Source organism: Stigmatopora argus, chromosome 12, assembly GCF_051989625.1.
Source record: "Stigmatopora argus isolate UIUO_Sarg chromosome 12, RoL_Sarg_1.0, whole genome shotgun sequence".
In the NCBI taxonomy this organism is placed as follows: Eukaryota; Metazoa; Chordata; class Actinopteri; order Syngnathiformes; family Syngnathidae; genus Stigmatopora; species Stigmatopora argus.
This window is the reverse complement of record NC_135398.1, coordinates 2,457,000-2,745,357: the sequence shown is the minus strand read 5'-3', so window position 1 is coordinate 2,745,357 and position 288,358 is coordinate 2,457,000. Positions and strand designations below refer to the sequence as shown.

At 39.7% G+C, this 288,358-nt stretch overlaps 14 protein-coding genes, 1 long non-coding RNA gene and 1 other non-coding gene across 32 annotated transcripts in view; 6 read left to right on the top strand and 10 right to left on the bottom strand.

Moving 5' to 3' along the window:
* LOC144086017 (MAM and LDL-receptor class A domain-containing protein 1) overlaps nucleotides 1-28,636 on the bottom strand; it is a 51,496-nt gene extending 22,860 nt beyond the window's left edge. Inside the window, exons 1-14 of one of the 5 annotated variants that reach the window (XM_077615755.1) lie at nucleotides 28,059-28,636; nucleotides 27,412-27,473; nucleotides 25,402-25,536; nucleotides 5,066-5,191; nucleotides 4,851-4,973; nucleotides 4,626-4,725; nucleotides 4,394-4,559; nucleotides 4,063-4,270; nucleotides 3,853-3,978; nucleotides 3,649-3,773; nucleotides 2,306-2,543; nucleotides 1,976-2,235; nucleotides 1,768-1,858; nucleotides 790-930 (exon numbers count right to left, since the gene is read on the bottom strand). In XM_077615755.1, coding sequence (XP_077471881.1) covers nucleotides 790-930; nucleotides 1,768-1,858; nucleotides 1,976-2,235; nucleotides 2,306-2,543; nucleotides 3,649-3,773; nucleotides 3,853-3,978; nucleotides 4,063-4,270; nucleotides 4,394-4,559; nucleotides 4,626-4,725; nucleotides 4,851-4,973; nucleotides 5,066-5,144 — 1,657 coding nt within the window. In that variant the 5' untranslated portion in view covers nucleotides 5,145-5,191; nucleotides 25,402-25,536; nucleotides 27,412-27,473; nucleotides 28,059-28,636. Of the gene's footprint in view, nucleotides 1-789; nucleotides 931-1,767; nucleotides 1,859-1,975; nucleotides 2,236-2,305; nucleotides 2,544-3,648; nucleotides 3,774-3,852; nucleotides 3,979-4,062; nucleotides 4,271-4,393; nucleotides 4,560-4,625; nucleotides 4,726-4,850; nucleotides 4,974-5,065; nucleotides 5,192-25,401; nucleotides 25,537-27,411; nucleotides 27,604-28,058 lie in introns of those variants that run through there. The other 4 variants (XM_077615754.1, XM_077615756.1, XM_077615758.1 and 1 more) reach the window with 4 other exon arrangements.
* On the top strand, nucleotides 9,028-28,028 carry mrc1b (mannose receptor, C type 1b). Its single transcript, XM_077615759.1, has 31 exons — nucleotides 9,028-9,228; nucleotides 10,134-10,496; nucleotides 11,728-11,898; nucleotides 11,969-12,124; nucleotides 13,114-13,224; nucleotides 13,306-13,443; nucleotides 13,534-13,710; nucleotides 14,656-14,810; nucleotides 14,878-14,991; nucleotides 15,219-15,334; nucleotides 16,154-16,302; nucleotides 16,381-16,580; nucleotides 17,680-17,795; nucleotides 17,894-17,966; nucleotides 18,073-18,226; nucleotides 18,304-18,342; nucleotides 19,546-19,709; nucleotides 19,789-19,850; nucleotides 20,182-20,282; nucleotides 20,518-20,660; nucleotides 21,077-21,182; nucleotides 21,268-21,392; nucleotides 21,468-21,512; nucleotides 21,937-22,039; nucleotides 22,198-22,430; nucleotides 22,506-22,671; nucleotides 24,185-24,349; nucleotides 25,439-25,555; nucleotides 25,638-25,793; nucleotides 25,871-25,900; nucleotides 27,012-28,028. The coding sequence occupies exons 1-31, from the start codon at nucleotides 9,156-9,158 to the stop codon at nucleotides 27,257-27,259; spliced, it is 4,269 nt and encodes a 1,422-aa protein (XP_077471885.1). The 5' UTR covers nucleotides 9,028-9,155; the 3' UTR covers nucleotides 27,260-28,028.
* Nucleotides 28,637-28,793: 157 nt separating the features above from the next.
* cacnb2b (calcium channel, voltage-dependent, beta 2b) lies at nucleotides 28,794-42,989 on the bottom strand. Of its 8 annotated transcripts, none has more exons than XM_077615762.1 (15): nucleotides 41,892-42,042; nucleotides 40,065-40,084; nucleotides 39,871-39,958; nucleotides 34,425-34,490; nucleotides 33,647-33,769; nucleotides 33,423-33,562; nucleotides 33,281-33,342; nucleotides 33,165-33,190; nucleotides 32,914-32,994; nucleotides 32,785-32,843; nucleotides 31,852-31,976; nucleotides 30,906-31,057; nucleotides 30,319-30,414; nucleotides 30,037-30,210; nucleotides 28,794-29,427 (listed from the first exon to the last, which is right to left on the bottom strand). In XM_077615762.1, exons 1-15 carry the CDS (start codon nucleotides 41,919-41,921, stop codon nucleotides 28,936-28,938), a joined length of 1,734 nt encoding a protein of 577 aa, XP_077471888.1. In that variant the 5' UTR covers nucleotides 41,922-42,042; the 3' UTR covers nucleotides 28,794-28,935. The 8 variants fall into 8 exon arrangements, with proteins under 8 accessions (XP_077471888.1, XP_077471889.1, XP_077471887.1 ...); XM_077615763.1 differs by having other exon boundaries at nucleotides 39,871-39,932; nucleotides 40,007-40,084; nucleotides 41,892-41,924; XM_077615768.1 differs by adding an exon at nucleotides 29,625-29,644 and having other exon boundaries at nucleotides 29,281-29,427; nucleotides 39,871-40,084; nucleotides 41,892-42,028.
* On the bottom strand, nucleotides 40,715-65,979 carry LOC144085827 (collectin-12-like). The gene is made up of 23 exons (XM_077615482.1): nucleotides 65,772-65,979; nucleotides 64,781-64,831; nucleotides 57,291-57,413; nucleotides 55,821-55,907; nucleotides 54,068-55,111; nucleotides 52,144-52,683; nucleotides 51,738-51,880; nucleotides 51,562-51,671; nucleotides 51,336-51,478; nucleotides 49,704-49,799; nucleotides 48,821-48,905; nucleotides 48,670-48,745; nucleotides 47,984-48,079; nucleotides 47,770-47,916; nucleotides 47,617-47,707; nucleotides 46,122-46,317; nucleotides 45,946-46,040; nucleotides 45,286-45,374; nucleotides 45,110-45,197; nucleotides 44,757-44,811; nucleotides 44,526-44,682; nucleotides 44,345-44,466; nucleotides 40,715-43,190 (listed from the first exon to the last, which is right to left on the bottom strand). Exons 1-23 carry the CDS (start codon nucleotides 65,779-65,781, stop codon nucleotides 42,998-43,000), a joined length of 3,837 nt encoding a protein of 1,278 aa, XP_077471608.1. The 5' UTR covers nucleotides 65,782-65,979; the 3' UTR covers nucleotides 40,715-42,997.
* A 1,169-nt stretch (nucleotides 65,980-67,148) lies between these two features.
* clul1 (clusterin-like 1 (retinal)) lies at nucleotides 67,149-72,174 on the top strand. The gene is made up of 9 exons (XM_077615109.1): nucleotides 67,149-67,290; nucleotides 67,954-68,094; nucleotides 68,312-68,460; nucleotides 69,137-69,307; nucleotides 69,394-69,826; nucleotides 70,503-70,622; nucleotides 70,698-70,897; nucleotides 71,349-71,524; nucleotides 71,603-72,174. The coding sequence occupies exons 2-9, from the start codon at nucleotides 67,998-68,000 to the stop codon at nucleotides 71,619-71,621; spliced, it is 1,365 nt and encodes a 454-aa protein (XP_077471235.1). The 5' UTR covers nucleotides 67,149-67,290; nucleotides 67,954-67,997; the 3' UTR covers nucleotides 71,622-72,174.
* Nucleotides 72,175-73,248: 1,074 nt separating this feature from the next.
* On the bottom strand, nucleotides 73,249-92,112 carry yes1 (YES proto-oncogene 1, Src family tyrosine kinase). The gene is made up of 12 exons (XM_077615108.1): nucleotides 91,769-92,112; nucleotides 86,460-86,750; nucleotides 85,387-85,486; nucleotides 84,988-85,086; nucleotides 83,637-83,740; nucleotides 83,272-83,421; nucleotides 81,572-81,727; nucleotides 79,709-79,888; nucleotides 78,231-78,307; nucleotides 76,833-76,986; nucleotides 76,616-76,747; nucleotides 73,249-73,580 (listed from the first exon to the last, which is right to left on the bottom strand). The coding sequence occupies exons 2-12, from the start codon at nucleotides 86,740-86,742 to the stop codon at nucleotides 73,372-73,374; spliced, it is 1,644 nt and encodes a 547-aa protein (XP_077471234.1). The 5' UTR covers nucleotides 86,743-86,750; nucleotides 91,769-92,112; the 3' UTR covers nucleotides 73,249-73,371.
* A 2,543-nt stretch (nucleotides 92,113-94,655) lies between these two features.
* On the top strand, nucleotides 94,656-97,121 carry adcyap1b (adenylate cyclase activating polypeptide 1b). 2 transcript variants are annotated; one of them, XM_077615337.1, is made up of 5 exons: nucleotides 94,656-94,957; nucleotides 95,057-95,161; nucleotides 95,694-95,834; nucleotides 96,022-96,126; nucleotides 96,482-97,121. In XM_077615337.1, the coding sequence occupies exons 2-5, from the start codon at nucleotides 95,058-95,060 to the stop codon at nucleotides 96,666-96,668; spliced, it is 537 nt and encodes a 178-aa protein (XP_077471463.1). In that variant the 5' UTR covers nucleotides 94,656-94,957; nucleotide 95,057; the 3' UTR covers nucleotides 96,669-97,121. The 2 variants fall into 2 exon arrangements, with proteins under 2 accessions (XP_077471463.1, XP_077471464.1); XM_077615338.1 differs by lacking the exon at nucleotides 96,022-96,126 and having other exon boundaries at nucleotides 94,665-94,957.
* Nucleotides 97,122-119,159: 22,038 nt separating this feature from the next.
* Nucleotides 119,160-214,092, bottom strand: LOC144085255 (uncharacterized). Its single transcript, XR_013304059.1, has 6 exons — nucleotides 213,969-214,092; nucleotides 213,602-213,734; nucleotides 192,299-192,447; nucleotides 169,894-170,041; nucleotides 150,662-150,766; nucleotides 119,160-119,226 (listed from the first exon to the last, which is right to left on the bottom strand). It is a non-coding gene; the product is annotated as an uncharacterized LOC144085255 (long non-coding RNA).
* Nucleotides 214,093-215,179: 1,087 nt separating this feature from the next.
* On the top strand, nucleotides 215,180-227,758 carry emilin2a (elastin microfibril interfacer 2a). The gene is made up of 9 exons (XM_077614307.1): nucleotides 215,180-215,447; nucleotides 216,329-216,454; nucleotides 217,499-217,689; nucleotides 217,749-219,605; nucleotides 223,425-223,733; nucleotides 224,682-224,735; nucleotides 226,139-226,189; nucleotides 226,278-226,421; nucleotides 227,115-227,758. Exons 1-9 carry the CDS (start codon nucleotides 215,299-215,301, stop codon nucleotides 227,426-227,428), a joined length of 3,195 nt encoding a protein of 1,064 aa, XP_077470433.1. The 5' UTR covers nucleotides 215,180-215,298; the 3' UTR covers nucleotides 227,429-227,758.
* A 290-nt stretch (nucleotides 227,759-228,048) lies between these two features.
* Nucleotides 228,049-245,275, bottom strand: lpin2 (lipin 2). 4 transcript variants are annotated; one of them, XM_077614308.1, is made up of 19 exons: nucleotides 245,153-245,275; nucleotides 240,532-240,732; nucleotides 239,465-239,560; nucleotides 238,732-239,174; nucleotides 238,191-238,317; nucleotides 237,797-238,094; nucleotides 236,928-237,027; nucleotides 236,678-236,865; nucleotides 235,980-236,073; nucleotides 235,829-235,898; nucleotides 235,665-235,757; nucleotides 235,044-235,126; nucleotides 234,835-234,982; nucleotides 234,140-234,288; nucleotides 233,279-233,365; nucleotides 231,924-232,076; nucleotides 230,782-230,896; nucleotides 230,341-230,444; nucleotides 228,049-230,110 (listed from the first exon to the last, which is right to left on the bottom strand). In XM_077614308.1, the coding sequence occupies exons 2-19, from the start codon at nucleotides 240,721-240,723 to the stop codon at nucleotides 229,966-229,968; spliced, it is 2,685 nt and encodes an 894-aa protein (XP_077470434.1). In that variant the 5' UTR covers nucleotides 240,724-240,732; nucleotides 245,153-245,275; the 3' UTR covers nucleotides 228,049-229,965. The 4 variants fall into 4 exon arrangements, with proteins under 4 accessions (XP_077470434.1, XP_077470437.1, XP_077470436.1 ...); XM_077614311.1 differs by lacking the exon at nucleotides 245,153-245,275 and adding an exon at nucleotides 243,637-243,661; XM_077614310.1 differs by lacking the exon at nucleotides 245,153-245,275 and adding an exon at nucleotides 243,389-243,499.
* Nucleotides 245,276-246,417: 1,142 nt separating this feature from the next.
* On the bottom strand, nucleotides 246,418-268,637 carry myom1a (myomesin 1a (skelemin)). The gene is made up of 37 exons (XM_077614306.1): nucleotides 267,622-268,637; nucleotides 266,307-266,554; nucleotides 264,358-264,507; nucleotides 262,138-262,327; nucleotides 261,898-262,055; nucleotides 260,698-260,790; nucleotides 260,512-260,600; nucleotides 259,965-260,006; nucleotides 259,680-259,841; nucleotides 259,447-259,608; nucleotides 258,367-258,508; nucleotides 257,668-257,867; nucleotides 257,529-257,582; nucleotides 257,208-257,332; nucleotides 256,467-256,650; nucleotides 256,227-256,401; nucleotides 255,861-255,982; nucleotides 254,995-255,191; nucleotides 254,724-254,850; nucleotides 253,948-254,132; nucleotides 253,764-253,878; nucleotides 253,339-253,495; nucleotides 252,238-252,344; nucleotides 252,011-252,055; nucleotides 251,017-251,153; nucleotides 250,801-250,945; nucleotides 250,667-250,726; nucleotides 250,143-250,210; nucleotides 249,948-250,073; nucleotides 249,779-249,866; nucleotides 249,028-249,066; nucleotides 248,128-248,233; nucleotides 247,864-248,027; nucleotides 247,743-247,779; nucleotides 247,558-247,580; nucleotides 246,879-246,934; nucleotides 246,418-246,816 (listed from the first exon to the last, which is right to left on the bottom strand). The coding sequence occupies exons 2-37, from the start codon at nucleotides 266,510-266,512 to the stop codon at nucleotides 246,562-246,564; spliced, it is 4,491 nt and encodes a 1,496-aa protein (XP_077470432.1). The 5' UTR covers nucleotides 266,513-266,554; nucleotides 267,622-268,637; the 3' UTR covers nucleotides 246,418-246,561.
* Nucleotides 268,638-268,765: 128 nt separating this feature from the next.
* myl12.2 (myosin, light chain 12, genome duplicate 2) lies at nucleotides 268,766-271,018 on the top strand. The gene is made up of 4 exons (XM_077614315.1): nucleotides 268,766-268,886; nucleotides 269,321-269,528; nucleotides 269,605-269,766; nucleotides 270,560-271,018. Exons 2-4 carry the CDS (start codon nucleotides 269,345-269,347, stop codon nucleotides 270,730-270,732), a joined length of 519 nt encoding a protein of 172 aa, XP_077470441.1. The 5' UTR covers nucleotides 268,766-268,886; nucleotides 269,321-269,344; the 3' UTR covers nucleotides 270,733-271,018.
* Nucleotides 271,019-271,632: 614 nt separating this feature from the next.
* On the bottom strand, nucleotides 271,633-275,967 carry bag1 (BCL2 associated athanogene 1). 2 transcript variants are annotated; one of them, XM_077614313.1, is made up of 7 exons: nucleotides 275,820-275,967; nucleotides 274,955-275,083; nucleotides 274,279-274,361; nucleotides 274,100-274,213; nucleotides 273,220-273,327; nucleotides 272,048-272,110; nucleotides 271,633-271,952 (listed from the first exon to the last, which is right to left on the bottom strand). In XM_077614313.1, the coding sequence occupies exons 1-7, from the start codon at nucleotides 275,854-275,856 to the stop codon at nucleotides 271,848-271,850; spliced, it is 639 nt and encodes a 212-aa protein (XP_077470439.1). In that variant the 5' UTR covers nucleotides 275,857-275,967; the 3' UTR covers nucleotides 271,633-271,847. The 2 variants fall into 2 exon arrangements, with proteins under 2 accessions (XP_077470439.1, XP_077470440.1); XM_077614314.1 differs by having other exon boundaries at nucleotides 271,633-271,937.
* Nucleotides 275,968-276,270: 303 nt separating this feature from the next.
* trnar-ucu (transfer RNA arginine (anticodon UCU)) lies at nucleotides 276,271-276,365 on the top strand. The gene is made up of 2 exons: nucleotides 276,271-276,307; nucleotides 276,330-276,365. It is a non-coding gene; the product is annotated as a tRNA-Arg (tRNA).
* Nucleotides 276,366-276,782: 417 nt separating this feature from the next.
* Nucleotides 276,783-279,195, bottom strand: chmp5a (charged multivesicular body protein 5a). The gene is made up of 8 exons (XM_077615418.1): nucleotides 278,998-279,195; nucleotides 278,579-278,683; nucleotides 278,451-278,497; nucleotides 278,278-278,371; nucleotides 278,130-278,201; nucleotides 277,931-278,039; nucleotides 277,175-277,290; nucleotides 276,783-277,106 (listed from the first exon to the last, which is right to left on the bottom strand). Exons 1-8 carry the CDS (start codon nucleotides 279,064-279,066, stop codon nucleotides 277,056-277,058), a joined length of 663 nt encoding a protein of 220 aa, XP_077471544.1. The 5' UTR covers nucleotides 279,067-279,195; the 3' UTR covers nucleotides 276,783-277,055.
* Nucleotides 279,196-280,686: 1,491 nt separating this feature from the next.
* On the bottom strand, nucleotides 280,687-285,508 carry oprk1 (opioid receptor, kappa 1). Its single transcript, XM_077615305.1, has 4 exons — nucleotides 285,393-285,508; nucleotides 283,776-284,039; nucleotides 283,265-283,617; nucleotides 280,687-282,068 (listed from the first exon to the last, which is right to left on the bottom strand). Exons 2-4 carry the CDS (start codon nucleotides 284,018-284,020, stop codon nucleotides 281,536-281,538), a joined length of 1,131 nt encoding a protein of 376 aa, XP_077471431.1. The 5' UTR covers nucleotides 284,021-284,039; nucleotides 285,393-285,508; the 3' UTR covers nucleotides 280,687-281,535.
* Nucleotides 285,509-288,358: the final 2,850 nt, after the last annotated feature.

Here is a 288,358-nt window from a genome sequence, read left to right as displayed (position 1 = left end):
CTTTTATCTTTTTTAAAATGACATTTTAATATTTCTTAATACATTCCTCTTTACTTTACTTTGTACTTTAAACTTTTTACTTTAATGTTTTTACAACTTTCTTTGTTGGGTAATGAAGTATACTCGTGCACACAACACCGATAGCCAATGGCACCCTTTCCTCAGAATAAAACTTCATTACCCACAATCAATACGTGGGTAGGCTGAGCTGTTGCATTTCCTGCTTTTCCTTCCTTAGCCTGTTAGCTCCCGCAATCGCTCATTCAAGACTACTTCTCGTTGGCAAGTGGTCGTGCGTTATCCTATTGTGAGGGCATTTGTGTGCATCATTTTCGGAATATTTTGAAGGGAATACAACAGCAAACAGCCCATCGATAGCGAACGTGAGGGTGGAGGCGTGGCAAACAGCTAACCCGACCAGAACGAAGGTTAAAAAAAATTAAAACAAAATTAGAATTCGGTTTTGTGTTAGGTTACATTAAACGTATGTTTGAGTGTGTCTGTATATATTAATCCAAGTTAATTTAAATTTGTTTGTTCGGTTACGAGTGCATTGCCATGGATAAAGTCCCCCCCCTCAATTTACAGTTTAAATTTTTGAACGGTGTCTGGGTGTTTTTAACGTATTCGTGATTGTGTCATACTTATTTCGCAATTTGAATGACCTTCTTTGGAATTGTGCTCTATAAATAAATTTGCCTTGCTTTGCCTAATAAATACAATCGTTTTTTTTTTTTTTTTTTACATGATTTTAGATTCACCAATATTAACAAAAACTCTCTCTCTTACCGAGAGGGGACATTGTTGAGTGATCCATTGAAGGTTTGAGACTGCCCGAGGTGCTTCCGGGAAGCCAATCCCAGTCGATCCCTGACTCTGCTGGAGGATTGTTCACCCAACCGCAAAAGTCCATCTCAAAGTCACAAAAACCTAAAAAACAACAACAACAACAACAACAACAACAACATGAATGTTAGTATTTTGTTCGTGGCAGGACCTCCCCTTTTTTTGGCTCACCCGCATTGCGCAATTTTTATATTTGGTAAAACCTATCAGCAATAAATATAAACAACATACAATGTAGAACCCAAACATACAGTTTTACCACGTGCGTGAATGGGAGGTCGTAAATTTGCGCGCAATTAAAGCTTATGAAAATCGGTTGCTGCAGTTCAGAGTTCAACAAAAATATGAAAAAAGTCACTCAAGGTATAGAGAGCCCTTGTTTATAAAAAAATAAATAAACTACGAATTGCCCGACTTTGTGAAAAAAAAACCCACATTAGCCATTAGCCCAACCCTGCATGGAAATCGGTTGCTGCTGTTCAGAGTTCAACAAAAATGGCGAAGGGTCAGCTATGAAAAAAGTCACTCAAAGTAGAGCCCTTGTTTATAAAAAAAAAATGAAATAAAATAAAAAAAAAACACTACGAATTGCCCGACTTTGTGAAAAAAAACCCACATTAGCCATTAGCCCAACCCTGCATGGAAATCGATTGCTGCTGTTCAGAGTTCAACAAAAATGGCGAAGGGTCAGCTATGAAAAAAGTCACTCAAAGTAGAGCCCTTGTTTATTAAAAAAAAATGAAATAAAATTTAAAAAAAACACTACGAATTGCCCGACTTTGTGAAAAAAAACCCACATTAGCCATTAGCCCAACCCTGCATGGACAGTACTTCCGATCAAGGATCAAATATAAACTCGATCAAAACCCCAAGTGTCAATCTCAAGCCCACTGAAATTTTTAATTGCGTGTCATGGCTCACCTTCAGGAGGACACTTCCCATTATGAATGGTTAAGTCATCAATAGCAATATCTCTCCTCGGCCCATCGCCCGTCACAGCTTCAAATATCACCTGATGAGGCGACAAACGCGCCTTTGGTCACGTTTGAGAGGATTGGAGCCAGACTGACAGGACTCTCATGCGATAGGACTCCATGTGGAGAGCAAAACATCTCAAAGGATCTCCTACCTGGTAAGGAGTACCGGGGCTGAGGAGCGACACTCGTCCGTGCCTCCAACGGTTCCCCTGATTTCCACTCCTGTTCCACAGCTCGATGGCGGTTTCGGCGACCCGGAGGTAAACGTTGAGTCGGCCTACGTCAATTCCCTCCATGTAGTACCAAAACATTAAGCACTCCCCGTGCGCCGGGGTGGACTCCATCACCGCGGTCATTATTTGGCCTTTGTAGCCCGTCGGGTGTCTCCATAACTGGGCGCTCAGATAATTGCCTACACGAGTGATGAAGGTGCTGGTTGGTAAACGGTCGGTCGAGTCACGTGTAGCGAGGGGTTTTCTGACCGTGCTCCGTCTCCAGAGTGTGATCGGTGCGTGGCCCCGACGAGTTGCCAGGTTGAGACGCCCCGTTGGTACGGGTCCAGTTGAAGTCCGACGAGGGATTGTGTTGCAGACCGCAGAGCGAGCCTTGGAAGGTGCACTCGCGCTCGGGCGGACATGAACCGTTTTCACTACAGGACACCGTGATGTCATCTATGGAGATGGTGCCTTGTTCGCCACCCACCACGGCTTCAATGATGAACTGGAGAACGGAAAAAAATGAGCAGAAACTAGTACAAGTTGGAGCCTTTTGTAACAGCGATACCAGCAGAAAAATTCCATGAGAATAAGGTTTTTTTTGTAAGAAAAGCATTAAAATGGGTTTAGACTTTTTGCTAATATTCCCCATTCTTTGCAAATAGGGGTCCTGTTTATTCATACTACATGAAAAGTAGCAATAGCATCTCATCAGTACAGTGGTAATTCGACATATGAGTGGCCCGAGATACGCGCAATTTGAGATACGAGTAAAATTTCGGGCAAATATTTGTCTCTACAAGCACTGGGCGGAGCGTTGCATTTTTTCAGTGTTTTTTTCTTCCCGTTAGTCAGTGCAGAATGGCGGAGCGATCGCTAATACGAGAGGAGTATATACTATTTCTCGTTGGCAAGTGGTCGTGCGTTATCCTATTGTGAGGACATTTGTGTGCATCATTTTGGGAATATTTTGAAGGGAAGTCAAAAGCAAACAACCCTCGATAGGTTGCATCTGAAAGTCAGGGTGGAGGCGGGGCCAATAGAGCAAACCCGGGAGAAAAAAGGTATCAAAATTTAAAACAAAATTACAATTAAATTTAGTGTAAGGTTAGATTAAATTTATTTTTGGGTGTGTCTGCATCATAATCCAAGTTCATTTAAATTTGTTTATGTTATGTTACGAGCGCGTTGCCGTGCAAAAAGTACGCCCCCTTCCCCCTCCGCGAAATCCGTCTAATTTTAGAACTATTAAACACATTTCAGTACTATTAAACCACTAGTTATTTGTTACTTTGCTAATACATGGCGAATTAGAACAAATAAAAATGTTTTTCCAATCCAATATCCTGTTTAGGTGTTTTTTTTTTCAGAGGGTTGGAACGAATTAATTAGTTTTTAGTTCATTTCTATGGGAAACATTCGTTTGAGTTACAAGTAAATCGACATACGAGCTCAGTCCCGGAACAAATTAAGCTTGCATCTCAAGGTACCACTGTATGCTATTTCATTCATCTGGAGCACCCCAAGGGTCAATCTTATGGCTCTTTGTATTCTACATTCAATTTGCCCTATTGTTGCGATTGGTGAGGTTAAGTACAAAAATGATGAACCTGGATTGGTTCCTCGCTGGAGAAGGTGAGATCGGCGTATCTCCATTTATTTCCCTGAGTGCCACTCCTAATCCACACGGCGTCCTCTGCCTCGCCAGGGCGCTTTACGATGAACTTCAGTGAACCTGGTGTAAAGTTATTGCAGTCAATTTGCTTACCAAAAGAAATCTCATTTTTCTTTTGAAAAAAAAGGGGGAGACCTACCAACGCTGTTGCCAAAAATATGGTAACGAAAGGTCACGCAAATGACTCTGCCCACGGCAAAGCCTATCAGTCTTGCAGAAGATGAGACGTCAAGATCAGGTTTGCTGGACACCAGCATATAGTAGCCTGCGGGTTATGGAAATAAGCGTGTAGTTTCAAGTGTGTGGACAATTAGATCAAAGCACGCAATGAATAGCTAATCGTACAAACCGTTGCCCTGGTGGTGCTGGAATCCCCCTTTTACCCGTTGCCACAGGATGGTGGCATTGTAGTCATGGTACCAGGAACATGTGTCTTCTTCAAAATTACAGGACAGTTGCTCCGAGCCAGCAGGGATTTCTCCCTCGGCGCAATTCTCAAATTTGACGTCATCCAACATGGCGTTCGTGGAATCAAAACAACTGAAGTAAAACTGAAGCTGTTGAAGTGAGATGATATACTTTGAAGAAAGGCTCTTTTGTTATGAGGTTTACGACAAACCAAAGTAGGTTTTGGCGATGACTCCAAACACAGATTCAATTCTTTTAACAATATTCGGTACCTTAAACCCTCCCGCTTGATTTCCAATGACAGTCCGGGCATTTTGCCATCCGTCCGTCGCCGTCTGCGTCTTCAGCAACTCGTGCTTCGCCGTCCCTCGAACCATGTTCACAACAATGGGCGACGACCATTTGGCAAAATTTCCATCACGAATATGATACCAGAAGCTGAAATTCCATTTTAAATCATGACCTGGCCTCATCGGTCTTAAAATTGCAAGATTCCATTCCTACCTGAGTTGGCACCCCACAGCTGGCGTTTTATCAACGGAATATTCCAAGACTCCTTTTGATGAAAAACCACACTGTTTCCCATCAAAAAACATGACACGCCCTTTTGAAAACAAACAAGTTAGTAATTTTTTTTTTTTTTTTTAAAGAATCTATTTTTTGAGCGACAAATGCGGCGTATAGGCGAGAAAATACGGTAATTGACTGATTGATGGGGACGGATTTTACCCCATGGGTTTTCTGAGGTATGATCTACTCCAGGAATGGACGTGATGTTTGCCCACTCCCTCGTCCATTGGTCCTCGGCGGTGTTGTTCCAACCACACGAGTCGTCCTCAAAATCACAAGTACCTTAAATAGGAGGGAATTGACACACAGTGGAATTGAAATACAGTCCACCCACTTTAAGGATTTCAAAAGGTGACGAAGATAACCAAGCTTACCGCAAAATTCGTCCGAGCCGTCTTCGCAGTCTTTCTTAAAGTCGCATACGTCTTCAGTGGAAAGGAATTCTCCGTTCATGCATTGAAACGAACCGGCGGGGCATGATGACGTGATGATAAAATGGACTACAAAACAGAAAGGATATGAGCTTTACCTTTTTGGGGAAAATCTGTATGGAGCATGTTTAAATTTTTATAAAACACAACTTAATGCCGACGTCTGGAAGACAGCATCGAGCAGTCCTTTTGTATTTGTAGATGTATTTTTAGAGGCAACAAATGCAGTTATTTAATAAGGGACAGCACTCTTTTTGAAGGGAACTACACAGTCACCTCTAGAAGCAGCCCTTGTTGATGTGTCGGATTTTTTTGGTACAAAATATTGCAGTGGAGTAATTGCCCTACACATACTTAAATTGTAACATCATGGCAAATGCAGCTTCATGTAGGAAAAATTAAAATCAAGTATTGTAAGCAAGTGTTGCGACTTTTTCATGATCTATTTCTGCCAATCCAAACTGTTTACCGTATTTTCACGACTATAAGGCGCACATAAGTCTTAAATTTTCTCCAAAATAGACAGGGCGCCTTATAATCCTGTGCGCCTTATATATGGACCAATACTAAAATTGTTATCATGATAAAATCAAATAAATCAGTCGATAGGGTACACCATGTCTCTACAGCTCTCACAACTACGGCAAGCAGCCCCCGACTCTACTATTTTCCCCCTAGAAAAAGTACTGCGCAGTGACAGCTGGGATATGTAGTTCTTTTGTCAATACACCCAATGGATTGTGGCCTGGACATCGACATCAACACAGCTTTATGAAGCGTGGCAGGCAGCGCCGGAATAGTTACGCTAGCTACTAGCTAGCTACTATTTGCGAATGGATTGTGGCCGCCTGGACGAACGTATAAAACTCAGCTTTTTTGATGACTCATTTGGACAATTGTTCAATTCGGACACAGAAAATGAGGACTTTTATGTATTTGTGGGTGATGATGACGTGAGTAAGTTGTAAAATTGCTAAATAAAGTACAACCCAACTCAGTTTTGCTTCCGTTGCCTTTTTAAAAACATGTTTTTAGCGTGTCCGTATGTTTAAGCTGGTGTATGTTTTGCCATGCCTGGCTGCGTCTATAAAAACGGTGCGTCCTTTGTGTGTGTCAAATACAGAAATAGCACTCGTTATTGACACTGCGGCTAAAAATACGATGCGCCGCATAGTCGTGAAAATACGGTAATATAAAATAATATTGTGCAACTGCTCTTAAAGAAAAGGCCGAATTCTCACCTGATGGATATATTTAATTTGCAATTTGAAGGTTTTTAACCTTCAGCAGGTTATTGATATATTTTTTTACCCTTACACAAAATTGCTCCAATGTGCAAATAGAAGTAAGCTAAGACCACAAAAGCAGCGATCGGCAAGGAATATTTATTTTTCCTCTTTATAAATCTGGGAACAGTTTTAAGTAAATGAATAAAAATCCTAAACAAGCGTGACAAACCATGATTTCAAGATTTCTTACCTGCGAGTAGTACAATCAATTGCCTCATTGTATGAAGAAATATGACGCCGAATTTAGTCCAAAGTGACAGGAAGACATTTACGCCACGGTTATTCAATGCTAACGCTCAGGTGAACAGTTTGTGCGTGCTTCGGGTCGAAGCAAACTTTTTATGACGACAAACCCGAGAGCACCGAGTCCATAAATCCGAGCCTAAAGTCCAGCCGTGATGACTTCGGGAACAAATGACGTGACAGTCCTGTTCTTCATCTTTATGGCTCTCAAGTGCTTAACTTTAATCTTGGCAAAGATTGGGATGTAAAGTGACGAGTTGCGGAATGACTTTGGAATTGCTTGCACGTGCGTACGTTTCCGCTAAACATAATTCATTCAGTATACGAGCGAGTGTTTGTGTTAGCTCTTGTTTATCTTTATGAGTTGACTTGAAAGTGTAAATCTGCAGTTTTGTGATGGAATCCTGTAAATACAAAGCACATGTTTATGTTTTCCATTTCTTTTAAATTACCTCATATTTTCTCCACATTCTCAGCTGGTTAAACTCCCTTAAAACCTGCTCAATTCTTTAAATTTTGATCTTTGGCTATCTTGAGAATGATTTTTTTTAAACTAGGTCTACAATGTCTTCTGTGTCTTGTGTCTGTCTTGCTATTGCAACCAAGATATTTCCCGAATGCGGGATGAAATAATAATCTAATCTAATCTAATTAAAGACACCAGAAAACAGTTTTAAAACTGAAGAGAAAAATCACAGTTCCTATTTGAATATTTTCCTTTCAATCCGACTTTGAATTCACGTCAACTCACGCAAGCAGAATTTTACAACAAAATGGTTGCTGCCCCCCCACAAAAAAACCATAAGTGCTGGTTTATAGCAGCTGCTTATCAAAGGCGACCAATCCCGATCCAAGCTTCGCATTGCTCATCCGTTATTCCAGAAAACGAATCAAAGCCATCGACGCTAACGCTTGAAAGTAAAAATTGGCATTTGTGCATTTTTTTTTAATTTTATTTCAGCACGGAGGAAGTGAAAAGAGCAAAATGCTCTGAAGGATGTTTATGAGCCTCAACTTATGAATGACCCAAAACAGAATATTATGTCTTGCCGCTCTGTACGTGTTCTCCTTATCAGCAATAACGCCATAAAAAGTGGTTTTTATAACACTGCCATATCTTAGCAATTGATAGGGACTGTAAACAGCAAACAACCTGATTGGAAAAGTAGAAAATTATTTTAAAATTCTTGCGCGGAGCTAAAATAAAGCCATATATTTAGTGTTCAGTTCCAACATTTTTTTTTTGATTTGTTAGTGTGGCCGCATATGTAAAAAGCAATGCTGGAATTCTGTGTGAGCAAAATACCTGGCAACCTTTTAACCCGCCAATCAATGCTGACTACTGGATGTATGTATTGTTTATTATTGCACAAGATGGACATTTGTTTTTTAATGTATCAACTAATAAAGCAAATATAAGATTTAACAGTGCTGATTTAGTGAATGAGGAGGCTTTATATGGGAGATGTTCAACAGGAATTGGCTGATTTTATCCAGAGGAAGTTACAATTCTTGGCAAAAAAAAGAGAGTGGTGCGTTCAAGTTCGATGGGAAATGATTTACCGATCAAAAAGCTCAAGGTTTGCTTGCAATCACTGCAGCTGTGACATTAAACCAATCTTTTTTTTCCCACTGCCAGTTAGGTGACGTAACTACAGAAGCGTATTCCATTCAATATTTTTTTTTTTTTTAAAAGCCCTGACTGTTTTTCAAATTAATTTATTTTGGGGGTTATTTTTTCTCAATTTATTTTGTGTGATGTTATTCTTTTTTTTAGCTTTGTTTTTTTCTGAGGAATTTATTTTCATGATTGTATTTTGAATTTGGAAAGAGTGTTTTAAAAAATAATGAATAAAAAATAAATTAATTGGAAAAACAATCAGGGCTTTTAAAAAAATTTTTTTTTTTAAAGTGAATCAATACGTTTCCGTACATTGCCACAATTTCCCCCAATTAAAAATCAGTGGAAATCAGAAAAATCCGCCACGGAAAATCAAAATCATTGCAGAAATACCCATAATCTAACAATGTATAATATATAACGAACTCATTGCCTGCCAATGACGGCGCTAGACGTCCTATTCATTTTGCCTGGGAGGAGCCAACGAACGAAAGTCTAGCGCCGTCAATGAGTTTGGCATCCCTACGTTTTTGTCTGCCATCCAAACAAAACTACAACAAAAAAAGGTGTTTAGCCACACGTTTGGCGTTACACAATCCAACCGACTGCGTTTTAGTCAATGACGGGTCAGGTTGGGGGAGGGGGTGCTGGAGCGCGACACGCAATTGTGACTGATGCGTCACGTTTAGCATGAATCTCTTGCACATCATTTTTTTTTCCCTTTCTCCCTCTCTCGGGGACAGGAAGTGAACGAGGCCACTTTCTCAATGAAGCCCAGCTAAGACAAAAGCGTCGTGTTAAGAAGTCTTCCTTTTCAGGACCCCCGCTCACAAGTCCCTCGCTTGCAACGCAAGGGCCACGTCCGCCTCTTCTCGGAAGAATGTCCAAGCCTCGGATAACGTTTGTCGTCTTCGCCTTCCTCGTCCCGATATGTTCGTCGGTCAATTTGGACGGTACGATATTCCATTCTTCTCTTTACGCGTGCTCTTCTTTGTTGGAGGTTAAAAGCATTGAGCGATATTTTTTTGGAAAGTCCAATTAATAGCTTACCATAATATTTAACACATTTCTGCAAAGGGTTTTAAATGAGTTGATGTATTTCCGGACTATAAGTCGCACCTTTTTCATTTTGGCTTGGACTTTGACTAATACTCAACTGTGACTTATTTAAAAAAACTGATGTTGACAGATGCTTATTTCTCAATTTTACTATTGTTACTTTGTAACACTATTGTTTCCGATCATATTAAAAAAAGCCCTCCCCCCAAAAAAATAACTTATATCTAGTGCGACTATTTTTTTTCTTCGACTCGAAAAATAGGCGAATTTTCAGAATAGGCTTAATTTGACAGCTATTTAAAAATAATCCCTAGGGACAATTATAATAAACATGTCTGTGTATGTGTTTTCTCACAAGAATATTCCTGCTAAATGCATGCAATTGTTAATTTGATACAAAAATCAAAAAATATTTTTGCTATGTTTTTGCCTAACTCTAACTAAGGAGCTACCACTCTAATGTGTAAATTATGCCGGAACAACAATTTTACCAAAGTGTGTTATTCTATAAAAATAAAAGAATAGCCCCCAACCCCCCCCCAATTTTTTATTTATTTATTTAATATATCAACATAACATCTATTTCTAAAATTTAAAAAAAAAGTACAATTATAATTATCATGACTTGTCAAAAAAGTGTTTTTTTTTGCTTATGAAAGTGCCTATTTTAAAAGTGTCCTGGTGAACAAGCCCAATCTAAAAAAAACCATCAAATTTTAAGCCTGAAATTCGGGTTTAGTCGAAAAGTCTGCAGGGAGGCGACGCACGTAACGTCGTTCTTTTGCTTCCCCTGGCGCAGATTCTTCATTTTCCCTCTACAACAAAGCCCTGAGCTCGTGCATGCTCAAGCGGTCCTCGCGCTGCCTGGAGGTCCGCTGGACCAGCGGCGCGCGCATCTTCGTCACCTCCACTAAAAAATGCCTAGGGGCGCAGGGCAAGAGCGTGGGCAGCGAGGTCAACCTGTACGACTGCGACGACAAGAGCGAGCTGCAGAGGTGGGAGTGCGTCAACGGGACGCTGCTGAGGCTGAAAAACCAAAAGGCGGAGCTCTACATTGAGCTCAAGTCGGAGGGGGGCTTGGCGCTTTCCAGGACCACGGGACCCGGCAACGCTTTTACCGTCATGGGGACGGGCAATGGCGCCTGTTCCAGAACCCAGAGAGGTACGGTCTACACTGGATTGGATTTCCGTCGAAGAACGTGCTCAAATCGGCAAATCGTTATGGAAAGCAACCCCCCCCCCCTCCTACCTCGTAAAAAACATACACTTTTAACCCTCCCCTCACATTGTTATGAGTCAAAAGTCGTTTTTTGTTTCATTTATGGTCAATGTTTGTTAAAAATATGACCTGTTTTAGAGTAAAGCAACCCGGAAAATATATTTAAAAAAATTTGAATGTATCAGGAAAAATGTGGAATATTTTGCAAGAGATTTTTCATATTTTGATTTGAATTCTCGAGATCATCAATCTACAAACCAAGTCAAACGAGCTGTTTAAAGTAGTCTTTTTTTTGTTTATGGTCAATGTTTTTAAAAATATGACCTGTTTTAGTGTAAAGCAACCCGGAAAATGTATTTAAATTTTTTTAAACTTATCAGGAAAAATGTGGAATATTTTGCAAGAGATTTTTCATATTTTCATCTGAATTCTCGAGATCGTCAATCTACAAACCAGCCGAAATGAGCCGTTTAAAGTAGTCTTTTTTTTTGTTTATGGTCAATGTTTTTAAAAATATGACCTGTTTTAGGGTAAAGCAAGCCGGAAAAATATTTTAAAAATGTTAAACTCATCATGATAAATGTGGAGTAATATTTAGCAAGAGATTTTTTGAATATTTTCATTTGGACCCTTTAGATCATAGGTGCCCAAACCCATGCCACAGAACAAGAATTAAATAAATTAATAAATTTACTTTTTTTTTTTTTTAAACTACATTCATTTTGTAATTTTTTTCCCCAGAATACGAAAAATATTTTGTCACTCTTGATCCTTTAAAAGTCTCTCTCATACTACAATATCATGGAATGTAATACAGCATTTTCAATTTCGCTCTCCTACTTGAAATGTCAAAATTCATGATAACAATAATTCTTCTAATGAAGCTACTATATTTGTGGTTTTTCTTTTAAAACTGGTGAATAACATCAAAAGCCCCAGAGCGAGCATCTTACAAACTTTGCAGAGGTGACTCGGCATATTTACCGTATTTTCACGACTATAAGGCGCACCGCATTATAAGGCGCACCCTCAATGAATGACACATTTTAATTTTTTTTTCCATATATAAAGCACACTGGATTATAAGGCGCCCTGTCTATTTTGGAGAAAATTTAAGACTTTTAAGTGCGCCTTATAGTCGTGAAAATACGGTAACCCCATCTTCTGATTTCAGTATTCTACTCCATTGACGGAAACGCGTACGGAAAGCCGTGCATGTTTCCCTTCTTGTACAAAGATCGCTGGTTTGGAGACTGCACAACGTTCGACTCGTCCACTAAGCGCCCCTGGTGTGCCATCGAGACCAAATACGAGCACGAGCAGTGGGGTTATTGCCCAACAACCTGTGAGTCCAACACGCGGTAGAACATTTGAGACTTATTTTCGTTTTGACGCATTTCTGTGTCAACGTGTAGCCACGGAATACTGGAGGAAACACCACATCACGGGATCTTACTATCAGATCAATTTCCAATCGGTGCTGAGTTGGCCGCAGGCCTACGAGAGCTGTAAACAACAGGGCGCCGCCCTGGCCAGTGTTACCGATCCCTACGAACAAGCCTTCATCTCAGGTAAGAAGACCCCCTTGCTGCTCAGTGTGGCAATAAATAATGACCATTACAGTTGTAGGTAGCTCTACTTACGAAATGAATTGGTTCCGAGACGTTTTTCGTAACTTGAAAATTTCGTAAGTAGAGGTGTACTTTATATGTAAATTCTCTAATTGGTTCCACGGTCCTCACACAACTATTGACTAAACCCTTTAAATTTGGTCTGTGAAAATATGTGCCATGTTGCATTTGTACGGTTTTTAATTGCTTAATAAGGGGAATTCAAAATAAAATAACGGATAAGGAAATGCATTTACTTTTTGGGGGATCTCGTAACTTGGATCTTTTTCGTATCTCGAGTTTGCATATTTGCATGAATAATTGCATTGTTTTTTGGGGAGCAAATAGAATGTCATTCAATAAATGAAATAATACATTAAATATGAATGTAATAATCAGCTGCGATTGGCTGCCACCGTTTCAGGGTGTCTGCCACTACTGGCTCCAGCACCCCCCGCCACCCTTGTGAGGATAAGCGGTTAAGAAAATGAATGAATGCCAATAATCAGTTCAAGAAGATCACCTTATACTTAAAAGCATTCTAATGATGGGCGTGGCCAAAGAGTAACATAAATGTCAAAGGACAAAATAAACAAAAGATGTTGACAAGTATAAAACTAAATGGAAAGATGACAATATCGGTCGTTATTTCTTTAGATGTTGGCAAACTGATGCTAAATTTTTGGCAAATTCAAAACAAAAATTAAAGTCCCCAAAGTATAGGATTCATCATTATTAGTTTCCTAATAATAATAATAATAAACATCTCAGAGACCACGCACTTCAAACTGCACAATCCGAAGAAGTTCTTGTGATTTCTGGTGACCGTGTGATGAAGCAATCAAAATGAGGAAGCATTCCCAAAAAGCAGGAACAATCTAATCTGTTCACGGTGTCCTTTCCCATTTGTACATCTTTTCTTTTTTTCGGTTTTTTTTATCAACGCGCAGCACTATTAGGAAACATGAAAAACAAACTTTGGATCGGACTGATCCTGAACCCCGAACACGGCTGGCAGTGGACGGACAACAGGCCCATGCGCTATCTCCGATGGAATAGCGGTAAGTCACAAGACTTGTTTCAACTCCTCAAAAGTAACAACAACAACAACCCCAACAAAACCCACGCTGCTCCTGTTTTAGGGTTCCCACTTTCCAATCCAGGCCACAATTGCGCTTATTTAGACTCCGCTGGTCAGCACCGGTGGGAAACATTTCCCTGCTCCAAGAAAATCGGCTACATCTGCTACAAACCTGGAGCCCCTCCTGTTCCTCCACAGGGTAAACATTTTTTGGCTGCGAACAAATCAAGTCGACGCTAAATTGCAACGTTGTCATTGTCCGTTTTTCCCCTTTCTCGTCCGTCCTCAGTCGAGCAAGGTTTCTGTTCGAGCCCCTGGATTCCGTACAATGGCCACTGCTTCCACCTCCTTCGCACGCCCAGGACCTGGTCCGATGCTCTGAAGGATTGTCACAAGGAACTGGGGGACCTCGTGAGCATACGCAACATTGAGGACCAGAGCTTCATCATCTCTCAACTGGGATACGGTAGGCAAACGCAGTGGTTTGCATTTACGATCGAGCTCCAAACTATTTTGCATTCGTAGAAAATGTGATCTTCTGACGGATCGTCATTACGGTCCATCTAAGGCGCACGTGTGTGTCTAAGTGGCGGCCCGGGGGCCAAATCTGGCCCGCTGCATCATTTTGTGTGGCCCGGGAAAGTAAATCATGAGTGCCGACTTTCTGTTTTAGGATCAAATTCAAATGAAGAGTATAGATGTATATTAAATTTCCTGATTTTCCCCCTTTCAAATCAATCATTGTCATTTTTTAATCCATTTTTTCTGTGTTGATAGTTCAAAAATCATTTTGTAAAATCTAAAAATATATAAAAAAGCTAAAACAATGTTTATTTTAGCTTTTTTATATATTTTTAGATTTTACAAAATGATCTTTTAACTAAAAACACAGAAAAAAAATGATTAAAGAATGATTTTCCCCTTTTAAATCAATAATTGTAATGTTTTAATCCATTTTTCCAGTATACAAAAGTGCATATCTATTAAATATTACAGCCATGAGCATGTCAAAAGACTATACATATAATGTATTTAAAATGTAACTACTTTAAATACTGTACACACAGTGAAAATAGTTCCTCTACGCTTGATTAAAGAGTCCTCTGTCTTCCGCCATTTTCCTAGTGACAAACGGAAGAAAGGGGAGTGGCTTCCACTTGCGAGTTTCAGCGTGGATTTTCACATTTTTATGATTTCCCCCCCCCCCAAAAATCCACGATGTAGTGAATCCCCGATATTTGAGGGATTACTGCAGAGTTTATACCTATCTACAGATTAAAATTAAAAAATCTACAGTATACAGTACCACGACTAAAATTAAAATGGCCTGTTTCTGGTTAATATCGACGTAAAAAAAGTGTCGCAGAGATATTTTTCAATCTAAAAACGAGGTGCCAATCATTTTTCGCAGCCTCCACCGATGAGATTTGGATCGGTCTGAACGACAGGAAGACCGAAGGCATTTTCTGGTGGAGCGACCAATCGGACGTCTTGATGACCAGCTGGGCGTATGGAGAACCAACCCTCCTGACTGAAGATGAGGACTGCGTGCTAATACAAGGCGAAGTAAGGGGGAAAAATGTCCTTTTTTTGTTTTTTAATAATGCGATAAACGCGTATTTGCCTCCCACAGAATGGCAACTGGGCAGACCGCTCATGTGACGAAAAACACGGTTTCATCTGCATGAAGCAGAGCAGCACCGAGCACACGCCAGATGAAGTTCCGATGGATATTGGCTGTAAACCCGTGAGTCACATTTGGGGAATTTTTATCCGGATGTCGTGTTAATTTTCAGCATAAAAAACGCTTTAAAAACAAATGTTTTCGTTATGACGTAACCAGAAGTGAAGAATGAAAACAAGGCCCAAGTATTTCAAATATTAGTCCGTGATAAGTATTTGTGTCCTAGCAGAAATTGTACTGACCGTGACTTAATTCAAATATATTTTGATTAAATCAACACGCTTTTCTAGGGTTGGAAACGACATGGCTCCTACTGTTACTTTGTGGGGACGGAGACCAAAACATTTGACGAAGCAAATACTGACTGTAGGACAACAGACTCCTACTTGGTGGATGTGGCAAACGGGTAAGAATGGACATTTTTAGTTTGTCGAAAATAATGCGCTGGGATGAAAGCGGGTAAGAATGGAAATTTTTAGTTTGTCGAAAATAATGCGCTGGAATGAAAGCGGGTAAGAATGGAAATTTCAGTTTGTCGGAAATAATGCGCTTGAATGAAAGGGGGTAAGAATGGAAATTTCAGTTTGTTGATAATAATACGCTGAAATGAAAGTGGGTAAGAATCGAAATTTTAGTTTGTCGAAACAATTGCGGTGGAATAAAAGCGGGTAAGAGTCCAAATTTGAGTTTGTCAAAAATAATACACTGGAATGAAAGCGGGTAAGAATGGAAATTTCAGTTTGTCTAAAATAATACACTGGAATGAAAGCAGGTAAGAATTGACATTTCAGTTTGTCGAAACAATTGTGCTGGAATAAAAGCGGGTAAGAATAGAAATTTCAGTTTGTCGAAAATATTGCGCTGGAATGAAAGCGGGTAAGAATGGAAATTTCAGTTTGTCGAAACAATTGCGCTGGAATAAAAGCGGGAAAAAAATCGAAATTTCAGTTTGTCGAAAATAATGCGCTGGAATGAAAGCGGGTAAGAATTGAAATTTCAGTTTGTTGAAAATAATGCGCTGGAATGAACGCGGGTAAGAGTCAAAATTTGAGTTTGTCTAAAATAATGCGCTGGAATGAAAGCGGGTAAGAACCGAAATTTCAGTTTGTCGAAAATAATACGCTTGAATGAAAGCGGGTAAGAATGGAAATTTCAGTTTGTCATAGTTTTCTTCATCAAAACAGCACCAACTAGTGGACATAATGAACAATTTGACCATATCCAGGGCGGACAACGCCTTCTTGATCAGCTTGGTGGGAATGCGGTCCGAGAAGTATTTTTGGCTGGGCCTCTCAAACCAGAAGAATCCGGATGAGTTCGTTTGGACCAATGACGTTGGGGTCACGTTCACTCACTGGACTATCGGAATGACAGGTATGGGTTTTGTTGCGAGCGGAGCAAAAAAAAAAAAATTTCCACGCCGTGATTCTTAACTGAAGCTCCCACCTAAAGGTAGCACACAAGGCTGCGTAGCCATGATGACCGGTTTCAAAGCCGGCCTCTGGGACCTGCTTCCTTGCGACAATAAGGAGAAGTACATCTGCAAGCATCTGGCCGAAGGGGCGGTCTTGACCCCGCCCCCGCCGACTATCAGACCTCCCCAGTGTGCCGACGGTTGGATAAGAGTAGGAATGAGGAATACCTGCTCAAAGGTTTGTCTTGAAAATGAAAACAAAGTAACACATAACTGTTGTTTTAATAGTAATAAAATGTGTTTAATCTAACTAAAATTGGGCAGATTTCGCCGACAGGAGACAGAGACGTTTGGGGGCGTGGGGTTGGTTTTTTTTCCACGACAACGCACTCGTAAATGGAACAAACAAATTTAAATTAACTTGGATTAATATATACAGACACTCAAACATACGTTTAATGTAACTTTACACAAAACTGAATTCTAATTTTGTTGTAATCTTTTGTTACCTTGGTTTTCCGGGTTGGCGGTTTGCCACGCCTCCACCCACCCTCACGTTCGCTATCGATGGACTGTTTGCTGTTGTATTGCCTTCAAAATATTCCCAAAATGATGCACACAAATGTCCTCCTCACAATAGGATAACGCACGACCACTTGCCAACGAGAAATAGTCTTTAAAGAACGATCGCGGGAGCTTCTTTCCTTAGAAAGAATAACAGGAAATACAATAGTTGAGCTTACCCACGTATTGATTGTGTGTAATGAAGTTTTATTCTGAGAAAGGTTGCCATTGCCTATGGGTGTTGTGTGCACGAGTATACTTCATTACCCAGAAAGCCCTTTTTTGCCCGCGCATGCGCGTTGTGCGTTTCCTGGTCTTAGGAGAAACTCGTCTGAATTAATCGTTCCGTGCTCGTAGATATTGTTATACACGAAAGATATGCAAAAAAGACCTGGCTTGGTCGCATCACGAAATTTTGATCGCATGACGGGCGAATTATTCGATCGAAATTTCCGCCGTAAGACGAGAATTTTGTATGACGAGCGATCGTTTGACGAGGTACCACTGTACAATAAATTGCAGTACTGACATAGTGCCGATTATGATCATGTACGAGCTAAACTTGACTTTAAATGTGCGGATAAACTACTCAAGAGACTTGTTTTAGGTTATGGAGAGTGTGTGATACGGTCACTTAGTAGTGTGTTATGAATAGATTTATATTTCTGACGGACAGGCTGAGCGATACGTTAACTTCATAATGTAAATAGATCAAAATTTCTCGTCTTTCTGTCTTCTAACGCCAAGCAAATGATTTTTGTGGCGCTCTCCAGTTCTTCACAGGGCCTCGAGCTTACGAGAAGACTTGGTTTGAGGCCCGAGATTACTGTCGAGCCATTGGAGGAGATCTCCTCAGCATCCACAGCAGCTCTGAGCTCTTTGTGGGACGGTAAGCACCATATCGGCACATTTCATAAAAAGTCACCTTATGGAAAAATCATTTAAATACAGTGATTATATATATATATATTTTTTAATCTACCACAGGCATGGAAAGGCTTGGATAGGCCTTCATGTTGCTGACCCAAGTGCAGGCTATGTGTGGAGCGATGGAACTGCGGTAAGGGCAAGATTTTTTCAATATTTTTACAGGGACAGATATGTTGATATGATTCTATCTCTCATCTATATTCCTTCAATCATTTGGCCAACTTTCCCAACCACAGCTAAACTTCCAACACTGGCAGGAGGGCGAGCCAAATAATTTTCAAAATTCCGAATCTTGCGCCGAGTTTCGTATTTATCGAGCCGACGACACGGGCTCGTGGAACGACGTCCACTGCGAGAGCTACAACGACTGGATTTGCCAGATCGCTGCGGGTAAAAAAAAAAGAAGTAGTACAACAATGGTTTTGCCGCAGAGTTGCCTTGTTTATCTTTATGCGTCTGGTTTACAGGTGTGACTCCAAAACCACCTCCAAATGACACTGCTGGCGGTGAGTAGGCTACCGTATTTTCCGCACTAATTTTCCCAAAGGCCGGCATTGCGCCTTATAATCCTATGCGCCTTATATATGGATCAATATTGGTTCATCAATGAATGAAATTCCCTTTAAGTAGTGGATCTACAACACAACCCCATACTACTATTACTATTACTACTACTACTACCACAGCTCCATCTCATGGATGTATAACATCTCCCATCACTACTACTACAGCAACTTCCACTGTATGTAAAACACAACCCCTACTACTAACATTACTACTACAGCTCCATCAACTGGATGTATAACACCCCCTATTACTACAACTACTGTATTTAGAACACAACCCCTACTACTACTACTACAGCTCCATCTAGTGGCTGTATAACACAATCCCCAACTACGTCTTCTACTTCTACTACTACTATCACCACTAATACTACTACTGCTGCTACTACTATCACCACTACTACTACTACTACTGCTGCTACTACTACTACTACTACTGCTGCTACTACTATCACCACTACTACTACTACTACTGCTGCTACTACTATCACCACTACTACTACTACTACTACTGCTACTACTATCACCACTACTACTACTACTGCTGCTACTACTATCACCACTACTACTACTACTACTGCTACTACTATCACCACTACTACTACTACTGCTACTACTATCACCACTACTACTACTGCTGCTACTACTATCACCACTACTACTACTGCTACTACTATCACCACTACTACTACTACTACTGCTGCTACTACTATCACCACTACTACTACTACTGCTACTGCTACTACTATCACCACTACTACTACTGCTACTACTATCACCACTACTACTACTACTACTACTACTATCACCACTACTACTACTGCTACTACTATCACCACTACTACTATCACCACTACTACTACTACTGCTACTACTATCACCACTACTACTACTACTGCTACTACTATCACCACTACTACTACTACACAAGAGCTCCAACTAGTGGCTGTATAACACAATCCCCAACTACGTCTACTACTACTACAACAAACACTACCACTACCATCACCACCACCACCACTACTGCTACTGCATCTTATACTCTGGTGCGACCGATAGCGCGGATAATACAGCACAGGGGTTGATACACATTGCGCTCATCACGGTCAAGAATCAATGTTCCCACCTTGTACACTTGGGCAGACTACAACATGACCTCCGAAGGTTGGTACGAGTGGCACGGGAATCAGTACTACATCAACAGAGTCTCCAAGGCCATGGACGACGCTCGCCTTTACTGCCAACAGCACCACAGTGACTTGGTGACCATCAACAGTGAAGCTGAAAACATCTTCATTTGGAAACAGGTGTGAATGCTTGGTTGGGTAAATGTCATATGCCATTAGAAAAAAAAAATGACATTTAGTTTTTTTCCTGCAAACGCAGATTTCAAGAAGCTACGGGACCTATTACATAGGTTTATCAGTGGACCTAGATGGCTCATTTTGGTAAGTACAAATGACTCATTCACACTGAGGGTGCTTCTAACACAAAAAAATAGTATCATTCCTGATAAAATGGGCATCAAAGACTTTCCAGATATGCAAATTTAAAAAACAAAATGTTATGGCTACAACGTATCTCCAAGTAGTCCAGCTGCTTTACAATTTGGAGTCTATCTAATGCTAGTGAACCTTTTAGACTTCTTTAATGATGCTACATAGTCACAGAAAGTTAATCTAATATACAAAAACCTCATAAGGCTCACATTAAATAGTCCAACAGAAACTCAACTCTACATATTTTACACATGACGATCCTATTTTCATGTCCCTCAAGGTGGATGGACGGAACTTCAGTGGGATACCAAAAATGGGATGAAGACCAACCTAATCGAAATACTTTTGATGAAAGCTGTGTCGCCATGTCTTATTTTATGGGTAAGTGCATGCAAAAAAAATCACTATAAATCCAAAAGAGTCCACAATAATAGAGTAATAATACAGTCTTCCCTCGATTATCGCAACTTCACTTATCACGACTTCACTTCTTTGCGTTTTTTCCCCAGCTATTAATTATTTAATTAAAAAAAAAAGTTGAAATGTGGAAAAACGGGAGACGGCAACCACAAATAACCGGAGTTCCGTGCAATCTAATCTTTTTCCAAACCGGCAGGCTTGTGGCGTACCTTTAACTGCGGCGAAGAGCATCAGTTCATCTGCAAACGTGGCACAAAGGCGCCCGTTAACACCACTGCGGCACCCCCGGCTGAGCTCAAAGGGGGTTGCCCACTCAAATGGACCAAATTTGACTCCAAGGTAACGTTGCTTTTCATATCAGTTCATCTTATCAAATTGCAAAAAACAGTCACGGACGAGGGGGGAAAAACAACCAATCAGAGAGGGAAGGCGGGGCTTAATAGGTGTCAAATATTTGTCACAGATTCACAGACATAACAAAAAGCTTTGAACAAAATTAGCTTATGACAAGAATTTGACCCTGGAAATGATGGGGTATGGAACCCATGGCTCGCGAGCCCTATATGGCTCTCTGCTAACCTATTGCTAGCGATTGCTAATTTTCATGTCTATAATTTTCAATTCTTAGTATAGCAAAGAATAGCATTTAAAAATATTGATTGTTTATGGCTGTTTCTGTCCAAAATGTTTGCCACCCCTGCGAATTATGAAGTTAAAATCCTTGTAAAAAGTACTGCTTATTTTGATGTTGACAGTGTTACAGCATCAACAGTATTCGCAAGACCACCTGGGAAGAGGCGAGGAAACAATGCTACTCCATGGGCGGGAATTTGGCCTCCATTCCCACCAGGCGTGTGCAAGGTTTGCCTTCCCGTTACGGAAAGCGCAAATAAAAAAACAATGGTCAATAGCCACAGTGAAAACAAGTTTCTCTTAAAATTGGCAGCGTTTTTGGTGACCAAAATGGCCGAAGCAGGGGCAGATCTTTGGATCGGTTTGAACTGTATAAAGAAAGATGCCTTTTATTGGAGTGACGGAAAACCCAGGCAGTATACAAACTGGGGCTATTCTGTAAGTACACAGCCGACGTACGATAAACAAGAATTTCATCTCTGCTCTCTTTTGAAATATTTCAATTGTTTTTAGATACAACGTCGCCGCCCTGGGACTTTTTATCAAAGATGGGATGAGGTATATTTCATTTTCATTTCGATTTTATGCTTACCTACATCATATCTAATTGCAAACTGGAAAAATATGTACCATATTGGCCCGAATATAAGACGACCCCCTCTTTTTCAAGACTCAAGTTTGAAAAGACTTTTTTCGAACCCCAAATTCAATAATAATGACATTATTAAAACAACATATTCGAGAGAAAACGAAATTGTGCAAAAAATTTCCCACACATCTTAACATCTCAACATTTAAAGATGTCATGTAAAGTGCAATCACATATGTAAATCAATGGCTTCTTATTTTTGAAATGTAAACGAACCAATCTACTGTGCTCAAAAACAAAATTGCAATAACTTTATTAACCGTCAAAGTGTTCAGGATTCGCTTTGACGGCATCTAGCGTTGTCAATGGGTATAATACTCCTGTCTTTGCTAGGAAAATTGTGTTGTCATGACCAACAATCCAACAAACGGACTTGGGAAATGGTTGATCAAGTCTTGCAACAACACCAACGGATTCATCTGCACCAGAAATCCTGGTAACTATGTGTTAAAAATAGGAGTAAACATATTCGGGTTGGAATACATTCATTCGGATGATGAGGTTGGACTAGGAAATATGTCAGGCCAATGCGAATTGTCCCTGAAGCCCGCAAAACTGGCCAAATAGCCATTAGCTGGTACTTGTCTTCAACAGACCCCGGTCTCCCATCTCAACCTGAACAGGCCGTTCCTAGCATCTTTGTTTCCCTGGGAAACGACAGCATCATGGCGGTGCAAATGAACCTGACGTGGGACGAGGCTAGCAAACGCTGCGAGAGCAACGGCGCCAAATTGGTCAGTCTTAGGAGCGAATGGACCATGGCGTACGTGGAGCTGCTGGCCTTGAATCTCAAATCGCCGCTGTGGCTCGGGCTCAACAAAGGGAAGGTGAGGGAAAATTCACGGTGGCCATCGCGACCTCCCCTCTAGAGACCAAACAAAAAGATATCTGGCTCTTTTCAGACCGGGGGTTATTTTAGGTACATTGACGGCTGGCACATGAACTTCGCCAACTGGGGCGAAGGGGAACCTGGCCAGAATCGGCCATGTACCTACCTGGACGTGGACGGCAAGTTTAAAACGGCACTCTGCAACCGCACCATGTATGCCGTTTGTATGCAGTCCACAGGTACGCAAGCACAACGTTTTTTCTTGAAAACGAGCTGTCTAAAATCCTATGTAGCGAGCAAACATAAATATATTTATATATATCCATCCAATGAAGTCACAAGCATGATGAAGGTAAAATAAAGGTATTAAATTGTAAAATAATCAAGAAAAACCAATATGCGACGTACAATATAACTAGTCATAAACTCGATACCAAACATCCAACTGACTAAAAAAATGAGAAAAAGCTATCTAAATAGCGAACAATGAATTATAAAAATGCAAAACCTGACAAATCAATAAATTAAGAGAGAACCAAATGCAATATAGGCTAAAAAAATGAGAAAAAGCTATCTAAATAGCGAACAATGAATTATAAAAATGCAAAACCTGACAAATCAATACATTAAGAGTGAACCAAATGCAGATATAATATATCAACAAACCAGACCAAACAACAGACAAAAAAACTGACAAACCGGTGCACTAAACAAGACCAACAGATAAAGAAAATGAAGATTATTCATTAGAAATGGTGACGGCAAACAGCAAACTAACTTAACAGCTACTGAATAACGATCAACTAATGGGGAAATAAACTATTGATATCTTGCATATGGATGTTTTTCTGCAATATACCTTTGAATTACTTGCAATGTGAGGAAATAAGATTTCTTGATTGTCATTTTCTTGACTTTTATATTGTCGCCGGACTTTTTCTCTTTGTTCATGTTGGGGTTATTTTGGGTACTATTATAAATGTGCTTGAAATATTAATCATTATATGTATATGTGAAATATTAATCATTATAAGCTTGACAAACGCTTAGTATAATTGTTACCGAAGGACAATTCCCCTGTTTGTATTTGCCATAAAATGAATTAATAGAATAAAGCCGAAAGGAAGTTTTATTGAGGAGATCATGTGCAAACATATAATAACAGGGGGGAATGTTGGAGTTATTTTGGGTACTATTATATATGTGCGTACAACGAAGAAATGTTAAAAATGATGGGTTCATTAATAGTTATACTATAATAAAAGAAAGACATCGGAGCACATAATCCAGCGTTATCTTGTAAGTGAGAATCAATCCTGACTCGTCCTCGTCACAGATCATTCTAAAGAAACCAATCCTCTCCTGTCCATTTAGTTGCGTTAGAATCAAAACAATTAAGGTTTTCTTATTCAAAACAATTGCATAAACGTTAACCCGAACAACACAATTAAGGTCAAAAAACAACTGCAACAACAATTGCATATCAGGTATTCAAAACAACACTTAAGGTCGGAAATCAAAAACAACTGCATAAGAATTTAAACAAGCAAGCCTCCGTTCAGCAAAACAATTACATATTAGGTTCACTATTATAAATATAAATACATAGTACAGTACTGTATACTTATTTATTGCAATCAACCTCAGAATTATATTTGGGGGTTTGTAGCCTTGATCTTGATCTTTACCAGAGTCCGATTCCGGATCATCTCTAGTGTGTCATCCAATACCGATAATGTTTGTCTCTTACAGACGTGCCACCAACGCAGTCCGCCAACTACCCAGGAGTTTGCCCAGATGACGTCATGGCGGACTACAGCCAGAGTTTCACGTGGCTGCCATTCAAGAGCAGTTGCTACTTATTTGTCACGGATGAAATCGAGTGGGCCGATGCAGCCACGAGCTGCGTGAGACATGGTAACAATACACTACACACTTGGCACCCCAAACTCATCTATTTGGATCAATAAATATCTCTCTCCACTCAAAAAAAAATGGTCGGAAACGTACTATCAGTCGCGATTACAATTTAAAGATTGCTGAGGCATAAATTTTAAAGATGGCGGACCCCCGTTAATGTAAATTTTTATCAAAACAAGGCCCTAAAAATGGAAATTGCTCAATTTTGAACTTGATTAGGGAACAATGTTGTTAAAATAATTTTTGTACTTTACAAGTGTTGACAAAAAATACACTGTCTTTAATTTTTTTTTTAAATACCATTCACATTTTGCACCCCAAACGCATCTATTTTTATCAATGAATATCTCTCTCCACTCAAAAAAAATGGTCGGAAACGTACCATCAGTCGCGATCACAATTTAGAGATTGCTGAGGCATACATTTTAAAGATGGCGGACCCCCGTTAAAGTTCATTTGTATCAAAACAAGGCCCTAAAAATGGAAATTGCTCAACTTTGAAATACCATTCACATTTTGCACCCCAAACGCATCTATTTTTATCAATGAATATCTCTCTCCACTCAAAAAAAATGTCATAAACGTACTATCAGTCATGATCACCATTTAGAGATTGCTGAGGCATAAATTTTAAAGATGGCCGACCCTCGTTAAAGTTCATTTTTATCAAAACAAGGCCCTAAAAATGGAAATTGCTCAATTTTGCACTTGATTAGGGAACTGTACCAATGTTGTTAAATTTTTTTTTGTACTTTACAAGTGTTGACAAAAAATACAGACATTTTGCATGTCTATACTTTTGTTGAAACACAAATTTTAAAGATGGCGGCTCCCCATGAAAGTTCATTTCTATCAAAACAAGGCATTAAAAAAATGGAAGTTACCCAGGGTTGTAAATGTAGAAAAGTTTCCTCATAGTCTGACATGTTATGATGATACATTACATTTTCTTGCCAACATTTACAAAATCTATCGAGTTTCGGTTCCTGAATGGAACAATGGACAAAGCGCTGTTCTCAATTACAATTAAGAAATTGTTCGCAACTTACCCGACAGGCTTAATCTTCATGTATTGATGTTCCTCAGGTGGACATTTGGCCAGCATTGAAGATCCCGACGAGCAGGCGTTTATTCAAACCAATCTGGAAATATTTCAGGACAGCCACTCCTCCTTCTGGATGGGCCTTTACAAAACACATAACGGTACACTTAGCTTTTTTTTTTTTCAATGGGCCATTTAAACAAAACAATTTTTTTTCACTTCAATCGTTTTGTTTTCTATCAGGCTTGTGGCTGTGGTTGGATAAAACAGTCCTGGACTACACTAATTGGAGGCCAGAATCTGCGGAGAAGGATTATGGAGAAATTCAAACCACAGATGGGGAATGGACGACCGGCGTCAGGTGGGATGACAGAGCTTACATCTGTGAGACACCTAAAGGTAACATCTGCCCACTTTGGAACTTTTGGCGAGGACCAACTCTTGAAGCCGTCTGACGTTTTGTTTCCCTCCAACAGTCATGCCAAGAGAGATAGACAACGAACCACGTAAGTTCCTCCTACTTTCTCCCAGTAAACAAATGAAAAAAACTGTTTAGAATTGAATAGGAAGTCAACTTCCGTATGTTCTCGCATATTAGCCTCCCCCACGTATAAGCCGCACCCTTAAAATGGCCTTAAAATTGTTGAATTTTACAAAGATTCATAATTGTCACCTCCATATTCATGGCTTTAATAGGGAGTACAGATGTGTTACTTTGAAGGGAAAATCATGAGAAATGTCATCGCACGTGGTATTTCTGAGACTGTATAAATAAGGGGTGTCAGACTCGGGTTGGTTGGTGGGCCGCGTTAACGTCAACTCAATTTCATGTGGGCCGGACCATTTTAGATATAATATTTAAAAAAAATTAATAAATGGATTAAAAGAACTGGATTAAAAGCCCTGAATATTCAGGTTTTTGTACATCTAAAACAATGTTTATTTTAGCTTTTTTTATATATATTTTTAGATTTTTACAAAATGATTTTTGAACTAAAAACACAGAAAAAAATGATTTAAAAATGACTATTGATTTAAAAGGGGGAAAATCAGGAAATTTAATACACATCTATACTCTCATTTTAATTTGATCCTAAAACAGAAAGTCGGCACTCATGATTTACTTTCCCCGGGCCACACAAAATGATGCGGCGGGCCAAATTTGGCCCCCGGGCCGCCACTTTGACACGTGGTATAAATGATTGCTGGATTGCACATTCCAAAAGGGTGTTGCCTGCACGTAGACAAATTCAAAAAGGAAGTCACGTGACCAGTACAACCAGGAAGTGTGTCTGTAGCGGTCTAGTTTGTCATCCCTAAGTAAGGCGGGGATAGGTGAGTTTTTGTCAAGATACTGTTTTTTTTCCCTTGAATTTCATTCAAAGACGGCAAAATATTTTTTAAAGCATTTTATCTGTTTATCTTTTCTCTATTTTCAAATAAAAGACCCTATCAGCCGCATTTTCGTACACGTCAAGTCTAATGTGTGCACATATAAGCGGTACCTCGATTCAGTCATCATTTTTTAGCGACAAATACGGCGTATATGCGAGAAAATATGCTACATTTTGTTAAAGCGGAGGAGACTTCTAATCCTGTTGTTTAACATACGCGCAGAGCCCCACATTGACGAGAACGGCAGTTCGCGTCAACACACTAGCCTCATCGTGGTGGTTATCGTCATCCTCGCGTCCTCATTGGCCGTCCTCGCCTTCTTCCTGTACAAGAAATCCCCTCGCTCGCTGCCCACCTTCGACAACCCGCTTTACTTCGGCCCCGAGCGAACGCAACCCGACGTGGTGGATACCAACAAACTGATCGAGAAGGCCGAGGAGGGGACCCCCGAGCCCATGATCACCCTGTGAACCCACGCGTGGGCTGGTGGGAATGTTTCTCACCTCGGGCAAATGTATCACACTGGCACGCTCCATGTATTTGTGTTCTACTGTATATGGTGGCTATTATTATTATTTAATAGTAAGGGTGCGTTTCAGCGGCGGTGGCGGCGGGTACCGACCTTGTGGGACTGAAGTTTTTAGGCTCTGGGATGTCTCGCTGCAACAGTGGTTTTCCCTTACTCTGCAAATGAGTGTACAGAATGAATTACTACTCGCTGTTTATGACTTGTGTGCAAACAGCACTGCTTGAAATGACAATAAAACAAACACAACTGTGTTAATAGTAATTAATATCACGAATTAAAATTGGAGGAAGTGTGCTTTTACATTGAAAATTTGTGATTTTTGTAACATTTTAAACAGGTACACACTTTGACAAGCTGATACTGATAAATGGATTTAATAATATATACAGTAGGAGGGCGGTTCAGATATTACAATTTACTTACCTTTTCCCTTCTTTCTGGAGTACAATAAAATGGTAAAAACCGCCCCTATAAAACCGTTTTCTCCAGCTTAAATGCCACACTTGACGCAGTTTTTGGCACAGTTTGAAGCTCGTCAACTCGTTTTAACGAAGTAAATTGGAACACAGGGCCACAAGATGGTGGCAATGCAACAACAACAAACAAATAGTTACGCTTGCTAGTTAGTTTTCAAAGGTTTGCACGAGTGTTGACACCCAACCAATGAATCAAACCGTTACTATGGCACAAAATAAAACATGTTAACCTGCTTTATAATGGTTAAAGTGGCCAGTCTTTACCTTTTATACTTTGTTAGGCGCTTACTGAAATTCCGTCCGTGTGCTCGCATTGTTCTGCCACATCAAATATGGCGGACACGCAGGTGCAAAATTAACCATGCAAGCCGGACTTGATGGATACAATACATAAGTAAAAATCCCAATCTACGGTTTTTAATGTTCACGCTGAATAAATCAGAATAAATCCCAGTCTCCTCATCGTCTTTTCTTAATTATCTTCTCAATGACATGCTTAACGAACTTTTGAAGCTTACTTTGTTGAACGAAACACCGGTTAGCCAAAATGTGCAGCTAATCTATTTTAGCTAGCTTACCTGCGTCAAGTGGTTGAATGTAAACTTCGTCAAAGTTTACTTTCATATTTAGGTGACACAGTTCCATGCTGCTTTTCATCTTTTTTTCCACAGAAGCCAACAAGATTAGTCTCGAACAAAAGACAAAAAAAACCATCTTGCATTACTTCCTCACGTGATTTTTTTGCTCAATTAGACAGCCCACGTCACACAGCGCGACCTACAGGTGGACAGTCGATTTGTTATTTTTAACTAATTAAGGATTGTGCTGAGTGAATGGGGTGAAATGTAGGCTTATTTAAAATATAGAAAGTATAATATTTATTGTGCAGTGACCCTATATTATTTCATATGCCCCCAATATGACAGAACTACTACTTTAGTACTAATAATATCACTAATGGGGAATGTAGCCAGTCCATATGCAAACTGACAAAGCCTATTGTGCTAGTAAGAAGTATTTCTTTTAATTGTATAACTACGGTTTTTGCACCAAAACAAGAGCAAAAAATGCTGTTTAAAAAAAAATGCTGATGATGTACAACGATAAATATTTGTCATACTTTTCACATATTTGGCATGAACTAGTGTAAATCCGAGTCTCTGTGGCTCACTCGGACGTCCATGCCTCGTTCTCTGGCTTGGAACCTCTCTCGCTCTCTTTCTCTGCCGTGGTGGTAATTGTGATCCGCCACGAAATGTTGCCGAGGCCCGTGGTGGTCGTAGTCGTCGTCACGGTAAAAATGACGGTGATGGTGGTGGTTACGGTGGTCGTGATGGTGTCTGTCCTCCTCTTCTACCTCTTCGTCCTCCTCTTCTAACCTCTGGACGTGACTGGATTCCGTTCTTCTGCGGTGGTGATGATGATGATGATGGTGGTGGTGGTGGTGGCTGCGAGAGTGCTGGGCTGGCTTTGTTTCGCTACTCAGAAGATGCTCTTCTTCGTCATCTTCACGTCGACCCTCGTCCGGTTCCTGCTCCTGCTCCTGCTGGGTGGAGGGGAGGAGTTCCTGGCAGGAGGTTTCGTGGGGACCTTTTCTCTTGGGCGCCGAAGATTTCTTGTTTTTTTGCTCGTCCTATCAAATTCAAAGTCCATGTTTCAAAAAAAAGAAAAAGAAAACGTCATTCGGTATTTAACACTGACTTTCTGGGTTACAGTGAAATGGGATTGCATGATTTTTTTGTTGCTCTTTTTTTGTTAATAATGCAAAGAAACCCCCAACAGACTGATAATAAAGCTATGTTTCTATGACCTGGATGACTTTTCACTCACCCGAAAATTCACTTGAGCATCTTTTCAGTGGCCAAGTAGGATGATGGGGAGAAATGAAATGTTAGATGAATGCATGGAAGCAGCAAAAGTCAATACAGTGGTACAGATGGCGAATTAGAAGAAATAAAACATTTTTTTCCAATCCAATATCCTGTTTTTGGTGTTTTTTTAGAGGGTTGGAACGAATTAATTTGTTTTCAATTCATTTCAATGGGAAACGTTCACTCGACTTACGAAAAGCTCGACATACGATCTCAGTCTCGGAACGGATTACGATCGTATGTCGAGGTACCACTGTAAATGAAAAGCATTCCTGCAATATTTATAGTCAAGCGTGACTGCGAATGAGGATGTGGTATGAGGTGACAAGACATTAAACGGGCTACGATGGCACGTGTTCGATGCGACCCACCGATATGGCGGTGGGACTGGTGGGCAGTGTGTTTTCCGCCAACCGAGCCACCAGATTATTGGTGGGTTCCATCTCGGGGGGATGCGTGGCACGCCAGTACGACTCCAGATAGTCGGCGATGTGCTCGCAGGCGTCCGTCAGCTGGTTTTCGTCCAAGATGACGTCGAACATTTCCTTTTGGTGCAAACACAACAAAATATATGCAGACATTAGTCATACTGGAAGGATTAGGACGTCAACGGATAACCACATTTGTGGGTTAATTAGCTTATTTCAGCTGACCGGCGGGCACTGCGCCAGTTTGTCGGCAGCGACGAGCTGAACGTTGAGATGTTTAGTTTGAGACTTTCCTCTGGTTTTGATCAGCCTGGTTAGCACCTGAAAAGAAGATGAGGTAAATCAAGGGTGTCAGACTCGGGTTGGTTCGCGGGCCGCTTTAACGTCAACTTGAGTTCACGTGGGCCGGACCATTTTAGATATAATATTTAGATTTTTTTTAATAAATGGATTAAAAGAACTGGATTAAAAGCCCTGAATATTCCGTTTTTTATAGATCTAAAACAATGTTTATTTTAGCTTTTTTTAAATATATTTTTTAGATTTTACAAAATGATTTTTGAACTAAAAACACGGAAAAAAAATGATTAACAAATTACAATTATTGATTTAGAAGGGGGGAAAATCAGGAAATTTAATGTACATCTACACTCTTCATTTTAATTTGATCCTAAAACAGAAAGTGGGCACTCATGATTGACTTTCCCGGGCCACACACAATGATGCGGCGGGCCAGATTTGGCCCCCGGGCCGCCACTTTGACATATGTGAGGTAAATAAATAATGGTGTTAAAGGATAAAAATCAGCTCGCCTTTGGAGAGGAAATCTTGACATAGACGAGAATGGGCGCCAGGGAGGTCTTGGACACTTGTAAGGGATGGTTGACGGTGTCAGCGTCCAGCACCACCAGCTGGAGGCTTCGGGCTAGTTCAAATATGCGCTCTACCTCTCCCTGTATCTGGGCTGAAATAGTACAACAACAAAAAATCAAAATAAATAATTGACATTTTTTTTTGTATAAAATGTAAATATACATTAAGTCAAGGATTTCACAATTTCTGTTCAGAGCATGTTCATTTATGGACATCCATTTACTAAGTTATTTTGGCTCATAACAACAACAACAACAACAACAACAACAACAACAACATTTCAATAATACAATCATCCCTCTACTTACAAATGCCTCTAGGTACAAAATGTTCAGGTTACGAAAGCTTTTTTGATATGCAAATGAGTGCCTCGAGATCCCAAAAACATCCAAGTTACAAAATTCCCCAAAAAGTAAATGCACTTATCCGTTATTTTCTTTTGAAAATATTGATGTGGATGCATTGATTGTCACTTCAGAACCTTGCGACACTCTACTGAGCTCTCATTGGCTGTCTCACAACAACCACTATCCACGTTTCAAGATTCTCCCTCACATACCTGTCCACCTCGGCTAAATGTTCCCCTTATAAATGATTCCAATTCCCCTTTTAAGCGATAAAAAAACATAAAAATGCAATTCGGCACATATTTACACACAAAGGGCACATAGCGGGACACTTGGCACAAGAGGAAAGTGTTGCTATTGGGAAGAGCAGTTTTCTAACCCATAGTACACTAAATTATGTGAACTTATACATACCAGCAGCATCTGAGACAAAAGTACAACAAGAGAGACGGTGGATAAGGACAGAGTACAGTTCGTCCCATTATTTGATAGTTCTTTGACATTGGCGGCCATGATGAGTATAAAGCTGAATTTGTACCTAAATTGGAGCGGGTGTTGGTGCGGTCAATTAGGGCTTTTTTCCCCGGGTTGTTGAGGATGGAGCGCTTGGCCAGGGAAATGTCCGCTGTCACCCGTGTAATTGTGATTCTACGGGAGAGATTCCTTAACATGTCACTCGTATCATACTTGGCAAATGGTCAAACCATTCGTCCTTTTATTGGAATTGGATAACTTTATTCATCCCGTATTCGGGAGATTTCAATGTCACATTAGCAAGAGGGTGAGGATGCAGAAATAGGAAAGACATTTTGGACATAAGTAATAAGTAAGTTAATTAATAAATACATGAATAAATAAATAAATAAGCGTGTTGCTGAAATATATATATACACATACACATATACACACACATATATATACATATATACACATATATATATATATATATATATATATATATATATATATATATATATATATATATATATATATATATATATATATATATATATATATATATATATATACACACACACACACATACATACATACACACATACATACATACATACACATACATGTACATACACATAGATGTACATGCACGCATACGGTAGGTCTTAACACTCAGCCATTTTTTTGTTAAAGAGCCTGACAGCTGATGGGAGGAAGGATCTGCGGAGCGCCCCCTGCTGCAATTAGGGTGCTGCAGTCTATTGCTAAAAGAGCTTTGGAGGGACTCCACAGACTCATGCAGGGGGTGGGAGGTGCTGGTCACAAATGAAACACTAGGAACAATTTGGTTTGCTCATATATCTCTATTTGCAGGTTTATTGTGTTCCATTTATTGCCTCAGTGTATATTCAATGATATTTTATTAATTTGCTGCTGGCCAATAAAAACGGAGAAACTTGTCCGTGTACGTATGTATCATTTTATTCCAGTTTGAATGGTATGAAACATAACTGACCTGCCTTCGAATCGATGTTTCAAAAAGTCAAAGAGAGCTTTTTGCATCATGTCGGTCACCTGCAATGACAGCAAAATATGTTCCAAAAAGGCGCAGTTTTAGAACAAACCGGAGGATTAAAGGTCTCACCTCTAAGCCTTTTAGCGAGGGTCCCATTAGTACCACGGGACGCATGGTCGGCACGACATCGTACATGGACACGTGCTCCCCCTGTGGCCAATAGAAAAAACACATTTTCAATAGAACTGGACTGTACTGCAAGTATTTTGAAAACGTGTCATCCAGAAAATTGAATGATCTAAAAAACAGACGTCTTTTAGACCGGTTTGAATTTGTGCTTTAGGCCGTCAAAGGGTTAAACAAAAAAACAGCTGACTTACCGGCTTCTTTTTCACCTGCTGATTGGCTGTCAAAGAAGAAAAAAAAGATGGCATTAAAATACATGCTGTCCCAATGGCAACCTACAAATCACGTGACATTTTCCTTCCATTTTTACCTTGTGAAGGAGGCGTGTATTTCTTTGAATTCATATCTTGAGCTGGTTGTGACGACGCTTTGCTAAAAAAAAAATCAATCAATTGGATTGGATTTGATTTAAATGGCTACTGGAAAGTCAAATCAGGTTAAAAATGACGTACTTGGCGAGCGCCTTAGCCGCTTTCCTGGCTTGAACTTCTCTTCTAATCAGGATGGTCTCCAGACTGACCGGACTGGGGATGAAGCCCACCACGCTGTCCTCCTTCACCGGCCGTCCGATCCACCACTCATTGTTGAACTTCTGTTGCCGTCGGAAGAAAAACACGAAAACAGTGTCCCAAGTGGACGCCGGCCGGGCCCTTAAAACGGCTTTAAAAGTTCTGACCTCTTTGACATGGAGGAAGTCTCGGGCCTCAAAAGTGATGGCGTGACCCGGCACCGGAACGTTATCGTCATCTGCTGGCGTATAGGAGAAGTTGCAGCGTACGGCAAAAGCCACAGGCCGGTACTGAGGATGTGGACATCACAACTTCATGTTATATTATTGGTTGATTTCTCCTGGGCAAGATGGCAGCTTCACGAATGAGGAGCGAGAGCCCTGACTGATGCAAAGGTGGCGTTACTCTTACCGTATTTTCTCGAATATAAGCCACATTTGCAACAACAACAAAATTACCGCATTTTCTCGCATATAAGCTGCATTTTTAGCCCCCAAAAAATGATAACTGAATCAAGGGTACGGCTTATATGCGCACGAGACTTGGAGCGTTGCTATACTCTTTTTCACCAGTAGATGTCGGCAAATAAACATGTACTATTTGTGGTTATTTTCTGTTTTGCAGTAAGAAAACAACCATTGGTGGATGAATGACTAACTTCCTTATGATATTGACCCTAATAATGTGCTTTTGATTCATACAGTATCTCAGAAAAACCACGTGCGATGATTTTTCTTAAGATTTTCCCTTCAAAGTAACACATTTGTACTCCCTATTAAAACCATAAATATGAAAATTGTGAATCAGGGGGCGGCTTATACGCGAGAAATTGTTAAATTCAATGATTTTAAGGCCTATACGCGGATGCAGCTAATTTATATATAAAATTCAGTAATCCTCGGGATATTTTGGAGACGGAATAACGGCGGAAGTGAGTACACATACCTTTGCTTTCTCCAACTGAACCTGGGCGTTTCTTTCCTCAACAGCATCTGAGTCATGCCGTTCTCCCTGAAATGAGGCACAACAGTATTTCTTACTCTTCCAATGGGGTTATTAACATGTCGCAGGGTGAAAAAGCACCTTCTGGGGGATACTTTTGAAGAGCCCACGGGTGATATTCTGATGGTTACAAGTTGGTATGCACATATCACCTAGAATTTGGAGTGTTCAACCAGTGGCTAGTGTGTGAGCCTCATATTTCTATCTGCTTTCGTCATGTGTGGTAAAATCTGAAGGCGATCATTTTTAAACCAACTTTTCAGAAAGTCAACGCGCTTCTGAGATAAAGCACCTCTCCTGCTCTCTGGGTCATGACTGTCTCCCACTAAGTAGATTAAGATAGCACGCATCAATGTGGGATTTAAAAAGGAAGAGAGGGAAAGATAGCAACGACTCCATGTTAGGGATAAGATAAGAGACGCAATAGCTACTCTTACTGCAAGTATTTTTTTTAAACGATAATTTGAAGTCTGGCGAGCTCTGCACTTGCAAAGGATAGATTTTGCAAAATCTGGCATTCTTGAACAGCAATGAACTTCGATTTCAAAACCACTCAGAGAAACAAAAACATACTACAAGCAAAAAGGGTTCTGAAAATATATCAAAATTGCGATAAACAGTAATCCCTCGATTATTGCGGTTAATGTAGACAAGACATGGCCGCGATAAACCAAAAACCACAAAGTAGGGTCACGCCTATTTAAATTATTATTACTTTTTTACTTCAGTGCCGAGTTCTAGTAGCAAGCAGAGGACAGGGGAGTGGCTTCCGCTTGCGAGTTTAAGCGTGGATTTTCACATTTTGATGAACTTACAAAAAAAATATATATATATATATATAAAATCCCCCAGAAAATAATCCGCGATGTAATGAAACCGCGAAAATTGAAGATGCGATATTGGAGGGATGACTGTATCGTGATACTTTGTAGCCCAACAGGTTAACGATATGCTGTATTCATTTTGGGACATTCCTATGACTCTTCCTGCTTAGTAACCCAAAATCACTAAGAAGTAACCTGCCTGTACATGCCCCAAAATAACCAGGAAGTTACCCACAAATCTGTTTGAAGTGGGAGGGATGTCTCAAAAGTGATTTTGCGGCACCCTTGTCAAAAAACTGAAATAATTTAATTGTGTATGTTATAATATGAATGAGCTACAAATTGCCTGTCCGACAGAACAACCCCGGGGGCCGGATTGGACCCCTTTGCGGGCCACTTTCGGCCCACAAGCCGCACCTTTGACACCCCTGGGCTAAAGTATCAAATTCAAGCATCGAGACCATCACTTTGCACCAAGTTCTTGGGATCCTTCAACTTTTTAATGGTGCCAGACGAAAGATTATGTAAGTCCTTCTCCATCCACATGGCAGTGATAGGCCTCCAGCACGCGGACACGCACGGCCACCGATGGTTTAGCGGTGGGGAACGGCCTCACACACACACACACACCCAGGGATTAGCGACAACGCGGCAGATGGCGCGTCCTGTGACACTTCCTGTTCCACGCGCACGGGCTCGACGCAAACGGCAAACGGACTATTCTTACCTTTTTCTTGGGGGGCATGCTGCCTACGGACGGCCACTGCCGTCATTCCATGCGTGTCCGAGTTCGGGGTTCACCTGCGGCGCCTGCCTGTTGGCACATGGGTCAACCCCCAGGGGGCACTGGTCCACTCGGCGTAAAAAAACTGTTCCACTAGAAGTAGAAAGAACAGGATTCGATTTTTTTTTAGTTCCCCCGACGGAAAAGGTGACCCGGGTGGGACCGAGGAGGAGCGTGCGGGTGGGTTTCTCCCGGGAGTCTTCGTGGTATTAAGGGCTTATTCCCTGGCGCGCATCTGTTGCGCTCGTCCTGCAGCACGAAACTGGCCAACGCGCGGTGCACGCCGGTTAAATAAGCCCGCCAGGGCATGCGCGTTTGGGTTTGTCGGCCGTGTTCCAAGTGTGTGTGTGTGTGCGCGTTTTTTTGCTGCCCTTAAATACGAGTCAGTGAAGCGGCAGAGTCGAACGGCGAGGTGGCGTGGAATTCCAACGGGGGCAAGCAAATCCATGTCCATTCTCTGAACAATCACTGTCACAGTCTGAACCAGAGTTCACAGGGGTCACTTGCGCCCAAGGAAATGCTTGGGACCCCCAATTCAAAGCACAGTGCTGTCCAAAAACACTTTGTTTATCAGGATATTACAGTAATCCCTCGAATATCGCGGTTAATGTAGACCAGACATGGCCGATAATCGAAAAATCGCAAAGTAGGGTCACCCCCTTTTTTTTTTTCCTTCAGTGCGGAGTCCTAGTAACAAGAGTGGCTTTCGCGTACGAATTTCAGTGCGGATTTTTATGAACTTTAAACAATTTAAAAACATATCTATATATTTTTCTTCAGTGCCGAGTCCTAGTAGCAAGCAGAAAACAGGGGAGTGGCTTCTGTTTGCGAGTTTTAGCGTGCATTTTCAAATTTTTATGAACTTAAAATAATAATAATAGCAGAAAAAAATCGCGTTAAGTGAAGTCGCGATAATCGAGGTCAGACTGTAGTGAAGTCTGGCGGCAACGTGTTTAGCAAATTCCGCCTCAATAGTTCTGAGGTCGGTGGCCGTGCGGTTAGCGTGTCGGCCGCACAGTTTAAGGTTCGAACCCAGGTCCGGACTTTCCCCTGGGGAGTTAGCATGTTCTCCCTTGTGTGGTTGTCCTCTGGGTACTCACATTCCAAAAACATGCATGCTAGGCTGCTTGAACGATCTAAATGTGCCCTAGTTACAAGTGATTGGTTGTTTGTCTCATTGTACCCTGCCATTGGCTTGGCGACCAATTTGGGGTGTCTCCAGTCTGGTACCTGCAGTTAGCTGCAATACAAAAAATATTCCAACTATTTTTCTTTGTTTTTTTTTTGGTCGTATATGTCAGATTGGTAACAGTCAACGGCCTATTGCACGATCGGGACTTGAATGTTTTTGAAAGTTCTTACATAAGAGAGATGATAGGCGCTATGATATGCTGAAGTAGCGGCACACGATTGGATAGCTAGCTCAAATGCAGTCAAGCATGCAAGCCCCCCGCTTTGGTAGAAGCATCAACCAACTCTGTCCGAACAATCAGACCTATTATTGAATTGAATGCTTTCTTTGTCATTATACAAGTATAATGAGACTTAAAGCTTCACCACGATGTGCACAAATAACAACAACAAACAGAAAAATAATACTAATGAGTAAATAAGTCACATGCACAAATAACAACAAACAGAAAAATAATACTAATGAGTGAATAAGTCACATAAGTAGGTAAGTGCACAAAAAACAAACTAATGAACAGAAAAATAATCAATAAATAATAATTAAATAAACAATAAATAAGTACCGTAATTACTCGAATATAACACGCAGGTTTTTGCAAAATAATTAATTCCAATAGTTGGGGGTGCGTGTTATAATCAAAAACATTTTTTTTTTTTTTTTTATTTTTTTTTTTTTTTTTGTGTGTCTTGTTACATGGCCCTTAGCCTGGTGCTTTTTCTTGCCAAATAAATTGAATTGAAATTGAATTGAATAAAATAAATTACAAATTGTCGATCGAAAAAAGCATTGTCAAACTCACTTTGACGCACGGATTTTACGTCATCTCGTAGAGCCGACGCACGGATTTTACGTCATCTCGTGAAGCCGAGACCACCACTGCCCCCCTCTAGCCTCGTACCCGTCTCAGTTCACCCTCTCTCAGTTCAGTGTTATAATCAATAACTAAAATAAATTACAAATTTTCGATCGAAAAAAGCATTGTCAAACTCACTTTGACGCACGGATTTTACGTCATCTCGTAAAGCCAATCGGATGATGTGTTGTGGGAGGAAGAGGAAGTGGATGAAGGAAGCGTGGACGTTGATAGGATTATCAACGAAGAGATGTATGAGAGGACAGACAAAGAGAGAGAGGAACTTTTCATTTGAAGGATTCTAATGAATAAATTTGTTTGAACAAAACAATCGTGAAACGAAGAAAAAAAGGTAAGATTTCTGATTTTCGTCAGCGGGAAATTTTAGGTGCGCACTATATTCGAGTACTGCGTTTTTCCAGATTTTTTTGGCCCAAAGTTATACCTGCGTGTTATTTTCGAGTGCGCGTTATATTCGAGTAATTACGGTAGTCTCTCATCTGATTATTTATTGATTACCGTATTTTCACGACTATAAGGCGCACTTAAGTCTTAAATTTTCTCCAAAATAGACAGGGCACCTTATAAACCAGTGTGCTTTATATATGGAAAAAAAAAATTAAAATGTGTCATTCATTGAGGGTGCGCCTTATAATGCAGTGCGCCTTATAGTCGTGAAAATGCTGTAACTTCTTTATGACCTATTTATTTATGTCTAAAATGTCTTTTTCTGTGTCTGTATTCTCACCCTCTTGCTACTGTGACAGTGAAATTGCCCGAATACGGATGAATAAAGTTATCTCATCTAACCTAATTTAATGAACTCATTAGGTTCACGAGGGGGTGCTGGAGCCGATCCCAGCTGTCTCACTGTGACACAAGGAGACGGACAACCATGGACACTCACATCCATACCTAGGGGCAATTTAGAGTTTATAATCACCCTACCATGCATGTTTTTGGAATGTGGGAGGAAACCGTAGTACCCAGAGGAATCCCACACAGGCCCGGAGGGAACATGCAAATTCCACACAGGTGGACCGACCTGGATTTGAACCCAGGGGCCCCAGAGCTGTGAGGGCAACGCGCTAACCACTCGCTCTACCGGGCCGCCTCCTCTAAGTAGTAAACATAATAAATAATTCGTAGTCAACATCGTCATGTGACGGCTTCCATCACGTGATTCCTAGCACGTGTTTGCAATGGCGCACATACACGAACTAACATCTGTCCGTAAGCTTCTTACAGGCAAAATGACCGTGTCAATACAAGCGAGAGAGGATGTGAGTCAATGTATGATTTTTAGATGTGTTTGGTTAAATAGTTGGCCAAATAATTTTTAAAACATTTTAAAATGTCAATTTCAAACCCAATTGCATTTAAGTCGGGATGTGTTATAATATGAAAATCGGGTGTTTCAAAGGTGCGGCACGTGGGCCGGAAGTGGAACGGTTAAGGGGGTCTGAACCGGCCCACGTGGTTGTTTTGTAGCTCATTCATACTGTACGTACAGAATTAACTGAAACTAAACGTGACTTAAACTGGCAAGGCATGCTCATCTTTCAATGGTAACTTAACTTTTTGGGCTAAATATAAACTGGCCCGCGAAGCAAACTGAGTTCGACCCCCGCCGACCGACGGCATGGTTAACTCAGTCCTCTTGGAAGGTAGCATTCATAGTGACAGCTACACAATTTGCTCAAATTTGTACATTGTGGCAAACGCCGGTCACTTACATAAGTGGACTGCTCTCTCCGCCATTGGTCCAGACCGCAGCAATACATGAAGACATGAGCTCCTGGACGAAGAGGAGGCTGAAGACGCCTGCTTGGGGAGGAACTTTGTTCTTTGGTTAGCAGGATGTTAACGTACCGCGAGTTCCACAAGTTGCGTACACGCAGTCGGCAGATCCAGAAAGGTGTTGACTCACCCCGCGTCCTCTCCGGCGATCTGAAACGGTGAAGGAGACCCCCCCGTTGTCCCCCCCCCCAGTTTATCCTACCGCTATACTCTCTGTCTTAGCACTCTCACTTGCGCTGCAGCCGATGCCGTGCTTCCCTGCCTTTGTTGCCATGGCGCAGCAGGTAACATTAGGGCTAGCGCAGGATGCGCGCAGCATGAATACTAATGAGCGCCATCACCCAAGGCTCCCACAATAGAAACGCCCACTTCTTCACAAGCGCCACTTTCTTCGTTTCTGCATTTTCTTCTGCATACTTCAAATGAATGACTTCCCCAACCCTCAAAATGTAAGCATGATGCGGTAGCAATTTTTTTGCCCTTCTTCATATTCAATTAATCCTGCACAATTCTTCATAAAAGCACATTTGTTATGTTATTTTACTGACTTCATGAACTGTATTAGAGCAATGAAGTCTTTAAGTTTACTTTACAATACAAACCGTGATACTGTAAGGGGAAGACAAACACATTTCTAATGTTAAAGGAAAAATCTTGTTTTTCAATTAATAGTGATACACAATGTGAGTTTTTATTTCCTATACCACTGCAAATTATTGATTTCGGCATTCAGGGTATTCCTTAACTAGTACCTTTTTAAAAAAATATATACATTCTTAATCCTTTAGCTACTTTTTGAATGAAAACACACTTACCGTATTTACTCGCGTATAAGCCCTACCAATAAAATTGCCTTAAAATCATTGAATTGTCAAATATAATTTACGCGCATATAAGCCATACCCTTGATTCAGTCATCATTTTTTTGTTACAAATACGGCTTATACGCGAGAAAATACGGTAGTACATTTAAGTGTTAAAATGCGACATGTTTGAAATACATTATTTCAATTACGAGACTATTTAAGGAGTAAATACACAGCTTTTGTATTATGGGTGGAATTAAATTTTGCAGTTTTGATTCCTTTTGCTAATGTTCGCGCATTTTTAAATGAAAAACCTAAAAACCACAAACTCGCACCAAGGAAAACAAAAAAATTCTCAGTTTTTTGGGGTGTTCGCCTTGTCTATAAAATACACAAACATATCTTGTTTCTTTTTAAAACGAGCTAAATCCATTTTGACCCAATGCCGTGTCCTAATTAGGAAAACGGACACAACAAAACGCATTCTTTCTGTACATTTGGCCTTTCTTTTTTTAAAACTGTTTATTGTGAATACCTATTAAGCCTTAAAGAATGGTTTACAAAGAGCAGAGTAGAGTACAAGTTTTGATTAAAAACAAACAAAACCAAAAAGTTTAAAAAAAAAATGATAAGCAACTTCCATCCCACTGACTGCAATTTATAATCGGCGTCCAATCGAAAAAACAAATTCAAAAGGCGGCAAAAAAACATGAAATCAACGTCATTCCACGTTTCCCCCATTTCAGGTTAACGACAATCTCAGGCATTCCCAACGCGAGTCCATATTGTACGGAGTAAAGTAGTGTAGTATTAAAAGCATATAATAGGGAGTGAATTAAAGTCATCAAGTTTTGAAATGCACAAAAAGAGGTTCTCTTGTTCTGGTTTTTGAATCCTACAGTACTACGATCACAAACGGAGCCGCGAAATATTCCTTCCATTCGTCATGTACAACGACGGACGCCATTTCTTTTATCAGAATACGTACATCATTTCGCCCTGCTTCTTGGTCAATTTCAAATAGCTTAACAATCAATACATAAATTAAAAATACTCTACAAAATAAGAAATAACATACCGAGGAGATCTGGCACCCCCAACACACACACACACACACACACACACTTTGTTCTCTGCGGCCGAGCACTCACCGTGCTAATATGTACAAGAGCCATGTGCATGCTGAGCTTTCCTTTTCCCTCAAAAAATGAGAAATAAAAGTGGCGTCAGTTTCCATTAATGGGGAAAAAACACAATGTAAAGAGAGTCAGTGCCATAGTGAGTAAAGACGCCTTGGGCCGGGGCTCGTTGCCACGCGACGGCGCTCGAACCCGCGCAACCCTTCCGATTTTCCCAGGAATCAGAAAAGATAAATTTGTCAAATATTTGCACGAGCTGAATTTCTTTAAGAAATCTTTCAGTCTTATTCTGTTGTGGTTCAATTGACCCATTTGGTGCAAAATGCATACTTTTATGACTTGGCAACACTCGACGACATTTTTAAGATTTGACGCATTGCTACAGGGTCAATATTGACGAACAACATGACAGGTTTCAATTTTTTTTTTAGTGTGGACTGGAAAGAAAATATAAATATGACTAAATTTAACTAGTATTTAGCACAATTAACCTTCCTGCAATGTTGCCAGTCTAACGTCCATCAGTGTAGAACATCAGCAAGGTTGAAGTATTAGCAACATTAATTAAAATGATAAGATTAATTTCACATATTAGAATAAATCAATATTGATTCTGTAGATTTAAAAAAAATAGCAGAGTTGAGAATCAAATCTAGTCTAAAATTGAGAAAAAAGTTTAACATTAGATATGAATAAGTACTTTGACTGGTAAATTGTGTCTGAAAATGACCAATACTACTAATTTTATTAATAATAAACTAGTTCATTTCACATATTTTGAATTTCAACTAAAAAATCAAGTAATTTATAGACAATGATTATTAGGATTTTCCCCCCTCTAATGATACTGACCAGAAATTAATATGGCAAAAGCTCATATTTGGAAAGTTTAAAAGCAAAGTGGAATAAACTAATGGAATGTGAATTATTCCAGTAGGAACAAAAAATAAATAAAAGTGGCACATTGGGAGTTATTTTGCCACGGCGGAAAATCGGGAGGGTTGTCATTCTTACCTTTGATTTCTGCAGCTTTGCAAAAAAAAATAATCAAATATGTCTCATCTGGCACTGCTATGGATTTTTGGTGAAAACGGATGTTTGTGGGAGAGCGTGGAAGCCTATAGCAAGGCCTTTTCTGAGTAGGGGGCTTGTGGCGCCTCGGCGGAAGGAGGGGCCATGTGGCCAGAGGAGGCCCCGTAGTTGGGCGGCGCCGGCGTCGCTGTGCCGGGCCCCCCGGCGTAGACGTGAGCGTCACCCGGTGGCCCGCCGGCGGCGTAGACGGGAGGCTGAGCCATGTACATGTGCACTTCACTGGTGACATCAATACAATGTCAAATTTAGTTGCCTATTTGATTAAACTAGCATCGTTTATATTTTGTGCTCTTTAGAGACGAATGCTGGTATTTATAAATTGATTATGGGAACTTTAAGTAGAAATCAATGTAAAAATGCTGATTTTTTTACAGAAAAAGTCTGTCTTGTTAGATTTAACTCACTGCAGAACTGCCAAAAGAGTCAACAGAAGACAATTTTCAGATTTTGTGACCCTTTTAGCAGCGACGTGTATAAAAATAAAGCTCAATATGATCTCATTTTCTAATGCTCTTCAAATAGTTTCCTTTTTTTAAATTGGTAATTCTTGCAAAGAAAAGAGAGACAGCAAATCAACTATTACTTACGTTTTGGTTTTAGCTAACACGTCTACACCGATGAGAACGCACGTGTGGTTGAAAAGGAAGTGAGCTTTCAAAATAATGGAACGTTTTGACAACGTGCAAAATTCTAAACTTATTTACGTTGTGTTTCAAAATGAATGGTCACAGTAATTGAAAATGGTGAGCCAAAAATGAACACTTTCTACGTTTAAATTGCAGCATTTTTTTTGCTACAAAATGCATAGTTCAAAGTTTTGTAAAAACTGTTGTAATAAACTACGCAAGCTTGATCGTATTTTTGATTTTGACAACAGATAGCAGTCAATGGTATTTTTTTATAAATACATTAAAATAACTTGGTTAAAAGCCCTGAATATTCCGTTTTTTATAGATCTAAAACAATGTTTATTTTAGCTTTTTTATATATATTTTTAGATTTTACAAAATGATTTTTGAACTAAAAACACAGAAAAAAATGATTAAAAAATTACAATTATTGATTTAAAAGGGGGAAATCAGGAAATTTAATATACATCTATACTCTTCATTTTAATTTGATCCTAAAACAGAAAGTCGGCACTCATCATTTACTTTCCCGGGCCACACAAATTGATGCGGCAGGCCAGATTTGGCCCCCGGGCCGCCACTTTGACACGTGCCCTAGACTTAGCGTGCAATGCTATTTTAATTTATCGTTTTATTTTTAACAATAAAAGCTCAGTTAAAAGTGCCACCATGTGTACGAGTTGGTAAAATAACGTAAAAGTGGCTTACTGCCGATTGATCTTAATTAATGCAGTTTAATCTGACCTGGGTGTCGGTTGAGGGGGAATGGAGGTCTGGCCCGGAAGCTGCTCCACGGCAACGCTGTAACTCGGCACGCCGGCGCCACTCATGCCGTACGAACCCGTGGCGGGAGCGGCGGGGTACACCTGCGTCGGAATCCCGTTAGGACGACGACAAACCTTGGACCGACGAAACGTTGGGTTACCTGCTGCTGCGCGGCGGCGGGGGGCTGCTGCATGTAGTACTGCTGACTTTGCAGCTTGGCGTACATGGCGTAGACGGGGTCCTCGTTCATGAGTTTGGCGTACAACGACAGGGCTTCCATGACCTTCACGTTGAGGTCGGACAGCTCGGAGTGCTTCCTGGTCGGGCGCGCAAAACACGCGGGTCAACGCGAGCGACCCAGCGTTCGTGCGCGTTTGATGACGGGACGCACCGGTCGATGTCCTCCAATTTTTGGTCGATGAGGGGTCCCATTTGATTGCACGCTCCTAGCATACAGACAAATGAAACAACAGTTAGCGCACTACTACAAAGATATGGATTGCATCACGTTTTATGCAAGATATGGTTTATTTTTGTTCTTGAATTTCATTCATAGACCTCAAAACAAATTTTATTTACCGTTTTTTGTTTATCTTTTCTCTATTTTGAAATAAATGGCCGCATTATTTTGCGTTATGGCGTTTTGTCTTTGTCACTTTGTAGTTTTGTGCATGTCAAGTCTAATTTGAGTTACAAATACGGCTTATATGCGAGAAAATATGGTAGTTCAAGCATGTATTTTACCTTCGAGCTGTAGCAGTTCAACACTGTCTGACTGGTTATCTGTCGGGTCTGCGCTCTGAATCATCTGCAGCAGTTGGTCCATTTTATCCTGCAAGTACATTTTTTTCCTCATAATTCTACGAGCCAACGAATGCACGATGATTCCCGAAAGAGCGAGCAAGCCCCCCTTTTTTTACCTCATCGATAAAAACCGGCTCCTGTTCCGGCTCGATGGTTTCCACCTGGATTTCCTCGCTGAACTGCACCGTTTTTTTCTCCGTCTTCACTGTGAGAAGAGCATACACTAGTGGAAAAAATACTCCTTGTTATGCGTAGAAATACAGTAATCTCGTGCTGTATGCTGTCGCTTATTGTATTCAGAGTTACCAAACTCTGTCGACCCCATTTCAGGAGTTTTATGTTTTTATCAGGAGTGAATGTGATTCGCGCAGATTCGATATAAAATGTAAAAAAATGAATAACGGAAAAATTAAATCAAATTGTTATTTCAATACTCGGATGATTCGCAATGCACCGAACTCATCCGATTTATAGTGCGGGTGAATCAAATACGTAATTAAGATGGCGGAAGTGATGGTGTGAATTTCGAGGCATTTAAAATGGAAATTTGGCATTTTTTTGCTTTAAAAAATGAAAGTGACAATTTTTGGGTTTCCGGAGTTTAGGGAGGTTGTCAGGAGTCCCAAAATTTGCGTTACTTGCCCGGTGAAGTTGGCAGCTTTGTGTATTGTATCATAGTTTAAATACAATAAATCCTGACTTAAACCCCAGTGGCCCGAAGTTGGCTGGGATATGCTCCAGCACCCCCTGAAACGAAAGAATGATTATATACGTACTCATCTCAGGCTCCGCGGTGAGATCGGCTGTGACAAAATTGGAGGGAAACAGCCCCACCCCCTGATACGTCTCCCCCTTCCACCAGTTGGGGTCGCTAAACGAAGACAAGAACGTTAATTCGGTGGCGTAATGCGCCTGCTAATTCTGTTACAACGTGCGTGACCCCCAATCTGACCTGTCATCCATAATGGTGATGATCTCCCCCGACTTGAAGGTGAGCTCGTTGTCCTCGGCCGCCTCAAAGTCGTAAATGGCGCGCACCTTGCGTCCGTCCGACCTGTGCCCGGGCATCAGTGCCGAGGTGCTGGGGTAGAGGCCCGATAAGGCCGTGGGGTTCTGCTGCCTCTGCTCCTTCAGGGACAGCTCGATGGCTACCGAGGCGGGAGGATGTAAAATGTTATCGTCATAAAGTGGCTTAAACTGAATTTACTGAATCTGTTGAAAATGGGGAAACAATATTTTTTTTCTCAAGTGATTTTTTTCCGTGTTAAATACATGAATAATTACAGTGTGAACTCATGAAAATTTCTTTTTCACTTCACTAATTACACCAGGGGTGTCAAAGTCTTTTTTTTTGTCGCGGGTAGTTTCGATTACATCCGGAGGGCCGTTATGTCTTCCAACTAGGCTGCCAAAATTAATCGATTAATAAATTGACAGCTTTCTCGATCGTGCTAATCAATAGATCATTTTTGGACATTCAAATGAGTACAAATTGTTTGCAATTATTTATTTAAAATGATGAAACACAGGAAATAATCTACAATCTCCATTTGAATTTCATCATAAAAACAGAAAGTTGGCACTCATCATTTACTTTCTCGGGCCACAGAAAATGATGCGGCGGGCCAAATTTGGCCCGCGGGCTGCCGCTTTGACACCTGTGAATTACACAGTAAACGCTCATTGCCTATTTAATAATATAATAGTAGTATTCAACATTCGGGTCACGCAAAAGGCCAAGTTATTCAAAAAATAGTTCATATGACTTTGGTAGTGAACAAATTAATTACCAATTAGTGTTTATTTCATGTTTATGTATTTTAAAACAGCAAATATTTTATACTTAAATTACATATGTATTTCAATCTACATTTTTACCCATGACTTATTAATGCCTAATTGTTATACGTTTTTGTTATCTTTTAGAAACAACGAAAACTGGGGCTACCGCTTTATTAGATGAAAATGATTTATAGATCAAAATGATAGCCAAATTTAGATTGAATTAGTAATTTAAAAAAACGTAACCAATAATTTGGCAGGCACTGCTTTGATATTTATGCAGAGAGTGATCAACACTGCCCAGAAGATCGTCGGCTGCTCTCTGCTCTCACTGGAAGACATTGCCAGCCCTCGTTACCTCAGCAGAGGTTGTCGGGGACCCATACCACCCTGGTCACAACCTGTTCCAGCTGCTGCCCTCTGGCAGACGCTACAGGTCTCACAAAGTACGGACAAATAGGCTTAAGGACAGTTTTTTTCCCACAGCCATCAGGACTCTGAACTTGCGGTAGCACAACACACAATCCCTTCTGTGTAATAACTTCGGGGTGAGGTAACATGAAGGACGTTGGGGGTTGATCTGCCTCTGATTGTTATTATTATATTTAAAATAATATGACTAACACTGAGAGAGGTTCTTTTTTGTTTGTTTGTTTTTTTTTTACCTTTGGCCAAGTCTTCTTCTTCTTTCTTGTTAGAGGAGGTGGCGGGATCCTTTGCCACTAAGGCGGGGCTTGCTTTGGCCTGCTCCGCCGCCTGCGACGGAAACACAAGTCAGTCACACGCGACACATTTATTTCGCATATTTCGGCTCTGACCTGGGAGCCCACCACTGGAAACGTGACACCCTGCTCGCGTAGATTCTTGATCATGGCGGAGATCAGGCTGAGCTGAGGGTCGCTGCGGAAGTCCTCGGCCCACTCCACCATCAGCGCCTTCAGCTTCTCGCATACTTTGGGGTGGCCCTAGGAGGGTAAAGAATCCAAGTGATGACACCGCATTTCATTCTTGCGCCACGATGTGATCGTCTACCTTATTTAAGACGTTGCTGACTTCGCTGGCAAACTCTCGGGAGCAAACCTCCAGGTGAAAGATCTTGCCACAGTTTGACACGCATGCGCCGAGAAGCTGCGGATACACGCGGTGATACGTTTAATTCGAGTAATCCAAAATCATCACTTTGCGATGATAATGCTGACTTATGATTGACATTGGCTTTATTTTTCCAAGGGAAAGTGTGTTTATTTTAGGCCTGGTGCTTATTTATTCAGTCAAAACACACAAAATTAGGGATGTCCCAATCATAATTTTGCCTGTGAGTCCAAGTCATCAGATTTTGAGAATAGCAACTCCCGATCCGATTCAGAGGAAATTTATTAAGGAAAAATAACTACATTCAAACGCAATAAATTGAGGAATTTCACCTTTTTTTGGCTGTCGCTGGATATTTTAATTAGTTTCAAAAGTGTAACTATAGAAATGTTATAAAACCTGCTGTTCATACATAATTTATAGCATTATACTTAAGGATAATTGAGTTATTAATTGTTATCTTAACTCAGTGAGTGCCATAGAAAGTGAACCAAATTTTTTTTAACCCGATTTCGAGCCTCTGAAAATGGCGCTGTCATATTAAAAACGCGTGGCCTCGTTCGTGTAATGACTCAGTGTTATACACAGCAAACACATCAAATAAACGCATTTAAACGTGTTCTTACGGTCAGTGCCTGCATCGCCACATGGGGATCTTTGTGATTCACCCGTCTCATGATGGAGCGAAGGCATTCTTTGGGTCTGCCGAACAACAAGGTCACAAATGACATGAAAATAAGACATATTTGTAGAGTATATTGGAAAGAGTGGACTGACCCAGTGCGTGACTGTCCAATTTTATCACAAATGTCCAAGATGAGGCCCCAGTCTTCTGCTGTATTCATCTCACTGGTTGCTTTCTCTGTTAGAACACAAGAAGTTAAACAATGGATAATTGGAAATGGCTGAACTTCACTCAGTGCCCAGCAAATAGACTTTTGGTTTAAATAATAACTGCTTTAAATAATTCTGCCTTATTATTTTATTTATTATTTACATATATTTATATATTATATTTATTTTTTCCAAAGTTTTATTACATACAAATAGAAGACATCAACTTTTCAATGGCTTTCTATCGTAGAGACGCTTTCCCGTAACGGGTTAAACAATAGTTGAATGATAACAGTATATTTTTTTCCATGTTATTGAAGCTCGTCAAGCTCTGACTTGGAATATTATTTAAAAACGTATAAAAGTACAAGTCCGTTAGCTTCCTTAGCACAGACGAGAAGACGCGTAATGGTTTAAATACACCTGCGCTGGAATGACCCGGATGCTACAATATTTTCTTAATGACACAAACCAAACTTAAAACTTGAAAGCATTTGCATTTGCTTGCTTTTATGGCAACTTGGGCCTTTTACTTCTAAAAAATATTATATGTAGTTTCTCTCCTATTGTTAAAAAAGCGTCCATTTCGTTAGAGTAGTATTGATGTGTCAGGGTAGCTACGCTAACCAAGCAAAAAGCGTAAGCGACACACACACCGCCTGACTAACGTGTATTACTACGCCACGTTCAACAAAATAAGTGCTTATTTATTAGCTTAAAGTCAGGAATGCGCGTTGAAATGCCTCAAACAAAGACTTTCGACCAGCCGAAACGTTACCCCAAACAACGTTAGCATGTAGCATCATCCCGGTCGGGTTCCACTCACCAACATCTTGGTCAAAAGGATTGGTCGCAAAGAGCGGCATCGCTGGAGCAGCTGACGTCACCTTCGGCGGTTGTTGTTGTTGTTTTTCCTTGTGCCCTGTGTCTTATTTTAAAGAATACAAATGCATAGTAGCGAGCGACCACTCGGTTGAACGTCAAATAGCGTCGCCTGGCCGATTTTTCTACACAGTCACTCCTTCTCGCTGGATAGCAACACGCAAGGCATGCTGGGAAAGCGAGTCAAAGTCGACCCAGGTGGAGAATCGAACTACAGTCGCTGTTATTTATTCATTTCGGGAGTCGAAATATGCTATAGATGATGTAAACATGTTGCTCGTGCCCAGTCCTTGTCATAAAAAAATAGAAAAATATGTCATCGTCACGCGATGACGTCAATCACGTGACGAAAGGTCCTTTTACAAGGTGGACCAGGAATCACGTGTTTGGTTTAGCTTTTAACATGATTTATTCAATTTAGTTTTTTTCTCATCAACTCAAATGATCCAATCAATTAATGTTTATTCTATTTTTTGTTACCTTTTGATTTCATCCATTTGAATTTGCAAAGCTAACAATGTTTGACTACTGGCTGAACGATTTCTAGTTAAAAAAAACATTTTGGGGGTTAATTACGGAAGAAATTCATTTACCGTAAAATAAATAAATAAAAATACTTTTATTGTAATGAACATTGTGACTCGGAATTTCAAAAATCTAAATATTCCCTGAACAGTAGATATAGACAAATATCAATTATGTATACAAAAAGTGATTATTTTATTGACATGCTATTTTTTGGATACGATGAATGAATTATCTTGTTAAAAAAATATAGCATTGTATATTTGTGCCCCTAAATCAATTTCACACAGACACTAAGAAAAAAAAATCCAATTAAACAGCAGCACAGCTTACATTGAGCGTTCCCCTTAAATGGCTTGTTGTTTGTTGTTTAGTTTTGGATTCAAGAAAGTATAATAACATTGTGAAATATTATTATCAGATAAGGAAGCCTCACCAATGAATGAAAATAATGAAGTCCTTCAGTCATCAGTACATACAAATATGTTCGTTTGCATGTTCCATCTTTTACACCACACAAAGTGCAAATATTTCTAAGTCTCCAAATGGAAGTTGAGCAACAAAGTCCTCTAAATCTTCCATTTCATCATATTTTTCTCTCATGCAGTCATCCATGATGTTATGAAAGAGAAGCTGTGGAAAATAACATTACAGATGGTTAAGCATTTAATATGTGTGTCTCATTTATTCGTGCAACTGGTGGCACCAAAAGGTCACTTATACGAGACTTAGTTCATATTCCAAAGGAGATCTTGCGTTGTTAGAACACTTATAAGTGGGGTCTTAAAATATTTCAATGCAAAAAAACATCGTCTTATATTCAAGCCAATAGGGTAAATGGCTGTATCGCTGCTTTAGTCGTAATTTTTATTTTCTTGCGTTCTTAAAAGAATTTAGATACGTATAGTGTTGAAATGAGCCCAAATAATGCATACATTTATTTTGACTTTTAAATTCTGGGTTTGTCTCTCCAGGAATGAAAAATCTGCATCGTTTATGGCGGTATCGGCCGAAAACGCTTCCCCACGCCCTGGTATGGAGTGTCACTGACCAGTGGCGCTCCGCTCACAGATAAAACCGAAGGGATTGGAGCAGTAGAAATCGTTCCAGTTCCCGTTTTGAAGGAGACCGACGCAATCCTCGCCGTGTTGATGACCACGAGTCCAGTTATCAGGCTGGCCCGGATTCCATTTCCTTTCAAAAGGCACCACAAGGCCGACATAGATCACGCCATTGACTTTTCTTCTGGAAACAAGACGGCGAGATCCGAGACTCACGTGAAAAGCGGCATGCTTCCATCCACCCACTTCCACACATTTTCCTCCTCTTTATCGTTGAGGCCCAGCCAGAAGAAGCCTTTCCCCGTGACGACGCCCATCACAAACGTCTGCGAAAGACCAAAAAAGTTGGACTTGATTCATTTGCAGGTTGGAAATTTCATAAAATACGTCACCTGTTCCTCATTGTCGTTGATAACGATCAAATGAGCCGCCTTGCCGGAACAAAACGCGCCGGCTTGTTCGTAGTTGACCTTGTGTTTGTCGGACGAAAAGTAATAGCAACTTTCCCCGTACCTCCTGAACTCTGCAGGACAACCTGAAAAAAAATAATCAAGATGTCAAGGGAGAGTTTACAGTTGATCGTTGACTGGAAATGCCAAAGTCAAACGGTCCATACCTGTCAACCTCTGCCGATAACTGCCCTTATAAATGATTATGATTCCCCTTACAAACCCCCCAAAAACCTTACAAACACCGTACGCGTACGGTGTTTGTAAGGTTTTTGGGAGGTTTGTAAGGGGAATCATAATCATTTATAAGGGCAGTTATCGGCAGAGGTTGACAGGTATGCAAACCCACCAGGAGCTAAAGTCGGGACCGGTAGAGGCATCTGGACCGGCTTGGTCACTGCACTTTGCGCTACATCCTCTGGTTTGCGGGCCACGGTGGGCTTCACTGGCTTTGGAACCGGCGGGGGCATCGGCCCGGGCAACCCGGGCAATCCCGGTGGACCGGGAGGTCCGATGGGTCCGACGGACCCACGTGGCCCATCTAACCCGGCAGGTCCCGCGGCTCCCCTGAGACCCTGCGGTCCTTGCGCCCCTTGTCCGCCCGGCAGTCCATCTCTGCCTGGTTGTCCTTGAACCCCAGGGTCGCCCTTATCCCCGGGAATTCCAGGTCGACCCCCGGGTCCTCTGGATCCTTTAAGTCCAGGAAGGCCAGGCGGGCCACGCGCACCCTTTAGACCGGTTCCACCTTGAGGACCAGACGCACCCTTCTCCCCTTTGGATCCCGTCATACCGGACACACCCTTGTCTCCTTTATCACCCTTCGGTCCTGACGGACCCAGTGGGCCCTGAGGTCCTTTGTCCCCTTTGACTCCCCTTGGACCAGGTGGACCTGAAAAGATAAATTACAAGCAGGCCAGTGTTTAATCGTATAGTATGCTTACTAGGGATCGACCGATAATCGGAAGGTGATATTTGGACATTTGACGTAATCGGTATGGGCCGATATAGGGAAAACAATTTAAAAGTGGGTTTTTTCGGTTCAGACGAGACTGCTACGGACACACTTCCTGGTTGTACTGCTCACATGACTTCCTTTTTGAATTTGTCTATGTCCAGGCAACCCGCTTTAAGAATGTGCAATCCAGCAATCGATTTATACATTATCTCAGAAATACCACATGCGATGATTTTTCTTAAGATTTTCTCTTCAAAGTAAAACATTTGTACTCCCTATTAAAACCATGAATATGGTGGTGAAAGTTGTGAATCAGGGGGCGGCTTATACGAGAGAAATTGTAAAATTCAACAATTTAAGGCCATTTTAAGGGTATGGCTTATACGCGGGGGCGGCTAATATGCGAGAAGATAAGTGTTAGGGTTATTAATCTTACATTATTATATATTTGCTTGCAATGAGGAACGCTTTGCTTTATTTAGGGTTATTAACATTAAAAAAGTCATTTTAATACATCTCTTGCAAGAGTAATGCTCACTCCTAAGTGAACCTAAACAACTTGAAGGTCACTGCCCTCTGTAGCTGGACCTCTCAAAACAATTGTTCACACCGAAACATCGAGGACTTTCAATTGTTTTGAAAAACATCGACTTCTGAAAGTGTGGTTTACATCAAGCTCTCTTGGGAAGATACGGAGGACTTTCAATTGTTATGAGAAACATGGACTTCTTCATGTCTGGCTCACACCACTCTCAATTGTTTAGACTTCTGTGATGCATGTTGTAAATTTTATGTAATAAATGAGCAAGAGAGACGTCGATTCGGGAGAATGATCTTGTCCGAAGCCGCGGGAGGATTGATTCTGTCTTGCAAGACCCCGGTTATGAGTCAGATGTCTGTTTTATTTGTGCATGCATTTGGGAATGCCTAAAGGGTGAACCTATCAATAAGGGTACTCGGACGTTTCGTCGAAAGACGCTTGGTCGACCGGACGTTTGGTCGACCGGACGTTTGGTCGACCGGACGTTTGGTCGCCGGGTTGTTACTGTTGAAACCAGCTCTCAAAATTATAATCATGAGAGAGAGAGAGAGTGAGTTTAATATCTAAATATATAATATCAAAATATCAAGAGTAAACTCTCTGTCATAATTTGACAGCGAGCGAACCCGGCGACCAAACGCCCGTTCTATCAAACGTCTTTCGACGAAACGTCCGGTCTCAATCAATAAGGTATCTACTGGGGAAGTTTAATTAGTCCACAAACTTCACGACACATGACATTTTTCCCCTTTGTGATCACCGTGCGAGGCGTCTTACCCTGCAGGATGGTAAAGTTGGTTATGAGCTGCGAGTGCTTGCTGTCCACCAGCTTCATCTCCTCCATCACCACCGACAGGCCGTTGACTTCTTTGTCCAGCCGGGCCACCAGAACGTCCTGCTGCGCCCGCAGTTCTCTGCTCTCCGCCTGGGCCTCGTTGACGCTGTTGTTCAAGCCCGACAAGACGTCGGACTGACGCATCACCGTCTCGGCGCACGACCTCAAGCTGTTGAGATCCGTGCTGATGGAGCCCAGCAGCTGAGTGGCGAAGCTCACGTTTCCCGTCACTCGGTCGATGGCGCCCTCGTGCTTGTCCAGGCGGGCTTCCGTCTCGTCGAACTTGGACGACGTGGCTCGGTCGTGGTCCCTCTGCCGGTCCATGAGTTCCCGCAAATTCTGATCGTGTCCCTCCGTCAGAACGGACGTGTTCTGGATCTGGCCTGCCAGAGTTCCCAGCTGAGCCCCCAGATCATCCAAGGCTTCGCCGTTGGACCGTGCCGACGCCGAGTTGTTTGCCGCCAAGACCTGGAGATTCTGGACTTTCTCCTTGAGCCAGTCCGCGTCCGCCCGGGTTTGCCTGGCGGTCTGCTGCAGGACCTGATAGTCGTTCTTCAGTTTTTGCACCGCCTGCCCCGCGTCTTCCACGGTCTTCTGCAGCGAGCTCAGCGTGTTGCGCTGCTGGGCCTGCGTGATGTTCAGCGCGCCGATACCCACCCGAGCCTCGCCCTGTTCCTTGACCTGGCCTTGGATCTCCGACTGGAGCCGGGCCGTGTCCGTCTGGAGGTCGGCGATCACGCCGCCGTACGAAGTCAAGGTCCGGTTGACGCTACGGAGCGAGGCGGCGTTGCCCTTTAGCAAACCCTGCAGGGAGACGTGATTTCCCTGCGTGTCGTCGCCGTCCAGCTGGAGTTGGCTCAGCGCGTCCCGGTTTCGGCTGGACCTGGTGGCGATGTCGTTGAGTTGGCCTTGCAGGGCCTCCAGGTCCGACTTAAACGTCTCCATGTCGTTGGTGGCGTTGACCGATTTCTCGCCCGTCTTGTAGTCTGAAGACAAAAACCGAAAAGGCCTTCAACATTGACAATTTCAATTTTTTTTCTTCAAACTTTCAAATAATTGAAGGTTGCAGGACTGCTAAATAAAACTCAACTACATGGATTATATGCCACATGCAATGTTCCCTCTAAACTGCGAAATAAAATCCAACCTGAAATGTAAAAGATAATAAATATTACAATTTTTTTCTGGGCCATTTTGCAAATGTTAATGACATTGATCGGCGGCGTTAGTTACGCGTTATGCCTGTGTTTTTCAGGTTAGCACATAGCTAACTGACGCTCAAGTTTAAGCATTAAGCATAAAAGTCATTTGAATGAGAATGACAAGTAAGAAGGACAGACGTGAAAAATAAGGTACAATTTAAGTCAGATTTCTGCATATTCTAGTGACAGTGATATTAATCATTACCTTTTATCATGACTAGATCATTTATAAGTATTAGACATGTGTGATACTGGAGTGTGGCCATAACAAGCACTTATGATGTTGCTCACACTGGTCCTCAGTGTGCCCAGACATGAAAAATTAGAGGGAACATTAGCCTGGTGTGTTGTCTATGTGTGCATGTGAAATTCTGCGTTACAAATACTACTCAGAATCGGTATAAACAAAAGCAGTGGAAAAGCAGCTAGTCACCCAGTAAGGAATTTAAACAAAATCTTCAGAAATGAAAGAGAGCCAACCTCATTAACTCACCAAGTTTCTTCAAATCTGTCTCCACGGCGTTAATTTTACCGCCGTAACTTTGCATTCCTTCGGTGACGCTGTCCATTCTCTGGACCACTGATGTAAACGAGAAGAAGAGTATAAGTGAGAAGTAGTAGAGTTCATGCCATTTACAGTCTACTCACACTAGCCTTGAAAACACTAGAGGTCGCAAAAGTAGTCACTGATTACAGTCCGGCTCTGTAAATCTCATACCCTTCAATTGCTCCCCTTATTAATGATTGCAATTCCCCTTATTAAGTGATTAAAAAAAACGTACAAATGCAACAGGCACATATTTACTCACATAGGGCGCACTTAAGTCTAAAATTATCTCCAAATCCAATCAGTATACCGTATTTTCACGACTATAATGCACACTTAAAAGTCTTAAATTTCCTCCAAAATAGACAGGGTGCCTTATAATCCAGTGCGCTTTATATATGGACCAATACTAAAATTGTTATCACGATAAAATAAAATAAATCAGTCGATAGGGTACACCATCCTCTACAGCTCTCACAACTGCCCCCGACTCTACTATTTTCCACGTAGAAAAAAGTACTGCGCAGTGACTGCTGGGATATATAGTTCTTTTGTCAATACACCCAAAATGACGTCGAGCACACTTGCCGTCATTTTGGGTGTATGTTTTGCCATGCCTGGCTGCGTCTTTAAAAACGGTGCGTCCTTTGTGTGTGTCAAATACAGAAATAGCACTCGTTACTGACACTGCGGCTTAAAAAATGATGCGCCATATAGTCGTGAAAATACGGTACACTAAATTCAAGATTTTGTAGATGTCGCTGTATGACGCTGACAGCTTGACTGTCTGGATACATTGCTTGCTGACGTGCTATATTCATAGTGAAAAGGCGGGTGTGCGCATATGCTTAAAGCATGACAATATTAGCAGTCGACGATGACGTTTTGTCTGATTACAGTGACTGAGACGATCCGGAATAGAGCCGAAATGGGTAAAACGAGATTGGTTTTACAAAAAAAGTACTAAAGAAATCTTGTACAAAAGTTGACACAATTTGAAATGATAAAAAAGTATAAAATACGGGAAAAACGTATAAATGAACAGGTATGCAAACCACCGCTGAGACCAGTGGCAGAACAAATGGGCGGGGCCAGGCTCATCTGGTCGACATTATAAAGCTGAAGCATTACACACACAGAACTTAAAGAGTATCATTATAAATCAAGTTTAAATTTGCTAGATTTTATAAGGACAAGCGCTAAAAAAATGGACGGATGCCTAGGAATGCTGTACTGGAGCCACAATTTAATATCTTTTCTGGGGGGGCCATCTTTGCGGCATGCTTGTTTTATTTTTTCCCTCCCACGGGAAAGGCCGACTTCCCTTTTTACGTAAGACAGATGTCACTCGCCTGCCGTAAACTTCAATGAAATCCCGTCGGCTGTCGTAAATCGCGTCGAGTCCCCATCACTGACCTTTGTACCCGAGGACGGCGACGGCGATGGTAAGCAGGGCGCAGAGGACGTAGAGCAGTACGATGGCGGCCCGCAGCGTCCAGTCGTTTTTGCACTTGGTGCACTCCGAGCCTTCCTGGATTCCTGCCCAGGTAAAATAAATGAATTGAGAAATGAAGTCTTTTGGGACTCGAAGCGCGGTGGCTTCCAATTGGAACAAATGTAAAATGTTTTTTTATGGGGGTAGCGATTGTGCAAAAAATAATATTTTCCACAATAAAAAGTTCAAGCTACGGTGCACGTGTCCACCATATGAGAAATAATTCCACATGGCTCCCTAAGATTTTCGGTGGACCAAAATAGGTAGATGTCTCTACTTAAACGTGTGATATAAACAGGAAAAACATGTGTTCAATGTTGTTGCTGCTGCTGGAGAACATCCACCCAAATATGCACAGCGCGTACTTGGCCCGAGATAAACACGGTCAAATGGATATGCAAATAGTGAAAATACTTAGGAATTTGACCAACACGGACGGACATAACGGACAAAAACTTTAACAAAACAAATGGCTCAATGTTAAGACCAAACGTATGTATACATGTACCTCAATGTATATATATATATATATATATATATATATATATACATACACTTAATCAATGTTGTTGCTGATTCTTTCTTCTTTTTTAAAAAAAAAAGGGACATTTCACAAGTTTTTACCGTTATATATATACATTGAGGTACATGTATACATACGGTTGGTCTTAATATTGAGCCATTTGTTTTGTTAAAGTTTTTGTCCCTTATGTCCGTATATCACGGACTATATATATATATATACACATATATTTCTATATATACATATATATTCTATATATACATATATATTTCTATATATACATGTATATACATATATATATACACATACATATATATAGAGATACATATATATACATATATATGTATATATATATATATATATATACATATATATGTATATATACATACACATATATACATATATACATATATATATACACATACATATATACATACATATATACATATATACACCCATATATACATACATATATACATATATATACATTCATATATACATATATATATACATACATACATATATACCATACATTACTACTTAACTTAATATTAATAGGCTAGTTCTAGTGCGTTTTTCCGAACAGGCCCCGCCCCCTTCCTAACCTCTTACAATTCCCGAGCTGAGTAGGCGTGGGGGAACGCGGGGTGATGTCAGAGACATTTTAACACTGAAACACAAAAACGATTGCATTCATCTTACATTTGTTTTCCACCCTCTTCTCGCCTAACCACGCCCCCTAGAGGCTAGGGCTCGGGTGCAGCCGTTCACCCATCGAAACCCCCCCCTGATTTCCGCCCCTGGTCCAATGTCCAGGCATTTACATCTGTCCAAACATCACGTCTAAAGAAGCCCAGCTGTGGATGAAGTACTGGGGGTGCTGTCATCTTGTTTACACAGAACCTCCATGAGGGGGGTGCCGCATCAGAGCCCCCCAACTGGTTTGTTCTCTTCACTTAAGTGCAACGTGTAAACAAGATGAGGGCCTGCAGCCGTGGCCAGTGACCCAGCGAGGGTCTGATTTTTTTTTTTACCCAAACAGTCTGACTCGTACACAAATAAAAACAGGAAAAATATGTACAGTAATTCCTCAAATATCGCGGTTAATGTAGACCAGACAAGGCCGCGAGAAAACGAAAAAACACAACGTTTTTTCCAGTCCTAATAGCAAACGGAAGACAGGGGAGTGGCTTCCGCTCACGAGTTTCAGCGTGGATTTTCATATTTTTTATGACCTTTAAAAAATATAAATAATAATTAATAGCAAAAAAATCGCCAAGTAGTGAATTCGCAATAAGTGAGACGTGATAATCGAGGGATTACTGTACACAAGTATAATTATCAAAGTGTATATTTAATTAAATATTACAGCTATAAGCGTATCAAAAGATTATTAAAATCTAAATATAAAAAATGTAAATACTTTAAATACTGTACTCACAGTGAAAATAGTTCCTCTCCGCTTGATATAATTAAAATAAAATTAAAATAAAAACTGTTTTAGTCCAAGTCCTTTGTCTTTTTGTGGCCATGGGCCTCTAACCATGATTTCAGGAGTGGCGGCACGGTGGTGGAGTGGATAACATGTTGGCCTCACAATTTTGGGGTCGAGGGTTTGATCCCAGGTGGGTTTTCATGCTATCCCGGGTTTGCGTGGGTTTTCTCCGGGTACTCCGGTTTCCTCCCACATTCCAAAAACATCCGTAATAGTCTAATTTGACACTCTAAATTGAAAAATAAAATGTTGGCACCATTCATTTTACCCACTGGTTGCTAATGACTATAAAATGATTCTTAAAACGGAGAGTCGGCAGGGGAAAAAAGTGTTAAATTATGGTCTGGAGGCTTTCATAGAGACTGAAAAGACTTCTCAGTTCTGGTTTAGAAAGAAACTCGCTGAGGAGGAACACTGAAGTTGCTGTGTGGAAATTTCTGTGGCAACACAAAGAAAGCTCAGTGGTGGTTTTGCGTCCAATTCCATTTTCTATACGCCACCGGAGCACGGCAATTCCTTCAGCCGTACCTTTTAATAATTAGACTTTGGTCACGTTTGCCGTCTCCCAAGAGTCTGCAAATTGCGCAACTTGGCTCCAGATCGTTTATTCCCGGCATGACGTGAGATGAAGAGTTAGCGGGAAACGCGGCCATCATTGGGAGCGTCACACTGTGGCGCCGACACCATCTCTAGCGCCTTTTTAATCATAATTTTTCTTCATTATACTCTTCTGCATGCATACTCTCATTTGATACTCATTGATTAGCAACAGTGAAAAAATATTCTTGAAAGAATTCACTTTTTTTTACTTTCAAAGTGGTGAAATGATTAATAAATGCACACATTTTCATGTATTTTTACTTTTAAATTACGAGTATGGCTCTCAAGGAATAATGTTTGAAAATATGAATTGTTTATGGTTCGCCTTCCCTGTAACGGTCTCCCATGAGTAGATTACCCCGTGAAAACCGTCTGTGACTGAAAACTGTTGTTGGACACATGCAAAGGGTAAACAAAAAATGTTGAGGAGCCAATGAGAACGCAGCAGTCATCCAACAAAAACTGGCGAGCTGACTCAGTGGAAAACGTCTTTGGCGTTACAAAAGCCGTCAACGAGAGTTTGTCGACGGAGAACTTGCGGTTGTCGTTGGCACCGCCGGACGCCGAGAACATTTTCGTGTGATGTCACGCTCAATGCGTGTCATGTTCGAGGCGGTAAATTGAGTTAGGCTGCGTACATATCTGGTTCTAATCAGATTTCTCCTCAAACGCTATTTTTAAGACCGATGATTCATACCATTTTTTTTTAGCAAATGTCCAAATCGTATCTGGGCCTGTTTTGACTGTCAACATGGATTGGACGTCCAGCACCGTCAATGGCACTGAAAGGTGAACACATGAATTGGACATCTATCATTGTCAATAGAAGTCAATGAGTTAACTTGTTTTTTTTCACCCCCATTTTAGGCACTTTCGGTAAATTTTGGATGTTCTATTCAGTTTGAAGTACTTTCCGAGGTGCTTTTTTGTTGGTTTGTCAGTTCCTGTTGATTTTGAGGCCTTTCCAGGTGGCTTCTTGTTGGTTTTGGGTTCATTTTAAGGTTCCCTATGAACTGGTTGGCTGCCATTGAAGGCGCTCTGTTGGGGGCAGAGCACTTCCACTGACAGGCCCAAAATTTAGAGTCCTGAAACCCGAGTGGTCACATCTGACAAACTGACCTAAGGCTGACTTCAAGCCCCTCTTCGGCGACTGACTTTAAACGATCCCCCGGGACCCTCGGCAGCGGCTCCCGCTCGTCTCGTAGTCGGCCAATCCCCGATCGACCCATAAACTATCATTATTGTCACGTTCCACAAATTTGCAAGCAGCCTAAATCTTCTTTATGTGAAAACACAAGGGAGCGATCTGCCATCAACATACCTGTCAACTTATACATTTTTCCCATATTTTCTACGTTTTTTGATCATTTTGAATTGTGTACGCCATATAACAACTGTTTTACAGGATTTTTTTAAGTACATTTTTTTGTAAAACCCATCTCATTCTACCCATTTCAGCTCTAACTTACAGGTCCACGTTTTCACTAAATAAATATAGCGCGTCAGCAAGCAATGTACCCAGACAGTCAAACTGTCAACGTCATACAGCGACATCTACAGAATCTTGAATTTAGTGCATACCTGTTAATTGATACGTTATTCCCGTATTTATACTTTTTTTTTCATTTCAAACTGTGTCAACTTTTGTACGAGATTTTTTTTGTAGTTTTTTTGTAAAACCGATCTGGTTTCGGCCATTTTGGCTCTAATCCGGATCGTCTCGGTCACTCTTAGCAGACAATGGCTAATATTGTCATGCTTTAAGCATGATATGCGCACACGCTTTCCACTTTTTCACTATATATAAATATAGCGTGTCAGCAAGCAATGTACCCAGACAGGCAAGCTGTCAGCGTCATACAACGACATCTACAGAATCTTGAATTTAGTGCATACGGATTGGATTTGGAGAAAATTTTAGACTTTTAAGTGCGCCCTATGTGAGTAAATATGTGACATGTTACATTTCTAAAAAATGTTATCGCTCAATAAGGAGAATTGCAATCAGTAATAAGGGGAGCAATTTGCCCAGCTTGACAGGTATGCATTAAATCCAACAGAAAACAAACGTGTATAAATGGGGGGGTCACGGTAAGGGGGCGGGGTCATAGGTAACAGACTGAAAGCATTCTTTTCTGCTAATAACGTCGCTGTAAATTAAAAGCCCTCTCAGTGGCGCTCCTAAAAAACAGAAGTCGGGGAAGGAATGTGACTCCTCGGCTGGAAATCTGACAAAAAAGACGCCCTCCGCCGTAGTGCATACCTAGACCCTAAACCCTAGACCCCAAACCACCTCCCACCCCCCCACACAAGCGGAAATAAAAGAAAAGAAATCTAAACAGAAAACCATCAACGCCCGCTAAAGGCTAAGTTCCATTTTTTTCCATCCCCCTCTGGTACATTGCTGACACAGCAGAGCTGGATCACGGACCCTCAAAAAAGCCGCAACACCCACTGGCTCGCGCCCCTGGCCCCTTCCCCCCAGTGTATATACAGTAGGTTTGCATTGACCCAAGTTAAAATACAGGAAGTGGCTTCGCCAGTTCTCAGGTTTTGCTTACTTGGCCGCAATAATGAACCTCTTGTGAGAACCCTCAATGTTCTCTCACATGCACCCACACGAAAAAGAACATTTATTGGACTTTTGCACACATGGGAGAAAATTCCAGACGACTTGGGTAACAGCAGCTTCATATTTATCAAATCCTTTGACCCTAAATGTACCCAAATATGAAAAAAACAGAAAAAATGGTGTCGCTAAGGGAGGACCTCCGTGGTCGTCAACGACACAATCACTCTTTCTGAACCGCTTATCGTCACAAGGTTTGCGGGGGGTGCTGGAGCCTAACACAGCTAACAAAACAAGATTTTGAAGTGTAAATTCCAAATTCCCACAATACGCTAAAGAATTTTTACAGGGGAACCCTTGGAATGCTTGTAAACAAATAATTCTTGCTATAATCCGGCAGACTAAGCAAGACCAGATGCAGCTAAAAATAGAGCGGAGGATTATTACTAACGTGACGCAGGTGACGCAGGGACAAAGCATTGACTGCCTGCTTTCAAAGTCAAACAAAAACAGGCAGCCAACATTGCAGTAGACACATTTACAACGAGGCTGTGACATCATACCCCCCCCTCATGATATACAGTATTAATTTCCCCCCTGAACATTTTTCAGTCCTTTGACCAAATTTGTTTTTGTTCCCATGTTACAGAAAAAATTACACAATAATTAAGAATAACTTGTTCTTGTTCTAGATGTTTGTCCTTCTTGTTGCTAGGTAGAATTTGTGCGGCTCAAACACAACTCTTCCAAATGGCTCTTCATTTAAAAATACTAAGTTAGTTTTTCTAACAAGTTGTTGCTAGGCAGACTAGTTGGCTTGCAATAACTACCCCAATGTGCAAATTTATGTTAAAAAATATATAAATGATAATAGTGATATTTTTATGGGTGGTTAGCGCGTCGGCCTCACAGTAGGGGGACCTGGGTTCAAATCCAGGTTCGGACCTTTCTGTGTGGAGTTTGCATGTTCTCCCCGGACCTGCATGAGTTTTCTCCAGGTACTCCGGTTTCCTCCCACATTCCAAAGACATGCATGGTAGGCTGATTGGACACTCTAAATTGCCCTATATATAGGTTGTTTGTCTCCTTGCGATTGGCTGGCCACCAATTCAGGGTGTCCCCCGCCTCTGGCCCAGTCAGCTGGGATAGGCCCCAGCACCCCCCGCGACCCTAGTGAGGATAAAGCAGTTCATATATATACACACACATACATATATATACATATATACATATATACACATATATATACATATATATATATATATATATACATATATATATATATATACATATATATATATATATATATATATATATATATACATATATATATACACACATACATACATATATATACACATATAGATATATATATACACACACATACATATATACATATATGTATATATGTATATATGTGTGTGTATATATATATATATACACATACATACATATATACATATACATATATATACATATATACATACATATATATACATACATATACATATATATACATACATATACATAAATACATATACATACATATACATATATATACATATATACACACATATATATATATATTCATATATACATACATATATACACATTCATATATACACATTCATATATACATACATATATACATGTTTTATCGCTTAATAAGGGGAATTGCTATCATTAATTAGGGGAGTAATCGGCCCAGGTTGACAGGTATGTTGTAAAGTCCAAATCATTTTAAATAGACATCATAAAATATATTTGCACTGTTTTCGCTAATGACTGTTATAATCAGAATAATAATTTCAAAATGGGCAGCTCGCAAAGGTTTAACACCCTAAATAAGTCAATCAACGGCTGTACACAAACCCAAAATACCATGTGTCAATCATATATAAGCTTTTCGAGAGAGAGCAAAGAAGTCCGATCTGTCGGAGACGACTTTCTTCTTCTCGCTAGTGGTTGGAAAGGGAGCGGATCCAAATGGCAACCATTGCACTGTGGTTTTGTACTGATGCATTTTGTTATGTTTGGGCTTTCCACAAAGGGGAAACCATAAAAGATTTTAAAAAAAAAAGTCCAAGTGGAAGAGGAGCTTGTTTTACACCTGCCTGTGTTTGTTTAACACTTTGGTTTTCGCTGCTACTTCTTTTAATTATTAATTATATCTTAACATAACTTCTAATCTTAAAAAAAATTCTTGATAGTCTGCAGTACTCACCAAACCTCTTGTAGCCAAACGACTGCACCTCCTCCTCTTCCGTAAAGTCGTCTAAAATAAAAAAAATAAATGCGTTGAGAGAAAAGTCCACGTTAGCAAAGACCAGGTATTTTCCATGACTGGTATGAGATGGTTTTTTAAAATAAAATCTGTTCAAATCTGTTCTCATGCACTGAAGAACTTTAGCTAGGTTTCTTAATGCTGCTATTTTGCAACTCATTAGGAACGAGTCATTAGCAACTGTTTTGATTTTGGCAAAAGGAGGACGTGGAAGTTGATTGTCGTGCCAATGATAAGGTTTTGAAGACATTTTATAATCTTCATGACTGAAAATCTCCTCAGAAATCAAGGCAAAAACACATTGGGGTTTGTTTTATGACCATATTGTGAAAATTATGGTCATAAAACAAGATTTTCCGTCTAATGAAGATTATTATTATTATATTTTTTTTAATGACCATATTGTGAAAATTATTATGTCTTTCCAGTTGCTAGGGAGAAATAATGAAGCTCAATCATAACGGCCTCGTGGACCGATAATATTGATCGCCTAAAACACTGATACGAGTTAAAATTTGTCTTTTTTTTTGCCTCCAAAAATTCCTTTACATCACATGTGTCAAAGTGGCGGCCCGGGGGCCAAATATGCCAAAAAAGCAATGCCGATAAACTATGTAGCGAGAAAGTTGTGCTCCGTGCTTAACGGTGCATAAAAAAAGGAATAATTCCTCTTGTACACACACAACACACACACACACGGCGCACACACACACGGCGCACACACCCACGGCGCACACACCCACGGCGCACACACCCACGGCGCACACACACACGGCGCACTAAGTGAAAGCAGATGTGGGACGAGAGTTGTTGCCGTCGCATTCCACAGGTCGCGCAGTGTACCCAAACAAAAGCGGCGCCCCCCGATGCACCTCGCGCACAACCCCAATCTCAATCAAGTACTCACGTGGATTATATTAAATAATCTTACCCTTCATCATAACTTTTAGCGATCTCTCCCATCCACTCACTGCATGACTGTGGCTCCAGGAAAACCCGCTTTTTTCTTTCACTTCACAGGAACGACTCCATCACACGCTCGCACGTCTCCGTCCGGCACGCTCGCGACGACAAAGCTCGCCTGAGTGCAATTTTTTGGGAGTAAAAAGGGGTTTGAGGGAAGGGGAAGAAGACAAGAAGGGAGTGAGAGAGAGGAAGTGCTGGAAAAGCCTGCGAGCAAGGCTGTTTGGAGAAAGAAACCACGTGTTCGCACATCTGGCCGTGCGCCGTCTTGCTGGAGAACCCACCCCCTCGGCGGGTCGGTGGGTCACAAAACAAAGAACTATTTTCATTCATGAGAAAACACCATCAAAATGCACCATTGAAAAATACCGCAGTTTCCACACTATAAGGCGCAGTAGTAGTAGTCATGGGAGATTGTGTTATACAGTGATACCTCGACATACGAGTGCCCCGACATACGAGCAATTTGAGATAAGAGTAAAATTTCGGGCAAATATTTATCTTGAGATACGAGACAAATTTTGATATGTGATAGGCTGCTCATAAGGACATCATGGCCACTGTCTTTCTCGTCGCAACTCCGTCTTTGTAATGTCTCTACGAGCACTGGGCGGAGCGTTGCATTTTTTCTATTTTTTCCCCCCCGTTAGTCAGTGTGAATGGCGGAGCTTGTTCGCTAATACGAGAGGAGTTTATACTACTTCTCGTTGGCAAGTGGTCGTGCGTTATCCTATTGTGAGGACATTTGTGTGCATCATTTTGGGAATATTTTGAAGGGAATACAACAGCAAACAACCCTTGATTGGTTACATCTGAAAGTCAGGGTGGAGGCGGGGCCAATAGAGTCAACCCGGGAGAAGAAAAGGTATCAAATTTTAAAACAAAATTAGAATTAAGTTTAGTGTAAGGTTAGATTAAATTTATCTTTGAGTGTGTCTGCATCGTAATCCAAGTTCATTTAAATTTGTTTATGTTATGTTACGAGCACGTTGCCGTGCAAAAATGTTAAAATCTCAAACAATTTTAATTTTGGGGGGGTTACGGATTACATTGTAAACCTAACAAATTAAAAAAACACCATCAAGATATCAAATCACACAAACAGACAAAGAAATAAAATTTAAAAAAAAATCGTTTCCTAGTAAACAATGTCAAATGAAGTCAAACGGAATAGGAAAACCATATAAAATAAATCATAAATCAAATAATCCCAACCAAAAGATAAATCTTTAAATGGATCGCCCTAAGAAATTTGAATGTGCTTTTATTTTTTTTGTTTACATGCATCTGTTGAACTTTATGGCAAAAAAAGGTGTCTCATACGCACGCACTCTGGGAATTATCGGGCATGAACATCAAGCCTTTACGCTAATCGGATCAAGCTCCAAGTGGAAAGAGCACAAATATAGATGCGTTGGCAAGTAGCAAACAATCCGCAGAGAGTGTTTCCATCTCCTCCTTTGCTCTCTCTTGGGAATCTTTAGCAGGTAAGCCCACTTTTTTTGCTAAATTAATATTCTTGTTTGTTCCTAAGGGCAGACATTTGTCTATCTTGACAATGTAACTACTTCAAATTGAATGAAATAAAATGTTGTTTACTTGGTCAACACTATGTTTACTGGGTGCTATTTTGTTATGCTCTTTAGGTAGCACATTTATCCAAGTCATAAAAAATTATGTCCGTAATGTTTTATTTCAAAATGTTTAGATATATAATTTTGCATCACCAGACTTATCACTCATGAAAAGAATTTTTTTGTAACATTTTTCCATTCTAATATTTTTTTGGGGTTAATCAAATGATGATAAATGTTAACCAGTAATTGCAATTTATTCATTTGTGCTTTCCTAAAATAAAGACATAAATGATCTTTTATGAATGGAAGAAAATCAAATACCACCAATGTACACACAGATTAAATACACTTAATTGGCATTGATTATCATTAAATATATTTAATTTCATATAAAGACCGTGACTAAATCTGTCCCTGACCAGCTGTATTGTTTTGTATTTGAAATCTTTACACATGAGCGCCCTCAAGCGTTGGATTTTGGCCACCAATGTAAATCCTATTTAATAGTACCTTCCTTCCACCCTCAACATAACATAGTGTAAATGCAAGAAAGTATAAACGTTATGTTTTCAGACTACTTCTGTGCTGCTTCCACGCGGGAGCCTGAACGCAACGTGATGAAGATCACGCTCATTCTGCTTGTCCTGACATCACTGGGCACGCTCATCAGCGGCGCCTCGGACAACACAAATCCCTCAGACGATGCGTTAAAAGGTGACTTTTGACACTAAATCTAATACCTACCCATGGGGGACGGTTTTTGCGATGGGCGCCATCTATTTGGGGGGCGCACGAGAGGCTCGTCAGGTTTTTTTTTCCCACCCAAAGTGCAAAATGAGCCATAAGCGCCTCTAAAAGCTATTAAAAATGGCTGCCAGATCTAAGGGGCAGTGCCCCGCTCACCTGAAAAAACTTTGTGGTGTTCCCGCAGAGTTGTCAGAGGCGGGAGAGAAAGCGGTGGGTGAGGAGGTCAAGCGCGCCTTGTATGGCGTCGGCCAGATGAGGGATGTGATGTGGAGGAACCAACGCAAGCACGAGCACCTCATCAAGTCTCTGCTGCACAGTGGCGAGAAGAAAAAGGTCAGCTTCAGCACCCCGTACCGAGAAATCATTTTACCAGGGCAATTTATACATTTTTTCCCCTGAATTTTATGTGTTTTTTTTATTATTTCAAATTGTGTGAGCCGTATAACAACTTTTGTACTGGATTTTTTTTTACATACGTTTTTTTGTAAAACCGATCTGGTTTCAGCCATTTTGGCTCTAATCCGGATCGTCTCGGTCACTAGTAGCAGACAAAAACGTCATCGTCGACTGCTAATATTGTCATGCTTTAAGCATGATATGCCCACGCCCATTCCCCTATAACAGGTGTGCCTTTTTACTCTATAAATATAGCGTGTCAGCAAGCAATGTACCCAAACTGTCAGCGTCATACAACATCTACAGAATCTTGAATTTAGTCCATACAAAAACCGAAGAAAATGTTACTTTTCCTATGTGAGTAAACATGTGCCGCATTTCATTTGTACGTCTTTGTGTCTTTTTCTGTGTCTGTATTCTCACCCTCTTGCTACTGTAACAGTGAAATTTCCCAAATACGGGATGAATAAAGTTATCTAATCTAACCAATTTTTTTTTTAAATCGCTTAATAATTAGCCAAGGTTGACAGGTATGCTAGGGATGTCCAAGTCACCTGATTTGGAGAATCTGCAGTGAGATGAGATTATATTTTTCTTTCCGTCTTTCCATCAGGGCGCGGCACAACTGGCGCAGGACGTGACGGAGAAGCTGCAGGAAGCCGAGGACCAGTGCCGAACCTCCTTGCAGTCGGAGTGGGAAGAGTGCCGTCCCTGTTTGGAGGACGCCTGTAAAACCTTCTTCACCAACACCTGCCGCAGAGGCTTCACTACCTTCCAGACTAAAGTAGACTCGTTTTTTCTCGTTCCATCAACCCTACACGGGAATTTCTCACGATCATTCGCGGCGCTCAATCGTCACCTTTTCTGCAGGTCGAGAACTTCTTCCGCCGCGTCTCGAGACGTTTCAGCTTCGGCGAACCCACGGTGGAAATGGAAGCCGGGGAGACGAACCCAGGCGTGGATGACTCTGACGCAGAGGTGGTCCGGATGCAGGACGCCTTCGCCCGCCTGAGCCGCAAAGTGGAAACGCTGGCAAACAGCAGCGCGGCGCTGGCCTCCAGGATGAGCGACGGATTGGACCAGGCGCTCCGCAGGGCTCTTTTGAGCGGACCCTTCCAGCCGGACGCGACCCAGGACCCCGATGACCCGGCCCGGGACTCGGGCTACCTGCAGGGAGTGGGCCTGGAGGAAGTGCTGGAGTCCTTCTTCGACTTTGGCCGTAGCGTGGTGCAGGAGTTTGGGGCGGTGGTGACGCAGGCGTTTGATGGTCTCCAAGGACCGAGGGGGGATGACAGAAAGACAGGTGAGGGGGTCAATCAATCCGGGTATTTTAGAATCATTCCGGGTATTTTCAAATCAATCCAACGACAACAAAACAAAAATCTCGGCGGGGTGTCTGGCCTGTCCCCAGGCTGAGAAGTTCAGGGTCCGTTTATGCAAAAATGGTAAACAGGGTGTCTTCACGTTGAGAAAACAGAGAACAATTCAGTGCATCCATGAAGTTTTCGGCGCAATGGCGAGGCGGCGCGGGGAGACACGTGTGTGGACGAGACTTGGGAGGACCGCGCTGTTTGTTGCACCTTGGAGTTTCCGTGAGAGTTAGTTGCACTTGGAGCTGTTCCTGCACATTAAACGAGACATGAGGTGGCTTAGGGATCTTATCAGGATGTTTTCGGGACACTTCCCGGGTGAGGTGTTTAAGGTATGTCACCATGGGACAGCCAAACACTTTGAGGGGAGGACCTCTGTCTCACGGTTAGCCTCGGAATGCACCAGGTTTCCTGGGAAGTGTTGGTTGAAGTGGCTGGGGAAAGGGAATTCTGGGCTATTGTCCTAGAGCTGCTTCCCCCGCGACATGACAGAGACCTAATAGATGTTGGAAAATAGATGGATTTTTTTTTTTTGTACAAAACGTTCATTGTCTTGGTTTGAAGAGTAGTGGGACAGCTCTAATCGGACATCTTGGTGTTGGTTTTCAGAGAAACTGTTCCCGCGCCTCTTCCGTAACCGGCAGTTGTGCCGGGATCTGCGCAAACAATCGTCCGAGTGCTGGCAGTTGCAGAACCAGTGCGAGGCTTGCCAGGGGTCCATGCTAACGGGTAACAAGCCCCATCCCGCCTCACCTGTCAATATCCCCATCCATTTTCCTCACAGAATTCCACTCCCTTACCTAGCATGTCCCAGCGTGAGGGAGCTGCAAGTGGAGCTGGAGCATGCCTCGCAGTTGCTGGGCGTCTCCCGGGAACAGTACGACGAGGTCCTGTCCATCGCGCGACGCCACGCCGACGAGACCTTGAACTGGCTGGGCAACATGGCCGCCGAGTTCGGATGGGTAGCGCGGGCGAACACCCCGTCCCTTTTCCGCATCAACAGGGTGAGCTAAGAAAGCGCAAAGAAAATGTAGTCTTGTGGAATATCTGCTTGGTAGAAGATTCTTACATATTTTAACGCAAATACTTACCAAAAACGCCGGTAAAACTTTGAGTTAGCTGGGCAACATGGCCGCCGAATTCGTAAGGGTAGCGCGGGCTAACACCCCGAACTTTTTCCGCATCACCCGGGTGAGCTGAAAAGCAAAAATTCTTGTCGAAAATATGCTTCACAGAAGATTCTTACATACATTGAGACAAACGCATACAAACGAAGAAAATATGTCCACACGAGCTATCGTTGTTAGCGTTAGCTAGCGCAACCTGGAGCTAAAAACCAAGATAAAAATTCAAAAAATACAATATTTCAGCTCAAGCGTGTTGGAAAATAAACAAATACTTGACATACATACCTCCTCAGCTATTCTCCTAGCAATGTATTCCTTTGCCCTGTAGGTGGCGCCAAAAGGCCAAGACCAGAATCTGTCGGAAAGAGACACCCAGGTGGAGGTTACCATCCTTGACTCGCCTCCTTTTCTCTTCTCCGTGCCGGGAGAACTGGAACTGCAGGACCCAGCTTTCGTCCAGTTCGTAGCCCAGGAGGCCCTGGATAGGTTCAAGGGAATGGTCAGGTAAATGGAAAAATGCGTATGAATTTGCTAGCAATTTTTACGTAGCCGGTTAAAGTATTTTGGTACGTTACCTTGCAGGTATGAAGAGGATGAGTGAGCCACGGTCGGACGAGGACTTCACGTAGTTCCAGACTTTAAATTGACCTGTGGACAGATAGAAAAATTAGACAAAATGCAGTTTTCACAACATCCAGACGTTACATTTGGAGGTTCACGGTAGAAACTCTAAAGATTTCAGCATTCAACAGTTCAGGTATAGCTTTTATTTTTTTCTCTGTACAAAAAAAAATAGTTTACATTTTTTTTCTACCAACTGGTTCAAGTCCTAGGTTAAGGATCAATCACATATTGGGTTGTCCTCGGACAAACAAACAGATTAATTTGTTCAAAAACAATGAAAAGTTCACATCTTTGTCAGAATCGCTGGCTTTCGTACACAAATTTCCCATCATGCACCACGGGGCAGTTGCAGGATACCTAAGGGGAAATCCAAATTTGGAGGGCAGAAAACATTTTTAATTGAAGTTTTGTGGTATTAACCCACTCACAGTCATGTATAAATTTGAGTTTTTTTTAAAATGAAAATATAAATAGTCACCCCCTTTTTATATTATACTACGTTATGACAATAAATCTCACCTTTCATGGTTTTTGTGGTTAACCTATTGCAAAAATATGTCTGAGATTTTGAAAGAAATTAAAAAATAAAACAAATCTGAGGAAAAATGAGAAAAGTGGAAAATGTACACTTATTAAAAATAACTGATGTGAACATATTTAAGAGTGAAACTTCAACAGGAAACAAAAACAGGAAGGAAAAAAAAATCAGTTACCCCAAGGTGAGAAATAAAATAAAAAGAAAGCTATGACTAAAATTGAACAACAATATCAGACCTGTTTTATGCATTTGGGCATAATTAAAATTACTTTGTGGCTATGCAACAATGATGGAAATATTCAGTTGGCAGAGAATAAAAACAAAATTCTTGGTCACAGGAAATGAACGTAAAAGTTTTCTGCCACTTGATTGAAGCACTCAATAATTCTGTCAAAAATGAGTCTTTGACAGAAATAAAACAAACAGCTAAAAGAAAAAAAAATCATTACATTTTGGCATTATTAAAATATCTCACTGATAGGTATGGGGAAAATGATTGACATGTTGAGTCTTTACATTAAATACAACAGGAAATGCCTATCCTAAATATTAAAAAAATATTTGTGTCCTCTTGCAATGAGGAAATTATTTCAATATCGCAGCGATGGGTAGAAAAAAACTGAAAAATTGAGACTTGGTAGTCATAAAATAATGCCCATTTTTTGTTTAGCACTTGGGAATTATTGATAATGATTGGTATAAAAAGACTAAAATCTTACAACATGGTGGTCACGGGAAATGTTCAACCTTTTTTTTTTTTAAATACTAATTTTCTTTGCACTTGGGTTGGTTTAAAAATAGCTAAAATCATTCCAAAAAGCATCAAAAATAAGAAAACAACAAAGTCATTCACCCACCTGGTCACGCTTGTAATATACATTTTTGCTCTGCACATTTTGTACATTCTTGCATCCACACTATTAAGAAAAATCAAATAAAAAAATCAAATAAAACCTTGCCAGCCTACAGGCGTCCAGGACAAACGAGATCGAAGAATTCATGCTGCAAAATAAAATTACGGAGAGAAAGGGAGGAATGTGGAAAGGGGAATCATTGAGTGAATAGAAAAAAAAAGTAGAAATCGTCATTGCATCTTAGCCGTCAACGTGAAAAATGAGGACTAACGACTCTGGTATTGATCACAGTGTCATAGCCAGTCTGCGCGGTACCGAACTTAGCTCTTATGAGTCTACAAGTTGTCCCCCGGCTGGTATTGGGGCTCCGTGGCCGTAAAGTAATCCTCCAGGAAGGACTGGATGTACTCGAAGGTGGGCCTCTCGTCGGGATCCTTCTTCCAACAATGGCGCATCATTTCGTGCAGGGATTCGGGGCAGCCCTGAGGACACGGCATTCTGTAGCCGCGTTCCACCTGCTCCAGGACTTCCCGGTTCACCATACCTGGAAGTCCACATAAACGCAAAAGTCAAGGAGGGCGAAAAAGAGAAATGGAATGGTGCCATGTTGCCCAAAACATGACTTGCTAATAGACATCTGCGCTTTATATTCAAAGTTGTGGATTTAAACATGATGTCATTAAAACAAAACATTTATGTTGTCATTTTAGGCTTGGTTTTAAAAAAAAAATTAAAAATTTTTTTAGGTCCACTGTAACAGTATGAGCATTTCGGGCGATTACCGTATTTTCTCGCGTATAAGCCACATTTGTTGCAAAAAAAGACTGAATCGAGGGTACGGCTTATATGTGCACAAATTAGACTTGACATGTTCAGTAATCTTATTTTGGTGTATATCGCGGTGTTGTATTATATTTATTTAAATAAATAAAACTGCTAAAATAATACTGTAACTCACATGTGTCAAAGTGGCGGCCCGGGGGCCAAATCTGGCCCGCCGCATCATTTTGTGTGGCCCGGGAAAGTAAATCATGAGTGCTGACTTTCTGTTTTAGGATCAAATTAAAATGAAGAGTATAGATGTATATTAAATTTCCTGATTTTCCCCATTTTAAATCAATAATTGTAATTTTTTAATCATTTTTTCTGTGTTTTTTGTTCAAAAATCTTTTTGTAAAATCTAAAAATATATGAAAAAGCTAAAATAAACATTGTTTTAGATCAGGGAAGAACGGAATATTCAGGGCTTTTAATCCAGTTCTTTTGATCAATTTATAAAAAAATAAAAAAATCTAAATATTATATCTAAAATGGTCCGGCCCACGTGAAATCAAGTTGACGTTAAAGCGGCCCGCGAACCAACCCGAGTCTGACACCCCTGATTTAGGGCGATTACCGTATTTTCTCGCATATAAGCCACATTTGTCACAAAAAAGACTAAATTGAGGGTATGGCTTATATGCGCACAAATAAGACTTGACAAGTTCAGTAATCTAATTTTGGTGTTTATCACAGTGTTGTATTTTACATTATTTTAAATAAATAAAACTGCTAAAATAATACTGTAACTTATAGCTGCTAGAGTTTACTAAAAGTACAGTATCATTTCGGCAGCTTTACTTATTAAAGTTCTACTTTCTTATGCCATATATATATATAATAAATCTTGTATTTTTGTTCATGACCCTTTCATTCAATAAACATTTCCAGGAAAAAATGATTTGAAGCTACTTGAAACGGAGCAAAAGTACGCTAATGTCGATTCAGTTCATGCTAACAGAAACGCTGACGTGCCATTGCTATAAATATAAAACACATTTGAAGCATCAAAGAGTTTCATGTGGGCTATTTTACGGCCTTTTAATGCATAGCTGTCCAATAGGGGCCGCAATTTTTTCAAGATGAACTCCCAACCAATACGCAAAGGGGGGAATATCACGTCGGCATCTGCCTCCACTCAATATGACGAGGGTCTCACTGTGAGTATTTTATGATAATTCTATGTTCCATTTGTCCTTTTACCCCAAAACAGGAAGTCCCTTCGATGGTTGAAGGGATTTGTATAAAAACTCATGGAGAGGTTAGGAGTCAAATCACAGTGGATTTCTCACATGGCTTTGTGGGAGTGGGGTGAGGGGTCCCTTTATCTTCCGTGGGAAAGAGACAATGGCGACACGTATGCTCAAATGCAAAACAGAAGCTTTCATATATCCTGACGCTAGAAATAGCATGCTAAAAAAAATGAAACCAAAGTTTCCAAGCAGCTGTGTCAACACGACTATAGAAGTCCTTCATGAAGTTGAATTAATTACATTGAAGGTTTTTTTTTTTTTTGGGCTGTGGCCGCAGGAACCAGATGGCGGTCAGGTCGGCCATATGGCGGCTCTGTGATCAGCGCAAGCTGCAATGCTGTCCTCAAACGCTCACAGACGCGCACACTTGCCACACTACCATGGGAGAGCCACATCGCAATTGTTGAAATGAACTGGGGCAAAAGGAAAAACTCATTTTGGATGGTTAGAATTTGCATATTAGCTACCTTTACAGCAAAGGAAGCGGCCATTGTGGCTCTGCTTTTCTGAGTCATGTGGTTGAGAGTGCGTACTATTGCACTTTGCTCAATTTCCTATCTGTTTTTTTGCCCCCTGTCGTCAATACTGCGTCAATAATGTCAGCCGATGAGTTAGCAAGGGATCTTAAAATGCCCCCAAATCAACAGCAAAGCACCTAAAAATAGCCAAAATTCAGCAGAAATCGATCAACGCAAAGGAAGTATCCCAGATATTCCCCCAAAATCAATAGGGAATTATCCAAAATTGACAGAAAGTGACCAGTAAAGGGCTGTCCCCGTACTGACTTCCGATCCAATCCGATTTTTCTCAAGATACGTACCAGTAAAAATAATGCAAAATATAATGTAACCAGTAAATGATAAAGCGCTTTGTTTGTTCAGTACTGTATTTTCTCGGATATTAGCCGCCTCCCCGTATAAGCCGCACCCTGATATTTGCCTTAAAATCGTTGAATTTTACAATTTCTCGCGTATAAGCCGCCCGCCGATTCAAAATTTTCACCTCTACATTCATGGTTTTAATAGGGAGTACAAATGTGTTACTTTGAAGGGAAAATCTTAAGAAAAATCATCACGCGTGGTATTTCTGAGATACTTTATGAATTGAAAGGGTCGTCTTCGCAGACAAATTCAAAAAGGAAACCATGTGAGCAGTGCAACCAGGAAGTGTGTCCGTAGTGGTCTCGTTTGTCATCCCTAGGTAAGATGGCGGCGCCCTGAGCGAGCAATGGCAGGCACAAGTGAATTTTTTTTCACATTTTATGCAAGATACGTTTTCTTTCTTACTTAAATTTCATTCATAGACGTCAAAATAAATTTTGTTAAGCGTTTTATTTGTTTATCTTTTCTCTATTCTGAAATAAATGACCCTATCGGCCGCATTGTCTTGCGTTATGGCATGTCAAGTCTAATTTGTGCGCGTATAAGCCGTACCCTCGATTCAGTCATCATTTTTTGGAGCGACAAATACAGCGTAAATGCGAGAAAATACGGTAAATGAGGCTCACCTGGATAGGGCACTCTGCCTTTGGTGACCAGTTCAGTCAGTAGTATACCAAAGGACCAAACGTCTGATTTGATGGTAAAGCGGCCGTATAGAGCTGCTTCTGGCGCTGTCCACTTGATTGGGAATTTTGCGCCTGAAGTGAAAAAGAAGACAATTTGACGCCGTGCTTCTGAATGTTTCCTTTTTTTTACCTAGAATTCCTCGGCGGGACAACCCACCTTGTCTGGCCGTGTACTCGTTGTCCTCGATGAGTCGAGCCAGGCCGAAGTCGGCGATTTTGCACACCAGGTTGTCGGCGACCAAGATGTTGGCGGCTCGCAGGTCCCTGTGGATGTAGTTCATCCGCTCGATGAAGGCCATGCCGTCCGCAATCTACGTTTAAGGTACAATAAGAAAACAAGACCAAATAAGCATCTGTTAATATAACATATTAACATTTTTGGGGATACAAATCAAAACATAAGCTGGTGGCGGTCAGAGTGAAAAAATTAAACAAGCTACATATATAAGACTTACTTGAGTGTAAGACGTAAACCGAGCAAAACTATGAAAAAAGTCTGACTTATAATCCGTAAAATCCGCTCAGTCAGTTTGAAAAATTACTATAATACTATGATTCAAAACCTATTTTTCCACTGTCAAGACCTGTGAGTTATTAGAAGACACATTTTTGCCCCATCCGCAGTTTTAATGTATTTAAGCCAATATATACCAAATATGACTTTGTCATAAATCGGAATGCCATGGTACACGGACGATTCGCTGAAAGACGTTTCGCTGACGATCAAATCGCCGAATGGATGTTTCGCCGAACGGACATTTCGCCGAAAAAATTAAAGTGTTTAAATTATTATTTTATTAAACAAATAAAAGTGGGGACGTTTCTTATTGTGTTGTTTTTTGTGCCGAGGTCCGGGGGCGGGCGAGCGCGCGAATCCCGTTTCGGCGAAACGTCCGTTCGGCGAAGCGTCCGTCGGCGAAACGTCCGTCGGCGAAACGTCTTTCGGTGAATCGTCCGGTCACGGAATGCCATCAAAATATTTGAGCCTAATTGCTATCTTGTAGTTACTCAGCACATTAATGAAAAGCTAAAACAAAAAACAATTTGTAATCGAAACGAATGGAAATAACAAATCATTTAACGACAAAATTTTAAAGATGAACACTTCCCATTCATTTCTAATGAGAAAATGTTCAACAACCTATGAGCATGGCATTCAACATGAGAAGTTTAATAGAGCAAGATTTTCGGGCTAATCATGTTCACGCAGGCTTGATGATTTTCAAAACAACACGTGTCTGCCAACACCCGCTCAAAGCGCCTCCCTTCATCTTTAGTCTCAATTTCAACCGGGATGAGTGAGCAAAGTGAAAGCAAAACGCGTCACGAGGTGGAGGCGTTGTGGGAGTCTAACTGGCTCTGATGAACAGCACTTCGACGCCGCGGGCGGCTAAGTGTTGGCGGACGATGGGAGACACGACGGTGAGCGCGAGCTTGATATTCAATAAACGTGAATTTCTGAACGGCGAAGCGTGCTCGGCACTTGTGTGGACGTGACTGGCATGTTCCCTTCGCTGCTTAACAAGCAGAGGCCTGTCTTTGCTTTGCACCTTACCTGTGCGGCCATGTCCACCAGCTGGGGCAGCTTCAGGTATTTGCCATCTCCCTCCTTTAAGAAGTCCAGCAAACTCCCTGAGAAGTGATTGAGAAGGGGAAAAAATCATGATTTAAAAACCATGTGATGCCTTTAATTTACTCAACACTGCATAGTTTAGCGACAAAATTCTCTGTAATCTCTGATTAGATTAGATTATAATTTTATTCCATCACGTATTTGGGAAATTTCTTGGTTGCAGTAGAAAGACAGACACAGAAGACATTGGAGACCTAGGTAAAAAACTAAATACCAAAATGCAATAAAAAATGTGTATTATAGCAACTTCTGGAGTTAATAAAGATAGTAGCATACTTGTCAACATAGACGTTTTTTTTAATCATTTCAAATTGTGTACGAATTTTTGTACAGGATTTTTTAAATCTAAGTTTTTGTCATGCTTTAAGCATGATATGCGCACAGGTCCGCCTTTTCACTAAATAAATATAGCGCGTCAGCGAGCAATGTACCCAGACAGTCAGCGACATTTACAGAATCTTGAATTTAGTACACACAAAAGGCGCACCGACTGATTGGGCACCCCGTCCACTTTGGGGAAAATTTTAGACTTTTAAGTGGGCCCTATGTGAGTAAATATGTGTTTTTAGTTCAAAAATTATTTTGTAAAATCTATAAATATATATAAAAAGCTAAAATAAACATTGTTTTAGATCTATAAAAAACTGAATATTCAGGGCTTTTAATCCATTTATAAAAAAAAATCAAAATATTATATCTAAAATGGTCCGGCCCACATGAAATCGAGTTGACGTTAAGCGGCCCGCGAACCAACCCGAGTCTGACACCCCTGCCTTAAAGGTTCTTAAAGTGAGTTGAGACTTAATTCAGCCAAACAACTTCATTGCATCCACATGGCAGAATTTATAGGCAGATGTTCATTCTATTTAATTGTCAATACAAGTAAATACCACTATTTACTTGTGTGTTTTGTCAGCCGGGTGTGTTTGCTTGCAAAGTAATTTCCGTGCAACTCAGGGGCATGTGGTTTGTTTAAGATACGCCAGCGTAAAGACAACTGCTGGATACGACAGGATTAATGTAACTGGAAATACCGTGTAAATAGACATATTGCACAGGCATAAAAAATGAAATCCAACCTAAGAGACTTGCGAGCCTAGAATTTATATACGGTAGTCTAGGATAAACGGCTTTTAGGCGCATCAGTCATGAGGCGCGGGTGGAAAGAACTAGCTGGAGTTTTACGAGTCGCGTTGTAACATTTCTACTGCCGAAGAAAGTCTTCACTTAATACTCTCAGGCTTTATTTACTACCGTGCTTAATCACTTCGACAACAGCAGGGAAGTTATGTGTCAGCCAGCGTTGCTTTCCACACACACGCGCAAACTGTACACACAACTTTGCCGCCTGGGGGCACATTTAGAGGACGACTTTTCTGCCTTGGCGGCTTCGCACTGACCTTTGCCCATGAATTCGGTCACAATGTAAATGGGTTCTTCCGACACCACGGCGTAGAGAGGCACTAGCTTGTCGTGTCGGAGTTTCTTCATAATTTGGGCCTCCTGCAGGAACGCCTCTGGGGACATCGTACCTGGCTTCAGGGTTTTAATGGCTACTTTGGTAGTACCGTTCCATGTGCCTGCGTTGAAAAAGAAACTCGGATCAGATCACAGATAACACTGCATTCCAAGAGTTTGACACTTTGACACATCTGGCCAAGAGGATAAGAGACGGGATTTCATGCATTTTAATTGGTATTGAATTCCAGGTATGAACAGAAAAAGGTACTTTGGGTGAATGCATTCTTTTTGAAGGGAACTACACAGTCACCTCTAGAGCCAGCCATTGTTGATTTGTTGGAATTGTTTTTTGTATAAAATTTTGCGGTGGAGGAGGGGCTTTGTGTTGGAAGATTTTGTAGACTAAGGTGGCATCTGCATATATAACAGTAATGTTCCGGTTCAGGTTTTTTTTTTTAAATATCTGACAGTGGTGGTGCGTTTTTGGCTTTCTGTCCAATACTTTCAACGCTTGCTTATAAACGGTTTCAATTGGTTTTACTGTTGTTTTGCATGCCGATGACCAACTTGTTAGGCAGTAAATCATGTGTGCTATGATCATTGTGTCAAAATATAATTCTCCTGACTCAGGTGTAAGGTCGTTTCTAATGAACCTAAAATAGGACAAATTGAATTTAATTATATTTAGCGTGTTTTTTATCTGTCGTTTGAAGACCAGTTGAGAGTCAAGAGTGATTTCTAGGTATTTAAATTCTTGGATTACATTGATTTTTTTTCCTTGGACCAAAAAGTTGGGGTTACTGTAGATAGTCATTTATATAAGGCCCATAAAATGAAGTTCTTCCTCTTTTAGAGGTGCGTTGAAAATACGTTCCAGATTAGACAATGCAGAAAAAATTGAAATCATGATTTTCCAAATAGCCGATAAACTTGGCCGCCCAAATAATCTGGTCCAAAGCCACTTACTCACGCCCTGTTTACATACAATGACCCAGGTCGGGAGAGCTTTCGTCGTGAGGGTGCCGTGAATGAATCGTACGAGCACACAATCACACAAACTAGGGCGCCGATAATGGCAACCGCGTTGTGGCGAGAACGTAGCGCAAAGGAGGTCACGTGTCGTGATTAACATTCTGGAATTAAAAAAGTGAAGTCACCGAGGGATTAATAAATAGAAAGGGGGCATCGAGAAGAAGAAAAAAAAAAAGACGGCGGAGGAATTCCTGGGATTGCACACTTACAGGTCGAGGCTTGCCGCGGGCCTAATGACGAAGCGAGCAGGCAGCACGGGCGAAGTGAAGCGTAGGAGGACGACCTTCCATTAGCGTCCGCACCCGCCTTTCTACGCATAAACGGTCTGCATCCGTCAGCGCTTTCCCAGTTAAATAGGCCGGCTCTTTGCTGAGGTCCATAACTCAAAGTGTTTATCAATCACCCTATAAGCAGTCTGTAAGTATGCCTCCCTGTTAAATATACATGGGCTATAAAACGGGTGCTTACTTTCCAGCGGCAAGGTCCATTTACTCATTTACGATCCGACGTTTGTTACACCGGCGGTCCACCGGAGAAATAAAAATTCACATTTTAAACCACCGTCATTCATGTGTGTTGATTGTGAGCTAATGGCGCGCTGCACCTCCGGGTTGCCAGATCAGAAAGACAGTTTCCGACCCAATATACACATCCCCCCCCGCCCCCCCCGCCCCCAGTTTGGTAGGAACACGCCCAATCTGTCGACAACAATTACGGCACTGAGCTGCGTTATGGCGTTACAGTATGACACCCCGATGATGCTAGCTTACCCGTCCAGACTTCTCCAAAGCATCCCTGGCCCAGCTTGACTTCCAGTCGCAGGGACTCTCGAGGGATCTCCCACGCGTCCTTGGCAAGTCCCTGAGTCTGCGGTTTCACCGTGGGGCACACCGTCGTCAGCCTGTAGCATAACCCGTCGGCGTGTTCTGCAGACGGGGCAGCCATGGAAAACAAGAGATGGTGGAGAAAAAAAGAACGTTAAAAAAAAGATATACTATGCCTGATCCTAATTCAGGACCTTTTATTTCTACTTGATTAATTCCGAAACAACAAAAAAACACAAAAACACATCGTGATGACATACATTCATCCATGTATGTATCGCGATATTGAGACGATTATTAAATTTGTTTTCCTATTTTGGAAATTCAATCACAATCATTAAAACGGTAAAATACGTCCAAAAATAGGAAATTAGCCTACCGTATTTTCACGACTATAAGGTGCACTTAAAAGTCTTAAATTTTCTCCAAAATAGACAGGGCGACTTATAATCCAGTGCGCTTTATATATGGACCAATACAAAAATTGTTATCACGATAAAATAAAATAAATCAGTGGATAGGGTACACCATCCTCTACAGCTCTCACAACTACGGCAAGCAGCCCCCGACTCTACTATTTTCCCCGTAGAAAAAGTACTGCGCAGTGACTGCTGGGATATATAGTTCTTTTGTCAATAAACCCAGTATGACGGCGAGCACATTAATTTGGTGCTCGCGTCATTCCGGCTGGATTTACAAAAGAACTCCTACCGCTAGCTACTAGCAAGCTAGTAGCTAGCTACTATTTGTGAATGGATTGTGGCCACCTGGGCGAACGTGTCTGCTTGCACGGTTTTTCGAGCTTTTGCCAAAGCCATCACACAGAAAATGAGGACTTTGATGGATTTGTGGGTGACAATGACATGAGTACATTGTAAAATGGCTAAATAAAGTACAACCAAACTCAGTTGTGCTTCTGTTGCCTTTTTAAAAATGTGTTTTTAGCGTGTGGGTGTAGCGTGTATGTTTAAAATAGTGTATGTTTTTCCATGCCTGGCTGCGTCTTTAAAAACGGTGCGTCCTTTGTGTGTGTAAAATACAGAAGCACTCGTTACTGACACTGCGGCTTAAAATGCGATGTGCCGTATAGTCGTGAAAATACGGTACCTTATTTTATGTCATCAACGATAAATCCTAACTTCAAATGATGCACTATCAATATTTGAATAAGTGGTTCCCTTTCCTACTGCCATCATTAATCCAAATATGTAGAGAGGTGGCACTGCAAAACTATTTATATGTGCGGTGAAGGTAGATTTCCGCAATATAAATAAAGCCTATATGTTAAAATTCGCATTCACTCGGACTCATAAGTTTCTCTACTTTTGGGGGAAACTAATGGCACTATCAGGCATCACAGGAGAGGAAAAAAAAATAATCCTGAGAGAAGAAGGATTTGCTAATACATGCATATATAACTGCAGCAGATTTCCAGCTGAATAATTCATTGGCTCTTCAAGGATTCCATTAAAATCTGGAGAAAGTAAAACTATTTTTGCTATATTTCAAATCATTTGTTAGTTATAGATCATTTAATCCTGAAAGAGATAAAGTGATGGAATTTTTATAGTCCATTTTGGAAAATGTCATCTTTTGAGACATTTTTTTGCTCTGTAATTGTGTATCTATCTGCAGATGTTGCCTACCTGTATAATGTTTCACCAGCTTCTGCAGCATCTCGAACTGAGCCCTCGTTGTAATGTAATAACCACCACTATCCAGCTTTCGGATTTTGTAGTGTTTCACATTGTCCCCCTTGACTTCATCCCAGTCACGGATCGATAGAGAATAGGCACCTTTGAAAAGAAAGATTCACAATATAATTACACTTATGTTCCCATACAGTCAGAAAAATTGAGTGAAAAGGCTTTTACATTTAAGTAATAGTAATTTTTAACTTTCCTGTGTAAACCCTCATTGCACAAAGTATTAAAGTACGCAAATCCCATATTTCTTAGATGTCTGACAATGGACCAAATAAATATTAAAACTGCAAAAATGTAAATCTTACCCTTGGTAGTCTCACTCTCTCGTGCCAAGAAAGTACCTCGCTGGTTGCCCGGAAGTAATAATAGACGCTCGGCATCCTTGCGGCCCATTTTGCCAAAATACCACCTGTGGAAATAACATAATCCATGTGATGTACATAATACTGCATGTATTTTTTTTTTACATTAATTCAATGGTTTCTGTTAATAAAACAAAAAGATACGGAATAAAATTCAAGGACAATGCCCTATCTTGTGCAAGACAACATTACCACAAATGTTTAAACATAAAAGAACTAGATCTTAAGTTTGGATATTATAAAGGTGGTATAGTTCCCTTTTAAGAGGCACTAAAGTCATTTTCCACTATAAAATGACCAAGATTGGTGTCATTTTTAAAGAAGATTATTTTACGTGCCAGTCACCACCCAGTCAGCTGCATGTTAATGAGAAAAACGATTTTACAGTCGGGCTAAGAAAAGCACCAATTAAAATGTGATTCAAAAAAGTTCATTCTTAGCAGTTTCAACACAAATTGTCCTGCAAACCCTGGTATGAAAAACACAAATGAAAAAAATACTCTAGTCTCACTTTAAGGTGTAACTAACATTCCTATAAGCGTTTTGTCGTATTTTATACGTTTTGTGATCATTTCAAATGGTGTACGCCGTATAACAACTTTTGTATGGGGGGGAAAAATGTTTGAAATGTTTTTTCTCTCCCAATTTTCGCTCTGATTCGGATTGTCTTGGTCACTGGTAGCAGACGAAAACCTCATCGTCGATTGCTAATGTTGTCATGCTATTAGCATGATACGCGCACATGCTTTCCGCCTTTTCACTATATAAATATAGCGCGTCAGTAAGCAATGTACCCAGACAGTCAAGCTGTCAGCGTCCTACAGCGCCAGCTACAGAATCGTGAATTTCGTGCATACTGATTGGGTACCCTGTCTACTTTGGAGAAAGTTTTAGACTTTTAAGTGCGCCCTTTGCGAGTAAAATATGTGCCGTATTGCATTTGTACGGTTTATTATCACTTAATAAGGGGAATTAGAATCATTAATAAGGTGAGCAATTGGTCGAGATTGACAGGTATGAACTAATCCTAGCTCAGCTTCTTTCATAAAATGTTTTGGTTACTGGGCAACACCCAAGAAATGCATCTCTGGCATTGTTCAGGATAATCATTGGGGATGTTTGCATATAATAACAGGGCACATGTTTGTAGCCATACAGTAAATACCACAACACGGGTTGCTATTGTTCAGGCTCTGTATGTGTAAATGTTTGGCAGTTGCGGTGTGACCACAGAAAAATGCTTCTTGGGCCGAACGACCGTTGAAAATTGGCATTGCGGATAAGGCGTTCTCACTCTTCGGCTTGTATGGAGTCGGCAGGAGCCACGTAGTTGCTGGGGATGTAACCCTTCTGTCCCGTGTTGATAGAACGAGCCTCCCACCAGTCGCCTTCCCTACAAGGAAAAGACGGACGGCTTCAGTTGGATTTACGATGCTAGCAAGCATGCTAAACAACCTGTCTGTGGAAGAACAACTTCCAGTTCATCACTCAACTGTACGAAAGACTACAGAATTGAAGAGGATGAATGTCATGAGACCAGATGGCCCAATCAAAGAAGCCCATTAACCCAGACAGATTTCAGCATCAAGAGTAAACCCATAAGAAAAGGGGATTAAACACACACACAGCAGGGAAATAAGCCTGGGTAAAAAAATAAATAAACAAACAAACAAAAAAACACCATGGCACTCACGTGTTGTTGATAATTTGAAAGCGATCGCCTTTGTCGAAAGACAGATCGTCTGACGTCCTCGCTTCGTAGTCGTAGAGCGCCACGAAGAATGTGACGCCGCCTGAGGCGAGACGGAGGAAAACAAAGGAGTGTAATTATGAACGGCAACATCTTATGACGCTTTTAGTGTTGCTTTACAAATCTATGAATGGAAATTAAATACGCAAGACTGACAGACATTTCTAACGGCACTCAGAAAGAGCAGGGTGTTTTTGTTTATCGCTGTGTAGGAAAATCCCATCAAATCCAACTACAGATTCAGAATATTAAACAAAAAAAGCCCCCTAAAGCTTTTGCAAAATGCTGTTCATAAAGACAGAATTCAAACTACACTTAAACATATCTGAGACTGTTTGCATGTACTTCTCAAAAAGAGCGACAACTAACAGCGACCCCAACATTTTTGTCCAAGAAACATTTTTTGCACGGCAACGCGCTCGTAACATAACAAACAAACTTACATGAACTTGGATTGCGATGCAGACGCACTCAAAAATAAATGTAATCTAACTTTACACTAAACTTAATTCTAATTTAGCTTCAAATTTTGATACCTTTCTTCTCCCGGATTGCCCCGCCTCCACCCTGACTTTCAGATTCAACCTATCGAGGGTTGTTTGCTTTTGTATTCTCTTCAAAATATTCACAAAATGATGCCCACAAATGTCCTCACAATAGGATAACGCACGACCACTTGCCAACCAGAAGTAGTATAAACTCCTCTCGTATTAGCGAACAAGCTCCGCCATTCGCACTGACTAACGGGAAAAAAAACCTTGAAAAAATACAACGCTCCGCCCAGTGCTCGTAGAGACATTACACGAGGGAGTTGCGACCATAGAGACAGTGCCCATGATGTTCTTATGAGAAGCTCGTATATCAATTTTTTTCTCGTATCTAAAGATAAATATTTGCTCAAAATTTGACTCGTATCTCAAAATACCCGTATGTCGGGGCACTCGTATGTCGAGGTACCACTGTACAAATAAAATAATGTAATAACATGAAAATGACTGATACAAAACTACTCCAACCTGTGACGACACCAGGAAAGGGGCTGCTCACAGCCACCGACGTGAAGGAGGTGGAGGCCCCCCCGAAGGGCGTTATGGCTGACGACGCGCCGCCGAATGGCGTCAGCGCGGAGGCGTGGCTGTTATAGCTGTTGTTGAGCGTCTTTGCTGCCGGCGAGTGGCCCATCAGCGTGGGCTCAGGACCGTAGTGGCCCAGATGGGTATTGACCGGAGTATTGTTTGCGATATCCGGCCGGTACTTTAGTGCCGGGCCTTTGTCCTCTTTGCTCCGCACACAACCCATCTTCAAACCTGAAAGCGGACAACGAGGGAAGAAAGAAATCTTGTCAAGCACTGACTAACATAAGGCTCAAATACTGTGTATTTAAAAAAAAAATAAGGACAGTTGTTGCACTTTTTATTTAAAAAAAAAAAATTGAAATAGGGTTGTCAAAGGTATCGAAAAATATCAATAATGTGTCCAGATGCAATATTTGATAGCAAAAGTATTGATTCATGTATCCCCCCCCCCCTGGGACAATACATGGTATTAAAAATAAACTAGTTTTAAGATGCAGCCACTTTTCATTCCCCAAAAAGATGTCAATGCAAAATTGGGGCCAGTTTTTTTGGGTCACCCAAATTATTTTTTATTTATATGTGGACTATATATACAAAAAACATAACTTTTTTAAATCTATGAAGTGTTGAAAATTGTATTGAGTATTTTATGATGATCAACATCTAATATTAATAAGGCAGCCTGGCGGGCAAGTGGTTAGCGCACCGGCCTCACAGTTCTTAGGTCGAGGGTTTGAACCCCGCTTGGTCCTCACTGTGTGGCGTTTTCATGTTACCCCCAGGCTTGTGTGGGTTTTCTCCTGGTACTCCGGTTTCTTCCCACATTCCAAAAACATGCATGCTAGGCTAGCTGGCTAAACACTCATTTTCATCACACATTTCCAGTGATAAAAAAATGTTTTTTGAAAAACTCCAAGCAAAGATTTGCAAATTCTGCATTGGATGCGTTGTCCGAAATCCCAAAATATTCTTCAACAATCATTCATCATGCGAGTAAAAATAAACCAAGTCAATCTACATTTTTCCCAAGACAGAATGCAGGAAAAATATTTTCCATTCCTGAGTAGCCACATTTTCTGGTAGCATTTTGTACTATGCAACAACAAAATTTGGCAACACTACGGAGAAAGAATTATTGCCAGCCCTTCAAAAAAGCAGTGCTTAAAAGCAGGAAGCACTTCAAGAATTGATTACCCGCTATAAAACCCCGCTGCAGCTGGTTGACGAGGAAAACAAACAAGTAGCGTTCTTTTGTCAATGAGCATTTTAGCATTGGCTAGCGAGGCCCAAGTACCGTAAAAAAAAAGGTCGCTCGCTACTGGCCGAATCGCAACCTCCCGTGACTTGATTACAAACAAAAGGCTGCGGCGGAAACAGGATCTTCGTAGCCTGTGGCCGTTTCACTGACACAGATTTAAGAGCGTACACACAAAAAAGAACGGCACAGACCCTTTGCTCATTGATATACGAGACCCTCGCATTTATCTGGTCTGAACTTGAAGGACTCCCAGCCAACGACTACTGTGACTCACTCTTCCCACGAGTATTAGATAAACACGTCAAGTGTAGTAGTGTCTGTAGTGTTGACAGCATCCTCTTCAACAAGTCTACTTCATGATCATTTGAGCTTTAAGAACATAACATTTAATGTTTTTGTTCTTTTTTTTAATCTTTAAACACAACCGATAAAACATACTTTTTAATCTCGGGGTTTTATCGACATTGTGTGGATTTGGGAACATGCCAAATTTAACTTCGAACATTGTTTATCTTTATGAGCCCACCCATTTTGTGTCAATTATTAAATGCTACAATTTGGCAGGCCACATTTTTAATTGCGAACAAAAGTAAAATTATCTCCAATAACCTGTTAAATGTTACTATGAAAAACAATACCCTGGATTTCCCCCCAAATTTTATCTAACACATGCAAAGCATAATGTCAAATTTGATAATTATGGTTCTAAGCATATTCATACGCTTGCTAACCATGAGTCGTACAAATGGAAATGAGAGAGAAGCAATCTGTCATAATATTTCAGTAGAAAAATGAACAATCTTGCTTCTGCAGGCAGGATGTGGGCTCTTGCACATCTGTTTAACATATTTAGTGCTCTTTCTATATATAGGCGGCTAGCTAGGGTCGATTCCAAAATGTTCTATATCTGCCGATATCAAGGAACAAACTGATAACTCAGCAATTTATTTAATTATGTTTTACAGAACATACATTTTTTTAGCACTTAAAACCCGGTCAATTTTCCCCCCCAAAAAATTGCATTATTGGGCCTGATTTCCAATGACGTGATCTGGGATCCAATTTATTGCTTCCTTCAGTGTTGACTTTCCACAACAACGCACTCGTAACCGCACAAACAAATTTAGATTAACTTGGATTAATATATACAGACACACTCAAACATATGTTTGATGTAACTTTACACAAAACTGAATTCTAATTTTGTTTTATTTTTTTTACCTTCGTTCTGGCCGGGTTAGCTGTTTGCCACGCCTCCACCCTCACGTTCGCTATCGATGGGCTGTTTGCTGTTGTATTCCCTTCAAAATATACCGAAAATGATGCACACAAATGTCCTCACAATAGGATAACACACGACCACTTGCCAACGAGAAGTAGTCTTGAATGAGCGATCGCGGGAGCTAACAGGCTAAGGAAGGAATAACAGTCTACCCACGTATTGATTGTGGGTAATGAAGTTTTATTCTGAGAAAGGGTGCCATTGGCTATCGGTGTTGTGTGCACGAGTATACTTCATTACCCAGAAAGCCCTCTTTTTGCCCGCGCATGCGCGTTTTCTGGTCCATGTGTAGCGAAAACCCGTCTGAATAAATCGTTCAGTGCTAGTAAATATCTGTTATACACGAAAGAGATGCGGCAAAAAAGATAGTGCGCTACAATGATAAACAGCCTCTCATCCCATGGCCACCTGGCTTTCTCGCATCTCGAATTTTTTCTCGTATCTAGAGTTAATAATTTGCTCGAAATTTTCTTCGTATCTCGAGCATCTCATAAGTAGAGCTGCTCGTATGTAGAGGTACCACTGTACTGCCAAAGTACGGGTGTGCACCTAAAACTGACTTCCTGAGTATTTTTTTTACAGCGCTAGCATAATAGCACGAGGTCAACAACCACGCTTCGTTGAAGGAAGGAGCCGATGCTTGGGGCTGAAATTTAAGATGACATCCTTAGGGGAGAAAACACAAGCATCAATGAAGCGTAACTCAGTAATCGCCCTGGCACGCGTTCTGAGGCGTCTTCTCTTCGCCTGCCAATCACCAAGAAAGGTGCCGGTGGTGGTTCGTTCAGGGGGGGGGTGGGTGTGAGGGTTAGTGGGGGGTTGCAAGCTGAGGGGACTTCCTTCCGAGTTCCTTTCACACATCGGGGCCACCTGCAGAGGCATCTTCACGCCGTTAATGTAGCAAAGTACACCCTTGTTGCTTCTTTACAACATTTGCAGCACTCTTAGACAGGATAAACACATACTGACAACCTTTTATGAATTTTGAAAAATTAAACTACCTTTAACTTGGGTAATATTGTGTTTTTAAGGATGTGAAATCGTAACAAATGAGCAGTAACAATTAAAATAACAATAAAATGTTGTTCCCTTTATTTCTAGTGTAACTTACAAGATGTAAATTTATTCTTACTGCTTATCTTCACGAGGCGCGCGGGGGTGCTGGAACCTATCCTACCCAACTATGGGCACGAGATTTAAATATTTGTTAATGAAATAATAGAAAACATCAAATATATTCAAATAAATTCTATCAATTATTTTTCATAATAAATATGCACTTTAAAATACCATGTAAAATTGCCTAAATATTGTTTCTAAGGTGGCTGAAAATTTGACCGACGTAGGATTTAGCCAATTCCCTTGTTATTAGATGTTTTGAAAACTTAAAATATGACTTTATATGGGCAGCCCGGCGGCTGAGTGGTTAGCGAGTCGGCCTCCCAGTGGGGGACCTGGGTTCAAATCCAGGTCGGTCCACCTGTGTGGGGTTTCCATGTTCTCCCCGGGCCGACGTGGGTTTTCTCCGGGTATTCCGGTTACCTCCCACATTCCAAAGACATGCATGGTAGGCTGATTGGACACTCTAAATTGCCCTTACGTATGTGAGCGTGAATGGTTGTTTGTCTCCTTGTGCCCTGTGATTGGCTGGGTGTCCCCCGCCTCTGGCCAAAAGTCAGCTGGGATAGGCTCCAGCACCCCCTCAACCCTAATGAGGATAAAGAGGTTCAGAAAATGAGATGAGAGAATATAACTTTATATGGAGATAATTATGCTATGCTAATATAATGTCTCAAACTGCCGAAAGGCTATTAGCTACAATTGAGATGTTTCGAGTACTACATAACTGTAAACACAATCACAACACATATGAACACACGTTAACGTTCAGATATAGAGGAAGCATCAAATCCAAATTGGACAAGCAGATATCAGCCATTAAGAAAAACTGCAGCATCACACTATTGAGTGTGTGATTGTGGACTAGAAGATCCTCCAGACCTGGTTAAATCCATGACACCGACTGAGTACCACCTGTTGACCCCTTTCGCATACTTGTATTGTCCAGCTGTGTGTTTTGTGTGTGTGTGTTTGTGTGTGACAAGGCAGTACAGCCAAGTGAGAATTGCACAACACACACACAAACACACACACACAGATGGATTAACATGGAGGATTACCCTGGGACTGTAGTGTCCAAACACAGGAACAGGAACCATGATTATTACACAAGGGAAACATGCTAATAACATGGGTACATCAATACCCTTGATTGACGCACGTGCACAAAAAAAAGCAATACAACAAATGAACGAATAAAGTTTATGACAGAAGTCATATTTGCTCCATAACAGGAAGCCTTGGGTCAAGCACAAAGACATTTAGTTCCCTAAATAAGAGTAATGTAGTTGTGTAAATGTAAAATAGGACACCTTAGTGTTAAAAAAAGAAGAAAACTTGGGCTACAGCGTGTTAATTTGGCGTTCATTTCACGCTATTTGCTAGCGAAACGTGTTAGTTAGCATTAAAAAGGAACTTTTTGTTCAAGGCAAAAAGAACCATAACACCGGCCGGTCCTCAAATACACACAAAAACTACAAATTTCGCCACTTTTTTCGCGAGTCATGCAATACAAAAAACTACCAGGCCTCGCTTGACTCACACTCTCCGAAGACTTTTGCCCCAGTGGGCAAGCTGCTCGTCGCTTACCTTTTAACAAGCTAGCTGAGCAAAGTCGTATTCCAGCTACATGCGTCTTGATGTCCTCCCTTTTGTTATTTTCTCGTCCCAAAAGTGGGGGAGAAACACGCACACAATCAAATCTCAGTTGTCCGTCCCATGCCGACCGCTACTAACTCCTCCGCCTGCAGCGCAAAGTGAGCCGCCCGTCAGAAAACCAGGGGTAGTCCTTAAAAAAATAGACGTTGGGCTACTTTGGGGTGACCATTTGACCTAAAATAGCAGAAAAGTCGGAAGAAAAGTCCTTAAAATTGGTCGTGCTTTTCGTGAGTTGTCTCAACACGACAATAGCCGGGCTAACCAGCGAGGGCCAAAGAGGGAATCACGATGCATTCACGTGCTTGTTTCAAATTCGTACATTCCGCTGCTCCGTTTCCCGAGCGGTTGAAAGCCATCATTTATTTGCGAATGTACCCAAAAAAACAAGACCCCCTATCACAATTTATAATCATTTAGTCTCAATGATCTTTAAAAAAATACGGACTAAATACAAGGCAGTGATACACACAATTGTTATTTAAGGACAATGCTCTTTTCTATGAACACTGAACGCCTCATGATCTTCTTTCCCTTTCGCCAAACATGCTGACCTACAATAATTAAATACTTATAATAATATTCATGTATTCATTCATCAATTCATTCATTTACAACGCCGCTAATCCTAGTCCGCGTCACGGGGTGCTGGAGCCTATCCCATCTCACCAGGCGAAAGGCAGGCAACACCCTAAACTGGTCGCCACTCAGTTATTGACTTTAAATTCCCACCTAAAAAACTAAAAATCATTTAAACTCAAAACCAAGTTGTACAAAATATACTTTATCATAACTATCACTCGCGGAATAGCTATGGCTGGGATGGGAAGATACTTGACTGCCACCTCAATCATCTGGCGCCCCCTAGCTGTACAAAGTATACGTGCCGAAAAATGAGAAAATACGAAATTGCTTGCAGTCAAATTTAAGATAAAATACATATTTAAAATCACACAAACAGTTGAATCATACTCCTTTAGTGTTTTAGTCATCCTAAATTAAAACAATTTATCAATAAACATAAAATATATAATAATAGACGCATACTAGATCTACCTATCTATCAAATCAGCCATTTTCCCATCTATCCCCTCTTTGTCCTGATGGTGGCGCCGTGTCTTCGTCCCACGATCGTATGCGTTTTTAGTGCGCGTGGTCACTCCTCAGTGCAACTCGCAGACAAGTTGAGCGGTTAAGGTCGAGGAGAATATGACAAAAGACCCCCCATACCCCCCCCTAGCGTCTGCCCTTTTGGCTTATGACGTCATACTGTACGTGATGACGTACTTTGGACGCTGCCGTTCGATTTCCAGGTGGGATTAAGACCCCAGTTGTCAAGAAGACAAGGCCATCTAACAATCAAGGATAGCCTACACTTCGATCCAAATGAGTGAATTATTAGAATGAAATAATGACCTACTGAAAAAGTGCTAATGCGATTTAGTGTTGTTTTTGACGCGTCAATGGAAGGCCGATGATTCACACGACTAAACGTTTCTGGATAAAAAGAAAAAAGAAAAAAAGAAAAACCCTCTGCGTCAAAGGCCTGCTCCAATCCGATTACACGGTGGATGGATGAATGAATGAACGGCCAAATACCTGCAAAATCCAGCACGATTCCTCGCGTTAAGGTGCCGATACGAATATTAGAGGAAAAGATGGAGGAAAAGTCGACGTAAATTCCAAGAAATTGAAGAGAAATGACTCCCACGGGGAATGAGCTCATTATTTAGGGGCAGTGGGATGGCTTTTAGTCCCACACACTTCTGCCCATTCCAGATAAAACACTTAATTGAACTTACTGGTGATGATGATGATGACTTCATGTCGTCTCATGTTACGGTGCATGACTTTCTTCTCTATTGTTATAATATCAGCTCCTGAAAAATACATTAAAAAAAAAACACATTTTTAAAATATATAATACAACAGGGGAATTTTAACATGATAAAATTTGGTTAAAAAAACGTTTGAATAGAAGCAAACATGAAAATACTGTTCATTAAACAAGGGTATAATAACTGATTGGATTCATTATATCATAAAAAAAATGTAAGGGAGATACACTGAATAAATGAATGAAATTTAGCAGGGGCTTTAAATACCAAAATGATAAATATATATTTTTGAAGTAGACAGTATCATGATTGTTATTAAATTCATCACAATACCACTAAGAAATACCATTTTTCAATTGCTTATTAATAACAATAGACCAACCCATCAACCAAATAATAAATGACAAATAATATTTTAAAGTAACAGTATCATGATTGTTATTAAATTCATCAAAATACCACTAAGAAATACCATTTTTCAATTTCTTATTAATAACAATAGACCAACCCATCAACCAAATAATAAATATCCCCTTAAAATCATTCAATTCATGACAATTTAATCCAGAATTTAAACATAATTCCTCCACAAAAGCCCAAAATACAACAATTCAACATGTGTAAATTGACTTGAATGCAATTATTGTATCATAAGATTGCACAAATAACATCATCAGACAAACAAATAATCATTTAAAAAAATTGTATGACTTTTAACGGAAGAAAAAAACCCAACTGTCCCTATTTAATGGCAATTTTCCTCTTAGATAAATGAAAAAAGCTCCAAAAGTTTGCCATAAAACTTCTGTAGGCTATTTGCACGGTGGGTGGAGATGCATGCGTGTGACGAACGCAACCAAACGAGGAAGCAGCAACTCTCCCATGATATCCCTGCAGGAGGAAGGCTCGATGACGTCCGTAGCATCCTTAACGTGACTTATTGGAGAGAGGGAGAACGAGGGATGGAGGGATGGAAGGATGGATGGGGGCGGGGGGAGGAGGAATACTTAAAGATAAAAATCCAAGGCGATCGGGACACAAAAAAAGTTTCCCGGAGACCCCCACACAGGAGCTGCTGCTATACTTCTTTTTATTTTATTTTAATAAAATCGCTCCACTTTGGCACAGCACGCTGCATCGTGCATTTTTTTTAATTTTATTTGAGAGTTATTCTCACCTGGAGGAAGAAAGGACATAAGCGGAGGAGAGAAGAGAAGAGAACCAGAGCAGGCAAGCCGCGCCCGGATCGCATCCCAGGAGCAGCCTCCGATTCCCGGCTACAAAAGTAAGAAGCAAAACCCCCCTCTCCACCCTGCGGGACAATTTTTTTTTTCATTCCTACTCGTAACTAACGCTAAAAACATTTTTTTTTGTTCCATTACAGCATGGCCGGTTCGAGCAAAGCCACTTTAATCTTGCTCGTCTACGGAATCTTAATGCATTATGGCGTCTTCTGCACCCCTCTGGGACTTAGTTACCCCAAAATCAGGTAGGTCCAGACCCTTATTTTGAAAGATTCCCCTCTAAAATAGACAGGAATTCGTTCTAGGTTCGTTAAAGTGCGATCGGGGGGTGTCGTTACGTCCAAAAAGCGTCGGAAAAATAGACAAAATTAGATTATGGCGTGGAGATATGTCCAGTGGGACCCCTTCTGTGAAGACCCCCCCCCCCCCTAACCGTATTAAACATGAGAGCGCCATGCATAACCCACGGGAGGATGAGGAGGGGTGCGTCACTAAGGAGAGGAAGCACATAAGCTTTTCATTTATCTTTAAAAAAGAAAAAAGAAAAAAACTCCTCCCCTTTTGAGATATTTTTGCGTCTTGGGCGTGGTTTTTATTGATTGATTTTCATATGAAGACGTTTTTTTCTCGTTGTTTGGCTGGTGGGGGTTGATTTTTTTTCACTTTGGGGTTAAAACGTTTTTTTTTCAAAAATAAAAAAATAAAAAAAACATTTCAATCGAGTTATTTTATTTATTTTTTGGGACTTTTTCCTCATGTTTGCCTGCTCGCGCGCAGGCTGGACAACGACGCGTTTGACGAGGACGGAAATTCGTTGGGCGAGTTGGGCTTCGACGGCGAGCACCTCGCCTTACGAAGCGCCCCGTCTTTAAACGACGACGGCGGAGGATACACACTCTTCTACCCCACCGAGAAGAGGTATTTCTCCTCCTACTTTTTACCCTCATTAAAAAAAAACCTTCATTTTCTGCATCTCTCCACGCCTTCTCCTGTCATTTTGCTCTTTTTTATGTCCCTGCTCGTCATTTTTTCATATTTTTTTGGACGTCCATATCCTTTTAATTTGCTCTTCCACTGACGATCTATGTATGTTTTGGCACCTCAGAGCAGAAAGGCATGCTGAGGAGGAATTAGATAGAGCCTTGAGGGAGATCCTGGGTCAGTTAACCACGCGGCATTATCTGCATTCTCTGATGACAATGCGCGCAGGGTAAGGGCTTCCTGCACACCCACCTTGTCTTGCCTCATTTTTTTTATTCTATTAATTTCCCTTCTTTCCCAATTCGAGAAAAAAAAAAAACATCGTCTCCATATTTTCTTGTTTTTTTGTTTGCCCCTTTGGCTGTCACATCGGTGAAATATTCATGTGATCAATCCATAAATTGATTTTTTTTGGAAGTCAGAATAGCAAATCGGCCTAAGAATGAATTATTGATAAGGCCTGAATGGTAAAGCTGGATTTTTTTTTCGAATGATAACGGATGATTTCAAAATAAAATAAAAAAATATTTTTTTTTTGGCATTTTTCTTTTAATTTTGTATTTTTATTTTTATTTATTTTTTAGTAGTGAAGATAATAGCGCGGAGGATGAAGCTGAACCCCTGTCCAAGAGACACTCGGACGGCATCTTCACCGACAGCTACAGCCGTTACCGGAAGCAGATGGCCGTTCAAAAGTACCTGGCAGCGGTCCTGGGACGAAGGTACAGACAGAGAGTGCGCACTAAAGGACGCCGGTTCGCCTATTTGTAGTTCAGCCGCCCCCCTCCCTCCCTCCCCCCCACACTTTGAACGTGTATACAGTATATAAATTACGCCCCCCACCCCCCTAAACCCGACCCCCCGCCCCCCCACCCGCACACACGCGCACACAGCCATGTGCCCTCCGCCCATCGTTCACGTGGATTGCGCCTCTCTATATGTTGTCTCTCGACATCATGTATTTATGTATGAAGTTAAGCCATTATAATGAATATTTTATTAATATTACTGTTTTCTCCCCCCCCCCCTCATGTTTTTGGGGCAAAAATCTCAGAAAGGCACTTAAGGATTAACCCTCCTGTTGTGTAGCCCTCAAATTGGGAGAATATAATATATGATTTTTAGGGAGTCTCAAAACTTTGGAATAATTCTTCATGAACTTAATCGAGACAATTAAATTGAGGGTTATATATATATATATGTATGTATATGTATGTATATGTATGCATATGTATGTATGTATATATGTATAGATATATGTATAGATATATGTATATATATGTATATATGTATATATATACATACATATATATACATATATACACATGTATACACACACATATATATACATACATATATACACATATATACATATATACACATACATATATATACATATATACACATGTATACACACACATATATATACATACATATATACACATATATACATATATACACATATATACACATATATACATACATATATATACATACATATATATACATATATATGTCTATATATACATATATATATATATATATATATATATATATATATATATATATATATATATACATATATATACACACATATATATATATACACACATATATATGTCTATATATATATACACACATATATACATATATACACATATATATACACACACATATATACACACACATATACACACACACATATATATATACATATATTTATATATATACATACATATATATTTACACATATATATATATATATATATATATATATATATATATATATATATATATATATATATATATATATACATACATGTATACATAGATAAACAGTGATATACGGCCAATCCATTGGATTGATTGTCTATCGCCGCCAATGGCAGCCAACGTATACTTTAAAAATATACATAGTACATACATATATTCACATACAAACACATCTATAGATAATACTCAGATGATATTAATTCCCATTCAATGCCCTCCAAATTCTGGACATGTTTTCTAATTGATTTAAAGTGAATGAATTTCAGTTACGTCACATATTCGCAATGAAATTGTTCATCACGGAGCGATGAGTGATATAAAAAAAATCCCCCTATAAGAGTCACTTATAGTTCAAATTTGTAACATTTAAGATGATTAACCCGAACCTAGCGTCAAAATGGCCCCCCAAATGAATCCCACTTTATAACAGGAGGGTTAAACTACCCATGGACCAATATATGTTTTATTTTCATGTTTCAAGATGTTTACAAGAGAATAGATCTAGAAAAAAAACACATCCTTATTGTGCACCTTCAACGTTATGCGCTTGAACAAGAAAAAAAATCTAAAAAAAAAGTCATCTATACATATATATAAATATATATATGCAGAAAAATAAATAGATTTAAAAAGACAATCAAAGTATTGAATGTTACACTTATTTTTGTAAGCTATTTTTTTAAGTGTTGTTTGTTTGTTGGACAAAAACAGGCCCAAAGAAGCGGTGAGCATGCTAACATAGCCGTGTGTGTGTGTGTGTGTGCGTGTATGTGCGTTAAACACTTCATTGAAAAGTACTTTTTTTTCTCTTTTTTTTGATGCCTCAATGCTGCTCACACTTGCACATGTTGTGTGTACAAGATGTGTATGTGTGTGTGTGTCTGTGTATGTGTTTGTTTTTGTTTATTTTTGGGATGGAAAGTGTGCTTGGGTTGTGTTGATTCCGTCCGTGCAGGGCGAAAGCTAACTTTACTCGTTCGTAATTTTGTGCAATCCTGTTTCTAAAATTGCATGCTGTTATGCTAGAAGGGTGTAGTCCTACACATAGCAGGGATTCCCAAAATGGTGGCGTGGGTTTGAGCAAGGCATCCAAAAAATATCATTGGGTCATTAGAAGATTTTACGTAAAAGTGTATTAAGGTTCCCCACAATACAATAGTACCTCTACTTACGGAATTAGCTGGTTTTGTAAGTTGATTTTTCCATATTTTATCCTAGAAGCCTTTTTTTCCATTAAAAGGTCCCCAATACTACCTACTAAACCATTGGTGTCAAACATACGGCCCGCGGGGGTGTCCTGCCTGACTTTTTAGCTCATTCATAAATGAGAATTTTGCTAATCATAATTAAAATGCTTTTTAAATTTTTGTTGTTGTTGTAAAAACTCGAATTTTGTGAGCCATTATATCAGGGGTGTCAGACTCGGGTTGGTTCGCGGGCGGCGTTAACGTCAACTCGATTTCATGTGGGCCGGACCATTTTAGATATAATATTTAGATGTTTTTTTTTGTTATAAATGGATTAAAAGAACTGGATTAAAATCCCTGAATATTCAGTTTGTTTACAGATCTAAAACAATGTTTATTTTAGTTTTTTTTTTAAATATATTTTTAGATTTTACAAAATGATTTTTGAACTAAAAACACAGAAAAAATGGATTAAAAAATGACAATTATTGATTTAAAAAGGGGGAAAATCAGGGAATTTAATATACATCTATACTCTTCATTTGAATTATATCCTAAAACAGAAAGTCGACACATTATTTACTTTCCCGGGCCACACAAAATGAAGTGGCGGGCCAGATTTGGCCCCCGGGCCGCCACTTTGACACATGTGCATCACATAAAAGAGACAGTTGGCGTACCTCTCTAAATCTCCTCCAGCATTTTGGTATGCAACAACGGTTGTAACACGTTGCAAAGATTTGGCATTAAAATATATCTTTTTTGTGTCAAAGTGGTGGCCCGGGGGCCAAATCTGGCCCGCCGCATCATTTGGTGTGGCCCGGGAAAGTCAATGATGAGTGCCGACTTTCTGTTTTAGGATCAAATTAAAATGAAGAGTATAGATGTATATTAAATTTATTTAATAAAAAAGCTAAAATAAACATTGCTTTAGATCGATAAAAAACTGAATATTCAGGGCTTTTAATCCAGTTCTTTTAATCCATTTATTAAAAAAAATATCTAAATATTATATCTAAAATGGCCCACGTGAAATCAAGTTGACGTTAAAGCGTCCCACGAACCAACCCGAGTCTGAAACCCTTGCTTTACATTGATTTTGGGTCAAAATTTGGGTTTAGATCCCTAGCACAATGTCAAACGCGATTATTAGTCCAATGTGATAGCAATTTAAAAAAAATGAAACGTGATTGACGTAATTAAACTCCAGTTTGGGAATCCTTCTATCAGAAGACACAAAATGCCGTCACGTAACCTTCACGCGACTTCCTCCTACGTTCATTTCCCCTGATGAAAATGTTCTGGAGAACGCCCCGCCCCTTCCAATTTGGCTCCGCCCACCCGTCGTTATGTGGCGTGATTGTTTTTGAGCGCGTGGATTGCATTTAAATAGACAAAGTTGCAAGAACGCTTTTGGTGCCTCGCTTCGATGTTCAAAAAAAAAATAGATTACAAAAAAATATATATAAATAGATAGATATAAAAATCGCCACAAGTGACAAATGGCAATTTCAGTGGCCCTACAATGCTGCAAGTCCATTAGCTTATATTGAAAGTTTTGCTGTTTTTGATCACGAAAGAGTAGTACAATTAGCCGTTTTTTTTCCTCCAAGCATGACCAATGATTCATTGAGTTCAAATATGTACACATGAATATATTCTATATCTCTATATTTAAAAAAAAATCGAATGTATGAGCGAACAATGTGTGCGCGCGGGTGTACGTGTGCATGATTTTGGGGTGTTTCCTTGTCTGTGAGCATTGTACACAATGAATAGTGTTTGTTATTGTTGATGATGAGATGTTATTGATTTATTTTTTTGCTCTATATTCAATTTGAAGAAAAAAAAAAAAGCCCAACGTTACCATCATTTTTATGTGCATCAGTATAATGAAGAAGAAGAAGAAAAAAAAATGATAAGGGTGGAGTGATGGTAGCGGGGTGACCAATGCCTGTCGTGATCTTGCCGAAAGCGCCAAACGCCTTACTTCAATGTTGAATTTAATCATTGGTAACTAGAAATGTGTTTGCAACGTGAACCCCAGGTGACGACAGAGGGGTCCTTCAAATTTGGTGGTGGGGGGGTGGGTTTGCGTTTGCTCAATGTCAATGAAAGTGTTGTAAGATTTGTATGAATAAATTTTTGTAAACAACAACACCTGCTCGCCCCATGTCGAATTTTCTTTCTTTCACGGGAATGGCCTTCAAAATTGAAACTTCCAAAGCAATAAATGAAGGATTCACTACAATTCACTGAATCAATCAATCAATGAAAATTTGCACAATTCAATTCAGCATAGTCTGCACTATAATGCGCCTTTTCGGGATTTGTATCTAGAAAGGTGCAACCCCAATTGAATAGAATCATTTATACATCCGTTTTAAACTAAATTCCCAGCTATTGTTCTAAAAAATATATCAATTTTTACTGTATAGAGTATAGAGTTTGGAAGAAATGAAATTACGTGCTTGCAATTGTGGCGTTTTATCCCAAAATTAGGCAAACGAAGGTGATAAATTTGCACAATTCAATTCGGCATAGTCTGCACTATAATGCGCCTTTTCAGTATTTATATCTTCAGAAGTATAGATACTCAATAAAACCACCTTAAAAATGACATTTACTGCCAAAATAAAACCTTGAACAAAACCTGGAATCGCCTGAATGAACCTTGAAATGCAGCAATGAAACGTTAGAAAACCATTAACACATCACATTAATTTTAAAATACATTGAAAACCCCCAAAACTGAACTTATTTGGGTGACTGACTAACCCTTCAAAAAAAATCCACCTCCAAGGCCCAAACCTTGAGTACCAGTACACCCATTGAAACATTCAAAACATACGCACCACTGGAAAAAGTCCTGAAAGCATCATTTCTGATTAAAAAAATGAAACCTTGAACACAACAGAATCCAACTAAGAATGCAATAAATAGCACCAATGAAAGAAAACTTAGCAATGAATGATAACGTTTCAATGCCAATTGAACTCAAACACGTAGTTAGCATTTTCTTTGTTACAGTTATGATTAGCAGTTCGCTGCAAATAGCTAGCAACCTTAAAACCTTATTGAATAACGGATTAAAATAATTTCAATTATTGATTTAAAAGGGGGGAAATCAGTAAATATAATATTCATGTATAATCTTCATTTTAATTTGATACTAAAACAGAAACCGCTCTATTGTCAACTTGATTTCACGTGGGCCGGACCATTTTAGATATAATATTTAGATTTTTTTAATTTTATAAATGGATTAAAAGCCCTGAATATTCAGTTTTTTATAGATCTAAAACAACGTTTATTTTAGCTTTTTTTTAAAATACATTTTTAGATTTTACAATTTTTTTTAACTAAAAACACAGAAAAAAATGATTAAAAAATGACAACTATTGATTTAAAAGGGAGAAAATCAGTAAATATAATATACATCTATAATCTTCATTTTAATTTGATCCTAAAACAGAAAGTCGGCACTCATGATTTACTTCCCCGGGCCACACAAAATGACGCGGCGGGCCAAATTTGGCCCCCGGGCCGCCACTTTGCTCTCACGTTAAAGTATTTCAAGACAAAGAACCAAACCCTAACAAAAATTCACCAAAACTCCCAAGAACATCCCCCGAACGAAAACCTGGAACTTTCCCCGTCCATCCCCCCCCCCCCATCATCTCTCTCCTCCGGCCTTGGCGGCGTCCCGCGGGAGAGGAGGAAGGGTGCGGCGACGGCGTGTTTGCGATCCGACCCGTGCGTACGCGTGCATGCAACCGAGCTCAACTAACCTAATCAGAGACATGTTGCATGGCAACCGTACACACAAAAGGAGGGACGGCATCGTACCCGCACGCGTCAACAATGTTCCCGAAGCTAGGAGGCGCGTACTTTTGGGGCGCTAGCTCCCACCTCAGCGGGGGGGGGGGGTTCGGCCCCGGCAGCGAAAGGGGGGGGTGAAGAGTGAGGAAAAAAAAATGGAAACGGCTCAAAGGCGGACATCTTTGTTTCCTCCCCCGAGGAAGTGTGAGAAGGTGACAGATTGTCGCCTGTCAAGGTTTGTGCTTCCCGTTTTCGACTCGCGGGGCCTTCTTCATTATTTAGCGTGCGGGGGCATTAACGCGCAACCCGCTTTTCAACTTGACACAAAAGCCAATGGAGACGGACGGTGTGGTTTAGCGTCTGTCTTTCATTCAGCCAAATGGGTTTTCCCGGTGAAAAAAAAAATCGTCCATGTCCGACAATCGTCGGTAGTCCTTATTAGAGTTTGGAAGAAATACAATTATGTGCTTGCAATTGTGGCGTTTTATTCCGAAATTAGGCAAACGAAGGTGATTTGAATTTGCACAATTCAATTCGGCATAGTCTGCACTATAATGCGCCTATTCGGTATTTATATCTTCAAAGCTGCAACCCCAATTAAATATAATCATTTATACATCATGTTTAAACTAATTCCCAGCTATTGCTCTAAAAAATATCAATTTTCACTGTATTATTCGAACTCTTTTCTACTGATTGACATGGCTTTTTGTAAAGTGTTGATGCAAGTTGCCATAAGTTCAATCCGCTTTTTTCCAAAAAGCAACAATTATGTTAACATTTATCGTATTTTTTTGGATTATAAATGGCACCGGAGCATAAAAGTAGGACTAACCAAAGAATATACAACGAAAAGGGGAAACGTATATGATAATATTATATATGTATGTATCATATATTGTAATAAAGTCACACTGGAGTATAAGCTGCATTTTTGGGGCACGATTTGAATTGATCAAAAAGAGAACAAACATATGTTCAAGGAATAATAAAATAGGAAACAATGTAACATATATATACATATATACATACATATATACATACATACATATATACATATGTATACATACATATACACATGTATACATACATATATACATATATACATACATATACACACATATATATACCCATATACACATATATATACACATATACATATATATACACATTCATATATACACATACATATACACGTATATATACATACATACATATACATACATATATACACACATATATACATATATACATTTATATACACATATACATATATATGTATATGTGTATATGTATATATGTATGTGTATATATATATACATATATATACACATATACATTTATATACACATATACATATATATGTATATGTGTATATGTATATATGTATGTGTATATATATATATATACATATATACACATACATATATACATATACACATACATATATACAAATACACATATATACATATATATATATATATATATATATACATATACATACATATAAACATACCAAGCAGTTGTCAGTCAGAATGAAAAAAAAATAATAATAGTCATAAGTCGTAGACTCAAGTACCTCTACTTACAAAATTAACTGGTTTTGTAAGTTGAATTTTCCCCACATTTGATTCTAGAAGCCTTTTTTTCCATTAAAAGGCGGCCCAACAAAAAGAAAGACATCTGAACTTGAAATGGATAAGCGTGATTTTCTTTTTTCCCCGGACCCTCTACCCCTAAATTGTACTCTAAATGGATGGAACCAGGGTTACACGGGGTGGGGTGTCTCATTTTAGGGGATGAATGGGGTCGCTCTGAAAGCTGAAAGGGCGGCCAGGGAAGTTGGGGCGGGGCCAATCCTCCCCAAAGTCTCATATACTAGCTGGTGGTGTCACATGTTTCATTAAGCAAGAGACAGCGTGCAATCCCACTGGGAGATGCGGCAGGGGGGGACGTGCCAAGCTTTTGTAGACACGGACCACTGCTTCCTCAAAACGGGGGAAGAAAAGGATGGGTAAAAAAACAAAAACAAAACAAAGACGAAACAAAACACGAGCCGTCATGTTCATCTGTTTTTTTGCACTTCAAGATCTCAGGACGCTGCGCAAGCCACTTGTGCGTGTTGAAGACTTTTATCAAATGTCATAACAAATCAAAACCAAAACGACATTCGACTAGAGTGAAATCTGTGTGGCGTCACGGAGACTTCTTTCAATGCTTTCTTCCCTTTTTGGTCTCCAAGTGAGCGGGAAATGGCCAAAAATGAGCAGGAAGTACAGTAATCCCTCGATTATCGCGGCTTCACGACATTGCGATTTTTTTCTGGAGGAATATTTTTTTGTTAATTACATTTTTTTGTAAGTTCATAAAAATGTGAAAATCCACGCTGAAACTCGCAAGCGGAAGCCACTCCCCTTTCCTCCGCTTGCTACTAGAACTTAGCACGGAAGTAGAAAAAAAATAATATATATTTTTTTTAAGTTCATAAAAATGTGAAAATCCATGCTGAAATTCGCAAGCGGAAGCCACTCCCCTTTCCTCCAATTGCTGCTAGGACTCAGCACGGAAGCAAAAAAATATTATTATTATTTATTTTTTTTAAATAGGGGTGACCCTACTTTGTGGTTTTTCGTTCATCGCGTCTGGTCTACATTAACCGCAATAATCGAGGGATTACTGTAGCCCAGAAATTCCTCCAAATTAATAGGAAAGGATTCAAAATCGACAGGAAGTGACCTGGAAGTACCCTAAATTGACCAGGAAGTGACCTGTAAGTACCCTAAATTGACCAGGACCTCTAAGTACCCTAAATTGACCAGGAAGTGACCTGTAAAGACCCTAAATTGACCAGGAAGTGACCTGTAAGTACCCTAAATTGACCAGGACCTGTAAGTACCTTAAATTGGCCAGGAAGTGACCTGTAAGCACCCTAAATTGACCAGGAAGTAACGTGTAAGTACCCTAAATTGACCGGGACCTGTAAGTACCCTAAATTGACCAGGAAGTGACCTCTAAGTACCCTAAATTGACCAGGAAGTGACATGTAAGTACCGTATTTTCACGACTATAAGGCGCACCGCATTATAAGGCGCACCCTCAATGAATGACAGATTTTATTTATTTTTTCCATATATAAAGCACACTGGATTATAAGGCGCCCCGTCTATTTTGGAGAAAATGTTAGACTTTTAAGTGTGCCTTATTGTCGTGAAAACACAGTACCCTAAATTGACCAGTAAGTGACACAAAACTGACTCACTACCTGCCATGGACTACAATAGATATCCAATTCACTTAAACTGGCTATGGATGCTCATCTTTCAGTGCCATTGACGACCCGCCGCCATTTTGGCAAGGAACATTTATCGGCTCCTCCCAGTCATTTTACAGCCAAAAATAAACTAGTCCGACCCAACTGAGATCTACCTGACATGAATGCGCACCCGCGAACCAACCTGATTTGGACCCCCCTGCACTAAAATCTAGTCTGAATGAAGCCCTAGATTTTTAACAAGCGCAAAACAAAGATGTAAATGTCCAAAAATACCAGGAAACTTGGTGACTTTTTGAACCCACAGCACAAGTCAGGAGGGTTTCTAGAATCCTTCCAGGGAAACCTCAGGTAGCGTCTGGATTCATTGAGAATTCACTCCGCAAACACTGAATAATGTAACACCAGAGGGGCTAGATGCGAATCCGCAGTGTGAGATTAGTGAGAAAAAAAAATCATCTATTTTTTGCGCCTTCCCCTTTTACCCACATGTCGCCCCATTCATTATTCGTCCCTTTCTTACCCCACGCGTCGCTTCTTACAGTTGACACAGACTTTCCTGAATGGGGGGAGTGTTAATTAAGAAGAAGCCTGCCACAAGAGAGAGAGAGAGAGAGAAAGACGGGTGTGATGATTCCAACTGCCGCAAACTTGCCAGCTTGGGGGGTGCCGTGTCATCGTCCCTTTTCTTTAACAAATATTACGGGAAAGAGAACGTACTGTACTTTCACAGGATATAGTTTGGGGCTTCACACAATAAAGCGTATAGATGGAATTTAAAGGGACATGGGTGAGTTATTAGCTTGGTTAGCATCAGAGTTTTGGAGCTCATGTTTAATGCTTTAGATTCCTTGTAGGGAGTTTCGTTCGTGTTGTGGCTGTCGGCATTCGTGTAGTGCACATGTGTCAAAGTTGCGGTGCGCGGGCCAAATCTGGCCCGCCGCATCATTTTGTGTGGCCCGGGAAAGTAAGTCATTAGTGCCGACTTTCTGTTTTAGGATCAAATTAAAATGAAGAGTATAGATGTATATTAAATTTCCTGATTTTCCCCCCTTTAAATTAATAATTGTTATTTTTTAATCCATTTTTTTCTGTGTTTTTAGTTAAAAAATCATTTGGTAAAATCTAAAAATATATTTTAAAAAGCTAAAATAAACATTATTTTAGATCTATAAAAAACTGAATATTCAGGGCTTTTAATCCAGTTCTTTTAATCCATTTATTTAAAAAAAAATCTAAATATTATATCTAAAATGGTCCGGCCCACGTGAAATCAAGTTGACGTTAAAGTCTGACACCCTTGGTGTAGTGGCTGTATGTGTTCGTGTTGCGGCTATTGACGTTCGTGTTGTGGTGGTTTGCGTTTGTGTTGTGGCTAATTTGCATTCCTGCTTTAATGAATTTAGGTTAGCTTAGGTTAAAACTTTATTTCATCCCGTATTCGGGAAATTTCTTGGTTGCAGTAGCAAGACAGACAGACAAGACACACAAGACATTGTAGACCTTGGTAAAAAACTGGAGCCACACACAGGAAGTCCACAAGGTGAGGACCTTTTGCAGACTGACGGCGCCATCTTGGAAAAAAATGTTCTTTTGTAAGGTGTATGGAATGGTCTATTTGTGTTGTGGCTATTTTCATCCATGGTAATTTTGTTTTTGCTATCCTTCCAACCTTCCGTCCATCAATCATCGACTCATCCTTCCAATTTATCATCTCTTTTGAACAGGAATCCATTCTTCCAGCTCGACTGTATCTCAATTCCCAAGCTTTGGGTTTATCCATCATCTCATCATACTGCATGACTCTCTCCATTTTAATGTATTCATTCCCCCAAAATGATCGACCCATCATCCTTCAATCATCCTTCCCCTGCACATTTTATGCTACCAGCATCAATCTATAAGACCAACTTTCCAACTACTTTTTCAACCTTCTACCCATTTCACGTGTAAGAATTGACAGGAAGAGACGTCCACTATTTTAACTGATAAAGTTCTTTTAGCAATAGACTGCGGCACCCTCATTGCAGGAAGCAGCGCTTTCGCATATCCTTCCTCCCATCAGCTGTCAGGCTCTTTAACAAAACAAATGGCTGAGTGTTAAGACCTACCGTATGCATGCATCTGTGTGCATGTATGTATATATATGCTTATATATGTGTGTATGTATGTATATATGTGCTTATATATGTGTATGTATATATGTGCTTATATATGTGTATGTATGTATATATGTGTGTATGTATATATGTGCTTATATATGTGTGTATGTATATAGATATATGTGTACACGTATGTGTATATGTATATATATTAGACATAAGTAGATAGGTAATAAGTAAGTTAATAAATAAATACATGAATAAATATATAAATAAGCGTGTTGCTGAAATATATATATATATATTTATTTCTATATATATATATATATATTTCAGCAACACGCTTATTTATATATTTACAACATGAATAAATATATAAATAAGCGTGTTGCTGAAATATATATATATATATATATATATATTTCAGCAACACGCTTATTTATATATTTATTCATGTATTTATTTATTAACTTATTACTTATCTACTTATGTCTAAAATGTATTTTTCTGTGTCTGTATTCTCACTCTCTTGCTACTGTGACAACGACATTTCCCGAATACGGGATGAATAAAGTTATCCAATCCAAAATAGATTTAGCACGTATCGCTAAAGTGATATGAAACTTTCTATCAACATTTTCCGTGTCTATTGCTGTTATTAGCATAAATACACCCGTTCCTACAATGTGAATTTTAGCTAGCAATTAGCATTTCTCTGAAAAATAGACAATTAGCTCCTCTTGCTAATCGCAAATGAGTAATGCAAGCAAGACAATTGAAAATAGCAACATACATAATCCACACAAACACAATTTCTCCAAAATCAATTAATTTCAGAGTAAATCAGAACAACGGAATTACGTTGCCAGCCCTCGACGGCCACGAAAAAATAAAGTTAAAAATAAATAGCATCATTCTTTAAGCCGACTTAATTGACTGCAAATATTCTTGTCACTTCAGAGTGTTTTCATTTCAGCCATGCTGTTATTTGTCGTTTTGTTGGGAACAGCTCGCGTTTGTTGTTTTTGTTTTTTTTGTCAAGGATTTTTTGAGGGAGGTTTGACATCATCGGCTGGCACGCGAATGTGATGACAACACCGCGGAGAAGAAAAAAAAAGATGTCCTGCCGAAAAAATAAACACGGCGGATCATGCCATCCACAATTATGACAATGAATAAATGCAGGCTTGACTGTGTGTTTTGAAGCGGCTTATTAAATTACCCTCTGCAATATATTGAAATGACCTGCTGTGCTAAGTGGGATGTTTTCAAGCTCTCCACGTGCTATTCAGGAAAATGACTCACTCGCATTACAGCAATATTTTTACACTTATCCCTTGATTATTTTGATCAACTGTTTCCTTCCTACATAAATGCAGAATCTGTGATTGACACGACCAAAATAATCACGGGTGGTCTTGGGGTTAGATTTCGTTAGAGTGCTATTTTCTGCCAGAAGAACAAAAGAGACACCAAAAAAAGATGGGACAGAATACAGACGGTTTTTTTAAGGATTTTTTTTTTTAGATGGCTAAATCAGACGTTTTTTTTTTTCAAAGTGGCGGCTCGGGGGCCAAATCTGGCCCGCCGCATCATTTTGTGTGGCCCGGGAATGTAAATCATGAGTGCCAACTTTCTGTTTTAGGATCAAATTAAAATGAAGAGTATAGATTTATATTAAATGTCCTGATTTTCCCCCTTTTAAATCAATAATTGTCATTTTTTAATCAGTTTTTTCTGTGTTTTTAGTTCAAAAATCATTTTGTAAAATCTATATATATATATATATATTTTAAATATATTTTCAGATTTTAAAAAATGATTTTTGAACTAAAACCAGAAAAAAATGGATTAAAAAATGACAATTATTGATTGACACATGTGGCCTACACAATTTAAAATGATCAAAAAAAATGTATAAAATATGAGAAAGGTATGCAATCACATCTAAGAAGAATTTGGGAGGAACCTTTATAAAATGCTTACTAGAAAGCAAAATGGCATTCATCCTGCAGAGTTACCACGTCTTCAAAATCTGGGAATCTTTTGTCAAAAAACAGGCCCTTTTACGTCGAAAAATTCCCCAACCCAAGAAGCAATACGAGATTTCTTCAGCTACCGTAGGAATTCCTACACCTTACGGCGCATACAAATGCTCTCATTTTTACGATTCCCTTTTTTCTGCTCCCCAGTGAAATATGCCCTCGGGGTCTTTCCCCCTGATCGACGGTAACCGGACACGCACGGCGCCGTGGCTGTCACTCAAAACGTCTCTCGGCGGATGTGGAATATTCATCATCGGTCCATTTGGAGCAAGGCGGCCGGCCGGTCGGTGAGTGACAGCAGCTTGCCGGCATGTCCGCCGCCATACGGCGGAAGATTGACTCACGCCAGCGAGCTGGCAAGAGGCTGAATCAGCTGTGTTTAACAGACAGATGCCGCACGCTATTTATTTATTCATTGATTAACCCATTTGCTTGTAACAACGCCGGCTTAGTCAAAATATGGATGTTTACGTCAGGCGCCGCTGCTATTTTAGTGGGCGTCGGAAACTTCTCATTCCGGGCTGTGATTAGCGATCGTTTCCCTTTTTTAAAGTGTCACCGGGTCATCGGTTAACGTCCTACTAGCGTGAATTTTTATACGCGAATTGAAGGGTGGAATCTCGTCAAAGAATATTCAAAATTAAACTATCGAGATTTGAACAGATCCTCGACGTAACAGGAGGAAAGGGCTCAATGGAAATCGAGTATACTTGTGGTGTTTATCATGTGACGAGTTGGAATACAAAATTGAAAGTGGGGCACAGAAAATTAAAAAAAGCTAATAATTTTTCATCTACACTTCTGGCCAACAAGGCCAGCTCGACCTGTGTTCATTTGCTGCAGCTAGCCCGCATGCTAACCATTTAACTATTTGCCTGCAGTTTAGCACAAAAACAACACAATTCATTTGCCACACATCATTGGTCACTTGGACAAAGCAGTCTTTAGTAAAATGTTCAGGTCAAAACAACAGAGCAGCCTACTTACGTCTTTCTTTGTGCTCAATTGAATGCAGTAGAGCACAAAGTGGCGGCCCGGGGGCCAAATCTGGCCCGCCGCATCATTTTGTGTGGCCCAGGAAAGTAAATCATGAGTGCTGACTTTCTGTTTTAGGATCAAAGATGAAGAATATAGATGTATATTAAATTTCCTGATTTTCCTCCTTTTAAATCAATAATTGTAATTTTTTAATCCATTTTTTTCCGTGTTTTTAGTTCAAAAATCATTTTGTAAAATTTAAAAATATATTTAAAAAAGCTAAAATAAACATTGTTTTAGATCTATAAAAAACTGAGGACTTTTAATCCAATAATAATTAAAAAAAATCTAAATATTATATCTAAAAATGGTCCGGCCCCCTTGAAATCAAGTTGACGTTAAAGTGGCCCGCGAACCAACCCGAGTCTGACACCCCTGCTCTACATTAACCGTGATATTCGAGGGATTACTGTACCACGTTTTACCAATGTCCTTTATCCAACAACTCAATTTAAAAAAACAAAAAACAACTAAAACACTGGCCGCCACAGTAATGAAACAAACCAGATTCCTGTCTTTCCCAGTCAACAGCGAAATGCGATTAAAACTCTATTCAGCGCATCTTTCGTCCATTTTATTAAGAAAAGGACCAAAACCTTGTGGCTCACTAAGGTCCAATATATCGAATTCAATCAAGTACCCCCCTGAGGTGACTTGAAGGGTCCGGGTTATGAATTGAATTCACGACAAAGCGGTCTCCTTCCCCCGTAACGCTCGAGAAGGATGAGCGAAAAACATATCGATCCCCCGTCGTAACGTCTTCCTCCGTTTGTAAAATTATATTTACAGACCAGGAAGCCAACGAGACCCCATTTGCGGCCAGTGACGTTACATCAGCGACTCGCTCCGCTCCGCGTGGGCGATCTATTTCCTGCCCGACACTATATCTAGTCATTCAAGTGTAATTTAGAAACACCAAAGTGACTGAAGAGAGGATCCGAATCGCTCTGCCAAGCCACTTAATTGCGCTCATTAATCGGCTCGGCTCCTGGGGTAGATTCGCTCTCGTTACCTAGCCGGCGTTAAGGGAACCTGAGGCTTCCCTGACCCGGCCGAGCTTTATGCGAAAGACGGGGGGAAAGATACGCAAGACTGTGATGGCAGGTTTCTGATTTCATTTCATTTTTTTTGCAGAAACTGGACGTGAAAGCGGCCTCATTTGGTGAGTCATCATAACTGGCTTGCAGAGTTTTGTTGGCTTCGATGGTAATGATGGAAGTAAATAAACATCGTGTATCGATGGCAAAACATTTTATTCGTAAATAGATACCGACTACAGATACTAACAAAACTGCATAAATGCATTTTAATCCATTTATTAAAAAAAATATCTAAATATTATTTCTAAAATGGTCCGGCCCACATGAAATCAAGTTGACGTTAAAGCGGTTTGTTTTAGGATCAAATTAAAATGAAGATTATAGATGTATATTAAATTTCCTGATTTCCCCCTTTTAAATCAATAATTGTCATTTTTTAATCCACTTTTTCTGTGTTTTTATTTCAAAAATCATTTTGTAAAATCTAAAAATATATAAAAAATTTATTTTTTAAGTAATTTTTTTTTTTTAGATGGCTAAATATGACGGTTGTGTTTTATTGCTCTAGAGCACATGTGTCAAAGTAGCGGCCCGGGGGCCAAATCTGGCCCGCCGCATCATTTTGTGTGGCCCGGGAAAGTAAATGATGAGTGCCGACTTTCTGTTTTAGGATCATATTAAAGTGAATAGTATAGATGTATATTAAATTTCCTGATTTTCCCCCTTTTAAATCAATAATTGTCATTTTTTAATCCATTTTTTCTGTGTTTTTAGTTCAAAAATCATTTTGTAAAATCTAAAAATATATTTTAAAAAGCTAAAATAAAGATTGTTTTAGATCTATAAAAAACTCAATATTCAGGGCTTTTAATCCAGTTCTTTTAATGAATTTATAAAAAAATTAATCTAAATATTATATCTAAAATGGTCCGGCCCACGTGAAATCAAGTTGACGTTAAAGCGGTTTCTGTTTTAGGATCAAATTCAAATGAAGATTATAGATGTACATTAAATTTCCTGATTTTCCCCCTTTTAAATCAATAATTGTCATTTCTTAATCCATTTTTTTCTGTGTTTTTAGTTCAAAAATCATTTTGTAAAATCTAAAAATATATTTTAAAAAAAGCTAAAATAAACATTGTTTTAGATCTATAAAAAAACGGAATATTCAGGGCTTTTAATCCAGTTCTTTAATCCATTTATAAAAATAAAAATCTAAATACTATATCTAAACATGAAATCGAGTTGACGTTAAAGCGGCCCGCGAACCAACTGTCCCAGTTGTTGCACGCAATTTACCACCATCTACTTGCAATCCCATGCATGAAATCCACCAGCCAATAAATAATGACTGGGCCGATCCACCCCTAACGCCCCACTTCCGTGAAAACCGGGACCCATTCCGAGACCCGTGCTAAACTTCTCTGCCATTCCATCCTGGCAATATCCCACTTTGCTATCTATCCATCTATCTACTGGGCAAAAGACAATTGTCTTTCCCAGGTTGGCGATCTGTTGGGAGGCTGGTCACGGTTCCCCAAACCTGGGGGCAGCCTTGTGATAATAAATAAAGATATCGTGTCAATTCATGTTGTGGGCGGACGGATTGCGGCCCCCTCGTCCGCACCTGACGCCCCCCAATTAGACAGTGACAGATGCTCGGCGCGTGCACACGCACATTAAAACGCCACACGAGCGATTCCACCCCGCCTTCCTCCCTCCGGATTTTGTTCTAAGGATGTCTGTCACCAGATGTGGCCCCACTACAAATTTAATAAGGATGCAAAGAAGCCACGGTGGGTGTGCGTTGGCGGGGGGTGGGGGTCCGGGGGGCATCCCAGCTTTTCTATATGTATATTGATGCAGGGTTTCTAACACCACCTCCGTCTAAGCTTTGTGTGTCCGTGGTAAATCCCTCCCCAAACGTCGCCGACTCATCAGGACCTCCACAGATGGGCCACTTTATTTCCCCACGGACTACTAATAACGTCCATTGTGGTCCCAAAGGGGGCCGCTTGGCCCTTGAACACCAGCGTCTGCAGCTGAATGCCGCAAGAGGTGGGCTTGGGGAGAAGGGGGCGGGGCTTCAAAGGGTGGAAGAAAGACAAAAGCTAACATAAACAACAATTTTCTTAACCCGTCCAGGGAAGTTAATGCAGAGTACTTTATAATGACCAATAAGAAATGTTGTTTTTGTGTCTTCCCATCCAGTAGAATCCAGGTAGAAAGCTAAAAAAAAGATAACCACACACCCCAAAAAAAACCACGCATCATTCTCAACCCAGTACAAGGCTAATTGCATCTCGAAAAGAAGTGTTAAGGAAAGAAAATGACTCGCTGTTCTGATTTTAAAGCAATCCGGGGCATGGATTTATGACAACTGAACATCTGGTGCAAAAAAAAACAATCACCGCAGTCAAAAAAAATGATCTGTTGACGTCCTTGAGTGATGGCGATAGAGATTTCCGGAAAAAAAAAACAGATGGGCAACATAAAATAACACCTCCCTTTTCACAAACAATATCATATATGCCAAAGCCTGATAAAGATAGAGTTAAAAACAACTTAACAACTAGAAAAAAAAATGCTAATAAAATTTTGTCCACTTGTCTATCATGTAGCATAGCAGAAAAAGTCTTAAAATAGAAGAGGGAGCCAACCATTTTGGTTCATTTCACGTGGGCCGGACCATTTTAGATATAATATTTAGATTATTTTTTTTATAAATGGATTAAAAGAACTGGATTAAAAGCCCTGAATATTCAGTTTTTTATAGATCTAAAACTAAATAAATTAAAATATATTTTTAGATTTTACAAAATGATTTTTGAACTAAAAACACAGAAAAAAATGATTTAAAAAATGACAATTATCGATTTAAAAGGGGGAAAATCAGGAAATTGAATATACATCTATACTCTTCATTTGAATTTGATCCTAAAACACAAAGTCGGCACTCATGATTGACTTTCCCGGGCCACACAAAATGATGCGACGGGCCAGATTTGGCCCCCGGGCCGCCACTTTGACACATATGAGCTACAGAGTGAGCCAGAACACCCCCCACGGGCCGCATGTTTGACACCCATGCGCAAGATGACGGATTATGATGTCTCGGGCGCTTAAAAACATCGTCGGGCCGGTTATTTTGGTCAAAACTTCGAATAGATGCAGTGATGCGTTCACGTTCGTGACACAAAATGGCCACTCTATTCTCAACAGGAGGTTTGGCATTTCAAGGTATAATTGCTTTAAAGGTCAAAGGTCATACATTGCCAAGGCGTGTTTCCCTCGTAAGCGCAATTGGTTGGTTTAACTTACGAGTGAGGGTCTTTCCAGCATCTCTCCGAAGACCCCCGATGGAATAGAGTGGGACATTTGTCGGTATGAATATTACTTTTTTTTGTACTTATTAATTATTGAAGAGAATGCACTCCGGGAAAGCGTTTCAGTGGGGTTGCTTTGTAGACACAAATTCTGTCCATTTTTTTTTTACTGGTTGGTGTAAAAATATAAAGGAGAAATGAGTTTGAAAAATTGAACGTGGTGGAATTCCTCCCTGCTGGTTGGCCAGTTTGCACAAGCAACAGATGGCCCTGGTGGTCTTTGGGTTGCTAGGGAACTAGTAATTGAATACTTTAATTATAATTGATTTGGGGCTATTATTAGGTTTATTAAAATCACTGTCGTTGCTTATCCAGACCGTTTTCATTTTTCACTTTATATCTATTTATGTTGATAAATAGAAGAATGACTTAGTCAGTTTTCGCTTAAATTGGCATTGATGCAGTTTTTATCTTGCTTTCTGTATACTTCATAGCTGTCAATTGCTCAGCTTATTAATGATTGCAATTCCCCTTATTAAGCGACTAAATTTTTATTTTTTTATTTTTTTTAAAGTGGCACATATTTACTCACTTAAAAGTCTAAAAAAAAATTCAAAAGTGGACAGGGTGCCCAATCAGTTGGTGCACTAAATTCAAGATTCTGTAGATGTCGCTATATGGCGCTGACAGCTTGACGGTCTGGGTACATTGCTTACTGACCCGCTATATATATATAGTATTATAAGCATGTGCGCATATCATGCTAATAGCATGACAACATTAGCGGTCGAACTAAAAATGATTTTTGAACTAAAAATCAGGGCTTTTAATCCAGTTCTTTTAATCCATTTATTTAAAAAAAATCTAAATATTATATCTAAAATGGTCCATCCCACATGAAATCAAGTTGACGTTAAAGCGGCCCGCGAAGCAACCCGAGTCTGACACCCTTGCCCTAGCGAGTGGACAAAAAGATCCACGCAAGAGTCAACCAAACCATGATTCCCAAGATCCCCGCCATCCCACCCACTCCCCCTTTCATCGAAAAATAATCATCAGATGGTCCAGTTCTCTGTCCGTCTCCCATAAGTTAGTCAGACGGATGAATCACGAGGAAGTTCCATTTGTGCCTCCATTTTGCGAGGCCACATGTGGCGATGGCACAGAAGTGAGCATGCGGCAGCCAAGTGATTGTATTAGCGCGCATCCAGTCTTTAGTCAGCTGGAGCTCGCAGCCACACAGGAAATGGCGCTAATGACCATGCATGGGAGTGTTCGGGCTGATGGATGAAGGTGTAGCATTGATCAGAAACGACGATTTATTTGCAGTAGGACCTGCAGGAAAAAGGTTCAACTCCTGCCAAACGCGTCTGTTAGCCGTGTGTCAGTCATGACATCGTTAGCGAAGCTTGGCTTGGGGGCCCGGGGGGGGGGGGTCTGGAACTGATATTTTACCAGCTGTGACAGCGAGTGGATGCGTGGACAATTTGCAGCCTTGGCAAGAGCCACATTTAAAGACACTAGTCTATAGAAATGCCATAGATAAGCAGTACAGTGGTACCTCGACATACGAGTAATTTGAGATACGAGTAAAATTTTGGGCAAATATTTATCTTGAGATACGTAGTGTATATATATGTATATGTATGTATATATATATGTATATGTATATGTATGTGTATGTGTATGTGTATGTGTATGTGTATGTGTATATATATATATATATGTATATGTATGTATATGTATATGTATATGTATATATATATATATATATAAATATATATATATATATATATGTATATGTGTATATATATGTATGTGTATATGTGTGTATGTATATATATATATGTATATGTATGTATATGTATATGTGTATATATATGTATATGTGTATATATATATATGTATATGTGTATATATATATATATATATATATATATATATATATACGTAAATCGCCATTTTTAATTTGATTAGAAACCAAGAACAAACACATACGTAACTGTCATTTATAATTAAAACAAGATGATAGCTGAGTTTTTTTTTAAAGTAAAAATAACTGTTAGTGCAGCATTTACAGTTTTTTGGATAACTAAACCCTAAAAAAACTGGTTTTGAGAGTTCAGACAGGGGAAAAAACAATATTCGCACTTGAATATTAGTACAAGCCTGGTCAAAGTATGAAAAAAAATGCCCTGCTAATTTTCCCCCTGCTAATCCGTTTCCAAGGTATCAAATCGGGACTCGGTCCACAAAATCAGGTGAACTCGCGTGCCAAAATATCCCACCGGAGCATCCCTAATTCCAAATAATTCCCAATATCAACAAGGAGACACCAACAAAGGACGTAGCGATGAACTGCGTAAGAAAATAAAAGACTATAAATGTCTATTGTTAACGCCACGCTGAGAAGAAATAAAAGGGGACATCAAGGTGCCCAATACCTGCTCCTCATTACTGCTCGAGAACAGCTTGTGCCATCAGAGCTAGCCAATGGAGGCCTCGCAGAGATGAACAAGTTGCCCCATCAAAAGACTGCCAACACAAATGTTTCTCCCATGAAGAACTCCGCTTGATAGAAAACGCTGTTACCATGGCGAAGCGTTCAACTCGTTTGTTGCCACCGACGGCGACTGATAAAAACAACCTGTCGAAGATGCTGTTTTTGCTTTTGTTTGGTTTCTTTTGGAAGTACACGGAGTCTCGGGAATGGCTCGACGCCGTAACCCCAATTGCGATATGAAGACGGACTGCAAGATTTTTTTGTACTGCAAGATTTTTGGCGCAAAAAAATTCCAACATATCAACAAGCGTGTGCAGTCGATTGGTCGCCGGTCTTTTGGTCCCCAGTTTTTTCGTCGCGGTCTTTTGGTCGCCCTGACCGCGACAACCGGCGACCAAAAGACCGGCGACCAAAAGACCGGCGACCAAAAGACCGGCGACCAAAAGTCCGGCGACCAAAAGTCCGGCGACCAAAAGACCGGCGACCAAAAGTCCGGCGACCAAAAGACCGGCGACCAAAAGACCGGCGACCAAAAGACCGGCGACCAAAAGTCCGGCGACCAAAAGTCCGGCGACCAAAAGACCGGCGACCAAAAGTCCGGCGACCAAAAGTCCGGCGACCAAAAGACCGGCGACCAAAAGTCCGGCGACCAAAAGACCGGCGACCAAAAGACCGGCGACCAAAAGACCGGCGACCAAAAGACCGGCGACCAAAAGTCCGGCGACCAAAAGTCCGGCGACCAAAAGACCGGCGACCAAAAGTCCGGCGACCAAAAGACCGGCGACCAAAAGACCGGCGACCAAAAGACCGGCGACCAAAAGACCGGCGACCAAAAGTCCGGCGACCAAAAGACCGGCGACAAAACAAGGTAAAACAAGACGGTCTACGCATCAATAAAAGCCAACAATGGCCATGAGCAGTTTCACTGAGCCGACGTGTGAGTGTAGAAGAAGAGTTTGTATGTACATGCGTTGTCCCTTTAAGAAGCGACGTCAGTCAGGGTCTTAACAAGTTCTCCAACAAAAAACAATAAAAGTCCGGGAAATTTTGAGCTTTTCTTTAGCCTAATGATTATTAGGGCATTAAGTATGACTAAATAGTAATTAGCAGTTTGTATTTAGGGAATTTGAGCAACGATTAGAGTGAGTACACATACCTTTGTTTTCTCCAACTGAACTTGGGTGTTTCTTTCCTCGACAGGATCCAAGTCGTGCCGTTCTCCCTGAAATGAGGCACAACGGTATTTCTTAATCTTCTGATGGGGTTATTAACATGGCGCAATTGTAAAATTACACAAATTTAAGGCAATTTTAAGGGTGCCCGGCAACTAGCTTTTGATTTGGTTAGCTTTAAGGCATGAGTGTCGATCTATTGACCACATGAGTCACGCAATGTATTTATATATACCACCATATTGCTACATGTAAGTATTTATTTAAAGCACGTGTCAAAGTGGCGGCCCGGGGGCCAAATCTGGTCCGCCGCATCATTTTGTGTGGCCCGGGAAAGTAAATGATGAGTGCCGACTTTCTGTTTTAGGATCAAATTCAAATGAAGAGTATAGATGTATATTAAATTTCCTGATTCTCCCCTTTTTAAATCAATAATTGTAATTTTATAAACCATTTTTTCTGTGTTTTTAGTTCAAAAATCATTTGGTAAAATCTAAAAATATATTTAAAAAAAAGCTAAAATAAACATTGATTTAAATCTATAAAAAACTGAATATTCAGGGCTTTAATCCAGTTCTTTTAATCCATTTATAATAAAAAAATCTAAATATTTTATCTAAAATGGTCCAGTCCACATGAAATCAAGTTGACGTTAAAGCGGCCCGCGAACCAACCCGAGTCTGACACCCCTGATCCAACCAATGGACCAAATAGTCCTATTCTGTCATCAAATTCACCAAAATAAAAGTTTACCACACTCCTAATGAACCTCAAACCGGATACAGCAAACTAGTTCAATACTACATGTCAACAAACGCCATCTTTGGTTGATAAACATTCGTCAATATCTCAGTCCTCATTAAAACTTGTCAGACTACATCGAAAGACGCCGGTAAGAATCATCAACCTCTGCCACTTCCTGTTCAAAGACATCCACGACTCTACCAAAAGAAAAAGGAACAAAGTACACAAAGTGCGTGGGTAACAAAGTCTCAAGACGGCAAACGCACACTTTGGGTGAAAAGGTGGCAAAAAGTAAGCAGGGGGGCTTTACAGGCAAAAAAAAAAACAACTTTCAGGGGCTCGATATTGACTGAATATGTTTAGCTAAATCTCGCTCACTTCATGGGTGACATTGAATAAAAGTCTTTGGAGGTCACTTTGCTGCAGGCAAGTCAGGCGATCAAAAGGAGGCGGACAAAGAGAAGAATGGGATGGAAATGAAAACTTAACACTCCACGGATGTCTGCGGGTGCTCACCAATGGTTTCATGTTTGTTCAAATAGTCATGAACTATTGACTTTCACAATAAAATACGTCTTAAGAAACGGCGTTCGGAAATTCCCATCGAGAATCCCCGGCAACTAGCTTTTGCTTTTGTTAGCTTTAAGGCATGAGTGTCGATCTATTGACCACATGAGTCACGTAATGTATTTATATATACCACCATATTGCTACATGTAAGTATTTATTTAAAGCGCGTGTCAAAGTGGCGGCCCGGGGGCGAAATCTGGTCCGCCGCATCATTTTGTGTGGCCCGGGAAAGTAAATCATGAGTGCCGACTTTCTGTTTTAGGATCAAATTAAAATGAAGAGTATAGATGTATATTAAATTTCCTGATTTCCCCATTTTAAATCAATAATTGTAATTTTTTTAATCCATTTTTTTCTGTGTTTTTAGTTCAAAAATCATTTTGTAAAATCAAAAAATATATTTTAAAAAAGCTAAAATAAACATTGTTTTAGATGTATAAAAAAACGGAATATTCAGGGCTTTTAATCCAGTTCTTTTAATCCATTTATAAAAAAAAAATATCTAAATATTATATCTAAAATGGTCCGGCCCACATGAAATCGAGTTGACGTTAACGCGGCCCGCGAACCAACCCGAGTCTGACACCCCTGATTTAAAGCGTATTTTAGTAGGCGGCCCGGTGGTTGAGTGGTTAGCGCGTCTGTTAGGTTAGGTTAGAACTTTATTTCATCCCGTATTCAGGAAATTTCTTTGGTTGCAGTAGCAAGACAGACACAGAAGACATTGTAGACCTAGTTAAAAAAAACTGGAGCCACACACAGGAAGTCCACAAGTTGGAGACCTTCTGCAGATGGAGACTGAGGTTACCCCACAGTCTGCCTCACAGTTATGGGCTTGTGGGTTCGATCCGTTTGGATGCTCTCCCCGAGCTTGTGTGGGTTTTCTCCGGGTACTCCAGTTTCCTCCCACATCCCAAAAACATGCACGCTAGGCTAATTGTATGCATAATTATTCTTAAGATCTTAAGTGTGAGTTATCGGTTGTCGGTCTACTCGAGCCCTGCGATTGGCCAGCCACCGAATTCAGGGTGTTCCCCGCCTGGTGCCTGTAGTCAGCTGGGAGAGGCTCCAGCACCCCCGTGACCTATGCGAGGATAAGCATTTCAGAAAATGAAGAAATGAATATTTTAGTATGCACCAAACGAAAACAAGGTAAAAACGCACCGTGCTACTTTTTTGCGTGGCTGTAATGTGGGTAACTGAAAATTAATGTGCTGTACTAGAGGGCGATACAACTGAGTTTGGTGTGTCTTTTTTTTTGCAAATGATCCAGGACGCCTACGTATTATATTGACTTTTTCCTCTTTGTAGGAAATAAAATCTCAGGAGCTTCTGCACACCAATTATTTCACAAGCCAGAATAAAATAGGAAGATTCCCATTCCAATCACGTTCAAAAAAGGTCTTTTGTGTAATTCCCTAGAACGGAGCGGAAGGATGAGCCTACCGTCATCGCCCTACCACTGTAAATCTCTCTTTTCACACACCTGGATTTTACAGAAGAAAATGGCTGCAAATATTTGCCACAACGTGGATTGTGATTTGGAGATGATATTCTTGCAACAAGCAAACGACATGAGTACATCAAATTTTCACACTGGGATGAAAAGAAAAGACGGCAAGATAGGGAGACCAAAGATACTCAAACGTTAAGAAAAGGAATTGTTTTTATGCTTAGTGTAAGTGCATTTTTAGCAATGTTAAAATGAAAATCTTATACAGTCATACCTCTACTTACGAATGCCTCTAGCTATGAAAGTTTCAGGTTACAAATTTTTTAATATGCAAATGAGTGACGAGATACGAAAAAGATCCAAGTTACAAAATCTGCCAAAAAGTAATTGCATTTCCTTATCCGTTATTTTATTCTGAATTCCCCTTATTAAGCGATTAAAAACTGTACAAATGCAACGTGCCACCTATTTTCACATGCACACACACACAGGGCACACGTAAAAGTCTAAAATGTACTACAAAGTGGACAGCTTTCGACCCTGGTAGTACGACCTCTGACCGCCAGCTAGCAGGAAAACACGCGTATTACATCTATAACGGCCGTGGAGGGAGCTATTTCAGGGTACATTTTCATATGCTTTATTTTAATACATTAATAAATAATTTCCTAATAATGTTCTCTCATTTTTTGTGTGTTCTCACATCTTTCATACAAAATTGGGACCAATTTTAAAGGGTTTAGTTGGTAGTTGTGTGAGGACCGTAGAACGAATTAGAGAATTTACATATAAAGTACACCTCTACTTACGAAATTTTCAAGTTACGGAAAAAGTCTTGGAACCAATTAATTTTGTAAGTATTACATTTCCCCTCAAAAATTCCTCTAATTTTTTCCCTAAATTAAAAACTTTATGTACTGATATTGCGTTATGGACTGAAAACCAGAATTAAATTACAATATTTCCGCTAACAGAGTAAACTTACAGTAAATCCCATTTTGCAATTTTTTTAAGAATGACTTGATAAAAAGTGTGTTTTTACGAGTCGTAATTCTTTTCCGTGGAGAACGGCACAATTAATCACGATATAAAAGTGGCACAGGTGCTCATCTGTTAGTGTCGAAAACTCCATTCGTCAAGTATTTTTAGCTCGTCTTCGGCTAAAGGAGTCATTTTTTAATCTTACCGGCGTCACGCGTTTGCTTTGCAGAAGTTTGAGACTTCTTTTAGGCCTTTCTTTGTTTAACTGTCGAGGCTGTCGTAGCGGGAGGAGAGGCTCATTAGGCTGCACGTCGATTGCGATTCGTTGCGGTTTCTCCACTGGGAACGCTCGTCAAGCTAGGTCAAAGTCACATGTTCCATTACCTCCACTTGTGTTTCACACCAATTTGATCGGCGCCCCAAGAGGGATGCAGGCAGACCTGTTCCCGACAATGGCAAAAGCAAACATTTCAAGCGAGCGCAAGAGCTTCGGCGCCACTAAATTAGGAATCAACGGAATGGAGGCTCGGCGTAGCAGCGGGTGTTCAAAAAACAACAGATGGGTGGCGCATATACCCCTTCAAAAACCTGACGAGTGAGGAGAACAGCATGAGGATTCTGCACTGATTCACCGTCACGTGAGTCAGCGAACGGGAAGACTACGGACCAAGCGTTGAGACGTTCAGTTTTTGCGAGAGTCGGAATTTGTTCGGGGTCACGGCCTAGCTCGGGTGACTTTAGGACAGGGGTGTCAAACCCAGTTTGGTTGGCGGGCCACATTCATGGTGACCAGATCTCATGTGGGCCGGACCATTTTAGATATAATATTTAGATTTTTTTTTAATAAATGGATTAAAAGAACTGGATTAGAAGCCCTGAATATTCAGTTTTTTATACAATGTTTTTTTTAAAGCTTTTTTCTATTTTTTTTAGATTTTACAAAATGATTTTGGAACTAAAAACAGAAAAAATAGATTGAAAAAATGACAATTATTGATTTAAAAGGGGAGAAATCAGGAAATGTTATATACATCTATACTTTTCATTTTAATTTGATCCTAAAACAAAGTCGGCACTCATGATTTACTTTCCCGGGCCACACAAAATGATGCGGCGGGCCAGATTTGGCCCCCGGGCCGCCACTTTGACACATGTGCTTTAGGCGAAGCGGAAGCTAGGAACACCCACAACTAAATTCTTAACGACCGTTTTCCTCTGTCAAGACCGTTTGAGTTTTGATCGTACTTCAAAAACCATGATACCATTGAAGAATTTCTTGTATTGTCGCCATTCATGCGGCAATAAACGGTACAGTAATCCCTCGAATATCGCGGTTTCAACTTTCACGGCTTCACTACATCACAGATTTTTTAATTACATTTTTTTGTAAGTTCATAAAAATGTGAAAATCAATGCTGAAACTCGCTAGCAGAAGCCACTCCCCTGTCCTCCGCTTGCTACTAGAACTCAGCACGCACTGAAGTAAAAAAAAAAAAATTAAAATAGGGGTGACCCTGCTTCGCGTTTTTTTCGTTTATTCAAAAAAAACCAAATTATTTTTATGGTAATTTTTTTTCGAAGTGTAAGTGCATTTTTAGCAATGTTAAAATGATAATCTTATACAGTCATACCTCTACTTACGAATGCCTCTAGGTACAAAAGTTTCAGGTTACATTTTTTTTATATGCAAATGAGTGACTAGAGATATGAAAAAGATCCAAATTCCGAAATCCCCCAAAAAGTAAATGCATTTCCTCCATTTTTGTGTCTTTCCTCACATCTTTCATACAAAATTGGGACCCATTTGACCAATTTTAAAGGGCTTACTTGCTAGTTGTGTGAGGACCGTGGAACGAATTAAAGAATTTAAATATAAAGTACACCTCTACTTACGTCTGGTCTACATTAACCGCGATAATCGAGGGATTACTGTACAAAGTTATTAAAACCAACTCCACTGTGCTATTGGGATTTTTTTGTCCCTCCCCCTCCTGTTGAAAATCAAACCACCAATTGCATCCTTCCATTTAGCGAGGAGGTTGCTATTATTCACGACGACATTGCTTCGTTAAAAATTAAGAAGAGCACATGGACGGACTAACGGGGTCTCCTCTAAGGTGACAAACTGGAATTAGGCTCATTAAAAAGAGGGCAAATGTAGACTTCTGCCTCATTTAAAGTCCTCAACAATCGGAAAACGGCAAAGTTTCATCGCAACCTCCGTGACGGAACGCCGTCCACGTGATGTTTATTCTGATAACGCATGGCGTGTCTTGATGCCTCGCCCGGGCGCTGCCTGCACATTGTCCACGCGTGTGGGCGTGTAAAGCTTGGGAATATTATTAACCAGGATCTAAAGGGAACTGGTCGATTTTGAGAGGGGCCCCCTGCCCACCAGCAATCCCCCGCCCCCCAAAGTGAAGTCCTACACATGATCTCCCAGCGTTTGGCCTCCTATCGCGTTGCCGACTAATCACTGGGAACACGCCAAGTCTTAATCACGACGAGGCGGATGGAGAGAAAGAACGGGAAAAAAAATGTGGACCTCTGCAACTTTGTACTTTTCACACTGCAAAAACGTGCAACTTTTTCTTTTCGTTAATACAATCTTATGTAAAGGCGTACTTCAAACTTTACAGAAAAATATTATTTTTCGGTTGGAGGGCACGAAACGTAACAGAAAATAATGGGGAAGTACTGGTTTAAGGGGACACCAAGCACTGGTTTAGGTTAGGTTAGAATTTTATACGGCTTATACGAGAGAAATCGTAAAATTCAACGATTTTAAGAGTACGGTTTATAAAAAAAAAATCTAGATTGGAACTTTATTTCATCCTGTAGCAAGAGGGTGAGAATACAGACACAGGAAAAGACATTTTAGACATAAATAGGTAGTAAATAAGTTAATAAGTAAATAAGTAAATAAATAATGATGATTTTTCTTACGATTTTCCCTTCAAAGTAACACGTTTGTACTCCCTATTCAAACCATGACTATGGAGGTGAAAATTCGGAATCAAAAGGCGGCTTATACGAGAGAAATCGTAAAATTCAATGATTTTAAGGCAATTTTTAGCGTATGGTTTATGCCCTTTTTTAAATTAGATCTTTATTTCATCCCGTATTTGGGAAATTTCCTTGTTTATAGTAGCAAGCACAGACACAGAAGACATTGTAGACCTAGATAAAAAAAAACTGGAGCCACACACAAAAAGTCCACAAAGTGGGGACCTTCTGCCCTAACCCTACCGCACAGTCCCTCAGTAGTCTGGAGGTTTTAAAGATCATCTTCCTTGCCTAGATCCTCCTAAACTGTCCTATCACCCAATCAGCAGCAGCGGAGAGGCCTTAAGCAACATTTGCGAAATGTGAAAGGACTTAGTTTGAACCCCGCTTGTTATAAAGTGTTCAAGTGGAAAACATGGCCGGCATTGGCGTCACCAAAGCACGGCTAATAACACACTTGAGGATTGCAGGAAATAACTTTCATCTGATTGTCGTTTTGTATGCGGCACAAAGAAGACGTGGCGAGGTCCCCGTTGGCGTGTGATGGAAATATATGCGACGGCGATGCAAATATATGCGCTTTTAAACCTCCTCTCTGGCTTCATGCTCAAGTCCTCTCAAGCCTGATCAATGATGCCGTTGTAACCTTAAAATGCCTGGCCTCAGAGACTAAGTATTAAACTTAGACCCAACTAAGAACCAAAAGGAATATATTTCAACACATTCTGCTACGTTGCTTCTGGGTGGGTTCATTGAAATGTGTCAAGAGAGTGAAAAAATGACCCTAATTTGGCCTATTTTGTCGAGCTTGTTGAAGTTGAGTCCATCCGTTTGTGAAGATACAGTGGTACCTCGACATACGAGTGCCCCGACATACGAGTAAAATTTTGGGCAAATATTTATCTTGAGATATGAGACAAATTTTGATATACGAGCATACTCAGGCTGCTCATAAGAACATCATGGCCACTGTCTTTCCCGTCGCAACTCCCTCGTGTAATGTCTCTACGAGCACTGGGCGGAGCCTTGCATTTTTTCAGTGTTTTTCTTTTCCCCGTTAGTCAGTGCGAATGGCGGAACGATCGCTAATACGAGAGGAGTATATACTACTACTTCTCGTTGGCAAGTGGTTGTGGGTTATCCTATTGAGAGGACATTTGTGTGCATCATTTTGGGAATATTTTGAAGGGAAGACAAAAGCAAACAACCCTTGATAGGTTGTATCTGAAAGTCAGGGTGGAGGCGGGGCTAATAGAGCCAACCCGGGAGAAGAAAGCTATAAAAATGTAAAACAAAATTTGAATTAAGTTTAGAGCAAGGTTAGATTCAACTTATTTTTGAGTGTATCTGCATCGTAATCCAAGTTCATTTAAATTTGTTTATGTTACGAGTGCGTTGCTGTGCAAAAAGTGCCCCAGCCCCTCCACTCTGCAAAATCCATCTAATTTTAGTAATATTAAACCACTAGTTATTTGTTACTTTGTTAATAGATGGCGAATTAGAACAAATAAAAATGTTTTTCCAATCCAATATCCTGTTTTTGGGGTTTTTTTTCAGAGGGTTGGAACGAATTATTTTGTTTTTAGTTCATTTCTATGGGAAACGTTTGTTTGAGTTACGAGGAAATCGACATACGAGCTCAGTCTCGGAACGAATTAAGCTCGTATCTCGAGGTACCACTGTACTTGAAAAAAAAATCCCATACGAAAGTATGGGATACAATTTGAAATGATCAAAAAACGTATAAAATAGCGGAAAAACGTATAAGTCGACTAAAATCCGATCCATTTTTCACTGTGAAGGCTGGCAGTAAATGATGGTTTCTATGGTCATTTCTGCCAATGTGTGCTTTAAGTATAAATCATCTCTTCATAACTACCACAACATACTCTGTAAATAAGTTCATTTAAATTAGTTTATGTTACGAGCGCGTTGCCGTGCAAAAAGTCCGTCTCTCTCTCTCCCCTCCACAAAATCCGTCTAATTTTAATAATATTAAACACATTTTAGTTCTATTAAACCACTAGTTATTTGTTAGTTTCTTAATAGATGGCGAATTACAACAAATAAAAATGTTTTTCCAATCCAATATCCTATTTTGTGTTTTTTTCAGAGAGTTAGAACGAATTAATTAGTTTTTAAATCATTTCTATGGGAAACGTTCATTTGAGTTACGAGAAAAAATCGACATACGAGCTCAGTCCCGGCACAAACTAAGCTCGTATCTCGAGGTACCACTGTATTAGCATCATATTGGCAGGTTTCTATCTTTCCTGAACAAAGGTTATCATTCTAAACCAGCATGTTGAATTTTTTTCCCGTTTGTATGTAATGCTTTTCAAGAAGCTGCTAAAATAGCATCCAACACAAGCATAGAAATGAAGTCTGACTTTCTGTACGCTAGCCACTATCAACATCAACTAATGCAATCCCACACAAAGTGCACCGAAAAGCCTTGTTGACTCGGCTTTAATGGAGTTTGCGGTCACCCGAATGCACGAGTCAACAAGTCAGCGCCAACGTGCAATGGAGGTGAGCGCAACCAATAACGCCTGATGTATGCAAAAGAGCCCGATAGGAGATAATGAAAGATTAATGAGTAAATCTCTGCCAATGAATATTTGAGGAGAACCACCAGGCAAAGGAGGGGGCGGGGCAATCTGTTTAATACATGATCGCCCTGTGAAAGTGCTTTTCTCTACATGCCAACATCACTCTTACTTTTCTATTTTTTTCTTTTTACAAACACTAGTATCCACGCACATACTCAAAGGAAGATTATTAGATTCTCAGAAGCTCTTTACTAAATTTCCTTCATAAATCACGTTGTATCGCTTTATGCGCCTGTCCAAAATTACGTATATATCGTGTTTTTGTCCTGCTTTGATGAAGGCAAGATTGTTGGCAGGATAGCCAGAACCGGCGTAATCGAGGGGTGCCGTAGGCGTCGTTAAATTAGAAAGAGAGAGGTCGTTAGGCAGCCAATCAGGGTAGATGTGTAGCGGTGGGGATGGAGAAATGCAAGACAGTAGCATCGGTCATGTCAGAGGCAAGAAATGGCGAGCAATTGACGTTATTGGTCAGCCAGATGCAAATAGAAATGTACCTCTACATACAAAAATGTTCAGGTTACGAAACACTTCAGTGGAAAAATGTTTTCAGGATACAAAAACTAAATTCAAGTTACAAAACGCAAAATCTCAGAAATATCAAACGTTGCCCAAAATAACACAACATAACATGCTAGCCTCTTTATGGGTTTTTTAGTCTGATTCTCACAAATTTGATTAAAAAATTGGTGTACTTGTGAGATTTTTAAAGAGTTTAATTGGTAGGATTGGAAACTTTGGAAGAGATTAAGTGTCATTCATTCAATTATTTTCGAACTGCTCCTCACAAGGGTTACAGGGGGTGCTGGAACCATTCCCAGCCATAAGGAATAAAACAACTAATCACCACACACTACATTGTCCAGACATTTTACAGTGTTCAACCAGATTAGCATGTTTTTGAGTACCCGGGGAAAACCCACGCCATCCCAGGGACAACTCTGCAGAGGAAGGCCGGAACCCAACTGGGATTGAACCCTCAATCATACAATGCCGATGCGTTAACCACTCGACCACAAGGTTTAGGGCTCTTACATTCGTCTCTACTTACAAATTCGTCTCTACTAACAAACAAATTCTACTTACAAAACGGCCTCTACTTACAAACAAATTCAACTTACAAAACAGCCTCTACTTACAAAAAAATTCAACTTACAAAACCGCCTCTACTTACAAACAAATTCAACTTACAAAACAGCCTCTACTTACAAAAAAATTCAACTTACAAAACCGCCTCTACTTACAAACAAATTCAACTTACAAAACCGCTTCTGGAACCAATCATTTTGTAAGTAGAGGTACCATTGTACATAAACACTGTGTGGCCCAAAGAGGGTCATTGTCCATCTAAAATGGCTATTTGAAGGCAGTTTTTTTGGCAGACAAACTGTGTACGTTCCAGACATGTTTCCTCTTCTGCGGTTTGACAAATGATGTCCGCAAGTGCAGTCGACGACCGGAATGAAAACGAGGCACGCACGCCGGACACGACATTTTCTGGGCTCGTGTTTCCACGGCGGCTAACGCTTGACCATTTGCACAGCGTATCACTTTTGCGCAATTGATTCCCCAGCTTGGAGGGCCGGCACTCGACGAGCTCTAACGGCCAGGGTTCCACCGGCGCACGCTGAAAGGATCAATGGATTCGTTTTCACGAGATGGGCGGCACTCGACGACGGCGGGCGTGTGGCCGCATGCCAAGAGGCGGATTAGAGTCGCGGCGGGTGGCGGCGACCGGCGTTTGCGGGTACGTCTGTCGCCTCGGGATGGTGACAAATGGAGAACGGTCAAAAGGAGCGAGCTCGCCTCTCCAACTCAATCACACAGTGTCAATACCTTGGCAAATCTGACAGACGGCGTTTTGAAATCTCTCATTCCTTTGCATTGTCACTTTCTTTCAAGCGGCCGAGCCGAACGTGGAACGCTTGCTTTCTTTGCTTTTTCGATGACGGTGGCAGGACGAAAACCCAGCCAGCCCAGACGCAACTTTGCATTCAACACTAATGGACTTTGAGGTCCTCTTTTCAGCTCATTACTACTTATCTATGTTGACTACTACTTATTTATTATGTTGACGACTACTAACTTATTATGTTGACGACTACTAACTTATTATGTTGACGACTACTAACTTATTATGTTGACGACTACTAACTAATTATGTTGACGACTACTAACTAATTATGTTGACGACTACTAACGAATTATGTTGACGACTACTAACTAATTATGTTGACGACTACTAACTAATTATGTTGACGACTACTACATATTTATTATGTTGACGACTACTTATTTATTATGTTGACGACTACTTATTTATTATGTGGACGACTACTTATTTATTATGTGGACAACTACTTATTTATTATGTGGACGATTACTACTTATGTTGACGACTACTTATCTATGTTGGCTAGTACTTTATTATGTTGACGACTACTTATCTATGTTGGCTACTACTTTATTATGTTGACGACTACTTATTTATTATGTGGACGACTAATTTATTATGTGGACTACTACTACTTATTTATTATGTGGACTACTACTACTTATTTATTATGTGGACTACTACTAATTTTTTATGTGGACTACTACTACTTATTTATTATGTTGACTACTACTTATTTATTATGTTGACTACTACTTATTTATTATGTTGACTACTACTTATTTATTATGTTGACGACTACTACTTATTTATTATGTTGAAGACTACTACTTATGACGACGACTACTACTTATGACGACGACTACTACCTATGACGACTACTACTTATGTTGAAGACTGCTTATTATGTTGACGACTACTTATCTATGTTGGCTACTAATTTATTATGTTGACTACTACTACTTATGTTGACTACTACTACTTATGTTGACGACTACTACTTATGTTGACGACTACTACTTATGTTGACGACTACTTATCTATGTTGGCTACAAATTTATTATGTTGACGACTACTTATCTATGTTGGCTACTAATTTATTATGTTGACGACTACTACTTATGTATTATGTTGACGACTACTACTTATGTATTATGTTGACGACTACTAATGTATTATGTTGACGACTACTACTTATGTATTATGTTGACGACTACTACTTATGTATTATGTTGACTACTACTTATTTACTATGTTGACGACTACTACTTATTTATCATGTTGACGACTACTAATGTTGACGACTACTTATCTAAGTTGACTACTTATCTAAGTTGACTACTTATCTAAGTTGACTACTTATCTAAGTCGACTACTTATCTAAGTTGACTAATCTATGTTGGCTACTACTTATTTATTTAGTTGACTACTTATCACTAATTTCTTGATTATATATTTGTTATAAATTATTGATAATTTATCTGTTGGTTTGTTTGTTTCTTGTTGTTATTTGTGCACTTCCCTACTTATTTATATTGTTGACTACTTATTAATTGTTATTATTTATTGATGATTTAGTATTTGTTGTCGTTATTTGTGCACTTTGTGGTGAAGCTTTCAGTCTTATTATACTTGTATCACGACAATAAAAGCATTCCATTGTATTCATTCGGGGCTGGAAACCTGCGAGTACAAAATTCCATCTTGTCGTGAACAAAAATGAACATCGAAAGAGCATGACTTAATAGCAGTGTGTAAATCTAATCTCTGCCCGATCTGACAGAGCAGATGGAGGCGGAGCCCCGAGCCCAGAGTCTTAACCCCACATCCCACTGCCGCCCCTCCCTCCCGTCTCCTTCGCACGACAACGTTCTTCTCGGGACTTCCGCGCCCCGCTACACCTCATCTCCATAGCAGGCCATGAATAATGCAACAGTGCGGGGTTGTCTATCTGACAGACAGCAACTTGACGTTGAAAAGCTGTTAGCCGGGATGGGCTCCGGCACCCACCACGAGCCTTTTACGGAAAATGACTGACAAAAAAACCAGCTAAAAGCTGCTATCGAAAATAAAGCAAAAAATGGCAATAGGTCAGCCAGGTCACTTGGGCGCAGAGCCGAAATGTCCCGGGCTTAAAATTGCTGGGCACACCCGTGACGTGACGGGCCGCTAAGAGGAAGAGGAGGATGAGGAAGATGAGCACGCTAGATCCAGCTGTTAGGAGCGGCGGAAAGGGAGCGCTGACGTGCCTTGCTTCGTGTGCTAGTGATCCGTGCTCACCTGAGGGCCTTGGCATGTTGCTTTTTCTGACAAAGCCTTCCATTATTCAAGTCGGCTGACCCACCCAGCATGCAATGGGGCTTTTCTAAGCCATCCGACACTATGAGTCTTCCCCTGATTTAAACGCCGTCTCAGTTTTACTGCTATTTGGCGATGATGACAGACATGAAAATGAGTATGAGTTTGATGTATTTAATAAAAGGGACAGTGCATATTCATGAACATACAGTCGTACCTCTACTTACAACATTAATTGGTCCCAAGACTTTTTTCGTAACTTGAACATTTTGTAAGTAGAGGTGTACTTTATATGTAAATTCTCTAATTTGTTCCACGGTCCTTTACACAACTACCAACTAAACTACGTGTGTCAAAGTAGCGGCCCGGGGGCCAAATCTGGCCCGCCGCATTATTTTGTGTGGCCCAGGAAAATTAATCATGAGTGCTGACTTTCTGTTTTCGGATCAAATTAAAATGAAGATTATAGATGTATATTAAATTTCCTGATTTTAAATAAATAAGTCATTTTTTCATCATTTTTTTCTGTTTTTAGTTCAAAAATCATTTTGTAAAATCTAAAAATATATTTAAAAAAGCTAAAATAAACATTGTTTTAGATCTATAAAAAACTGAATATTCAGGGCTTTTAATCCAGTTTTTTTAATCCATTTATAAAAAAATCTAAATATTATATCTAATATGTCCCACGTGAAATCAAGTTGACGGTAAAGCGGCCCGCGAACCAACTCGAGTCTGACACCCTTGAACTAAACCCTTTAAAATTGTGTCCCAATTTTGGATGAAAAATATGAGGAAACACACAAAAATGAGAGAAATTTATAAGGAAATTACTTGTTCATGTCTTAAAATAAATAAAGCATAAGAAAATGTGCCTTGCGCCACTGAACTATCTCCCCTTGCGACCGTTAAAGATGTAATACCATGTTTGTCCGCTGAAAGGCGGCAAGAGTCGGTTCTCCCAGGGCCGAAAGCCGTCCACTTTGTAGTACATTTGAGACTTTTACGTGTGCCCTGTGTGTGTGTGCATGTGAAAATATGTGCCATGTTGCATTTGTAGTTTTTAATCACTTAGTAAGGGGAATTAAAATAAAATAATGGATTAGAAAATGCATTTACTTTTTGGGGGATTTCGTAACTTGGATTTTTTTTTGTATCTCGAGTCACTCATTTGCATATGAAAAAAAATTGTAACCTGAAACGTTCGTAAGTAGAGGTATGACTATCTGACAGTGACGGTGCGTTTTTTTGGTTTTCTGTCCAATACTTTCAGAGCTTGCTTACAAACGCTTTCAATTGGTTTTTTCACTCTTCACATGTTTCTTTTATGTCACAAATTAGAACACAACGTCATGATAGCCGGTGTTACGTCACATTTTTAAGTGGGCCCTATAAGGAAAACTCCCAAAATGGAGTCGGGAGCGAGACATCTGGTTGTCTATTTTTACATTTTCAGCAAATGCTTTGTCAATTATTGAAGATGCACTGCGATTTACGCCAGCTCCTGAAATATGCATTAAGTGTCTATAAAGGATGGGATGTCTCCTCACTTTACTCGCACACAACGGACACGCAAAATGGAGCCAGACAAGATGGAGGGAGGTCTTTGTGTCAGGGCTGGAATTTTATTTTTTATTTTTTTATTTTATAATACGTCATGTTGAGGCTTTAACGCTGATCTGATTACACTTGAGTGAGAAATGTGAGTATTCGAGGGAGCACGTTTTGAAATATTAATGCGCTTTTCAGGGGGATTTTATGCAAAAAAACAAATGTAGTTGAAAAATAGCCAAATGTGAGCTCCTTTGATGGGTATTTTCTTGACTTTTATGCAGTTTGTTTCAGTGTAAATATGAATTTGGAGTATAATATGTTAGCGTATGTGTATTTTCTGGGTACTATATCTGGGGGTTATTTAAATTTATATAACAAATTATGCTATGTGATGAATTGAGCTCTCCTGGTGGTCATTTTCTTGTTTTTTATGGTCTTTTTGTTCTGCAGTTTTATTGTATATAATGAAATGAGTTTAGAAATGTATTTTTTTTTGTAATATAGCTGAGGATTGACAGTTATTTTATCATGTTATGGAATCCTTCCTAAACGATCCCTGCTTGTGTGTTTATTGAAGAATAAAGTCAGTATTGTTAGCACGCTATGTGACAAAGTGAGGGGAGTATAAATACGCAGCGTAGGTGGTTGAGCGTTATTATGACCAAGGGAGTGCGAAAAGAACATTTAGCTGCGTTTTGGGAAGAGAAAAAAAAAGCCGGAGACGTGGATATTGATTTTAGTATCGCGTCGCAATTTGAGTGCAAAATTGCTTTCGTGAGCGACATTTTCAACAACCGGCGCGTCAAACCAGGGAGATTTCATTAATAAGGTTAACACTGTTCGAGTCGCATCATAATTATTGTTTAGTTAGCTGCATTACATTGTTAACAAGGAACGTCTTTTTTTTTCTTTTTAAAAGTGAAGCTTCATTTTTTTGAACGACGACAGTAAGATTCAATTAGTTTTTCACAAAAATCATGTGGTCTTTTCTATTTAAATGGCGACTTGGCTGGAGTCACATGCAAAAACGCGATTAGGACATCCCTAACTATTACTACTACCACTACTACTATCACAACTACTACTATCACTACTACCACTACTACCACTACTACTATCACAACTACTACTATCACTACTACTAACACTACTACTACTACTAACAACACTACTACTACTACCACGACTACTACTACCACCACTACCACTACTACCACTACTACTACCACTACTACCATCACTACTACCACTACTACCACTACTACTACCATCACTACTACTACCATCACTACTACTACTACTACAACCACTACTAGTACTACTACTACTACGATCACTACCACTACTACTACTACTACTACTACCACTACTATCACTACCACTACTACTACTACCACTACTACCACCACCACTACTACCACCACCACTACTACTACCATCACTACTACTACTCGTACCACCACCACTACTACCAATACCACTACTACCAATACCACTACTACCAATACCACTACTACCAATACCACTACTACCAATACCACTACTACCAATACCACTACTACCAAGACCACTACTACCAAGACCACTACTACCAATACCACTACTACCAATACCACTACTACCACCACTACCACAACCACCACTACTTCCACCACTACCACAACCACCACTACTAATAGTAATGGCACAATTAGCTGAACGTGGCGTGACGGTATCTTGGGAGAAAACCCCGGTAAGCTAACAATTTCTGCTTTCTCCTTCACCTGCCCGTCAATAAGCCCAGGAGTCAAGACCAAGCGTCAGGGAAGGTCGGCAGTGGGCGCGTGAGTCATTGAAGACGGCGGAAGGGGCTTTCCTGCCACTCCTCGACCCAATCCAGAGGCTCCATCTGTGGGCCCCCGCAGGCCCAGCCAGCGCCGGCCTCTCTCACGCTCCTCCGAGTGGGAGCAGGAATTCTCGCTTTCCCCCCCCGCCCCCCGTCTCCGTCTCCGCCTGCATCCCATCCCCGAGCCCACGCCGCGCCAACACTTGCAGGCGGACACGCATCTACAAGTAGATGCGTGCCTGGGGGATTTTTTTTTCCCCTTCACGCCATGGCATCACACTTTGGTCTCATGGACGAGAGGTAAAAATAGAAATGCCCTGTGATTGTGCAGAATTGTATTTAATACTTAGTATATAGTGATACCTCTACTTACGAATTGTTCAGGTTATGAAAGGCTTTGATACGTACATTATTGTTCCAAAACACAATCATTTGTCCAAATTACGGAACTTTAAAGTGATATAGCATATACCAGGGGTGTCAAACCCAGTTTGGTTGGCGGGCCACATTCATGGTGACTAGATCTCATGTGGGCCGGACCATTTTAGATATAATATTCAGATATTTTTTTTAATAAATTGATTAAAAGAACTGGATTAAAATCCCTGAATATTCAGTTTTTTTATAGATCTTAAACAATGTTTATTTTAGCTTTTTTTATATTTTTATATTTTACAAAATGATTTTTGAACTAAAAACATAGAAAAATGGATTCAAAAATTGCAATTATTGATTTAAAAGGGGGAAAATCAGGAAATATAATATACATCGATAATCTTCATTTGAATTTAATCCTAAAACAGAAAGTTGGCACTCATGATTTACTTACTCGGGCCGCACAAAATGAGGCGGCGGGCCAGAGTTGGCCCCTGGGCCGCCACTTTGACACCTATGGCATATACAGTTGTCCCTCACCTTTAGCGGCCTCAGAATTTTGCAGTTTTTATAGCAAAATGTACAATCTTTTTTTGTTGTTGCTGCAAATACAGAACAAATGTTGTATTTCAAGGTATGCTTTTACATTAAAAAGCAAACTGATTTTTATAGCAAAATGTACAAACTTTTTTTGTTTTTTGCTGCAAATAAATACGTATACAGAACAAATGTTTTATTTCAAGGTATGCTTTAACATTAAAAAAAATATTGTTAGTGTTTTGTGTTCTTTGCCGCAAATATATAGGTATACATTAAGATACAGGAGAAAAAATGTTGAATTACAAGGTACTATACCTTTAAATTAAAAAGACAACTGCACCCAATTGGAATCCAAGAAAAAAAAAGTAATTGTTAGATGATTAATCGTCCATAATTCAGACATAGCGTCGCGTCTTCGTTTAAAATGTAGTTTACGGGAGAGCTTTATAAACCAATGTTTGCACACTGTTTCGATTTCTCCATTACAACTTGCGTAAATCACTTTAAAAGAGCGCCAACAAATCATCAAACCCGACGTCGCAATCTCATCTCCATAATATCTGCACCCATCTTTTCTCATTCGTGGCGACTTATCGATAGGCTGTCCTTAAATTTACATTTTGATTGGCCCCCAAGACGAAGATCCCCCGCATTTACATTCCAGATGCACAAAAATGGATTGGTCGTGACAGCATTTTTAATTTAAACTCCACCACTTCCCCTCAATCAGCCACGACACGGTCTGACTTGTTACCCAGGTGAGCTGCTAAGCTAATGCGCATTGATTTTTGGATCAGTGGGCTTGACCTGTTAAATCAATATGTAAAATGATATCCGAGACACGGCGTTGATTGGTCAGTTTTCGCCACAAATAGAGGTGATTTATTTTGAAGGGTTAGCGCCTGGTTCATTTCTTTTGACGGGGGCATTGCCCCGTTTTGGGCGCTTTTAATAATTCACCGCTAACGTGTACCCAGGAAATGAGTCTTTTTTTTAATATGTTCCTAATAGCCCACTTAAAGGTTATGTCTATCAGATGGCTCTAGCGGGGGGACGCGCTGGCATTTTAATCAGCGCCCGAGCTTCCTTTCTAACGAATGATAGCGTGACGCAGCTGGATGAATATGCGCTTTGATGTTTCCATCCAAAAAGGGCCCGTCGTGCTTTTGTTACGACTTGCCTCGAATAATTGGAGCACTAAATGAGCAAGTGTGGCAGGCAAGATTGTTTTTGATTTCCATTTTTTTTTGGGTTGCCGTCCAAATTATGAAACGTCAACGCGCTAACGGGAGGATATTGACATTTTATTTGAGGGTTTGATTGCACGTCCACCACACACCGGGTAGGACATTTGGTATTCTACCAGTATTCTCAAGAGGGTCGCGAGGGGTGCTGGAGCCTCACCCAGCCAACTATGGACAACAGGCGGGAGACACTTCGAATTGTTGGCCAGCCAATTGCAGGGCACAAGACAAACAACCACAATATAGCACCCCATTTGCCTAGCAGGGATGTTTTTGGGGGGATATGGGAGGAAACTGGAGTACCCGGAAAAAACCCACACAAGCCTGGGTAGACCATACAGCAGTAGGAACCCACCTGGTTTATAACGAATAAATAAGTAGCAGTCAACATAGATAAGTACCCAACAGAATAGCTTAGGCCACAGAATAAATGCGTAATAGTCAACATAAATAAGTAGCCAACAGAATAAATAAGTAATAGTCAACATAGATAAGTAGCAAAGCAAATTACTAAGTAGTAGTCAACATAGATAAGTAGCCAACCGAATTACTAAGTAGTAGTCAACATAGATAAGTAGTCAACAGAATAAATAAGTAGTCAACATAGATAAGTAGCCAACAGAATAAATAAGTAGTAGTCAACATAGATAACTAGCCAACAGAATAACTAAGCAGTAGTCAATATAGATAAGTATCCAACAGAATAACTAAGTAGTAGTCAACATAGATAAGTAGCCAACAGAATAAATGAGCAGTAGTCAACATAGCTAAGTAGTCAACCGAATGAATAAGTAGTAGTCAACATAGCTAAGTAGCCAACAGAATAAATAAGCGATAGTCAACATAGCTAAGTAGTCAACATAGATAAGTAGCCAACATAGATAAGTAGCCAACTGAATAACTCAGTAGTAGTCAACAGAATAAATGAGCAGTAGTCAACAGAAAAGTAGCCAACAGAATAACTAAGTAGTAGTCAACATAGCTAAGTAGTCAACAGAATAAATAAGTAGCCAACAGAACAGATAAGTAGTCAACATAGATAAGTAGCCAAAAGAATAGCTAAGTAGTAGTCAACATAGCTAAGTAGTCAACAGAATAAATAGGTAGTCAACAGAATAACTAAGTAGTGGTCAACATAGATAAGTAGTCAACATAATAAATGAGCAGTATTCAACATAGATAAGTAGTCAACCGAATAAAGAAGTAGTAGTCAACATAGATAAGTAGTCAACATCGAAAAAGTGGTCAAACAAATAAGTATGTACAAAGTGACTAGCAGTAAGTCTTGACGAAGTGTTCCTAGGTGTCGACTATGCCGAGGCCTCTTGGCAAGGAACTGTCCTCGAGTCTTTTTGTCTTGGCGTAGGATTTGGCAGCTATGAAGTCCTATTTATGCTTTGACTCCTTCCTAGTAGATGCTCAACCGTCCCCAATTAAAAGGAATTGCGCTTAAATTGTCAGCAATGGCAGCAGGTGAGCTAACACTCCCAAGAACTTTTAAAATGTGGGGGGAATAAGTGTCTTTTGAATGACACTTAAATGTAAAAGCAATTAAAAAGTGGAGAAAGACACCACACGCCGGCAGAAGGTATGAAAAGTGACACACACTAATTGGACTTTGAGGTATTGCCCTTTCTTTCTCGCGGCTAATCATTACTTACATACAGTGGGGGCCATCAGCATTATTGGCACCCCTAAAAATTCCTTTCTCGTCTCCGACTCATTAGCGTGGCGGCGCCGCTGAACCGCGTGACTTTTCCGTCCACGGGTAAAGACCCCGCCCCCTTTCTTCGCCGTGGTGGCGGTGGGCAAAGCCAACAGGTCACATGAATTTGTAATGCCCTCCAGCACCCCCAGGGCCACGATAATGTCAAGCCTTTGATGGCGGAGAGGGTTACGGTGCAATGAATCAAGGAGACGTCGGCGCCGATGAAAAATACATCAGGTCTGTGGAAACAGATGATCTCTGGCAGAAAGGTCGTAAAATAAATAAAAAGTCTAAATAATTCCACGGGGGGCACTCGGCGGGAACTATTTGCGGGTATTGTTGTTGTTGTGTGTTTCTATCATCGTATTGGAGGAGGTATGGTGTTTTGATGGGAATAAAAAGGAGGATTTGCCGTATTTTCTCGCATATAAGCCTTAAAATTGTTTAAAAAATAATAATACAGTGGTACCTCGAGATACGAGCTTAATTCGTTCCGGGACTGAGCTCGTATGTTGATTTACTCATTACTCAAATGAACATTTTCTATAGGAATGAACTAAAAACAAAGCCTAGGTGTGTATATGTATATATTTGGTATTTACAGAGTATGTTATGGTAGTTATGAAGAGATGATTTATACTTAAAGCACATATTGGCAGAAATGACCATACAAACCATCATTCACTGCCAGCCTTCCCAGTGAAAAATGGATCGGATTTTAGTCGACTTATACGTTTTTCCGGTATTTTATACGTTTTTTGATCATTTCAAATTGTAGCCCATACTTTTGTATGAGAATTTTTTTTCAAGTACAGTGGTACCTCGAGATACGAGCTTAATTCGTTTGGGACTGAGCTCGTATGTCGATTTACTCGTAACTTAAATGAACGTTTCCCATAGGAATGAACTAAAAACAAATTAATTCGTTCCAACTATCTGAAAAAAACACCCAAAACAGGATATTGGATTGGAAAAAAACATTATTTGTTCTAATTCGCCATCTATTAACAAAGTAACAAATACCTAGTGGTTTAATAGTACTAAAATTTGTTTAATAGTATTAAAATTAGACGGATTTCACGGAGGGAGTGGGGGGCTTTTTGCACGGCAACGCGCTCGTAACAACATAAACAAATTTAAATGAACTTGGATTACGATGCAGACACACTCAAAAATACGTTGAATCTAACCTTACACTAAACTTAATTCTAATTTAGTTTAAAATTTTGATTCATTTCTTCTCCCGGGTTGGCTCGATTGGCCCCGCCTCCACCCTGACTTTCAGATGCAACCTATCGAGGGTTGTTTACTTTTGTCTTCCCTTCAAAATATTCTGAAAATGATGCACACAAATGCCCTCACAATAAGATAACGCACGACCACTTGCCAACGAGAAGTACTATATACTCCTCTCGTATTAGCGAACAAGCTCCGCCATTCGCACTGACTAACAGGAAAAAAACACTGAAAAAAATGCAACGCTCCGCCCAGTGCTCGTACAGACAAATATTTGCCCGAAATTTTACTCGTATCTCAAATTGCTCGTATGTCGGGGCACTGGAGGTACATTCTTATGTTTTTCTTATTTAAAAACACAGACCAATCAATGTTAAAAGATTTCCAGAAAAATACTTTCAAAAGCAATTATACTTTTTTTTTCCTCTGGGAAAATCTATGGTCTGGACATTGTATTGTTTTTGTTTTTTAGTAAAGCCTGATTAATGTTGAGTCTCCCCCCGTGCACTCCCCGAGACCCCCTCAGATTTGAGAACCTTTCTCCAGCCAGAGGTGAGGCCTTTCCTCCCAGACACAATTACCGGCCGAGACAACCTTTCAAATGAAGACAGATAGGTCTCGCCGTCTCGTCGCAAAATAGCCTCTTGAATTTATCTGATGCTTGTCACCCCTCACCATAAAAAAAACTCCCCTCCTTCCCTTCTGGTATTTTACTTTTATTGCTCTTCTCTGTAAACAAGTTATCTCCGCGTCAACAAGCCAGACACTTGCGGCAACATGTCCTGTATGTTGACCATCTTTCTCTTTTGCCCCGAAACGGTCAAAATTTGCAACTAGCGCAGATTTGCCACTTGACGTAGCGACAGGACAGTTGCTCATTCTGAGTCAAAAATGTTGAAATTGTGCAAAAAAAATGATTTGTTGTGAATCAGCGTTCTTTAAATCCGATGATGTATTGGAAGCGTATGGAAAATGAATAGTATACTCGTGGTGTTTGTCATGTGATGAGTTGCAATACAAAATTAAAAGTGAGTCAGAAGAGGAAGTAAGTTACACTGATCCATAACTACTGAATATGTACAAAAAATGTTAAGTCAGATAAGGTTGCGGATCAAATGATTACACACATAGCTGTCAACTTTTATGCACTGTTTGATCATTTCAAATTGTGTACGCCGTATAACAACTTTTGTACGGGATTTTTGAAACTACGTTTTTTGTAAAACCGATCTCATTTACCCATTTCGGCTCTAATCCAGATCGTCTTGTGACTGTTAGCAGACAAAAACGTCATCGTCGACGGCAAATATTGTCATGCTTTAAGCATGATATGTCAATCATGTCCGCCTTTTGACTATATAAATATAGCGCGTCAGCAAGCAATGTACCCAGACAGTCAAGCTGTCCGTTCTACCAAACATCCATTCTGCCAAACGTCCGCTCGGCCAAACGTCCGTTTTGCCAATCGTCCGTTCTGCCAATCGTCCGTTCTGCCAAACGTTCGTTCTGCCAAACGTTCGTTCTGCCAAACGTCCGTTCTGCCAAACGTCCGTTCTGCCAAACGTCCGTTCTGCCAAACGTCCGTTCTGCCAAACGTCCGTTCTGCCAAACGTCCGTTCTGCCAAACGTCCGTTCTGCCAAACGTCCGTTCTGCCAAACGTCCGTTCTGCCAAACGTCTGGGGACCAAACGTCCGTTCTACCAAACGTCTGGGGACCAAACGTCCGTTCTACCAAATGCCCGCTCTACCAAACGCCCGCTCTACCAAACGCCCGCTCTACCAAACGCCCGCTCTACCAAACGCCCGCTCTACCAAACGCCCGCTCTACCAAACGCCCGCTCTACCAAACGCCCGCTCTACCAAACGCCCGCTCTACCAAACGTCCGCTCTACCAAACGCCCGCTCTACCAAACGTCCGCTCTACCAAACGTCCGTTCTACCAAACGTCCGTTCTACCAAACGTCCGTTCTACCAAACGTCCGTTCTACCAAACGTCCGTTCTACCAAACGTCCGTTCTACCAAACGCCCGGTCACGGGCATCATCTATAATCAAAATGAGCGCGAAAAGCGAGATCGTCATCCCTTTCAGGGATCCATCCCATCATAAGAGGAAGCTGGAAATACTGCAGCAAAATGGCAGCACTCGTGCCTCATCACATTCGCCGCTAAGGTGTCAATCTGGCACTCTCTTCGCACCACCTGATTTCCAACGACGTGTGATCGCGGCAGCCTGAGCCTAGCCTGGGAAAATGGCTGAATTACGGTGTCAAAACGACCAGCGGGCGCCGAGATCAACGTGCGACCGGTGAAGTGTACTTTAGCGATAATGAGTCACAATCGCCGCGGCGAAAAGCCGTCGTGCCGTTTCCCGGCCATCGCGGGAGAGTCTTTTCCGCTAGCTTGGCCACGCGTCTGTGCCGGGTGGAAACGATCAAGGGGCTCACCCGCGGGAAACCCTCTGTTGATTAGTCGCCGTGCTTCCACAGCTGGGACACTTTGAGGTGAGGTGTCAGCCTTCACGTGTTTGCTGGAAAATTGCTTTTATTTTTTTTTCTCTTCACTGATCTCTAAGCAAGTAAAAACTCTGCCTGGATGACCCTGACCTCGAAAAACAAAAATCAATGCTAATGCTAATGTTTAATTAGCCACAAAGCGGATATATTCACAACACTGTTCTGCGGTGTGAACTGCGATAGGTTAGAAACTATCTATCAAAAAGAGCCCGTTATTATTTTACCTCACATTTATGATTGAAAAAAGGGATATTTGTAATGAAATTCATGACTGGCTGCCATTCACGGACAACTTGGACAGCCAGCGCTCTTAATGGGTGCCCAATCAGTTGGTGCACTAAATTCAAGATTCTGTAGATGTCGCTGTATGACGCTGACAGCTTGACAGTCTAGGTCACATGTGTCAAAGTGGCGGCCCGGGGGCCAAATCTGGCCCACCGCATCATATTGTGTGGCCCGGGACAGTAAATCATGAGTGCCAACTTTGTGTTTTAGGATCAAATTAAAATGAAGAGTATAGATGTATATTAAATTTCCTGATTTTCCCCCTTTTAAATCAATAATTGTAATTTTTTCATCCATTTTTTCTTTGCTTTTAGTTCAAAAATCATTTTGTAAAATGTAAAAATATATATATAAAAAAGCTAAAATAAATATTGTTTTAGATCTTTAAAAAACTGAATATTCAGGGCTTTTAATCCAGTTCTTTTAATCCATTTAAAAAAAAAAAATCTAAATATTATATCTAAAATGGCCCACATGAAATCGAGTTGACGTTAACGCGGCCCGCGAACCAACCCGAGTCTGACACCCCTGGTCTACTAGGTACATTGCTTGCTGACGCGCTATATTTATATAGTGAAAAGGCGGACATGGGAAAGGGGAATGTGTGTGCATCATTTTGGGAACATTTTGAAGGGAATACAAAGGCAAACAACCCTCGATAGGTTGCATCTGAAAGTCAGGGTGAAGGCGGGGCCAATAGAACCAACCCGGGAGAAGAAAGGTATCAAAATTTAAAACGAAATTAGAATTAAGTTTAGTGCAAGGTTAGATTCAACTTATTTTAGAGTATGTCTGCATCGTAATCCAACTTCATTTAAATTTGTTTGTTATGTTACGAGCGCGTTGCCGTGCAAAAAGTGCCCAACCTCCATTCGTTTGAGTTACGAGTAAATCGACATACGAGCTCAGTCCCGGAACGAATTAAGCTCGTATCTCGAGGTACCACAGTACTTGAAAAAAAAAATCCAATACAAAAGTATGGGATACAATTTGAACTGATCAAAAAACGTATAAAATACCAGAAAAACATATAAGTCGACTAAAATCCGATCCATTTTTCACTGGGAAGGCTGGCAGTGAATGATGGTTTCTATGGTCATTTCTGCCAATGTGTGCTTTAAGTATAAATCAACTCTTCATAACTACCATAACATACTTTGTAAATACCAAATATATACGTATACACACTCCTAGGCTGGCAATGAATACGCAATAAAAACATAATAATTCACTGTCAGCCTAAAAAATTAAATCAAAGGGCATTACTAAAGCCATAAGGTAAAAAAAATTAGCGTCTTGTAACAAGTTTTGGGTCGAAAGGCTATACATTCGTGAGCAGAAATTCTAGTGAACAGCAAAGGTTCCACGTCAGGTAAATTACGAGTGGTACGTTTTATTACTTTGGTCATTTGACAAAATTAAAAAGACGAAGCGTCCTTGTATGCTCGTGGCGCTTTTGCCGGCGGCAAGGAAACAAATGCAAATGAGCTTCACAATAGTCTCCAAACATGCATAATAGAAATGTTATTATTCATGAGTTTACAAGTGTACATTTCGCTTCTATAAATTCTGCACACTATGAAAATGGATCCTCCGCTTTCCTCAAGTATTTTTAAAACAATTGCACAATCTTTGGAAGAAAAACTTCACTCTGAATATCAAAACTTTTTTTTAAAGCAAGACTATTTGTGTCATTTTGATGATTCATCTTTTGATTAAATTGCAACCGACAGGCAGGGAGCGAATGACTCAACAGAAAAACAGGAGTCAATACTCGTAGTTTTTAATGTGTGACAAGTCGGAATACAAAAATGAATGTGGATCGGTGGGCAAGTGGTTAAAACATCTGCCTCACAGTTCTGAGATCGGGGTTCGATCCCAAGTCTGGACCGTCCTGAGTGGAGTTTCTGGGTATTCTACGGGTACTCCGGTTTCCTCCCTTACCCCCAAAAATATGCATGCTAGGCTGGTTTAACACTCTAAATTGCCCTTAGCTATTATTAATTGGTTGTTTGTCTCCTCGTGCCCTGTGATTGGCTGGCCAAAAGAGGGTGAAAGAGCGAATATGACTGCGGTTAAGAAATCACGCAAAGGGTAACAGTGTGCACGCCGTCACAGAACTGATAAAATTCTACAGTAATCCCTTGAATATCGCGGCTTCACGACATCGCTGATTTTTTTTCTGGGGGAAATTTTTTAAATTAATTTTTATTTTTCTAAATTCATAAAAATGTGAAATTCCACGCTGAAACTCACAAGGGGAACGGTTAAACAAGCTTCAAAAAAATATGATTATTTGTTCTATCGCAATGGCAATCCAGGCCGACGAGACGCTAGCAGCACCGCCGCCCTTCCGTCTCCGCCGCCCTAGCAACCCGTCCAATCAATGGCTGCAACTTACTGCCGCCCCACACGCCGCTTGTCAAGACCAGCGTGTGTCACGCGGGACCAGCCTCGGAAAACAGCAGTTCCGCCGCATCGACGCGTACGACGGCGAAAGGTCAAAAGCGGTGCGCTTGATACGGATGCCGTCGGAACGTCCGATAGACGTTTTGTTTTACGAGGCGGCGTCCGTCCTCCTACGCGGCGGAAGCTCGAACAACAAAAGACAAGAAAATCGACTACAAAGTGTACACGAAAAGCCTCGCCGCGGTTTATTTATAAGTCAGACTTGTTTTTCATTTTCTTACCACGTTGGCTATTGACTTGGCCCTTAGGGGGCGTCGACTAAATAGGACAACAAATAGTAGCAAAAGTCCAAAGGTTGAACATTTACTGCCTTAAAAGTCTCATCAAAGTTGAAATGTATAGCATTATAGGTGATATGTGATATATTCGATGTTTGAGCAAACATGAGGAACACCATATCCTGCTGGCATATTGAGGTTTTTTTTTTTAAATTGTCAGATCATTTTATAAGAACATTCATAAAACGCTTAAAATTGGTTAAAAGTATGTTTATTATGGTTGAAACATTAATCAGTTTGATGCCTGCTTTGGTCACTTTGTACCTACTTATTTATAGGTCCACTTATCTTTATGTTGACTACTACATATTATGAAGGCTACTACTTACTTATGTAGACTCCTACTTATGTAGACTCCTACTTATGTAGACTACAACTTATGTAGACTACAACTTATGTAGACTACAGCTTACTTATGTTGACTACAACTTATTCATTATGTGACTACAATGTATTATGTAGACTACTACTTATGTTGACTACTACTTATGTAGACTACTACTTACGTTGACTACTACTTATGTAGACTACAACTTATTTATTATGTAGGCTACAACTTATTTGTTATGTAGACTACAACTTATTTATTATGTAGACTACAACTTATTTATTATGGAGAATACTACTTATGTAGACTACAATTTATGAGGACAACTTATGTAGACTACAATTTATGTAGACTACAACTTACTTATTATGTTGACTACAATTTATGTAGACTACAACTTACTTATGTTGACTACAATTTATGTAGACTACAATTTATGAAGACTACAATTTATATAGACTACAACTTACTTATTATGTTGACTACAACTTATTTATTATGTGATTACAACTTACTTATTATGTTGACTACAACTTAATTATTATGTGACTACAACTTAATTATTATATGACTACAAATTATTTATTATGTGACTACAACTTATTTATTATGTGACTACAACTTATTTATTGTGACTACAACTTATTTTGTAGACTACTAATGTTGACTACTACTTATGTTGACTACTACTTATGTTGATTACTACCTATGTTGACTACAACTTATTTATTATGTGACTACAATTTATTATATAGACTACAACTTACGTTGACTACTATTTATGTAGACTACAACTTATTTATTACGTAGGCTACTACTTACTATGTAGACTACTACTTACTATGAAGACTACTACTTACTATGTAGACTACTACTTACTATGTAGACTACTACTTACTTATCATCCAACTTCTCATTAGCTCACATGCTAAACTTCCATTCCATTCCATTCCAAATCTGCACATCTACTTTCCAATTAATCACAAGCAGCCGCGATTGTCAGCGGCCACGACGATGATAAGGCTTAATTGCGCTAGTCGATGTGCGGAAGCTCGGCGGCTAAATTTGGCATCGAGACTGAGCGACCGACTGACCTCCGGCCGGCCGGTGACCGCGGCGCTGCCGGCCCGGCCTGGCCTGCCAGTGAAGCAACGGGGCAACGGAACCGCTAAGCCAAGAGGTCCAACAGCCAGACGAACCAAAGCGTGATCTCACCTTTACAGGATTAGGAGGTTGTTTGTGTGCCATGTTTTGGATTATTAACCTTCAGGCGACCGTGTGGGGTCATACAGTAAATCATGATTGCTGGAAACTATTTTTTAGCACCATTATTCTCATTTTAATCAGAAAATAAAGTCTATTTGTAGAATTTTGCAAGGGTTGGTGATCCGTATGGCAAGGTTAATTAAAAAAATTGCGTGGGTTTAATTATGACTCTAGGATTTTTATTTATTTTTACACAATAGCTTCAGATGATTTGACAATTCTAATTATTATTATTTACTGTTTTGCACCAGACACAGAATAGCATAATTTTCTATTGTTGTGCAAAACTGAATCTCTATATACAATGACTAGCATTTTTGGTGGTTTGGATTTTTTACTGGGTATTGTTTCAGGTAGTCCAGACATTATTATTTATAATAAATTTTCCATAAATTTACACGCAAAAATGTTAGCGGCCTCGGCTCATATAAAAGATGGCGGAAAAAAGGATTTAACGGGTTGTTTGATGCGACTCCACATGACTTGTGAACATTGACTTCAATAGCTGTCTTGTATGTGCACTTTTATTTAAAGACACGCAGATCAAAGACCCCGAGCTGGTCCGGGGTTCAAACGGTCGGGATGGATGTCGGCATTCCACTTGGATGGGGGTGGGGGGGTTGGAAATGCGGTTCACATGTCAGCATGGGCGCGCACGGAGACCAGCGGGGAGCCGAAGCGCGGCTCGGCAGGCCGACTCGCGGCCGCCGTCACTTTAATGAAGGCGATTCTGTATTTTACTCGGCTGATCAGATGCACTTGATGCTATTTTATGAGGAATTGGAGGATTGGTCACTTTTTGATACTATTGAGTTTGATTTATATGAAGAAAAGTAACTTCATAACCTAAACTTTTTTTGAGACCACTACATCTTTTAGGAGTTTTATAAATAATGATGTCCAAAACACGACCCCGCCATTAGTTAGTTATATTTAATGAAAAAATTGGGCCGTTTGTCAATAGCGTCTAACAATAACGTTGGAAACTGCGGGACTGGTATAGTTTGACATGATTTTTATATGGAAAACTACCGTAATTTCCAAGCTATAAGGCGCACCTTCAATGAAAATCTTAAAATTTGTTGCTTATATAAGACGCACTGGATTATAAAATGCTGTATGAAATAGTAGTAGTAGTAGTAGTAGAAGTAGTAGAAATAGTAGTAGTAGTAGAAATAGTAGTAGTAGTAGTAGAAATAGTAGTAGTAGAAATAGTAGTAGTAGTAGTAGAAATAGTAGTAGTAGAAGTAGAAATAGTAGTAGTAGTAGTAGAGATAGTAGTAGTAGAAGAAATAGTAGTAGGAGAAATAGTAGTAGTAGTAGTAGAAATAGTAGTGGTAGTAGTAGAAATAGGGGTAGTAGTAGAAATAGTAGTAGTAGAAATAGTAGTAGTAGTAGTAGAAATAGTAGTAGTAGTAGTAGAAATAGTAGTAGTAGAAATAGTAGTAGTAGTAGTAGAAATAGTAGTAGTAGAAATAGTAGTAGTAGAAATAGTAGTAGTAGAAATAGTAGTAGTAGAAATAGTAGTAGTAGAAATAGTAGTAGTAGAAATAGTAGTAGTAGAAATAGTAGTAGTAGAAATAGTAGTAGTAGAAATAGTATTGGTAGTAGTAGAAATAGTAGTAGTAGAAATAGTAGTAGTAGAAATAGTATTGGTAGTAGTAGAAATAGTATTAGTAGAAATAGTAGTAGTAGAAATAGTATTAGTAGTAATGGTAGTAGTAGAAATAGTAATAGTAGAAATAGTATTAGTAGTAATAGTAGTAGTAGAAATAGAAGTAGTAGAAATAGTAGTAGTAGAAATAGTAGTAGTAGAAATAGTAGTAATGGTTAGGAGTTGTGTAATACATTGACTAGATGGATCTGTACTGAAGGGAATTTCATACAATGATTAACTAATATTGATCCACATAGCCAGATTTTAGCCTTTTAGTTGCGCCTTATAGAGCAGAAAATACAGTACATTCTCCTGTTGCTAACCACCATAAAAAATGCGGGGTTCACATCACACAGTTAAACTTGACCGGACGCCAAATGTGTCCTGCAAGTCTGATCTGCATTTGAGCTAACATGAGCAACCTCCACCACCCCGAAACTCTCCCGCGCAATTAGACTCCCAGATACCCAGGTACGCATCTCAGAATGCGGCGCGCAGTGAAGGAGGAGCTATAAATCATCATTCCGTTCACTTGTGGATGAGCAGAAAGAACAAGCCCACAGGCAATTGAGCATGGTGCTGGATTAGAAGGTAAAACGGCGGAGGTAGAAACACGCCCACATGGCTAACAGACATTTTTCTCAATCTGACCTGTCAAGTGCGGCAGTGTTGTAAGCAAGATGAATCTGTGCTTCAGGACGCCGGAGAGCGCCTTGACATTTGTCACCAATCGGCGGGAGGGAGGAGCCACCATGCCTGAACACACACACATAAGTGGACAAATGGGATAGAAGACGATGAGACTGGATTTAATCAGATTTGTGTCGATTTTCAAGACATTTCTATCCAATATCACGGTTGACACCGAACAAGTAAAACAGCTCATAGGAAGGAGCGACCTATATTCTAAGACTGAAATCGAATATTTGGCTCATGATATTGTAGAAACTCATTTTTAAATATCAATTCTCTTGAGTTTCTTGGAAATTTCTCATTTGTATATTTTTGGAATGTCAGCCATTTTGACTGGGAGGGCTGGCAGACAAATAAAATCAAGATGAAATGTCGGTACTGTGGTTCCTCTATTTACGAAATGATTTTTTTTGTAACTTGGATTTTTTTTTGTAAGTAGAGGCCTATTTTACATTGAATTCGCATAATTAGTCCTGTAATCTTTAATGCTACCCACTACAAACCCTTTAAAATATATATATTTTTGGATGAAATCTCTTTCTTTTGTAATTTGGAACAATAATTTTCACCTCAAAGCATTTCATAACCTGAAAAATGCGTATGTTGAAGAATTTGTAAGTAGAGGTACCACTGTACTTTTTGCATGGCAACGCACTCGTAACATAACATGAACAAATTTAAATGAACTTGGATTATGATGCAGACACACTCAAAAATACATTCAATCTAATCTAACACTAAACTTAATTCTAATTTTGTTTTAAAATTTTGATACCTTTCTTCTCCCGGGTTGGCTCTATTGGCCCCGCCTCCACCCTGACTTTCAGATGCAACCTATCAAGGGTTGTTTTCTTTTGTATTCCCTTCAAAATATTCCGAAAATGATAGACACAAATGTCCTCACAATTGGATAACGCATGACCACTTGCCAACGAGAAGTACTATAAACTCCTCTCGTATTGGATTGGATAACTTTATTCATCCCGTATTCGGGAAATTTCATTGTGACAGTAGCAGAGGGTGATTAGACAGAACAACAAAGCAAAAGCACAAAGTACAAAGCAAATCAAAGTAAATGGGATCATTGAGAATCACCAAATCATTAAGACAGAAAAGCAGCAAAAACACAAAACGAGCAAGAGTGGACGGAGCTAGCGCCGCCGGCTTCCACTTGAACGGCGCCATCTTGGTTGCGGTAGCTAAAACGGATACAGACTCAAAAAGACGTTGTAAAGTTGGACCAAAACTGGAACCACACACAGGAAGTCTTCCACAAGATGGGGAACGTCTGCAGACTGGGACCGAGGTAGAGAATATGCAGAGTCACTCTTCCAAGCTTATCTGCACAGTTCCTCAGTAATCTGGAGCTGAAGACAACAGTAGCAGAGTAGAGCCCCTTGGCTCCATTGCTGGTAAGCGCCGACAGCTCTTCCATCTTATCCCATGATGGAATGGTTGGTCAGAAGCGTTGCCTCTTCTCCCGGCACTTTTGTCCAGCTCCGAATCCCCGGCAGATAAGATAAATATTTGCTCAAAATTTGACTCGTATCTCAAATTGCTCGTATGTCGAGGTACCACTGTAGAGGTATCACTACATTCCTGAAGGTGAGCTGCAAATAATTAGCTACACCTCCACAAGAGACAAGTTAACGCCAAAGGATAAAGTGTGGGTCAGCTAACGAGCCTCGCTGATGAAAGCAGCGCTCGTACGCGTGAAACACCTTGGCCTAATTACATGTCCAGAAAGAGATAAGTGCTCCTCCACAAAGGCTACGCTCTCCGTGTCGCCGATAAAATGGGAGACGGTGTAAAGACACGGATGTCATTTCACACATCACTGCCAGGGTGCCACACAATATATTCAAAGGATGCTAGCAAGAGTGTTTCCAATTGTCGGAGGAATGAATAAAATGCTTGGCTGAAATTCATTCTGATGTCTTCATTTGCAAATGAGACGATGTACTTGTGTTTTGGAATACTTAAAAAGCATAAGACAGCAAATAGTCAGTGAGTCAGGTGACAAGTTTCTCAGTAGTTTGTCGATCACTAGCTGGATGATATCTGATGACCAGATTATTTGGAGTGCTTTGGTGAATTCAATTTATAACCTCTTCTGGTAAGGGAGTTCATTTTAATTCTATTTCCTAATCGGATTTCGAAATGCTGTGAAACACTGGTTTCTCATTGGGGGTTTGTTGCATGAAATAATAATGGCAGGAAGCATTAATCGCGCAAGGATTAAAAAAAAAATCTTGTTCAGTGATACGCCCATGTAAGATCATTTCACCACATATTTAAAAAAAAAGTGATCTCCAGGGGCACATTTGAGAAATTTGGGGCCCAAGAGAAAGGTATGCATGTTTATATGTATGCATGTATATATATTCAACACGCTTATTTATTTATCTATTCATTTATTAACTGATTTATTACCTATTTATTTATGTCTAAAATGTATTTTCCTGTATCTGTATTCAATCTAATCTAATCGAATCGGATCTAATCTAATCTAATCCTATATGTAATCTAATCTAATGTAATCTGTAATCTAATATAATGTAATCTGTAATCTAATCTAATGTAATCTGTAATCTAATCTAATGTAATCTGTAATCGAATCAAATGTAATCTGTAATCTAATCTAATGTAATCTGTAATCTAATGTAATCTGTAATCTAAAGTAATCTGTAATCTAATGTGATCTGTAATCTAATGTAATCTGTAATCTAATGTAATCTGCAATCTAATGTAATCTGCAATCTAATGTAATCTGCAATCTAATGTAATCTGCAATCTAATGTAATCTAATCTAATGTAATCTAATCTAATGTAATGTAATCTATTCTAATGTAATCTAATGTAATCTAATCTAATGTAATCTAATCTAATGTAATCTAATCTAATGTAATGTAATCTATTCTAATGTAATCTAATGTAATCTAATCTAATCTAATCTAATCTAATGTAATGTAATCTAATGTAATCTAATCTAATGCATGGGGCCCCTTAAAAGGTAAAGGCAAGAAAGGAAGAAAGATACTTTAACAAAATTGTCCAAAAATGTCCAATATGCATACATTAATTAGATACAGTCAATAATCTAGTCATTTTTGGCTATTTGGAAACCTTACGAGGACATCTTATTTTCATTTTGGACCGATCCATTCTCCTAGAAACATGGGGTATGGAGGACTAAGACTCAAAAGGTAGGCGAATTATTCTGCTGGCATTTTAGTGAGAGGCGTTCAACCAAAAAATATTGTGCATAAATGAGTAAAATTGGATTGAAAATTAATGCATGAGCTATTTTACGGGGCCCATACTAACTTGACGTTATAGGCAGCCACCTAGTGTTTCCTAATGGTAAATGTGTCATGATTACAGTACAGTATATTTGAATAAATGTAAACATCATTGCAATAAATATGAAATAATCAACCTTTCCAGATGCCTAATTGACGTCAATCAATTTACACGGGTTTTATCTTTCCATCACCTTGTGATGTTTTGAGGGTGTTCCTGCTATTAATAGCTAAAAAGACAATTTTATACGGTCCGGGTCAATAAATATTGCCAAAATATGCCACGCTGGTATCCGCTATCATTAAAACCAAAGGTCACCAAAGCAGGAAAAATGTCGTATTCTTTATTAAAGGACTTAGTGGTGTTAATTAGTTTCTGAGACCTGACAGTAATGGTGAAGCGCTCAAGTTTAGCCGTGTTTTTGTGGCATTTGGGATGTCCTCAAATAACTTTTTTTTTTTTTTTAAAGATGACTGATCCTTAATCTCCCCTGAGTTTTGGATTCACCATTATAGCCATCCCCGTTGCAAAAAAAAAGTGCCAAATGTTCACACATCTTTGAAGAAATCTTTCTCACCTCTAGTTCTCGTGATGTGTGATTAAGTTTTTTCCTTTTTTTCCCTTTTGAAGGAGTTCACAGATAATGACGGTGACATGATGAAAGCCTTTTTTCTCATTTTTTTTCCCACTCCGGTAACACTATCACTCCTAATTCACACTGTGGGTCAATTCCATTTTTTTTCTTCTTTTTATGACATCTATCTGATTTTTCACTCCCTGTGAAAAGCAACAGCCCTTTTTTTTTTTAAATTCGACCCATTCCCCCTTCATTTATACCGTCGCAGAAATGTCATACCTATGCAGAAATTGTGTAATACTTTCCAAACGTTTCACATACTTTTTCTTTCTGCTGTATATTTATTAGAAATAGTGTCGGGTAATTAGTTTTAACATGACTGTCAAAAGCGGTCATATATTACTGTATTGTGGCTCCAGTTTTTTTTACCTAGGTCTACAATGTCTTCTGTGTCTGTCTTGCTACTACAACCAAGGAAATTTCCTGAATACGGGATGAAATAAAGTTCTAATCTAAAAAAATATATATAAGTATAAGCCGTACCCTTAAAATTGCCTTAAAATCATTGAATTTTACGATTTCTCTCGTATAAGCCGCCCCGATTTCATAATTTTCACCTTCATATTCGTATGAAGGGAAAATCTCGTAATTTATTTATTTATTTACTTATTAACTTATTTACTACCTATTTATTTATTTCTAAAATGTATTTTCCTGTGTCTGTATTCTCACCCTCTTGCTACGGGATGAAATAAAGTTCTAATCTAAAAAATAATTATACAAGTATAAGCCATACCCTTAAAATTGCCTTTAAAATCATTGAATTTTACGATTTCTCTCGTATAAGCCGCGTCTTGATTGACAATTTTCACCTCCATATTCATGGTTTGAATAGGGAATACAAACGTGTTACTTTGAAGGGAAAATCTTAATAAAAATCCTCAGAATGTATTTATTTATTTACTTATTAACTTATTTACTACCTATTTATTTATTTCTAAAATGTCTTTTCCTGTGTCTGTATTCTCGCCCTCTTGCTACGGGATGAAATAAAGTTCTAACCTAAAAAAATATATATAAGTATAAGCCGTACCCTTAAAATTGCCTTAAAATCATTGAATTTTACGATTTCTCTCGTATAAGCCGCCCCCCCGATTCACAATTTTCACCTCCCTACTTTGAAGGGAAAATCTTAAGAAAAATCATCGTAATTTATTTAATTATTTACTTATTAACTTATTTACTACCTATTTGTCTAAAATGTCTTTTACTGTGTCTGTATTCTCACCCTGTTGCTACCGTGACCGTGGGTTGGATCCCAAGTTCGTACCTTTCTGTGTGGAGTTTGCATGGCCTTCCCGGGCTTGTGGGTTTTCTCTGGGTACTCCAGTTTCCTCCCACATCCCCGAAAAACATGCATGCTAGGCTAATTGGATGCTATATTGTCTCCCACTACAAGTGATTGGTTGTTCGTCCTCTTGTGCCTTGTGATTGGCTGGAAATCAATTTGGGATGTTCCCCAACTGGTGCCTAGAGTTGGCTTGGATAGGCTCCAGCACCCCCAGCGGTATGGAAAATGAAATGAGAGGTTTGGTAGTTTGAACCGATGGGATTTGAACTTTTTTTTTTAAATTGAGCATAAGTAACGGCCTACATTGTTTAATGTTTATGTAATCTTTTAAAAGAGTTAAAGCCGCCTCCCCTTTGTGATCGCTTTAGTATAAATTGGTAAATGCACCTTTGGCAGTAGAGATTAACGTTGTATAAAGATGGCCGCAGATTAACTCTGATGGACGATAACTGCACAACGAAGCCCTTTTAGCGGATGGAATTTACAATTTAATGATTCCTAAACAGCCTTTTAGTGGAAAAATAGGACCAAAACAAAAACATTAGCCTTCACGGATTTTTACACGTCAATTAAAATGTAATAAAAAATGAATATATCATTAGTCCTTGTGATCTTTTACACGAAAGTGGCTTTGTTAACCTGACTAAAGCGCTCTCACCTTACTAAACGTGCTCTCTTAAATCATCTTTTTAGGACTAAAGGGACACCAAGAACATATAAGCTTATTTATCAACACTACATTTTTAAGGAAACAAATGCAAAAAGTGGGCGGACGGCATGATTTTTCTTCTCCGACACCGAATTATGAGTCATCCTCGGCGCCATCCCTGGGTTACAAAACAATTAGATTAGAAGGTGGTCCCAGCATGGTGGTGCGAGGAGAGGGAGGGTCCTAAGAAGGGGGCGGGGGGTTGCGGAATGATGACTCACTGATCAACGCTGGCTCGGATAGATGAAAGACGGAGAAAAAAAATGTGTGTTTACATTCATTAGCGAAGGCAGACGTTTCTCCTCGAAGGTGAAATTAATTGCATTCCCCCAGTTGCGTCTTCAATTCAAGCCCCCCCCCCCCTACTTGATCTCCATCATATCAAAAATGGAAGGCTTTTTGGACGAGTGCGTTGTTGATGAAATATTGTTCATTTGCATCCCTCCAGTGAGTCTCCCCCATTCGCCAAGCCTCTTAAAAATCATCTCCCCGATAATGAAGCTCATTCGTTATGCGTCCGTTTGCGCGTCCGTTTGCACGTCCGTTTGCGCGTCCGTTTGCGCCCCCGAAGCTGGCTTTAGCAGCGTTAACAAGCAAAAATCCCATTGATTTTTCTACAAACATGTTCATACGCAGGTACAAACGTCAAGATGAGGCATTTTTGGAGGGATTTGAAAGGATTATTCTTGGGATTTTTTGGAAGGAGATGCGATTCCAAATGACTTTTTTTGATTGAAGAGCTATCGAGTGTGAAATGAAAAGCAGACTTTGAATAATGCTAACCGAATTTAGCATTCTTTTATTTTGAATGCCTTATTTATGACAGACTTGGATTGAATTCATTCAAAAAATGTTACATTGTGGAAAAAAAATGTTGGTGTACTTTTAAAACGACATTACAGTAATCCCTCGATTATCGCAAATTCACTACTTTGCGATTTTTTCAGCTATTCATTATTTTAAAAACTTTTTTTCCCCAAAAGTTCATAAAAAATAGAAAATCCACGCTGAAACTCGTAAATGGAAGCCCTGAAGAAAAAAAAAGCTATAATAGGGGAGACCCGACTTCTCGATTTTTCAATTTCCACTGCCATGTTTGTCTACATCACATGTGTCAAAGTGGCGGCCCGAGGGCCAAATCTGGCCCACCGCATCATTCTCTGTGGCCTTGGGAAGTAAATCATGAGTGCTGACTTTCTGTTTTAGGATCAAATTCAAATGAAGAGTATAGATGTATATTACATTTCCTGATTTTCCCCCTTTTAAATCAATAATTGTAATTTTTTAATCCATTTTTTCTGTGTTTTTAGTTCAAAAATCATTTTGTAAAATCTAAAAATATATCAGAAAAGCTCAAATAAACATTGTTTTATATCTATAAAAAACTGAATATTCAGGGCTTTTAATCCAGTTCTTTTAATCCATTTATAAGAAAAAAATCTAAACATTATATCTAAAATGGTCCGGCCCACATGAAATCGAGTTGACGTTAAAGCGGCCTGGGAACAAAACCCGAGTCTGACACCCTTGGTCTACATTAACCGCGATATTAGCGGGATTACTGTAGTGCATGTAAATGATGTCATGATCTATTCTTAATCTTTTAACAGAGTAATTATTGTTCTATTTATGATTTAATTTGTTTTTATTATGGTTTGGTGAATGATGAACGTTTGTCTTGAGCATTTCATATTATCATCCATTTATTTAACGGCCCACTGGATTATGTAAAACAAATTAAAGGTTCCTAATAGTTATTTAACATGTAATAAAGTTTGACAACGTGATACTACCAAGAGCTTGGCAATCGTTAGGAAAAAAAATTTGCTCCATGCAGCATTTTAACTTAAATTTACGTTGACAATTTACGACTTCAAATCTAAAACGGAAAAAAAAGAACACATTATAACTGCAAGTTGTTCTCCCTAACCGTTAACTAATTCTTGCTGTTTACTCTGGCAATAAAGACATCTCAAGCTGCCAGTGAAAACCGTAGAATTATGTCCGCAATATCGCATGGCATACGCGCTATGGATTTAGCCTTAAAGTGTACACGGAGACCCCCATTATTTTGATTGGTCTTCCTCTTCTCCGATGATGAGATTTCCCTTCAGGTTTTATTCCCTCCATATTCTCTGCCGTCTTAATACCTGACATTTGTCTGCAATAATACCATCACGACAACTCCATGGCAGCCGCAATCGAGTTGGGGCCTTTTTTTCATTTTTAGTAAAAGAAAAGCACGGTAACCAATCGACGGCGCCGTCGTCTAATGACATTTCACGGCTTCAATTATGTCATATTTTAGAAGATAACGTCCCGAACGCCAAGCCAGGTAATAAACGTAAGCCTCTTCCTTCAGGCCTTCTTTTGAAATGATAATGACGCCCTCTAGATACGATACATGGATTCCTATTATTTATATATATATATATATATATATTTATATGCATATGTATATATATACATACATTTATACACATATACATATGTATGTATGTACATATATATACATATATACACGTATACACGTACACATATATATACATATACACACATATATATTCTTTATTTATATATATATATACACATTTATATACATATGTATATATACACATACATATGTATGTATATACATATATACACGTATACACACGTACACATATATACATACATATATATATATATATATATATATATATATATATATATATATATATATATATATATATATATATATATGTATATATGTGTACGTGTATACACATACATACATATGTATATGTGTATATATGTATATATACATATGTATATAAATGTATATATATAATATATATAAATAAAGAATATATACGTGTATATACGTATATATATGTACATATATATACATATATATATATATATATATATATATATATATATATATATATATGTACATATATGTATATATATGTATGTGTATATATACATGTACATATATGTATATATACACACATGTACATATATGTATATATACATGTACATATAGGTATATATACATGTACATATATGTATATATATACACATGTACATATATGTGTATATACATGTACATATATGTATATATACATGTGTGTATATATATATATATATATATATATATAGTTCACTGAACATGAATGAAAAAAAAAATATATAACACTAACCCTGTACCCTACAATATATGTTGACGTTATTTACGAGTACACTGTCACTTTAGCAACCCTACTTTCGATTATCGCGTCCATGTCTGGTCTACATTAACCGCGATATTCGACTGTATATTGCATCCATAAAACCGCTAGTCAACAATTCTTTTTGACAATACCATTTAGAAAAGCCACATTTTTCTCCTGGTGTGCATTTAATAACTTCCATCTCAGGGAAACTTGCATTCATAAACGATTTTCTTTGAGTGAACTTTCCTGATGCGATGCATACACAAGTGCACATTTTTGCAGGCTGCCAAACTTTCTCTTAATTGCCTTTTCTTCTGACACAAATCCCGCGGTATAAAAAGGTGTACAGGAAGAAGACCTGCAGTAGGAAAGCTATTTATAGCGCGTTTGTTTGTGCTTTACTGCAGTGTGTGGGAGTGCAAAAGTGACAAGCGCGTGCGCTGAAACTCGGTTTTTTTTAATGATACATGAACTCTGGCGCTGACTTTATAAGCAATTTTTGACAAAACAAAACAGATTTTTGGGCAAAAGGGATGTTTGGTGCTTATTTTATAGGTGTAAATCCCACTGACTTTGATCCAAGCATCGTGGGATCACGATTGGTCATCTGTCTGTCTCCGTGTGTACCCTACAACTGATTGGCGACCAGTTTTGTTTTAGAAAAAACACATTTACGTTGCTTGAAACTTGACGAGAATTTACACGCGTTGTTTAAAAGGAAGTGAATTAAGTTTCAAAATAATTGAACGTTTTGCATACCTGTCAATTTACACGTTTTTCCCATATTTTATACATTTTTTGATCATTTCAAATAGTGTACGCCGTATAACCACTTTTGTACGGGATTTTTTAAGTACGTATTTTGTAAAACCGATCTGGTTTCAGCCATTTTGGCTCTAATCCGGGTCGTCTCTAACTCGTAGCAGACGAAAACGCCATCGTCGACTGCTAATATTGCAATACTTTAAGCATTCACTATATTAATATAGCGTGTCAGCAAGCAATGTACCCAGACCGTCAAGCTGTCAGCGTCATACAGCGACATCTACAGAATTTTGAATTTAGTTAGTGCATACTGATTGGATTTGGAAAAAATCTAAGTGGAAAATGGAAAATATTTGTATATTTATTTTTAGATTTGACAAAATACTTTTTGAACTCAAAACACAAAAGAAAAAAATTGGATGAAAAAATTGCAATGATTGATTTTAAAAGGGGAAAATCAGTAAATATAATATACATCTATAATCTTCATTTGAATTTGATCCTAAAACAGAAAGTCAGCACTCATGATTTACTTTCTCGGGCCTCAAAAAATGATGCAGCGGGCCAGATTTGGCCCCCGGGCCGCTACTTTGACACCAGTGATGTAGAATAACACCACACCTGTGTGTTACAACCCAAGAAAAACACAGTACAATCTGCTGTTCATCCCCAAATCTTACAAGAGGGACTTGTATATTGCAACGATAATCTAGGTGGTCTTAGTCACGGTGGGCAAGTGTCTTTTTCCTCTGAATGCTAATATTTACCTGCATCAAATTCCTTCCCATAATCCCTGCAGCTGTCAAAAGATGACACGGACATATGCGTTGCCACAGCGATGGCGTATTTGCCAGCTCTTTGTTGTCTGGCTATGAAAATGTCTGAGGATTGATAGCGCATACAAAATTGGAAAAAAAACGATAAAACAGGAGGCGGGAAAATAAAAATGTAGGTCGCTACCTAAATCAAAACACTTTTTGGATTTAGATGTGCTAGTTTCTCAGTAAAATGACATTTTAGGTGTTTTTTCGGAGGTTTTTTGTTTTTGTTTTTTTGCATGGGCGCCTCGTCTCCCGGGTTACCACCAAAGTCTGGATTTCCCACCTGCATAACGGATAATGAGGATTTTCTTTTGGGGAGGAAATGTGCATAACTGCAGCTTGTGGATCTATTTTGGCCGATGAAACTCTATCGGGGAAGTCGGATGAAAACAATTTCTCAAAAAAACAACACTTCCTCAAAGGGAGTATTTACTGTTTTAGACAATTTAGCTTTAAATGACATTTCTGACAGTGTAGAGCAGGGGTGTCAGACACGGGTTGGTTCGCGGGCCGCTTTAACGTCAACTTGATTTCACGTGGGCCGGACCATTTTAGATATAATATTTAGATTTTTTTTAATAAATGGATTAAAAGAACTGGTTTAAAAGCCCTGAATATTCCGTTTTTTAAAGATCTAAAACAATATTTATTTTAGCTTTTTTTATATATATATTTTTACATTTTACAAAATGATTTTTGGACTAAAAACACAGAAAAAAATGATTAAAAAATGACAATTATTGATTTAAAAAGGGGGAAATTCAGGAAATTTAATATACATCTATACTCTTCATTTTAATTTGATCCTAAAACAGAAAGTCGGCACTCATGATTTACTTTCCCGGGCCACACAAAATAATGCGGCGGGCCAGATTTGGCCCCCGGGCCGCCACATTGACACATGTGGTGTAGAGATAGATTGACCTAACTATGTGGGATGAACTGTGGGTTCAGTCAGTATTCATACTGTATGTGTGTGTGTGTGTATGTTTACAGTAATCCCTCGAATATCACGATTAATGTCAACCAAACATGGCCGCGATAATCAAAAAATTGCGAAGTAGGGTCACCCCTATTATATTATAACTTTTTTTTTCTTAAGTGCTGAGTCCTAGTAGCAAGAGTGGCTTCCGCTTACAAGTTTTAGCGTGGATTTTAACATTTTTATGAACTTAAAAAATAAATAATAATAATTAATCGCAGAGTAGTGAATTCACGATAAGTGAAGACGCGATAATTGAAGGATTACTGTACAGTAATCCCTCGAATATTGCGGGCAATGGATCAATGGCCACAAGACGACAAAGGACTTGGACTAAAACTCCCATTTACCTGTTTTATTGGATTTATATCAAGCGGAGAGGAACTGTTTTCACTTTGAGTACAGTATTTAAAGTAGTTACATTTTTATATGTATATAAATATACACTTTGATAATTGTACTTGTGTATTTCTGTATTGGTGCAAAAACGTATTGTGGTAGAAATAATGGTGGTGATCCTACTTTGCGGTTTTTCGTATATCGCGCCCATGTCTGGTCTACATTAACCGCGATATTCAAGGGATTAATGTATCTTTATCTCTATATCAATGTACCTATCTACCCATCTATATCTATGTATCTATCATCTATCTACAGCGATCTAGTATATCTGTCTATATCTTTATATATACACAAACCATAATTATGCAAATGTCGTCCTCGTGCCTGCGTGGGTCTTCTGGGGGTAATCCGATTATGAATTCAAGGTGTCTCCCGCCTACTCCCCAAAGTTGACTGAGCTCCAGCACCCCCCTCAACCCGAGTCTAGCCGCATAACAGGAAATGAAGCACTAAAGCGTTTACTCCACGTCAAGCCCACGACTGTGGAACGACGAGTTATTTTCAGAAGCCTGTCCGCCGAGACGGATCTTGACGGAGACCCAACCGGCGGAAAAGCCCCCCGGCGACCTGTCGCGCCTCGCCTCCCGCCGCTCAATTACGACCTCGTCGGGAAAGGAACGCGGCGACAGCTGACAAACAAACCGCCGCCCCCGCCGACGCTTTTATTGAAGGCGTCTTGGAACAAAGGCGGCGAAACGAACGGCGACAATCTCTGGCTGGCTTTGATGCATCGTCCCGTTGATTTGGACTGACACTCGGGGGGGGGGACCGCCGTCATTTGCCGTGGCCTCGAGGTAGCCGCAATGACGTCGGGGCGACAAACCTAATATCGGCGCGCCGTCTGTCGTCCAGGTGAGTTAATGGAGAGTAATGCGCCCGTCAGTAACTTGTTATTGACTTTCGGGATTAATGCAATTAAAAAAGTTGAAACGAGCGACACGTGAACTTCCTCCAGGGGAAATTAGTGTCCGCGCCGGTCTTCCAAGAAGTAGCGCCGAGCGAGGTTATTTGTTCGAAGCGGGACGATCAATAGCGGTTAGATGTTAGACCTACTCATTTATTGCCTACTTATCTACGTTGACCACTTATCTACGTTGACCACTTATCTACGTTGACCACTTATCTACGTTGACCACTTATCTACGTTGACCACTTATCTACGTTGACCACTTATCTACGTTGACCACTTATCTACGTTGACCACTTATCTACGTTGACCACTTATCTACGTTGACCACTTATCTACGTTGACCACTTATCTACGTTGACCACTTATCTACGTTGACCACTTATCTACGTTGACCACTTATCTACGTTGACTACTACCGTATTTACTCGCATATAAGCCGCCCGCGCATATAAGTTGCCTGCGCATATAAGCCGCACGCGCATATAAGTTGCCCGCGCATATAAGCCGCCCCCTTAAAATTGCCTTAAAACTGCCTTAAAATTGTTGAATTTTACAATTTCTCGCGTATAAGCCGCCCCCTGATTCACAATTTTCACCTCTACATTCATGGTTTTAATAGGGAGTACAAATGTGTTACGTTGAAGGGAAAATCTTAAGAATGACCACACGTTAAATTTCTGAGATCCCCTTGACAACTTATCTATGTTGACTACTACTTATTTATTATGTTGACTATGTATCTGTGTTGACTACTAATTATTTATTATTTTGACTACTTATCCATGTTGACTACTACGTATTTATTGATTATTTATTTATTTTTATTATTTATTGATTATTTATCTGTTCTTTGTTTTGTTTGTTTTTGTTATTTGTACATTTCCGTACTTATTTATGTTGTTGACTACTCATTTATTTATTATTATTATTATTTTAAATTAATATTTTGGGGGGATTTTTTTTATTGATTATTTATTTATCTGTTTGTTTGTTGTTATTTGTGCACTTTGTGGTGAAATCTCATTTGTATGATGACAATAAAAGCATTCAACCCAATTCAATATTTTTTTTTATAACCACTCTACATCAATGATGATAAACATTTGAATTTAAAGAGAGTACACGAACAAACGGGGTGTGTATTATCTTATGTCTTGAGAAAAATAATTCCGTTTATTTGTGAAAACCGAGTGTCTCCACGATGTGAACCCAAGCGACACCTCGCATCGAAGGTTCGAAAAGCTTTTCCTCCGTCTATTTTTACCTCGTCATCTCGTCGTAGGTTGCGTGAACTAAACTTTCCCCCCCGAGCAAAACACCTTGCTTCCTTCTCATCATCGCTTAGCGGTGAAAATCTTTTTTTTTTAACCCTATTATTCCTATTTATTGCGTACCGGCAACTTTTGTTCTTCCTCCGCTAGTGCAAAAAAGAGAAAGAAAGAAAAAAAATAACGTAGGGGGCTTCTTTCAAGTCGGTGCCCTCGCAGTTATGTTATTTTTCTATTAATATGCAGCAGATGCCAACGCCAAAATGAATTGTCGGGCAGCGGGAGAATATCATTAAGGTTGCTACGGGGGTGTGGGAACCTTCGATGGAGGGAGATGGATGGTTTCTGCGTTTCAGGAACTGCGGGCGGGAATCGGATGAGGCTTTTAAGCCGGCTGCTTCTTTTACTTTACACTCTGATTACATCCAGATCTGCCAAATGTCAAAAAAATCATATTTCGCAGTGGCTAGAGTGAATTTTCAGATTTTGTGAGCCATTTCCCAGCGACACGTACAATAAATGAAGGCCAATATCTCATTTTTTAATCCTCTTCTTGCAAAGAAATGAAAAAAAAGGCAAATTGACTATGAGTCATGTTTTGGTTTTGTGGGCGGAGTTTTAAAATTTACACTTAGCATCGTAGTACATTCATTGATAACATATATGTATATGTATATATATATATATATATATATATATATATATATATATATATATATATATATGTATATATATATATGTATATATATATATATATACACATATATATATATATATGTATATTTATATATATGTGTATGTGTGTATGTATATGTATAGGTGTATGTACACGTATGTGTATATATATATATATACTTCAGAGACACGCTTATTTATTTATATATTTATTCATGTATAGGTGTATGTACACGTATATATATATATATATACTTCAGAGACACGCTTATTTATTTATATATTTATTCATGTATTTATTTATTAACTTACTTATTAGCTATCTATTTATGTCTAAAATGTCTTTTTCTGTGTCTGTATTCTCACCCTCTTGCTACTGTGACAACAAAATTTCCCGAATACGGGATGAATAAAGTTATCCAATCCAATCCGATTCATTTTCTGAACCGCTTATCCTCACAAGGGTCACCGGGGGGGTGCTGGAGCCTATCCCAGCTGACTTCAAGGACCATTCGGGTGACACCCAAACCGGCCAATCGCAGGGAACAAGACAAACAACCAATCAATGAGCTAGGATAGTTTGCCCAGGGATAACATGCTAAAAAAACCACAAAGCACCCACCTGGGATCGAACCCACGACCTCAGAACTGTGAGGCCGATGCGCTAATCTAATTTTAAATTGAACCCTAATATCTCATCAAAGCATCAACAAATGTGCCCGCACGAGGAAGAAAGAAAACCACATTTGCCCACACGCATCGCTATAAATAGCATCAACGGCCGCGTCGTCAGTGTGGGAATCCTCCTTCCCGCCGTCCAAAAATGGCGACCAAGCGCCGCGAAACCAACGCCATCTTATATAACAATCCTCATTATCAGATGGATCGTTGCCGTGACTCCTAAAGAATAGCGTCTACATTTTATGTGCACTATTTGCATAACTGCTCGTAAAAGTCACTTTTATACACTCGGTTGTATCGGTGTTAATGAACAATCTGCTGTTTTCCACTAAAATAATCATGCTTGCTTTTTATTTACAGGTGGCCATCTGCTAGACGATCAATTGCACTTGACAAGCGGAGCCTTCCAAAAGCAATAAAAAAAAAATAAAAAAAATACAGTGGTACCTCGACATACGAGTGCCCCGACATACGAGCAATTTGAGATACGAGTAAAATTTCGGGCAAATATTTATCTTGAGATATGAGACAAATTTTGATATACGAGCTGCTCATAAGAACATCATGGCCACTGTCTTTCCCGTCGCAACTCCCTCTTTGTAATGTCTCTACGAGCACTGGGCGGAGCCTTGCATTTTTTTCTGTTTTTTTTTTCCCGTTAGTCAGTGCGAATGGCGGAGCTTGTTGGCTAATACGAGAGGACTATATACTACTTCTAGTTGGCAAGTGGTGGTGCGTTATTCTATTGTGAGGACATTTGTGTGGATCATTTTGGGAATATTTTGAAGGGAATACAAAAGCAAACAACCCTCAATAGGTTGCAGATGACGATAGTCAGGGTGGAGGCGGGGCCAATAGAGCCAACCCAGGAGAAGAAAGGTATACAAATTTTAAACAAAATTAGAATTACGTTTCGTGTAAGGTTAGATGAAACTTATTTTTGAGTGTGTCTGCATCGTAATCCAAGTTCATGTAAATTTGTTGATGTTATGTTACGAGCACGTTGCCATGCAAAAAGTACAGTGGTACCTCTACTTACAAATGCTTCAACATACGCATTTTTCAGGTTACGAAATGCTTGGAGGTGAAAATTATTGTTCCAAGTTACAAAAGAGAGAGATATCATACAAACAAAAATATTTTAAAGGGTTTATAGTGGGTAGTATTAAAGATTACAGGACTAATTATGCGAATTCAATGTAAAATAGGCCTCTACTTACAAAAAAATCCAAGTTACAAAAAAACGTCAAACCAATTCATTTCGTAAATAGAGGAACCACAGTACCAACATTTCATCTGGATTTTATTTGTTCATTTAAATTTGTTTATGTTATGTTACGAGCGCGTTGCCATGCAAAAAATTAGCCCCCCATCTATCCGCAAAATCTGTCTAATTTTAGTACTATTAAACCACTAGTTATTTCTTACTTTGTTAATAGATGGCGAATTAGAACAAATAATGTTTATCCAATCCAATATCCTGTTTTTGTCTGCATCGTAATCCAATTTCATTTAAATTCATTTATGTTACGAGCGCGTTGGTACCACTAATAAAACATTTTTAATAAACCCGATTCCGAGCTTTAAAAAACGCAGATTTCTAATGACGTCGTCGGATCGGCGATGTTTTTTTTTGCATCTCAACCGGTTATTTGAATAAAACAATCATCGTAGATGCAATCCATATTTATAGCGCTGCTCTGAAATGAAATGCAAATTCTCCGTCTCTGCAGCCTTGGACTGCCTCGCCTACTTTCTTTCATTTCCACGCACAAAAAATAGATTCCTCTTCCTGTTCTCCTTCCTGCCGGATTATTTTGGGTTATCCGCCAGCCAACTCCACCTCCACCACCGGACATATTTATTTATAACACCTCAAACTGGCAGCGGATTCGTTCACAGACGGCGGCGCAACTTTAGAGGGGGAAAAAAAAACAACCAACCAACGACAACAACAACAACAAAAAGCAGGTACGAAACGAAACCTGGGTAATGAAGTGGTGGCAAACCAGCAAAGGCCCCGGGGGGGGGACATTGACTTCTAAAGTGTGGGTGAGTCATCCCTTGGAGGCTGAACTTGGTTCTCTCCACGAATATCCATCGGAGCCCACTGACCTCTGCTCTTTTAACGCCTTCCACTTGGCGTCCATCTTTAACGGCGCTCGGCGTGGGAGGGAATCCAAAGCTCATGCAAATCTTTTCTTACGAGTCACGGCAGCGAAACTATGTTTTTTGTTTTTTTTTTTGACCCGCGTTGCTGACATTAAAAAAATGTGCCGCGGGAAATGACCTGCCGTGGAGTCGTACGTTGTAATATTCCGGGGAGGAAAAATTGCTATATGACAAGATTAAAATTGAAATATGACAAATAATGAATCCATAATGTGACGTGATGAGATTTCGCGGGCGTCAACTTTTGTCTGGGTGACCGTAAAACTGCTTTTTGGCTAATTCTGGGGTGTCAGACTCGGGTTGGTTCGCGGGCCGCGTTAACGTTAACTCGATTTCATGTGGGCCGGACCATTTTAGATATATTTAGATTTTTTTTATTTATAAATGGATTAAAAGAACTGGATTAAAAGCCCTGAATATTCGTTTTTTTTATAGATCTAAAACAATGTTTATTTGAGCTTTTTTAAATATATTTTTAGATTTTACTAAATGATTTTTTAACTAAAAACACAGAAAAAATGGATTAAAAAATGACAATTATTGATTTAAAAGGGGGATAATCAGGAAACGAATATACATCTATACTCTTCATATGAATTTGATCCTAAAACAGAAAGTCGGCACTCATCATTTACTTTCCCAGGCCACACAAAATGATGCGGCGGGCCAGATTTGCCCCCCAGGCCGCCACTTTGACACCGTGGTCTAATTAGAGATTGAGTTTGATTTATTTAATAAGGGACAGCATAATGTTAATGAATATATATATATATATATATATATATATATATATATATATATATATATATATATGTAAGATTGTAGCCGAGGGCTAATTCCCATCTTTAAAGAACCATCTTTAATTTATCATCTTTGAAGTTATTCATTTTCACGGGGGTGCTGGAGCATATCCCAACCAACTATGTTGTACCAGGCGGGGGACACCCAGCCAATTGCAGGGCAAAAGAAAACAAACAACCAATCACTCGTACCTAAGTATAATATAGCATCCAATTAGTCTACCTTGTTTTTGAGATGTGGGAGGAAACCAAAGTACTCGGAGAAAACCCACGCAAAAAAATCTATAAATAAATATTTTTTTAAAGTTCATAAAAATGTGAAAATCCACACTGAAATTCGCAAGAGGAAGCCACTCCCCTTTCCTCCACTTGCTACTACTACCCCGATGCATTGAAGGTATGATATTACAGCGAATTGCTTTCAACGCAAAAACAAGCGAGTCATTTGTGTTTAACTTGAGCCAACATTTGTCATGCAAAGTCGAGCTCTGCAAACAAAACCACTGGCCGGACGCTGATCTTTAAATAGCGCACCACGCAAACCAACAAAAAAGCCATCGGGTCCCTCGGGATTTACCTGCCCAGCTTCCGTGGCGCCGTCTTAGCTCAAGTCCGCGTGGGGACGCATACCATGAGGGTGCTATATGCCGTCTTTGGTACGGCTGGGTGCTTCGGTGAGCCTGTGCTGGTGACTTTTGTCACGAGACCAGGATTTTTGGTGGAGCCTGGGGAGATAAAAAACATGGTGTCAAAAACAATATATATATTTCACCCAGAGTTTTTTTTTTTTTTTAAATGAACACTAAAAATAGGAACTTTTTTTTAAATCGAGCTATTTCGAGTACACTTACAGATAAATAATACACTTGATTATGATCAATCATAAGTTTATCATAGAAACATTTAAATTAGGCCATTCAACCATACTATCATATAGTATTTGATTAATTAATAATATTTTTGGGGGATGTGTCTGATGAAATTCTAAATATCTGAGAAAAAAATGATAAATTAGAAAAGGGAAAAAAAAATCGAATTTAAAGGATCAGATTTTATATATTTTTTTACTAATATAAGATGTTGGGGGATGGTAGAAACATTAAAATTAGGCAATTCAACCTTACTATCATATAGTATTTGATTAATTAATCTAAATATCTGAGAAAAAAATTAATAAGTTAAAAGACAGAAAAGGGGAAAAAATCTAATTTAAAGGATCAATACATTTTATATATTTTTTAACTAATAAGATGTTGGGGGATGATAGAAACATTAAAATTAGGCCATTCAACCTTACTATCATATAGTATTTGATTAATTAATAATATTTTCGGGGGATGTGTCTGATGAAATTCTAAATATCTAAGAAAAAAAATTAATAAGTTAAAAGACAGAAAAAGGGTGAAAAATATAGTTTAAAGCAGGGGTCTCGAACTCAATTTACCTGGGGGCCGCTAGAGGCCGAGTCTGGGTGAGACTGGGCCGCATCAGGATTTCCACAAGAAAAGCACTGATAAAACATTCCAACGTTATCAAATATCTTTATTTTTTAACAAAAAATAATGAATTAAATAAATTAACTTAAAGATGAATAAAAAATAAATCAATCAGTAATACAAAACCAAATAATACTAATGAGCATACAGTAGATATACACTGGCTGGCTAAGTAGAGAAAATGAATTATTTTTATTCCGTTTCAAATGTCTGTATTAACAGCTCTTTAACCTTTAACTTTCTGAACTTGAATGGAACATTGAACATGAAATATTCTGAACACGGCTTCTCTTGCCTACTCCTTGCTGCTAGAGACCTGGCAGCGCTTCTTCTCACATAGTCACATTTGGCTTGAGGGAGGAAGCAGTGGAGACCCTCAGTAGAGCTTGAAGATGCTCATCAGTAAGTCTGGACCTGTACTTGGACTTATTGAAGTTCAAGGTGGAGAAGAGCTTCTCACACAAGTATGTGCTCCCAAAAAGGCACATGGTCCGCTTGAACCTTCGGGAAAGTTCAGGGAAGCTGGGGGTCAACTCTCTCAAAAATTGCCCAAGCTTGTCTGCTTCTCCACTCACCTCCCTGAACTTGGCTTTGAGTGCAGAGTTGCACTGCAGGTCAATGAGCTCCATTTGAAGCTCAGGAGGGGCATCTTGCACATCAAAGGAGAAGGGGTCCGCAAAAATTTGAAATGTGGCTTTGTGTGTCTTGAAGTCTGCAAATCTGTGATCAAATTCCTCCTGTAGCTTCGAAATGGCCTCAACATACTTCTCACCACTGAATGGTGTGCCTGCATCCACGAGAGCCTTGCATGCTGGGAAATGGCAAAGGTTTGTCTGAGAGAGCTGGGCTTTCCATAACACAAGTTTAGTGCAGAATGCTCTCACGTTGTCATAGGCAGCACTGACAAGTTGCCCCTGGCCTTGTAGCTTCTTGTTCAGTACATTAAGCCCATGTGTGATATCAACAAGAAAAGCCAAGTCCATGAGCCATTTGGGATCACTTAGCACAGGATCAATCAACTCACAAACGGCGTAGCTAGCTTTGACTGCTGCATTACTGTCTTTGGTAGCCTTCTTGAAGAGATCCTGTTGCCTCAGAAGACGTGTTTTAAGACTGGCAACCTGGTTGGCTCTCTCATCTCCCTGGTATTTTTCGTACTCCTCAGCATGTCTCGTAGTACAATTACGTGTCAAATTGTATTCCTTGTGCACCGCAACTTTTTCAGTGTAAATGAGACACGTTGGGGTGCCCCTGTGTTCAACAAAGAAATATTGCACTCCCCACTTTTCTTGAAACTGTCTGTGCTCATCACCGACCTTTCTCTTCACGGCAGGCTTTGAAAGAGACATCTCTGGGGCTCTGTAATATGTTTTTCCACTTGGAATGAGTCTCGGGTTGATCTTTCACATTCAGTCGCGCGGGTTTGTGGCGCATGTGCACTTTCGCTCTCCGTTTCAATCGCGGAGATGGCTACAGACACTGACACAGGCTGGATCACAGATCATAGCGCCTCATTCAGTTCTATGCTGAGAGCAGCGGAGGAGTGTGCGCGCCGAGCGGAGTGATCGGCCTCACGGCTTCACCTCCGCCCAGCTGATTGGAGGAATGAATGAGTGAGTGAGCAAGGCACTGGACAGCCCGGCCGATGTCCCGCCCTCCATAGCCGTATACCTCACCGTGATTGGTTCAATCAGCTCCGAACCAAAGTTCCCTCTAATTTTTTGTTGGTCTGAGCAGAAAGACAACCTCCCTGAGCGCACTGAGTTCCAGTGTGAGCGACATCATCGGTACTCGGATGATTCGCCTAAAGACGTTTCGCCGACGGACGTTTGACAGACGGGCAGGTCGCCGAATGGACGTTCCACCGAACGTTCATTCGGCCGAACGGAGGTTTCGCCGTAACGGGATTCGAACGCTCGCCCTGCCGGATCGTGTGTGTACAAGTTTTTCAACCTCGGCCCGCGGGCCATATACGGCCCGTTAGGATTTTTAATCCGGCCCGCCGCCGGTGTTGTCCAAATTATAGTAAAAATCAATGTTCGTCTACCATCAATGGCAGTCCGGGAATAAGCACTCTTGGGCAGGCAGATGTAGCAGAACCGAGCCGTAAAATGACAGCAATCGGGTCAAATCCATCCTAAAACAGCATTTAATGATTAAATACAAATACTGGATGATATCGCGATGGAGGCAAAAAAATGTCTATAGACGTCCATTCGCCAAACGGCTCAAAATGCTCTCAAATTCGGTCAAATCCAGCTGAAGACAGCGTTTAATGATTAAATACAAATACTAGTATTTGTATTTAATCATTAAACTAACAAATACTAGTACGACCTGTCCGTCTGTCAAACGTCCGTCGGCGAAACGTCTTTAGGCGAATAATCCGGTCACGACATCATCATTGCTCGCTATCGGCACACCAGTATCACACCTGCCACAAGCAGGTGCATGTCAATGTTCCCTCTAATTTTTCATGTAAAACATGCTGTAAAACAAGAAAAACATGAGTGGACAGAGCTACTGCCACTGGCTGCCACTTAAACTGCGCCATCATGGGGAAAGGGGTAAAAAAAAAAAAAAAAAAAAAAAAAAAAAAAAAAAAAAAAAACGATCTTTCATATTAAGACGGGGGCCGCAAATTATCGTCCCGAGGGCCGCAGTTGGCCCGCGGGCCGCAAGTTTGAGACCCCTGGTTTAAAGGATCAAGACATTTGATCCATCTAGATCCAAAATGGCGGCGCGCACGGGTGCAGCGGCTCTTTGGTGTCCAGTTTGGTGCTTTGTTTCCTCAGTCTTATTGTTATGCAATAACAATGTGCAATATCTTAGATTGTGCAATATTTTAGAATTTGCTTGCGTGACGTTTTATATTTTTATATTACTTATTTATGTTTTTTACTGAGAAACAAGCACTTTGTGAAGTAGCACCACTAGTTTCGTTATACGCAGCTGTTGTTTAATGACAATAAAGGCTTCTGATTTGATATTTTTTAACTAATAAAAGATGTTGGGACATGTGTGTCTAATGAAATTAAAATTATCAGAGAAAATTTGAATAAATTACAATACAGGAAAGGGAAAAAAATCTAATTTAAAGGATCAATAAATTTGTATATCTAGAGATTGTTTACCTATCCACAAGATATTAAAAAGTAACACTATTTATGGCAATGAATAACATAAAACATGGTACAAACATATTTTAACATCTAAATGACTTAGTCCATCTTACAACATAACCATTGTTTTATGTATTCATGAGTTTCCTATTTGTTTTAGTTTTTATGGTTTCAAATAATGCATCATAAGCATTTTAATCACTTTAAGCACTTCACTCTGTCAATTTTGGGGTTGGGAATACAGCATTTTTAAGTGCACCTGATCGTCGGAAAAATATTGCCATAAAAAAAGTTCACACTAAACAATGCAAATTAATACGACTAAAACTCTCGCCTTTGTTTTCCCGGTGAACCAATAAAAATATTATCGCTCTCTCCGCCTCTCTAAAAAAAAGGCACATTAAAAATACGGCTCGCGGGGCTTGTATATTTTGTATATTGTTGTTAACGTTTATGAAAACCACGTGGCCATCCTTTGTGTACGGTTTGGTGTCGAAAAATGGGCGGGGCAAAGCCAATAAGATATTCCCAAAAGGTCAAAAGTTCACTCATTGACGTCCAATCACTTTTGAGTTGAAGGGGCGAATGAACGTTCATTCCCAGTCCAAATGGATTGGACGCCTATGTCAATGGCACTGAGAGATGAACATTTAAGGTAAAGTTGTCAGTGGAAAAATTGCAATCATTTTCCTTTAATGATTTTGGCCGCTGGAAAATAAATATAAAACAATAAATGCATTTGATTCAGTTTGACTTTTCAGGTAGAAAAACGCCACGGGCCGAATCGGTCACCCAAACGGGCTGCATCCGGCCCGCTGCCCGTATGTTGGACACCACTGACATAAAATGCCATGGGACCAAAAAAAAATGGAAGCTGTCATTCATTACCAGTCGGTTGATGTGTATTAGGAGGGCACATTAAAAAAATGAATACGTAGAATTTTGACTCGTTTGGAATTCAAAATGGCGTCCGGCTCGGGAGTCTCTCTGCGGGGTTCCCCGGGAAAACAAAGATGCTTAAGGTTTCGGTTTGAATTGCAAATCAGTCTCAAGGTTTTTTTTTCGTTGTTTGTTCTTCTTTTTAATAAATACACACGACTCGGTGACATTTTCCGACGGGATATGAATAATGCTGCGTTCGCTGTGCCCATTGCGTCAAGCAAACTTATGTCTTTTGACTCAGCTGGTGCTTCACCCAAACTAACCCCTCCCCCATCTAGTCTATTTACTATATTTTCTCGCATATTGACCGCCTCCGCGTATAAGCCGTACCTTTAAAATTGCCTTAAAAATGGTTGAATTTTGCAATTTCTCTCGTATAAGCCGCCCCGATTCACAATTTTCACCTCCATATTCATGGTTTTAATAGGGAATACAAATGTGTTACTTTACTTTGAAGGTACAATCTTTAGAAAAATCATCGCACGTGGTATTTCCAAGAAAAAGGAAGTTATGTGAGCAGTGCTGACATGGTAAATACTACAAACACATGTATCAAGGCTACTTGCGTTTGGACAGTCAGAGCACGTTTTACTATGTTTTTTTCATGTTTTATGCAAGATACCGTTTATTTTTTTTCTTGAATTTCATTCATAGACGACAAAATACATTTTGTTTAGCGTTTTATCTGTTTATCCTTTCTCTATTTTGAAATAAATGACCGTATTGGCCGCATTGTCTTGCAGTTTTGTGCATGTCAAGTCTAATTTGTGCGCATATAAGCCGTACCCTCGATTCAGTCATCTTTTTTGAGTTACAAATACGACTTATATGCGAGAAAATATGGTATATTATTTATGTTGATCAAATATACGCTTAAATAGTTTCATTTTCTCAAAGAACCTCATTTTGAATTGACATTACACCAGTAAGATTTAACGCTTTAACACAAAGTGCATAAATAACAACAACAAACAGATAGACAAATAAATAAGAACAAATAATTATAAATACATTTTGACGCTATAGAAGAGTACAAATGTAAATCGCACAAACCCTGAATCACAATAGCAAAATACGGTAATTGGTCTGAAAAAGGCATTAATTTCCCAGTAGGCTTTTTTTCACACAAACTAAGCAATATGGCAGAAGGTACGAAAACAAATTGACATTTATGATTGGGCATATTTACATAAAAGAGAAATCTAGTGAGGAAGACGTAAACTCGTGTTCGCCGAGTCGATGGCCGTGAAAGCAAAGGCGTACGTGGCGATGAATAGCGCGCCATAGAATTAGAACAAAAAGACAACTTCTCCAGGTTGTCAAGCAACAACCAAGGACGCTGCGTGCTTTCACCTCTCTCGCTGACGTGCGACTTTTATTCGGGTGTAATTGAAAAGCTGTCAGCCAAGGTTGATTGCAAAGCTGGCGGAAACTTTTGATTATGACTCCGCTTTTGTTTGATTAGTTCCGTCGAATAGAAACCAGATGATAAATTCACAGAATATGCTGGGATTTTTTTTTAACTCCATCTCAAAATCTACTTCAAGCTTTGAAGGAGCTTATCAATATTTTCATTCAACAAAGTTTTTTTGATGAGCTATCAAGGAACCTTAAAATGCCTTAAAACCATCAATGGGTTGTCATCAATGAGCTATCAAAGAACCTTAAAAATGCCTTAAAACCAACCATGGGTTGTCATCATTGAGCTATCAAAGAAACTAAAAATGCCTTAATAAATAACATGGGTTGTCATCAATTAGTTATTAAGGTACCTTAAAATGCCTTAAAACCATCAATGGGTTTTCATCAATGAGCTATCAAAGAACCTTAAAATGCGTTAAAACCATACATGGGTTGTCATCAATGAGCTATCAAAGAGCCTTAAAACCATCAATGGGTTGTCATCAATGAGCTATCAAAGAACCTTAAAATGCCTTAAAACCATCCATGGGTTGTCATCAATGAGCTATCAAAGACCCTTAAATATGCCTTAAAACTATCAATGGGTTGTCATCAATGAGCCATCAATGACCTATCAAAGAACCTTAAAAATGCCTTAAAGCCATCCATGGGTTGTCATCAATGAGCTATAAAAGAACCTTAAAATGCCTTAAAACCATCAACGAGCTAACAAAGTACCTTAAAAATGAGTTAAAACCATACATGGGTTATCATCAATGAGCTATCAAAGAGCCTTAAAAATGCCTTAAAACCATCAATGGGTTGTCATCAATGAGCTATCAAAGAACCTTAAAAAATACTTAAAACCATCAATTGGTTGTCATCAATGAGCTATCAAAGAGCCTTAAAACCATCAATGGGTTGTCATCAATGAAGCATCAAAGAACCTTAAAATGCCTTAAAACCATCCATGGGTTGTCATCAATGAGCTATCAAAGAACCTTAAAAATGCCTTAAAACCATACATGGGTTTTCATCAATGAGCTATCAAAGACCCTTAAAAATGCCTTAAAACATCCATGGGTTGTCATCAATGAGCTATCAAAGAACCTTAAAAATGCCTTAAAACCATACATGGGTTTTCATCAATGAGCTATCAAAGAGCCTTAAAAATGCCTTAAAATAATCCATGGGTTTTCATCAATGAGCTATCAAAGAACCTTAAACCTGTACATGAAAAAAAAGAAAAATTGCCTAATGATAGCTCATTTTAGCAGAAATGAATTTCTCTCCTTTCTCCACGGTTTGTTTGCCAAGTTATGTTTCTTCCTCCATTTTGGAATCAGATAAGCGGCACACGTGTCTGAATCCAAGCCCTCGTTTAATCACATTCAACCACGTTGTTCATCTTGATTGACTTTTAATTACAAGTCGAGCATCTTTCTTGTCAGGCGCAAATTCGCACCTCGATGAGAGAACGCAACAAAAAAAGGGTGACATATTTGCACAATATGGAGGAATACAACCGGCAATATAAAATAACACAGTCTGACAGCCAAAATGTTATTTTTAGCAAGTGCTGATATATAGTAAGGGACCTTTATTTTTATTTTTTTTAATAGGACAGAATAGAATGTGGCTAATTAGAGGACAACAAAGGACAGTCCACATTTTTTTGTATTTTTATTTCTACTGTTAATAAGGCCATCGTGACGGACCAAAAGTAAAATTAATGCCACATTTTACTATCACAGTACATTTGAGTCCATCTAAAAAAAACATTAAAGCACATTGAACATTTTCATTAAGTCTGATTCAAAAGTAGCACCAATGAATAATATAATTTTGGTTTAATTCACAGTAAAATGGTATCCTTGTACATTTTATTGTGTTGCTTGGTGGCCCTTAAATAAAAACAAAAAAACTCAATATGTCTCATATGATTCCGATCTTTTAAAAATATTGCGTAACACAAAATATGTTTTTGTTTCTTTTGATAATATCCTATTACGTCCTATTTTGTTGCTTGTTAGCCCTTCAATTAAAAAAAAGATCTTAAAAACTCAATCTTTCTCATTTGATTCCGATCTTCGAAAAAAATGTGCGTAGTACAAAACATGCTTTTATTTTTGGTTTCTTTTGATGATATCCTTGTACATTTAATTTTGTTGCTAGGTAGCCCTTAAATAAAAATTAAAAAAATCTTAAAAACTAAATTTTTCTCATATGATTCCATCTTTTAAAAATATTGCGTAATACAAAATATGTTTTTTTGGTTCTTTTAATGTTATCCCATTAAGTCCTATTTTGTTGCTTGTTGGCCCTTAAATATAAAAAAAAAAAAATCTTAAAAACTCAATCTTTCTCATCTGATTCCAATCTTAAAAAAAATTGCGTAGTACAAAACATTTTTTTAAATATACTTATTTTGTTGCTAGGTAGCCCTTAAATGAAAAATAAATTTTTCAGCCAATTCCGATCTCTCATAAATTAAAGTCGTATCCCAAACCTTTGCTAAATGCAACACCAACATCCCAAACCTTAAAAAAAAAACACCTGAGCCCATGCCACACCTCCAAAGTTGAGTGATGGAAAGGTTTCACAAGGAGAAAGTGAATTAGTAAAGGAGAAGAAAAAAAAACCTCTCAGCAGTGTTATTAACTGAGACTAATAAAGGCTAATAAAGTGGCTGGCATGGCTATCGATCGCTTTTTGGCCCCGCCAGGCTTTAGCCGTAGCTTGTCGCCGCCGCCACGTCTGTCACGGCCTTCTTTTCATTGCCTCCGTTATTGAATGCAATTCTGCGTTTTCATTAGTCTTCCTTCGTTCCTCCACTGGACTTGTGCCAAGTTATTAAAAAAAAAAACAGTCACCAGTTTCCCTTTTTCTCTTCGCGACGGCCCGACTCCCAAAGAGACGCGTACCCTCTCGATGGCTTTCTCCTGGATTTGACATTTCCGGTTTTTATTCGGCATTATTAAGCTCGATCTTGGAGTCTATCCCACACTGTCTTTTCTTTTCTTTTTCTTTTCTTTTCTGACACTCCCACACTCTCCCGTGGGTGCTCTCGGCTCGGGTAAAGCTATCACACTCTGTCCTCGAGCCTGGGTCCTGTCACATTAGCCTCCTCCGGCGCTAGCAAACAACAAAAGTAACAAGCTATGGTGGTGTTTACGGAACGCCTGTCACAATAAGGACAAAACTTTTGAAAATCATTTACCTGTAAAAACAAGACGGTTCAAGTACTGTAACGTAGTACATTTCAGAGGGTGTGTGTGTCCCCTAAGATCTATACCCACATTCAATAATTATACACAATAAGATGGACCTGTAAAAACAAGATACTGTAACGTACCGTATTTTCACGACTATACGGCGCATCGTATTTTAAGCCGCAGTGTCAATAACGAGTGCTATTTCTGTATTTGACACACACAAAGGACGCACCGTTTTTATAGACGCAGCCAGGCATGGCAAAACTACACCAGCTTAAACATACACGCTACACCCACACGCTAAAAACACGTTTTTAAAAAGGCAACGCAAGTAAAACTGAGTTTGGTTGTACTTTATTTAGCCATTTTACATTGTATTCACGTCATCATCACCCACAAATCCATCAAAGTCCTCATTTTCTGTGTCCAAATTGAACAATTGTCCAAATGAGTCATCGAAAACGCTGAGTTTTATACGTTCGTCCAGGTGGCCACAATCCATTCGCAAATAGTAGCTAGCGTAACTAGCCCGGCGCTGCCTGCCACCCTTCGTAAAGTTGTGTTGATGTCGATGTATACAGGCCACAATCCATTGGGTGTATTGACAAAAGAACTACATATCCCAGCAGTCACTGCGCACTACTTTTGAGTGATGCCTATTTAGCCTGTTCTTCATATAAATATTTTTCCTTTAACGTATGTTTGTTCTTATTTTCCTTCCCTAAAATGCGACTTATACTCCAGTTTGACATAAATTCCGAAAAATACGGTAAGTAACTGATATGTAAAGTGTGCCTTTCATTTTTTTACCCTTGGGGTCACGCAGATGATAACACAGCTGGAAACTGTTTTGAGCAGAATGCACCGCCCCCCCCAAAAAAAATTAAACATATTTGGTTTTCAGATGAAAATTATGGAAAACCTACCCGGGTCAAGCTAATTTCAATTTATGAATGCTCATGTCCAGCTGTTCTGTTATTCAATTTTTTAATTTATTTTTTTTAATACAAGTTCGTTCCCCACATAGAGCAGAATGTCAACATTTTTTGTAACCGGATTTAAAATCATGAGGCCATCCACTTCACGTTTTTATGTTCTTATTTACATGTATTTATTTCTTTGTAGCGTCTGGCAACAAGACTAACGATAAAAGAAAAGGCCCCTCCCTCTCCTTGTTATCGCTCTTTGGATTAAAATACATTTAATTTCGAAATTAAGGTAGACTTAGGTTCCGTCACACGACCCCCCCAAAAAGCTTATACGAGTATAAAAGGCCGGGACCACACAATAAGTGAAGGACACGGCACAATGGCTGCTTAACATGCATTGTTCTGCTTAAGAGTGATCTCTAGTGGCAACAAAATGAAGCACAAAGCATCAAATGATAGGCTTTTTCTTCAATTCTGCCACAATTACCATAAAAACATCCACGGTGAAAAGTGCTGGGCGAGAGAGAAAAAGGCTCCAAATGAGCGAATATGAGAACGCAAAGAAGGAAATGGCCGCTTTAATGGAACTTTAACGGCCTCAGACGACGACCGTCTCGCACAACAAAACAATAATACGGCGGACGGCGGTCTGGAGACTCGGCTAATGAGCCACCACGGCGGTGATGAAGGAGTGCATTATGGGGAGTGTTGACGCCAATTTGCACAAATGCTATGATACTGTCACGGTACTTAACGATTGCAAATTGGGCGAGAATAATCCATTTATTGATTGTTGCTAAATGGACCCGAAAATGCAAAAACATGATGGTAGCATCGTTATTTTTTTAGTAGAGACCCTTCCAGTTCAAATTTGATTGGTCTAGGAATTGACTGTAGATCAGCCTTGGACATTGGTCATCCCGTTTTCACATTTTTGCCATTAATTACGGTAACACCTTGACTTACGAGTGTCCCAACATACGAGAAATTTGAGATACGAGGAAAATTCCGAGCAATCCTTACCATGTATTCATGTCGAGAGGGAGGGGCTTATTTTAATATGGATAAAAGAGACAATTAGCGGAATCTGCGAGGACTTGAAAGTAAAGCAAGCAGACTAACGTGAGGCGTGGCTAGTTGGGTAACTTTAAAAAACGAACTGGCTTGTGAGAAGCCGCTAGTTCCGAGTCGGAAGCCGCGGCGGAATACATTAAGACCTTTGCTTCGGTTTTAGCGCAACTAGGTTACATCCATTATTAAGTGTGTGTATAGTAAGCGAAGTTCATTTAAGTTTTACATTTTAAAATTTATGTTATGTTACGTAGTGCCACAAAAGCGAGGCGAACTGAATGTTAAAAAGTTCTCCATGAAATACTGTACACAATGCATATTACATATTTTAATGCAGAACATAACCAATAGATAGATATTTGTTACTTTGTAAGACTAATTGGTGGTGAATTAGAACAATTAAAAACATGTTTTTCATTTATAATATCCTATTTTAAGTGGTTTTTTTTCAGAAGGTGGGAACAGACTAATTTGTATTCAGCTATTTTCTATGGGAAAAATTGATTTGAGATACGAGTACATCGGCATACCAGCTCAGTCCCAGAACGCATTAAGGTCGTATCTCAAGGTATGACTAAGTGAATTGATGTGTGTGTATATATATATATAAAATTTGTCTCGTATCTCAAGATAAACATTTGCTCGAAATTTTACTCGTATCTCAAATTGCTCGTATGTCAAGGCATTACTGTACTGACTTGGATGAGTTCAGTCAATTTTTTGCTTAGCCTGGGCGGTACTTTGATAGCCACTACCCAAACATACAAATTAATGCGGATACGTTCACAAACAGCGCTTTATGTTATGCTACTTCAGTCAATACTCAAACGTACAAATGCATACGGATATGTTCACAAACAGCGCTTTATGTTATGCTACTTCAGTCCATCTAGCATTCCCGTGGCTGAACAATAGAATTTCATCAGCAAGTGAAGGAAGTTCACCAAGTTTTCCGTCCCCTGAGCTGTCGAGAGGCTCTTTCAAACGGATTGAAAGCAACTCTACTGCCAATAAAGCTCCCGCCGCCATGACACCGTACGCATCCTAATGAAAAGAGCCCAAGCGGTTTCATGGCTAACCTTCAGAGGACAACCCGAACTTTCATTCCTTTTGTTTCAGAGCATTTTCTAGACCTTTCCACTCCCTCCATCCTCTCCTTTCTTTGTATTTCATATTTCCGATCACGCCCGCATCTGCCGTTTGCCGCCAGCTTCGCGGACAGAGTTCAGAGCCTAAAGACGAGCGAACTGTCAATGCGCCGAGAAGCAAACCCACTTAGCACGGCCCACCGTCAGAGGTGCCGTGGCGTCCGCCCACGGGCCAAACACATTGTAGAAATGCCTGCCACACCATTTGCGGTGCACTCTTTTGTAAACACAATCAACAATAGGGGCAACATATCAAAGCGCCTGGATAAAAAGAGGGAGGATCAAAAATAAAAAAAATGAATGCTTGTAGACAGAAAAAACATCTTTTAAACAGAGACTGCTCTGGTGTTTGCTATGGGCAATGTGGGCAACCACCCAGGGCACAATCTATTTGGGGGGCACACGAGAGTAAAAAATATATATATATATTTCAATGACATTACCAGTGGTCTGGACTATCAATTCTTATTTTCCACGTTTAGTTAGTGGACTAAACTTTGCCCCGCAGAGCCTTCCTACCATTAGCTGTCAGGCTCTTTAACAAAACAAATGGCTGAATGTTAAGACCAACCGTATGTATGCATGTATGTACATCAATGTGTATGTATGTATATATGTGCTTATATATATATGTATGTGTATGTATGTATATATGTGCTTATATATATGTATGTATGTATATATGTATGCATGTATGTGTATGTATGTATGTATATGTATATTTAGATATATATGTATGTATGTATATTTATATATATGTATGTATATGTATATTTAGAAATATGTATGTATATTTATATATATATATATATATATATATATATATATATATATATGTGTATATATATTTATATATATATGTGTATATATATGTATGTATATGTATATTTATATATGTATGTGTATGTACATGTATGTGTATATGTATATATATGTGTATGTATGTGTATGTATATTTAGAAATATGTATGTATATGTATATTTAGAAATATGTATGTATATGTACGTATATGTATGTTTATGTACGTATATGTATGTTTATGTATGTATATATATGTATATATATATATATATATATATATTTCAGCAACACGCTCATTATTTTATTCATATATTTATTAACTTATTTATTACCCATCTATTTATGTCTAAAATGTATTTTCCTGTGTCTGTATTCTCACCCTCTTGCTACCGTGACAATGAAATTTCCCGAATGCGGGGTGAATAAAATTATCTAATCTAATTACCGTAATATAACAAACTTCTATGGTTTTGATGTTGCAGAAGCATTGCTCGAATTGGGGAGAAAAAAATGACATTTGAATGTCTACTTTTCCTCTTTAATACATTGGTAAAACCGCAAAATCAGAAAACTATGCAATACCAGTTCCATCTACCTATTTAGGGGGCAGATCATCTACCACGATCGCACCCGTGAAAAAGCCACTCTCCCGAGCCTGTCATCCTTCACCTCTCACCGCCATCTTAGCTCAAAACCAAACACACCCCTTTGCGCAATTCATACCGCCACCTAATAGCCATCTGTCCGCATTTACTCGGAGTACACGGCACCCTCCGAGGCCTTGCCCAACATCCATTTAAATGTCCGCATGTTATTTAGTGAACCAATATCTGTGAATGTAGTTGCCATAAAGAATTCATAATGAACACACGGACGAGAATATATTTCATTCCCCCCTCTCGCCGACCGGCTGGGTTCTTTTAGGAAGCGAGGGTGGGTGGGCTAGGGGTGGGCTAAGGGGTGTGCGTCACACCATCAAAAATGCATTAGGAATATAAAAGTTTAAACAGCCGCAAGCTGTTGCGCGTACCCTAAAGAGCCGTCCGCCGCGATTCGGCGTCTTGACATTATCCCGAGCTAATTGCATCAGGGGCTACAACGACTCTCATTTCAGCCATTATCTTCTAATGAGCCCCCCGAAGGATACAAAACCGTACGGGAGCCGCCAAGTGATGGCTTGGACAAGATTCTTCAAAAACGGAGCGGGATCTTCTCTCGGTTTTGTTTCGAAGGAGCAAATCTGCCATGTTTTTTTTTTTTTGGACAAGCAACCCCAGACTCAATTAACTGAAAAATTTAGCCGGTCTTTCCCCGAATGTCAACGGCGCAACCTTTGCTAGCATGGAATGAGTTCGCCTAATTCGGCCTGACACTTCAATCCCGTATTTTAATGACGAGGATCGGAGGTTGGGGGGGAAACGATCATTTTTCCGGCTCACCCTTCTTTTTTTCCATTCCCGACATTCTCGTTTCCGTCAGCGCGGCTTGACCTTAAGCTCCGATCCGACGGTTGCGGCCGCCTGACACCGAGCGCGTTAGCATTCCGCGGCTGAGCCTCTCATCCATCAGCGCTTTAAGGTCACCTCCTATTTGCGGTCACTCTATCAAAAAAAAAAAAAGTTACCCCTCGCTAATTATCTATGCGCACGCACACGTGGCATTCGTACAAAACAACCCGCATGGAAGCGATAAGACGCGGGGCAAATTGAGAGGAATATTCCCAACGCGTCTTTGCGGCTGTTTGTGTGGAACTCGCAGCATCTCAGCACAACAAGAGAATCATAATGTTTTCATAAAGTGGAAACGTTGCCATGAATACATTTTCTTTGAATCCAAAAAAAATTAAAAAATTAAACTTGACAGGCTCTTTAATTCAGTTTAACTGAAAAATACTGTGCCGACTGCATTAGATTCGACAGCAGCGATTTTGTGGGGTTTGCATTTTTGCCCCGGGCGTGCGTGGGTTTTCTCCGGGTACTCCGGTTTCCTCCCACATGCCCAAAAGATGCAAGCTAAGCTAATTGGTCGACTGCATTAGATTCGACAGCAACGATTTTGTGGGGTTTGCATTTTTGCCCCGGGCGTGCGTGGGTTTTCTCCGGGTACTCCGGTTTCCTCCCACATGCCCAAAAACATGCAAGCTAAGCTAATTGGCCGACTGCATTAGATTCAACAGCAACAATTTTGTGGGGTTTGCATGTTCTTCCCGGGTATGCGTGGGTTTTCTCCGGGTACTCCGGTTTCCTCCCACATGCCAAAAACATGCAAGCTAAGCTAATTGACCACTCTAAATTGATGAGTAACAGGTTGTTTGTCTTATTGTGCCCTTGGCTAATTGACTAATTCGGGTTGTCCCCTGCCTGGTAACCATAGTTGGCTGGGATATGCTCCAGCACCCCCACGACCCTTGTGAGGATAAGCGGCGTACCGCTCAAATGAATGACTAAATATTGAACACAACAGAACTCAGTGAAAAGACGATTAAGTGTCAAAGTCACAGCATACATTGGCGACACCCACAAGCTTCCCACTAATGGCCAATCAGAGCAAAGATTAGAAATAGAAACATTGAATATTCAAATTGTACCCGGTAACCTGCGGTATAATTCAAATAAAAATTCAAGTTTTGCAGCAACTCAAGCCAAAAAGACCGACTGCCGACCCTCCCACTCAAAATGGCTTCAATCCATCTTCGTCAATGGCAACCAATGAGAAAACACTTTATGCTAGGCTGTTTGAACACTCTAAATTGCCCCTAGTTGATAGTTACTGACAGATTAGGACGGCCATTTTGCCTACTTAACACAACCGTGCTTAGGCATAATCGACTCACTTTCACGTCAATTGATTAGCCAATCAAAAGTTTCCACTGCAGCTGTTAGCAACATTTTTGCTGAAACAACATCATTAAGTCCAAGTAGTCAACCAATTACACATTCGTGATGTTTTTCATCGTTTCTTAAAGTGACCTCGAATCGTTAATTGCAAAGTGGCTACGTTCGGTTAAATTGGATTAAAAGACCATAGCGTTTACAAGGAGTTAGCATACTTCGTTAGCCGTGTGACATAACAAGCACTATCACCATCACTCACCCACACATTGTCAGCAGGGAACCACAAACACAACAGCGCTAACGTGAATGTCGGCATTAGCGACAAATTGCTTCTTCTGCCCACTCGCATTTTCGGGCCTGTTATTTAGGACTTTAAAAAAATAAATAAAAGAAATTAGTGTCATAAAAACTCGGGTATGCAGACAGTTGTTTTGCTCGTTTGTTGACGCTTCTTAATTAACTTTTGCCTTTTAATTGGTTACACCTCATCACCTTTTGCTCGCTCGCATTGGTACTCGGGAAGTTTGCGATTTATTTGGAACTTGTGGTTGTTTTGTAAAATAATGAAATAAATAAGCAGAAATGTTGACAGTCTGCCATAATGTCTAGCAGCGAGCTAATGCTTGCATTTGGTGGTTAATTAGACCCAGGAGCCAATTGTTTGGGCTTGTTTAATTTCAGTAAACTAACAGGCACTGAAACTCCTCCAAAAAAGACATTTTTTAATCATTTTCATGATTGAAAAAACAATAGTGAGGGAAAAATTAACTAACGACAATAGTTGGAACTGTTTGCTCCATTCCCTGAAGCCAAAGTGTTAATCTGTGCTGTGCTTTTTTGGGTTTTAAAGTACACTAAAAGCAGTTAAAAAAATGTTTTAAAAAAAGAAATATCCGCAAATGACCTTGCTCTCACACATTCATATTTGAAGTATTCAAATTTTAACACATTTAGCTCGTTCATTTTGATTTCTGCACCATTTGCTAGCCTGGCCTGAATTTACTGCCGTAGTCATATTTAAGAGTTATTCCGGCAGGGTACTAAAAACGTTGAGTATTTTCTGCTTGTGCCGCATCGCATTTCAAATCGAACCCGGCGCAGTGCGGTATTGTTGTCGGGGAAACGAGTGCGTGGTCCGCCCTTGCCTCTGACGCCTGCCGCTGTTAGCCACCTGACTTTAGCGTCTCCGCTGTAGTACACAAATGAGCTCATTTACGGCTAGCGCGGTCGGGGGGTCACCACTTGTTGTCGTTATCGTCTGTTTATGCCATTAAATCGACTCAACTTCAGCTATAAGTTGCCACTTAATATGTATTTGATACTGGTTCAATTAGTCATAGCTAGCTAACGTGACGATTTTAGTACAGGCAACACCGAAAATATACATGTTCATTTAGCCCGATACGCAAAATGTACTGTAACAAATATACCAGACATAAAATGTACTAACCACAATAAGCTAGCGTATTCTAGAATAAGGGTATTTTTTTCCCTCGTATATTTCTGCTTATAGGAGTATGAAACACATTCCTTTTAGCATGGTGGTTGTGCTAAATATTCTAAATAATAATCCAAGTTGAATTCAACGATGTGTTGTCGTTATCGTAGTCTGTTTATGCCATTAAATCGACTCAACTTCAGCTATAAATTGTCACTTAATATATATTTGATACTGGTTCAATTAGTCATAGCTAGCTAACGTGACGATTTTAGTACAGGCAACACCGAAAATATACGTGTTCGTTTAGCCGATACAAAAAATGTACTGTAACAAATATACCATACATAAAACGTACTAACCACAATAAACTAGCGTATTCTAGAGTAAGGTTTTTTTTTTTATAAATGGATTAAAAGAACTGGATTAAAATCCCTGAATATTCATTTTTTTATAGATCTAAAACAATGTTTATTTTAGCTTTTTTTAAATATATTTTTAGATTTTACAAAATGATTTTTGAACTAAAAACAAAAAAAATGATTAAAAAAATACAATCAATGATTTAAAAGGGGGAAAATCAGGAAATTTATTATACATCTATACTCTTCATTTGAATTTGATCCTAAAACAGAAAGTCGGCACTCATGATTTACTTTCCCGGGCCACACAAAATGATGTGGTGGGCCAGATTTGGCCCCCGGGGCGCCACTTTGACACATCTGGTTTAGCCCGATACGCAAAATGTACCATAAAAAATATACCACACGTAAAATGTACTAACCACAATAAGATAGCATATTCTAGAATAAGGTTAATTTTTTTTCCACGTATATTTCTGCTGTGAATTGCTCATAGACGAGTATGAAACGCGTTCTTTTTAGCATGGTAGTCCTGCTAAATATTCTAAATAATAATCCAGGTTGAATTCAACGACATAAGACTGCCAGAACCTCTCAGGATGGATAATTAAATTTTCGGTAATATCCCATGAAAATCTTTCTCTGCTATTTTTCATATTTACTCTAGCGACTCGTCGGCAGTCAGAGTCTTTTGTAATGAGATAAACGGATGTGGTTGACTTTTACTTATTGAAAATGTGACAGCAGGATGAATTATGAAACGTTTGGGGTAATTCGATGCACTCGTATTAAGCAAATGCTTCAAAAGTGATTGGAAAGCACTTCACAGTACAGATGGTCAATGATCTGAAGCATGCTGGGAAAGAAACTAAAGACTTTTGGGAAGGCGTTTATGTGAAAAGTTACGTCGTGGCCAAATAATTCAATTGACCAGAGTCCAATTTTCTCCTAATGAAGGATAAAAATGAAGGGGGGAAAAGACCCCCAAAACAGGCAGACTAGTTTCCAGAAATAAAATGGGCTGTAATTCCAACACTGGCTCGGGTTTAAATAGTCTTAAATAAAAGCTTGTTTCATTTTTAAAACCATTGTGAGGGTGCTTACCGTGCCTAAAGGCTGGGAGTTGTGTCAAGGTCCAAATATTTATGGACTTGGCGTTATTCCCAGTGGGAAAAAAGGCACATATTGTATAGAGAAATAATATACTAAATCGAATCGACTGAATTTATTTACTAAATCTCATAATAAATGGGTTTACACGTCCTTTGAAATTGAAATGGTAAGAGCGGCAATCAAGGGCTAAAAAGTATACATTTAAATAACATAGAACCAAACATTCTATCAAAAAAATACAAAAACCTAGACGTCCTAAGTAGCAGGACATAGTTTATATAATTAATACAATATTAATATATATACACATGTATACATATATACACATGTTACACATATATACATACATATATATATACATACATATACATACATACATACATACATACATACATACATACACATACATACATATACACATAAATATAAATATATATATAAATATATATATATATATATATCTGTGTATGTATATATCTGTATATGTATATATCTGTATATATATACACACATATACAGATATATACATATATATACATACACAGATATATAAATATATTTAGATATATACACATATATATATATACATACATATACACATACAGATATATACATATATACATATATTGATATATATACATATATATATATACACACATATACACATACATATATATATACACATATATACACATACATATATACACATTTATATACACGCGTGTATGTATATAAATATATACATACACACACACACACACATGTACACACAAATTATATTTAGATATTAATACATGAGTCTTTTGATATGCCTATTGCTGTAATATTTAATAAATATACACTTTTTGATAATTGTACTTGTATTTCTGTATAGGCGCAAAAACGTATTGTGGTAGTAATATGGGGGTGATCCTACTGGTCTACATTAACCGCGATATTCGAGGGATTACTGTGCTAACAAATTTGACATTTCTAGACTTCAGCCATTGAGTTAATGCCGCAAAGGTGAGCACTTTTGTGGCAAAGTAGAGATTGATGAGTCAAAAAAAGTACCAAATTTAGCTTCTGAAACCTTGGCCGGGTCAGCACGTATTTCCGTGCAGACGTCAGAGACTCGCATACAAAAGTGCAGATTTTTCCTTTTCATTTATGAACGAAACGCCGAATGAGTTGCGAGATGTTGAAGGTCAAGCTTTCTTGCATTTACTGCAAAGTCTTTGTCCCGGGTGTTTAATAGCGGGACATTGACTCGACGACATGCGGTCGTCTATTCAGATGGAGCCACGGATCGTTTCTTTCCTCCGGAGCCTTAAGTGGACCCGGACCAATAGGAATAAACCCCCAGGGTGAGCGTGAGAGGCTCTTCGATCACTTACACGCACACTCGCCTTAGAACATCAACTTGTGTTTGTGCCAAGGAGCTAAAGGGCGTAAGTGAAAATACAATAAAACCAATTCAATGGCGACGATATAGGTATGATTCTTGACTGAGTAATAAAACATAAATAACCCTTTTTTTCTTGTGTATGAAACTACTTTTCTTCGATGAAACTTATCCGGAAAATATGAAGTTTTTTCTTCGAACAATGTGGCTTTTTGTTGGAAACTTCATTTTTAGTTTGACGTGAAAATATAAGTTAGGTATGGTTCTTCTTCTGGAATTAACAATATATGTAGTGTTTTAAATCACGTGTCAAAGTGGCGGCCCAGGGGCCAAATCTGGCCCGCCGCATCATGTTGTGTGGCCCAGGAAAGTAAATGATGAGTGCCGACTTTCTGTTTTAGGATCAAATTAAAATGAAGGGTATAGATGTATATTAAATTTCCTGATTTTTCCCCCTTTTAAATCAATAATTGTCATTTTTTAATCCATTTTTTCTGTGTTTTTAGTTCAAAAATCATTTTGTAAAATCTAAAAATATACTTAAAAAAGAGCTAAAATAAACATTGTTTTAGATCTATAAAAAACTGAATATTCAGGGCTTTTAATCCAGTTCTTTTAATCCATTTATAAAAAATATATCTAAATATTATATCTAAAATGGTCCGGCACGTGAAATCAAGTTGATGTTAAAGCGACCCGCGAACCAACCCGAGTCTGACACCCATGGTATGGATGTAAATAAAATTTCCTGATTTTACCCCTTTTAAATTAATAATTGTAATTTTTTAATCCATTTTTCTGTGTTTTTAGTTCAAAAATCATTTTGTAAAATCTAAAAAATATATTTAAAAAAAAAGCTCAAATAAACATTGTTTTAGATCTATAAAAAACTGAATATTCAGGGCTTTTAATCCAGTTATTTTAATCCATTTATAAAAATAAGAAATAAACATCTAAAATGGTCCGGCCCACGTGAAATCAAGTTGACGTTAAAGCGGCCCGCGAACCAACCCGAGTCTGACACCCTTATTTTAAATCATTGTTTTCTCAAAAAGATGCCGCAATGGCTTTTAATTGAGCGTCCCTAGTTGTGTTCGTCAGTCAACGCAATGGATTGTGGTATAGATTTGAGAAGTGTAAATACAAACTTTCATCGATCAACATTATTAGCTGCTAAATTCAAGCTTTAGTCACCACACTCGTTTTGCGTGAGCTCAGCGGAAAATCAATCGTTGTAAAGATCGACTCGTTTTGTGATCTTAATCATCGGAAAATCAATACACAAGGTAGAATAGCCACGCAATTGCAAGGTCTTTCACCTCAAAAATATAAAGAAAATGCAAAATAAATCTGCTGATCGCTCCCGGATTTTACAACCGATGCTTTCAAATTTTAGCTTCTACGCGCTAACAACGTCGAAATGACACGAAATCGCCGAGCCGTAAAAAGGAAGCATCGTTGGCGGCCGTAAGTGCTGTCAACATGCGGCCCATTAATATGCGGTGGGAAAGTTCTCGGTCGTCAATATGTCCGCGGCCTTGTGTTAATGTCACCCGGACTCCCCCGTCACTCATTTCCTCTCCTCGGCTGATTAATAGGCATCAATTAAATCCGGGAAGTGAGTGACACCAGCGTGTGCTAATAATGTGTGTGCGTGGACGCAGATGAATGCTTTTCTGTGCAAGCTAGCAAAGAGATAAGTTGGCATATTTTGCGGGAAAATACCTGGTTTTGTTCACGTGGGGTGTCCATTCGAAGCTTTCCAGGCGACATCTCGCAAACGCCAGCGGCATTGACGTTCCTCGGGACTCGCTGGGGGCAATCAATTGCTCTAGTTTGATTTCATGTGGTGTCACTCTTAGCGGGATGGCAACCTGAGAAGGGAAATCGCTATGGTCACCTTAAGACTAGCAATTAGCTCAATGATAGACAATGAGTGAAACACACAGACCATAATGAGGAAAAAAAAGATCTCTGCCCATTTGTGCGGTTAACCCCCAAGTCATGTTTTTACAAGAGTTTACGTGACTTTTTTCATGCACTGGGGGGAAAAATAATTCAAATTGGCTATAAAACAAGTATAAGTGTCTAAAAAAACAATAACAACCAAATGCTGGTATCTTTCATATAAGCTTTATAATTTTTAAGGCATTTTAAATGTGATTAAATATGTTTTACTAGAAACAAGCATGGTCTCTCTACCCATTTGTGCTTTTAACCCCCAAGTCATGTTTTTACAAGAGTTTACGTGACTTTTTTCATGCACTGGGGAAAAAATGTAATTCAAATTGGCCATAAAACAAGTATAACTGTCTCGAAAAACAACAACAATAAAATCCTGGTATCGTTCATATATTCATATATTTTTTAAGGGATTTTAAATATGATGACATTTTTTACTAGAAACAAGCTTGGTCTATCTCCCATTTGTGCTTTTAACCCCCAAGTCATGTTTTTACAAGAGTTCACATGACTTTTTTCATGCACTGGGAAAAATAATACAAATTGGCTATAAAACAAGTAAAAAATGTCTAAAAAAAAAAATCAACAACAACAAAATCCCGGTATCTTTCATACAACCGTTATACATTTTTAAGGGATTTTAAATGTGATGAAATATTTTTTACTAGAAACTACCTAAAAATGTGTCATTCATTGAGGGTGCGCCTTATAATGCGGTGCGCCTTATAGTTGTGAAAATAGGGTATACACATTTCTAACAGTGGGGATTAATCAATTGAATAACCAGTTGCTAGTTAACATTTTAGTTAAACAAAAAATAAAAGACAAACTAAATATTTTTGCATCATCTGCAATAAAAACAACAAATTGAGTCAACAAATCAGTTGACCGTTTGAGTGTTAATCGCGAATGGCTATTTGTCTCTTTGTGCACTGCCCGTAGTTAGCTGGGATAGGCTCCAGCACCCCCCGACCCTGGTGAAGATAAGCATTAAAAAAATGAATGAACAAATGTCATGGAAGTCATCAATCGGTCAGATTTTTTTTACCATGAAAAGCCAATAAAAGAAATTAAGACCGAGGCAGCTACTCGGACCAAATCCTGAAATTACCCACTCACGTTTGAGTGTGTCAAGAACCCCCGCTCACCACTTTCTCTTGAGATTAGAGTGCAATAAAGGAGGATGAACGCGCAGAAAGTGCTGCAGACATGGCCTTACTGGAAATCAATCCGCTTGGTCGCAGCCCTCCCATCACCGCAAACATACACACACACCCACCCACATGGGGGATTCAGGTGGGAGCAACGGCAAGCGAGAAAAAGGGAGCTGGTAAAAAAGAAATAAAAAAAATGGAGGAACGAGGGAGGTGAGGAAAGGCCTGATTGAAAGCATTAGAGCCAGCCGGCGTGGTGTGCTTCTTTCGCCACTCGCGTCTGAGGGCTCCAAATGCTACCTGAGCTTGTTAGCGAATTCATTTGCTAGAAGGGGAGGGTTGTCGGAATGAATAAACTCTCACCTACGAAACTTTAACTTCAAGATTTGGATCTTTAGATGTGTTTAAGGGGTCTTTTTGTGTGAAAAACTGAAATTATTGAGTAAAGAACTGCAAAAATGACTCCTTCCGGGCAGCGTTTGTTCGGGGAAGGTGCTAAAAGCTAACACTGAGGCACGTTGACGGCACCCTTAAATGATCAAACTGAGGAAGCCTCGAGCTTGGGTGTCAAACGTGTGGAAGGTTGCTAAGGACTTTTAAAGGGCAAATAATGTCTTTTGATTTTAAATATATTGTGTGGCCACATTTTGAATTTCCTCAAATTTCAAGGAAAAATAAGTGATTATTTTTGCTAATTGTTTTCAAATGATGATTTACATATTTATTTATTTTTTCATTTATTTTTTCATTTATTTATATATATATATATATATATATATATATATATATATATATATATATATATATATATATATTTATTTATTCATATATATTTATTTATTTTATTTTAATTTATTTCTATATTCATATATATTTATTTATTTTATTTTTATTTATTTATATATATTTATTTATTTTATTTTTATTTATTCATATACATGTATTTATTTTATTTTTATTTATTTCTATATATTTATTTATTTTTATTTATTCATATATATTTATTTATTTATTAACTTATCTATTACCCATCTATGCATGTCTAAAATTTATTTTTCTGTGTCTGTACTCTCACCCTCTTGCTACTGTGACAATGACATTTCCCGAGTACGACATAAATAAAGTTATCTAATCTAATCTAATCTAATGATTTACTTTCTTGGGCCAGATTTGGCACCTGGTCCTCCACTTTGACACCTGTGGATAAGACACTGCCACATGAATGCTAATGCTAATTCCGATCTGTAAAAAAGTAGCTGTTACACACCAGAAATTGGATGTGATTCTCAAGTTCCCTTTTGTAAACGAACCAAAGACAACATCTAACAACCGATCTCCACCGACAGCCATCTTTCAAATCGGATCCTTTCCGAAAGAATTGGATTTAGAGCGCCATAGATTAGCCATTCGCAACATTGAAACAAAGTCAATGAAAGACTCATCGAAAAGCACCCAAGCGGACATCCACGTCAAAGTACTTTGCGGGTGACTTTTCCCACCGTGTACCGAATGAGCAAAGATTAATCAGTTTCCAGAACACGCACCGAACAAGTCATGCCCAGTTAATGTTTACTTCCAAGTTTTAATACAGCAGCCGCCGCAGTTCCCGAGCGGCGAGGGAGGATCGGGACCCGGCGTAATGAGATTTCTTCGCACCTGATGATTACGGCGAGCAGTCGACCAGAAGCAAAAGTGATCAGGGTACCAGGATGTGAGCACCGATGGGCCCCCGGCGTTTGTATCGACCCCGCCGGCCCCCCGTTCTATTCTCGGCTACCTTTATTCGGAAAGTTCGGGGCGTCTGGGTGATTGTTTGCGGCTTTTACGTTAAAACAATTAGGCGGTGGCTGTCAGGCGGCGTCAATAAAAGAGAGGATTTATGGGGAGGCGTTCGTTTAATGTGTAATAAATGGTTCTCGGAACAACGGATATAAATGAGGCAAACAATAAGACTGATTGTGAAGAGGATTTGGTATTAATTAAGACTTGATTCGCTACCCCCAAGCGTGGACTGGGTTATGAAGATATGAAAATAATAATGACAATGACATCGTCGTGATTAAGGGAAGGAGCTGATATGAGCTTAGTCAATTTTAGACTGGATTTATTGAATTTTGAGAGATTCAACAACATTAAAAATAATTGTACAGTCGTACCTCTACTTACGAATGCCTCTAGGGACGGAATTTTCAGGTTACGAAATCCCTCTGAATGTAAATGCATTTTCTGAATCCGTTATTTTATTTTGAAATTGTCCTGGTAACATTATTGCGGCCTGGTTGACTTCTAGTTGGAGTCTCTCAGAACGAATGACGGAATTTACATATAAAGTACTGATCTGCTTACGAAATATTCAAGTAACGATAAAAGTTATGGAACCAGTTAATTTCACAATTCGAGGTACGATTGTATAAATAAAGTTTCAAATCTTTGTTAAACTCAATTGTCCTGGTAACATTATTGGTTGACTTCTAGTTGGAGTCCCTCAGAACGAATGACGGAATTTACATATAAAGTACTGATCTGCTTACGAAATATTCAAGTAACGATAAAAGTTATGGAACCAATTAATTTCACAAGTAGCGGTACGATTGTATAAATAAAGCTTTGAATCTTTGTTAAACTCAATTGTCCTGGTAACATTATTGGTTGACTTCTAGTTGGAGCCGCTCAGAATGAATGAAGGAATTTACATATAAAGTACTGATCTGCTTACAAAATATTCAAGTAACGATAAAAGTTTTGGAACCAATTAATTTCACAAGTAGAGGTAAGATTGTATAAATAAAGCTTTGAATCTTTGTTAAACTCAATTGTCCTGGTAACATTATTAGTTGACTTCTAGTTGGAGCCTCTCAGAACGAATGACAGAATTTACATAGAAAGTACTGATCTGCTTACGAAATATTCAAGTAATGATAAAACTTATGGAACCAATTAATTTCACAAGTCGAGGTACGATTTTATAAATAAAGATTCAATTTTGGCATCTTTGTTAAACTAAAAAAATATATCCGCAAAAGTCTTTTTTTAAGTTGTGTCGCCCGCCATTCCTCATGACTTATTGTTTGTAAATATATCCATATTGCATATGAATTGCTAAAGCTGTGTTAGCCAAAGCGCGCATTTAATTGGCCTATCGCGGCAGATCTTGGAACCTAATAACCGTGATAAATGAGGTATTACTGTAATCACAATTTCATGAATGTAATAATTGTGTTGTCAAAACGAGCATGACTTTCCCTCTTGCTTCTCTCACGCTGAGATGTAGAAGATTTGGAAAAGTACCGGAAAGGTTCATTGGAGAAAAAAAATAAGTCTCTTGCCTTTTATTTGAACCCGAAAACCTGAGGCAAAGGATTTTATTCTGCAGCTTAAAAATGCAATCGCAAGTCTCTTCATCTTGTCGGGTTATATAACCGGAGAAAGTGTTATCACATTGGACCAATGAGATGAACTTGTGTACTGCCATGCGTTTGTGCTAGATTGCTTCCAATTACAATTTTTGTATTTTTGTTTTACAAAATTAAGTCAAGCCAAGATGATTAAAAACTATCTTGGTTGGGATTTGTTTTTGTTTTAAACTTTTTCTGCGGTCACTGGACATTTTCTCTTTCTTCTAGAAAGTTCATTTCATATAATAAATACATAAATTACTACTGTCAAGCAATTAAAAATTGCATGCAGTCCGTTGTTGACTCCTGATAATCCATTTTTTTAACGTTTTGAAACTACAAATGATTAGATATTCTGCAATAGCCTTGGAATTGAATAAATAAAAAATAATAAATAAAATAAATCCAAATAAATAATACAAATTGAATTGAATAAATACAAAATAATAAATAAAAAAAATTCAAATAAATAAGACAAATTGAATTAAATAAATACAAAATAATAAATAAAATAAATTCAAATAAATAAGACAAGTTGAATAAAATAAATAAAAAATAAAATCCAAATAAATAAATAATACAAAATTAAAAAAAAAAACAATAATTTGCCATTTGGGGCTGGAGACGCCCAATCTATTTTGACAGGGAGGACTGACAGCGGTCATTCGATTTAATAATAATCCAAAATGTGGTCCATATGTTTTAAAGAACTGATCATTTTTTATCTGATTCAAATCCTCTCTTTAACTAAAGGATTTCAAGATGGATTTTTCCTGGGTGGAAAAAGTTTGGACAGCCCTGCTTTAGGTGGATGCCAAAAGGATGAAATTGACGTGTGACAGGCAGGCAGGCAGGCAGGCAGGCAGGCAGGCTCTTTGTCTGTCTTTGTATGGCCAAAGATGGATCACCCAGCCAGCTTTCAACCCGGGCAGCTGCTTGCTTGACAAGCGGAGTTGGGCGGACTGGTCGCTGGGGATGTCCCAATCGCATATTTTTGCATGCGAGTCGACTCCATGATTTGGTGGAGTTGCGATCCAATACCTCAAAAAGATCTTAATAAGGGGAAAATAGCACCTCCAAATGTTTGTTTTTCTCCCAATTTGAACAAAGCTATCCAATATTACAAACATACAAATCTATTTTTTGGGGCGATTCAGTCAGCCAACACAGAATAAGGATGAGAACTAATTAAGTTGAAATATTTAGTTCTTGTCAATAAACTTGTATAAAAAAAAAATTAAAACAAAACAGTCCAATGTGACGAATAAAGTTATCTTGACTTTCCATATATATATATATATATATATATATATATATATATATATATATATATATATATATATATATATATATATATATATATATATATATATATATATATATATATATATATATATATATATATATATATACATACATATATACACACATACATACACATATACATATATATATGAATATATATATACATATATACACATATATATGTGTATATATATATATGTATATATATACACATACATATATATACATACATATATATATATACGTATATATATATACACACATATATATACATATATATATATATATACACATATATATACATATACACACATATATATACATATACATATATATATATACACATATATACATATATATACACATATATACATATATATACACATATATATACATACATATATATACATACATATATACATACATATATATACATACATATATACATACATATATATACATACATATACACATATATATATATATACACACATATATATATATATACATATATATACACATATATACACACATATATACACACATATATACACACATATATACACACATATACACATATATATACATATATATATACACATATATATACATATATATATACACATATATATACATATATATATATATACACATATATATATACATATATATATACACATATATATACATATATATACACATATACATATATATACATATACACATATATATACATATACATATATACACATACATATATATACATATATACATATATACACATACATATATATACATATATACATATACATACATATACATACATATATACATACATATATCTACATATATATACATATATATATACATATATACATACGTACCTACCTACCATACGTATATACATACATATATACACACTACATAGACATATATATATATATATATATAATTATACAAGTGTATTCTTGACTTTGACCTTGCAAAGTTGGTTTCACTAGTGTAATATAAATATATTGTATAGTACATGTATTTTATAATATATATTTATAATATAATACACTAGCTCAGGATGATTGGTTGCTTGTAGCCCTTAACTTTTTCACCGCCATTGACAGTTATAAACATCCCAACCATTTCCATTGTAAAGTCCAGCATTGAGTGATCACGTTTCTCTGCCATTGTCAGTGATACACGTCCTTTGGTGGTCATTATTGTCGCTTGGAATGAATATTTCAAGAGACGCAGACGCAAATACGAGCCCCCCGGGTGGCTTGGAAGGTCAATCGCAGATGGGGAAAGCCAGCCTAGTTCACAAAATTGGAGGAAATAATTATCTCCATCCATTCCAGTGTCTTCATTTCCCACGGGGAGACGCATCGCTCGCGCTACCGCCACAAACTCGGGCGCCGTTCAAAAAAAAAGGGCCTATTCAATCTCCCTCATCTTTTCAAACCTGCGTTTTTTTGTCCGAGAACGCCGCGGTGTCCAAGGACTCGTCGCCTGGCAAAGATGGTGTCGGAATAGAGGGCGCCTTAACTCGGATTGCCTCACGCCGTTACCGTGGTAACAACAGGTTGCGCGGCGGGGAGTTTGGAGAAGAAGCTTTGAAATGGGTACACGCAATTGAGAAAGTACAAAAATAAATAAAAAACATTCACGCAGGATTTAAAAATGTCACTCACATTGTTGTTGTTCTTCTTGTGGACACCGAATCGGTTTACAAGAATCATTTCAAGATGAAGCAAAGCCAAAAAGGTGGATTTTTAATTTTTTTTCCGCTAAATTCCAGCAAATTCCCAACAGTTTAGCGTTAATATCATTGGTTCGAAAGTCGTGACGGAATCTAGGCCATGTCCTGCGGCGTGATGCTTTAAGTTGAGCTGCAAAGATATCTATCAGCCTCAGGCAGCACCTTCTGCAGGTTGCCTATTTTCGCCCATTTTTTTTCCTTCTCTTTTCCTATCGTCGCACTTTGAAATAAGAAGAATTGAAGCTGAATAAAAAGAAAGGGGAGCAGAAAATATTTTGGAAATTGAAACTAATTTTTTTTGGGGGGGGGGGGAGATTTTTTGGTACATTCCATTTTTTTTGCCATTGTGAGGATTTAAACAGCCAGATTGCGTTGTTGTTAAATTTTAGACATGCGCTTCTTTAGCTAAACATGCTAAATATATAGCATATTGTCCAATATTTAGTCATTAAATTTGACCAAAAAGGGTTTAGAGGGATTTTTTTGCTATGCGGGTATCAGGTGAATAAAATAGAGAGAACGTGGAGTCGGAATCAATCAAAGTTCCAAGGTTTCCTGAAGGCAACATTGTTTAGGCCGTCTTCCACAAGAAGGAGGCCACGCCCCCCCATGTCAAAACAGTGAAACTAAAATTGAGTGCGAGAAAAAAAAACCTTTGAAACCGAAAAGAAAATTGAATGCTAAAATTAATATTTTAAACTAAAAAATAAGACTGGAAATGGGGGTGCTGGAGTAAATCGCATCCAACTATGATCGAGCATGATGGTGTCATTTTTAGTTAAACAAAGATGTATTTTTTTTACATGAATTTTATTATTAAGAAATTTTATCATATTAATCTAATCGTATTAATCTAATCGTATTAATTTTATCGTATTAATGTTATCGTATTAATGTTATCGTATTAATTTCATCGTATTAATTTCATCGTATTAATTTCATCGTATTAATTTCATCGTATTAATTTCATCGTATTAATTTCATCGTATTAATTTCATCGTATTAATTTCATCGTATTAATGTAATCGTATTAATGTAATCGTATTATTTTAATCGTATTAATGTTATTTTATTAATGTTATTTTATTAATGTTATTTTATTAATGTTATTTTATTAATGTTATTTTATTAATGTTATTTTATTAATGTTATTTTATTAATGTTATTTTATTAATGTTATTTTATTAATGTTATTTTATTAATGTTATTTTATTAATGTTATTTTATTAATTTTATTTTATTTATTTTATTATTAGCGATCATTTGGAGTACCCGGAGAAAACCCACAAAGCCCGGGGAGGCCAAGCAAACCTCACAGACATACGATCGAATCCTCGACCCCAAAACTGCGAGGCGTCCGTGCAATCCACTTTACCGCTACGCCGACCCTTAAATTTTCAGTTTGAAAAAAAAAAACTTTTTTTTCATTCTTTTTCCACGGATTGAACACTTTCGTTTGGCCGCGTTGCCGCCACTCTGCCGCATCGGACGTGGCCTCCGCGTGGACGTATACCTTACGGAACGCGTCGGCAAGCAAAGGCGCAAATAATTGCTCGGCTTTAATAAAGTTTCTTAAAGCACCGCTCGGATCTGCTTCCCCACTCGGGGGAAATCCGCTCTCATTACGCCCGGCGAATGCGGGGGAGGAAGCGAGCGGCAATAAGCCACATTTGGGCGTCGCGCAAAATGAAACCTTCCAATGACAACCTGTAATATTTTCATCCGTTTCCTCCCAAGGAGGAATATTAAACGCCAATTACTGTTGCGTCTGTAACAAATGATTTTCTTGGATGGCTTCAATAAACCCGAATACTCCCGAACGCACCTGCTGCGCTAATTGAGTCTTATTTCATGCTAACATTTTTGGAAATGTCAACGGCCATGAAAATGATCGATATCGTGTAAAAGATTCCAGGAAAGCTCATTTTGTTTTAGTCAGCTCGTTGAAAGTTCGGGTTTCTCCGAGGGCGGACATTTTGTTTGTCCAACTCAACTTTCAGGCTAGATTTATGCTAACTCGATCTCACATGGGCCGGGCCAGGTCATTTTTGGCCCCAAAAAGCTAATTTGCTAGCCGCCATTGATGGGGCTGGACGTCCAAATCAACGAACGTTCATTGGCCCCTCCCAGTCCAATTGGACTGGACGTGTGGTGGTGTGAAGGATGAGAACCCACGGCTAGTTTAAGACGTGACCGGACGATTCGCCGAAAGACGTTTGGCCGACGGACAGTTCGCCGAACGGAAGTTTCGCTGAAACGGGATTCGAATCAATTTTTTATATATTTTATTTTATCCTTGCGTTTAAAGTAGTAGCCATTAGTCACAGTACGTGACAGAAGAAATAGAGAAAATAAAGTAGTAGTAACAGTAAGTACTACTGTAATGAAATTGTAAATCCAGAAATCCTATTACCCAGTAATCCTACTACTTAATCTTTGAATTAAGGTTCTCAGCAAATCATTTTGAATATATATTTCCTAAAATAATGGGAAATTATTTCAAATGAAACTTTGCATGGCATTTTCAGGTATTGTTCTCTAAGCCCTCTAGTCTGTCCAAGGCACTTAGAATTTCACATAAGTCTTATTTGTTAGTATTTATTTAAGATGTATTTGTCTGTTTCATCTTTGTTGTGATTTGTGCACTCATGGTCAAGCTTTAAATCAATAAAAAACATTCGATTTAATTAAATTATCCATAGTTGGAATATGTTCATCATTTCAAATGTGATGACTTTCTGTATGTTGAGAGAATAAAAGGCCGAATATTGAGGCGGATTTCTTTTTCTTAATGTCACATACGTGGTTTTTATTGTAAAAGCAGCAGGTGGTCTACACCCACACGGAATGACCACCCTTTCATTCACCCGCTTCTCATCAGCCGGATCGGAGACAGAGATTTCAACCAGGCCGTAAATAATACATGACACGCAACGACTAATGCACCGCGGGGAACGGCGAGCGGGCCCGAAAGTGATGGCTCCGAAATACCCGCCCGTCTCGGCCTTGTTTATTTTTTATTTTTGGGGGGGTTGAATCTACCACATGGCTACTAAAGGCTCACAAGCTCGGGCACGAGAGGAAAATGATTGGACGGGAGAGGACGGCCCTTGAAAAAAAGAAATCGATGCGGGTTGGCGTGGGACCGCCTGAAAAAATGCGGTCTGGGAAGGAATATTGGCGCGAAGGCTACCTGACCGACTGACTTTGGATCACGTCCACACAAATGAAGAAAATGCTAATTTAGCTCATCGCCAACTTGAAAAAACGTCCCCCGAACGCCACCCGTGTTTCGCCGCCAACTTTCTGCCACTGTGACGACTTGGTTTCATTTCATATTTGGCAAACGAAAACAAGAAACAAATTTCAAGCTGATGCAAAAAGTCGTCAGGGATTTGTATTGGGGTCTGTTGCTATCGACCGTATTTTCCGGACTATAAGACGCATATATTTTCTTTGTTTGGCTAGGCCAAACAAGTTTTTCCCTCCCTGACTACCAAAAGTCTGCTTTTTTAAAAGTTATCCCCAAAACTGTAAATATGACATAAACAAGTGCCTATTTAGCATGTAGCATTACCATTTTTACTTTAGGTATGTTTGTTTAAAGAAAAATTGCCCTCCTAAAATGCAACATACACATACATATATATATATATATATATATATATATATATATATACACACATATATATATATATATATATATATACATACACACACATATATATACATATATATATATATATACATATATATATATATATATATATATATATATATATATATATATACATATATATATATATATATATATATATATATATATATATATATACATATATACACATACATATATATATATATACATATATATACATATATATACATATATATACACATATATATATACACATATACATATACATATACATATATATATATATATATATATATACACATACATATACATATATACATATATATACATATACATATACATATACATATACATATATATATATATATATATATATATCTGTTATGGAAAAATACTGTAATTTGTTTTATTATTGTTAAACTTATTAGCGTAAGTGATTTGTACCACTGTTCTGCCATATTTTGCTACCCATCCGAAACATATATTTTCTTACTCAAAATTGTTTGCTCCCCCCCCCAAAAAAATGTCCGCCACATCCTGCTTTACGGCGAAAGACCGCCGACCGCCATCTTAACCCTCCCTGCTCAAGATGACTGAAACCGGGCAAGCTCGGATAATCCGGCAAAGAAACAAACCTACGGCGCGGAGGGGATTTCTTCATCCGACCGGCTCGGTAGCTTATACGTGTTGCCGTTGGTTACCACGGAGACAAGAGGGCGGAAAAAAAACGGCGAGGCTTTGACTCTGAACCCTGACTCGGATACCACTGGGGTGAGGCTAAGACGCTAAAGTAGCGTTTTGGCATTTCAGAAGCATCTTCACAATCCCTTCATCCTCTCCGACCAATCAGCCGAAGGAATGTTTTTCTGTTGTTTCGAGCTTTGTGCCAACTTTTTGCACCGCAAGATCACAAGGACTTCCTTTTCATAGGTGGAACTTGACGTATGCCGAAGTTATTTAGTGAAATGTATTTGAAAAACATGCCCTAAAAGCAGTGGCGGGCCGTCAGGGCCTTCAAGGCCTTCTCTGCTGGCCTAAGAAATATCTGAATCATATATTATATTTTGTCCATCAATACTTATTAAATAATTCCAAATGGTCTGTTAGCTTCCTTTCCCCCTGCTTGTACTGCTTCCAGATGTGTTTTCATATTGAAGCATTTAACCAATCACATCTCAGCCATTATTTGTTGCCAGGGTCAGAAATCTGCCTCAAGGCCTTCACAATCAGTTCTGCAGGCTCTGCTGCATTAAACAAGCGTCCATAAGACTGTTGCTTTAACCAATCAGATTTCGAGTTGGCAACACCACAATGGCTTCTCACAGGCGTAGGAATACGTCATCGCTTTCACCAACTATGATTGGCTAGTGATTAGCCAGAGCTACCAAACTGTATATGTATTATTCTACAGAAGCCAAACCTCCAAGTCAAAATGGATTGGACGTCTATCGCTGATCAAGGTAGCCAGACTTAAAATGTCATTGCATTATCTCTCCACCAGGGGGAGTCGGATTGTAATTCAAGTGTCAGTGTAAATGACGAAATAGCATTCCTCTCAAAACTGGTGCTATAAAGACTTTAAAGATTCATTTAAAAAATTTAAAAACATGGCCCGCCCAAAAAAACGACACGAATCAACTTTCTTCAAAAATACCGAAATCCAGGATGACATTAATTTTGCACGTCCTAAATCCCGAAGACGGCGCTCGTTTAACTCATTGACGGCCAATCGAATGATGGCTTTCTGCCGAAGGGGGTCGAAATGATTTACGTCAGACCGTGCCTGACTTTTAAACAAAAGGTAAATCTTAACTCGTGGCCGACAGAGGGAGACGAGTGTAAGGTCGGCGCGTGAGCCCGCCTGTCAAACGCTAACTCGCCCTCGTCGTGTTGACGAAGGAGTCTGAGCTTCTGATGGGGGGCGGACATTTGCCGGTGGGATTATCCCGTGGCGCTGACATTTCCATTTGACCCGCGGTTGACCGAGCCTGTAACAGCGTGCCGTGGCTGAAAAGAGAATGGGATGCCAACGCGTGGAGGACTTTATTGATATGCAAACGATGCCGCTTGCCATCAGGGGTCGAGAGGAGGGGGGGGGATGACTGACGCACGCCTTGACTACAGAAGAGGAAAGGATATCCATCACTCTAGGTGAAGGTGTGTGTGTAAGATTTGCCGTTTTAACAGCCGAAAAAACATGGCAGAATAAAATAATAAAATAATTATTCATGTTGGGCGACCAAACCAAGTGGACGACCCCAATCCAAGTGGACGACCCCAATCCAAGTGGACGACCAATCCAAGTGGACGACCAATCCAAGTGGACGACCAATCCAAGTGGACGACCAATCCAAGTGGACGACCAATCCAAGTGGACGTCCAATCCAAGTGGACGTCCAATCCAAGTGGACGTCCAATCCAAGTGGACGACCAATCCAAGTGGACGACCAATCCAAGTGGACGACCAATCCAAGTGGACGACCAATCCAAGTGGACGACCAATCCAAGTGGACGACCAATCCAAGTGGACGACCAATCCAAGTGGACGACCAATCCCCGTGGACGACCAATCCCCGTGGACGACCAATCCAAGTGGACGACCAATCCCCGTGGACGACCAATCCAAGTGGACGACCAATCCAAGTGGACGACCAATCCAAGTGGACGACCAATCCAAGTGGACGACCAATCCAAGTGGACGACCAATCCAAGTGGAGGTCCAATCCAAGTGGAGGTCCAATCCAAGTGGACGACCAATCCAAGTGGAGGTCCAATCCAAGTGGACGACCAATCCAAGTAGAGGTCCAATCCAAGTAGAGGTCCAATCCAAGTGGACGACCAATCCAAGTGGAGGTCCAATCCAAGTGGACGACTCCAATCCAAGTGGACGACCAATCCAAGTGGACGACCAATCGATGTGGACGACCAATCCAAGTGGACGACCAATCCAAGTGCACGACCCCAAACCAAGTGCACGACCCCAATCCAAGTGGACGACCCCAATCCAAGTGGACGACCAATCCAAGTGGACGACCAATCCAAGTGGACGACCAATCGATGTGGACAACCAATCTCAATTCACTAATTGATTGTTGTTGACTACTGATTTGGTTATTTACTTCTGCTACCAATTAATTTGGTAAGTAGAGGTACCAGCGTACCATGCATTTTTATAATATTTCCAATCGGGCATCGCTGACTCCATCTTGCCCCACGACCACATTGGCCGAGACAAAAATTCCGTTTCTTTGGGCGCTAAAACTGCCAGCTGGCCGCTAAACAGTCAGTCAATTATTTTGTTTTCCAACTGCGCCGAGGAGGGGGACCGGGAAAACAAAAGCCCCCTGGCAGGAATCAAATCCAGCCATCAGTCAATGTTTGGTGGCGGGCGCCGGCGAGGGTCGCCGTGTGTGTGCGCGCGCAAAACGCGCCAAAAACAACAAGAAGAAGGAGGTGGCGTGCGAGCCGAGCGAAAAGGAATATGAAGGAAGCGTTAGCTAAATAGAGGGGGGTCTCGGTTCGCCAATATTGTTCCTCATACTTGCAGAAAAATGCATTCCAGCCCAACACCGGGCAAAAAATGTGGTCATTTTCTTGGTCACGTTTCTGTAAAAATGGAACGCAACAGGAGAAGCGAGGTCAAAGGTTAAGGGCGCCGTTTCCTGAAAGTGGGAATCAGATCTTTCGATTCTTCTTCTTCTTCTTCTTCGGGTTCCTTCTAGTTTTGGACTCATTTGTTGTCAGACCTCGCGGCAAGGGGTTAAAAGGGGGCACGTGGAAATCAAACTTTAGGGCTTTTTGCATAAAATTACTTGAAAACTAAAGTTATGTAGGTATAAATAAGTAGATTGTTATGTTGGTATATATAGTTATGTTGAGTTATACAAATTAGGTAGATAGTTATTAAGATATGGGTACATCATCAATAAAGTAGATAAAAATAGATAAGCATAGTTGTCGAAATACATGAATAATTATGTGGATAAGCATAGATAGTTATGTAGAAATACATAGGTACCTAGGTAGATAGTTATGTAGATATGCATAGATGTACATCCATAGATAGTGATGTAATATACATAGGGATGTAGGTAGATAGTTATGTAGACAAGCATAGATATTTATGTAGAAATACTTAGGTACATATACATACTAGATAGGTGTGTAGATTTCTAGATAGGTAGATATACATAAATAGTTATGTAGAAAAGCATAGATAGTTATGTAGAAATAATTGGGTACATTGGTAGATAGTTCTTTAGATATACTAATAGATAGGTATGTAGATTTCTAGATAGGTAGATAGTTATGTAGATATACATAAAGTTATGTAGATAGGTAGATAGTTATGGAGATATAAATAAAGTTATGTAGATAAACAGATAGTTATGTAGATATACATAAAGTTATGTAGATAAACTGATAGTTATGTAGATATACATAAAGTTATGTAGATAAACAGATAGTTATGTAGATAAACAGATAGTTATGTAGATATACATAAAGTTATGTAGATATACATAAAGTTATGTAGATATACATAAAGTTATGTAGATATACATAAAGTTATGTAGATAAACAGATAGTTATGTAGATATACATAAAGTTATGTAGATAAACAGATAGTTATGTAGATATGCATACAGAGATAAGTAGATAGATATCTATAGATAGGTACATAAATACATAGCTAGGTAGTATGTAGATAAGTAATCATGTACGAGTTATATATAGCTATACATAGATAGGTGAATAGATATGTAGATTGATACGTAGATCAATACAAAGATCGATTGGCAGACGTTAAAATAAAAGTATATTTTTCCAATTTTTTATCTTCTTTTAAAGAAATGACTTGACAAATACGCCTCCGGAATGCTTGCACGTTGCGCACACAACACGTTCACAGACAAAAGGAACTAAGAATCAACTTTCTTTTTTTTTTTTCTTCATGTTTTGACATGAATAAAAAAAAAAAGCAAAGCACATTCAGTTGAAAGCGTTTCTATCCACTGAGATGCAAACAAAGACCTCTCATCGGTGAGCTCCATGCGCTAACCGCTAAATCCAATCAGAGAAAAAGTAGTCAGATGGAATAGAGAGGAGGATTGGAGCAGAAAGAAAACAGATGTGTTCACCGGTCAAGGTTTCTGCCTGCGAGTACCAAATTCACGACTTCAAATGATTTCAATATCAACGCACGCGCCGTGACGTGTAACTAATTTGGCCTTTTTTGCCTCGGCGAAGATCAGATTGAACGTTGGCGTGCCCGCAGGGTGTAAACAAACCCCTTAAACCAAGGGTGTCAAACTTGGCTTGGTTCGCCGGCCGCATTAATGTCAAAATGCAACCGAATTTAGGCTGAAATTAAGCTTCTTCTGTGGGCCAATCATATTTTCATAATTTGCTGCGTGGATTTTAGTGTGGGGGCGGGATATTTGCGTGGGGTGACCACAAATCTAATGACTTGCTCCGCCCCCAAACTTCTGGACGAAAGTTTTCCTCCCGTTTTTTTCCTCAAAAGTGACCTTTCCAAATTCCCTGCTTTTAATAAAAAAACCACACAGCATCAGTCATAATTACGGCAAGGACGTGAATGAATCACGTTGTGGTGATGTAAACTCGTTGGAGAGTTTGTCCTTTCATTACGCGGTGAAAGCCGACACGTCTCCATCTGCGCTATTGTGTCCAAAAGTGTGAAGACAGAAGAAAGAAAGAGGAAAAAAAAGAAAGAAGAAGAAACCCTGAGTTGACTCTTGGATGCCGACGCTTTTGTAAAGCTTTTAACTTTTTATTTATTTATTTTCTTTTTTTTTTTACCTCAAGTCGTTTTCTAACTCTTTCATAGACGCGAGTTAGCCCTGATTCAAGTGTGTCATTTCTCTAGAAGTTATGCCAACTCACTGAAAAAGTGACTTTGAATATGTGTTATACAACATGTGTCAAAGTGGCGGCCTGGGGGCCAAATCTGGCCCGCCGCATCATTTTGTGTGGCCCGGGAAAGTAAATGATGAGTGCCGATTTTCTGTTTTAGGATCAAATTCAAATGAAGAGTATAGATGTATATTACATTTCCTGATTTTCCACCTTTTAAATCAATAATTGTAATTTTTTAATCCATTTTCTCTGTGTTTTTAGTTCAAAAATCATTTTGTAAAATATAAAAAAATATTTTAAAAAAGTTCAAATAAACATTGTTTTAGATCTTTAAAAAACGGAATATTCAGGGCTTTTAATCCAGTTCTTTTAATCCATTTATATATATTCATATATGTGTGGAGTTTGGGGGCGACCAATCAAAGTGAACGACCGCAATCCAAGCGGACGACCCCACTCCAAGCGGACGACCCCACTCCAAGCGGACGACCCCACTCCAAGCGGACGACCCCACTCCAAGCGGACGACCCCACTCCAAGCGGACGACCCCACTCCAAGCGGACGACCACTCCAAGCGGACGACCACTCCAAGCGGACGACCACTCCAAGCGGACGACCACTCCAAGCGGACGACCACTCCAAGCGGACGACCACTCCAAGCGGACGACCACTCCAAGCGGACGACCACTCCAAGCGGACGACCACTCCAAGCGGACGACCACTCCAAGCGGACGACCAATCCAAGCGGACGACCAATCCACGTGGACGACCAATCCACGTGGACGACCCCAATCCACGTGGACGACCCCAATCCACGTGGACGACCAATCCACGTGGACGACCAATCCACGTGGACGACCAATCCACGTGGACGACCAATCCACGTGGACGACCAATCCACGTGGACGACCAATCCACGTGGACGACCAATCCACGTGGACGACCAATCCACGTGGACGACCAATCCACGTGGACGACCAATCCACGTGGACGACCAATCCAAGTGGACGACCAATCCAAGTGGACGACCAATCCAAACGGATGACCCCAATCCAAGTGGACGACCCCAATCCAAGTGGACGACCAATCCACGTGGACGACCAATCCACGTGGACGACCAATCCACGTGGACGACCAATCCACGTGGACGACCAATCCACGTGGACGACCAATCCACGTGGACGACCCCAATCCAAGTGGACGACCCCAATCCATGTAGACGACCAATCCAAGTGGACGACCAATCCAAGTGGACGACCAATCGCGTGATAATCGTTATCGCAAATCATATCCTGCGTTCCCACCCCTATTTCTTACAATGGTATCATTCACGTTTCACTACCAAGCCATCTTAAATATTTTATCCCCCTAAAAAATGACGACAAACTACCATCCCGATCCACTCCGGTCCACTCCCGTTCATTTTTACGACTCGGCGCCCAACTCGAGTTGACGCCACCGCGGCTTTTTATAGCCCGCCGGAGCTCATCGGCCGTCTCTGAAAATCGTCCCGTCCAGACGCCGTCGTCTCACCTCGTTAACATTTTCGCCACCGAGCCCGTCGCGGCCTTAATTAACAATTCATGAGCGGCTCATAGCTTTATTAACATTTTACATCCAATAAATCAGCCTGGCTAATCTGCTACACGCGTGTGCGTAGGCACGTGAAAATCTTAAAAGGTCTCGGCAAAATGAAACCAGACACGTGCTGGATGTATAATGTCGTCGACTAATTATAGCCAGTTGTTAATTGAGATCATGTCACAACATGACAACACACAAGTTGAAGTGACAAACTCATAATTGCTACTGAAATGACTCTGGACGTGTTATGATTGGGCGGCGCTAACTTTAGCGCACTTACAATCTACCGTTTTTCTTGATATTCGAATCTGGGGAAGGGTTTTTAACTGTTAAAACAGTTAAATGACATGCTCTTTAGGGTACGTATCAGGGTTATCAAATATCATTTCTACTGTACATACAGAAATGTTTTTATTTTTTTGACATGACGCTGTAAAACCAGAATGTAATTGACATTTTGCTCAATTTCTTATGCACAGTCACATTCGTCCCCTCAAAACCGATAAGAAATACTACAAAATTTACAAAAAAGTAATTTGTAAGTACCCTAAAATGACCAGGAAGTGACGTAATATGCTATAAAATTTACAAAAAATGCTTTGTAAGTACTCTAAAATGACCAGGAAGTGACGCAAATTAACTCAATAGTCCGCCATTGACAAAGATAGACGTCCAATTTACTTAAACTGGCTGTGAATTGACAACGTTCACCCCTCCCAGTCAAAATGGATTGGACGCCTAGCGCCCGTAAGCTAAAAATAAATTGGTCCAGCCCACAAGATTTACTTGGCATGACCTTTGACCTCCAAACGCCCCAGAATTTTATATCAAAAAGTTGATTTGTGCACCACAAATTTGGCAATGTAATTTTTTTAAACTTATTTTTGAGTTACCTACATAACAATACGAGGAATACCAGCACTGAAACCAAACATTTTTTGGGGGTCCCCACTTAATCCAAAACCTCAAGGTGACTTTTTATCACGTTGTCAGAATTTCAAAAAGCCTGACAAAAATTAATAAATCACTCATACATCCACAAAAAAAAATATGAAGAGAACTTCCCCGCTGGGACGCTTCCCTGCTGATTAATCTAAAAAAATGTCCTTTCAAAGTAAAGTTTTTTTGTGAGTTATCATGGTGACGACAATGCTGATTTTTTTTTGGGGGGGGGGCTTTTCAGTTATATTAAAAAAAAGTCCGAGACTTTTTCGACAAGGACAAGTCCTTTATTGTTGTCCTGCTGCCCTCTTGTGGACGCTATAGGAACAACCATCTCATTTGAAGCAGAGAATCGCCTCTAAACTCATTAGAAATGTCTTTTACCCGCTTAAATGTTAAAGTTGAGTACAATATAAATCAAGACAGCGCGATTAAGTGAACAACTTGATGCAACGTGGGTTTTATTTGACCTCTTTTCATCATTAAGCCTCTTTTACGCTCTTGCATAACGCTCGCTGCTGGCGGCAAAAATCCCAGCGCACCCAATCTGATGAAAGTTTATTTTAGGAACGCTAATCGACGAAAAAAAAGTAATAGGCCTTTCTTTTCTTCGAGTCAAGAAGTCTATTGGTAAAAGAGAGTGTGTGTATGCCTTCTATTGGCAAATTTGTAATTTACAGAAATCTAGTCACAGATTTGGATAATAATTCTGCAGTTAATTAATCAATCATGATATAATAAATCAATAATCGGGGTCCAGGGATTAATAAATACTGGGCTACGCTGCAGAGCTAACGACTTTCAAAACAATCGGCTCACAAATGACGACGAGAGGGACTTTAAATTTAGTGTCCAGAAGAAGAACAACAACAACCTTGGTGGCGACTTAACACGCCTTTGGCTTGTAAAAAATAAAAATAAATAAAAAGTTCTCCTTGTGCATTTAGTGTAAAAGTATGAAAAATCCTTCTAATTAAATCCTTCATTCATTTTCCCTTCCACTTACCTTTGGGGGTGCCGGAGCTGATCTCAGCCAGACCTGGAATGAACCCTTAACTTTTGGCCTTTTTTTTAAACAAACGAGCCTAATGCGGTTTTGTTTTTATGTGAGTCAACAACAACAACAACAACGAGATATGCAAATGAGGTACACAGAAACTGTCAATCAATGGTAAATAAATTTAAAATTATGAAATCGGACCAGCTGTGTAAGGCCCACTTACCTTTTATTTTATTTTATTTTATTACATTTTTTAATTATTACTTTATGTAACCATTCAAAAAATGCTACATTAAATGCAATAACCCACAACACAGCACTAACAATTACTAATATAACATTTATATGTATATATATATATATATAATATATAGGCATTGAGATGAGCATTTATTTACCTTAAAATAGAAGTGTCCATCCATACAGGCCTGGGATCAGCTTTTCTTTCTTTTGCTCAAACCTCCATGATGTGGGCAGATAATGACCTGATTCAAGCCATGGTGCGATGAATGGTTCTGGGTTCGAATCCCTCTAATGGAGGTACATTGAGATTCAAAAAAGGAGCGATGGGAGGCTCTTGTCGCGGAGTTTTTCGCGTTTTTTTTGTCATTTAAGAACAGAAATGTAGTTTGTATATTCTGATAAATATATTCGGATTTTTTACAGAACTTTTGCAGGTGCTGTTTTGCAAAATGCGGTCACACAACTCATCCAGCGTTAATCAAACTTTTAGCAAGTATCGATTGCCCACAACTTCGCATCTACCTTCTTGTTGGTCCTCGGATTCTTCGTCTTCATATTTTGGGGGTGTGAAATCGAAATTTACGAGGTTTGTTTGCTTTTTCTTTGACGATTTCACGGCAAATAACGCCAGCACGGTTAGCACCGTAATTAAGGAACCTGAGAAACAGCTGTCAGGTAGTTTTTCGTTTTTTTTTCGTTTCCGAAGTCACGTTTGGAAACAGCGCCCCCACGCATAAAAGTGGCGATGATGAGAACTGCATCTTAATTCGAGTCAAGTGACGTGAAAATCAGACGTTACTCATAGCAGAATTTTACACAAGATCCATCATTCTAAATGCTAATAGTAAAAGTATGAAACAAAAATACATAAAAAATAGGCTATTGCCAATATTGCTCCCCTATCGTCAGTAAAGTGTCACTGCATCCAGTCTAAAATGAGGAAACGTGTTTTCTTACTGTAACTATGATTGCACATTAGAAAAGGCCAGAAAAGTCAAGTTTTAGGTTCAACTAAAAATCCAGAACACAATCTGATGTACTTTGGCATTTAAATATGTTATGTTATCACATTTATTTATCCCCCACAGGGTTAAAATGACTTTTTAGGGTAAGAAAATAAATATATATGTATATATGAAGCCTACATTTGTATTTAAACGTGCATTTCATATACATATTTACCTCTGTGGGTGGAAGTGTGGATAGAGTGTTGGCCTCACAGTTCTGGGGTCGTGGGTTCGATCCCAGGTCTGTCCTCACTGAGGGAAGTCCTCCCCGGGCTTGTATGGGTTTTCTCCAGGTACTCTGGCTTTCTCTGACATCCTAAAAACATGCATGCTAGGCTAATTTACCACTCTAAAATGCCCATAAATATAAGTATAATAGTTTTTTAACCATGTGATTGCCTGCCCACCATTTCAGGGTGTCCCATACTTAGCTGGGCCAGGCTCCAGCACCCCCCGCCAGGATAAGCCATTCGCAAAATGAATGACTATACCATTCTTCTGTTTACACATCAGGAGCTGGGTTTTGTTGGGGTGTGGGGGTCAACAATTTGTCCCCCTCAGGCACAAAATTCGTCAGCACCGCCCCTGTCTTTGCATCTAATTAAGGGTTGACTGTTCCCATGACAGAATAGCAGCAACATTTCAACGAAAACGACCACTTTTCCATTGGGTTGTTTTATTGGAAAGGGGCGTGGCCTCTTTGCGTCACGCCTTCAAGTTGTTGGAGTTAACTTTTCAGCCCCTTTTTTTTGTAGACGCTTGCACAGCACGCAAAGAGGAATGAATGTCACATTAGAGCCAAAACGAGAAGTTAATTTTCATTAGATTTTAGTTTTTTGTATTGTATGTGGGTAAACAAGTCCAGCATGGGTGTCGGGGGTGCTCTGCAATGGGTGTTCTTCAGTTTTTTCTGCAACTTTTTCACCCACGGATTTCCTCCACCACCTTCTCACGACCTTCTCCACACCGGAGTGGTGCACAGACATAGAAACAGGTCAGAAATGTGAATTTTATTCCCCAATGTTGCTCTTTTTTTGGACCCTTTAAGAAGTTCCCCCAGGGCGGTTCTCCTGCTCGGGTCCAACTTGGGTGTGTGCGCTCGTGGTTAGAAGAAAATGCGTGTTTTTTGGGCACTTTTTGGGGTAAAATCGGGACTCAATCTTTCGAGATAAGATATAAATTGAGGAATGTGAGTGGGCAAAAGCGAGAAGATGTTGAAAATAAGTCTGCATAAAGGTTACCATAATATTAAGAACGTTTCATAATGATCTAGCACCCTCCCACGCCTGTAAACTTTAAAAAGTACACATATTTTAAAGGAGTTAGTCCAGTTTTCAACCAAAAAAAACGTATTTTTTGGAACAGATTTGCCATATTTGTCTATTTTGCTTTTATTTTCTCCAACTGTAAATGTTTAATCAAATATGTGAAAGGGATTTCCCAATCCTGATTGGTCTCAATGGCAGTGAAAAATGTTTATGTTTAGAACTGTCGATGCTTGTGAAGAGTTAAGGGCTACACGAAAAATGACATTTTTATTTTTATGTCTACCAAGAGCAAATAAGTTAAGAAAACCCCAGCTAGCAAAATTCAATGTCTCACATTTCATTATAAAAATCATTAACCAAAAAACTGGTATTTTAATTCCCAACCTGACACGCTTCATTTTTTGACTCTGAACTATTAGACACAGTTTAAAGTTTCTACCGCCACCTAATGTTACAAACAAGAACCGCGACAGAAAGTAGGTTGAATTCTAGCTTCTTGTGCGGGACGTTTTCCTCAAAAAACGGGTTTTCGCAATGAACTTACCTGGACAAATATAAGCAAAATGACTAACTACGAGATCCGTTGAACTTGTCGTCCATTTCTCAGGAACTGGTGTGCCTACGTGGTGCATAAAAACGTCAGTTGCGCCGTGCAGGGCAGCGTGGAGAGCTTCCAGGAGCCAATCAGGGCCCCCTGCCCGCCCTACCTGACCAACTGCCCCCATCAAGTGACGTGAGTCCTGCCGTCGTCGCTTTTAAAAATCGGGTCACGTTTCGGATTTTTAGTTCCGTCTGAAAGCGGGACGTTGGGTGTTAGATTTGGGGTGAGGTAGGGGGGGAGACCCAATCGGTCATCAACTTACCAGATGTTTTTTAAGACAAGACCACTGACTACGGGGAGGTGATGTCATCCATTGTTTCCCTGGGAACTTTTTGGTCTCGGCAGCACCACGGAAAGGAAACTGAAATTGCAGTTTTCAAAATAAGACAGGTTATTTTTTTCCCCCAAAAACTTTTGATTTCAACAGCATGCAATGGTTAATCCCACCCACAGGATATCCTTTGTTTATACTGTAAATCTGCACATTTGTCCACTTACCCATTCTTACGGCAAAACACAAGGGTGATTTATTTTTATTTTTATGGCAATCAGGTGTTTTACAGTCATCTTCCATGCCACTTATCCTCAAAAGGGGGGTGCTGGAGCCGATCCCAGCCAACTAGAGCCCCCTGAATTGGTCACCAACCAATCGCAGGGCACAATGAAACAGACAACCGCTCACCATCGCACTGCCAGCAAGTGGGAATCGAACCCACATCGCTTGCACCAAAGCCAGACGGAAAAACCACTGGGTGGAAGCGTTCGACAAGGGTGTCTATTTTAGCAATTAGCATCTTGGCAAACAGGTGTTTTACAGTCATCTTCCATGCCACTTATCCTCAAAAGGGGGGCTCTGGAGCCGATCCCAGCCAACTAGGGCCCCCTGAATTGGTCGCCAGCCAATCACAGGGCATGATAAAACAGACAACCGCTCACCATCGCACTGCCAGCAAGTGGGAATCGAACCCAGATCGCCTGCACCAAAGCCAGACGGAAAAACCACTGGGTGGAAGCGTTCGACAAGGGTGTCTATTTTAGCAATTAGCATTTAGCTAGTGAAGGACCACTTGTGTACAATTGCGTAACATATTTACCTTGGGCAAGACTGAAGGTTTTATTGGTGGTTTTATTTCGGGGCCGTTTTGTCTTCTGACGGTTATTTTTGGAACCTTTCAGATACAAAACCCGCTTCCGGCCCACGTACAAGATCGCCTCCAAGAAAGTCACGGAGTTGGAATGGCGGTGCTGTCCGGGCTACCAAGGGCCCGGCTGTCGAGATTTGAAACCAAATCCCGAGCATCAGGTCGTACAAGGATCCCAGTCCTACGGACCGTCGGGTAACGGGTACTCCAACAGACCCATACAGAGTACGTCTTTTCGCAAAGGTCCGCGGTCTGCATGGCATCACAACAGTTCTCGCTTTCAGGGCCGGAGCGCCGAGAGACGGCCCACCACGAGACCAACGACAAGGTGCACTTTCTGGAAGGTGAAGTCCAGCGGCTGTCCCAGACAGTCCTGGACCTGCAGTCGGCTTTGACCGGGTTGACGGCCAGCCTCCGTGCAGAACTGCAAGAAGACACCAAGAACACGTTGGTGACCCTCTTCAACAAAATGCAGCCTCCAGACAGCGCAACGGTCCCGGGCCCCGACGACAGTCCCGCCGTCCTCGACGGCCACCAGGCGTCCCGGGGCGGGATGGCCGTAGACAAGGTTCTGGAAAAGATCGAAGGCCGCCTAGATGATATCAATGAGGCTCTCAAAAACAAGGAGGAGGAGCTGGAGGATCTGCGAGGAACCATATCGAGTCACGAGGGGCAGATTCGAGTCCTGATGGATGCCTCGCATTCGCAGACTCCGCTCATGACGGAGCTGGACGTCGTTCAGACCTACATCGATGGGAAAGTCGGAAAACTGAAGCTCCAACTGGACCAGAGCGTGAAAGAACAGTTGGATCGGGTGCAAATGGTATGCAGCGGCAAGATTCAGAACTTGCAGAAGAGCTGCGAGGAGAGTCGGGGCAAAGACCTGGACGGCCTGACCAAACTGCTGGAAAGCAAGGAGGCGGATTTGAGGAAAGAGATCAGGGTTCTGCGGATGGACATGGCGGCCGCGGACGGGCCGTCGCGAACTCAGCGACAGACGGAAGCGACCAGGAAGCGGCCTGAGGAAGAAGGCGACCGTAAAGACTTGTGGATCGAGATCGAACGCGTCGCCGAAGCTTACCGAGCCTTGAACGCTCGTGTGGACAACGAGCTGGCGCACCTGTCGGAGCCTCGGGACGCCAAGGACGCCTTAACCCCGCTGTTCGAGGAATTCGAGGCTCGTTTAAACGTCACCGAACAGAACGCCGAGACTCACTGCTTCTACGTCGAGGAGAAACTGACGCGGACCATCGCGGAAGAAGTGGCGGGGCTGAAGCAAGTTCTGGACGAGCGTCTGAACGGCGTGGAGGACCAGTTCACCGATTTGCTAGTGGAGATAAACAACAACTCCTTCCCGGTGACGTACGGGGACTCCGTGGAGACCGTGCAGGTCCAAGTGGACCACAACAAGTTCCTTCTCCAAGGTTTGGACGACAAGATCAACGCCATCGGAGAGATGTGCTCGGCGGGGTGCCGGGGCTCGGAGGCCGTCGAGGGCGATTCTTCGCCGTCCCCCCAGGGGACGGAAATCTTTTGGAAGGACCTGGGTCGATTTAGCAACGAATTGGACGCCGTTCGCGCCGATGTCGGCGCGAATGCAGACAAGCTCCGGCGCCTCCTGGAGAGCGTGGAAAGGGAATCGGGTGGGAACCAGAGACGCTCCGAGACCGTGGACGACTTCCAGAAAGGACTGAACGGCGTTCGAGATAACGTTTTGGGCTTGGCCGGCGCCGTCACCGGACTGAGCGATTCCTTGATCAAGTACAACCAGGATATGGTCCAGATAAACTCAACGTGCTGCCAGGCGGACAAACGCGGCCCGGCGGGACCGGACGCCAATGGCCGCCAACTGGAGGAGCTGAGGGACCGAGTGGACGCCCTCGACAAACGGGTTTCTGGCGACCCGGGTCAGTATCGGCACGTAGAAGGACGAGTGGCGGCGCTCGAGAAGGCGTCCCATCGCCTGGAAGGCGTCCCCGCTCGCGTTGAAGAACTGAAAGTCGGTCTGGCGAGGACCAACGCCACCTGCGGACGCCAGCAATCCGAGGTGGTGGAAATGCAAAACTCCCTTCGGCGTTTCCAAGTCCAGCTGTCCGCCATGGCCAGGCAAGTCTCCAAAGACGTCGCCGCCAAGGATCCAGGTGAGTTCACCCGGTTTATGGCGTTTCGGAAAACTGCTAACACGCTAAAGCCACATCCTTTAGCTCCAAGTAATGTACACCGCCTAAAGAATTTGGCAGCAATGTCAAGCAGGGGGGGGCGGGAGAGTTAACTAAATCAAAACTGTCAAAATATGCGTTGCCATTTCAAGTTCGATGTTTTTCACACTCACTGAAATGTGCTTGTTTTAACTGGCAAAGTAGCAAATGGGAAGAAAGTATTCCAAGGGCAGACTTATTCAACGTACCTGCACTAGGGAGCCATTTCCCAGGAATGACCTGACAAGTACCTCAAACCGAGTTTTCAAAATAAAATACAACGTTGTCATTGTAGCAAGATAATGCAAAAAGAGAGTCCTTGTTCGGGACATTAACTGCTGTTGGACAGAAACTGTCTCTAAACGGGACTGACTGCATTCTACATCAGCAAACATATGGCCTGCGGGCTGGAAGCTGGCCAGCAGGCGTTCTGAACCGGCCCGCGGGGGTCTAGCGCCGCCACTAAGTTACCTTTTGGGTCCAAAAACGAACAAGTCCAGCCCACATCAGCTTGAGTTGAACGTGTTTTGCAAACCAGACTGATTTTGACACCCCTTGCTTTAGAAACACAAAATAGTTTGTTGATTAGTTTCAGGGAACTTATGCTTGCCAGATACCATACCCGTCAACCTCTGCCGATAACTGCCCTTATAAATGATTATGATTCCCCTTACAAACCCCCCAAAAACCTTACAAACACCCCAAAAACCTTACAAACACCCCAAAAAACCCCCAAAAACCTTACGGACTCGTACGGTGTTTGTAAGGTTTTTGGGGGGTTTGTAAGGGGAATCATAATCATTTATAAGGGCAGTTATCGGCAGAGGTTGACAGGTATGACTGATACTCCCAGTGTCTATTCCAGAAGTTATTCCACCTCTAGCCCAAAATGAAACAGTACTCCAGCTCACCCACAACCCTAAAAAAGCCAAGATATATATATTAAAAACAAACAATGAGCAGATACATTGTGCAGATCATTTTGTCAATGATTACAGGACAAAAACACAGTAAAAAAAACGAGTCCTCAAATGGACTAACTTGAACAGATGCAATTCTCCCTGGAACTTCCTTCCCAACTCTCCCGAGTTTTATCAATCGTGATAAACATCTGTCCAAACAAAAAAAAACCTTCCTGCGCATAATCCCGCATAATACCACTCTCTCTCTCTCACACCGAGGCAGTCGGAGGAAAAGAATCACATCCCCTAAACGGCCGCAGGGTATTTCCCCGAGTGGGAGGACACGAGTTCACCGGGCCTCTCGCTGGCGTCCTCCTATGTCATTCAATCCGCGGCTCCACCGCCAGACCGCCAGGCCTATAATGGAAACTTCCTGTGACTTGCCATGTTGTTGTCCTAAGAATTCTGCAGTTTTCGCAGAAGGAATGCGGCAGGTGAAAAGCCAAACTAGGTTTTTGCGGTGATATCACTGGAGTTCCTGCTTCCGACGGCCTTTTTCCTCTCTGAGTAACATTCTGAGCAATTAAGATTTTCCTTTCTCGTACCGCAACGCCACCGTCGACCTCAGCGCGCACACACCCCTCGCATATGCAGGACATGATCAAACTCCAGGGATTCCCGTAGGATGACCTCAGTCTGTGGAATCGGGGTCTGGTCCTCATTAAAGGCCCTGACTCACTGCACGGATGGGGGGTGAGTGGAGATCCACACCCACGACCAGATGTCTCGACTGATCCGAGTTGTGATGTCAGAGCTTCGGGCCCCACGGACGGCGACTCCCTTTGTTACGGCAGTGCCCAAGCGAAAAAACAAAAGGATGATGACTTTTTTGCACGGCAACGCGCTCGTAACATAACATAAACAAATTGAAATGGACTTGGATTACAATGCAGACACACTCAAAAATAAGTTGAATCTAACCTTACATTAAACTTACATACCTGTCAGCCTTTACCGATAACTGCCCTTATAAATGATTATGATTCCCCTTACAAACCCCCCAAAAAACCTTACAAACACCGTACGACTCGTCGTACGGTGTTTGTAAGGTTTTTTGGGGGTTTGTAAGGGGAATCATAATCATTTATAAGGGCAGTTATCGGCAGAGGTTGACAGGTATGAACTTAATTCTAATTTTGTTTGACTTTTTCGTGTGCGGTCTTTTGGTCGCCGGTCTTTTGGTCGCCGGTCTTTTGGTCGCCCATTGTCGCGGTCCGGGCGACCAAAAGACCGGCGACAAAACAAGGTAAAACAACACGGTCTACGCATCAATAAAATCCGGCAGCGTCATACTATCTAAACAGTCTTGAATTTAGTGCATACAAACACTCCAACTGATTGGTCAACCCGTCCACTTTGGAGAAAATGTTAAGACTTTTACGGCACCCTATGCGAGTAAATATGTGCCGTGTTGCAATTGTACGGTTTTTTATCGCCTAATAAGGGGAATTGCAATCATTAATAAGGCAGCAATTGACAGGTATGTTAACCACAAGTTAAATTAAGACAGACCGGAGTCGGTAAATGAGCAGGATGTTCAAATGACCACCCTAATAGTTTTGTGGGATTATTTAAAACATGTGTTGTGGTTTGGCCCAGAGCAAAGTAGCTAGAAAAAAATATGAGTAAAACCTGTAATTCCGAGCAGTCCGGCAGATTATTCAGACGCCGCCGCTCCGGTCATATGGACGCCGCGTGCATCTGCAAACAGACGAGTCGTTGTCATAACCAGAAGAGTTATTTCAGTGGTCACGGAGGCATTTCGAACTGAGAATGGGTACCAAGTGTGTTCCCTTGGCTGTCGGTTAGCATTTTGTTGCCTTGAGGTTGGGACTTCAAATGGATATTGTTGCAAAACATGTCTGGAAAACACTTGTCAAGCATTTGGAATTCGAAATGAAAACAATGACAGCGCATAACATACAAGAGAATTCTTGCCATGTTCCTTTATTGTGGTAACGCTAACCATTGAGCTAGCATGCTTAACGAACAGAGACGTTTTTGCTATGCCTCTATATTTGTATACGGAAAAAAACATTCAACATTTGGTCGTCTCCCCCCACGTTCTCCTTTAAATTTTGACCTTGCCTCCTTAGTGGGAGGGCCCAAAAAAAAGAATCTTATCAAACAGTGCTGGAAAAAAATGGTTGGTTTGCAGACTATTTATTCCTTGGGTCTTATTGTTATCCAGTTTTGGGGTAAAATCAACAGTTCTTGATTAGGGACGGGTGTTGTGTCAGAATAAAAAGGAATTCTTGACAAGCCTGCACATTCTCAGCTAAACGGCATTATCCTAGTTTCTGAGAAAAGTTGAATAATTGTACTCAACGACTTTACACTGTGAAAACACACGAATTTGTTTCCACGGTTGCCATGACAGCCGAGCATTTTCCAACAAACACCCTGATTGATTTTGTCAACTAACTCACTAGTGAAGCACAACCGTTCCTAAATTGGCGTACAAATCCGTTGCTGCTATTTTCCCCGATTTAATTCGCCTTTTTTTGACGGGTCGCTATCCTAATTGAATGGTTTCGTGGAAGTCGAGCTTCCTTCGGGGTCAGAACCCGGCGAGGAAGGAGTGAAGTGTGCATGGTATTTCCCAGTATGAGGTTCCTGTAAGTGTTTGCTTTGAGAGCTTCCTGCTCTTCCCGCACATGCTAATGTTGCGCGCTCATGTAAACATTACAAGGCTATTGATTTCCACTAAGTACGTACATGTGACACCATTACATTGCTCCATTCCCGTCAAGTCTCAATTCACATTACAAGCCTCAATTCTGTTTTATCTGGTTTCCAGGAGTGCTCCTCAAACCCGAACCTCCCGCGTCCCACCCAAGCCGAGTCCACCAAATCCACATCCCCCTCATCATCCCCCCCCCGAGGCAGCCCAATACGCACGTGGTGAGGACGGCCCCTCGCATCCAGCCGTCGGCCCCTCGCATTCAGCCGTCGGCCCCCCGCTGGCCCGGGAGCCACGCTGTCCCCGGCGACCCCGTAGTGGAGACGGGCGAGGCGGGACCCCCCGGGTACACGCGTAGAGTGACCGTGAGGAGGGGCTCCGAGGACGGGGCCGGACCACCGATCACCGGCTTTGCGGGGGCGCCAGGTAATGAGAAATTCTGCATTTAAAATTGTTTGTTACAAAATACTATTCATTCAATACTCTATTTTTATATTGGAAACATTTTTTTTAGATTTATCGCAGTACCGAATTGGGGCATTCAAATATTGTTATATAACTAATATGCGTGTTCTTTTTTTCCTCTTAAGTTTTTTTTTTTTCAATGTTCCTACAGATTTTTTATTTGTTGCTAAAGGAAGGAAAAAAGGGCGGCCAAGATTATGGCTTTAAAGTTGGAATTCTGACTTAATTCTGAGTTTAAAATTATAACTGATATAATTGTCTTTAAAGTCAGAATTATATGATACTAATAATAATAATAAATTGTCAGTATTCTGACTATTCACAGAATTCTTACTTGAAATTAAAAAGTCTGCCTTTAAAGTCAAAATTCTGATTTAATTCTGAGTTTAAAATCATCATAATAGATTTATTTGACTTTAAAGTCAGAATAATAGATATAATAATAATTAATTGGCAGTATTCTGACTTTATTCCCAGAATTTTGACTTGAAATTTAAAATTCGGACTTAATTCTGAGTTCAAAATCATAATAGGTATAATTGACGTTAAAGTCAGAATAATTGATATAATAATTAATTGGAAGTATTCTGACTTTATTCCCAGAATTCTGAATTGAAATGTAAAATTCTGACTTAATTCTGAGTTTAAATCATAAACGGTAAAATTGACGTTAAAGTCAGAATAATTGATATAATATTAATAATTAATTGGCAGTATTCTGACTTTATTCCCAGAATTCTGAATTGTAATATAAAAATTCTGACTTTACAGTCAAACCACAAAAAAAGATGGTCAGAAATCGGAAAATAAAGTCAGAATCTTAGCCATCTTTTTTATTCCCCTTCTTCTAATCCTCTTCCGTACGTTGCTATGACAATGAAGGCAAACCATCTTGTCTTTTTTTTGCAGGCTATCCTCCAGCGCAACCAGTATCAGTCAAGCCCGAGTGGCTCAGCCCCGGAGGTAACGTATCATGTGTTGTGCCGGGCTTTAACGCACGTAAGCGAAGGGAAGGGAAACTGGGAATAAAGTTGTGCCAGTGCGAGGGTGAAGGAAGGGAATGTTTAGATTGAAGTAGTTTGAACCCATCCGCAGATGTTTGACAGATTTTTCCCCTCGGTTGCTTAGTAACATGCTCCCGCCGTGCATATTTGTGTCCAGATCGTACAAATAAAGTCAAGTGCAATTTTCCGTCAAGGCTAAATAAGTGGAATTGGGATCAACGCCTTCACAAATAGCCACTTACGTCCGTAGATGTACCGGACTGAATACTGTCATTCGCATTCATTTATCTACTTGGGTTATTTGAAAAATGACTTAAAGGGTTGTCATCAAAAGTTAAAGAATTTTATTTATAGATTGTTTTCAGATATTTAATGGCAATGAAGTGAAAAACTCAAGTTTTGTGATGTAGCCACTGGTATGAAAATATTTGGTAGTGTTTACAACGCGTGTCCTCACTAAGCTAAGCCATCCATTTTGAGACTGGCACTGCAGCTGGGAATCGAACCTGGAAGCCTCGCTGAGAGGCAGCCGCATGTACTACTACTACTACTAGGTAGTAGGCTACTAGGAATACTACTACTACTATTGATACTGCGACTACTACTACTACAGCGACTACTACTACCAAAGCTACTACTACAAATACTGTGACTATGACTACTACTAATACAGCTACTGCTGCTACTACCACAGCTACTACTACTACTGCTGCTACTACCACAGCTACTACTACTACTGCGACTAATACTACAGCAACTAATACTACTACTACTATGAATACTGCGACTACAACTACAGCGACGACTACTACTACTACTATGACTACAGCGACTACTACTACTACAGCGACTACTACTACTACGACTACAGCGACTACTACTACCATGACTACAGCGACTACTACTACCACGACTACAGCGACTACTACTACCACGACTACAGCGACTACTATTACCATGACTACAGCGACTACTACTATGACTACAGCGACTACTACTACTACTATGACTACAGCGACTACTACTACTGCATTTCATGTTTATGTCCGTGTTTTCATGAGGCAAAAATGGGAATAATATCAGAACATTTAAGAAAAATTTATGCTAGCTTTTTGGGGAAGCTAACGCAATTGTGATCATTTTTGGATTATCAATACCTTTGAAGCACTTTTTTCCATCAGTAAATTGGCAAGGTATTGCCTCGGTACTCTATTTATTTCTTACTACGTATGTTGCTCGCACATTACAAGAAAATCAAGAGTTTAATATTACAGTAAATCATTCATTCTATTTTCAGCATGTGGGCAAGATATCAGTGATATTTTTGAAAATGTGCTCATGCCATGCATTTGTTCCTGGCAGGTCCCCTCGCAGCTAAACAGCCCTGGACGCCATCGTACCAAGCGCCACTCGGTAAAGTCTGCTTTCCAAATCTTTTCTTTTCGGGAATGGTCGACGATTAAGCTAATAGACTACTTGACTGAAAGATTATCCTCGTTAGGCATCCCAGACGAGCGCACGACGCTGGCCGATCCGTTCTCTTTCTCGGCCGGCCTAACGCTCCAACTCTTCTCTGGAGAATTTGGCATGATTCGCTTCGACAAGGTTCTGCTAAACGACGGCGGCCACTACAGTCCTCACACAGGTACTACTTCAAATGGACCTCCGTCTAATGTCAATTTTAGTCGTCTAAATGTGCATTTACTTCCACTTAAATCCACAAAGGCTCTTGGAGGGAGCCCTGAGGGATGCCAGGCTGACATTACAAAATGAAATTTATATTTATCCACTTTAAAATTTTGCATAAACTGCATTTTTGATTTCTGTTTTTTTTTTTCATACGGACTTAAAGATCCAACGTGTATAATAATAGTATACCGTATATCATTCCCAAATAACAGCTTAACAGTTAAAATGCTTATTTTCTTACAAAATAAAGTGGCATATTTTTCAGGAAAAATGCGTTAACTTAAAGTTACTTTTTTTGTATGTGTATATATGTGTAAATGTGTATATGTGTATATGTGTATGTATGTATGTATGTATATATATGTATGTACACTTGTGTGTATATATATATTTCAGCTACACGCTTATTTATTTATATATTTATTCATGTATTTATTTATTAACTTATTTATTAACTTATTACCTATCTATTTATGTCTAAAATGCCCTTCCTATTTCTGCATCCTCACCCTCTTCCTACTGTGACAACGAAATTTCCCGAATTAGGGATGAATAAAGTTATCCAATATCCTATCCAATATCCAATCCAAAAAAGCTTGTGTGAAACTGTCTAAGTTTGGATTTCATTCGTCTCCCCTTCCAATTACAGGCTTGTTCACAGTCCCGCAAGACGGTCGCTACCTTCTCTCCGGCCTTCTGACGGCGCAACGCGGCGAGACGTTGGAAGCGGTCCTGTCCGTATCCCGGCGCAGCATCCAGAAGCTGCGTAGCTCGGCGGCGTCCGCCGGAGACGCGTGCGGCTGCGGCGACTCGGTCTCCTTCGCCCTCGTCGTGCCTCTCCAGCGAGGCGATCGCGTGGGGCTGTTGAGGACGGCGGGCCGATTGGCCACCACCGAGGCCCGGGAGGTTCTTTCCACTTTCAGCGCCCTCTTCCTGTACGGACCCCCGGCTCGCCGCCGATAGCCGGAGCTAACAAAAAGAACTGGAATGTGAACTGTGTGCATACTTTTAATATATTTGAATTGTTATATCCCCCATTGTGAATACGGAACGTCTAATTTAACTCATAATCTGCGACACGTGACGGCAATAAACGGTCGTACACGAAAACGAGACAATTCGAGACTGAAGTGCAAATGAGAAAGTCATCGAGTTCAAACAGGATTAAAAACTGGAAAAAATAGCATGCTTTACGTACCTCGTGTTGTTGTTTTTTTTCTTTTCTTCCACCCACTTTGCTTCGAATCCTTGCTTGCTTCTTGTGTGGAGTTTTGAAATGTTTTTTGGCTTTTCTCCGGGATGAAAGTTTTCTCCTCCACGTTCAAGAAAATCCATCCAAGATCAAATCATCCTGGCAGAACTTTTGCATGCTGGAAATGATTTCTTTGGCAATCGTGGTTAAACTTCCACAAAGTTTCTCTCTTATCGTACGCAAAAAAAACAGTCCAAGGGATTTTGTTTTAGCAGTAATTCAAGTAGATGCTTTTGATAAACACATTTTGAAATATAGTTGTTCTTGGACGGATACCAAGTTGGCAATTGTGAGACATTTGGAGACTTACTCTGGAGTTTAAACACAAACATTTTTTTTGTATTTTCAGGGAACTTTATTGAATACAAACAAAAACCGTGACGGCCACAATAGCGAAGCGTCATTAGGCTGATTTTTTTTTTTTTTCTAAATATTTCCTCTTTACAATGTGTCCTTTTAAAACCACATTTGGATCTACAATGGCCTCTTTGTGGTGTTTGTGTGGGTGGGCCACACATAAGCAAACATCATTCAGTTTTGAAGAAATTACCCAAAAACAAAAAATAAGCAGCAGCAAAAAAAAAAAAAGCAGCAGCAAAAAAAAAAAAAAGTAATCTGCCTTTTCTTGAAACTGGATCTTTTAATAGTAAAATATAACAAAGACATGTTCGGGCGGGGTGTTTCTAAGGGTGACGTGTGCACTGTCCACACAAGATGTTTTACTTTCACAGAAAGAATGGATTTTTTTTCTTTTTTCAATCACTAACCAGAAAACAAACATGAATCAACCGTTGATGCAATAATGACGACCGATACTGACTGACAGAATCGTTTGTGCTTAAAGTCCTGCTATTTTCTCTCTCAAATTTATCGTTTTTAATTGTTCGGTTTTAACTCGCAACAATGTACGCGTAAAGCTCTTCTCCACTTTGTTTTGTTTTAACGAAATGGGCGACGACGACAACAAAAAAACAATTTAAGTGTCTTATTTTTCCACATCGGAACCCAAACAGAAGTGGATATTGGACATTTTATCACCGAATGCTACACAGTGTAAACAATTATCGCTGTTTATCAAATATTTAACGGACTTTGATGGCTAATGAATTAGTTAAATCGCAGGACTGGGGATTTAAGTTTGTCTTATAAAATAATAGCAAAGAAATCGCAACAGCTTAATAGTACAATTGCTCAAGTATTTTTTTTCTGTAAGAGACTATCACAGTATAAATATTTCCTTCATGTTGATGTGGATCAAGGTTCGAGTCCAGCTTTTCTTTGAAAAACTTTGCCTATTTACATCCAATGAGCAGTTTGCTGTGCTTTTAATAACAGTTCTTCCGATTTTTTTAAATATTTTAAGTTCGAGCTCCATCGCTCACGCCAGCACAATAGCTTAGCTTAGCACATATGCTAGCCAGCCTCCTAAATACACAGCAATTTTGTATGAAATCAAACCACAACTCCTGGCTTTTGTTTCTTTAGTCAAGTGTGCAAAGCAGCTATAAGACCAAGTGCGTTTGGATCATCAAGTAACACCGCTCCTGCGTCATTTTTTTGTAGAAAACTTGGACGATTTCAGTGTGCGCGCTGACGTTGAAGTTTGCCGCTCATACTTCCAACAAATCTTCATGAAAATGCAAAAAAAAATAAAGTGAAATATCCTAAATGCTGAGGAAAAATGTGAGCGTACCTTTAAAAAAAATGGTGATTGTTAAAGTTATCGTCCTCCAAAAACGACAACAACAAAAAAGGCTAGCTGTTAGCATCGAGTGCTAATGCTGTCCAACAGCTTTGAGGCTCTTCAGGACTCAAGACGAAGCAAAAGGCATCACGAGCAGCAATAACTTAAAAACAAATGACTAATGATCATAAATAACAATAATAATGATGATTCAGCAGAACTGGTGCCTTAAATACGAGTGTTATATCCTTATATAGTATTGTCCTATCTGAGATGAAGTCAAATGATTCCGTGTGAGGAGTAGCTGCTTCGTGTTGGGAAACGGGAAGAATGACCATGAATACTGAACGCGTGTCATTTGCGCTGAACGGCAACCGTAGAAGTGAATTAAGTCAAAGGCTGCGTGCGTTTTGTTTTGGCGAAAGCAAGCCTCTCTCGAGTGTCTCTCTTTTTTTGTCTACGGGGCCGAGAAAAGAAGCAATCAAAAACCTTCGTATCTTCCAGGAAACCTATTTGAGTGCGTCCGTTACGCGTCTTGTCCACCGCGAGTACCTGAGCGGCTTTTCAAAGCAGGTCCTCGGGGTCCACGGCGAGAATGGGTTGCCTCCAGAAGCAGAAGGAGCTGAACTCGGGCATGACGAAGGCCTCGTTCTGTTCCTTGCTCAGCAACGGGAACACGTGCTCCACCAACTCGCTCAATCTGCCATAACTGCACCACAACCAGATTCCACCGGTTATTTTTTTTATTTATTTCATGGCCGGAGGATGTTATTATTAAAAGTTAAGTGGCATGTGATGAGAGGAAATATCTTGTCAGCCAAGAAATAACATAACGGAGATTTGTTTGGATAGTGTAGTTCTGTTGATATTATTGTAAAAACAAGAAAAATAATATATTCATTAGGGGGAAAAAGCTAAAAAGTTAACTGGTGTACGTACGAGGACTTGTTGCCCTTGGTCTGTTCCTGGATGAGCTCTCCCTTTGGGTTGACGGTGAAAATCCGGCAAACGGGAACTCCCACTTCCTTGTATGCGAACACATCCTGCAAAAAAACATACTGAAGTTGTTGATTGCATTGTAAAATTGGACTGAAAAACAAAACGTGTAGTTAATGTGTTCAAAAATGTTCAAAAATCCTTTGCTTTAAGTTTATAAATGCACCAGAAATAAATGGTTCTAAAAATGAGCTCTTGATTTGATTATATAATACTAACAAGCGGTTGCCAAGTATCTGCTGTTTTGCACGTGTCAAGATGACACATCATGACTCGCGTGTCATTTCATCTCAGGAGAGATGAAAATCATTCGCTGGTGCAGATGAAGATGTTGTCTGCGTGAGATCACATGACGTCTATTGTTTATGTCTGGTGAAGACTCACGTTGGCTCGGTTGCCAAAGGCGGCGTGGAACGGCTGTTTGTTGTACAGGAACAGGTTCTTGATGTCGGTCAGGCATTGGATCTTAAAAATCTCGGGCTTCTTCTCTATAACCTCCCTGGAAAAAAACAAAAAAACAAAACAGGGATGATTATAGCTTCCCGTTTGATGGGCGCAATACGTTGCAAAAAAAATTCCTTGGGCCAGTGCAAACGCAATGAAGGGCTATTATGACCGATGCAGTTGGCAAAGCCTTGGACGTTGCTGTGGTTACGAGCGGAGACGACGACGACGACGACGACAGCGGGAAATACAGGAGACAACGCCCGCTTTCGTCCGGTGTAATTAAAGTGAAAATACTATAATACAGAGCTGTGTTTAGAACAACGCATTGTACACTTGGGACAAATGTCAACAGAGGGCTTTGGTGTTTAACCCTGTGATAAATCAAAGATGGGTCATCCGAATTTTGCAGGTTCCAGGGTGCATACAAAAAAATTGGATAGAGATTCAATAAAACTGGCTTTCTTAAATTGTATGAAAGTGGAGTTTCTCAATCTGAGCTGGTCAGGAGCAAAAATGCAACCGATAGCCAATAAAAATGAAAACAAAATAAAATATCCGGTACACGGTCGATTGGTCGCCGGTCTTTTGGTCGCCCGGAAGGTAAGTAATAATTACCATTTAAATCGTTGCTGAAATTTCCTAAATACAAACAGCGAATTACTATTTATTCATACTTAATGCCCTATTAATTATTAGGCTAAAGAAAAGCTTCAAATTTCCTGGACTTTTATTGTTTTTTGTTGGAGAACTTAAGACCCTGACTGACGTCGCTTCTTAAAGGGACAACACGTGTACATACAAACTCTTCTACACTCACACGTCGGCTCAGTGAAACTGCTCATGGCCATTGTTGGCTTTGATTGATGCGTAGACCGTGTTGTTTTACCTTGTTTTGTCGCCGGTCTTTTGGTCGTCGGTCTTTTGGTCGCCCGTTGTCGCGGTCGGGGCGACCAAAAGACCAGCGACCAATCGACAGCACACAAAATATCCTTGGTGCTCCCGCTATCTTGTTAAAACACAACATTTCCAACCTGAAGAATACACGCAAACCGATTCTGCGTATGTCTGAGTGTTTTTACCTGTGGAAGGCAGAGAAGAGGCTACTGGGGGACAGCATGAGGGGCCCACGAGGCAAGATGGTGCCACCATCGTTGACCCACTGGAGGTACCCCCGCGTCATGTCCGCCATGCCGATGGCGCGGGCCGAGCAGTACAGGAACTTGTAGCCGTTTCTGTCAACGTGAACGGAAGGAGACAAAGTGGGAAGGTGCTAAGAATAGAAGTCTAATTAGATCAGCGCAAAACGCAGCATGAAGAAAGTGGTAGGAATCTTCAGAGAGCTGACGCAGATCCAAATAAATGCATACATTTGTTTGCTTGCATAGAAAATGCGGCAAACAAAGTCATATGCCTTCAAAGTGACTGAATGATTTAAGTGTTGTTTTCGGTATATTTTGTCAGAAAGCATTCTTTGTGGCATCTGGGAACACTTTCTTAAAAATATAACAGAGTAAATGCCGCGTGTTAAGCTCGTTCATAAATGTTTTAGCATACCGTATTTTCTCGCATATTAGCCGACTCAACGTATAAGCCTCACCCATAAAATTGCCTTAAAATCGTTGAATTGTATAATTTCTCGCGTATAAGCCGCCCCCTGATTCACAATTTTCACCACCATATTCATCTGTGAGTTTTTGGGGGCCGAGTTTACAAGGAATTAACTCCAGCAGTGATGCGCAAGAAGAAATGTCAGCTAAAAAAATAAAATAAAAAAGTGTTTAGCTGTCTGTTCTGCACGGAAAATGTATTCCACGTGGTTTTGTGTCCTTCAGCCTTACTACACATTTTGTTAGTAATTTAATAGGGAGTGCAAATGTTTTACTTTGAAGGGAAAAATCTTAAGAAAAATGATTGCACGTGGTATTTCTGAGATACTGTATAAATCGATTGCTGGATTGCACACATTCCGAAAGGGTGTTGCCTGCACGTAGACAAATTAAAAAAGGAAGTCCTGTGACCAGTACAGTGTGTTCATAGCGTTCTAGTTTGTCATCCCTAGGCCCCCTAGCGGCGCCCTGAGCGAGCAATGGCAGGCACAATAAGTACGTTTTTTTTTACGTTTTATGCAAAATACGTTTTTTTTAATTGAATGTTATTCATAGACGTCAAAATATATATATTTTTTAGCATTTTATCTGTTTATCTTTTCTCCATTTTAGAATAAATGACCATATTGGCCACATTGTCTTGCGTTATGGCACTGCGCGCATGTCAAGTCTAATTTGTGCGCATATAAGCCGGACCCTCGATTCAGTCATCTTTTTTTAGCGACAAGTATACGAGAAAATACGGTAATCACGGCAAACTGCAGCATGGGACTGGAAGCAAACCCAGATTCCCCTTCCGCTGTCATCAATCGTCATTTTGTGCTTACTCGGCTACGGAGTGGTAAAGCTTGGCGATCCCCTGGTGGGTCCAGTCTTTCCCAAGTTGCGGAAGGATCTGTCCAAACACGTCAGACCTGGAAAGAACAGCAAAAAGTGAAACAACCATCAGCCAGAGAAGCTATAAAGAAAAATGAGTTGCGCGTGGGGAAGTGCCTAAATGTAAATGAGCTCATTATGGAGCTCTGTGAGCGCCACACTAACAGAAGCCCCATGTCACGGGTCTCCCGCGGGGTCACGGCGGATAATAAGATGAAGTCAATCAGGCTCGTTTTATGTATCTACGCGCCCTCGGCGAGCGGAACTCGGGGAACCGAAGGCGACGTCGGCGAAACGTCGGAGGTGAGCTGCGAGCTAATTAAAAACTGAACACGTAAATAGACATCTTATTAAAATGAGAAGATACGAGCGCTATTTTGTGGGGGTTAACGTGTCATCTTGGCCTATTCAAGTTATCCTGGAAAATGGAACGAAACATTTTGGCGGATAATTGCCTTCGTCTTAAAAACGACTGTCACGCGAGAAGCTTTTTGTAATTGTGTGGTCACATTCGCAAATACGAAACTGATGCTTTCAGAGAGTTCAAATTGGGGTGCAATTTCCCAAATACGGGATGAATAAAGTTATCCAATCCAATCCAAAAAAGGCCAGTGTTTTCAATGGGAAAAATTGACATGTGCTAAAGTATAACTACCTGGGATTGAAAATAAATGAATTTTCGATTGGATCTCTACCAGATTGCTATGTGTGCTACATCTGGAACAATCAATCTGGTGTGCCAGGTTAATCTACTAGAGTAGACCCCGATTAGCTGTCAGTGAGGAGATGCCTGTGAAAGATCTGGAGCCTACTTGGTGATGGTTCCATCGATGTCTGAGATGATGACTTTGTCATCCCAGTTCCACAGATAGATGGTGCCCTCGCAGCGACACGTGCCTTGGTACTGCGTGGTGATGCTGAATGTCACGTCGTTGGGTCCCTCCTTCAGTTTCAAGCTGGCCTGGGAGAACCAGCGGAAAAATACGGGAGACCCATTAAATAATATTCACAATTTCCAAAGTTAATACTCATAATCAGACAATGAAAATTATTATTATTAAATGACACCCAATTTAGTAAATCAAATCTTTTTTATCCTTGAAAAGGGCAAGCACCAATTGCAAACAGCAGATGGGGCTGGAACCTGACAAATGAATTAAAACCCTGTGCTCCATCTCCATCTTGCCGTTTCTTGTTTCTTTTCCGCCTTATTCCACTTTGTTCAATACGCGTGTAACGCCGTTTAGGTTAGGTTAGAACTTTATTTCATCCCGTATTTGGGAAATTTCTTGGTTGCAGTAGCAAGACAGATACAAGACACGCAAGACATTGTAGACCTAGGTAAAATATAGTAATAATAATAAATAATAGTAAATAATAGCATGTACAAGTCTTGAACCGATTTGCTTACACATCAACTGTGGTTTAGGTTAGGTTAGGTTAGGACTTTATTTCATCCCGTATTTAGGAAATGTCTTTTTATATGTTTGTTTATACGGGCACTCACGATTTGATCAGAGGAGAGCCGTAGCGACTTCCGGTAGGTGTGCCCACCCGAGTGCTGCAGACCGTCACTCGGCTGGTGTCTCTCGTGACACGACACGGCGCTCACCTCTTTGCCCTCTTCGTCACTGGACGAGTCATGGCCTTTCGTCCTATAAAAAAAAGCTTTGTTAAATTTATCGCCATCGTGTGTAATTCTCCTCGAACACTTACAATAAATTGAGATTTTCCTGTGTCATGCCAATTCCTTCCTCCCCTGACTGAGATTCCTCCTTGGCTTCAAGCTTAGTCTCAGACTGCAATGAGAAAAAAAAGCGAGCACTGAACGATTTATTCAGACGAGTTTCTCCTACTCATGGACCAGAAAACACACAACGCGCATGCGTGGGCAAAAAGAGGGCTTTCTGGGTAATAAAGTATTCTCGTGGACACAACACCGATAGCCAATAGCACCCTTCCTCAGAATAAAATTTCATTACCCACAATCAATACGTGGGTAGGCTGTTATTCCTTGCTTAGCCTGTTAGCTCCCGCGATCGCTCATTCAAGACTACTTCTTGTTGTGCGTTATCCTATTGTGAGGACAGTTGTGTGCATCATTTTCCAAATATTTTGAAGGGGATACAACAGCAAACAGCCCATCGATAGTGAACGTGAGGGTGGAGGCGTGGCAAACCGCTAACCCGGAAAACGATTTGTTTTGGGTTCATTTCAATGGGAAACGTCCGCTCGAGTTACGAAAAGCTCGACATACGATCTCAGTCCCGGAACGAATTAAGATCATATGTCGAGGTACCACTGTATTTAAATTGAAAAATTAAAGGTCCATCACACCTGCTTGACTGCACTGTCCGCCCTTTTTCGCCAGAACCACCAGCGGCCTGACTTCTTTGGCATCTTTTCCTTCACCCAGGCCTCTTCTGTTGCCTAAATCATACGCAGCAGTCTTAAAATGCACGGCAAATATGAATATATACAAAATAATTTGCAATTAGTACCTTAGGTAAATTCTTCTGAAAGGCTTGTAGACTTAGAATCAAGGGTGCAGCAAGAGTCCAATTATAATATCTAGGAGCATGCCAAAAATATTGAGAACCAATTATATTAATGAAAAAAGTCACATTTTCAATACTATGTAAAAATAAATACCTATTTCCTATCTTTACAACAAGGTTGGGGTTATCTATGATTGCAGGATTTTCGGCAAATTCATTGTAGGTGATAATGTGCTCCATGAACTTTTCTGTGGAGAGAGAAAAAAAAAGTTATAAATAGCTATGACAGTTATGAGAGCCATACGTCATCACTTAAGTGCATCTTTTCTATTCTTTACACAAAAACCAAAATATCTTCCAGAAAGCAATGTCAATATTCTCACTGAATTTCATTGTTTGGACAGCGCCATTGTTTAGTTGCATCTTCCAAGAACAAAAATAGATTGTCATATTATTGCTGCCAATAGTCGTCGAAGATGGGACGATTTTCAAGTAATCGCATTTAATTCACTTTATCTTACTTTTCTAAACAATGGATTACTCTTAAAGTTAAATGATTGTTTTCCCTAACTTTGAATGCCCATTTGAAGTAAAATATGCCTTTCAAGTAATCGCATTTAATTCACTTTCTTACTTTTCTAAAGAATGGATTACTCTAAAAGTCAAATGATTGTTTTCCCAACTTTGAATGCCCATTTGAAGTAAAATATGCCTCACTACAGCTTTTACAGTCTCACTAAACTCTGCCTTCGTGAGGGAGCAGTTCTGACCTGTCGATCCTCAGCCCGCCTTATCTAGTGCAAACCCCAAAGTGGCTTTATCGCTATGACAACCAAAGCAGACTTGCAGCACCTTTGGATATCTCCGCATTCTCCGTAAGGCCTCCGCACAGCGACAGCGTGACGTCTGGGAGGTCGCCGGCCGAATCGGAAAGACACTCGGTGCCGCTGTCGGCCGCGGCGCTGCCGACCGACTGCGGTGACTGCGAACCTGAGCGAATCTCCGTTTCCATCCAGTGCTTTGCGGCTGCCTCCGCCTCGCTGCGTTGAGAATGCGCGAGTTAAAAACCCCGCGTTGCTTCTCACATTGCCGGTCGTGCTACCTCTTGGGAAAATATCTAGCAGCGACATCGGGCTCAAGTGCATTTAGGTCGTCCAGGTAGATGTCCTCAGGACCCTGATGTTGGCTTCTCTTTGGCACACCTGTATTCCAAAAGAAAATTAGAAGCCAGGTTAGAAAAAGGGTTGCGATATATCGCCTTAAAATAAAAACATTTTTAAAAATTTGAGATTTAATGTAAATTTACTCTCACCTTACTGTTAGCGGAAATATTGTAATTTAATTCTGGCCTTGAGTCTATAATGCAATATCAGTACATAAAGTTTTAAATGTAGGGAATTAGAGGCATTTTTTAGGGGAAATGTAATAGTCATACCTCTACTTACAAAATTAACTGGTTTTAAGACTTTTTCCCGTAACTTGAAAATTTTGTAAGTAAAGGTGTACTTTATATGTAAATTCTTGAATTCATTCCACGGTCCTCACACAACTACCAACTAGACCCTTTAAAATTGTCCAGATTTTGCATGAAAGATGTGAGGAAGCACACAAAAATAAGAGAAAATAAGGAAATTATTTATTAATGTCCTAAAATAAATAAAGCATATGAAAATGTTCCCTGCGCCGCCAGATAGCGGCAAGAGCTCACTCTACCAGGGCTGAAAGCCATCCACTTTGTAGTACATTTTAGACTTTTCCGTGTGCCCTATGTGTGTGTGTATGTGAAAATATGTGCCACATTGCATTTGTAGTTTCTAATCGTTTAATAAGGGGAATTCAAAATAAAATAATAGATAAGGAAATGCATTTACTTTTTGGGAGATTTCGTAACTTGGATCGTTTTCATATAATTTCTTAGTCACCTCCAGGAAAAGGTGAAAATGAAATGAGAAAATGGCTCAATTGGCCTACCTTTCTTCTTTGAAGGAGAGTCATTCTGCTGGCTGTTAGCCGGGGTGGAGGTGACCACGTTGTACGGGAGCATGTCCACAGGCTCCGTGAGAGCGATAGAAGACTGACAGACAGTCGTGTCGGTGCTCGTCAGCGTGCGTGGCTCGGGCTTGACGATGGCGCACGCTAGGTGGCTGCCGTCATCTGTTTCGCCGTCGTTCTCCATGGCCTCAGTGCTGAGTATGACGCGGAAATGGGTGTTCTCCGAGGGCGTGATGGTCACCGTTTTAAGGAGCTCTGACTTGTCTTTTTTAATCACCTGGATATTGAGACAGGAGCAGAAAGAGGGAAAAAAATCAATGCCTGAGGAAGGTTAAATATGGCCATAAAATGGTTTGGAAGGTTGATCTTCTACCCTTGTCGTTTCTGGAAACTCTCCCCATGTCCACTGCATGTGTGACTCGGCTCGCAGTAACGTCTCGGAAGGTCTCACCAACAGTTCAGAATCGCTCTTTGGTGAAAAGGCCTGTGATAAGCCATGGCTAAAATGTACAGAGAAATATAAAATAGGAATCAGAATTTTCAGGTGGACCTAATAGTTTGACAACAGTTCAGAATAATGCTCTGGCCATGCTAATTCCATCTTGTCTATGTAAAACGGTCGTTTTTGTCCATTTTGTAGTCAAGACTAGCTTCAGATTTAGAAGGGCAAAGCGTATATGTAATCATAGTCAAGCCGTTTATCTGCCACTTAAAGGTTTTTTTTTTTAAAAAAGGTTATTAAGTGTTTCTTAGGAATCAGAAACTATATATTTATACTTCTCCCTCAATCAACAACGCTGTTGACAAACAATGGAGTTACAGGCTAGCTTGCGTAGTTCACAGTCGGTTAGCAATGGACTACAGTGCATTCCAATATATGCGCTATAAATCCTTGCTAACTAGCAAAAACCAACCTGTCATTTGTTGCCCAGTCACCATCGGACAACGCGTAACCATCCAGGTTGTGTCTGGCCGCGGGGAGTCTGGGGTCAACGTCGCGTATTGTGGAAGTCGAGGGTGATCTGGACACGTGTGGTACTGCAATATCTTCATCGGAACTCAAGTCCATTTCAAATATGTCCTCGTTTGGAGTAGCAGTGGGGACGTTAGCAGCGGGGACGTTAGCAGCGACGGCGGGAGGGGCCGACATAGGCGGAGTCAGTTCTTCTCTGCGGGGGTCTCCTTTGTGCTTTTTCCGCCTTCTTTTCTTCTTTTTCGTCGACACGGTGGCGGGCGCAGGCAAATCTTCCTGGTCGTCGTCTTCCAAGCCTTTCACGGGCCGGCCCTCCACCTCGGAGATCCAGAAAAGGTGGCTCTCTGTCGGGATGGGGGATGTGGCCAGGTGGGCTGGGACAATCTGCCAAAAAATGTAGAAAAATGCTGCCAAATAAGACATCAGTAATGCTAAAAAATAAAACAGAACAGTACTTTTTTGAAAAAACACAATTAATTAAATGGAAACAAATTCATGAATTTCTTTGCAGTTCTGGGCTACTGTGTTTCAATATGTTAATACTCCGAGCTTGAATGAAATGAGATAATCTGGAGATCGAATTATTTGCACACAAAAATCCTAATATGTGCAGTATAGTAAGTAAATACATGTCAGAAAAATGAATACTCTAATTATTATCTTTTCATACTTACATTCTGCTGCTCGGTTTCCTGAACGAAAAAGGCTTCGCCGTTATCGCCGAGTTTCATTTGCAACTCCACAGCCTCTCCATTTACTTCAATGTCAATCTGGATGAAAAAAAAATAAAAAATAGTCAGGAACTTTATTTTGAAGGTTTCCCACAAGCTCATCTTTTTTTAAGACCCGTCGGGCAAGAAACCGGTGACAGCTCTTGACCGTACTTGACCATTGACCTGCTTTGTCTTTGACACAACATCCTGCCTGCTCGCTCAGCAGTTACAAGATTTCATTTCTGGCTTCCAGGAAGCTTTGCGGGAATGAAAGCGCGACGAGGGAAGACAGCAGGCGCTAACTCCTAATTAACTAATGACAAAGACTCACCGTCTGTCCTCATTAAATGTTCTAAGTGGGTGACAGCCCACCGCGTTCAAGTAGTCGACACTCTGCACGTAGACTGATCCACTCAATATTGTTATTATTTTGTTTGCGTCTGATATGACATTTTGCAAGCCGGTTGGTTGCATAACAGCCCTGAACCGCAGGCGGCCTTTTTCCCACCCGCGGTTTCCTCTCCTAACCACCCATCCAAGTTGTAGTGCTTGTTGCTATGGAGACGGCTCATTCATTCATCCCTACCAGTCCATCAGTATTCCAGGGAGCTAGTGAGAAAGTACCTCCATCAATGGCACTAGAAGATCACCATCGACAGCCATTGGACATCTATCATTGTCAATGATAGGCAAATAGTTCATTTTGGGTCACTTATTTTGTTTTTCACTTCCATTTTAGGGTACTGCTAGGTCACTTACTGTCTATTTTGGATAATTTTCTATTGATTTTGGGGGACATTTCGGGATTCTTCTTGTTCGTTTGTTGGTCCATGCTGATTTTGGGGCATTTTCAGGTGATTTCCTGTTGGTTTTGGAGCATTTTAAGGTTCCTAATGACCTCATGTGCTGCCATTTCAGGCGCTGTTTTGACGGCAGCGGGCAAATTAACGAATGAGATTGCGGATGGGAAATTAAGCGCACTTGATCACACAACTCACAAGAAGAAGAAAATCTTGTAGGGATCTCACCACTTTCTCTTTGGAGCGCAGCACGCCCAATTTGCCGAAACGCACATGGAAGGGTGAACACTGGTAAGTGCCGTCCCGCTGGCGGACAACCACGACGTCGATACATCCCGACAACGTTGCCTGATTAATTCCCTTGTACAGCTCCTTGACGGTGACCAGCACCTGCCCGGCCAGCTGACCCACGTAGTTCATAGTGTCCACCTGAAAGCATAGTATCAATAATTACACAATGCCACAACGTAAAAAAAACTTTAAAAACAAAGCACGAGGAAGCTGGTTCGTCTAGAACGGTGTTTCCCAACCTTTTTGGTGCTTTGGCATACTTTTTGCATTGAAAAAAATCTCAAGGGACACCACTATCTGAAAATCTGTTAATTTAAAACTGTCACCTGTATAAACAATAATTATTCTCATCAAAGTTTTATCCGGAGAAATCACATAAGCCTCCAAAATGATTCAAAAATCAAATTTTTCACTGACCTAATGACACCAAAAGCTGATGTTTGTGGACCCTGAACAAGTTAAAAAAATAAGTAATTCAATATTTTTAATCGGATAATTTTATTTTATTTTGTTTTCTCCAAATATGACTTCAATATACTAAATTTACACCAAAAAAAAGTGCAAGACCTCATGACAAACCACCATGACCACCGCACAATTATTATGTAAGTTAAACCAACCCTTTAATTAACCCTTATCAACTCGTTAGCTGTTGTGAAACACTGTCGTAAATTTTATAACTTCCCCTTTTTTTTCCTCAGGATCCTCAGAGTTGGACCAATGAGATGATAGCTTGAAGGCGCAGATGGCTGATAAGGTCACGCTAGCTTGGCGGTGTTTTTCGCTCTGATAACAAGGTGTACTCTGCGGGGTGACGTTTCTGCACACGCTGTCACGTGTGCGATATGATCGTTGCTGCGTCTGCTTGTTATTGTGACTCGTCAGGAAGTTTGTGGCTTTTTGTTGCATGCCAATTTGGACCGAAATTGTTACGTAAATTGGTACAATGGCTCAGAGTTACCGTGACGCATTAATTCATCTATATCCGAAACGTGTGACGGCAAATACAAGGTAAGTACTGTAAAAAATAAACGGTTTAATCCTTAAAGGGATTATTCTGTTTACATACCAATAAAGCATACTGAAATGAGCAGTTTATTGAACAAGTTAACACAATTAAGTCCACTTTTTCGTATCCTTTTTCCCATGGAAAGCAATTGAGATTGTATACAAATAACTACGTATTCATAAATTCATGTGGTCTTAATACATTTCAAATGAGTTAACTCTTTGATGACAATACAGAAATTATTAGGAAATCATGCGACAATATTCTTACACCATTCTTCTGCAAATTTCAATTATTATTACCAGTACAGTAATCCCTCAAATATCGCGGCTTCAACTTTCACGGCTTCACTACATCGCAGATTTTCTTCTAGGGGAATTTTTTTTGATTTTTTTTTTTGTAAGTTCATAAAAAATGTGAAAATCCACACTGAAACTCTAGCGGAATCCACTCAGTACTTAAGTAAAAAAATAAAAAAATATTATTCCCTCTAAGATGTGCTCGTGCAAAATTGCGCATTACTTTCGTCTTCTCTACGCACAGCAAATCATATGGAGCGCACAAAATAAGATCTTTTTTTTTTAGCTGTGAGGCCGACGAGCGAACCACTCATCCGCCGGGCCGCCCATTCATAGATATTAATCATTACATTTTATTATTACTAAATCATTTATGTGTAGTAGACATACACCTGCCATAAGCAGGTGTGATACTGGTGTGTGCCCATAGCGAGCAATGATGTTGCTCACACCGGTACTCCGTGTGCTCAGGGAGGTTGTCTTTCTGCCCAGACAAACAAAAAATTAGAGGGGAACATTGGGGGTAACCCTACTTCGAGTTTTTCGTTTATCGCGGCCATGTCTGGTCTACATTAACCGCGATAATCGAGGGATTACTGCAAAAGACCCAGTTCAAGGGAAAAAATAATTTTGACACATACCTATCTGTGAAAGTATTGGTTTTTACCGAGTGAAGTCGTTGATTGTGGTGTCGGTTTTAAGTAGGCATGAGTCCATCGACTGTGTGACGGCGGTTTCAGTCAATGAGTGTATAGTAGAGTTGGCTAACTGTGAACCGCCTCAGCTGTTTTTCCTCCTGGCTCGCCGCCATTGCGCCAGATTACGGCAACTAAGTGTTGCGCAGAACTGCAGTCAAGTGAATGTCTACATCAAAGCAGAATTTCCCTTATTTTGTAATAACGCCTTCTATGGCTAGGGCTTCTCTTTGAAGAAGTGTCACGTAGAAAACCACTGAAAGACCCACAAAAATCCAATTCTATAAAACACCTATGGTGACAAACAACGACGCAATTGTTCGTGTTTGGATGAGCCACGGCGCAGTTGATTTTCTTTCCAACAACATCGGCTTGTCTTGGGAAAGTAACGAGAGCCAAACTATAAACACAAGAATCCGATTACCTTAATTTCAGTTTCAGGTTACACCATCAACAAGACCCATGAATGGAAATCCTGACTGGCAAAGACAGACCGACAGCGATTCGCAAATGAACGACGACAAATAAAAAACAAACTGCAGAAGCACCCTATTCAAATATTAACTCTCAGTACCGATATGGGTAAAATTAACCATTTAAGCAACTTTACATCAACTGAAACTAATGTGACAAGCCCTTAAGTGAGACACTACGTCTTACATCTTGCTAAATTACACAATTTAAAGTATGATAGCAGCTTATATTTCACCTAAAAATCATTTGTTGACAAAAAGTGAAGTCTAAGAGTTCAAATGAGGCAAAAGTGTCAAAACCAGACAGCAGAAACTCACCAAAATAAAAGTAAAAGCACCATAAACAGGATTGAAATACCGACCGACGTCAAGCACGAGAGATCAAGATCAAAGTCTTCATCTAAAAAAAACAATTGCTCAATATCAGTTCTCCACCCATAACAAAAGCAGGAAGTATAAACCTACTAAAATAAAACCAAAGACTCAAACAAATGATCCATATAAACGCAGTTCAAATTTCCTATCAAGCCAACAGGAATGTGAAATAAAACTAGGATGAAACCTACCAAAATTAAAGAAAGAGATGGACTTGACTCCAAAAAAACACCAGACTCAAAACATCCAAATCAAAATCTGCTATTGACAAAACATTCTTGGATACCAAAGTCCGATAGGCCAACATGAACAAATGCAAAAAAAAGACAGGAACTAGAAAACCTAGCAAAACAAGGTCTGTTGTTTTTTTTCTTTTCTTGAATGAGTCTGCTCCATTGTTGTATAACATTGTGCAAAATGTTGTATTTTCACTTAAAACTATAAAATCTTTGAACACTGGCAAATTAATCAATGCTAACCAAGACATTTTTATGTTTTGTCTGACTTTTTCAAAGTCATAAGCATGTTTATATATTTATTAATGCATCTGTTTTTTTAACCATCTCTAGAAAAGTTTAAAAATACTATACGAATCCACTCAGGTCTCATATTTTTACTGCTTACTTGTTTAAATTAATTAAAATGCACAACTTTATAATCATCAGTGCATTACTTATTTATTGATTATTTTATCCTTACTTAGTTATTATTTCTTTCTTTGCTTGCTGTTGTTATTTGTGTACTTCCCTGCTTATTTATGTTGTTGACTCCTTATTCTGTTACTAGTTGTTTATTAATTACTTATTTATTGATTATTTTATCGTTATTTAGTTTATTTATTTATTTGCATGCTGTTATTTGTTTACTTCCCTGCTTATTTATGTTGTTGACTACTTATTCTGTTACTAGTTGTTTATTAATTACTTATTTATTTTTTATTATTCATTGATTAGTTATTAGTTTGTTTGTTGTTGTTATTTGTGCACTTGGTGGTGACGCTATAAAACTCAATATACTTGTATAATAACAATAAAAGCATTCAATTCAATTATAACTTACTAGAGAGTCTTCATTCTAAATATGGATAAAAAACAATTTTAAAGAGAAGTCGAAATACCCAAAATTTACTTTCTTTTAAAAGAAAAAAATAAGGAAGCGGCTACTTACTGCTAGGATGGATATTTTTTTCCGTCTGTATGAAACACATAAATGCCGTATACTACTATACAAAATACCGACTTATAAAAATACTTATGCACCTAATAAAACAAAACACGTCGACGCAAACATGCCTGGGTTTGAGAAAAAAACAGCTTTGTCCTGCTGGCTGATGTTAGAAGAATGAAGTGAAGGAAGTTTTAATGGAAGTCGAAGCCCAAAATGAATGAGTCGTCGTCGTCCGTCGGCTAGCTTCTGTTTAGGTGACGTCGGTTTCACCATAAAAGCACACCGAGTAAAACCGTTATCAAGCGATAAACTTCCTCCTGTTTACCTTCTTACCTCCACGCATTTTACTGGTCTAATAAAAAATGTATTTAATAACCTCATTTCCCGAAATGAATCACTCGCAGCTGGGAGAAAAAACGTCAGTTAGCATTGACGCTAACCAGCGCTAGCTAGTACGGCGGTATGACAAGATGACAAACGTCAGCATTAAAGGACATTTTTATCTTTTAATTAAAAAAATGGTATTTTTCGTAGACATACCGTCGGCTTCAGCGGAGGTTTGTTTATCAGCAGCTCCCCGTGTCCTTCATGTCCTCCTCCTCGCCCCCCGTGGGTGGAACTACTGACTACTACTACGACTACTTCTCCCTCCTCCGGGTTGAAGGAACCTCCCCGAATGACTGACGCATCCGTGGCCGGACCACAGAGCGAGGTTTCGGGGGAGTGGGGTTAGATAAGCATCGCTGTTGTGGCTCGCTTCAAGATGAGGATAACGATGGTGGAAGCCAATTGAAAACATACAGACACTATTAATACCTACTTAAATTAAATATTTCTTCTTCTTTTTTAAGATATAATTTTAAAATATATTTTAAATCATTTTTAGGTTTGTATTGTATCATTGTGACATTCTGACTAATGTTATTGGTCATTTCTCAGATACTATATATTGTTTTGCATTTACTTTATTTATACATATATATATATATATACATATATATACATATATATATATATATATATATATATATATATATATATATATATATATATATATATATATATATATATATATTTAGATATATACAAAATACTAAAAAATAAAACAAAAATACAACATTGGGAGAAACTGAGAAAAATACAAATATAACAATATAAATATTTGTATTTTTCTCAGTTTCTTGTTTCTTGTTTTATTTTTTAGTATTTTATATATATATATATATGTTTTAGTCATTTTTATATTTGTATTTTTCTCAGTTTATATTTATACAAATATAAAAATGACTAAAACATGTATATATATATATATATATATATATATATATATATATATATATATATATATATATATATATGTTTTAGTCATTTTTATATTTGTATTTTTCTCAGTTTCTCCCCAATGTTGTATTTTTGTTTTATTTTTTAGTATTTTGTTTGCTTGATAAATAAAAATATTTTATGGAAAATATGAATGGATGTGGGCAGGAATTAAATGTGTGGGGGGAATAAATTATTTTGAAAATAATTATTTAGAAAAAAAAACAACTATTGGGAACATCGAATATTCGAGGTACAGATTAATAAGTCCCAAAAAAGAAAACATATATATTCAATTCCCTAAAACTTGACAACAACACCAAATGACAAAGAAAGAAATCATGACTTATGAGCATTTTATGGGTTTTTATGATCGAGTTTTGATTGCCTTTCAAATTCCATGGAAATGATTTTTGCCCACGTGTGAGAGGCTGGCCACCCCACGCTTTGTGTCACATTGGATCAACGACAAAACAAACAATGGATGATGATATCAGCACTTACTTTATTCTTTCCAGTCTGCGTGTACCAACCTGTTTTCAAAGGTGACTCAAACACAGACACTAAAAAAACACTCCATTGCTTGCTGTCAATCAACCCACACTTGACTCCGCCCCCTATTTTTTCTCCTATTCCTTTTCGTCATCCTCCGGGTTGTACACGCTGACCGTGAACTGTCCGGCCTCTGCGCCGTACTTGTTGCGCACCACCAGCGCGTACTTGCCCGAGTCGGAGCGGGTGACGGCGTCGATGGCGATGCTGGCGTACTTGCCGTGCTCGAACTTGAGCACGTAGCGCTCGTTGGCCACTAACTCCCGCTCGTTTTTGGTCCAGCTCACCTCGGGCGTGGGCTCGCCCCACACGTTGCCGGTCAGGTTAAGAGACTGGTTGGAGGTCAAGAGGTCAATGGCGATGCTTTGTTATGAAAGAAGAGATGCGAGTTTACCTTGCCCTCTTGGATTGCAACCACGTCGGGGAGTCCTCCAATGACACGGGCGCGATCTAAACACCGAGGAAATAACGGGACAAGTAGTTTAGCATTTGTTATGCTACGTGCTACATGGTGCGTTTTTCCTTCCCGCTCGAAGGACGGCATCATTTTTTTGTTTACATTACTAATGGAAGGGAAATAAAGTGTCTCTCGTCTCATTTTTCTGAACCGCTTTATCCTCGCTAGGGTGGCGGGGGGTGCCAACTGACTTCGGGCCAGCCAATCGCAGGGCAGGAAATAAAGTGTTGAAAGAGCTGGTTCAAGACTAAATTGCCCCTAGCTGCGATTGGTTGTTCGTCTCCTTGTGCCCTGAATTGGCCAGGCACCAATTTAGGGTGGACCCCAACGCTCCAGCACCCCCCGCAAGCCTAGTTAAGATAAATTGGTTTAGAAAATGAGATGAGATCTGTCATTCATTCATTTTTTTGAACCACTTATCCTCACAAGGGTTGCGGGGGGTGCTGGAGCCTATCCCAGCCAATTGATGATAAATTGAGAAAGCGGTATGAATCAAAGTATGGATTTATGTGAACTTATTCATAGGGTGGCATGGCCTAAATGTTTGCAACTATAACACATGCGCATTATTAAAAGGAGAAGAAAAAAAACATCATTTTACGTAAGATTAACTTACTTCTTTCGGCGATGGCTGCCGCCCTAGAGAAAGAGACAAAAATAAAGAGAAAATACATCAAAAAGGATAAAAATAGCATGTTTAAAGAGGCAGAAAATGCACTAAAAAAGCCGGGATTTTTTTTTTTTCAGTTCAGGCCACCTGGAAGCATTTATTTGCACTCAATCATGAATTTATTTACTCACTTAAGCCTCTGGAATTCCTCAAATGCTTCCTCCCAGGCTGCACGAGAGAATAATAAACACACATTTAGTATATGAAATGATTTTAAATTGTAAATGAAAACAAACACACAAAAAAAGTCACCTTGCCCAGAGAGCTCAACCACCCGCTTGACGCCATCTTTTCCGTCAAACAGATCAACGGTGTATTTGCCCTTGTCCTTCTCGGTGGGCTCGTTGATTTTGAGCCACAGCTGCTCGCCCGTTACGCCCGCCTTCACGCGGTCCGAAGCGGAAATCTTGGCGTCCCTGAGTTGGGAAAGGACCAGAAAAAAAGGATGCTCACACTGAGTCCGAAAATATTGGGGTAATTGTGGTTTTATTCTCCCGTTTTGTAACCCGAACGTACTTGTGAAGCCAGGTGACGCGCTGGTCCTCGTGATAGTACGTGACATCGGAGGAGAGGATGATGCCGTGTTCTGTGCTGGTGACTTGGATTTGAGAGGAGGAGTTGGCTGCGAGGGAGGAAAATAAACAATACGAGACGTTTGACCGGATTTTTTTGGGAGTATAAGTCGCGCCGGCCAAAGAATACACAATAAAGAGAGAGGAGAAGAAAAAAAGTCGCACTGGTGTATAAATAGCAGTTTTACGAGGGGTTTTTCCCCAGCAGAAATAAGGGAAAAAAACACAGCTTCTAGTGCAGGAGTGTCAGACTCGGGTTGGTTTTCGACTTGATTTCAGGTGGGCCGGACCATTTTAGATATAATATTTAGATATATTTTTTAATACATGGATTAAAAGAACTGGATTAAAATCCCTGAATATTCAGTTTTTTTATAAATCTAAAACAATGTTTATTTGAGCTTTTTTTAAATATATTTTTAGATTTTACAAAATGATTTTTGAACTAAAAACACAGAAAAAATGGATTAAAAAATGACAATTATTGATTTAAAAGGGGGAAACTCTGGAAATTTAATATACATCTATTCTCTTCATTTTAATTTGATCCTAAAACCGAAAGTCGGCACTCATCATTTATTTTCCCGTGCCACACAAAATGATGCGGCGGGCCAGATTTGGCCCCCGGGCCACCACTTTGACACGTGTTCTAGTGATAAAAGTAAAACGGATAAGCTAAGAAAGGCAGTTTTTCATAATAACTCCAGCCTAAAAAAAAAATCCAACATAAACTGTGGGAAGTCAGAAAGCGGGAAAAAAAACAATTGGTACTTGGTATACTCCAATATAAACTTTGTTTGTAAACATACCATAAAAGTTGGTGTGTGTAGTTTAAAAGACTCACCAATCACTCTAAAGAGCTCATTCATGACAGTCTGGTAACCTGAAAACAGGGGAAGAGACAAGGATATACAAGTTTAATTAAATTTTTGGGAAAAAAAATTAAAAATGTCTATTTACCAATACAGTATAAACAAAATAATCCCCAAAATATTATAGGAAAGACTGCCTTTTATCATCATTAAAAAGAAAAGCAAATATAGTACATAAAATGATACAAATCTGATAGAAAATACACAAATATCAAAAATGACTAAAAAATACAACATAAAAAAAATGAAAAAAATCAACCAACAATCAAAATCTGATTTTAATTTTTTTTCTTCACTGTTTGTCTTTTGATTAACTGCTTTAATTTAGAGCTTCTAGATTACACAGGTCAAAAGTGCCCATCTAAATATATTTACACATAAATACACGTCAAAATGGATTGAACATCTATCGCTGATAGTGGTAACCAATTACCGTATTTTTCACAACTATAAGGCGCACCGCATTATAAGGCGCACCCTCAATGAATGACACATTTTAATTTTTTTTCCATATATAAAGCACACTGGATTATAAGGCGCCCTGTCTATTTTGGAAGAAATTTAAGACTTTTAAGTGCGCCTTATAGTCGTGAAAATACGGTAAATAAAATTTAAAAACAAGTTGAGCCCTGGCATTTTTTGATTTTTTTTCCTGAAATCAGCCCTCGATTGAAAAAGTTTAGACACCCCCAAATGCATTTAAATTGCCAAACACTCGCTTACCTTCATCGGTCATATCGAACCTGCTCTTGTCCTGCCCTCTTTCATCTTTTAGGTACACTTCATAAATTCCCACATCTTTCTTGGAAATCTAAAAGTGAACGTTAGAAAGACATCTCAATATCATAAACAAAACGGGACAAAATGAACGCTAATTTTGCGCGAATCCGACCTTTCCGATGTCAAAGGTCAGTACGCCGTCCTTCTTCTCCAGCTTCTGGGCGGCCTCGTCTCGCTCGCCGATGGGGATGCTGTCCTTGTACCAGATGATCTGGGTCTCCTCCTTCATGTTTCCTACCTGCGAGGAGAAATGCGTACGTGTTATGGGAAAATTCCCCCCTTCGTCGCCAGTCATTTTAGCGCTTACTGTGCATTGTAGCAGTACGTCGCACTCCGGGGTGACGGCGAAGCCCAGGTACTCGATGAAGTGAGGACCTGCGGATAGAGGATACGAAGCGCACCACCGTCAGAAAATCTTCTCATTCCTCAATTGACAATAAAAAGTAATTTTCACCCAAATTTTATCCATGTGCAGTCGTTTGGTCGCCGGTCTTTGGAGCTTTTCTTTAGCCTAATAATTAATAGGGCATTAAGTATGACTAAATAATAATTCGCAGTTTGTATTTAGGGAATTTGAGCAACGATTTAAATGGTAATTATCAATAACCTTCCGGGCGACCAAACGACCGAGTACCGCTTTATCAACAGGAATCAAAGAAATAAAAAAAAATTTGACACCGACCTTACGTCGACAAAAGTCCGCGAACAAAACGACTTTAATCTTGTGATAATAATGTAAAAAAAATCACTTCCCTAACACCAATTTGAAGGAGTAAATGTAAAAAAAAAAGGGATCGAAGGAGTGCTATTTATTTATTTATCTATTTTTACCTTGTTTTCTGATCCATTCTGCCCTCTCAAACTGGGACTTCTTCTGCAACGCCCTAAACTCTGAACACAGAAAAAAAAACCAAATTTCACATGATATCTTCATCCATATTTATTCCATTCTTGTTCTACCGTACCATCTCCGATGAGCACCAGACTGGTGGTGCCCTTTGCTTTTCCGTCCACCAAATTGAAGGTGAACGTCCCTTCGTCCATGACTTCCAGGGAGTCCATGAACATTTCGATGATTCCTGTGCTCTTGTCAAAGTTCATGGTATATTTCTAAAAAATAGAAATACAAACAACAAAGTTAGTTTGTGTAAGAAAATGGGGAAAAAGTACACAAAGACTACCTCTCCTTGTTGAATGATGGCATTGTTAAAAACATACTCCACTTGACAATCCTTGCTGAACTTCTCCACTTGAGTCCAGAAGCGTACGCGGCCCTTTTCTTGTAATTCCATGGCCATTTCATTCTTAAATGGAATAACTGAGTGCAAGCAAAAGACAAGACTCACTTTAGTTCATTCTAAATAGAGTAATCCCTCAAATATCGTGGTTAATGAGGACCAAACATGGCTGCAATAATTGAAAAATAGCAAAGTAGGGTCACCCCTATTATAACTATTTTTTTTCAGTGCTTCGGATCCTCAAATTGGCTAGAAAAATAATGGGAAATAAAGGGGAGTGGCTTCCGCTTGCGTGTTTCAGTGTGGATTTTCACATTTTTATGAACTTAAAAATATATATATTTTTAAATAATTAATAGCAGAAAAAAAATCGCTAAAAAGTGAATTTGCGATAAGTGAAGTCGTGATAATCGAGGGAAGACTAGTATTTTATTTTTTTATGTTTTAATAATATTTAAGGAGGTTATACTATCATAAAAAATCATAACGCTAATTATGATAATGACAATATTGGACAATGCAACAAATGAATGAATAAAAAATGGTTATCTTCTGATCCTAAAATTAGTTAGAAAAATAATGTGAACAAAATCACCACAAATAAATGGCCTCGAATGAAATCTAAATAAAAATAAAGGAAAACAAAATAACATCCATAAATTCATAACTCGATTGAAAATAATAAAATAATTTTCTCACCCAAAAAAGCAAAAACTAAATAAATTCCAATGTAAAAACAAATAAAAAGACCCTTTAAAAAAAACAGATAAGACTACAAATATATAAAAAGATGTGTTAAAAAAAACTAGCCAAGAAAGAAATGAAAAACACAAATAAATACGACTTATAAATAGCCAGTTAAATTGTGTAGGAATTTTGCTGTGCTAAAAACAAAAGTACAACAGGTGTGACATTGACGATGAAATGGTGCACTCACCGGGGAACTTGTGGTCGTGGCTGATATCCAGCAGACGCATCAAGCCTAACAACAACAACAGCAACACAAGAACAAAGGTTGGATTGTGACGACCTCAGCGTTTTCTGCATAGCGCGTGGTGCCACTTCACATTTTCCTGGCAGCTGTGACGTGTGTATCAATTACAAAATATGTGTGTGTGTATGTGTGTTTGTGTCCACACGCCCAGCGTTTGGGACGCGGCCCACCTTCCTCAGTGAGCTCGTAGCTGGACGAGATGCCTTCCATGTTGGTGACCACGCAGGAGAAAATCCCCAGATCGTCCAGGGATGGTTTATTAAAGATGGCCCTGGACCTGCAATATGAAGAATGGCACATCATGTTAAAAACTTAAAAGTTCCCAAATTGTATAAAACAAACACTAAAAGACTCTTTTTTTTTCATCTGACCAACTGGTTGGCCTATTTTCTTGTTTTGATCCCAGAATTTGACTGAAAATTGTTGAGTTGGGTTGTTTTTTTGGGGTAAAGTGCAGTTAAATATACCACGTTAGATGGTTAGCATGGGGGCTAGCTGCTATAGTTAACAATGACATGGGAATTAAAACAACAAGGGTTTTTAGTCGCGTTTTTGCTAAAGTGCACTAGTAAAGAATTCCTGCTTTTAATTTCAGGTGATAACATTTTTGTTTCATAATTGCCATGCTGGCTTGTAGAGTCAAGGGTCGTAAATGTAAAATATTTATTAGATTAGATTAGATTACTTTATTCATCCCGTATTCGGGAAATTTCACTGTCACAGTAGCAAGAGGGTGAGAATACAGACACAGGAAAAGACATTTTAGACATAAACAAATAGGTAATAAATAAGTTAATAAAAAATAAATAAGAATGTTGCTGAAATATATGTACATGATTATATAATTAATAATTATAATTATAAAATTAATTTAAAAATTCTAATTATAAACATAATATATTATATAATTAATAATTAAGTAGATCCAATATTAATTTTCAGCTGGGGCCCATCTTATGGTACAACACATCACTTGATAAAAACAACAAGTATTACATTCTCTTCTATTAAAGTTTTTAAGAACGCGAATCTACAATGTAACTTTCATTTTTTTTCAATAGTTAAGGATCTTTGTGTGTCTTAATTGTTTATTTTTGAATACTCTGACAAGATTCTATCGTTTAATTAGTGTGTAAATCGGTGATGGGGGGATTTTAAGCCACATTTACACCACGAGTACAGTTTCCCACACTTGTTCTCTTTACTTGAGCATAATTTTGGAGGCTTGAGTAGCCAAACCAGGAGGTGGATCGATCCTAATTGACACCAACCTGCCCTTCTCATTAACGATGGTCAATGCGGAGGTGTCCGTTATGGCCTCGTAGTTCTTGGACCAGACAAACTCGCAGCCCTCACTCATCTCAGAGCACTCGAAGATCATGGAAATCACGCCGTCGTCGTCTACGTCCACGTAGATCTCTTTGGTGCCTAAGAAAATGCTCGAGGATTACTTCATTTTCTATGTTTGCGTTTGTTCAAAGTCCAATTGCGTTTTTAGTGTACAGCGAGAAATGAGCCCGATCTGATCATGTGACTGGAACTGATTAGCAAAAAAATGGTTTTCACTAAAAATCCTCTAATATCTGTTTGGGAAAACCTTTGGATGTGCTATTTCCCCAAGACTAAATACATATCCGACGTATGGGATCAAGACTCGGTATCAGTAGTTCCACAAAATCGAGTGACTCGGACTCACCAGGTCGACTCTCGGCTAAGATGGGGCCCAAGACCGCGGAGGGATCCCCAACACCTGCGATGTTTTGAGCACGGACACGGAAGGCGTAGGACTTCGCGGCCTGTAATCCGCTCACCTGAAATCGACAACACCAGTAAGGAGGAGGTTCTTGTTTCGTTTCCAAATGCATCCCAGCGCTTCTCACTTTGATAAACTTGGACTCGTTGGCCTTCTCGTGGACGGCCGTCCAGCATTCTTCCCCAGCCGAGGCCTCCTTGATGTCCAAATAGTAGCCGTTGACCGGAGAGCGACCATCAAATGAAGGCCCCTCCCACAGCACCACCATGGAGGAGTCCCGGACCTCCAGAACGTGAAGACCAACGGGAGGACCTTGGGGAAGAAAGCAAGCCAACATGCATTTTAAAACACGTTTAGTATAGTTTGACCTTCAATTGATATAATGTGCATCTTTTCTAAAAAGAAAAGACAATTAAATTATTTAATGTACCGTATTTTTTGGACTATAAGTCACACTTTTTTCCAAGTTTGGCTGGGCCTGCGACTTTAAATGTTTTTATTCCTCTCTAACAGCCTGTTATGTAGTTTTTTTAAGCTAAATAGTTTTCTTTAAAAACAGATATTTTAACAGCTTCCTATTTAACCAATTTTTCTTCATTTTATTATGGTGCATTTAAGAACATTATAGACAAAATGAAGTCCTAATTGACCCTAAAACATCAATTTTTGTTAAGTTTATCAAAAATCCAAAATATGCATTTAAATTTTATTTATTTATTTTAATCTTTTGGTAATCAAATACACTTTCTGACAAAGAATTGGTCTTCAGTATGTACTTTCAGAAACATCAAACATTGAGGGAAATGAGTTTTAGTCAACTTTTTCCCCCCAAAAAATCTTCCAAAACCCGACACCCCAATTTTTCTTGCTATCCAAAGCAATTTTGAAGTACTTTTATGCTACCTGGGACAGTGAGGGTCCACTCCTTGCACTCCACGGCTGAACTGGGCACCGAACCATCACTCACGCCTGCCATGTTCATGGCACGTACCTGGAACTGGTAAACTACATTCTCCTTCAAGTTCTCAACCTAAGAAGGAACAGATGAAGATGAGTTTACCGCTAAAAAGAGAAAAAAATGTAGGACAGGGGTGTCCTTCCATTTTTTTTCAGAGCAACCCTAGGAGTTTGTCTCCTAGGACACCCCGGCGTAACATTTTGGATTTGAGGTCACCTTATAGGAGGTGGTGGTCAACGCCTGGAGGTTGAGCTCATGCCACTTGCTGACCACGTGTCCCTTCACAGTCCTGTAGTCCACAAAGTAGCCTCTGATGTCAGCTCCTCCAGTATTGGCCGGTTCGCTCCAACCAATCACCATGGTGTCCTTGTCAGCTTCCAGCAAGCGCACACCGGTCGGCATTGCAGGGACGGCTGAAATGTGTTGCGCATTGATATTCATTTATTTTCAATTATGGATCTATTCTTTACTACACGACCACTTAGACACCACCATTTTACCTTATACTTTAAAAACAACAACTGTATAAAGGCTTTCATATCAAGAGGGGAATATTTTTGGAATATTGCAGCTTTGTTGTAAAATTCAAACTCTCTATTCAATTTCAATATGACCCCATAACACCTTTATAAATGATATGGCATACATTTTTAATGCCGTTATAAGTTGTTGGATTTTTTTGTACAAGCTTGTTTAGATTGTTGCGCTATTAAAAAAAAAAGGGTGTTTAACAAATAAAAGATTGAGTTTACACACTCATTGAAGGTGAAGAAATGCAATTATTAGGATCTATTATTATCCGACAGCCGTTTCTGGCCACCGTAAAAAAAATTCAACTCTCTACGTTGCACGGTTTGGACAAACGTAGCGAGAGAATCTTAACATACACTCACACACCCATAAATCATGCTTTATAAGGATTATAGACTAATGCGAACAGTTCCCCCAAAACTATTATTGCAGGTTAACAATGAACTAACATGCTACATCAATGCACATGAATTGGAATTTAGCACCGGCGAATATACTACGAGCAAAGATGGTAAGTGAGGAAAAACACCAAAATAGGATTAAAGACTCACAAATGGCCGCCCGCACCAGCTCCGGCTGCGAAGGGGTGGAGCTCAGGCTGTAGCCGGCGGCGTTGACCGCCTTCACCCGAAACTCGCATGTGGTCTCGGTGGTGAGACCATGACACACGAACCTGAAAATGATGCGCAGAATCGTGACGGACAGATTTAACAAAACATACCCACTCCAAAAATTCTACATTTGATAACGTGTTGTTAGGTTTTGACATCTGAGCTAAGGGATAGGTCTTTTTTTAAGTGACTGAACTCAAGCTTCTTGTGCAGGCTATTTTCAATGATATTTTCATCATTTGCAGCAGGCAAAAAGTATGGACGCCTCTGCCCTTTTTGTTCATTGCCATTGTCAAAGGGTTTTACCTTGTTTGTTTCACGGGCCTGTTGTTGCATGGGAACCAGACGTCGCTGCCCACCACTCTGTACTCAATGTAGTAGCCCACCAGGTTCTTGACATCCTTGGAGGCCCCCCAGGAGACCACCACGGAGGTGCTGGTGTTCCTGGTGGCCACGGGTGTGCCCGGAGATGAAGGCAGGTCTGCCAATTAAATAATGACAATGTCGCTCACTCGAATATTGGTTGCGAGTTGAAGCAGGACTTACCGAGCACGTCTCCGACGGTGATGTCGGCTGTGGTTTGGGAGGCCTCGCCCACGCCCGCAGAGTTACAGCAGCGTACACGGAAGCTGTAGGATTTACCTTCGGACAGATCGAACAAGGCGAAGCGAGGGGACTTGACGGGCATGCTGGTGTTCACCCTCTGCCACGTGTCGGAGCCTGAAACGCACTGGAGCATACAGCAACACATTCAATAGCTACTCTCGATACAATTTTAGCTTAATAAACAGTATTCGCAACTATTTTTGCAGGGTTTTTTTGTCAAAAGAATTTTGTAATCAAGCGGATATAAGGAAGATTTGCAAGACTGTTTTTTTTTTCCTCAAAAAGTTTCACGAATTCAACTTACAACTCAGTTACCTTGTGGACTTCCTGTATGTGGCTCCAGTTTTTTTAGCTAGATCTACAATGTATTGTGTGTCTTGTGTCTGTCTTTCTACCGCAGCCAAGAAATTTCCCGAATACGGGATGAAATAAAGTTATAACCTAACCTAACCCAACCTACGGATCACGGATCAATGAATAGATAAAAGATTCTGACGTCATTTTCATCTGATCTCAATTCTACGACATCATTTGTTCGGTTAAAACCGATTTTTTTTTTTCATTTTGTAGCGCTACAACTATTTCGATTGAGGTAACCGCTATAAAATCGATTATTTTTCACTCAAAACTCACGACCATCCTCATCCCTCCGAGGACAATGATTTATCCTGCACTTCTCACCTTCTCAATGTAATACATGACTCCTTCATGACCCCTTTGGATGGGGGGCTTCCATGCAAGCACCACGTAGCTCTTCGTTGCCTCGGTGACCACCACATCAGTGGGTTCTCCTGGGACCACTCCGACTGGAAAGCACATGATAATAGAAGATCTATTGACAGGCTAATCAAAATATACATACAAAGTAGATCCATAAAGTCACCACATCTCTTGGCGTGTCCCATATTTAAATCAGCCTTATTCCAAAACAGACTAAAAGTAATCATACCACAAGAACAAAAACAAATGGCCTGAACAGAAGATTTTTTTTTTTTTTTTTACCAGTGTGATCCTCCTCTGTGAACTTGATCATCCCAGTCCACGGAGCAGAAGGCCCTGCAGAAATGGGGGAAAAAAAAGACCCGCGTTAATTCCTGGAAGTCTACTCGGTTGCCTCGGTAGCTCCCGTGTCGAATCTCACCGAGCAGACGGGCCCTGTCGAAGGGATCCATGGCGACCACCGCCTCGGAGATGCGTGACGCCCGGCTCACCCCCGCCTTGTTGAGGGCGGTCACCCTGAAAACGTAGGAGCGCCCCTCCACCAGCCCCGTGACGGGGAAGCGGGCGTACTTGACCGGGGTGTCGTTGCATTGCGCCCAGTGGTTGGTCCCCACCTCGCACCTGCCAAAAGACACCAGTTTGGTTTTAGAGCAAGGGTGTCAGACTCGGGTTGGTTCACGGGCCGCTTTAAGGTCAACTTGATTTCATGTGGGCCGGACCATTTTAGATATAATATTTAGATTTTTTTTTATAAATTGATTAAAAGAACTGGATTAAAAGACCTGAATATTCAGTTTTTTAAAGATCTAAAACAATGTTTATTTGATCTTTTTTTATATATTTTTAGATTTTACAAAATGATTTTTGAACTAAAATCACAGAAAAAATGGATTAAAAAATGACAATTATTGATTTAAAAGGGGGAAAATCAGGAAATGTAATATACATCTATACTCTTCATTTTAATATGATCCTAAAACTGAAAGTCGGCACTCATGATTTACTTTCCCGGGCCACACAAAATGATGCGGTGGGCCAGATTTGGCCCCCGGGCCGCCACTTTGACACAGGTGTTTTAGAGGTTTAGGAGTGGAGGGGATAAGGGGAGGGGCTGAGCGACCTGTCGACGTAGTAGCCCAAGATGGGGCTGCTGCCCTCCATGGCGGGCTGCTTCCAAGTCACCACCACGTAGTCTTTGTTGACATCATGGCAGCGGACATCCAGGGGGGCCACGGGGACCCCCTCTAACTCCACCTCGGCATCTGTTTAAAAAGAATGAATAGATAGCTAGATGAATGATGTTAGGTGAGAAACAAGCACCAAAATTCCTGAGGTCAAGTGGTGTCCAAAAGACGGTCCACTGCCCAGTTTTGATTGGCCCGCAGCAAATTTTGACAATATCGTTGAATGTGGCCCGTAAAATAACCTTAAATTCAGATGGCATTCTGTTACATTTCTCACTTTTTTGGCCTCTCCGTTATTTCCAATCAGGATAGGAAACTATTTTGTTTTACATAAATACATTTATCAAAAAAGTAACCTAATTTGGCACTTGGACAAAAAAAATTGGACACCGCTGCCATAGTTTGAAAAAGAAATGAACATAGATTCACAGATTAACTGAAAAATGATTAAAGAAATACGCCAAAATCTTGAGTAAAGTATTTCTCTACGACCAAAGGCACACTTGGATGAGTTTTATGAAGTAGAATTAGACAGAACCCTGACCTAAACCCCATCAAGTACCTTTAGAATAAAAAGTCCAATTTCGCACACAATCTCTCCCGAATACTTCAAAACAATCTTTTATTTGCAACGCAGCTGCAAAACCTGAACGTTGTATATGTATATCTGTATGTGTATGTGTGTATGTGTGTGTGTGTATATGTGTATATGTGTGTACGTGTGTACGTGTATACGTGTATATGTGTATGTGTATATGTGTGTATGTGTGTATATGTGTATACGTGTATATGTGTGTATGTGTGTATGTGTGTATGTGTGTATATGTGTGTACGTGTGTATGTGTGTATGTGTGTACATGTATATGTGTGTATGTGTATATGTGTGTATGTGTATATATGTATATGTGTATGTGTATATGTGTATGTGTGTATGTATACGTATATGTATGTGTATATATATATATATATATATAAATATATATATATATATATACAAAAATATAAAGAAGACATACCTCTGACAAACACATAGGCGGAATATGAGTCATAGCCCGACTTGGTGATGACCCGCATGGTGTACATGCCCTCGTCTTCCTTGTTGAGGTGAATCAGGGTGAGGGTGGCGCGTTGCCCCGCCCACTGAGTGTGCACCCATTGCGATGCCTTTAAGGGCACACCTGAGTGGAAGGGAAATTGGAAGATTTCAGATTGGTGGGAAAATGTCACAGTGATGGTTGACCCGACTCACCGTTTCTGTACCACGCCACTTCGGGCTTGTAGTTCTTGACGTTGGGATAAACGATGACGGTGCAACCCAGGCTGAGCGTCTCGCCCTCGCAACCGAAGGCGACCTGGAATTTGTCTAAGATGGTCGTCTTGAACGTGACGCCGTGCTCCAAACAGAAGCCGCCTGCGTAACAGGAGACAAACTAAAACGTCGACCTCGTTCGGCGTGTCAATGAATTATTTCCCATCACACGGAAATTCTGTGTGAGGCGTGTGAATCGAAGCTGTTATACTTGGATTGACTCACGGGGTTGGCTCACGATCAGATCCCTTTCCTCGTCCTGGAAACCTGCAGAGAAAAAAAATGAGTCATCTTGTATAAAAGACACTTTAAAGCCTGCATTTTTCATTTCTTCTTTACTCGTTTTAGTGATGAAACCTTTTTTTTTTTTTTTACGCATTTAATTATGGATTTGATGAATGATGAATGTGTGTTTTGAGTACTTTACGGGAGCAGTTTTGCTCCAGTTCAAATTAATCAAAAGCCTTTATTGTCATTATACAACAGTTGCGTATAACGAAATTAGCGGTGCTACTTCACAAAGTGTGTTTCAATAAAAACATAAATAAGTCATTTAAAAAGTCACATATTCTAAAATATTGCACAGTCTAAGTCTTAGACTGTGCAATATTTTTATTTATTTATTTATTGTAGTGTGCAATATCAATGTGCAATATCTTAGACTCTAAGATATTTCACATTGATATTGCACACCCTGAAATTATTGCACAGAAGGGATTTTGTTCATTAAACATAATCAGATTACAAAGTATTTTTATTTTTCTAAACTTACGTTTGACAACCACGGTGGCCACGCAGGACATTTCTCCTTTCACGTTGAGAGCCGACACGCAATACGCAGCTGTGTCAAGGAAGTCGCAACTGCGGGTAAGGGCAACAAAAAAAAAACAAAAAAACACATTGACCTCCATCTGACAGCAACACTAATGTGTATTTTTGTGCTTGATTGATTACCTACTTCTTGATCTCCAGGTAGTGCATATTGTAAATGCTCTCCACGGTGTACTTCTCCGAGCGTGCTTCGGCATCAATCAGGACATTGTTTTTGTACCTTGCGCACAGCATGAGAAGAAAAAAATAAACAAACAAGCACGCACCACTGAGTGAATTGAGCACATAAAAGGCATTGGCTAGGAAGCCTATTCTGTTGTTTAAATCCAAACATTTTACTGAAGACGGCTTCGACCAAGTGCCAAATAACATGGCCAATTAATGGGGTTGTTCTCAAGGGTAAACGGGATTAAAATATAACTGTTGGAAAATTTGCCTGTAAGCTACCCGCTGAAGCTAACAAAAACAACTAAAAGACTTTAGCCGGCGTTGTTGAATGTTCCCCTTTGGGAGTTACCATATTTTCTCGCATATAAGCCGTATTTGGGGGAAAAAATGACGACTGAATCAAGGGTGCGGCTTGTATGCGCACAAGATTTACAGGGTTGCTTTACTCTATTTTGCCAGTAGATGTCGGTAAATTAATATTTACTAATTCTTGGTTATTTTCAGTTTTGCAGTAAGAAAACAACCATTACTGGATGAATTATTAACTTAATAACCTTAATAGTGTGCTTTTGATTTATAGATGATCTCAGAAATACCACATGCGATGGTTTTTCTCAAGATTTTCCCTTCAAAATAACACATTTGCAGTCCCTATTAAAACAATGAATACGGAGATGAAAATTGTGAATCAGGGGGCGGCTTATACGAGAGAAATTGTAAAATTCCACGATTTTAAGGCACTTATAAGGGTGCTTTTGATTTATGCATTATCTCAGAAATACCACATGCGATGATTTTTCTCAAGTTTCCCTTCAAAATAACACATTTGTAGTCCCTATTAAAACAACGAATATGGAGATGAAAATTGTGAATTAGGGGGAGGCTTATACGAGAGAAATTGTCAAATTCCACGATTTTAAGGCACTTATAAGGGTGCGACTTATACGTGGGGGTGGCTTATATGGAAGAAAATCCGGTAATTCCTCCTGTGACCCACTTTCAATTTTGTATTCCAACACATCTCATGATAAACACAACGAGTATACTCGTTTTGCATTGAGTCACTTGGAGAAGAATACCTGATTATATACTTGAATACCCTTGGACAAGATTCCATCTCTCTTTAGATTTTTGAAAGTTGAAAAAATACATTTATTACCAGGCAATCCTTGGTCTGGGCCAACCTGCCACGGTGCAGTTCAGCCTGATGGTTTGGCCCTCCCACACAGTCTGACTCCGGGGCTTGGTGGTCATCTCCGGGGGGTGCGTTAAGCTATCTGGATTCATTTTTTTGCGGAATTCCGTCCACTCCTCCAACTGCAGCCCCACATTGGGAGTGGGATTTGGTTAGTGAAAGATGCAAAATTCCTCAAGGTGGAACAAAGGGTTGGTTACTCACGGTCCTGTTTAGTTCCATACGCTCGGCGGTCTCCCGGATTTGGATGGTCCTGCTCTTCTTCTCCACCCTGACCTCCTCCACGGCTACACTGGCCTCTCGGGCGAACAGGTTCCTCATGGCCACGTAGTTGATGCCCTCCTCGGTTAGGTCTTCTTCGCGAGCCTCCATCAGACCTCGTACTTCTTCGTGGCTTGGTGAAGGGAACATTTTTTGCAATTGAAAATTTCTCAAAGACTTTGACACATCAAAATTTACACCAGACACGAAGAGTTGGGGTGATTTGATCTACCGTATTTTCACGACTATACGGCGCATCGTATTTTAGCCGCAGTGTCAATAACGAGTGCTATTTCTGTATTTGACACACACAAAGGACGCACCGTTTTTATAGACGCAGCCAGGCATGGCAAACATACACCAGCTTAAACATACACGCTACACCCACACGCTAAAAACACGTTTTTAAAAAGGCAACAGAAGCAAAACTGAATTTGGTTGTACAGTGGTACCTCGAGATACGAGCTTAATCCGTTCCGGGACTGAGCTCGTATGACAAGTTACTCGTAACTCGAGGTAAAGTTTCCCATTGAAATGAATGGGAAACAATTTAATTCGTTCCAACTCTCTGAAAAAAACACCAGAAACAGGATATTGGATTGAAAAAAAATGTTTTATTTCTTATAATTCGCCATATATTGACAAAGTAATAAATAACGAGTGGTTTAATAGAAATAAAGTGTTTAATCTAACTAAAATTGGCCGGATTTCGCCGAGGGGAGAGGGGCTTCGTTTTTTTTTTTCCCTCCACACAACGCACTCGTAAACAGAACAAACACTCCACCCTCACGTTCGCTATCGATGGGCTGTTTGCTGTCGTACTATTCCCTTCAAAATATTCCGAAAATGATGCACACAAATGTCCTCACAATCGGAGAACGCACGACCACTTGCCAACGAGCAGCAAGCAGTCTTATCAGCGATCGCCCCGCTGCTCATCTTCTTCTTCTTCTTCTTCTTCTTCTTCTTTTTCACCTCAGGCGCCTGAGGATTACCCTCAGCAGCGCTAGGGCTGCCACTGGAACACGGATAAGTTCATCCAGGGAGTTGCCCAAGCCGCGATGGTAGCGTTCGGTCATTAAGGCCGGACAGCGGAGCCATAAGTGTTCAGACGACTCTGTTTCCTCGTCGCACAGGCGGCAGCGATCCGAGTCGGATTTCTCATGGGAGCTACAGGGGCGCTGGCTAGCGGCTCCTTTTAGCTTGTAGCATCTGTGTTCGCGTCCCATCGAACGGCGCCTATGATAGAGTTGCTGCCGGGGATACTTTTGCGAGCACGAGTATACTTCATTACCCAGAAAGCCCTCTTTTCACCGCGCATGCGCGTTGTGCGTTTCCTGGTCTGAATAGCTCATCCGGTGCTCGTAAATATTGTTATACACGAAAGATATGCCAAAAAAAATGCCATGGCAACCTGGCTTGGTCGCATGACGAAACTTTGACCGCATCACGGGCGAATTATTCGATTGAAATTTCCCCCGTAAGACGAGCATTCCATATGACGAACGGTCGTATGACGAGGTACCACTGTACTTTATTTAGCCATTTTATAATGTACTCGCTTCATCAACACCCACAAATCCATCAAAGTCCTCATTTTCTGTGTCCGAATTGAACAATTGTCCAAATGAGTCATCGAAAACGCTGAGTTTTATACGTTCGTCCAGGCGGCCACAATCCATTCGCAAATAGTAGCTAGCTAGTAGCTAGAGTAACTATTCCAACGCTCTCTTCCATGCTTCGTAAAGCTGTGTTGATGTCGATCGCCAGGCCACAATCCATTGGGTGTATTGACAAAAGAACTATATATCCCAGCAGTCACTGCGCAGTACTTTTTCTACGGGGAAAATAGTAGAGTCGGGGGCTGCTTGCCGTAGTTGTGAGAGCTGTAGAGGATGGTGTACCCTATCGACTGATCTATTTGATTTTATCGTGATAACAATTTTAGTATTGGTCCATATATAAAGCGCACTGGATTATAAGGTACCCTGTCTATTTTGGAGAAAATTTAAGACTTTTATGTGCGCCTTATAGTTGTGAAAATACGGTACTCTTTTTAGGCGTGTGGATCCCAAAAATATTTGAGGTTCAGCCAGGATGCTCCCCTTGAAAGCCAGATCTACCCAACTTTTTCAAGAGCGGCATACGGTGATTTGCACTCACTTGGCTCGGAAAATGGGAATCACGTAGCCGATGACTTCCTTGTCCAAGTCGGTAGCCAGATAGGTACGCTTGGCTCGCTTGGGTAGCGGACTCAGGGACTTCACCACCTGCTCCAGACCCTTTTTCTCAGTCTTCACAGTCGTTTTGACACTGAAAAGTAAAGATGTAAGGCATCAGACTTCCTGCCACACCCCAAAACAGGACTATCAATGAACTTAAAATTGTCCTTCCCTGCCAAAAGTCAACCTATAACTCGAATAATGTTAATGTATTATTTGTATTATTTTCACTGCCATTTCTAGCAATTTAAGCATGTCCGAACCAAATATTTTCCAAGTCAGCTGATTTTGAGAATCTGCCAATTTCAAGCCCCGATCCAATAAGGGTGATTTTAACAAAGTAACAAAAACAAAAAAAAAGCAATCATAAATCCTTTTTTTTTACAAATGAGTTGTGTGGCTTATGAGTTAATACTTTAAACGAATACACTTTAAAAACCACTGTGTGTGGCTCCATTTTTTTTACCTAGGTCTACAATGGCTTGTGTGTCTCGTATCTGTCTTGCTACTGCAACCAAGAAATTTCCCGAATACGGGATGAAATAAAGTTCTAATCTAATCTAGTCAATTCCAATCCTCTGAAAATGACGTGATTTTACACAGCCAATGATTTCATGTGAATATCCCAATTAAAACGGTAGGGGAGTCCATTCAGTGCCATTTGGTAAAAGTGTCCTAGTCAGTCCTCGCAAATAGCCCAGCTGGTCATAAGAGCATCTGGCAGTTTTGTCCCATGGCTCAAATTCCTTCCCTGACCTCTTTGACGCTGACACACTTGCGGTGTCAAGGACACAACAATACATGTTGGCACTGTGGCTAGATCAGGGGTATCAAACTCATTTTTGACTTATGGTTTCATTTGGAGAGCCGCTATGTCTACCCACCAATCGACTAATTGACAGCTTTTCTGATAGTCGTTGAATCATAAAAATACATTAAGATTCGTCCAAAACCTCTTTTTGAACTTTCATTCATTCATTTATTTTCCGTAACGCACGAGGGGTGCCGGAGCCGATCCTAGCTATCTACAGGCACCAGAATCTCTACTCAATTCTAAAACCTATTTGAAAAGTTAGTGCAAAAACCCCTGACAAGGCACAAGGAGACAAACGACCAGGGCTTCATCTAGTTCGTCGGTCATTGATTTTTGGGCACTTCCTGTTGGATTTGAAGCATTTAAAGCAGGGGTGTCAGACTCGGGTTGGTTCGCGGGCCGCGTTAACATCAACTCGATTTCACGTGGGCCGGACCATTTTAGATATATTTAGATTTTTTTTAATTTATAAATGGATTAAAAGAACTGGATTAAAAGCCCTGAATATTCAGTTTTTTATAGATCTAAAACAATGTTTATTTTAGCTTTTTTATATATATATATTTTTAGATTTTACTAAATGATTTTTTAACTAAAAACACAGAAAAAATGGTTAAAAAATTACAAAAAGGGGAAAAATCAGGAAATTTAATATACATCTATACTCTTCATTTTAATTTGATCCTAAAACAGAAAATCAGCACTCATGATTTACTTTCCCGGGCCACACAAAATGATGCAGCGGGCCAGATTTGGCCCCCGGGCCGCCACTTTGACACGTGATTTAAAGGGTTCCTCGTTAACGCCATTTTGACTGCAGGGGGCAAAAGAACGAATGTAACTGCATATAAGCAAAGATTAAAAAAATCAATAAAATGATTTGAATCTGTACGTACAATATGAATGAGCTATCAAGTGTCGACCCCCTAGCGGGCCGTTTTCAGCCCCCCGGCTGCAGGTTTGACAGCACTGTGCTAACTCCCAATTCACCCAAAAATTGCTCTTGCTCAAATAGCCGGTTCCTTCACATACAACCTTTGATCCAGCTCAAAAGGAGATATTTCGGACCCTCTTACCGCCGGGTGGTAGTCTTTTGAGTGGAAAAGGACTGCTTGCTGACGGACGACTTGGCGCTCAAGTGACTGCTGCTCTCATAGTGACGGTGCTCCCGATGATGATGATGATGGTGGTGGTGGCAAAGCTCCTTTTGGTGGTGCTCCTTGCGATGCTGAAGCTGAAGCTGCTGCTCCTCCTTTTGTGACACTTGCGCTGATTTGGACATCTTGAGAGCCGCTTTGTAACGTCTTCAAAACGTCACTCAATTCTGGAAATAAGAAAGCCACATCATCAAAATTAAGCGGTGATCGTCAAAGACGGCTTTGTGATCGACAACGTTTGATTTAGGACCCTCCAACTCAGATTTATGACCCTCATACATTGATTCATGAGAATTGGTTGGAAAAAAAAAAAAAAAAAAATAATATCTTAAAATCATTGAACTATACTATATTGTCACCTGACCTAAAATACAGTTTAAAAAAAATGAAGAAAACGTAATGATTTAAACTCGGAATGAATGAATGAATAAAACAAAAATGTATATAACATTGAATTAATATAATATAATAAATATTGCTTGTTCAAGAAAATATGAGTGTACAATGTATTTTATAGCTTGCATTATTTATTTAATCATACATTCACTCATTCATTTTAAGCCTATCCCAGCTAACATTGAACTGTATGTATAATAAAATATTTAATATAAAATACAGAATTACATCATAAAAAAATAATTGCCTGTTTGAGAAAAAACAATCAAATCTAGCAAACAACATTACTTGTTGTTCAAAATACTATACTGTATATGCTCACAAAATTACAATCATAAATAGAATTTTAATTATATATATTTAAAATATATTTAAAATTACATAGCAAATCTACAAAAAATGGCAGAATGTTAAGAAAAATTGATTTAATCTAATGCACGTAAACATAAAAAATGACCCATTTTATTCCTATTCATCTTGAAGAGAAACCTACACAAATAATAATTATTATAATATAATTAACATAATTATCTCTTGCAGTTCCTGTTCATAAATATTCATCAAACTCCTACATGAGCATTATATTTATAAAGCTCTCAGTTTTGTCCCATTTCTCCATCATTGCACTTTAGTGTGAATAAATCATAAAATTATTCTTTGAATAAAATAGCACATGCCAGCATGATAGCAATGTATTCATAATTTTCATACAGTGCGTATGAGCCATATATATAAATATAACATAGCTGCTAGGTCACCTGCTGATTCCTATGACACGAGCAAGCAAAGAAAACATACAAACTCCTGTTGATAAATAAAAGTCAGATAGATGACTTACCTAACCCAAGTCTCCTGGAATTCACCAAAGGAGAAAGTTATGAATAATATTTGTATCAAGCAAATCCAGAAGGAGGGTCGGCAAGCGGGGCTGGGGGTCAGTGGACAGGACGGTGGTCCGCAGACCAAAAATAATGCTGCCACTCTGCAGAATGCACAAGACACCCTCAGGACCTTTTAAGGCTGGGACACATTTAAATTTAGATCACAAGGAGGAGAGGAGCTCCTTGGCTCACCCCAACATTTTGTAATATTAGACAGGAAATGTTGGCTTTCTGCTATTTTAGTGTCCTTTGTATAAACCCTATTGTTATAAATTGCTTCAATTTGCTCTCAAGTCGGCATTCACTCTTTCTGCGACAAAAATAAATAAATTTATTTTTAAATTCATACACAGGTTGACAGAAATTAGGTCTACATTTCTAAAAAGGCAATCATGCCATCTACTGTACTGAATTATGTACACCATGTAAAAAGAAAAGCTGATTTATCACATTTCTTTCCAATAAATACATCTCGTGGTGAATGACTATGTTTGTGTCGTTATTTTATTTAAAATTGACATGCACGTAATGTAAACATGAACTATTCTATAATAATCCTTGTGCGGTCCTAATAATACATAATCTTGTTTTCTGATTGGTTCTGGCAAGAAGTAAAATGCCGTTAAATTCATGTAGAGTGCTTAATGCAAAAAGGAGTCGATGTTAGCAAACGGCGGCCATCTTAAAGCAGTATACTTATGTGGATGATTCTTCTCTATGTACTGAAAAACCGAGTGAATCTATAAATGCATGATCGCAAAAATTGTGAGATAACGGGAAAACAAGTGTCGTCACTTATAAGCCATTTTGTGTCGGTGGAGTTTGACCGATATAACATTTTGCAAAAATGGCAGAATGTTAAGAATAAAGAATAAATTTTGGTCAAAGGATTGTTTTATGATAACATACATAACGCTAAATAAATACACTTTCAATATTCAGTATGAATCATAGCATTGTTACTCTAGTTTCTTTTCAGTCTGTAAATCCGCCAATAATATGGGTATTTTTAGTGATGAAAACAGCCCACCACACACTGACGCAAAATGGCCGCCATTTACTTGCGCGGCAGACTTCGCCTTTACAAAACAATCCCTTCATCTAACCTTCTATACGTGATATCTAGGAGTAAAAGGCTGCTAGAATTGCCTTTTCTAATAACTGGACGACTCGATGCGATAACATCTTTCCGTGCCTAATAATAATACTCCAATATTCCAAGGTAAGCATCTTCCTTTTTACGTATTCCAAATTTAAACCCAATCGTGTGTCATCATTCTGTTTACTCGATGGTTTAAATAGAATGACGTAGTCACAATTAGCCAACACAGACGATGATTCTCGCGTGAATAGGATGTATGAATCGCTCAGATATTATTTAATGTATCCGCATGATGGAAGCAACTATCAATCAGTGATAAATGGGAGACTGAAGGATTTTTTTAAATTTAAATTCAACCTACTTATAGATTTTTGTATGTGCATTTTTTTGCATATGTACAGGGGCGGTTTTTGCTATGGGCAATGTGGGCGACTGTGCAAGGTGCAATCTATTTGGGGCGCACAGAAAGCACACCCAAATTATTTTTTTTTATGTTTTCCACCTAGGGTCCAAAATTACTCAGGACCACATCTGTTTATCTATGTGCTTTTCAGGAGGACAGGACTCGAGTTGCAAAGATGTCAAGCAAAAGGGCCAAGGGCAAGAATACCAAAAAGCGTCCTCAGCGCGCCACCTCCAATGTTTTTGCCATGTTCGACCAGTCTCAAATCCAAGAGTTCAAGGAGGCCTTCAACATGATTGACCAAAACAGAGATGGCTTCATCGACAAGGAGGACTTGCACGACATGTTAGCCTCTCTAGGTAGCCCCTAAAAGCAAACAGTGGCAATAGCAAGATTTTCCCAATGGTGGCCATAACTTTTCTTGTGTTGCTTTAGGCAAGAACCCCACTGATGACTATCTGGAGGCCATGATGACTGAGGCACCAGGTCCCATCAACTTCACAATGTTCCTCACCATGTTTGGGGAGAAGTTGAACGGCACAGACCCCGAGGACGTCATCCGCAATGCTTTCGCCTGCTTTGACGAGGAGGGCACTGGTGAGTCAGCTCAAAGCTGTCCTCTTAATGGATGTTGCGGGACACAAGTTTATCAGCACATTTACGACCGAATCTGTTGCGTTTAAACGTCCCACCTGAGAAGTCCACTGCTCTAAGATGGCCGCCGGTTACCAACGTTACAGTGTTACAAAAGAGCCCCAGTTTTCTACGCGGGCGATGTAACGCAAATTTCCGCGCAAGTCGGATTTAAAGTCAAAATTTACATTAAAATCATCAATATAAAAAAAATACATCCTAGTACATGTTACAATATATATAGATATATAGATAGATATAGATAGAGAGAGATATAGAGATAGAGAGATATAGATATAGAGAGATAGAGATATATAGATGTATATATATATATACATATACACATATATACATATATACATATACACATATATACATATACATATATATACACATACATATATATACATACATATATATATATACACATATATATACACATATACACATAAATATATAAAATGCAGTACTTACCATTAGAGATGTCCTAGATCCTATCACATTAAAAAAAGATCAGGTTTTTTAAAAATGTATTTATTTTCAACTATTAACTCATTGGCTAACGTCAACATCATGGCTTGTACTTAAACCATAAACATATTGGTACAGGTGATGTTATCATTCAGATTTGACCATTCCACAGAAGCTAACCCTTTTCCGATACTATCAAAACCTACATTGTGACCTTTCAAAATCCAAAAATTCGACTTTGCTTTGTACGCCGTTAGCACATGACGAGCGATTCTGGCCGCCGCAGGTACGATTCAGGAGGAGCAGCTTCGCGACTTGCTGACCACCATGGGCGACAGGTTCACGGAAGAAGAGGTGGACGAGCTCTTCCGCGAGGCGCCCATTGACAAGAAGGGCAACTTCAACTACGTGGCGTTCACGCGCATCCTCAAGCACGGTGCCAAGGACAAAGACGATTAGCTACCAATGCGTATTCTCTCACCGTATTCCCGTTTTGGCGCGTTCTGTCTACCCGAGGCAAACTTATGTAGCTACTTGCTGCTCATTTGCATATTGAACGTGAAAACAAGGATTGACATGTTCATTTTGAAATGTTACGTTGATTATTGCTACGGTTGTTGATACAAAATGCAGACCATTCGCTAAGTATGGCACGTGAAGCACTTTTCTTTTAATTACATTCATGTTCTATTTAACTTTTTATTCCATTGGCATTTAATATGAATAAAACTTTTGTTTCCACAAATGTAGTCCATTACCATTATTTTTATTCCTGTAAGCATTTCATGTTAATTTACGTACGTTTTTTTTTTAAATATAAAAACATTTTATAAATTTTACTTTTTTTTTTAAATATTTTCCTTTTTTTTTTAAATATTTTATATTATTTGTTTGGTTTATATTTTCCAAATATTTTGGGTTGATTTCAAAATACTACAATAGCTGTTCTTTTTAAAAAAAAATCACCTACCTTTGACATTTTAAATTTTAAGTTTTAATTTGCGTATACATATTTTTTTATAGTAAAAACTTCTGTAAATATTTGTGTAATTTTGAAGTGATTTAAAGATACAGTACTTTTTTTGTTAAATCACCTGGGTTTAAGATAGGACAAATAACTATTGTACAGTTTTTGATTTTTTTTTAAATTAGCCACTAAATTGCTTTATATATCACACTGAATTAATTGTTTACTTTATTCTGCAACAAGCAAAATTTCATTTTTAAAAATTCACCCCAAAATATTTTGTACCTGAAATGAAGTTAACTCCTGAAATATGAAAATAAAACAGTCACTATCCTCAACTTTTAACGACAGTCCCATTTTGAATGAAGCTTTAAAAATGAGCCAACCCCTGCTACAGAACACTTGAATATATTTTAATTTTAAAAATCTTCAGTAGTCCATTTAGGGATCACGACATACATGATAAAAGATGGATGAAAATGGCGTCAACTACAAAGCACTGGAAACTAACGGATTGAGCACATGAGCAATAAATACAGTGGCGGGATGCGCTCTTAATAAACGACACAAGAGTTGCTCACGGAGCAACGACAGTTTTAAGACGTCTTCATTCCGCTAGCGCGAGATTTTTCGACTGGATTTTTGTCAGGTGGTCTGTTATGCAAGCTTCGATCTTGTCACACTGGGCCAGGAAGTCCTGATGTGAGGACATCTTGTGAGTAACGCGATGGATTTTGTTTGGGTTGTCGTTTGTGATGGGTGCCGTTAGGGTTGTGGGGGAGAAAAAAATGGGGTGGACACACTCACCTGGACCGTCTTTACGAGGCTTTTTTTCTTCACGCGGCAGTCGTTGAAGTTCTCCGGGATGCTCTGAAGGTTAACAAAGTGAGACGTGTCAGAAATTTTTCAACGTCAGTTAGCATACGAGTGCTAAGTCCAATCATAGTTGGAAGTGGGTAAAGAGAATTGTTAGATTTTACGAGAAATGCACAAAATAAAGCTCAATGTACACGTATACGTATGTGTATATATATATATGTGTATATGTATACATGTGTATATATGTGTGTGTATATATGTATATATATATGTGTATATATGTATGTATATGTATGTATACATGTGTATATATATATGTATGTATACGTATGTGTATATATATGTGTATATATGTGTGTATATATGGATATATATGTGTATATATGTATGTATATGTATGTATGTATATATGTATATATGTGTGTGTATATTTGTATATATATGTGTATATATGTGTGTGTATATATACATGTGTATATATATATATATATATATATATATATATATATATATGTATATATGTGTGTATATATATATGTGTATATATATATATTTCAGCAACAGGCTTATTTATTTATATATTTATTCATGTATTTATTCATTAACTTACTTAATACCTATCTATTTATCTCTAAAATGTATTTTTCTGTGTCTGTATTCTCACCCTCTTGCTACTGTGACAACGAAATTTCCCGAATACTGGATGAATAAAAGTTATCCAATCCAATTTTCTAATATTTTCCCTTTTTTTTTTTCAATAGTTAATTCTTGCCAAGAAATAAAAAAAGACAGCAAATCCACTATTACTCACGTTTTGGTTTTAGCTAATGCACGTCAAAACTGCTTGATGAGAATGCACACCTGTCGTTAAAAAGGAAGTGAGCGCGCTACTTAACTTTCAAAATAAGTGAAAGTTTTGACGGTGCGTTTCAAAATTAATGGTCAACATTTTAATTTTTTTTTTTTTTTTTTAAATTGGATTGGGACTCGATCCACAAAATCAGGTGTTTTGAACCCAACTAGCAGGACATCCCTAAAAAAGTAAGTTACAAAAACGTGAGATGCTAGAAGAGGTTCATAAAAAAATAATTTGACAGAGTAATGCAATACTGTACTCCTATTTTGTTAATTTTTTCATTTCCATGTGTGAAAGGCAATACCAGAGCATCAATCTGTTCCAGGATCTTCATGAACTGTTCGGCCGCAACCTTCACTCGGTGGTCCAGTTTGCTCAGAGCGTCAGCCTGAAGATCTTTGGCAAGGAAACCCTGGCAAAAAAAATGCAAAGTTGATCTTTTATGAGTACAGTAATCCCTCAAATATCGCTGTTAATGTAGACCAGACATAATTGAGACATCGCAAAGTAGGGTCACCCCTATAACTTTTTGTTCTTCAGTGCCGAGTCCTAGTAGCAAAAGTGGCTTCCGCTTACGAGTTTCAGTGTGGATTTTCACATTTTTATGAATTCATAATAAATACTTTTTTTTTTAAATAATAGCGGAAAAAAAACGTGAAGTAGTGAATTCGCGATAATCGAGGGATTACTGTACTTTGTACAAGGGAGAAACAAAGTACAAATATTAGTATTGGAAGAATACTTCTGAAAGTATAACATTTTATAGGATTAGAATGATTATTGAAAATCTTCGTTCGGTTTGTAAAATTTTGTTTTCTGTCAAAACGATACTGAATTTGGGACTTCAGTTTGTTATTTTGCAACAAGATATTGTTTTCATAACAGATTATACACTGCAAAAACAGTAGTTTGCTGAAAAATAATTCTTTTTTGCCTTCTTAAAATAATTATGGCCTTAAAAATATAGATACTGTTATACCAGTTAGATTTTTTTAAAACTTAATCTAGAAAATATACATTTTTCTCAACAATGTATTAGTCTTTTCTGCTGAAAATACATTTCTCATAAAAACATTGTTTTGTGAAGACACCTAACTTCTTCGCAAACATAACCGCATTAAATCTGGAACATTTTAACGCTAAATTTCACAACAAAAAATCCCAGAAGAAGGAAATAAACGTACGTTCTTGAGTCCCGTCAACTCTCCGTCGACCTTCTCTAGCTTTTTAGCCATCTGTTCCACCGATTTTTCAATTTCTTTGAGCTTCTTTAGCTCGGCTTCTTCTTCGGGACTGTTCTGTTGATGTTATACGTGCCGTTATACACCATCACAAAAATAGAACAACATCAAAAAGAGCTCACCCGCTTTCCAATCATCATGAGCTTGCATCCTTCTTTCACCCCGTAGCTGGACAGCGTCTGCTCCAAGTCCTTCAGCGACTTCCCTAGAAGGTCAAGACAACTCCGATGATGGGTAAATTATCGCAACATACTTTACTTAACTACTAAATACAGATTTCCTATCAAAACTACCCAAAAAAAAACAAAACTGTTTTTCCCATCAATTTACATGAGAAAAATATTAAAATGTGTAAAGTTTTTTGGCTCGCCATTTTAACATACCATATTTACTCGCATATAAGCCACACCCTCAAATTTGCTGGATTTTACAATTTCTCACGTATAAGCCGCACCACTAAAATTGTTGTATTTTACAATTTCTCGCGTATAAGCCGCCCCCTGATTCCCAATTTTCACCTCCATGTTCATGGTTTTAATAGGGAGTACAACTCTGTTACTTTGAAGGGAAAATCTTAAGAAAAAGGTGTTTTTTATTTCTTTGCAAGAATTAACTATTAAAAAAGGAAACGATTTGAAAAGCATTAGAAATGTAGATAAGATGAGCTTCATTTTGTAAGTGTCGCCTGTAAATGTTAATAGGAAAAAGGCACACAAAATCGGAAAATTCTCTTTACCCACGACGAAAAATGATTTTTGATGTTCCGCAGATGTCAGAGAACCTGAGAATGATGCTTACCTTTGAAAATGAGCTTCTGAGAAGTCGAGGGAACTCCTGTGAGTTGAGTGAGACAATCCGAGAGGTCTTTGACAGTGGGACTCTTGCCATCTTCTTGACTGCTGACAGTGATTCTGTGCTTCGCAGAACCTGGAACAGGGTTTGCAGGAGCGTTATTTTTCTATAAGAATTGACCTCATAAGAGGATGAATGTCAAATAAAAGGGGAAAAAAAGTCTTCTGAGAACACGGTTTTGGATTGTGGAGAAAGGTGGGGCAACAAAATCCACATCCTAGACTACAAACACAGGACCTGATACCCTAATATGTATCTGAAAAGTTCTGCCCATTACTCGCCTGACTGTAAATATCCTCAAATATTTTGAGAAAAGCTTCACAAATTAGTATTAACAAAATATTTTACCCCAAACCTCAAATGTTAGATGAAAAGTATACACTCTTGTTAGGAAAATTATTAGTTCAACAAGCACTAATTGTACAAATTTTTACATGAAAATGTTTGCTTTTTTTTTCTTAATTACGGAAACACAAAAAACCTATCAGCCAGTTTTAATTCGAAATTCCTTGACGATTTGTCGTGGTTTATGAACCACATGCCTCGCAGAAAAAAATGCCATGACAAAAATACAACTTTAACAACGATTATACATGGGGAAAAAACACACACTATTTTAAACCACGTGGACGCTTCGTTTCCACATTGAAAAGAGTAAAATTCTTATTCAATAATCCATAACTCGCGTTTTAGGATTGGCTAGATAGCGGACGCGCTAGCTAGACGCTACCACCGTTCATAATGAAACTCACATACATTTTTATACTGAATATTTTCTAAACGTTGAAATATTAAAATAGTGAAACATTACCGTAAGTGACTGTCACGGTGATAGCTTGCCCTGACATGATTAAATAGCGTCGTTTGAATTTATCACGGCATGAATACGACCACAAGTAGTAGACGAACAGCAAGAGAAACACTTCTGGGTTACACCGGAAACAGTTTGAATTATTCCATGAACGTTAACTTGAATTGACTCAACTTGCATTAAACAAATCATATCTTAAAATTAAATCATTTTGAATAATCAGTTCATAGATGGAATTGAGTTTGAATAAATACAATCACCACCAAACGTTTGGTTAATTCTTTTTAGCTACTTTGGTGTACACAAGAAACTTCATGTTTATGTTTTCCGTTGCATTTTAGGAAATAATTATTTTTTTCTTTACAAAACACGTAAAATTAGCAATAAATGTAAAAGAAGGCTGTCACGTGCGATTTCAACGATTTTTTGTGTGAATATTACCATGGTAACTGGCTCTGTGGCGCAATGGATAGCGCATTGGACTTCTAGCGACACTAAATTTCGAAAGTGATTCAAAGGTTGTGGGTTCGAGTCCCACCAGAGTCGTCTTTTTAAACCCTTAAATGCACAACATTGATCATAACTGACCCACGTTATTTCATCATGGATTATTTTAAATCAATTTATTTTATGATGCCATATGCTAGCCAAATATTCTTTAAATACCTTCATTTTAATTATAACGAGTCATTTCTCTTTTCATAAGAGTAAAAAAATGGTTTTCTGATCCCAGTTTTTTCCCTTAAGACTGCAAAATAACTATCCGTTTAATTTTTCGTGAAAAGCACATTTTTTTCCTGAAAAAAAAAGACACAAACTTAGATACAATACAAAAGCTGTGGCTGTTCATTATACCAGAAAGAATAAATTCTAATAATTTCTGCTAAAACCAAGATGTTAACTTCATACCTGACCCGAGTGTAAATACCAGCAGCAACTGTAAAAAGTGACACAACAAACCTCTTATAATGAATCAAGATTTAATAGCAACATTAAACCTGCTCTCAAGTTCATTCCCATATCACAAAACAATATTGCAAAACCAATTCATAAATTGACTATCACAATACTGCTAAAAACAAGGTGAAATGATTTTAGGAGGATGAAATAAAGACATTATCTTACTTATCAGTCACGCCCAAACACAAAGGACACCATAACTGTACTGTAGTCCGCATGTTAGTCAATCTACAGAACGTAAACAAAATCCATCAAAATTGCCACTGCCGCACGCAATCAAGTAGCGGGAATCTGCGGGAGCCCGAACTCGTCCACCAAGACGCCGTCCTGCGAATACAAGAAACATTCGAGTGAAAAAAATATACAAATAATATCTATCAGATTGCTGCCCTGACCTTGTTTGTCTTGCTTTCTCCGGGCACGCCGTCAGGGATGGAAGGTGCGGCAGAAGCCTCGTCTAGGTAAGAATTGTCGTCGTCCAGCAGCAGTTCGTCGCCCAGCGCGTCCAATTCTTACAAACGCAGAAATACTTTGTAAGACTAAGCACAAGCACGTTCAAATGAAAAAAAAATCCCTTTACAGTGGTACCTCGTGATACAACATGCTCGTGTTACGACGAAAATTTGTGATTTGTGTTGTGATAATGACAACAGGGCCTATGTCCGATTATTATTATTATTAGATACGATCAAAATTTCGAGATGTGACCAAGTTTTGGGTGTTTTTTCAGAGGGTTGGAACGAATTAATTTGTTTTCAATTCATTTCAATGGGAAACGTTCGCTCGAGTTACGAAAAGCTCGACATACGATCTCAGTCTCGGAACGAATTAAGCTCGTATGTCGAGGTACCACTGTATTTCCAAAGTCAGATTGCTTTAGTCCACTGATAATCTAAATTAAAGCATCTTTAATAGCATATTTTTGCACCCGAGATCGACTCTGGGTCCCCATTTGCACTCCCTATTAAAACCATGAATATGGAGGTGAAAAATTGTGAATCGGGTGGGCATCTCATACGAGAAAAAATCTAAAATTCAACGATTTTAAGGCCATTTTAAGGGTGCGGCTTATACGCGAAGGCGGCTTGTATGCGAGAAAATACGGGGCTTTGGACAATATCCTCATCAATGTTGACCAATGCTTTCTATACCTGCTTCCAGATCCTCGTCATCAATTTCAGGGGTGCCGTAGCTGCGACTTAGGGCCTCCTGAACCTCGCCGGCGTCCTCCATCAAGTCCTCCAGTTGGTCCTGCAGGTCCTGGAGATCAAGAGAAAAAAATGAATATAGATGCTGACGAACAAACGGACGAATATGGGGGAAAACGGCTAGTCAGGCAGGTAGATGTACATCAATCTGGTCGAGTTTGACATCTTTGTAGGCTTTTTTCATCTCCTTAGCTCCAGTCTTCATGGCGTCCACCTGGCAAAAATAACAACAAGGGCGAGCGACGTCAACAATTGTTTGCGTGGATTCTGGAATAGTCCGACGTGTTTACCGTGGACTTGGTGTCCTTGAGCGTCTGGATGGTGTAGTTGGCTTGCTCCATGTTGAAGGACTGCTGAGCCAGCTGCTCTCTCTGACCCTCGTACCTGCGACCACAGCCACAGAAAAACCATGAAGGAACAGGATTGGCGCTGCCATTTTTGGTTGAGTTGAGTGCGGACTCACATTCTCTTTTGCTTCAGGACTCGCATGGCTTTCTGCTTCACCATGTTCTGCAAAGAAAAGGATGAGGGAAAATCAAGTCTTAGCCTGCTCTATCTGATGTTGACAGACGGCCATTTTGTTTTCCCCACTTTGGAGGGTCCGTCTCTCATTTTTTTCATCTGCTCCTTGTATTTGAAGAGTTCCGCGTCCAGCCTGCTGACCTTCTTCTCGATTGACTCGGCTCTGGCGTCCACCTGAAACACAAGAAAACATGTTAGAATAACAAAAGTCTTATTTCTTCCCCATAATTTCAGGAATGCAAAACTTGATACAAATGAAAATGGCTTCCCCTCTTTTAAGATACTAATTATTTGACAATGAGAGAAAAATGGCCAGATCCTAATTAAATCCATCAAAAAGCATACAAATGATATACTTGTAAGAAATTACTTTCCTATTAAAAGAGAAAAAAAAGCATAAATAGTTAGAAACGTTGCTCTCCTAGCTACCTAACGGTAATCATAACAAATAACAGTATACTTTACGGAGGGTACCGGAAACTACTTACATTTCCGATGCAGTCCGAAAGATTCGGAGGAGGAGTTTTGGGTTTACCACGACCGAATATTCTGTTCATTTTTGGCGACAAAAGAACGTAAATCTAGTGTTAAAACACAATATTGTTAAACGTGAAATGATTTCCCCATTGAAGGTACCCGGAAGTGAGAGGGGGCGGTCAAACGTTGTGATTGGTCGACATGAGTAGAGCTAGCCAATGAGCGCGTAGTCGTGCCCATTCATTGTCCCCTTTGGCTTTGTTTGACGACTGAAGCACAACAAAATGTTGCAAAAGTTAATTTTTCCATCAATGACAATTCATTTAAGTATTACGTTATTAGTAAATTAATATTAGATTCCCAAACATAATTGGAAATAAGTACTAATTGGCTAACATGCAACATTTAATGGAAAATGCGACATTTTTGACATAAACATTGTTCAAACGAATTACGTGATTTTTGCCTGTTAGGTTTTCCTTCCAATTTTACAATTGGAAAATAAAATAATTATTTTAAATTAAAAATGAAATAAAATTGAATTTAAAAAATAGTTTTTAAACCAATTAAGTTTTTTTCTTCAGATTAAAACCAGATCTGCAGTTAGTAATATATGTATTTAACAGTGGCGGTCCGTGCATTTTCTCGTAGCGCCTTCAACGAATCAATCCAACCCTCTAAAACTATTTTATGGCTATAAACCTGTACTGCAGCTACAGCTGCGACACATAAAAAAATAATCAATAATCACCTCATGCCATTGAAACATTATTTAGGAATAGAGCCATATTTTACTCACCAAAAATCCTTTTTAACTGTACACAATATCCATCCTCCTTTCTTTCTTCCTTCTTTTCTATCGCCATCGAAGCTAATGCTGAAAGTCCAGCCTGTCCTGTCGTATTTCTGGCATAATCCGTCTTGAAAATGCCTTTAAATCAACACGACAATCTATTTGCTTGTGCAGCTCGCTCCAAATACAGTTTGGTAGCTCTGGCTAATCACTAGCCAATCATAGTTGGTGAAAGCGATGATGTATCCCTACGCCTGCGACAATGCATTGTGGTGTTGCCAACTCGAAATCTGATTGGTTAAAGCAACAGTCTTATCGACACTTGTTTAATTCAGCAGAGCCTGCAGAATTGATTGTGAAGGCCTAGAGGCAGATTTCTGACCCTGGCAACAAATAATGGCTGAAATGTGATTGGTTATATGCTTCAATATGACAACACACATCTGGAAGCAGCGCAACCAGGTGGAAAAGCAATGAAAGGAAGCTAACAGACAATTTGGAATTATTTAATTAAGTATTTATGGAAAAAATATAATATATGTATGATTCAGATATTTCTTAGGCCAGCAGAGAAGGCCTTGAAGGCCCTGACGGCCTGCCACTGGTATTTAATATGTAAATAAACATATGTCATATTATAAAAGCAGTGTAAAAGTTAGAACCTTTGAGTTTGGTCCAGAATGCTTTCATAATCATTATTATGATTCATGGAAGCACATCTTTTTTCCTGCAAGGCCAAACAACAGTAAGGGGATGAAAGTAAATGGGAAAAGGGCTTTTTTCAGAGTGCGTCACCATGGAAACGCTGCGTTTTTTGTGTCTCAGGTGAATGGCTCCTGATTATTGACAATGAACTGGCCTACGTGGTTAAAAGTCCCAATCGTTGATCATAAAATGGATGAAGCAATCACAAATCACAGCTTTATTGTTGCTAATACGTTGACAAAGTCACACAAGCACAAGTTCAATATAATCTACACAAATGCAATGTATCTTGAATTATGTTACAACAGGAAATATACATTCATTTTATTTGAATATTGACTCCTTAAATATTTTTAATGAGCCCAAATTCTTATTTCTTAAAGGCTAAACCAGACAATTTCACCCCATTAAATAAAATAATAATAATAATTAGGAAAAGCAACATTCAAGCCACACATTTCAAATGTATTAGAGTGAGCATATTTAAGATATGGATATATATATATTTTTAAATATCCATATATGTTTGGATTATGATGTTGCTGAACTAATTTACAGTTTTAGACATCAAATCCATTTCAACTTGGAAAGCTGGTATTGAATTGTTATTAATAGCGGTAGATGTCCAATCCAATTGGACTGGAGGTCTGGCAGCGATGGAATAATCTTAAATGCAGCCTACATTCTGTTGCATTTCTCCGCTCTAACACTAGGTGGAGATGGTCACTTAAACAGTGTTTCTCCATTCTTTCCATTGGAGGAAACTGTAGAGTCATTATTTTGTTTTATTTATTTATTCATTTCTTAAAGAATCAAACGTGCTAATGTATTTTATGCAGTCTCTTTGTTCTGGAAAGTTCATTTCAGTAGTGTAAATAAAGAAATATATATTACTGCTGTCAAGCTATTTTTTTTAAATTGCAATTAGTAATCACATACAGGAGGGGTCTTAAATCCCCCACCGCGAGGTTCAGACAGCGGTGGTGACTTGCGTCAAGCCCGACTCGTTGGAGTCGTCCAGGCCCGGCGTGGAGGACGCGTCCACGGCTAGTCATACGGGCCTAGCCTGCCGACGCCCCCCGCGGTTGTCTGGGGGACAGGAGTGGTCCCTCAGGGTGCTCCTGACCCGACTCGCCCCCTGGCCATCCCTCCGGACCCCGGGGCAGCAGAAGTCCCGGAAGCATCTCTTGAAGTTCTCGTCCAGGAAGGCGTAGAGGATGGGATTGAGGCTGCTGTTGGTATAGCCCAGCGCCACGCAGAAGAAGTAGGCGGCCATGACGGGCGTGGTCTCGGGGACGTTGGGCGACAGGGCCTTGACCAGGATGAAGATGTGGATGGGCGTCCAGCACACCACGAAGACGGCCACCACCACTAGGACCAGGCGGGCGATACGCCGAAGGTTGCGGTCCTTCTCGCGCGAGCCGGACAGCAGACGGACGCTCTTGAGACGCAGAATCATTAGCGTGTAGCACACGCTGATGATGATGACGGGGATCACGAAGGCGAAGATGAACACGCAGATTTTCATTAGAGTGTCCCAATAGCTGTACGGCTCTGGGAACTGGAGTGCGCATTCCGTGGTACCTGTTAAGGGGGTGAAGGGGGGGCGGGGACAACATCAGGTTTACCGATTTTGCCACAAACGGGTCGTAACGCTAACCAAGGCGTGAAAAAGAAATACAGTGGTACCTCTACATACGAGCAGCTCTACCTACGACATGAAAATTTCAATCGAATAATTCACCCTAGATACGTTCAAAATTTCAAGATGCAACCAAGCCAGGTGGCCATGACATGAGAGGCAGTTTATCATTGTAGAGCACTGTCTTTTTTGCCGCATCTCTTTCGTGTATAACAGATATCTACGAGCACTGAAAGATTTATTCAGACGAGTTTCGACCAGGAAACGCACAACGCGCATGCGCGGACAAAAAGAGGGCTTTCTGGGTAATGAAGTATACTCGTGCACACAACACCCATAGTCAATGGCACCCTTTCTCAGAATAAAACTTAATTACCCATAATCAATACGTGGGTAGGCTGTTATTCCTTCCTTAGCCTGTTAGCTCCCGCGATCGCTCATTCAAGACTACTTCTCGTTGGCAAGTGGTCGTGCGTTATTCTATTGTGAGGACATTTGCGGGCATCATTTTGGGAATATTTTGAAGGGAATACAACAGCAAACAGCCCATCGATAGCGAATGTGAGGGTGGAGGCGTGGCAAACAGCTACTTATACAGTACTTCTATTAAACACATTTTATTACTATTAAACCACTAGTTATGTGCTACTTTGTTAATAGATGGCGAATTAGAAGAAATATAAAAAAAAAATTCCAATCCAACATCCTGTTTTTGGTGTTTTTTTCAGAGGGTTGGAACGAATTCATTTATTTTTAGTTCATTTCAATGGGAAACGTCCGCTCGAGTTACGAAAAGCTCGACATACGAGCTCAGTCCCGGAACGGATTAAGATCGTATGTAGAGGTACCACTGTACAGGAGTACCTCTACTTACAAATGTCTTGATTTGATTTATGAAAAAGAATGACAATTTTGTTCCACGATACAAAATTTCAAGTTACGCAATGCAAAATCTCCCCCCCAAAAAATCATTTAAAAAAAAAAAAATCTTCAACTGATTGGCTCCCAATCTCCCAACATCTCGCCGGTCTCCCATTGGCTAGGAGAGACCCAGGCTTCCCGCGACGCCATCGACCGGCCTTCGTCATCACGCGGTAAAGTAGAGGTACCGCCGGCCCTTTAAATTTCGGCGACCTACCATTGTTGGTGTTGGTGCTGCCCAGAATCATGGCGGGCACGCCGGCGACAGACGACAGCGCCCAAATGAGCACGTTGATGACCTTGGCTTTGACGGGCGTGCGGAAGTCCAGCGCCTTGACGGGGTGACACACGGCCACGTAGCGGTCCACGCTCATCATGGTGAGGGTGAAGATGCTGGTGAACATGTTGTAGTAGTCGATGGAGATGAAGACCTTGCACGCCACCTCGCCGAAGGGCCACGAACTGAGCAGGTAGTCGGTGCTCTGAAAGGGCATGGTGCTGGTCACCAGGGCGTCGGCCACCGCCAGGTTGAGGATGTAGATGTTGGTGGCCGTCTTCATCTTGGTGTACCTGGCACCCAAAAGAAGAACCGGACCTTTTCGATTTCAGTTTTTTTACCCATTTTCCTACACGGCGTGTGTCTTTGTCTCTTGGAATTCGCACCCGTTCAAGTCGTGTGTTTATCGTCCATTCTAGCGCTACACAATGTGATAAAAGGAGAGGCTGACCTGACGATGACGTACATGACCAGACAGTTGCCCACCAGGCCCACCACGAAGACCAGCGAGTAGACGGCCACGATGACCGGGATGATGGGCGACATGGGCTCGCCGTCGTCGGTCCCGTTGGCCAGCTCCGAGAGCGAGGCGGCGGAGGTGGGCCAGGTGGCGCAGCCCGCCTCGGCTTCCCAGGGACACCTGTCCTCGTCCTCGGCAGCGCCTCCTCGGTGGATGTGAACCACGCCCGTCTCCATGGATACTCGCGCTGGATTTCTGTCCCGATACAAACAAAACGCATAGCTGCATTTCAGCATAACTTTCAGAAATGTTTGAATTTTTATTTTATCATCATCATCATCACCATCATCATCATCATCATCATCGTCATCATCATCACCTTCATCATCATCATCATCATCATCCTCACCATCATCCTCATCATCTTCATCATCCTCATCATCACCACTATCATCATCATCTTCACCATCCTCATCATCCTCATCTTCACCATCATCATCTTCATCATCATCTTCATCATCATCTTCATCATCATCTTCATCATCATCATCCTCATCATCTTCATCATCCTCATCATCATCACCACTATCATCATCATCTTCACCATCCTCATCATCACCATCATCATCATCACCCTCATCTTCACATCATCATCATCATCATCTTCACCATCATCCTCATCTTCACCATCATCATCATCCTCATCATCACCATCATCATCATCCTCACATCATCATCAACATCCTCATCTTCATCATCCTCATCATCATCATCCCCATCATCATCACCCTCATCTTCAACATCATCATCTTCCCCATCATCATCTTTATCATCATCACCATCATCATTGCCCTCACCCTCATCTTCACCATCATCATCATCTTCACCATCATTATCTTCATCATCATCACCATCCTCACATCATCACCTCCACTATCATCATCATCACCCTCACCTTCACCATCATCATCTTCACCATCATCATCTTCACCATCATCCTCATCATCTTCATCATCCTCATCATCACCACCATCATCACCATCATCATCTTCATCATCAACCACCATCATCATCATTGTCATTATTATTATTATTATTATTATCCTTATTCTTGTTATTGTATTTTTATTTTCCAGCATAAATAAGTCGACATATTTTAACGTTGTAAACGTCTTTACAGAAATTGTGGGTGACCCTTAATGAAACATTTCGGTAATAATAAAAATAATTATGATTATTATAATAATAATACATAAGAATAAGAATATTCATACGTTTTAAGGAGATTTTTTTAGATTAACCGTCTCTGTAGGCGCATTTGGGTCATTAAAGGATAATTTCACACAAAAAAATAATTAAACGCACATTTGTTAACGTTCAATATTTATCTGACAGTCAATAAAACGAGCACCTGTTTTCTATTTACATTCATTTCGGAACGTATTCGCAAACATTTCCAAGTAATACACGTCTTTAAACACGTTTATGTGGCAGCAAACGCCTTTAGAAGAGGATTCTGATGAAAAAGAAGCAAAGAATAATGACTATTTCAAACATTTCGGCAAGAAATAAGAGCGACGTGCACTTCAGTTGTCAACACGCACTTACCTTTGCGACTTGGCCACGGAAAAAGTTGTTCCAAATGTCCCCAAACGGACGAATATGGTCTGGAATGAGTAGGGAAAATATTTTGAGGCGGATTGTTGGCGTGAGGGAGGAGAAGCGGATGGAAATGGAAATGGACGCGCATTGGCGTCCTCTCGCTCCCGTCCAATGACGTCATCAGCACGCCAATAGAAATGGCATTAGTAATAACGTTTGAGGATTTGCCATCAAATATCAAATAACACTTTTTTATTTGCTTGCTAAATTCCTTCAACTCGATGATCACTTTAAATATTAAATTCACTATATATGACTATTATAAGTCTTCAAAAAGTTCTTAATATTTGCATTTTTTCCACTCAGAATTGAATTATATATACTAAAGTCAATAAAACCGATACTTACCAATATATGATGCTTTTTTTAAAATATATAATGTACTACACTTGTGTATATTCTATTATTTTCTATACTGATGCTGTCATAATAACTACAGTAATCCCTCGAATATCGCGGTAAATGAAAACCCACAAAGTAGGATCACCCCATTATGACTACCACAATACTACATCTGTACATATCTATAATAATTGTCAATTATGTTTATGAAGCAGAAGTCTTTTACAATGTATAAATGATATACTTTATTTAAAAAAAACTGTTATTGTGTTGCCAAAGTTGCATGTGACACTTGTTTTTTTTTTCCAATAAATCAAACCCCTGCATTCATCCGCAGCTCCTGATCAGGGTTGGGGGTGCTGGAGCAATTGAAACAATACTTACCGGATTTACTTGCATATAGGCCGTCCCCACGTATAAGATGCACTCTAAAAAATGCCTTAAAATGGTTGAATTTTACAATTTCTCGCGTATAAGCTGCCCCCTGATTCCCAATTTTCACCTCCATATTCCTGGTTTTTATAGGGAGTACAAATGCGTTAATTTGAAGGGAAACTCTTAATAAAAATCATCGCACGTGGCATTTCTGAGATACTTTATGAATCAAAAGCACATTATTAGGGTCAATATAAGGAATTATTTCATCCAATGATGGTTGTTTTCTTACTGCAAAACAGAAAATAACCAACAAATAGTAAATGTCACTTTGCCGACATCTACTGGTGAAAACGAGTATTACAACTCTTTATATAAACCATACCCTTGATTCAGTCATCATTTTTTTAGTTACAAATACAGCTTATATGCGAGGTAATATGGTAAAATATTTTTTGTCAAAGGAACAGCCACAGTGAGATATTTTGTACATAAAGTTTGACTTAAATGGTTTGAATTCATCGGAGAGTATATCTGGAAAAAAAGGGTCCTCAGCTACCTGGCAACAGATCAAAAACAAGATGGATGATGGATGCATAAAGTCACGGAAGACATAAGGGCAGATGGTGTTTTTTATGGTTTTGGTGTGGGTACGGAATACAAGTGGAAATGTTGAAATGAAATGACTAACACCGAACCTTGTGAGAGAAGCAGTTTGCCACTAGGCACCGGTTGCTTGGAGACATAAGTTTAATGGAACCGTTCAAAAGAAGGAGAGAAAAAAAATCCAAGGCTGTCTTTTATAAACAATTCAGCGCAAAGTGAATTTTGTTGCAGTATTTTTTTTGCCCACAGGAGATCGAAAGATTAAAAAGCACCCGGAACGGACACAAAAGACAAACATTAACACAGTTAACTTAGTTCAAGTTCTTCCTTCTAGTGACGTTAATAGCATTGGAAGGAAGATAATTGCTCATGACACGTTACTTTTAAAACAGATTGCATCAGTTACCCAACAGTATCGATAAAAGAGAAGTTTTAATTGCAAAAAAATGTGGGAAAATGTTATTTTTATGTTCGGGATAAGAGAAAAAATATGATACAAGCCATTGCAACGAGAGTTAGCTGCTAACGCTATCAACTAACATGAGTCAATCAATCATTTCACGAGGGTCATGAGGGTGCCGGAGCTAATCCCAGCCAAAAATGGGCAGCAGGCCCTGAATTGTTGGCCAGCCAATCGCAGAAGAGAAGAGACAAGAGAAGAACAACCAATCAGTCTTCGCTAGGGCGTATAATTAGCCTAGCATGCATGTTTTTGGAATGTCTGAGAAAACCGGAGTACCCGAAGAAAACCCACGCCATCCCAGGCAAACTCCACACAGTACAAACCCACCTGGAATCGAACCCTTTACCCCAGAAAAGCGAGGCCGACGGGCTAACCACTCACCTTAACATAAAATATTAACATTTATCTATAACTACAGCTTAAAAACACAACATGAACCGTTGGGGGTCAGACTGAAAAATAAAAAGACAAATATAAGTCGCCATCCTATCCAAACTACGGAAAAAAAGTGCGACTTATAGTCCGGAAATACGGTCTCGGTGGAAATGGCCACTAAGAGAGGAAGCTGGGGATTTTAATGGAACGTAATAAAACATGCAGCTGCTTTTATGTGGCCTGATGAGCAAATGCAGGTACCGTTGGAACAATAGCGCACAGGTGGGTGGGTGGTGGGTGGTGGGATATGTTGATTGGAGGGGGGCGGACCATCTGTCTGTGCGGCGGGCAGAGTTCGCCACTGTGAATGGCTCTTGACAGGATATGCTTTTCCAGCTATATTGACATGGCGGATGCAGGCTTCCTCCTTCCAATTTAATGCATCGGGGCGGCTCTTCATTTCGTTCACCCACATGCTAATTTTGTGCTAGCCATGCTAACCTGACTAGCAGCGCGTTAAGAGAAGACTTTCTCCTCCGAAATGGAAAGCGGGTGATGTCTGCAGCTCTTGGGCGACCTTTCAAATGTCTTTTTCAATTGGATCCTCCCTGTAATTTACCCACATAAACGCAGCTGGCGTCTCTTTATGGTGTCGTTCCACACGAACGCTAACCTTTCTACGAAGAAGTTGGGAAAAAAAAGACTTTTTTTGCATTCCAAGTGACATTTTCAAATGAGACTGACTTGACTT

Coding starts and splice junctions, on each gene's coding strand:
- oprk1 (XM_077615305.1), bottom strand. CDS start 284,020: ATGGAGACGGGCGTGGTTCACATCCACCGAGGAGGCGCTGCCGAGGAC. Junction 283,618..283,775: donor GTCATGTACGTCATCGTCAG/GTCAGCCTCTCC, acceptor TTTGGGTGCCAG/GTACACCAAGATGAAGACGG. Junction 282,069..283,264: donor CAGCACCAACACCAACAATG/GTAGGTCGCCGA, acceptor CCCCCTTAACAG/GTACCACGGAATGCGCACTC.
- LOC144085827 (XM_077615482.1), bottom strand. Junction 51,479..51,561: donor GGAAGCATGCCGCTTTTCAC/GTGAGTCTCGGA, acceptor GCCTTTTGAAAG/GAAATGGAATCCGGGCCAGC. Junction 45,375..45,945: donor CACCGCGGAGCCTGAGATGA/GTACGTATATAA, acceptor CTCTTCTCACAG/TGAAGACGGAGAAAAAAACG.
- myl12.2 (XM_077614315.1), top strand. CDS start 269,345: ATGTCAAGCAAAAGGGCCAAGGGCAAGAATACCAAAAAGCGTCCTCAG. Junction 269,529..269,604: donor CGACATGTTAGCCTCTCTAG/GTAGCCCCTAAA, acceptor GTGTTGCTTTAG/GCAAGAACCCCACTGATGAC. Junction 269,767..270,559: donor CTTTGACGAGGAGGGCACTG/GTGAGTCAGCTC, acceptor TGGCCGCCGCAG/GTACGATTCAGGAGGAGCAG.
- adcyap1b (XM_077615337.1), top strand. CDS start 95,058: ATGGCCGGTTCGAGCAAAGCCACTTTAATCTTGCTCGTCTACGGAATC. Junction 95,835..96,021: donor TTCTACCCCACCGAGAAGAG/GTATTTCTCCTC, acceptor TTGGCACCTCAG/AGCAGAAAGGCATGCTGAGG. Junction 96,127..96,481: donor CTGATGACAATGCGCGCAGG/GTAAGGGCTTCC, acceptor TTTATTTTTTAG/TAGTGAAGATAATAGCGCGG.
- clul1 (XM_077615109.1), top strand. CDS start 67,998: ATGAAGATCACGCTCATTCTGCTTGTCCTGACATCACTGGGCACGCTC. Junction 69,827..70,502: donor GGGGGATGACAGAAAGACAG/GTGAGGGGGTCA, acceptor GTTGGTTTTCAG/AGAAACTGTTCCCGCGCCTC. Junction 70,623..70,697: donor CCAGGGGTCCATGCTAACGG/GTAACAAGCCCC, acceptor TCCCTTACCTAG/CATGTCCCAGCGTGAGGGAG.
- mrc1b (XM_077615759.1), top strand. CDS start 9,156: ATGTCCAAGCCTCGGATAACGTTTGTCGTCTTCGCCTTCCTCGTCCCG. Junction 20,283..20,517: donor CGCCATGTCTTATTTTATGG/GTAAGTGCATGC, acceptor CCAAACCGGCAG/GCTTGTGGCGTACCTTTAAC. Junction 22,672..24,184: donor CGTTTGTATGCAGTCCACAG/GTACGCAAGCAC, acceptor TGTCTCTTACAG/ACGTGCCACCAACGCAGTCC.
- bag1 (XM_077614313.1), bottom strand. CDS start 275,856: ATGTCAGGGCAAGCTATCACCGTGACAGTCACTTACG. Junction 272,111..273,219: donor TGGAACAGATTGATGCTCTG/GTATTGCCTTTC, acceptor GTTAACCTTCAG/AGCATCCCGGAGAACTTCAA. Junction 271,953..272,047: donor GCCTCGTAAAGACGGTCCAG/GTGAGTGTGTCC, acceptor GTTACTCACAAG/ATGTCCTCACATCAGGACTT.
- myom1a (XM_077614306.1), bottom strand. CDS start 266,512: ATGTCCAAATCAGCGCAAGTGTCACAAAAGGAGGAGCAGCAGCTTCAG. Junction 251,154..252,010: donor CCACGACCACAAGTTCCCCG/GTGAGTGCACCA, acceptor GCTTGCACTCAG/TTATTCCATTTAAGAATGAA. Junction 250,211..250,666: donor AGAATGGATCAGAAAACAAG/GTAAAAATAGAT, acceptor CTCTATCCGCAG/GTCCTCACTTCATCGAGTAC.
- yes1 (XM_077615108.1), bottom strand. CDS start 86,742: ATGGGTTGTGTGCGGAGCAAAGAGGACAAAGGCCCGGCACTAAAGTAC. Junction 76,987..78,230: donor TGGTGGACATGGCCGCACAG/GTAAGGTGCAAA, acceptor CCTTAAACGTAG/ATTGCGGACGGCATGGCCTT. Junction 73,581..76,615: donor AGGCAGAGTGCCCTATCCAG/GTGAGCCTCATT, acceptor GTGGACTTCCAG/GTATGGTGAACCGGGAAGTC.
- cacnb2b (XM_077615760.1), bottom strand. CDS start 41,977: ATGGAAACTGACGCCACTTTTATTTCTCATTTTTTGAGGGAAAAGGAA. Junction 34,491..39,870: donor GGAGAGAGCAGTCCACTTAT/GTAAGTGACCGG, acceptor GCCTCATTTCAG/GGAGAACGGCATGACTCAGA. Junction 33,191..33,280: donor ATACACGCCTCCTTCACAAG/GTAAAAATGGAA, acceptor CTTCTTTGACAG/CCAATCAGCAGGTGAAAAAG.
- emilin2a (XM_077614307.1), top strand. CDS start 215,299: ATGTGGGTAAACAAGTCCAGCATGGGTGTCGGGGGTGCTCTGCAATGG. Junction 215,448..216,328: donor GTGCACAGACATAGAAACAG/GTCAGAAATGTG, acceptor TCCATTTCTCAG/GAACTGGTGTGCCTACGTGG. Junction 224,736..226,138: donor CGAGTGGCTCAGCCCCGGAG/GTAACGTATCAT, acceptor TGTTCCTGGCAG/GTCCCCTCGCAGCTAAACAG.
- chmp5a (XM_077615418.1), bottom strand. CDS start 279,066: ATGAACAGAATATTCGGTCGTGGTAAACCCAAAACTCCTCCTCCGAAT. Junction 278,498..278,578: donor TGAGAGACGGACCCTCCAAA/GTGGGGAAAACA, acceptor TTTTCTTTGCAG/AACATGGTGAAGCAGAAAGC. Junction 278,202..278,277: donor TCAAGGACACCAAGTCCACG/GTAAACACGTCG, acceptor TATTTTTGCCAG/GTGGACGCCATGAAGACTGG.
- lpin2 (XM_077614308.1), bottom strand. CDS start 240,723: ATGAACTACGTGGGTCAGCTGGCCGGGCAGGTGCTGGTCACCGTCAAG. Junction 238,095..238,190: donor AGTTTCCAGAAACGACAAGG/GTAGAAGATCAA, acceptor CTCAATATCCAG/GTGATTAAAAAAGACAAGTC. Junction 235,127..235,664: donor CGGACAGTGCAGTCAAGCAG/GTGTGATGGACC, acceptor TTCTCATTGCAG/TCTGAGACTAAGCTTGAAGC.